At 50.7% G+C, this 286,325-nt stretch overlaps 2 protein-coding genes across 7 annotated transcripts; one reads left to right on the top strand and one right to left on the bottom strand.

The window, feature by feature from the left end:
* Nucleotides 1–63,027: 63,027 nt before the first annotated feature.
* TP53I11 (tumor protein p53 inducible protein 11) lies at nt 63,028–80,520 on the top strand. 4 transcript variants are annotated; one of them, XR_014000063.1, is made up of 9 exons: nt 63,070–63,250; nt 73,890–73,970; nt 74,379–74,538; nt 75,158–75,216; nt 75,437–75,485; nt 75,879–75,975; nt 77,364–77,465; nt 78,025–78,659; nt 79,081–80,520. XR_014000063.1 is itself a non-coding variant. In XM_081155153.1 (8 exons), exons 3-8 carry the CDS (start codon nt 74,410–74,412, stop codon nt 78,156–78,158), a joined length of 570 nt encoding a protein of 189 aa, XP_081011279.1. In that variant the 5' UTR covers nt 63,028–63,250; nt 73,890–73,970; nt 74,379–74,409; the 3' UTR covers nt 78,159–80,520. The 4 variants fall into 4 exon arrangements, 3 of the variants coding, with proteins under 3 accessions (XP_081011279.1, XP_081011280.1, XP_081011281.1); XM_081155153.1 differs by having other exon boundaries at nt 63,028–63,250; nt 78,025–80,520; XM_081155154.1 differs by having other exon boundaries at nt 63,069–63,250; nt 73,890–73,974; nt 78,025–80,520.
* A 1,328-nt stretch (nt 80,521–81,848) lies between these two features.
* Nucleotides 81,849–229,939, bottom strand: TSPAN18 (tetraspanin 18). Of its 3 annotated transcripts, XM_081155151.1 has the most exons (12): nt 229,699–229,939; nt 200,833–200,914; nt 157,364–157,550; nt 130,228–130,359; nt 100,017–100,100; nt 96,434–96,506; nt 94,577–94,771; nt 87,666–87,740; nt 86,402–86,500; nt 85,677–85,859; nt 83,412–83,495; nt 81,849–83,234 (listed from the first exon to the last, which is right to left on the bottom strand). In XM_081155151.1, the coding sequence occupies exons 6-12, from the start codon at nt 96,494–96,496 to the stop codon at nt 83,187–83,189; spliced, it is 747 nt and encodes a 248-aa protein (XP_081011277.1). In that variant the 5' UTR covers nt 96,497–96,506; nt 100,017–100,100; nt 130,228–130,359; nt 157,364–157,550; nt 200,833–200,914; nt 229,699–229,939; the 3' UTR covers nt 81,849–83,186. The 3 variants fall into 3 exon arrangements, with proteins under 3 accessions (XP_081011277.1, XP_081011276.1, XP_081011278.1); XM_081155150.1 differs by lacking the exon at nt 157,364–157,550; XM_081155152.1 differs by lacking the exons at nt 130,228–130,359; nt 157,364–157,550.
* Nucleotides 229,940–286,325: the final 56,386 nt, after the last annotated feature.

Here is a 286,325-nt window from a genome sequence, read left to right as displayed (position 1 = left end):
AGAAAAAGATCTGGTAAAGCCCAGAGGAGTTATTTGCCGAGGTTACACAGCTACTAGGAAGTGGAACCTAAATTGGAATCCACGCAGGGTGACTCCAGAACTTACTCTCATTCCCCGAAACCTTTCCCGTGGACCACTGCAGTACAAGAGGCGAGAGTGAGCGTGGTGGGTAAACAAGCCAGGGGCCAGCCCTGCGCAGTGGGCCGGGGATGGAGGCCTGCGGGCCTGACCTGGACAGGAAGCGCGTCTCCCAGCCTCTCCGAATCAGTGCCTCCCTACAGAATGGAGATTGTAAAGATCCTCAAGGGGCGAATGTGAGGGTAAAGTGAGATCATGCTCAGAACAGAGGTTAAATACTTAAAAAAAGGGTGCCCCATAATGAAAGCTCGCTTAGTCTACTGTGGGAGTGACAGAGGAAGTAACGTGACTGCAACACCAAGGATGCTCCTTGAGGTAGGCATCATTTGAATGAAGGGTAGAGTGGGGTTTCAGCAGGAGGCTGTGAGGTGGGGATGGCATTCCTGGTAGAGGTTACAGCTTGAGTAGCAATCTGGAGGTGGGTGTGTCTGATCTGTTCTGAGAACTTGCAACTAGGCTCATGTGGCTGGAGTGTAGAGGTGCAAATTACAAAAACTCAGCTCCAAGGGAGTTTTTGCTCATATTATCAGAAGAATGTGGGCAATGAGCTTCAGGTGCAGCTGGATCCAGGTGCTCAAAGGATGTCATTTAGATTTAGTCTTTCTTTCATCTCCTAGTTCTTTCCTTGCACTGGTTTCACTATGAGATAAACGAATGTCTCAGAACTATTCTCCCTGCTGCTTCAACCCCAGATGGAAAGGGATATCTTTTTCCCAGTAATTTCAAACAAAGTCCCAGGGCTGACCCTGATTGACCCAGTTTCCATGCCAAGCCATCCCTGAACCATGCCATGCTCGGAGCTATTGTTTGGACTGGGACTGGGGCTGGGGCCTACCCCTGGACCTGGGATTGGCAGGGGAATGTCAGCTCTGCCTGGATGACATGGGCTGGGAGTGGAGGCTGGGCATTCCTCAAAGGAAAGCCAGGATGATGTTTCTAAGAAGGAGGGAAATGAATGTCAGGCAGACAAAAACACCAGATGTCCTTCACAGGTAGTAAAAGCTAAGGCTGCACACAGAAGCCCTCCTCTAACTCACACTGCCACCCTCCCTCAGCTTTCCCCACCTCCCAGCCTCCCCTTCCTGCTCCAACTAGATGTACTCATTTGCACCTCCTTGGTTCCTCCCTGCACATTTCCAACCTCCCTGGATGCTGGGTGTGATCTGGTCCCGTCGGAGGTGCCAGCAACACTTCTGGCAACACAGCACCTGTCAGCTGCCACCCCCCACCCGGGGCCACGGCCACATTATTTGAGTTAATGGGAACTGATGGCTGGGGGGTGTATGTCTCAGGCTGACCTGTTCCTATGGCCTCCACCCCCTGCCTGCGAGATCCCTGGCCGTCTAGGGGAGCATGAGACGTTCTGGCCCAAACTAACCTTAATCAGGTTTTTGAGCACAATCCCAGAAGGCTCTCGCTGGCTCTGCTGATATGCCAGCGCTAAAAATAGAACAGGCCCAGCCACCCACCCCTTAATTCCATAATTTGTTCAAAATCAGATGATAACACTAGCCTGGGGAGACATCATTTGTGATAACCCAGCAGTCGCCCTGGGTTTGGTCCAAGACAACCTCACCGTGGAGAAGCCTGCCCCTTTCTCTCCTTCATATTCCCTTTTTAGCTCCCATTCCTGGTCCCAGTGGCCATCTGCTGCTGCTGCCTCTCTCCCCTCCCCCCAAGTCCCTGAAAAACGCACACAGTGTGAAGGAAAGGGACCATGTGCTCATCCATTCATCCTACAGATAATTGCGCTTATACTATATGTGCAGACACTGTGAGGTGCTGGGGACAGAGATAGGACATCACAGACTGGCTCTGGCCACTCAGAGGACAGCCTAGTGGGGAAGGGGAGGCCAATGTCCCTCTCAGGAAGATTTGAAGTCTTTAGTGACAAGCCTCCCAGTGAAGCAGAGCCAGATGGGGTGTCAAGCACTATCTAGGGGCAACCGGGCCTCGGAGAGGAGCATTGTTAAAAGTGAACAGCTGGTCATGCAGAGCAGATTCCTGCTCTCGGCCTCCCTCAAGCGCTCTGGCCCCTTGACCATGGCCATGAGCTCCTGTCCCGTCCAGTTTGGAGATGGTCTTTTCTTTCAAGGGAGATGGGAGCACGTGGGTGCCTTGGCCCTTCTTTTTCTTCGTTCTCCCCACTTCCAAGAATAATTCCCATTTCTTCACACAACAGAAAAGGCAGCAACACCTGCTAAGGCTGGGCAGGCGGGCGGGCGGGCGGGGGGACCAGCCGCTGGGGGACAACAGTGAGCCAAAGCCACAGACAGAAACAAAAAGTTTCGCAAGTGAATGTGGAATGATATCTGCCTGTAACAATGAAGGAAAGGTTCAGGGCTGTGAAAAATAGTAACAGGGCAAATTATCTCCTGTGGTGGTGGTGGTGGTGGGGGAAGGGTGTTAGGGGAGTGAGGATTGAAGGGACTCTTAGCAGACAGTTGGAATTAAATCAAGGAGATGGGGGGGGGGGGGCAGGGGGAGAAAATGCTGCTCCAGGCCAGGGAACAGCAAGGGCGAAGGTCTGGAGGCTGGAGCATGGGGGTTGGAGGAGTAAGGGGCGGTGGATACTAGGTGAAACTGGGAGGCAAGTGGTTCTGTCCCTTGGCCCTTGAACTTCATTGAGGAGCCAATATGACCACTTTGAGGGGCTCTGGTTGGTCTCCTGTCCCACCTGTGGGTGCCCTCCTGGACAACTCTGTCTGAGGCTGCACTGTCACCCTGGCTCAAGGCCTGCACTCATGACATCCAGCTATGTTTGACTTTCAGATAAACAAGGAATACTTTTTTAGTATAAGTATGTCCTGGCTTCTCCATAAGATTTAAATTTTGCCAGGTATCCTGTTTTGCTTTGGTTTTGGTTTGTTTCTGTGCTGACTCTAGCACCCTCGGTGGGGAGGTGGAGATAATCCTGCTCTTCCTTGGGGCTGCCGCTGTCACCTCTCAGGCTGATTAACTAGACCATGGCCTGCCTGCTCCCACCCTTGTCCTTTGCTCTGCCTCTCCTTTCCCTGCCCCATTCATCCTGCTCTGAGGATACCCACTGAGGGAGCCATGGGGAGGAGGCAGGACGGACAGACTGCGTCTTGAGGTCACAGTCAAGAGCAAGGAGACAATTAAGACTTGTCGGTTGCAGGGCCCAAATAGGAGCCCGTAGTCCCACTCTGCGTCTCCTCTTAGGCTGTTTCCTCTGCCTGGCACTCCCCCCTCACCTCACTTCCTTGTCAGAAGTCCAGTTTGTCACCAGCTCGGAAGATTTTCTGACCTTTCCATCTCTCCCAGTACTGGAGACTTCAGTGACAATCATAGCATCAGCTACCGTTTGCTGCGCCAGACACTTCACGTTATTCTCACGTCACCTGTGGGCTCCTTTCTCATTGAACACTTGAGAAGTCAGGCTCGGAGGGCCAGATGACAAGGGTGCGATCTCAGGCCTCACTGAGGCCTGCACACTCCCTCGCTCCCAGGGACCAGGGCAAAGCTGGGCTCAGTCGGCGGACCGTTCATGCCAACAGCATTTCCAGGCCTCAGAAGCCCCTCCTTCCCCCTTCACACCTTCTCTTTCCAATTATAAACCAATTTCCTATCCAAACCAGCAGGAAGCAAGATTTCCTGTTTTCTTTCAAAATTTCCAACTAGATTTTTCTTTGACCCTCGGTTCCTGAGGCTGGTCTAACAGAAATCCATGAAAAGTTCTTGATTAAAAAAATAATAAGTCGGCTGTCTCCTGGGCTTTCGTCTTTCTCTCCTGTTGTCATCTCGAACAATTTCGTGATGCTCAGCCTATGACTCACACGTCTGCGTGGATCCCAGTCCTCCCCTCAGCTCAGAGCAGCAGCACGGGGCCTCTGCCAACCTCTGCCCAGAGCTCCGCATCCTAGACTCTCAGGCTAATCAGGCTGATTGGTCTTAATCAGTTCCCTGCTGCCAACAAGTAACCAAGCAGCAGAGTGGGGGTGGGCAGGGGATGGAGTGTGATTCAGTGGACAGGGACTTGCTGTGTGTGAATTACTGAACTATTACCCTCTCTGAGCCTCAGTTCCTTAGTTCATATAAATGGATGAGAGTGAATATAATTCTATAATAATGGAGTCATTCATTCATGAGGTTTTTTGAGCACCTACTACACGTGCTAGAACTGTTTGGATCCTGGGATATATTTTTGAACAAAAGGGACAAGCCTCCTTCCTCTTAGCGCTTATATTCTTTCCGGAGAGTCTGAGGCTATAGACCTGCCCCGCCCACTGTGGAAACCACTAGCCCGAGGGGAGGTGTTGCATGTATTGCTGTCTATTCCAGTCTTGACACCGGGGCTGGAGAAATAAATGTGGGTGTTGTCAGTGTGTAGACGGTGCTTAATGATCAGGATGGTGCCACACAGCACTTTCGGCTTGGTGACAACTGCTATCATTGAGTCCTACTTCACGGCAGGCATTCTATTATCTACCTTATTTTATTCATTCCTGAGAACAGCTCTGAGATTATCTCCAATTTACATCGAGGAAACACGGGCTCTTGTTCAAGGTCACACAGGATTTGATCCCAGCCTGTCTGATTCTAAAGGCCTCAGTGGCCCTAGGGCAGCTGTGGGTGTGTTCTGACTGGAGCAGGCTGACCAGTTAGCTTGGGCCTGGCTGGAGAGGACCTCGGAGGACAGCCACGGAGCTCCGATCCACGCAGAGGCAATAAAGTAAAATTCTTGGCCAGGGACTCCAAAGCGTGAGAACCACGGGCTCCGGGCCGGCCTCCCCGGCCCAAGTCCTTCAGGTGGTGCAGTCCTTGTTCTTCACTCGTTGAGCAAAATCATTCTAAATACACACACTTGTGACGCTTTGCTGCCCCAAACCCTTCCTTAGCTCCCGGAATCAGACAGCTTTGGGCACCACTTCCAGCTCTCGTGGCCTTGCCTCTCATTTCAGCTGTGATGCTCAGCTCCGTGCAAGTTTGCTTGCTGTTTGCTGCTTGTTGGTTTCCATGCAGGTGTCGACCAGCTTGACGCAGGAGCAACCTGCCTGGCTCGAGCCTGCCTGTGTCTTTCCTGGCCTGTGCCGTCTCTAGCATGACCACGTGCACAGCTCAGAAGTGCAGAAATTCCTGCCCCATAGGGCCACCTTGACCAGTGGGAGATGGAGCCTGTACTTAAATGCTTCCCACTTTGTTCCTGCTCTGAATCCTCCTGGCAGACCCATGGGAAGCAGTGATGTGGAACCCACCCCCAACAGGCTCCTGGTCCCTGGATCACACTCTCCAACTAAGTCCTTGCACTTAGTCTTTGTTGTAGGCTCTGCCTTCTGCAGACCCCTGGACTCAGATGTGGCCCATTCCCTATTCCCATCCAGCTGAAGGGTGTTAGAGTCATACTAGGCTAGAAGCTAGGACAGAAGTTATACACTGAGCAAGACAAACTGCCCTCCTCCAGGCCCCAATAACCAGTGCATCATGGTATTGGGGAAGGTGAGGCACCTCCATGAGGCCTCCTTCCTTCCTTAAAGGTGAGGTCTCTGGGGTGTGAAAGCAGCCACGCTTTCTGGAAGTGGAGAGGTCCCCTGCCATGTCCTTCTCTCCTTAGACTTGATCTCTCTTCCTGCATTAGATGGGCTCCTCTCTAACCCCCTGCAATCCCTGGATCTCAGAACTTCTGCAGAATGACACAAATTGCTGTGACCATGTACTGGGTGTTCGCTGTGGCCAGGCTCTGTGTGTGATGGTTGATGGTGTGGATTTGGGAACCAGACTCCCTGGGTTGGAGTCCTGGCCCTGAAACCTGTCACCTGCACAAATTTGGGCAAGTCACAACCCATCTGTGCCCCAGTGTCCACGTTTGTAAAATGTGGACAAGAATACTTCTCTCATGGAATTGTTAGGGAAGCAACGTTAATATACATAAAGTGTATATTAACATGCAGGGTACAACAGTGTGATCCAGGTGTAGCTATTATATTGTTATTCTCACCATAATCCTGCCATCTAAGCATCATCATCCAAGTATTCAGTTGGAAACTGAAGTTCAGAGAGGTTAAGTGACTTGCCCAAGGTCACACAGCTGGTCAGAGGTGAAGCTGGTACTTAACCCAGTCCAGTCCAGTCCAGAGCCCTTAGCACTGAGGGACTGTTTCCTGGTGCTATGGGACTGAGTTGCATTGTTAACCCTTTCTTCCACCTCTAAGGGAGGCCTAGGTCCTGCTTGAGCCCCTACCCCTGTGGATGGGCTTTGATTATGTGATGGAGGGAGACCATCCAGGGGACTTTTAGGGGCCCTTGGGGTGCAGACTGACCTCCATCCCCAAAAACTTGCTCCCCCTTCTCCTGAATCCAGTCACTGTTATCCCCAGCATTAGCTGTGGCCAAGTGGTGATTCCAGGCTGCTGGGATCAGGGAAGGAATTTGTACATAACAGTGTTTTCAAAGCTGCATCTCAAGGAAAATTTGTGCCCTTGGAGTCCTAGTGGGGTTAAACAAAGAACAGCTCCGTGGTTAAACATGCCTGGAGAATGTTGGGTCAAGTCAAGTGAAAAGGACTTTTTGTCTTAGGACTTCTGAGAACCTTTAACATGTCATTGTCAATTGTGACTCTTCAAAGAAGAGGGAAGCATGCATGTTTCCCAAACGGATTTACCCAGGGAACCCTCTTTCCCGAGGACAAGCTTTTGGATTTGCAGAGCTCACTTTGGGCACAGCTGCTGTAGTGTTTGGAACACTCTACCCCCTTCCAGACGAACAGATTGCCTTAGACAGATGGGGGCTTCCCTGCTGCCTGGGAAGTCTGTTCCCAGCTCTTGGAAGAAGCCATGAGTCACCCGTCTTGGGTTTTGGGTGCCAGCTCTGAGGTGTGGGAAAGGATGTGCTCAGTGGGAAGGGACAAGCAGCCTCCTTGGCCATGGTCTTACGGCTTAGAAAGTGAATACCACCTCTCAGGACAGACCCACAGTGTGTTGTTTACTACAGCTATGTTGGTTATTAAAATTGAAATTCTTCCATATCGGTTGATTAAAAGCTGCTTCTCTGAGCTTCCAAGTTCCCTCACCCCTACTGCTGACCCAGCCACCCTGGCGCCTCACATGGGATCCTCTGGCCCTTCCCGTGGTCCAGCAGCCAAGGGGTTAGTGCTTGGCACAGCCTCCAAGCAGGCCTGGGTCTGTCTATTCCAGGTGGTCACAGCCCTGCCATACCAGATGATGAATAATTTCAGTGTCACCCTTGGTATCAACTATGAGTGCCCATCAGATGCCCTAACATCTAAAGACACGGGCAGATGAGGAACAGAGGACCAGCGGTAAGCTAGAGGAGGGGACAGACTTGGGACTCGACCTCTTTCTCTGCTGTGTCCCAGCTGTGTACCCAGGAGAGGTTACCCTTTCTCCCTGACCAGGGGGTGAAGTTGCCCTATGGGCAGGCCAGGGCCTGGGCCACAAAGACGTTAGTTGTCTCTTCCTCCACTGTGGCACCCAGTGCATGACGCTGGGAGGGGGGAGGCACTGTAGTGATGTTCCTCCTAAGTGGCCCTTGCCCAGAACGGCCTCCTTATTAAGGGAGCTATTCCACAGCCACAGCTAATTACCCTCTAACTGCCTGCTCCCCGCTGGGCCCCGCCTGCTTTCTGCCACCTGCCTTCTGCCTCCTGACCAGGCAGGAGATGGTGTCTAATTGGAAATCACTGTGCCAACCTGGCAGGACTGCACTCCTGCTGAGGGAGGCAGTCTGGGTAGGAAGCTGGCCCCGCCTGGATCTTGCAGGCCACTTCCAGCTGAGGGACAGGGACAGCAAAGGCGATTCTGGCTTCGGCTGTTACCAACCCAGGGAGAGCAGGCTGGGAAAGGTGTGGGCTGGGCTTGCGGTGTTGGAGGCTCTGCATTGATTGGCTTATTTTCTGTAAAAGCAATCCAGAGTGGCGGTTAGGGGTGCACAGCTGGAGCCTAACAGCCCTGGTTTGAATCCTTCCTTTCTGATTACCAGCCTGTGGCTTTAAAAATCCCACCTGATCCTCAGTTTTCCCACCTGAAGAAAGGAAATGCTATTGTGGGGAGGAAACTCAAAAAAGACATGAAGGGTTTAGCATAGAGCCCAGCCTCTGGCGAGCCCTGTCAGTGGGGCTACGCTTACAGTTGCACACTCCTGATTCAATCCCACCTTTCAGGGTCTGAGGCCCCATCCAGACCCTTTCACATATGTTATCTCATTTAATGCCCACAACTGAGTGAGGTTATTTGATTTTTTCACAGAAAGAGAAACTGAGCTTCAGAGAGGTAAAGTGACTTGTTCAAGATCCAACCAGTAAGCAGGAGAGGTCTAATCCCATTGATCTTTCTGCATCTGCTCCTGAGGTTCATTCATAAATATACATTTATTGGGTGCCTATTATGCCCCCCACTTGATTCCAGCAGGGACTGCCCTCCAGAATTTGGGTAACCTTCACATCTGTGGTAAACACTGTAGCTTTATCTCCCGACCCCTTTTCCCTGCATGCCTCCGTTATGGAGGTGAGAGAGATACACCCTCAATTTCCCAGCCTCTTACAGCTGGAGATGTATCTGGCAATCTGGTGGGAGCAATTGGGGGCAACCAGTGGTAGGAAGTGAACTGGTCTTTCAAGGAAATCTCTACAGATTTTAAATCCTACTAGTACAGAGATCAACTTCTACTCTCATCCTCCCTTAAATATGGACATGAGTGCTGGAGCTGCAGCAGCTGCCTTGTGGCCATGAGACCTCAAACCTAAAGATGAAAACCAGTAAGCTCAGGATGTCCAAGAAGACTGACTGGAATTCTGGGCTCCCAATGGCATTGCTGAGGCCTGAACTACCACTCCAGTCACCCCCTTCACATTGGTTTTGGGGCTAACTTCAGGCCAATGATTCTCAAAGTGCGGTACCTGCTTGAATAGTAGCATCAGGACCATATAGAAACTTGTTAGAAAAGCCAATTCTTGCCCTTTCCCCACCACCCAGACCTGCAAACCCAGAAACTCTCAGTAGTCTTGGTTTTAACAAACCCTCTGAGTGATGCTGATGCTCATGGAAGTTTAGGAACCACTGGTTGAAATGCCTGGTTAATCTGGTGCTTGTTTATTTGCTTGAGTGCAAGTCTCATTGAAACCACTTTCTGAGCTTTTGCTCAAAGCTTTTTCTCTGCCTAGAATGCCCATTTTCCTTCTTCCCTGCCAGTCTTTCTTATTAAGTGCATTCATTTCTATCATAGAAACCCAGAATGGCAGAAAATTCAGCTGCTGCGATTTGGCAAGGTGGATGATTATATTTTGGATTTGGTCTCAGCCATCTTGGAGGGCTAGATATAGATAGGCAAAAGGCTGCAACAATTGTCCCATTTAAAAAATTTCTGGTTCCAGCTGGAAAACTCAGAATCAGTGTTTGTCTGTCTCCCTTTTACATGAGACCAGAAGGAGGACCTGCACGCTCCAATATCTTTACTCTCTGTAGCCACAACTCCCTGAGCTTCTCTTCTTGGCAGGGCCACTGTCTGAGCCTGTGGCTTGTCCACGGTGGGCTGCTAGTAAGTCGAGGCAGCTGCTTTAATTAGACTTTGCTGCACAACAAACCACACCAAGCCTTGGTAGCTTAGAATCACAATGATTTATTCTTTCCCTGATTCTGCAGCTGACTGGGCAGTTGTTCTACCGGTCTAGCCTGTATTCAGCTCGAAGGGCAGCTGGGGATGGGGTGCAGAGGGGATGGCTGTGATGCTAGGCCCTTCTCTCTCCACATGGTCTTTCAGCCCAGATTTCTTCACAGATAGTGGTCTCAGGGCAGAATATCAAGAGGGCAAAGAGACACCGAAAGGCCTTTTGAGGCCTAAGCTCCAAAACTCATGCCTCCTCACTTCCACCAGATTCTACTGGTGGAGGCAGGTCACAGGCCAGCCCAGATTCAAGGTGTTGCCGTCAGAAACATCCACACCCACAGAGGATTTTTGAGTTTATTTGGGTCAAACTGATGCAATTGCCCGGAAGCAAAATCAGCAAAATCTCAGTAGATTGAGAAAATGCTCCGGGGAATGGCAGTTTTGCAGCTTATTTATACACTAGAATCAAAGGAGGAGACATAAAGAGGGTTACACGAAATCCACTGGTGGAAGATTAAGGGGGTAGGAGAGAACTGAGCAGGGAAATCTCTGGGACTGGTTAAAGAGTGAAACAGAGAGACATAGACTTCCTTTACATTGGTGGGTACAGGATAGTTAACATTTACAGCACAGAGATGTTATTTGGGGACCAAGATACAATGAGGGGCTCTGGGCTTGGTCTGTGATTTGGTGGATGTGCCCTGAAGGGTCTGGAAAAGGGAATTGCTCTAACATTCCAAAGGTATGTTAACTTAGAGGCAAAAAGACAATAGACAGGCTCCCTTAAGGTAAAAACTGACCTTTCTCAAGGAAGCTACAGGCCTAGGATGCGACTACCCACCATGACCCACTTCTAGTTAGGAATTTTATATTCAGACCATCCTATGTGGTTACTTTCAGTCTCTGAGTTTGTAGGGTCCTCCATCTGGCCTCCCCCAGCTTGTCAGGTTTAGTATGTGGCCCCCTTTCTCGCCCACAGTGGGGATGGAGACCCAGGCCCCCCCCACCTCGGGAGCCTTGGCGTAGTCCCCCTGCAGAGAGGTGGGTGTCCTAGTGGGGGGGGACTGGATGGCCGTTCAGCAGTTCACCGCAGCATCTCCCTTCCCTCCACTGTGCTTTGATCCCACGAATGGCTTCATGTTTCCTCTGAGGACTTATTATTTCAAATCCATGACTGATTCCCGTTTTTCTGTTAGAGATTGCTTAGTTGCAAAGAACAGAAAGCACTCAGAGCAGCTCAAATGAGGTGGGGGTAGGGTTGGTAGGGTACAGATGTCATGGCGATGGAATGGCGTGGGGCCTCATGGAAGCTGGAGCTGCGAGGGACCAGGAAAGTGTCTCTCCCGCTTACCTCCTCTCTCTCTATGGTCTGTCTTTAGTGCTCCTCTCGCTCTCTCCTTTGTTCCCCCTCTTTACTGTGCTTCATTGTGGCTGCTTTCCTCCCTTGTGATTTGGGTCCAAGATATACAAGTGAGTGTCAGTTGGGAGGGAGAGGGGACACAAAAGAGAACCTTGCCAATTTAGACTTGCGGTGGTATCCAAACTGGCCCTAGTTCCTCAGTCCCCACAGACCCAGAGGCCACCACTCATTAGCCAGAGACACAATGACTCTTAGTTCATATTTTTATTAAAGGAAATGGATTCTTCACCTCGAAGTGGGCTGGCTCCCTGGATTAGCCATCTATTAATACCTCAGCTCCCAATGTCCAGGAGGACGTGGCTTCCCAGCCCCACTCCTGCAGCCAGGATTCAGTCATGACCTACCCTGGGATGTTGGGACCAAGTGAGAACCCTCTGATGCATCTCCTGGAGACCGAGGCAAGGGGACATCTGGAGACAGTTTTGCTGGTCAACCCATCACCCGTCCTCATGAGGACCTTTTCTTCCAGGTCTCCGCAGGAATTTCCTTCCAGAAAGTGAGCTATTCCCTGTTCTCGTTGGTGAGGGGCTCTGGGTCCAGCATGGAGCTGGGGCTTGCGTCCTCGTCCTGCTTTTTGTGAATGCATGACCATCGCTACCTTTTCTGAGCTGTCAGTTCTCCCTCGGCAGGAGGAGTGTGGGCCCCTAACTCACACTTTGGGGTGGGGCAAAGGTAGCAAATGTCAATGCCTAATATAGTTTATGATACTGGAAATCCTAAAAATGAGAGCTGAATAATGATAATGATAATAATTGGTAGCATGTACCTCTAATAATTAAGTTCCCTTGGCCTGTGTGTTTTGAGGGACTGAATCTTCTACTGCTTGCAGAGGACTAGGACCCCTCAACCCTGGGGACGCAATAAGTGGTGTCATGGTGTGGTGTGATTCATTCAAGTGACACTTTTGGTCTCCTTGATGGCTGGTGGTGTGTGTGTGGACAGCAGGCCTCTGAGGACCTACAGCTCCCAATAGTTCAGCTCTTAAATCAGCCATGGCCTGGGGTGGGGGTTCTTCCTGCAGGTTAGAGCCATGTCTCTGGAGTGAGCTCCCCAAGGCCTTCCCAAGGGTCGGCTAGGTCCCTGTGAGGTCCCTGGCCCAGTACCCTGGGTAGGTCTGAGGAGGCTCTGGGTGAACTCTGGGAACAGATACCCATCAATGGATTCTGCAGACACGTCTTCTCTTTTCTCAGCTTTTCGCTTGGTGACCACAGCCTGCTTGGAGCATCCCTATTAGAACATGAGGTCAGGACTGGTTCAGGCAAAATGCAAATTCATGACTCAGCTCCCAGACAGCGGCCAAGATTGAAGATGCAGGCATGCGTGTGCATACGGGGGTGGAGGCTGGCCCCTTGCTTGCTGGCTTTGGAAATTATGTGACTCAGGTGACAGCTGTTGGCCATCCTGCCTCTGAGATCTAAATGAGATTGTCTTTAAGGCTTTTGTTCCAACACCCAGTGAGGTTCAAAGCCTTTTCCTATACTTCTGCTAGTTCCCAGCTGGAGCTGGGGGCAGAGGGAAGGGGAGGTGCTCACCTCTGCTGGAGGTGCTGCCTCTGAGCTGCACCTCACTGACCCTGAGGTGAAACCTCCCTGATTTCAGAAACAGCAACAGCAACAAACACTTTACATAAACAACTCATGAGTCAGCGTCTCCTACTGAAAATTGGTTTGGAAAACCTGGGGGTGGGCCTCCTCTCAGGATGCGCAGCCTCCTACCTTTCCCTGCAGCTTCTCACCTTGGCTAGCCGGGTAAGTGGCCATAAGCACAGATTTGGAGCCAGACTGCCTGGGTTCATACACCAGCGTTGCTGCTACTTACTAGCTATGCAACCCTGGGCATCTCCCCTTACCCCTGGCTGCCTCTATAAAATGGGGATGCTAATGTTACCTGTCCTAATGGTTGTTCTTAGGCTAGGACAAATTAAAAGAGTTAATGATTGTAAAGTACAGCAGGTCCTCTCATAACATCCTTTTATTTTAAAGCTGATGAGGTGATGCAGGAACTTAATTCTGTTTATATCAATTAGCCTATGGTAAATTGGTTTCATTATGTGTCATTTCGAGAATGTTAAGTGATGCCTTACTGTACTCGGAGCAATGCCTAGCTCAGAGAAAGTGCTAGAGCAGTGACTGGGCAATTTAACCCTTTCACTTGAAAACTGGAACTTATCATAGTCCTTATCTCAAAGGGCAGTTATGAACATCCCATGTGTCGTGGACATTTGTTTTTTGGCTTTTGGGGGTGTGTGTAGGGGGGGGAAAGTGCCTGCTGCCATTAGTGTAACCATAGCCGTGAATCCTGCCCCATGGCCACCTTGGTTCCTACCAGGTTTCTGATCCTGATACCCCAGCCCGCCCAACAGTCCTGGGGGCTCCCCAGTCTCCACCTGTGGCAGAGACTTCTGCTCCCACAGAAGCATCTCTCCTTCTCAGGCAATAATAGAACATTTCGCTGAGCCAATGGCTGCTCAGAATACAACAGTATTGTCCAGTGTCCCCCGTCCGGGTGTGGCTGTTGAGCAGGCTCTATACAATGAAGCGTGAGCACCTTCCAGGGGTCCCCTCCCCTCCCCTCCCCTCCCCTCACTCCCTTTCCTGCTGGCTCAAATGTATAAATGACACTGAGCCTTCCTGGACCACATGCTGAGGGCCTGAAAAATTCATAGAGCAGATCCACCATAACTTTTCAGCGACTTACTAGGAAAGAAAGTCATCGCCGTCTTATTGAAGCACTGCTGCTTCTGGTCCTCCTTTCCTCGTAGCCGCAGGCCTCGTGTACAGCTCACACAGCTCACAGATTTTCTCAGCTGCTGCAGCTGGCCCGAGGGTTCCTTTGTCTTGTCTTTTTGGTCTTTTCTATTCTGTTCTTTTTCTTTCCTGTCTCCCTTTTTCTTTTCTCTTTTTTTTTCTGTAATCAAGCACCTGATTGCTGCAATGGGCTAAGCACAAAGTGTGCACATTCCTCAGTGGGGATCAAGATACCGATAAACATTATTCTATTACCCTCCATGGTTCCGCACGCCCGCTGTTCTGGGGGCCCGGGGGCTGCAGCCTCCCTCACTCTGAGGCTTTGACACCAGGCCCCCTGTTCTTACCTTCCTCCCAGCACTTGTCAAAATATTATTTTCCAAACAATGTTATATTTCCTCCTATGACGAGCTCTGGTGCCAGCTGTTAAGTTAATAAAAGTTCATCCACTGAGATAGGTTTGTTTTGTTTTGTTTTGTTTTGTTTTGCCTGTGAGTCTGGTGTCCTGCGTTTCTGTTCCTTTGATCACTAACTGGAAAACAAAACCCAAGGGGCCTGGGCTCATGGCCTGTGGAGAGAGGCCTGCTAGGTCAAAGTCAGCAGCCCCCGAGCTGCGCCACGAGGTTGGGTGGCAACTGAAAAATGTCAGATCCAGAAGGGCCCCGGGAGGTGAGGTGGGAAAGCGAGGCCGTCGCTGGATGTTACATGGTGTTGGTCAGTGATCCTGCTGCTGGACCAGGGAGTCACCTAGGTTGTTCTTGTACTTGTGTGTGAGGGGCACAGAGGCATCAGATATGGGTCCTCTCCTTCCAGGACCTACAGGCTCACAGAGGAGCTGAGACATGCTTCCCAAAGTCAATGCCATGTGGCAGAGTGCTCATGACTAAGAGGGCTGTGGGCACCCAGGATGGAGGACCGCTTGTAGCAGAGAGGGAGTACAGGGAGACTTCCTGGAGGACGGGGCATTTTGGTTGGTTCTGGAAGGATAGGGAATTTAGGACATGAAGGCTTTTTAGAAACAACTGCCTTTCATATCACAAAGGTTCATTGTACTGGGTTGATGAACATGACAAAGATAGCCCTCCCTCCAGGAGCTTACAGTCTAGGAGAGAGACAGTGAGTGAACATAATCACACAAGTGAATATCTAATTACAATCGCAAAGGATTCTGTAGGGAAGATCAGGAGACCTTCCAGTAAGCCCTGACCCAGTTGGGATCAGAGACGGGTCTCCGAGGGGCTGTTATTTCATCTGAGAACTCGGGATAAGTAGGAGTTTTATATCAGAGATGGGCTGGACTCTCAGTGAGACACCCACCAGCAAAGGCACAGTATATGAGAAGGCCAAGGGCAAGGAAGATCATAAGGTGTCCAGAGTACAAAGAGGAAAGAGAGGGTGCTGGAGATGCAGGAAGAAGCAGCCACGTGTTCTCAGCAAGGGCAGGCGGGTACAGGGGCTGACATTCCAGCTCTAATGAATTTAAGTGAAAGTGAGTACGGCAAAGGCTGCTAGTTGCCCCTAATCTCAGTTCTTCCTTTCTTACCTGATCTCAGAACTCCAGTTTTTCTGCTGAGCATGTAGCCACTCGGAATAAAGACTACATTTCCCAGCTTCCCTCCCAGCTAGGTGTAGCCATGTGACTAAGCTGTAAACACTGCAGTACAAACAAAACTGCTGTAGGCAATTTTCAGAAAGTGTCTTTATCTAGAATGGAAGGACCTTTCTTTCTAATAGCTGGAATGCATACATGATGGTGGGAGCTCAAGCAGCCATCCTGATCCATGAGTTGGGAGCCCTGTATTAAGGATAATGAAGCGACAAGCCAGAAAGAGCCTGGGACTTTGATGGTCACGGATCTTCTCTGCCTGCCCTGGATTTGCCTCTAGACTTTTTTTCACTTGAGTAAAACCAAAAGTTCTTATCCAGCATAATTCAAGGGCTTGGACGGATGAATCAAGAGATAATACAAGATGCAAGTATTTTAAAGTATGGAAGTAAACACCCCAAAAAGGTAACCAAAAAAGTTGAAAGTATAGTAGTTGCTTCTGAGAGCTGAGAGCTGGATAGAAGGAAGCAAGAGTTGCTTAAAATAAACTAACAAACAAACAAATCACTATTTAATCTTGTGAAACTATCTCTGAAAATATAAAATTCAGAAAAACCCTGACTTTGATGTGGTCTCTCCCTCTTTTAAACCTCCAAGTCATGTGGACACACACTCTGTAGGTAACACATAGTTAGAGTGACCTTGATTGGTTTGCACTTAGTTATTTCCTAGCAGAGAGAGTAACTGTCTGAGCCTCAGTTTCCTCATCCATGCAATGGGTAGACGAGTCTTCTTCATGTGTTGCTATGGAGAATTAATGCTGGGGAGGTGCCTAGCAGGAGCCTGGCACATGATCGTCTAGGTGGTATTTGCTATGGTTATTTGTATTGTTTGTTCTGGATTAAGCATTCGTGAACTCACCTCATCTCCCTACCACAGTGGTTCTCAAAACTTCGGTCGCCTTGAGGGCTGTTGAAAGATGGCTGAGCCTCAGGGTTTCTGGTTTCGTAAGGCTGGGCTGGGGCTGGGGATGTGCATTTCTAGCAAGGTGGACCTTGGGACTTTGCTAGAAATGCACATTCCCAGGGGACCTGGTTCAGGAGCCACACTTTGCTCTACTGCAAAGCTGCTTTCTGATGGACCCAAATTTGATCTTGGGAAGCAGACTTTAAATAAGAGCTTTTAAGAGGATGACTCTGAGCTGGTAGCAGCGCCTTTGTGGAAGGTTTTACAAAAGAAGTAATGCTTGAGCTGAGTACTGAAGGCCCAGGAGAAATTTGCAAGGCTAGCTGGCTAAAGAGCATCCCCAGCACAGGGAACAGCTTGTGCAAAGGCAAGAGCTCAGGGGGAAATATGGCACACCGAGACACAGTGCCCATTCTTCTTAACTCCTATGACATTTTTAGAGGGCGTGGTGGAACTAATGGGGCACTCGGCAGCCTGTTGTTTGCGCATTTGAAGATCTCTTTGAAGGGCTGGAGTGATGAATAACTTCCAGCAAGGTGTGAGAGGGTCCGAGCGGGAGAGACAGCTAGAGGCTTGAAACTAAAAGGCTGCCTTAGCACCCTCCAGACAGCACGGCTCTGAGGGTTCTCACGCATCGGTGACATCACACACACACAGGACAGGACAGAGACTCATTAAAAATGTCTTTAATCCCAATACTGCCCCTTCCGTGGTCGTATTTTTACATTCTCATGGGAGATGGAGCTTGGCGTTTCCAGGGCGTGCTTGGTGGGAGCAGCAGGGCAGACTGTGTAAAATGAGGTCTGAACCAGAGAACCCAAGTTGCCAGTTCACTCAAGGACACAGCTTCCCTCCGTGGAGGCCTCCTCTCCCCCTGGCCCCCAGCCCCTTCTCCTTTCCCATCTCCATCTCGCCTGTTGCCCGGCTGTTTTCTGCTCTGCTGTAAATCTCACCCCAGAGAACACAGTCACTCGCCTGCGTTACCAATTACACATTAATGGAGGGTCAGCAGTGACGCACGCAGAAGGTCACCAGGCGTTTGAAGGTGCCCACGCTGAGCTCGGGGTTCAGGTGGCTGCTGGGGCCCTGTGACACTCTCTGAGCCATAGTTCTCTGAGGGAACAGCAGGCTGGACTCCTCCAAATGCCACCACCTGCATCCACGTTCCATGTTAGTTCAGTCCCTACAGCGTGTAAGGCTAGTTGCTGCAGGGAGAGGTTGTGGCTCTGTCTCCTCTGCCTAGTGACCTCTCCTGTCGAATTCCTGCTATGCAAGGTCCCTGCGCGAGGGCTGTTCCACATATTGTCCTTAAACAAGGTAGGCACTAATGTGCCCATTTTATAGAGAAGGAAAGTGAGTTTCAAGCAGCTTAAGTGAGCAAGGCAGCTGAGGGGAGCATGGTGTATAGGTTGAGAGTGCAGACTCTGGAACCACCTGTCTGAGCTCAAGTCTCAGCTCCACTAACCAGCTGTGTGACCTCGGGTGAGTTACCTAACTCTCCGTGTACCTGTTTCTTCCTCTGGAAAATGAAGGTTTCTTTGAGGGTCACGTAAGCCAAGGTATGGCAAGCACTTAGAACAGTGGCTGCCACGTTTGTGATAGTTATATTGCTATTATTAAGTTAATTCATGGGCTGTAAGTGGGCTGACCCATGCTGGCCCCAGTCTCCTGTCTGCCCTGCTGCTCCTCAGGCAGATTTTCTGGGCTGTAGGGGAACAAGAATGTGAGGGATCACAAAGATGTCTGTACTCTAGACTTCAGAGTCAGACTGTCATGGGTTTGAATCCTGCTGTGTGACCTTGGTTAAGTCTCCTGACTCTCTGAGCCACAGTTTTCTCATCTTTGAAATGTTGTGTCATAACCTCTTTGAGGCCTAAAGAACACAATGGCAGCTTAGGAACCACACTGCTTGGGTTAAATTCACAGTTATACCATTTTCTAGCTGCATTCTTTGAGTAAGTTACTTTCTTCCTCTGTGCCTCGGTTTCCTCATGTGTAAGTGGGAGTGGTAATAGTTCTCACATCATTAGGGGGATGGAATGAACTGTCCCACACAGAGTCCTTTGAATAGTACTTGGTGCATAGTAAACACTACACTATTGTGTGCTGAGATCATCATGCCCACAACTACCACAGGCCTGGCACATAGTAGGTGCTCAATAAACAGCAGCAATGAGGGAGGGAGTGAGGAGGCTACCAAATTTAGCTTTCCCTCTTACTAACTTCAAAGTCTCTGGGCTAAGAATTATCAGTCTGGACTGCACATTAGAGCAAGGTGCGGGATTTTCGAAGGACACCAGCACTCAGGACCCATACCCCAGAGATTCTTACTTAATTGGTCTACATAGGGCCTGGCATTGAATGCTTTATTTTAAAGCTCCCCAGACAATTCCTACAGGCAGCCAGGACTGAGAACCACTGAGTTAGAAAATAACTGAGGAGCCCACTTAGAGGAGACTTTTAAACTAAGTAGATCAGGGCAGGCCTCTCTGAGGAGGTGACATGTGACCTGAGATCTGAATGGTGACAAGGAAGGAGCCAGGCAAAGACCTGGGTAGGGATGTTTCAGAGAACAGAGCAGGTGCAAAGGCCCTGAGGCAGGCGTGACTTTGGTGTGTTGGAAGAAGAGCAGGAAAGCCAGGGTGACAGAGGGGTCCACGTGAGCTGAGGACCCAAACCCAGGATGGCAAGTAAGAGAAACTGAGTGTCCCTCCAGACAGAGGGACTAAGTTTAGCCCTTGGACTAGGCAGAGAGCAGCTGGGGGCATTCACCACTCATGTCCACAACTGGAAGTCTCTGTTGATCTAGGCCTCAAGCTTCCGCGAAAGTTTCCTCCCCGCCATCAGCCCAAGAGGGATTCATTGCAGGGTCCGGAGAGGGAGGAGGGGGAGAGAGGCTGGGCTGAGTGCACCCCTGGGACCCATCACAAAGGCCACTTGGGCTGGTGGTCACTCTGGCAGCAGGGCTACCAGGAAAATGCCAGCCTTCCGTGAAGGCTTGATTAATCTGCTTCTGCCACTGCCGGATAAAGGCTTGGTGGGGAGCAGGTGTGTCTATTTTTTGGTACAATTATCTGGGAAGTGAGGCAGGGGCCACAGTCTGTGTCTGCACTAGTGTTAAGGAGCATCTGCGTGGATGTGCATATGTGCCTGTCTTGTGTAGAATTGTATGTTTGTGTGTCATCCTCATAAGAGTGTCCTGCTGGGTGTTTTGTCCATGTGTCCTTCTCATGTCTGTCTGTGAGTCTGTGTGTTGCAATGCCTTTGTGTTTCTGTCTCACTCATATCAAAGCATGTTACGTCTGAATCTAATTTCACGTGTGGTTGTTGTGGGTCTGTGTATGTGCGCATGTGTATACACACAGCTGCCTAAATAAAGGGAGCAGCTTGGCTGGCAAACCTTCAGCCTCCCAGAGCAGGCTAGTCCCACCTCTGTGGCCCATGTCCTCAGCTGTTGAGTGGGGCTATGGGTCTCGGCCTGGAGCCACACAAGCACTCTTTGCCGTGTTGTCTCCTGAGAATGTCTCAGTCCAGCTCCTTTGTCCAGGGCTGTGGACGGGTCACTCCCCACACCACGTCGACGTGTGCGCTTTGTACTGTGGAGCCAGACGGGGCCCAGCTGCATCCTGGGCCTGGGCTCTGACGTGGGCTGGACCCTGAGGCCTGGCCTGGGGCCACCTGAGCCCCTGTGTATTGTCTGTGCACGTGTGTGTGTGTGCATGAGTGTGTGCGTGTGTCCCACAGGAAGAGCCTTCCAGCCCACGTGCCTGCACGGCCTCCCTAACAGCGGGGCTCAGGGAGAGGCGCAGAGGAAGTGACTCCCCCCCAGGCGGGCTCAGGGAGCAGTATCAGCCCGGGGCCAGCCAGGACCAGAGGATATGAGACCTTGGGGAGCCTCTCCAGTCATCAACGGGGAGGTGATGGGTTTCCATGGAAACGTTTCACAGCTTATGCCTGAACCCTGGCTCATTAACCGCTTGTCCAGCATGAGCTGAGCGCTGGCTCTGGGTCAGGCCTTGAACCTGGGCTGATATCAGTCACACCAACAATAATAACAAAGCAGCCCATCTACTCACCCCACCAGCACAACTTAACCTTGCTCCTCCCACCACCTTGCAGAACCCCTGGCTTCCTTGCAGACCTTCTGAGTTCCTGGGTCTCACCTACCCACCTTGGTCCCTTCTCAGGGCCTTTATATGTGCTGTTTCCTGTTGCTAGAACATCCTTTCTCCTGATCTTCATCTAGGTCTAGACTTAGAGGTCACCTCCCCAGAGAGGCCATCCTGGATCCCCTTCCATCACGTCTCTGTCACACTGCGTCAGAGCTTGTATGACCATTGCCTTATTTTTTGTTCCCCTGTGTGAATATAAGCTCTGTGAAGAGAGAGCCCTTGCCTGTCTCATTTGACCCTGTAATTCTAGGATCATTGCCCGATGTAGTAGTAGGTGTTTAATAAATATTTGTAGGCAGTTAATAAATTTATTGAACACTTGCTGTGTTCCAGGCACTGAGTACTATTATTTCATTTCAACCTCACAATAACCCACAGTAACCCGTTATATGCACTTAGTATCCGCATCTTACTGATGAAAAAAAAGTTCAGAGAGGTTAAGAAACCTGCCTGTGGTCACACAGCTAGTGAGTGGGAGAATTAGGATTTTTGTCCAGGTTTTTTTGTTTTTGTTTTTAATATGTCTTTCAGAGAGAGGGAGGGAGAGGGAGAGAGAGAGAGATAGAAACATCAATGATGAGAGAGTCATTGATCGGCTGCCTCCGGCATGCCCCCAACTGGGGATTGAGCCCGCAACCCAGCATGTGCCCTGACCAGGAATTGAACCGGTGATCTCCTGGATCCTAGGTCGACATTCAACTGCTGAGCCACACTGGGCCGGGCTGTCCAGGTCTTTTTGATACTGCTTTATGCTCTTAACACTCTGATCTGTCGTGATCAGGAAACAGGAAGAGTAAGAAAAGTCTGGCCAAGGATCAGACAGACACACAGACAGGTGTATCAGTTATCTATTGCTGTGAAACAAATCATCCCCAAACTCGGTAGCTTCAAACAAGCAACATTGATTGTTCACGATTTAGGGTTTGGTAATGGGGAAGGGTCAGCTGGGATGGCTCCTCTCTGCTCCATGTGGTGTTGGATGGACTAGGTGAGAGGGAAGGTCAGATGGCAGGTTGGCTGAGGGCGGGCCGGTCCCCGGTGGCCTCCTTGCATGGCTGGCAACTGGTTGGGGCTGTCAGCCTCTGTTTGCCTCCACATGGCCTCTCAGTGGGTTAGTTCAGGTTTCTTTATGTGGCAGCTAGGTTCCAAGACAGCAAGAATAGAAGTTGCTAGTCCTCTTAAGAAGTCATCTTTGTTAAGTGCAAATTCCTAAATTGTTCAGGTGAGAAAATTGAGGCTCAGAGAGGGGCAGACATCCACCCTACGTCACACAGTGCGTGAGAATGGGGGGGCTACACTCCTAGTCCAGTGCCCCTCCCTGGGCCAGAAATCAGTGAGTAGGAGAGACCTCATGGTGCAGCTACCATGGCCCCTGCAACCCCTTGTGTGTCTGGAAAAAGGAGTTAGTTTTGTATCCTCTATAGCTGTCTTAGTCAGTTTGGGCTACTATAACAAAATACCATAGACCGGGTGGCTTATAAACAATAGAAATTCATTTTCACAGTTCTAGAGGCCAGACATCCAAGATCAGGGTGCCAGCATGATTGGGTTACCTCTTCTGGACTGTGGACTGCTGACTGCTGACTGCTGGCTTCTTACTGTGTTCTCATAAGGTGAAAGGGCCAGGCAACTCTGTGGGGTCTCTTTATAAGAGCACTAATCTCATTCATAGGACTCCATCCTCAGGACCTAAGCAGCTCCCAAAGACCCCACCTCCAAATACCCTCCACTTAGGTTTTTAACATCACTAATTTTAGGGGGATATGAACACTGAATCTATAGCAGTAGCCTCAAGCTTACTCAGCCAGAGGCTGACCTTGTTCCTCTCAGTCATTCCAGGAGTAAGGATACTGGAATCCAAACCCCACTGTGGTCCCGCTCCTATCCTCCGCACTACTCCCACCCCAAAGAAAAACTTGCTCAGGTTCCTCAATTGGATGGTGACAGTCCCTTCATCTAGAAGCACATGCTCACAGAGCACTCAACGTGCCTGTCAGCTCACCCTTCTCACATCTGACATCTCTCTTGGTTGTTTATTGCCACCTTCCCCAGCCTCTTGAAGGCACAGGCTGAGTTCACTCTCAGCTGCAACATCAGTTTCTAGGACTGCCTGGAGTGTTGTAGGTGCTCAGCAAAGACCTGTGAACCACCAGTCAAACCGCGGTGTAGTGTCAAAGACCAGGAAGGATTGACGTTTTGGTGGAGCCACGCTTTAAATCCACACCAACAGGGATTCCATTCTGGCTTGGCCCTTGCCTGCTGTGTGATCTTGGGCAAGCTGCTTAACATCTCTGGGCCACAGTGCTTCATATGTAAAATGGCAGTGTGCTGGGGCACTGTGCCCAGGGCTTGACAGGCACCGATTCCCAAGCCTCACACTGAACTTTCATATTCAGGTGAAGAAAATGAGGATCAGAGAGTGCCAGGCTCTTACCCATTGCCACACATAAACTTGGGGTCAGGCCACCATAATATTAAACTCAGATCGGTCGGATTCCAAATCCACCGATTCTTTCTGTCTCCTGACCCCTACCTACGCATCTATTGCACCAGGGTTAGATGAGAAGGCAGGCGCTGCTCAGCTTCTTGGTCCTCAAGTGCCCCCCGGTCTCCCACCACCCGCAGCTGCAGCCCACAGCCTTCCGGGGAGAATGCCAACTGAACGGGGTGGCTGCTCTTTCCAGGCGCAGCCTGGCTGCATGATTAAGGCTCATTTCCCAGCAGTGACTGGCAGGCACTTATTTCCTTTTAAAAGGACAATGTCAGCGGCATATTTATGGTTTAATTTTTGTTTTCTGCTCCACAACTCCCCACAAAACTACTGGAGGAGACACTTCAGCCTGCACTCCGCCTCCTCTCCAAGCAGCAACGCTGGCCCCTCACTAGGCTCAGGATGGCTGCCTCTTCAGTCGGCCCGACACGCACCCACCCATCCCCTTTCCTCTCAAAGTTGGGCTGCAGGCCGTGCATGGCTCTAGGTGGGAGGCCCGAGCCCCTGGCCCCACCACCCAGACCTGGACAGAGGTGACCAGGGGTGTCTTCCCTCTACAAGGGGTGGCTTTGAGGACAGCATATTGCCTGTTGTAACTGTTGTTCATTGTTGTTGTTTACATAACTTTTTAATTTGAAGTCATTTTTTAGACTCACAAAAAGTTGCAAAAACAGTTGAGAGTTCTCACCCTGCAGCCAGGTTCCCCTAGTATTAATATGTCAAGTAACCAAAGTACATTGTCAAGATCAGGAAACTGATACAGGTGCCACATTATTAACTCAGATGCAGGCCTTACTCTGATTATACCAGTTTTTGCATGTGTTCCAACTGTATTGTTTTTAAACTCCAAATTTTAGCAGTTGCTCAGGCTCCTGTTTAGAGTCAGCTGGGTTAGGAGGTTGGTTAAGAGGAGTTAGTTTCCAGCCCTGCTCCCCTCCACTCCCTGTTCTCCAGAAACAGCTACTTTCAGTTCCTTCGGCTGATCATCTGTACTTAGCCCTATGGCTGCAGAGCATGCTTGTGTTGTTCTGTATGTTTCGGTGTTAGGCGTTGTCCACTGCTTCCCTGCTATAGAGATGCAGTTTTAAATCTGTCTTTCCTGCCCTGATCCCACACTTCCAGCCCTTGCACCCTCCCCAAATAGCCATGCCATAATTTGGGGAGATTGATACTCTGTTACAACTGAGTTCTTCATTTGCTTGCTTTTCTGTGCATTGATCCCTGATTTTATTTTATTTTTTAACTAACTCTTTGCCAACTGTCCAAAGCTTTCTTGGGACTTTCATTCACATCCAACTTTCCATCAATTTCATCATTTTGAAAGAGGGCTCTCCTGGAACCTTTTGGCATTTTCAAACCGAACTTGGCCTCTGCAGCTGGCGTCCTGGAATCTCCCTGCCCTATCAGCCTAAGGATTCCTTCACCTCTCTTCTGAGATGGAATTCCTGCTTCCTGGATCCCAGTCTTCCTGTTTGTTAGTTCACTCCCTCATTTTGTTGGAGCGCATCCTCCAGTAATTTCCTGAGGAGTAGATGGGAAGTAAATTGCTCAAGACCTTGCATACCTAAGGGTATATTCATATTTTTGGCTTGACATAGAATACAATTGACATAACATTCTTTCAGAATTTTAAAGGCATTGCTCCTTTAGGTCTTCTCGCTTCTAGAGTTTCTGTAGAGAAGTTGAAAGCCAGATTCCGTTTTTCCTTCTCTGGAAGTTTAACAGCTCTTCTCTGTGCTGCCAATGTCCTGAAATTTCCCATTGACCTCCCCTGAAGGAGATGTGGCTTTGTGCACTGAGCTGATCACTCTTGATCTTGAGATGCATGTCCTTCACTTTTGGGTAATTTTCCTCAACTATTTTATTGATATTTCCTCCCCACCATTTTTTTCCTCTTTCTAGAATGCCTACGATTTTACTAATAGAGCTCCTGTATCAGTCCTCTAACTTTCTTATCATTTACTTCCTCTTTTCAATGATTTATTATGCTATATATTCTTGAGAAATGTCCTCAACTTCATCTCTCAAATCTCTGGCTGAGTTTCATATTTTTGCTCTCATATTTTCCCCAAGAGCCCTTCTGTTCTATGTGTTCTTTTTTTTATGGCATCATGTTCTTTTTTCATGGATGCATTATATTTTGTTCTCTCTCTTTGGATTTGGAGGGTTTTGTTTTTATTATTATATATTTTCATGACTTTTCTCTGCGCATACTGTCTTTTCCATTCCAGTCCTTTGGTCTGTGTATCTGCAAATGCAGATGCCATGAGCTCTCACTACCCCTCCCCCACTCTGCCAGGCATTGCTAATCAATCATGATGCTCCTTTCCACTAAAATAAAGAATTTCTCACCTTGGCACTATGGCCATTTGAACAAATTCATTCTTGATTGGAGACGGGGATGGGGGTGGACATGGGGTATGGCTGTCCAATGCAATTTGGGACTTTAGCAGCCTCTACCCACTAGATGTCATTACTCCACCCCACTCCAGTCATGACAACCAAAAATGTCTCTGGAAATTTTTGCCAAATGTCTCCTGGGCGACAAAATTGTCCTTGGTTGAGAACCACTGACCCAGACTCAGCCTCAGCATCCTTTCAACACAGCGCTCCCACAGCCACTGTCTACCTGAGTTGACTGCCCATGGAAGGCAACCTGTTTGGTCAACAGAGCTGGCTGCTTCATGTAGTTTCAGAGCCTGGTAGGTCAACAACCTAATCTGGCAATTCTATGACTCAGCTTCAGAGCCTTCTATCTGAGGATGACAGCAGACCCAGCCTGTCATTTCCCAAGATAGAGATCAGGGTGGGCTTGAGGACTTCAGCCCTGCTATGCTAAGTCTCATGCTGACAGCTGTGGACTTGGTGCCACGGGTTCCTTGAACTACCCAAATGTATCAGGGTCGAGGTGGAGTTGTTCTTTGTCTGGTCTGCAGAGTATGGAGAGATGTGCTGGTGACCAGATGTCATCAGGGTCCTGACCGCTCCTGACATTGAGCTTTGTGCAGTGCCTGGCCCAAGCATGAAGTCAGGATAGCCTCAGGGTGATCTTCAAAGTGTCGCCCCAGATGTGTGTCTGACCACTTGTGGTGCTTGTCAATATGCAGGTCCCTGGGCCCCAACCCAGATCTTCTAAGTTAGCATTTTGGGGATGGCATCTGGAACCCGCCTTGTTAACCAGTTCTCTGGGTGAAAACCAGTACCATGGACAAACCATGCAGACATTGGCTCTGATTAAAATCCTGGTCTTGCTTCTTGGTAATATTCAACCCAAATAGCTAATATTACTAAGAATGGCTAGTGTTTATTAGTGTTTAATATGTGCCAAGCCCTGTGCTAAACTTGACCTCGCATTAGCTTAATCAGCCACTCTATGGTGGTTCTATTTTTGACATGTTTTAGGTGGGAGCAAAGGTTTGGGAGGTTGTGTTACTCAAGATTGCACAACAGGAGGTAGTAAAGCTGGGACGTGTACCGGATGGTCTGGTACAACATTCTTTCAATTACACTAGAGTCTAAAAAGCGGAGCACAGGCTCTAGCAGCAGCAGGTGATCAACACAGTTGTGTTCTGTATCAATAAATGGTAGCTTTTGTTATTAACCACCCTGTGAGGCAAAAATCATTAGCCCCATTGCATGAAAGAAACCGAGGCTCAGAGAGCCTAGGCGACTACTCCTAGAAAGAGGTAGAGTCAGCACTTGAACCCAAATCTGTGTGGCTTCAAAGCCCAGCTTCTCAAGCTTCCTGTGTTCAGTCTGCTCTTGGGGGACAGGTGTGATCTATGCCTAGCTTTTCAAATAGCCAGCTGAGTTTACCATTAATCTTGTGCCTTTGGGGATGTTCTAATGCTCTGCCCAGGACTTCATCCCATATCATCTCCACCTGGACACAGATGGCCACAGACACTCTATGGCATGGGAGTGGGTCATTTCAGCCAACAGGGTGAATTTTAGGATAGAAAAGTTTAGAATTGCTCAATTTCTCACCAAGTCACTCAATTCAACAAATTGTTCTAAGTGCCAACCATGTGACAGGACTGAGGATGCGACAATGAACTAAATAACAAAGCTTACATCCTATTGGAATGAGACAGACTATAAAGGGAATGATAAATATATAATTTAAAATAAGTTAGGGTAAGGGGAGAACAAGCAACAGACTGGGGATCAGGGATGGCCTCTCTAGGGAGGTGACAGTTGATGGGATGACCTACAGGAAGCCAGGGAGTGAGTTGCAGGGAATCTGGGCAAGGGAGGGACCTCCGAATTTGCAGGCGAGAAAGTGTTTGAGAGGGGATAGGGGTGTCCGCACAATGTGCGTGGCTGGGGAAGTATTGTCCTTCCTGCGGAAACAGTCCTGGCCAGGGTCACTTGTGGTCTCCAAGACAATGAGGGGAAAAGGAAGACGCCAGCTCTGACCAGTCCAAAATTAGGTCACAGCTGAGCTTTCTGCAAGGAGAGCAAAGAGGCTTCCTTCCCTGTTAGCCCTGAGCACTTCTGGATGGGAGCAGGCCCAGGGCCTCCCTGCTCACTCCCAAGCACAAAGTACTGGGAAAACTTTCAGATGTCACACAGGAATTGAGGCCCTACTATGTTTTAGGCATACTATCAGGGGGTTGTACACACTGCCTTGCAATCTGGGGGTAGGAAGTACTGATTAATTTTACTTTCCTTAACTGTAAAATGCAATCTCATCACTAGAAGGTGGCAGAAAAGTAGCTTGAGCCCAAATCTATGCAGAATCCATGTTCTTACTATTACGTGATGCTAAGAAGACTAAGAGCTTTAGAAGCAATTGCCCAGACTGCAAGGTGAGAAGACCAGGACATCCTGAGCCTTCACTATCTGTTGATTGTATGGATGGACAGATGGATGGATGGACAATGACAGACAGACACAAATAGGCAAGCAGACCCTTCTCTATAACTTCTGTGTATATGTTTTTAAAAAAATGTATTTCCCTTTTTGAGCCTCAGGGTGTCCATCTAAAAAATCAGAGGGCTGAACTTGACCAGATATTTTCAAACTTTTGTTTTAATAGTGAAATCCTGTCTTCAAACGCTATCTTATGGGTAAAGTTGGGCGTGATCAAAGACTGCTCCAGATGGGGTTGGGGAAAGAGGTGGGAAGGGACAAGAAGCTCTACTCCTGGACCTCACCCTCATTTTCTGTAGGAGCACCAGAGACACATTTGCAAAACCAAGGAAGGCCTTGGACAAAGGTGATCCAGAACATTCTGGTTTCAAAAACAAAGACATATTGGGGAGGGGCAGCAGAGGAATGGGGCATCTTTGTCAAATCCCTAGCCTTTCCTGCCCACATCAAATATCACCGCCTAGTAGGTTAGCAAGGACTTGCCTAGGGAAGAGTAGCCCGGGGGAGCACAGCAGTGTCTGCTTCTAGCTCTCCTGGATGCACAGATGGGAGAAATGGGTGTTATTTGCAACCCTGGAGCCACAGAGAGGAGCAAGTAACTCTGAGCAACCTCTGCCACCTACTGTGTCCCGTTTGTGGATCAGACCACAGGGTGGGAGCTGGTCCACGTGGCCAACCTCACTCACAGAGTGATGGACTCTGATGGGCTCCCCCGAAGGTGAGACTAGCCAGACCAGGCAGCACATTCACTTGATTTGTCTGGAGATACAGAGCCCAGATAGGCTGAGCAATGCTGGAGCCACTGTGGCTGGGTGGCTCGAGCCGCTCTCTGCTGGCACCAGCACACGGCACTCTCGGATGGAGTCCAGTTCCGGAGAATTGGAGGAGTCCGCATAGGCGGAACTCCCAAAGAGTTCTTGGGAGATGAATATTGTTTCTCTGTCTTACAACATTCTTCCAAAAGCACGGAGCTGAATATTTAGGTACGTGGAGTCAGCAAGACCTAGTCTTAAGTCCAACTCTGCCCTTCACTGATCAGATGACCTTCAGCAAGTTACCAACCGTCTCTGAGCCTGAGGGCAGAGAGGGGAATGCTTGGAGCTGTCTGACCTGTTTATACCCTGTTTATTTTGGATGGGGCCCCAACTACTTAGCATGACCGTCCTGGCCTTCGTCTACCTCCCGGCCATCACTCTCTTCTCTCTCCCCCTCGGACTTTTAAACTCCAGGTCTCCCCTTTCCTCCCTGCCTCTTCATGGGGTGCATTCTCTTATTTCCTTCTAAAGAACACTAGGTGCTGTACCAAATGAACTCCAAACATCCATGGCTTACGGTAACAGAAGTTTATTTATTGTCCTTATAACAGCACAAAGTGGGTGTTCCTGCGCCGTGGGTGGCTCCTTCCACACAGACGTGGGGATCCAGCCTCCTTCTGTCCTGTGGCTCTGCCGTCCCCATCAGCACCTGCATCAGGAAGGGGGAAGGAGATGCTGGAGAAGACACACCCGCTTCCTCAAAGCCTTAGCCCAGGAATGGCACATATAACTTCCACTCACACTGTGCCGGCGAGATCCTGTCACAAGCCCACACGGGCAAGGAGAGGGCAGGCTGGGAGATGTAGGCCCCTTCGTGACGACTGCATGCCACGCAAGGGGAGCGTGAACCAGGAAAGCAGGAAAAGAGGGATCCGGGAGGGTGCACACAGGAATCTTCTTTGACCTAGAAGGTGCCCTCAAGGTGTTAGCATTGATGTTTCTGGGAGGGATTGAGAAATGCCTCTCCCTTCTTCCCCGAGTTCTGAACCAATCGAGAAATAAGACAAAAATATTTTTACTGATAAAGCTCTAATGGAAAACATAGCTTATCTTGCTGGGAAAATGAGCCTCATGGAATTAGGCAGGAGCCCTGTGCCCGTCCCGCCCTTGGGCCACGTCTCGGTCTCGGTGCTGAGGTGGAGAAAAGAGCGTGACTCAGATCTTAACTGGTGGCGGAGCTGACAGGGTTTGCTCACTGCTGATTGATGTGGGTGGTGAGGGAAAGGAGAGAAACCAGGATGGCTCCGACATTTGTAGTCTGGGGAATTTGGGGGATGTGGTGTTATTTAGAGACGGGGAAAATGGGGGTTGGAGCAGGTTTCCTGGAAGGGAGCAAACCCTTTCCAGAGGTAAAAGCCCACAGCCACCTTCATGAATCACAGAAGGACGCTGACCCCGGTTAGAATGACCCCTAACCCTGGCCACTCTCCAAATCCTGTCTCTGCTGATGTCCATGATTGTGCCTTTGGTGTCTAAGATTCCACAGATGAGTGCCAGCTAAAGGGGGTAGGACCCTGGGAGGACCGTTCAATGGCCCTCTGCCCTCTGAAAGGTCACCTGTCACGTGGGCTTCACTTGACCCAGGCCTGCATGGCCCCCCACATTCCCAATGCAAGGGGAACTTCTAGGACTTATGGTACACTGGGCCCTTTGCAGTTCCTGGGACCACAGACGAATAGGACACTGGTCTTACCCTTCAGGAGGGGACAGCTTGATGAGAGAGGCCCACCCAAGAGTTACCTCACCTTAGGAGAGGCTGAACTGCTCAGACACAAGGCTTTTGACTCCCCGTCCAGTGCTCTTCCCACTCCTTCCACATGCCATTCAGAACTCTTTCTTCCTAGGACAGCCCATTCCCCAGTGCCGTCCTCTCCCCAGCAGAGGAGACGGTTGAGATGACAGCCCCTGGGGACCTGTGTGATGCTGACAACTTCCTCATGGGATCCTGAGGATTTCACTATGCTCCCTGCTTCACTCCTTGCAAACTGTCCCATGGTCACCCCTGGAGCTTCAACCCAGATCACATACAGATTGTACTTAGGAAAATATTGTTCCTTCCCAGCTGGGATCCGGCGAGTGCTGAAGGCCGGGCGGATGGGGAGGGGTGTGGAAGAGGCGCCGGCTCCGTACTGAACCCAGCCCTGCCGTGTGGGGTATGGGGGGGGGGGTGCATCCTGAGCACAGAAAGGCCAAGGGCAGAGGCCCTGCCCCCACAGGAGGAAGTCTGGGCAGCTCTTGGCTGCCTGAGCCCATCTGAACTGACAGGGTGGCAGGGAGAATGGCCTTGTGAACCATCAGGAACAAGCAGCACAGGGAAACCAGAGAGCACTTGGAAAGTGAGCTGAGGGCAGATGGTTCCACCTCCCATCTGCTCGGAGCTTGCCTAGCACGGGCTCAAACTGGGAAATTACACCCAGATCCCAGCAACCGGTAATGGAAAAATGCACCTGACTTTATTTCTCTTGGCTCATAAGCCAATTAACAATATACTTATTCAATATTGTTTTTAGTGACTAAAATAACATCATCCTTTGAGAGTTTACTCCAGGCACTGCGCTAAGTACCACTTACGCTTTGGCTCATTTAATCCCCTCATGAACCCTGGGAACTCTCTTAGGCCATCTTCTTGAAATGAACTCCGAGGAGAGGAGCGCAGAAGCTGAGGTCCTCCTGCTAGGGAGGGGGGAGGTCAGACTGAACCAGGTCCACCCCTGCAAGACCCACACTGTTGCAATTACTGTTGCTTCATAGCATGTTTTGGTATCCAGTGAGGTACAATTTCCTTGCCACTATTTCATTATTAATCTTGTCCAAAATTTTCTTGGCTCATCTCAGGCAATTACTGTTCCAAATGAACTTTACATTCCCTGGAATTTCATTACATTTCTTAATGATATGAGAGAGAATTGGCATTTTTACATTTGGGATTACGAGTGTGTCTCTATTTATTCAGACATTCTTTTTGTTCTACAGTAAAGTGTTAATAGATTTCTCTCCAGAGCACTGGCAATGCTTCTTGCTAAGCAAATTCCTAAGAGGTTTTTCAGATTTTTTGTTGCTATTATGAGCGAGATCCTTTTCCAAATAACATTTTGGAATTAAGTATAGTGACTAGATGGGGAAACAATTTTTACCTAATTCTTCTACCTAGTTCTTTTACCAAGTTTTCTCACCAGTGCTGCTCATTGCTACCCCAGCAGAGTTGTTTGGAGTTTTCAAGGTAGAAAATCATATCGGCAAATTGTTATCATTTCTGCCTTCATTTTCAGTGTTTATAATTCCTATTGTTTTCTTGTCCATGTGACCTCATGGAGCAATTCTCTCACGTGCTGAGACCAAGGCCATGTCACGGCAAGGTAAAAACCAATACTATTGTACATAGTGCTTGCATTTTGTATTTTGTAAGCACCTTGACATACACTATCTCATTTGATCTTCAGAACAATCACTTAATCAACAACCCTGTGCTGAACATCTTCTATGTACCAGGTGACACGAGATGTGTTTCTTGTCTCCATGCAGCACAGTCCAGTGTGAACTCAGGAAGTAAACAAATGCACAGATTAATTAAACATTTACAAGTAAATAAAAGATCAGGAAATGTGTAAAGTAACATCACCTCCAGCGTACAGATGAGAAATTAAGACCCAGGATGGGGAAGAGACTTGCACAAGGTCACACAACAAATAGGTAGCCTTTTTTGCACCATGAGCCTGGGGGCGACCTCCTGGCTTTCTCTAGCCCGTACATGTGGTTCCTCTGGGCCCAGATGGCCAGCTGTCCTCCAGAAAGGGAGGGCAGCTTCCTTCGCAGGGCCCATTCCAGCTGGCTCGGGCTGGGGAGTGTGCCCTCTGACTTTCCTCAACAGCCAGCCAGCCAGGGAGCAAAACACTGCCATTGGCAGTGCTTCTTCAGAGCCCAGCAGCCAGGCTGAGAACCTTAGCCCATAGCTGTTGCCACCCAGCCAGCCCTGCCAGTCCCCGGGATTTGCCCTGAGGCCGAGTCCTGCTTCCCTTCCTGGAAGGCCCTGCCCTGGAAAGAGGTCTGTCTATAGGATGTAACCCAGTTCCGGGACATGTGGCTTCAGGCCCAGCTGAGGACAGAGGCTAACACCAGGCCTTCTAAGGTGGGAATGAGAGTGGCCATTAGAAATGAGGTCACATTTGTCTACAGATGCCCAGTGGCTCAGAATATGCTGGCTGGCCTTGAACCTTCTATGGCTCAACTTACAAAACCAGTCCTTAAAGCTCCAGGCCTCTGCCCTCCTCCATCTGGTCCGGCCGCATTTCACCCTGAGCAGTCTTCATGGTCAAGCCAAATGCTGTTATTCCCAGTTCTGCATTTGTTTCTTCAACTCCCTCCCTTTGTGTCTTTGCTCACTCCCTTCCCCCACCCCACCCCCACCCCGGCTCCCTCTCACCCCAACCCCCACGCTAATCCTTTCTCTACATGACCAAATCCTTCCCATCCCACAGACCCCAGCTCAGATGTCTTCTCCATCAAACCCTACCCACCCACCCCCGCTAGGTGTGAACTTGCTCCCCCCGAGCTCCATGTCAGACAGACAGGGATTCTCACTGGGCATGTGGGTGGACCTCTCTGAGCCTCAGTGTTGCTGTCCGAAAGGTGGGATGCCAGTCCCACTACCTCAGAGCATCATAGGCTCAGAAGATAAAATAATAGCAGCCGGCACTCAGCAGCACTTGCTGGGTGCCAAGCCCTGTTCGACGTGCTTTACAAACCTTATTGTTCCCAGTCTATGGAGACAGAGCCAAGGCACAGGGAAGTGAAGGGGGAGACCCAGGGCTTCGCAGCAGCCAAGATGGGGCCGTGCAAGGAAGCCTGGCCCCAACTCCCTGCTCTCGGTCACCATGTGATAGCGTGCGTGTGTGTGTGACAAAGCCTGCCACCAAGTGGGTAACTGTTCAGGGAGCACCTCCTTTCCATGGCGCCTCATCTCGGCCACTGCTTGACTTGGCCATTCCTGCTTCATTTCATCATGGCTGTCTCCCACCTGTCTGAGCTCCTGGAGGGCGGGCCTGGCTCTGCTGCCATGTCTGAGTCTCCACTGCCTGACGAGGGGCCCTGACACCCTCAGTGGTGTCTTTATGTCCTGCTTAAGCACACACATCTTGTCCCCAGAGAGGGCCTTCCTGGGGCACAGAGCCCGGGCCTGAAAGCCAGAGGCCCCTGCTGCAAGCGCCCCTCCTCTGACTGGGAAAGGGCTGGCTCCTCCCCCTTGTTCAGGCCTCAACTCCACTGTCACCTGCTCAGAGACATGCCCCTGTTTTATTTCCCTCAGGGAATGCATTGCTGTCTGAGATGGTCTCATCTTTATTTGGTTCTGTCTCCCTCCCACTGGTGGGAGCTCCGTGAGTGAAGGTCCTTGTCCCTGAGGTGACAGAGCAGAGCTCTGTACACTGCAATGTGCTCACGCATCTCCTGGCATCCTTGCTGAAATGCAGGTTCTGGCTGAGGAGGACCAGGGTGGGGCCTGGGAGTCTGCATTTCTAACAAGTGTGGGCAATGCTGACATGGTTGATCCCACACTTCAAGCAGCCAGGTCCTAGAGCTGTGGTTCTCAGCCCTGTGGAATAGAAGGCTCCGGGTGCGGGGTCCAAAGAACATGTTTGAACAGGTGATTCTGATGTACCCTCAAGTGTGCCATCCTCTGATCTAGAACGTTGGGGGGACCAGCCCTGAGCCAGGCTGGCCCCTGACAACCAGCTGGGAGCCAATAAGAGTAAGTGACATGTCCACTTAGAGAAGCAGGTTCCAACAGGAGGTCATGACCTTGTCTATGCCATGGACCCCACTGGCTACATGGTGAAGCCTATAGACCCTCTTTCATAGAATTTTAAAAAAAAATCATAGAATAAAATACACAGAATTATAAAGGAAACCAATTATGTTAAAATATGATTATCAAAGTAAAACAAAAAATTGCAATATAGTAACATATGGGCCCTGTTACCAATTCATTAAATAGTAAGATCCAGAGATAGGTTTAATAATTAACACAATTTCAAACTATTGAAGAGTATAAGTAGCATTTCAAGATGCCACAACTAGAATGTGACATGAAAATACTTGCAGAGCTCTTGGTGACAAAGTCACAGGTGCTGCTAATTACTGTGGCTTGTTGCCTACACATTTGAAGGAAAGGCTACATTTCAAAGAGTAAAGATGCAATTTCTTCCCCATTCAAATCCATGGACATCAGTGGAGAGCTCTTTAAAGGAGGCTGGAGCTTGGGAGTGGGGCCTGGTGGGTGACGGCTGGGTGAAGCTGCAGCTTTGGGTGGAGAGAGGCAGAGCTTTCCCAAGGCCCTTTGCCTTTGACAGTCCCCTCTCTGCACCTCCCAGTGTGACCACTGATGCTCAAACCCCATGTTCCACAATGCTTCCTCTGCTGTGTTTTCTTCACAATCTCAGCAGCCTTTCAGGTCCATTTCAGGAGAAGGGACTCATGGGGGAAAGTCCACTCCTGAGCCCGTTCCCAGAGTTCATCTCGGCTGGGTTTGCAGAGACTGCCTTCTCGCATTACCAAGGCCAGTGTCACACAGGAGGGGGGCAGGGCAGGGAGAGCCAGCCCCTGCTGACTGAGTCCATCCTTGTCAACCAGTTCGCCTTCACTACCATCTTGTGAATTAGTATTGCCATCTCCATTTTATAGATGAGGCTCAGAGAGGTGGAGCATTTGCCTGAGGTCACACAGCCAGGAAGCAGAAGTTGCCATTGTGGCTGGCCACTGTCCCTCAAAGAAGTAGAAAGCAGGTCTCCTGTCTCTACAGTTGTGGCTGACTAGATAGGAAACTGGAATTTGCATTTTGTATCTGGCTTATTTCATCCTTTCATCCATTCATCTGACAAGTATGTGCCCAGCACTGAGCTAACTAAGCCCAAGAAATGCAGTAAAAGCAGACACAATCTGGCCCCCATGGAGCTTATGGTTGGTGTGTTGGTGTGTGTGTGTGTATGAAGAAACAGACAGGTACTAATTGAGTGACACAAATGGATGGAAATGGCAACAGTGCAAGTGCTCTGAGGCCGAGCTGTGATGTCCACTGGCTTTAGCAGAGGTCAAGGAGAGAAAAGGGAGACAGCCATACACCAGCAGTGGGGCTGGCTCTGGGGTCAGGCTGAGATTTGGGTCCTGAGGGCATCTCTGCCCAGCTGTGCAAACATGATAAGCCCTTCACACTCTGAGCCTTGATTTCCTGAAAATCCGGATTATAGAGAGTACTTACTTCACAGGAGTGTCATGAAGATTTAATGAGAAGTGAGTAAAACTCTCAGCATGGTGCCTGGCCTCTGGTAAAGGCTCTGATTTAGCACTTTAGTTCCTAGCAAGTGTGGACAACAAATAAACAAATCCATAAGTCTGGAAAGCCTGGCTACAGCATTAACTGAAGGAGTGTGTGGAAAGTTCTATTAGATCACCCAGTGGTAGTTAACCTCTGCCCCATGTCAGACTCATCCAGGGGCCCAGTGCTCATGTCAAACCAGTGAAATAACCAGGATATCTGAGGGTGCATCCCAGTGACAGCAGCTTTTAAAGTTCCCACGTGACCCAGTGTCCACCCAGGACTGAGAGGGGGTTTCCTCAGTGTCAGGAGCGGCTGGGCAAGTGCGCCTGGGGCAGGTGGTGATTGAGGGGCCTGCCAAGAATTAAGATTTAGATACACAGAAAACCCAGGGAGGGAATTCCAGGCTTTGGGGAGAGGCTGAGCAACATCTCGGAGATTGGAGCAAAACATGGTATTTGGGCAATGGGTGCAATGAAGGAGGCTGGACTGGCTGGGGAGGAGGCTCCCGCAGCGGGTGGTTGGACACAGAGCTGGGGTCATTTGCTGAGGAGGCTTGAGGGCTAAGGGGGGCCTTTGGTTTGGTTGGACTGGGAACGTTGCTTGCTGGTGGGCTTGAAAAAACTCTCATCTGCAGGGCCATCTTACATGCCAGTGCCCATGGACTGGAGTAGCTGTTTAGAGAGCTGTGTTGAAAAGGATTCTGAGTCTGAATCTGAGTGTTGCAATTGATTAACAATGGTGGCCAAGAGTTTAGGCGATGGATGGCAGTCCATGTGCCACACGCTTCCCATCCTGGCCGGGCAGGGCTGCGGGGGGCAGCTAGGGTAGGGAGCAGGACTTGGTCTTGCCTCCCTTCTGTGGTGCTTTCCCTGAAGTTGTTTCAGAAAAGAGTTCTTTCCCCACATGTTGGTGATTAACAAGCCAGCCAGGAGCAGGGAGCTGGGTCTGTACTGCATCAAGTAGAGGCAGGAAAAGGTGCCATCAGGGAAATTGTGCACAGGACGCCTTTGATGACTCTGAGCTCCTAGGATGACAGTGGGACTAGCAGAACCATCTCCACCCAAGGGTTCCCCTGGGGAAACTGAGTCTCAGAAAGGTTAAGTAAGCGGGGGAGTTCACACTGTCAGGAGCCTCTTCTGGATATGAGGACAAATTAGATATCACCCCTTCCTGTGTTGGAGGGTGGGCTGGGGACACGGACATGAAAACAGCTGTCCCCCACACAGTGCTGTGACAGAGACTGGCACAGGGCTGTGCAGATGCAGAGAAGGGGACCTTTACTTCTGCCCAGGGAGAGGGGGTATGTTGAGGGGGGTAGGAGGCTGCTGTGGACTTGATGGAGGCGTGTGGGGTGGAAGGCACAGCACCGGCGGGAAAGGCTCAGAGTCACTAAAGGGACAGTGGGTAAAGCAAAAACCGAGAAATTGAGGGTGGAAGGAAGTGGCAGAAAAGAAAGCTAAGAGGGGAGGCGGGGAGTTAGCGGAAAGAGGCAGGGCTGGAGGAGGCAAACAGGAAGGCAGACCTGCGGAGGTCCATCATAAGAGGCTGATCAAGGACAGAGAGAGTAAAAATTTTCTCGTCTCCCAGTCCTCCATCTCCACCTTCCATCCAGCTGATGGATGAGTAGGCTTTCCCATTGCACATGTGCACACACACCCACATGTGCCCAGATGCACACTCAGCCATCACACTTACCACCTAGGGTTCAAGAGACAGTCCTAGTTTGGTACCAATTTTATTATAGCAAATTTGATAAATAAGCAGCACGGGAATCCAGTGTGCCTGGCTCAGCTATCACTGAGCTTGAGTCCTGGTCTTCTGAAGAGAGCTCAGGGCCTGGGGCTGCCTGCCTCTGTCCCGCCCCCGGTCCAGGGTCCAGGAAAAGCAGAGCCCTCCCGCAGAGCCCTCCCCGCACCATCCCTGCAGACTCCCCAAGCCAGGCTGTCAGGAATTGGGGCAAAGAGCTGCTGGGGAAATTCAAAGCCAAACAGCCAGCAGGCTCTTCAAAGCCCATCTCTAACAAAAGACTGAGAGGAGGTGGGAAGAAAAAGGGTTCTGGCCAGTAGGGGGTCGGCTCCTTGGCTGCTAGGACAGTCCCCAGAGAAAGGTGAGCTATATGAAGAGGCAATTAGAGCCCCCAGGCTCTCTGATCTTCTACAAAAGCCCTCACAGGTCCTTAAACAAACCCCTCCAGCGAGCTGGAGGCTCAGCAGTGAGGGCCATGAGCCGAAGCTGGGAATCCAGAGGCTGGGGTGCAGTCCAGCTCTGCCACTCACAGTGTGACCTTGAGCATGTTATGGTCATCTTCTCCACCCCAGTTTCTGCATCTGTAAAATGGGGATAATGGGACCCAGTGACTTGGGTCAGATTCTCTAGAAGCAGAGCCTGAGATGAGGATTCTCATGCAAGTGAATCACTGGGAGAAGCCTGGAGGGAGGAAAGGAAACAGGATGGGCTTTGGAAAAACCAGGCAAAGCCTTCGTTCAGCGTAAGTCTGGTCTTGGCAGGGAGCTTTGGAGTGTGGAGTTGCTACCCTGAGACAAAGGCAGGACTTTTGTACCTGTCCTGGGGGAGACATGTGTTCCCATCCTTCCCCCGCTTTGGTCATGTGAATACTGGTCTCCAAAGATGTCTGTATCCCCACCCCTAAACCTGCTGGCAAGTTATCTTCCAGGTCAAAAGGGACTTTGCAGTTAGGAGTTTTGAGACAGGGAGATGTTCTGGGTTAGCTGACAAGGCCCAGTGTGGTCACCAGGGTCCTTATAAGGGGAAGCAGAAGGATTGAGTCAATAGCAGGAGAAGTGGTGATGGGGGCAAGAGGCTGGAGTGATGCAAGGAAGGGGCCATGAGTCAAGGGGGGCCGTGGTGCTCTCTAGAAGCTGAAAAGGCAAGAAAAGGGATCTTTCCCTGAAGCCTCCAGAAGGAACCCAGTGCTGCTGACACCTTGAATTTTCATTTCTGGCCTCCAGGACTCTAAGAGAATACACGTGTGTGCTTTTAAGCCAGTAAATTAGTCATTTGTTAGAGCAGCAATAAGAAACTAATGCAGCTGTCAAGGCTCAGTGGCTACATGGCATGTCCAGGCTCAAGGGTCCTGGTCCCAATCTGTGGCATGAGCAATCACTGCACCTGCTTACTGAGCACCTTCCATGTGTCGTGCAGGTGTCCCTGATCCCCTTCGATGCCTCTTGCCAACTCTGATTGTCCCACCTCACCCCCAATTGCTGTGTGTTTCTAACAGCCCGCAGCCCTGGAGCCTCTTTGGCCTCACGTGGAGAGAGCTAGAGACCAGAATGACCCTCCATCAGTGACTGAGGGCCTTGCCTTGAGTCTGACCAACTCCCAGGTGAAGCCTACATCGGAGAGTACTGATGTGTGACACCCTGGCCCTGCTTCCCCCACTTTCCCCAGTTGCCCTGGGAGCATGTCCTTAATGCATCCCCTGCATGCGCACGAATCCTTGCCTCAGGCCTTACTTCGGGGAGTGGCCTGAGGAGCACTGTGCCAGGAGCTTCTCTATCCAGCCCTCACATCACGCCTTGGGCCCGGGAGGATGGTGGTTCTCATTTTACAGACTCTGACCAGTGCAGGGCCACCTGGGGTTAAACTAGCATCTGCATCCAGACACTGGAGATGGTGCTTTTAATCCATGGACTCTACCTCTCAAAGTCCTATTCCCAAGACTCCCTGCCCTCAGCCCTTGGGAAACAGAAAAATCATCTCCTGTCCTGCAGGCAGGGAGTGTTCTGATGCAATGAGCCGGTGCAGGAGAGGGGCTACCCATCTCTCTTCTAGCCCCAGCCTGGGTCCCCGAAATGGGATGGGGGTGGGGGGAGATCTGAAGAACCTGTTGGGTCCTGAAATATGGGTGAAGTCGTGGCTCCCTGAGGCCATGAAAACGATTGAATACTGCATCGGCTTTGTATGGACTCGGGTGAAATCCTGGCTAATGATTTACCCCTCTCCCACCTGGTTCTCTGTGAGGGGAGGGTGACCATATCCACCTCACGTGGTCGTGGGCAGGAAGGACAGAAAGAGTAACAGGTGGGAATGTGGCCGGGACCCAGCCACTCTCTCTGGGCCTGTTTCATCTGTAAAATGGAGGAAATCATACAGTAGTCCACACTTATCTGTGGTTTTTCTTTCTGCAGTTTCAATCACCCATAGTCAATCGAGGTCTGAAATGATTAAATGGAAAATTCCAGAAATTCATGTTTTTAATTGTGTGCCCAGCCCTGAAAAGCATGGTTAAATCTCTCGCCATCCCACCCCCTCCTGCCGGGGGTGAGACTTGCTCCTTTGTCCAGCGTCCCCACGCTGTTTTCACTCCCTGCCCTTTAGTCACTGAGCAGCCGTCTCGGCTCTCAGACCCACTATCCGGGTATAGCAGCACTTGTGGTCAAGTAAGTGTTATTTTACTTAATAATGGCCCTAAAGTGCAAGAGTAGTGATGCTAACAATTCGGACATGCCAAAGAGAAGCCGTGAAGTGCTTCCTTTAAGTGAAAAGGTAAAAGCTCTCAATAAGAAAAATTGTGTGCTGAGGTTGCTAAGATCTACAGTAAGGACAAGTCTGCCTGCAAAATTGTCTAATTTATAAAGTAAACTTTCTCATAAGTATGTATGCATAGGAAAAAAATATAGAATATATAGGGTTCACCACTATCCGTGGTTTCAGGCATCCACAGGAAGAACTTATCCCCCCAGGTAAGGGGGCTATTATATCTGCCACACAATAATGAAAAATAGCCCAGCATTCTGAGAGGCTGCACTGGGGGTCAGGAGTATGGCCTCTGGAGTCCCAACCCTGGCTGACCTTGGGCTAGTCCCTTAACGTTTCTGTGCCTCCATGTGCTCCCCTGGTCTGTGAGGATGCGTAGTGAATGCAATTGCTCAGGAGAGTACCCAGGACATAGTGCCATGGTTATCACGTATGCCAAGGGCTTGGCCAGCACCTCGTACGTTGTAAGTGCTCAGTAAACAACAGCTGCTTTATTATTGGAGTTTCCTGGCCCCTATCGTGAGGAAGGTCACCTCCACGACACTATGGCTTCCATTCCCAATCTCCCAGAGCCCCACTGAGTTGGTTATTGGGCTCAGGTCAGTTGGATAGAAAATTGATTTTGTGAGGAACAGGGACCCTCCATACCCTACCTTCTAGGGGACTTTTCATGCCTCCAGTTCTCACCCCAAACACACCCTTTCCATTTTCTTCTTTCCCCACCCAAGGCCCAGCCTTCCCCGCCTTGTTCCCCACCATCAGCTAACCTGATGATTGGCAACAGAGCTGAGCTGATGCTGTAGGTATGCTACTCTTCCCACAGCTCCTGAGGGCACGTTGCCTGCCACCTCTGAAAGACTACCAACCTCTGGGCTGCTACCTGCCTCTTCTCCCCAAAGAACAGTCTACCATGGCAGCCCATTCCAGGTGGGGGAGGCTCCCTGTGGTCTCCCACAAACACCTCCCCTGCACCCGTGACTGTTTGAGTCAGTGCGTTCCTGCCCCAGTGGAAAAAGGCAGCTTCCAGAACCTCAGTCTGGCACCCCCCTGGTACTGGACATGTTCTAGGCAGCAGTGGACCGGCACAAGGTGTTAGACCCGTGGAGTCAGACCAGAGTGGGTTCAGAACCTGGGTACTTGAGTTCTGGCTAGGAAAGAATTCAGAGACGAGGCTCAAACTGTAAGAGAACATTTGTTTATAGAATCACAGAGGTAGAAGAAGTAATTCCCTAGAAGAAATGGGCTGAGGAAACAGTTCAAGAGGTAAAGGAAGGGCCCTTGGAGCTTGGAAGTGAGGAAGCTAATGGTAACTGGCCTCTGGGGGAAAGGGGAAGATGCGGGCATGCTCACGAGAGGGAAAGCACACTGGGTCCTCAGTCCTAAGGGTTTTAAGGGTAGAGATTTAGGGGCGGTCCCTATTTAGGGGAGGGTCTCAATAGAACATTCAGCAGCTTTCCAGGTGTGTCCTTTCAGGGTCTAGGTCTCCACTAATTGATTGGTCCGCACCAGGCAGGGGTTCATTATCCAAAGCAGCTGGTCCTGAGGTCAGCCTTGGCTTGTCTGGTTTTGCTGCTTTTTCTGGGCGTGGAGCTGAAATACAGCTGAGACCTAGAAGTTACCTCTAGGGAGGGAAGGTCAGGGGGTCCAAACTGCAGGACCAGCGATATGCTAGGAGAAGAAAGGTCACCCTGGGAGCAAGGTCCCACCCTTTAATTGTCCTTTGCTAGGCACACAGGGCTCTCCACCCTGGTGACCTTCTGTACCTGGCCCATCCTCCTTGCTCTGCTCATGTCTGTCTAACTGCCTGCCACAGAAACATCAGCTGTGGGGCTTTTCTCATTCTTTACCTGGACTAAACAGGCCTGGGCTGCAGGGTACACTTTCCTTCCTTCCTGGGCTCGAATGCCTGGGACACACAGGGTGGCCCAGAGGTGGACAGACTGAGAGAAGGGGGCCCTTTTGTCCCTTGGCCTTCTCCACAGTAAGCCTGGCCTCCCTCCCGGCAGGCAACCCAGTGGCCAGGCCCGAAGCCTGCATCACCTCCTGTGCACTCAGGGCCTCAGTTGGGCACTGGGCCAACGAAAGGGGCCTGGGGCCATTTTCACCAGACAGGTGAAGGTTGGGTTTGAACCTGAACCACCTGCCTTGTTAAATAAAACCAACCCAGAAAACAAAGAGTAACAACCCACCCACATGAAGCTCAGCCAAGTACAGGTTGTTGTTGGAGTCACAGCAATGCTGACGATGCTGACAGGTCCCGGCTCTGAGCTGTGGCTGGGCTCAGGGATGAAGGCACACATTCCCTCCCACTGCTGGGACTGTCACGGTCCAGTGGGAAAGAGAAAGGAGGGCTCCTACAGTGGAGGCTCAAGGCATTGTGTCAAGGGGACCCAATGCCCAGGTACACAGACACTCAGTGTGCCTTTCTGCAGGTTTCCAAGGCTTCTGCACACCACAGTGTGCGTGTCTCCTTTCCCTCTAAGAGCCCCTCTGACGTTGCTGCCTTCATTGGCTCCTTGTCTCACATGCAGGCCCTTCTCTCTCTCCCTCCCCCCGGAAGCAGCCCCCAGCCTCATGGCTTCAATCCCCTTTCTCCTAGATCCTGTCCCATGTACTCCCTGTTCCCCATTCCTCACACATTCCACACTCCCCTGTATTACCTTCTGTTGCTTTAATGTCCCTTCTGGTCCCCCCACTGCCACCACCACCATCACCCTCCCTCCCCCACCAAGAGACCCCGGCTAGGTGTTGGTCCCTGAAGGGAACTCTGATGACTGCAAATGTCTCAGTCTTGTTTCAAATTTAAAAAAGCTCGGCTTTATCAAGGGCTGAAATGTTGATGAAGTTTTAAGTTCAAACACAAGCCTGCAAAGGCATTTCCTGCGCATGCAATTAAATGAGACAATGTGGGTAAAGCCCGGCCCACGTTTCTCACTCTCCGAGGATGCCCTCAGGGAGGCAGCTTCATGCTGAACCCTCAGACCACCCTGGGATCCAGAGGACAGAGGGTGGCCCCCTGCCTCTGCCCATCTCTTCAGAAGGCATTCTCCTACCCAGAGTCAGAGCAACCTGCCCGGGACCTACGCCTAGCGGGTGACACAGCCTTTTCCAGGAAGGCTCTCTGCTGTCTTCAGAGGCAGGAAAGCCACTTCCTGTGGCTCCAACGGTGCCCAGTGAAAAATCAAGCCCTGGGCCACAGCCCTCTCCTTCCTTGAAGCCAAAGGAGGCCTGGGATGGATTCACCAGAGCCCTTACCCTAAGAGGGCAGATCTGTTTTTTCTGGAGAGATTCCTCACAGCTTTTCCAATTCTCCTGGTGGGGATGACAGCCCAGCCTCAGTCCAGTGGCCCCAGAGTGAGGTCACCTGGGTGAGGTCTGACCTCAGTGTTGCCATGGGGATGCTCAGAGTGCCACCGCCACCTGTGAGCAGCACCTTTACCCCAGAGGGAGTGGAAGGGGAGTGAGGCTGATGTTGACTATGGTCACCCTGCTCCTGGCTGCCCGGGGTTGTTTGCCCCCAATGTATGTTGTCAGATCTCAGCCCAGGGGGTAGGCCAGGGCACGTGTGTGGAATGCGTGTGGGGCCGGCTGGCTCCATTGTGTGTGTCTGTGTTTGGGGCACGGGAAGAGGTGTTTATGAGACCTCCTGGGGTGCCTCATTTCCTCCCTCCCTGGGCTCAGCTGGGATGCTAATCACTGTGCTCCTCATGGACCAAGACTGACATTCACAGCAACCTGGTCTCCATAGCAACCAGCTGTGACATCACAAGGAAGCTCCAGACCCTTTAGCAGGAGCTAGAAAGCATAAATATGTGTGTAGGGAAGAGAAGGTGTTTACTTCCCCTCCGGAGGCCCCTCATGTGATAGGGAAAGTGATCGTAGAAGTCGGAAAGGGCAAGGGACTCTGCTTGGAAATATCAGATCTTTCTGCGAGATGCTTCTCTAGGGGTTTGAGCTGATTCTAAATGAAGTCTCCCCCTCTCTCTTCCTCCCCTCTCTCTCCATCCCTTAGAAATTACATCTCAATTTCCTCAACCGTAAAATGGGGGTAATAGAAGTCACTCTACGAAACGCTTGTATGTGCCGCATATGTGGATTTTCTCATTTCCCCCATAACAACCCAATCAAGTATTTTCCTCTTACTACTCTCCCTTTTATAAGCCAAGGAAGATGAGGTGTGGCGAAGGATTTGAACCCAGGCTGCCTAGCTCGAGAGCCCATACAGCCTCCCCCGTGCTCAGTGGCACCTCTGTTTCCAGCCACGCGGTGACAGTTTCACGCGGCTCCAATTCATTTTGCACTGACAGCTTCTCACCCATGTGGGCACGAGGCACTTTGTCTTTTCTGCCGGGGGGCTTGTGCAGTGCCCACCACGGGCTTCTGGCAGGAGCAGGCTCGGCATGAAGACATGTGGAGGGAAGTTAGCTTCCACTGGGCCAACCTCAACCTGCAGGGCATGGGAACCAACGGGGGAATGTTCCTGCCAGCCTGCCATCTGGCCAACAAGTCTGAGGGTCCTTCTATACCCTGCTCACCGGGACCCAGTCACCCACAGCAGCCACTTGATGATGCACTGTTGGCTTTTCTGCTCCCCCCCCCCCATATTGGTCTCTCATTTCTGCTCCTTAGGCTCACCTCCAAAATAAACTCCCTGCACATACGTTCTTATGATGGGTTCTGTTTTGAGAGGACCCGGGGCTAAGACTGTTGGCACTGGAATAACCCTGAGGACAACATTACAGGGTGGCATATGGAGCTGGATCACTCGACGAGATGGAGTGAGGACTCCCTTGCAGTGGGGTGGGGTATATGACAGCCTCTGGCATGCTGAGCCTCAGTTATTAAGACTGTCGCCTGTGGTGCACTGGGATGAGAAGTGGGTGGAAGGTGAGGCTTGAGGTTATGTGGAAGCTCTGGCATCTGAAGGGTTTGGGGCAATGATCACTGTAAGGATCATGGGGTTGGCTGGCTTCTGTTAACTAATTCAGAAGCTTTAAAGAGAGAAAGTATCAGGCTCAGGTCAATCAAGTGTCAATTCGGGGCATGTGTGAAGGCCCAAATCCTCTCTGGTCCTGTTTAAAGAGTCTCTCTCCACCTGCAGCCAAAGGTACCCGGTGCAGAAATTCAGGCTCAGGATGGGATTGGAGGAGGCAGGGCTGCAAAGGAGCCTGAATGTACAGATCTCCTAAGCAAAGTCAGAGCCCTGCAGGGGACAGAATGGGACCTGAGATGGGGGTACTTTGGTACATGATTCTGAGAATCTGGGAGACCCAGACTCCACTGAAATTTTGAGTACCGGATCCCTATAAGTCAGCAAAGCACTCATTGGCCAATTAGGGCAGGGGCTAAAGCTGGGCTGCCTCCAGGGAAGGCCACCGTGTCATTGCTCAAGACCCCCACCTGTTCAGGCTCAGGGCCTGACTGAGAAACGCCAGTCACTGATGGCTTGTGTATGTCCTCGAGCAGAACACCAGGCCCCACAGTTCCTCTCATGTCGAACGAGCCTGGGATGAATTGAGTCTCGAGTGGAAACACAACCTGGCGAAGAGGGGACTTGACCTGGGTTTGGGCTCAGCCAGACCCGGTTCTAATGCAAACTACTAGTAATAAAGCCACCTTTTGAGATTTCACTAAATGCCAGGCTTTGTACTGAGCTCATCAGATCTGCAGTATCATGGGATCACAAATGGAAACAGGTGGTAGGCTGGAGTAAGTGCTCTGCCCTTGTCTGCAGCTTGCTTGTTTTGAGGGTGTGACAGCCTCAGCTGAAGGATATCCAAGGTTCAGAGGATAGCAGTTCAGCCTGGTAGGAAGATCCAGGTAAGCTTCCCAGAGTGAGTGGTGACAAGGAAATAGGAAATCACATCAAAAGAGCTGAATAAACATGACCATGGGTAGGTTATTATAAGCACCTATAAGGAGGACTCTCTTGGAATCAAGTTTTCAGGAATGGCTCAAAACAACATAGATCAGAGCAAGCATGAGCTCTAGCCCCTGCCCCATACTCAGACAGAGGGCAACCCCTGACTTCAGCAGCCCCCCATATTACAGAACTTGAGAGACCAAGGACTCCTGTCTTTGTGCCTCTTCTCTGATGCATGAGCCCTGCAGGGTGGGGGGTCCCCCCATTCATGTTTCTAGCCTGGATGGAAATAAGGCTGTACTGGTTGGGCTCTGGGTTTTGGGTCAGAGACACCCACTCAAGCTGGGTTCAGCAAAGAGGGAGGGCTTCTTTATGAGGCTCCCATGGTGTCTTCCAGACTGTTCACCCTGAGCTGGCAGGAAAAGCCAGGCCTGGAGAGACTGGGGCTGGGCTGGGAGCCGTCAGGGCCATCTCTCCTCACCTCGGTTCCTTTCTGCCAGCTGGCTTCCTTCTTTTGTCTCTTTGCCAAGCAGAGCCTTCCATTCCTCAGAGGCCATAGCTAACCTCAGTAACTGTGTCTGCTCTTCTGGCTTCAGCCCAACCAGGCAGAGAGACCAACTGGCTGCTTCCTTCCGTCTCCTTTCCCTCCCAAATCCAAATGTTTGGGAGAGAGAACTGATTGGCCCAGATGGGGTCACAAGTCCAGCCTGGGTCTAACCACCCATTGCTAGGGTGCAGTATGCAGTGCAATCCTGAACCCTTCCCCCACCCTACCCTCCGTGGGAATGGGGAGGGAGGTTGCAGCCGATAGAAGGATCTTCAGTGCATAGGCTATGCAGACCTTCCAGAAAGTGGCCATAGCCAGGGACCTACCTTCTCTTCACCCCACTCTGGCCAAATGCCCACAGGGAACATTTTTTAAAATGTACAACTGGGTCTAGGTCTCAAGCAACCTGTACATCATCGGCTAAAGCTTTAGCCCAACAATGGAGTTAGGTAATGATAATAACAAGGATGAAAATATTACTATCACTTATTGAGGACTTCCTATATTCTGGGCACTGGGCATAGCCCTTTACATATATTTTTTTCATTTAACCTTCACAACAACACTATGAAGCAGATGCCATTAGTGTCCTACCTTTACAGAATGAGAAACTGAGGCACAGAAAGGTGGAACCACCTGCCGATGTCACCCTGGAGTGGCAGAGCTGGTATGGGAGGGCTCAACTCTGGGCTGGTGGCTGCTGGGATGCAGAGTTCTGGGGCTTCTGGTTAATGAGTGAGGCCTCCCCACAAATAGGAAACTCAGGGCCAGGACTGACTGAGCATGAGGCATGGCTGGAAGGGATCACAGGAGAAGGAGGAATTCTGAACAGGCCAGGTGGAAAGACAAAATCAAGATAACATGCCCATTTCCATCCCAGCGCCTGGCTTAACACACACTTTCCTTCTTTCCGCCTGCAATTCTTCCTCATGTCAAAGGTACGCTGCTAACATAAATGACTTACTGGTCTAAGAAAAGCACCACTTGTGAACTTGAATGCACAGGTGTGAGCTGAGAAGACATAAAGCATTTTCCCTCTCCCACCAGTGAGTGAGCACCACAGGCTTCAGGGTGAACCAGTCAAGGGCTGAGTGGGGGTACTTGGGGGGACCATGCTGGATTCAGCTTCCGAGACTCTCCTTGAGGCCTGGAGGTGCAGTAATGGGGCAGAGGCAGCCAGCTCTGGCTATATAGCTGGGTCATGGAGCGCTCTGGCAAGGAGATCCTTTGGTTGGGTTGACCAGGGATAGGACAGAATGTTCTGGATGGCAGGGCAGGGACAACATTCCTCTCCCGAATACCAAGTGACAGACTTGAGCTTGTTTTGTTTTTTCCTTTTAAAAAAACCACTAAGTAATGAGTAGTATGTTCCAGGCACTGTGCTAAGCAGGTTACCTGGATCCCAGCCACCACCATTTGTAGAGCCTTGGGCAAATTATTTAACACCCTGAGCTTCAGTCTCCTCATCTGTGAAATGGGTTTAATAATATGCTTACCTCCTTGTAAAAAATAAAATAATATGCCTACCTCATAGGGTTATGTGAGGATTAAATGAGTTAGTACAGCAGCAGTCTTAGTGGATGCTGGCTGGATTTTGGTTTTATTTATATACGTTCATCAATTTAATCTTCACAATGACCCTGAAAGATAGGAGCAGTTGTCCTCCTCTCTAGGGTGGGCCCGCTGATGCATTTGTAGTGGCTGCAGCAGCCTGGGCGATAGAAGTGGGGAGCTGGGTTAGGTGATTTGGCAAAGGCCCACAGCCAGTCAGGGGCAGAGATAGGATTTGAATGTTGAGGCAGGACTCTAATCCAGCATTACTAACAAAGAGCACTGACCCCCCTCTCTACTGCTCCCTAGGGCTGAGGGGTTCTGGTCTGGGCCTCTGTCCAAGGCGGAGCACTGGGGGGCTCTCCTGAGCAAGATGCTCCCAGCAACCATGTTTAGTTACTCCGCCTCTGTCCTGGCTTTCTTTCCCCAAAGCCACCCTGAGCCAAGACATTGGGGGGCCCATCAGCCCTTGTGGAGTCTGGATGGTCTCATCAATGGTCAGGGACATATTCTCCATTGGCTCCCCACAGAGTTCCTCTCCAGGGCCCACTGGGCATACAGAGAGCCTCTGGTGAATGTCAAGAGCCGCCAAAGCATTTGGTTACTTTGCTCATTTTATTAATAAATGCACAGTGATGCCAACTCATGGAAACTGCTGCCTGGGAACAGGAGCGTGAACATGCTCTGGGGAGTTTTCTGGCTGGATCGTGGCAACGGGATCTATGGAAGGGAGGGAGGCAGGCGGCCGGATGGCCCAATTTAGGGCATCTGGGGACATTCAAGGACCTCTGGGTTTGTGAAGACCTTTTTGGGAGAAGGAAATTTGGGAGGAACTGGATGGGAAAGAGCCTGGTGCCCTGACCCTCCAGCTAGAGGACTTTGAGCTGCGTGGGGCTGGAGGCTTGCTTAGCCCAGCTGCAGGCAGCCAGACCCATCTTCCCCCTGCGGTGGACCCTGGACGTATGGCATGGGGTGGGGTGGGGGAGTAGATGGCAGCGGTAGAGCACCTGCAGAAGATCTTAACCCCAAAACAACGAGAAAGGCAGGGAGGCGTCTTGGTGGACTCTGGGCTCGGAGGGAGGGAGCCTCCATAACACCTGTGAGGTTCAGGGCCCGAACCTGGCACACAGCAGCCCTCAGTGCACACAGGATGCTGGAAAGAGAAATACCCTGAAACAATGTGCCCAATAAAGACAGGCCAGAAGAGTGAGTCTTTGTGCAGAAGTAGCTGGCAGGAAACCTTGCAGGGGGCAGGCTCCAGGCCTCCAGACCTCCAGACCTCCAGGGTTTCGTGTGCAGGCACAGAAATGCGCCTCTCCAGTTAGGATGTGTGTTCTCTTCTATTACTAGCCAGTGAATAAATAATCGGAAAGCCTTGCCAGGATCTGCCGTTTACCCTTTAAGGGAATGAACTTCTGGTTCACTTGGGGAGTTAAAAAAAAAAAAAGCCTCCCAGACAAGGGCCTGGGCTAGGAGAAGTGTTTCTCCTAGTGGCTGTCATGGAATAAACTAGATGGATGGTGTGGTGCTGGTTGGAACCCAAGGATTCCCACAAGAGGGTCCCCTCACCCCCAGCAGTGTGGCATGGGGGCCTTGGCACCACCTGGACAGTCACCTCCTACAGGAAGCCAGCGCAACCCGTGTGGCCCAATCCTGGGCTCCTCACATCACATGGGGCGCTCCACCAAGTTTGCTCATGCCCTTAGCACAGCAGAAAGTATGATCGCACACACTTAATACATGTACTCACCTACGAACAATCACCATGCACTGCTGCACTAATACATCATGAATTTTATTGAACAGGCATAGAAATAAATGAAAAATTAAATTACATTAAAATAAAATGTTTTAATAATTGCAAATGGTTTTATGCCATCATTAGCTAAGATCTCAAAGCAAAAATCTGTACTTATGATTGGGCTCATTAGTATTAATAGTGGATATAAACTCATTGCAAATTGTCTTCACTTATGTTTGAAATTTGGGGCCACTTTCTTGTTAGACCCAGTTACATGGTTATTGTCGTTTCCTCACCGGGGCTGTCGGAGGGACTCCAGAGGGACTCCAGAGGGAAGGAAGCGCCCACACTGTGCCCAGCTCTGGCTTTGAGCGCTTGTGTTATGTTCGTTGTATTTTCATTCTTTTTTTTTCTTTTTCTCCTTTCTTTTTAAGTCCTCTGTCCATCTGGCGAAAAATCAGCTGAAGGGTATTATTATCTGTACATCTGCTGAATAATCTCACATGAAAAGAAATTCTTCAAACGGCGAACAGCAAGGAAAAGGGCACTACTGCCCGCTTCTCTGTGTGGCCCAAGTCCCACCCTTCCGGTGACAACTGACATAGAGACCAGATGGGGACGTCAGTGTCAATCTGTCAATACTCGTAAAGCTTAACTCTTCTTCCTTTTTGAGGGGGACACAATGGACACAGAAGTAACCCCACCTACGGGGCTGTGCCAGGCTCTTCGCCATCCCCTTCACTTCCTGGCCAGTCTCCACTGAAACTCCTGCGCCTGCAGCCCCCGCCCCACACTGTGCCAGCCACCGAGGCCTCCTGGAGCTCCTCGGTCCAGTCTCATGCCTCCACCCAGTATGACACCTGGCCAGCTCCCTCTCATCCTTCAGGCCCCAGCTCTAATGTCACCTGTCAGAGAGGCAGGGTCAGCCTCTCTTCTAGAGAATATTACTCTCTCCCTCCCATTCTCTGTCTCAGGGCTCCTTTGTGACCTTTAAGGCATCAATCACATTTGGTCATTGTAAAATCAGTGGACTCCACTGTTTCCTCCACCAGATGATGAGCTTGGAGACCATGAGGGAGCAGGCACATCTGCTTCTTTCACTGCTATATGCCCAGAGCCTAGATGTTTCTAGTATATACAGGTTCTCAATAAATAAAGGAATAGTGAAATGAATGAATCAGGTCTTAGAGCATCTACAGATGTTTACCTGCACTGGGCTTGTCTCCTGGTCATAGCTAGAAGCTACTGGACATGGGGAACTGGCCTCCCCCCTCCCTAGCTTCAGACCTCTCCAGCCTTCCTGACACCAGGGAGGCCCATCCCTGGGCCTCAGAGAAAGCCTGGAGTGGTTTCCCGGGGGAGGAGGCTATGAAGAGTGACATGTCTGACTCCACTCCTTTGAGGGCTGAGAACATTGAGTGTCAGAGACAGATAGGGCTATACCTAAAGACACCCAGCAAGGTCAGGACAGAGTGTACTGCCAGGAACATAGGTAAAGAGGCAAATCGGGGTTCTCCTGACTAAGTGAACTGAGGTACCCTGGCAAGTGTGTGGTTGTTGGGGGCAGCGGTGCTGTCACCTGGGCTGGGCCTCTGTGAGGAACAAAGGCTGAGGCCTGACTTCCCCCTCTCTGGGACTGGAGTTTGTGCTCATGCAACCATCTTGGGACCCTCCCAGATGTCCCCATAGGTGGGTGAAGGAGGCCCAGATGGGGACCCAAGCTCACACAGGTGGTAAACGGTGGAGCCTGGATTCACACCTGGCATCTCCTCTACAAGGGGCCACCTCCCCTCCCCCGACTCCCACACCTGTCCCCTCAGGCCCCTTATGGTCAGGCCCTGGAGCAGTTGCGAGGCAATTTGCAGACCTTGATCACCCTGTGATAAGCTGGCGCACGGGGGAGGGACAATCACCAGCTTCACCCTGGTGTCAACAGGTGTGGCTGCTCTCCTGGCACCAGCTGGAGCTTTTTGCTCACTGCCTGCCTCTGAAAAGAAATGAAACCTAACCCTCTGGGAAAGCCTGGAGAGAAAGCAGGAGAAAGTATCTCCTTTCAAGAAAGGGACCCACAGGGACCCTTGTCTTACCAGATTCCTTGACAGCCTCTGTGAAATGAAGCTCTTTTACTATCTTTTTAAAGAAAACAGAAGCACAGGAGAATAGCTGGGCTAGGAGGTGCTGGGGACCATTGCTAAACGTCCTTCCCTCTTTGGGTCTCAGTTATAATGACAAGATTGGCCTTGATAACCCAAAGCCAACAGTGGATGGATCTCCCATTCCAGACGGTAGGCTCCGAGGATGGGCTGGAAGGCAAAAGGTGGGGCTTTGCTTTGGGCCTTGAAGGACTGGCAGGAGGTGGGGCTGGAGCAATGTCACAGGTGGGTGCGCAGGCCCAGATCCTGGGCAGCAGGGAACCTGACTGCAGGGGTGGGAGGGGGAGGAGGCTCTTAGAGGTAAGCAGATGTGGTAGAAAGAGCCTCACACCATGACTCAGGGCTCCTGGGTCCAGTCCCAGCTGTACCGCTGACTTGCTGGGTGATGTGGAGTGAGGTCCCGGCCCCTCCCAGGCCACAGTTTCCCCATCGGTGAAACTGGTGGGATAGGTTTAAACCAAGTGGACTCTGAGCTCCCCTGGGCCTGACATGTCTGAGAGCCCCTCCCTGTCCCACTGGGCCGCCTCATTCTTGCTCTAGCTGAGGACAGAGGTGTCACTCCGTCTCTCAGGCCACTGGCAGCTTGCTGTGGACCTGCTAATCCCCCTTAAGCCCGCTTCTGCCTGACTGCTGTTGCCAGGAGTGGCTCCTGGGGGCTCCTCTCCCAGGAAGAGAGGACTTTGTCACTTGGCAGGGGAAGGAGGCAGGCCTGGCCTCTGTCTGCCCCCGTCACCCGCCAGCAGCCCCCAGGCCATCTGTTCTTCAGGCTGGGTCCCAACAGAGAGGCCATTCAGTGCCCTGCCTGTGTCTTCCCCCCTTCCTGGGCCCAAGTCTGAGCAGATTGTCCACCCACCACCGCTCCACAGAGCTCAGGAGCCGTGAGGCCCAGCTGGAACTGGGGGCAGTGGGGTCTGCCCTTCTCTCACAGAAGTGGCCAGCGCCCGATTCGGGGCCCTGGGCCCCTACCTCACTGGGCCCCTGTTGCCAGGCCTGTGGCTTTCCCTACCTCTCACTGCCCAGCCAACCCCACCCCTGAGCATTCAGAGAGGCACCTCGAGGACCACAACCTCAGATGCCACCAGGCCAGTCCCCTGATGCCACCAGGCGTCTGCCTGAGGCCACATAGCCTCAGAAAATAAGCCAGACTGGAACCTGGCTTTTGATGAGAGTTCATTGCCTCACAGCTGTGGTCCTTGGACCACCGCAGGAGCATCAGGATCACTTGGGGGCCAGTGCGGATCAGGAATGCAGATCCCTGGGCCCCACCCAGGAGGTCTGGAAAGGGCCCTGTTAATCTCTGTTCTTGATAAGCTCTGCAGGTGATTTCCAGAAGGTCTCATAGGCACTGCCACCCTGCTTGTGGCCTCTGTGACATGGGCAGGACAGGACTAATCATCCCCATTTCACGGGTGAAGATATTGAAGCCCCAAAAGGCATACAGTTTCACAAAGTAAATTTTGCACAGTAAAGTCTTGCCACACTAGGCTTCATAGTTAATAGCTTTTGGGCATCAGTCCCCTGTCAAGTCCCCAGGGGAGAGTAGAGGTGGCCTATACACACTCCTACCACTCCTCCCCCTCACAGTTATAACACTCCAAGGCTCCAAGGCCTGCAAAGAAGACGGTCTCACTTACCTCAGTGCAATCCTAAAACAACGCTAAACTCTAAAATAGCTGTAAGGAAATCCCAAGATGAAAATAGGGACTTGATGAGGTTTTTTACATTAAATTCTGTAAAACCACCCCCCTTCATTTTTTGGTGGCTGTGCTATGTGATACCTGAGCAATATCCTCACTTCCTTGGAGCTCACAGTCTCAGGAGCCCCAGCCAATGTGGGGTCTCGTGAGGGGCTGGCTGGCCTTGGAGTGACTGTCCATCACTCCATCATTTTCCATGGCTCCATTTAATCCTTTTCTGCTCAGTTAAATGTCACCATTTCTAGGAAGCCTTCTCCAGGATTCCTAGGCTGTGAGCCTCTCTGGGAAACCCCCACCCCCACTCCACTCCATTTCTCCCACGCCCCAGGCAGGAAAAAACACATCCCAGCCTGTGCGAGCTACCTAAACTTCTGATGGCAGCCTCAGGGAGGACCAGGAGGTGAAGGCCACCCTTTGACAGTCCCCTCGGGCCACTATTATTCCCTCGTTTTACAGATGGAGACACTGAGGTCCTGAGCATGAGACAAGCCCGTATATAACGCAGGGAGCCTGGGAGTCCCGGAGCCTCAGCCTGCTTTTCTGCAGTGACTCAGGTCTTCGACAGTCAGAACAGCGTGATCACTCCTTAAATTGGTTATGTTTCACTGTTGACTCTGCTGTGTGGGCCTCTTTTTTTCCCTTTTCTCTTCAGTTTGCATTCGCCAGGCTGGGGGAGGGGATTGAGTGTGAAACAGCAGAAGGAGAAGAAAGAAAAGGAGAGGGGTGGGAGGGCTGGGCGGAGGAGAGAGGTCAGGGTGCTGGGGTTTCTCACCAGCTCCCAGGCTGTCCAGGACCTGGGTGGCGGCTGGGGGCCAGGAAAGTAGGGGTGGGTACTGAAGCGACAGCAGGTGAGTGGGGGTAATTCAGAGGGTAGATGCACTCCCAGGAGGTTCTGATCAGGCCTCCTGGACCTTAGGGACTGATGCTTGGTGTGGGGAGCTGTGTGTGTAGGAGGGGGCAGCTGAGGCCACTTCTGCTTTCACAGTCTCCCCCATCCCCACACTTTCCCACACTTTTCAAACACCTACCAGGTGCCGGCACTGTGCTAGGCACAAAGATACAGCAGGGAACAGTTCTGCTTGGAAGTGGTTCTCAGCCAGCTCTGAGCACTCAGAACCTAGCTGTCAAATCCACTACTGAGCTGCTGGGGTCGCCCTGGGTCTGTGGTGCCCACTCTTGGGCTGGGGTATAAGGGATGCAGGTGGAGGCTCAGGAAAGGTTTCCAGAGTGAATGAGCTGAGATCAGAGAAGCATGAGCCAGTGCTGGCAGCTGAAGACTGTGGCACGGTCCTGGCAGAGGGAAGAGCACACAGGCCCTGTCCAGAGGCAGGACCTAGGGATGCACAAGAAGGCAACTGGGGGAAGCAACTGCTAGATATCTGTCTCCTTCACCACATTACAAGCTTCTCTGATGCAAAAATGGGTTCCAATCATCACTCGTTTCCTATGCGTGTATACGTGTGCAGGCAGGCACTCATTCCTTCATTCGTTTGAGCTGGAACGATATAAAAATCTTTGCGAGTAAGTGGGAGAGCTGTGATGGCCTTTACCCCTGGGCTGCTGTTACTGCCGTACAGGCCATGCCCTGCACCGCTCCTTCGACAGCAGTGAGGCACTGGGCTCTGCTCTGCGCTGCCAGTTATTAGTAGTAATTATTAGTCCTTTCTCTCTTTCTCTCTCTCTCAGTTTATGTGATATGTATAGAGTCAGGTGCTGGGGATACAATGGTGAGTGAGATAAACTATCCCCGAGAAGGGTATATTCCAGAAGAGGCAGATAAAATAAATAGGTAAATTAAAAAATTTAAAGGAAATCTTAGATGGTGACACATGCTATAAGGGCGGTGAGACAGAGTGAAGCAGGTGAGTGACAGGGATCTACTCTGATTGTGTGGTTTGGGAAGGCTCTCCGAGGTGACCTTTAGCTGACCCAGCAGTAAGAAAGAGGCAGTGAAGGCCCAATGGGACAGCATTCCAGGCAGAGGGAACAGCATGTGCCAAGGCCCCGAGGTGGAAACAAGTTCAGTGGATAGAACTAGGAAGGTGGACGTGGTGTGGCTGGACTGAAAAGACTAGGAGGAGGGGGCCAGAGAATGCAGGGCCGTGCTGACTATGCTGACTTTTTATTCTGGATTTTAATCTAAGCAACGGGGAAAGATATGTTTCAAAATCTCTGATCAGCTTTTTCAAAACTCTCTTGGTCTGCAATGTGGAGAGGGACCTGGAAGAGGCCAAGTTAAGAGTTGGGGGCCAGTTAGGAGGGGAGACAGCAGTCCCAGTGAGAGATGATAGCGGCTTGTGTTAGGGTTAGGCAGCATGTTAGGGTAGACGGTGGCAGCTGAGTTGAAGAGGCACAGAAGGGACAAGATGGAATTGGGCACTCTTACTGCTCTCCATGTTAATAAAAACAGTAATAACATTTATGAGTACAAAGCACCTTTACAGCCACTTTTGTCCCCTGGTGAAATGGACAGGGCACTAGTTACAGACCCATTTTCAGCTGTGTAAACTGAAGCTAAGAGAGGTGGAAAGTCCTCTGAAGTTCTTAGGGCCTGGAGGAGACTCAGGAACTCTTTCCCTGCCTCAACATCCCCACTCACACCCATTCATTCCATAGGCCTGGCAGGGTTCAGAAGTCCTTCCTGACTCTAGGACCAGGACCATGGGAGCACCCAGGTGGAGTGAGCTTCTGTTTACTGCCTTGGACTGAAAACATATTTTAACAATTAGCAAAATGCAGGGGAGCTGCAGTTCCACACACTTGGATTGGCAAATGCACACCGTGCCCTTCCTTTAATATAAGAATATGAAACAATAATTTATTTATGCTTAGAAACCAGAACACTTCCTGCAACCCCCTCCTTCAGTCCCACCTCCACAGAAGGGCTCCCAGAATGCTTCGGGCCATGGGGCGGGGGAGGCTGAAGGGCAAAAGGAGAGCTGCCCTGGGAGCCTCCCAGTAGAGGGGCACACACATTATTGAGCACCTACTGTATGACAGTCCTTAACTACTTCTCATCTGGTTGTCAAAATAATCCTGTGAAAGGGAGATTGGAAACACAGGAGACAGAGACCAGGGTTTGAATCCAGGCTCTGTCCCTTATCAGCTGGTGAATTGGGAGACTCTACAAATGGAGTTAATAACAGTAGTTACCTCATCAGGGCTGTCCTGTAGAACCCATGAAATCACACAGCATACAGTTGTCCAGCATACAGTAAGTGCTCAATAAACAGTAACTAGCATCATGAGAAGGGGTTTGCCATCATCCCATTTAATAATAGGGAAACAGAGGCCCAGGGAGGCTACAAAAATTGCCAAGGCCACACAGCTAGGAGTTGGCAGAGCCACTGGCAGGTCTGTGGAGTTCAGAAGCCAGGATCTGAAGATTATCACATAGCATTAAATCCATCTGAGAGTTCCACACTTTACCTCAAATTTACCCAGTACTGGAAGAGGCCTACTGTGTGCCAGGCCTGGTGCTAAGGGGTGGGGCAGCTCCATGAAGATGAGCCAGACACAGAGCCACCTTCCCAGAGCATGTGGCCTAATGGAGGCAGACATAACAATAGCTCCCCTAATGCAGTGTCAGCTGCTGTCACCAGGTGCTCCCAGGGCTGGAGGAGACAGACTTGAAGGCTTCCTGGTATGTGTGGGTGGGTGGGGGGGGATGCTGGGAAGACTTCTCAGGATGAAACTGCCTGGTGGATGGGAGAAGGGCATTCCTGGCCCAGGGCCCACCTGGGCAAAGGCCAGGGGGACTGGTGTACTGGAGTGATTGGGGTATGCAGGGGTTGGTTCTCAGAGTCTGGGCATGGTGTGGGGGCAGGGCCTGGTGTGCTGACACTCCCCTCCCCACCCCCAATACAAACAACCATGGCTGTCCTTGACACCATCTGCTCAGTGGACACCAGTGTCCCAGCTGCAGAGCTGCCCTGTGCCAGATCCCTCCCCCAGGCCCCTAGTCATTTCCATCCTGTCACTCTGAGCCCCGGTGGGGAAACTGAGGCAACAACTGATCCACGGTGGTTACAAAGACCCCTTGGAGGCTATGAGGTAAACTACATGGGCTTTGGAGCCCACAATTTCAGGGATCAGAATTCTTAGCGTATGCACCCAACCCTTCTGGGTTTCAGGTCCCCACCTATAAACTGGGCCACCTCACGGAGGTTGCCAGGAGTTTGATATGAAAGCCACTCGTCTTGCACCCAGATGTTGCCCGACGCGTGGGTCTCCCCCCCCCCCCCCCCCCCCCCCCCCCCCCCCGTCTCCCCAAATCCGAGTGAGGGTGGGGCAAGGAGGGGCGGTGGTGAGTGGGGGAGGGAAGCCCTGGCTCAGCCTCTGAAGTCCCCAGGGACAGCTGCCTCTAGGAGCCTCTTGGCTTCTGGGCGTGGGATTAGGGGAGTGCAGGGTGAAGAGGGCGAGGACTCCTGGGCAGGGGCGCCCCGCATCCGCCGCCGCAGCCCGGGCGCGCAGGGGCGCAGCCTCCCGGCCCCCGAGCCCCCAGCGCGCCCCGGGCCTCTCGCGCTCCGCGCCGGGGCGCCGGGCCCTCCGCCGCGCCCGGAGCAATTACATAACGAGGCCTCTGCGCGGCGGCTGAGCCGCCTTTGTTATTGCAATCCGCCTCGGCAGCGGCCCGCGAGTATTAATAAACCGATCACTCAAAGTGCCAGGCTTCGCTTTATTTATGTAGATTTGGATTGGGGTACCTCTGAGGGAACAATAAACAAAGACAGCGGCCTCCTCTCCCGGCAGGGGGGAGGGAGGGAGCCAGCCCCCCCCTCTGCAACCCCCCAGCTCAGAGCCCTCCTCCTTTCCCACCCAGTCAGCAGTCTGACCTTGAGATCACGAACAAAAATACTCCAGAACCGCCCTGGCCAGTGTAGCTCAGTTGGTTGGAGCTTTGTTCCCTACACCAAAAGGTGGCAGGGTGCCATTCCAGGTCAGGGCACATGCCCAGGTTGTGCGTTTCTCTCTCTCTCCCTCTAAAAATCAATAAACACAAACACACACAAAACTCCAAAACCAAAACCTGTGGGTTCCAGGCCCATCTCTTCCACGTCCATGATTGGTGCTATCTGGCAAAGGAACACTCATCACCCTAACCTGTAGCATGAGCGGAAGAAAGTGTCTAGTGTCGGTTTACACTAGGAATCTGCTTTGCAAACTCTAAAGCGATGGTTCTCAAACATTAGCCCCTGTTCTGGAGGGCTCCGTGAAATGCAGACTGCTGCTCCAGCCACTCCCTCCCTCCTGAGTTTCCAACTCTGTGGTCTGAAGTGGGACTGAGACTTTGCATTTCTAACACATGCCCTGTAAGCACACTTTGAGAACCTCTGCTCCAAAGTGATTTTATGAATTAGAATCTGTTGGCACAGGGGACACTCAGCACTTTGAATCTGGACCCAGCCCTAGGCTCTTGTTTGGCTTGCAGAAGTGTCAACTGTGCCCACAGGCAATAATCCAAACTCCATACTCAAACTCCTGTCTGAGTTTTGGAAGCTGCCTCCTTCATACCAGCATCGAGCCACAGGTGTCCTGGGTCTAGGATACAAGATCCTCAGACATGCCCCCCACCTGCAGCTGGTGGAGGATGGCATTCCTGAAGACAGCCACGTGCACTCCCCTCCATCCCCACTCACTCCCATTTCCACTCCGTGTTCATTCATTGAGTCAATGAACATTTTTTGAGCCCTTACTGTGAGCCAGGCCCTAAGCTCAGGACTTAACATGTAGAGTTTTATTTAATCCTCCAAGTACCCTGTGAGTCATCACGATTTCCCTCTTTCCATTTGACAGAGGCTCAGAGAGGATGAGAAACTTGCTTAAGGCTACAGAGCCAGAGCCAGTTAGGGATTTCTAGGGCCTTGCCCCTAAATCTGGATGGTGTGACTCCCAATTCCTGCTTTCACCTGCCCCCTGGAGCTTTGCCCCACTGGATGCAGAAAAGGGCTCACTGTGGTCCTCTGACTCCAGAGCTGTCACATCCTTCCTTTGGGAAAGGCTGAACCTCATGGTTTCCACCCCATCGTGATGTCTCTCCCCCAGGTGAGGAGTTGCTTGACATTCCATAGCAGCAGTGTGGGAATGATTCACCGGAGGGACAGTAGCCTGGGGGGAGTGGGGTGGAGGGAAGGAGGCCTGTCTCAGAGTTCCTGAGCTCCCAGCTTCCTCCCCCAGTCCTCAAAGCTTTGCTCAGCCTGGGAACACCAGGGGTGGAGAGGAAAGCCCCAGAGGTCTTACCAGGCAGGCTCCCAGGAAAGGAAGCTCTAGAGGAAGTGAGGGGAACCAGGAAGGGAAACTGGCAGGAGTGATGAAAGCCCAGTCCTTCTGCCTCACTCCTTGGGACAGTGGCCCTTTGGTCCTCAGCCAAAATGGTGCTCCTTGTGGCAGCCTGACAACACCAGAACTACCTTTTATGGTTTATACAAAGCACCGGCCCCTGTTGAGGCCCTCTCCCTCCTTCCTTCTTCTGGGCTGCCTATTAATAATGACAGCAACAATAAGTTACTATGTGCCTGTTCCTTGCTTTACATGCATCCACATGTTAAACTCCCAATAAGCCCTAGGAGGTAGGCTCTACTAATATCCCCATTTTACAGACCAGGACACTGAGGTTCAGAGAAATGAAAGCACTGGCCCATGGTCCCATAACTAGAATTTGAATCCAGGTCCATCAGCTCCAAAAACCCCTGGGCTCAACCACAAGGGTCTCTGACAACATTGTCTTCCTATATGTGCCCCCCATTCCCATGGAGAGAATCACTGCTTAAACCCATCCCCAGGCCCTATCTCTAAAACCAGGCCCAACCCCCTGCCCCTAGCTTCTCTCCTCCACCTCCCAGGTGCCAACACTGCTAGCATCTTTGAAATCCAATTTGTATTCTTCCTGGGGGAATTCATAATCTGCAAGTGATTTCTGGCCACAGACACTGGCTTTCCTTGTGCCCATGCCATATTCCAACACCCACCTGTACAGGCAAGCACAGACACAGGCACACTCACTCACATCCAGCCACAAAGGTGTGACCGCCCCTGCAGGGCACAAGGAAGCCCAGCTGCTCCCCACTGGAGTGAAGTGACCCTCCCCCAGCTGGCCTTTCTAATGCCATCCCCTTTTTATCCCCCTTTTGAGGGAAACATTTCATAATAATAAGAATCACAATAATGATGATAATAACAGGAATCAGCCTTTCCAGTTTATAAACTTTTTTCTCTAATTGCCTCATTTGACTCTCCCAAGCTCTGAGAGACAGGTGATTTTATATTTCCACGTGGCACATGCAGCAGGGGGTCACATAGCTAGTAAGGAACAGAGCCAGGGTCCTAATCCCCTTCTCACACCCTCTCAGTTCCTTCTCCTGCATCATAAATAATGAAGAGAGCTCATTGTTACCATGCACTGAGAACCTATTCTTGCTTTGATATGGGGTGCACTTTATGAATGTGTTTTAATCCACACAATAGCCCAGCGAGGAGAACTTTTTAATGCTCAGTGTAAAGTTGAGGTAATACAGAAAAGTTTAGGGAAGAATGGCCATCTAAGGAATGTTCCTGAGCTAGATGTGCATCACTTTAGAAAAGTGTAGGAAGGAAAAGAGCAAGAGCTTCTATGGAAGCTTTAGGGAAAGTGAATGCTGCTGGTGGTAATGAATAGTTTCTTCCTTTTACTCCAGCCCCTCAAGCACTTTGCCTGTTACTGTGAGCTGTGTCATCTGCTGCTATCTGTGTGTGCCTAAGGCCACACAGTCACCGAAAGGCTGGGCCTGGATTTTAACCCGGCAGTCTTGTTCCAGAGCCCACTTGATTAACCTTTAAGGAACTAGTGCAGAAAGAACTCAGACCTGGAGTCAAAATGCCCTCCTAGCTAGATGCCTTGGGCACTACCACTTACCTCTCTCTGCCCCATTTACTTGTCTTGTGAAATGGAGCATGTCATCAACCTTGCCTTCCTCTTTCCTCCAACTCCCCCCCCCCCCCACACACACATTTGTGACCATCAGACAAGATGAAGAGATGCGGGTGGTTTCCTAAGGAGTGCAGGGCAGGGTCTTGGGAGTTGGGTTGAGCACATTACTGGTCACAGAGGGTTGAAACGGGTCCAGAAAGGATGACCTTTATAGGAGCCTGGTTCTTTGGGCTGACAGGCTCCCAAAGAGCCTCCAGGACACCCAAATCCCATTGTCATTCCCCCATGCCCCCAAAGTCTGACAACTGTGCATCCCAACAACACCCCCCCCCCCCCCAACATGTCTAGAAGCCCCAGATAAGATATTAGCCCCTGACAGTGCACTTCACAGCAACGTCGCAGAGGGCTGAGGGCAGGGGGATGAAGGTGTGTGTGTGTGTGGTGTCATGTTATTTTGCAAAATCACACTAAGCAGGGGGAGAGAAGAGTGGGCCTAGGCTGGAAGCCAGAAGGCTAAATGAAATAAAACATTAATGACAACCATCTGTAGAATGGGATTGATCATCCTGACCTTATATGTGGTTGTGAGAATCAAATGAAATGATACCTGTAACTCCTTGAGCACAGGTGCGTGGCACAACCCGCTCTCAGCAGACAGTGACTATTACAACTGTGTTAATACACACTTGAGTATCTACCAGCCGAGCAGGGCCTTCCATTTTAGACACTGGCCTAGGCTACAGTGAATACCCCAAGGATATTTAAGACTGTGGTTTGCCAGCCTATGGCGGTGTTGATAGTCTCACAAAAGGGGCGTAGTGTTCAGAACTTGCCAAGAAAGTCATCCTGGGCAGCGGGGGCCACAGGTTTTGATTCTAAGCGCCTTCTCCAGGGGCGTGAGCGCGCCCCCCGCCGGCGGTTTCCAGGAAAGCCTCTGCTGGGGAGCCCGGAACCCAGTCCCCCCAACCCCTCTCCCGCCCGCCCCGGAGGCCACCCTGGGGGCGAGGCAGCCTGGTGCGTGGGAGGGGACGGCGCGCCATTGGCTTCAGCGCCGCACTGAGAGGAGGGACCAGAGCGGGCCGCCAGACTCGGGCAAACCCCGACCCGGCTGGGCGCCGCGCACGGTCCAGCCCGTCCCTGCCCTGTCCTACCGGGATCTGGCGGCGTGATGTGAGCGCCCGTGGTCCCCCTGCACTCCAGCTTCGCAAAGCCAGCGCCAGCATGCGCTAGGAACGTAAGTTCTGCTCCCCACCGCCGCTTCGGAGCCTCGCACTTTCCCCCTCCCGTCGCCAGCCAGCCAGTGCCTGCGCAGCCCAGCGGTGCTCCCGTGGCCGCGGGGACCGCTGGGGACAGTGAGGACCCCTTGCGCGCGAGGAGGGCGCCCCAGGACCTCTCGGCACCGGCAGATTCGGCCGGGATCCCAGGGATCCCCTCCCTGGCTCTCCAAGGCGCCAGCCACTAGCCCCTCTGTTCCTCTCCTTTGCGCTCTCGGGGGGCTGCCCTTCCCGCTGACTCGGTTTCCCCCTCCCCGGCTTTGTCCCTCCGCTGTCTTCTCCCTCTGGGACTGTTTATTTCTCCCTCGGCCCCCCCTCCCGGGCTCGCGCTCTCTGCTTCGGAGCAAGAGAGAAACGGAGCGAAAAGCACTTTCTCTCTCGCTGGGGTCAGACTCTGTCTCCGCACTCAGTTCTCTGTCCCCTCCCCCTCCATCCCTGTCCCCAGTCCCCACCCCCGCCATTGTTCCCGGGTCTGGGGAGCGCGCGGCAAAAACTTGCGAGTCCTCCCCTCGTCGCCCCGGCAGGGCCCCGGAAGGAGGTGGAGGAGTTCGCGCTGCCCACTAGTCCGGCGCTCCTTTCTGGTTTAGGGGCTCGTTTGGGCGGGGGTACTGGGCCAGAGGACCCGGGGGCGCCCAACAGCCCGGAGCTCCCCGCCTGGAGTCTTAGAAAGTGGGTGAGTGGCTGGAGCTGGGAGAGAAAGGATGCACTGGCGGGGGGAGGAGCACGGCTGTGAAGATCCCAGTCTCCAGGCTGGGGTTGGGGGGAGCTGGCAGAACGGAATCCCGGTTTCAGCCTCACTATTGGGGGCGGGGTAGAAAAGGCACAGGTGGAGACCGACGCCCCCTCTCTCCCCCAAGTCGCGCGCTCAGCTGGAAGGGGGCAGCGTGGGGCCTTTGTCTTGGCGCAGGGTGGGCTGGGTCTCCGGCCACCGGCTAAAAACTCGCAGCCACGCTGGGGGTCTGTAGAGGAACCGCCGGGACACCTCGCCCATCCCTGGCGCGCCCAACAGAGCCCGGCGCTGGCTTCGCATCCCCCAGGTTCCCCCTCCACGCCCCCACCCAGTGCGTGGTGCTCCCGCCGGCCGCCTCCTCGCAGCCCCCGGGGAGCGTATTTCTCTGCGGGAGCCTTGGGGGCGGGGGCGGGGGCGGGAGCGTGGCGGAGGCCGAGATTCCGAGGTTCCTCCAAAGCCAAGGCCGCCTGGCCGCTCCACCGCCCGCCGCTCCACACTTCCTGGTCGATTTCCTTCTGACAAACTTTTCCTGGTGGGGCGTCCAGCGAGATGAAGGCCCCAGGGCTGCAGGGATGTCCACTCCAGTTGTGCGGCCTTTTGGACCTCAGCCCCTGGAGGCCTGTGGAGGGGGGTCCACAACCCTCTCTTCCTGCAGCCTTCAAATTCCAGGGACACTGGGGGGCGGGGGGGGGGGGGGAGCGGTTGTAGGAGAGACCGGAGGGGGCACTGTCTATACCTTAGCAGAAGCTCCGCACTCACCCCAGAAGGTGGGAAAGGTTTTTCTTGTTGGGTTGTTAGGAAATAAGGTACTGCGTATTCTCCAGGCCTCGGTGATCCCATCTGGAAAATGGGCAGTCTGGTCCCTGAGGTACCCTTTGCCCCCAATATCCTGGAAGCCCGCTGCCCTGGCATCTCCTTTTCAGACCACATGCTGTCAGCTTAATCAGGCCTTCCATGTTTGGAGTGGAGGGCTGAGGCCCAAAGCCCTTCACCCATATCTGGCTGTCAACACCAGCTGGGGTCCACTGCTCAAGCCTGTTGTTTGCAGGGCCCTGCTCTGAGGCCCCCTGCAGCTTCTCCAGCCCCAGCTCTGAGGCCCCCTGCAGCTTCTCCAGCCCACACTCAGCTGCCTCCCCTCCCCCAAGACCTTATGATAGAGATCCCCACATCCTCTGAGTGCAGTTATATTCCACACATCCCTGTACTTTTCTTTAACTCATTGAACAAAACATGAGCTGTACACCAAAAATGATTTAATGAACTAAGTGCCAGGCACAGAGCCAGGCACTGGGAGACAGCTTCGAACAAAATAAAGATTCTTGCCCTCATGGAGCTGACACTTAAGAAGGGAGGGGCAAATAACTATCAAAATAAATAAGCAAATTAAATAGTGTATTGAGAGGTGAGGGGGAAAAGATTGAGTGTTGAGGCCAGGGATGGGATTGCCATTTTAAACATGGTGGTCAGGAAGACTTCCCTGAGGAGGTGATGTTCGAGGTAAGGCTTTGAGGGAGTGAGCTGTGGGGATATCTTTGGGAAGTAAAGATCTTGCAGAGAACAGCCTGTGCCAAGGCCCTGAGGCTGGAATGTGCCTGCTGTATTTGAGGACTGGTAAGGAGCCAGTGCAGCTAGGATGGAGTGAGGCAGTGGGGAAGAGATAGGAGGCAAGGCTGGCTGAGAAGGGATGGAGCCTTCCCATTTCACAGATGAAGGAAGTGGTGCCCAGAAACATATAAGTCACTCCAGGAACATGCAGTCTAGGAGCCGCAGCTGCAGGTTGGGTGCTTGAGGTTCTGACTCTGGGCCCACAATACTTTCCCTTCACCCTGCATCTCAACTATTCGTCCACAGAACTGGTTGGGCCCCAGGCCTGGCCAAGTGCCAGGAACATGGAAGGGAGCCACCCAGGCTTAGTACCCCAAGGGGCTCCATATCTCTGCAACCTGTTGCCGGTCCCCTGTCCACCTCTTGACAGTATACTCAGCAGCATCTTCCTGCTGACACAGAGTGACCCTTCTCTCTCTTCCGGTTTCCTTCCTATAGCCACCCCTTTTTTAATTATTGATTTTAGAGAGGGAGGAAGGGAGAGAGAAACATGGATGTGAGCTACATCAATCAGTTGCCTCCCCCACGCACCCAGAATGCAACCGGCAACCTAAGTATGTGCCCTGATTGGGAATCAAACCTGTGACCTTCCAGCGCACAGATGACACTCCACAATCAACTGAGCCACACTGGCCATGGCCATGGCCATGGCCACTGTAGTTAGTTATAATGTAGTCCCTGGGAGGGTATCTGCTCTGAAGCTGGTATGGTCAAGGGGGAATTCGAAGCAAAGAATTAAGTTTCCTAGTTTGAAAATAACAACAACAAAATTATTATTGAGCATTCGCTGTGAAACAGGTACTTTCCTAGGTGTTTTTTGTGTATCTTCTCATTGGTGGGGAGGTAGTGTCATTATTATGCCCATTTAACAGATGAGGAAACTGAAGCTCAGAGAGGTGGTCTCACTGGCCCAAGGCCATGCAGCTAATAAGTGGTAAGCAAAGGCCTTTTTAGTTGTGACCTTCTCTTTTAACCACTAAGCCAGAGCCCCAAACTTGGGGAGATGGTCAGTCCTGGACTGTGGTTCTGGCCCATCAGTGTCCTGGGAAAAGTATAAGGACGCTTCTGCCAGCCTCCCCCAACCCACCAGAAGGCATTTGCTTCTGAAAAAGTTGACTGGAAATGGTGCAGCATCCCTTCAAGGAAACTCCCCTCCCCTTCTCCCCCTTTGAGTTCCTGAGTAGCTACAGGGGTGGGGGGAGATGGGAGGGCAAGTTGGCGGGAAGGATGTGTCCACTGCCTTCTCACAAGAGCTCTGGCTGCACGGGATCCGGAAACCAGGCTGTCCCAATGACCTTGGCCCCATGGGATCTGGAAGCACCAGCTGCTCTGAGGGTCCTGACATAGTTACTGGGCCAAGGGGGAGACTGGCCCATTTGGACAGGAATTCTCCATGTGCTCTGCCCTTTGTGAGTGACAGCAGGGACAGGGAAAAACACTCTCAGTGACTTTTGAGTGGTGACAGACGGCTGGACACCTTCTCCCCCTTGCACACAGCAGCAGCTTCAGACTCCTTGTTGAGGCCCCCAGGGATGTCCCCTTTGGGCCCTCAACCTTGTCCCACCCTCTGCCCTCCTGCAGCACAGCAGGAGATGTTTACTTTCTGTCTTTGAAGCTTTGGAGAGATTTGTTTGTGATGGAAGTTTAGGCCTTCCTCTGCCTGCCTGGAAATTAGGAACCTTCAAAAGCAAGAGAACTAGTAGAGAGATGGAAAGAATCTGTGGCCTGGTGGTGGGACTTGGGGCCGGGCAGCTGGAGTGTGGCTAGTGGACGTCAGGGTTTGGAAGCCAGCTCATGAATGTCACAGCTGGGAGGGGCCCTAGGGACCACACTTCTATTTTTTTAGATGAGGAAACTGAGTCCCAGAGTCTGGCCCTGTGGCAGAGTCTGCCTGTGTCCTCAGCTGACTCCGGGCGCCCCCACCAGCCTTCCAGCTTCAGGGCGAACCCTCTGCTGCCAGCTCGCGCTCCTGGAGGCTCCTGCAAGTGGGCTGTGGGATTTCTTCCTTGACTCTGGCGCTTTGTCGTGGGAACTGGGCTTGTTGCCACAGCAGGATTCGCATCGTGCTCCTTCCTCTCCCTGCCAGTTCAACTCTGTCATCCTTGCCCTTTGCAGCAGTGTGGACACTGAGCCCCCGGTGATAGGACGTGACAGAGATGGATGATGCAGCCCTGCCTGACACAGCTCACGGCTCCTTGAAAGAGGAGGCTGACTAAGGCTGCCCAGCCTTTAGAATAATTACGCTCGCCAGGGACATGCAGCGAGGGAGCCTTGCTACGTGGCAGCCTGGCCTCCAATTCCTCCCTTAGCCAGTGGGCCCTGAGACTTCCCCCAGAGCCTGCACCCAGCGGCCACTGTGAGGATGCTGGTAATGCACTTGTGTCCATCCACCTTCCCATGTGTCCTATAACTTTCTAGTTTAGCTCTAACCCACCCACAACCTAGTAAGTCAGGCATTGTACCCCCATTTAGAATGAAGGAATGGAGAGGCTCATCTGCCCAAGGCACAGGGCTAGTAATACAGAGCCAAGATGTGAACACCGGTCCCATTACCCCCCAAGATCCATGCCTCAGGGCCCAGTAGTGGGTTCTGGGCTAGGGGTCGTTAAACACCATCTTGCCCAAGGGGGTGATGGGCTGTCCCAGGAGGCGACCACAAGGTGGATGATGTGGGCTCTGGCCCCCTTGCTTGGGCTCTCTCTGCCTCCCTTTCTCTCTGGCCAGGACCCTGAGTCTCTCACTGCCTCCCACCCCCTGGTGTTGCCCCATCCCAGACCCCATTTCCAGCTATTTTGCACGAACGTGATAACAGAACAATGGGTCTCCTTGCAGCCCTTCCCAGGTCCTGCTGGAGTCGCAGGGCTTTAGCCCTGGAAGGCTGGACCCCAGGGGTGCAGATGCTGGTGACTTGCCAGGGACCTTCAAGGGGAGATGGGGAAGATAGCTTAGAGTGTACTTCTTTTTGAGGTCAGACTCACCAAATAATCTCCCTCACCCACACACACACCCCAACTCCTCTCGGGATGTCCAGTTAACGCAGTTAATTTGGTTTGAATTTCAGCTCTGCCACTTACCCCAAGAGACACTTTGGCCTTAATTTTCTCATCTGTAAAATGGGGGTGATTGTACTGCCGATCTCATAGGGTTGTGGTGGGGGTTACAGGGAATTCCTGGTCTGGAAGTACTTGTCCCCCAACTCCAGCCCCAGGGTGGGTGTTCCTGGGGGAGGGGTGCAGTTCTCTTTACCAGATGGAGACAGGTGCACTGCTGCTCCTCTCGTAGGCAGAGGGTCTTGTTTGAAAGGAAGTGGTTCTTGGCTGTGACACTTAGCAGCAGTAACTCCCCCTTGAATCACAGGATGGCTCAGCAGCTGGTGGGTGTTCTGGGCCCCAGGCCCCTTCCTCTCCTTTCCCCTCCCCCTGGCAGTCAGGTTCCATGATGGGGACAGCTTTGCAGTCCATCTGTTTCTATGGAAACCAGGCTTCCCAGGAAGGCAATGGGTTGGGAGAGGTCCTCTAGGACGGCAGAGTGATGCCCCAGCCTATCTGCCCTGCTGCAGGAGCAGGGCCCGAGCAGCTGCCCTTAATCTTACTAATCACCATGCTTTCCTGGCACATAGTGGGCGCCCGGGCCCTCCACTGCCTTTTCTCTATACTGTGTCACAGTCCTGCAAGCTAAGTAGCAGTGCAGTTTCACAAAGGAAGAAATAGAGGCTCAGAGGTTAAGAAACTTTCCTGAGGTTACAGCCTAATAAAGATAAAGCATTGAGATTTGAGATAAAGCCCAAGTTTACTAGTTGTTAAGTATATGAACATCCCCCCCTCCCCACTCATCTGCCTCTGACACTTTTACCTCTGACATTTTACTGCCACTGTGCCCCTCCCTTCCTGCCTGGTTCAGCTCCTCTTGGCCTCTGCCTAGTCCTGGCCCCTCTGTCTTGCTGCCACTGGAAGCTCTTTGGGGATGTTCTTTCCTGGCCTCAGATGTCACAGCACGTGGTGGTGGTGGTGGTGGTGGTGGTGATGGGCTGCAAGGAGTCCGACCTTGGCCAGCAGGGGCTTCTCAACCCCTCCCCCAACTCACTAATTTATCACAAATAAATGTTGAGCTCCTGTGCCAGGAACTGTCCCAGGCCCTGTTGACACCCTGCCCCTTGGCACTCCCCTCCCAGTGCTGGCTACGGCTTTCTGAGGCAGTAGGGGTGAGGTTTCACTTTGAATTCTCACCCAGTCCTCTAACCCCACCATGTCCTGGGCACCCATATCCCAGGCCCTCTGTGAGAGTGTTTGCACCCTGTCCTGGAGTCTTCAGCACCCCATGAACCCCTTTCCCAAGCCCACCTGCCCAGCAGTGGAGTCCAAATTCAAACCCAGTGCTGCCTGATGGCAAAGCCCCCTTGCTGCCCTTCTCTTCCCCCAGCTCCTGTGTGGCCTGGGGCAGATCCTGTCCCGTCTGCTTCAGCTTTCTGCCCTGTATGTTTGGAGCAGAGCCTCCCTCGGGCCCTGCCACATAGAGCTGAGTGTGATCCTGAAGTGCCCAAGGTGCACAGTGAGACCTGCTTCCCTGAGCCTGTCTCATTTGCCTGTGCTTGACAAAGTGCCTACTGTGTGCCAGGGCTCAGTGGGGACACTCTCACATGGACACAATAGCAGCCCTGCCTTCAGATCGCTAAATCTCAGGAAGGACAACTGCCCATGACATGACTGGAAGTATGGGCTGGAAGTGGCAGCGGCCACCTGCACTGAAACCCATGAGTCCTGAGGAGGGAGGGCTGGGCAGTGGTTCAGAGTCGAAACAACTGTTAAAAGGACAGTGACTTGCCGGCTTTATTGGGAATTGAGGTCAAAGAAGCTGACCAGGGGCAGAATGCAGAGGGTCATGAACTCAAGGCTGGGGGACTGCAAGCCACGGTCTCCCTTCTTGCTTAGCAGCCCCTCCCCCCCCCCCCCGGGGAGCATGTAGGTGGAGGGGCAGCCCTCCTCCCCACCTTTTCCCCTAGCCTGGGGAAGCCTGGCACTGGGGAAGCCCTGGGGCCCTTCAGAAGGCAGCTAGATCTGGGAGAAAAAACGAGACAGCCCTGCCAGGCAGGCTTTTTCCATTGTGCATGGCCGAATGAGTGAAGAAAGGGAAGTAGCAGGAGCTGGGCCTGCTTGTCCCGGGCAGGGCACTTCGCTGCAGGCATCGCCCCCAGGCCCTCTGTCCTCCAGCACTTCTGCAAGTGTGCGTTCTCATTACCCCCATTGCTCAGGAGCAGACACTGAGGCTGGGAGAGTTGCCCAAAGCCCTGCGGCTGGTAAGAGCAGAACCAGGATTCAAACCCAGGTCTGGCTGCCCCAAGCCAGTGTGCAGGGAGAGGATTGCAGGGAGGTACTGTTTTTCCTCTTTTAGGTTAAAATGGGGCCAGGCTTAAAAGGAACGGGTAGAGTGGCCTTGCAGGGGAGGAAAGTTCAAGGGCAGATCTGAGGGGGTGTTGCCTTGGGAGCGGGGCATGTTCAGGGGCTGACAGGCGTATAGAAGTGTTGCAGCTACCCATCTACCCTCCCCAGGCAGGGCCCAGTCTTGCAGGTGCAGAGGTAGGTTCAAGGGACCCACTCCCTGGAGATCAAGTTCAAGATCTCGCTCTTCCTAAGATGTCCCAGGGCCCTTTCTTTGTTGGTAGTGAGCTCGGTGCTGGGGCTGGGCTCTGGGGTGACTACAGTGGGTCTCACCAGCCCAGGTACCTGATGGCAGTGCTTATGGATAAAGCTTGTTCCTTCTACGAGCGATGCCAGTGTTAGATGGAGTCCCTTTCTGTACTCAGCAGGCTGGCACTGCCACATCTCATAGCCTTTAATTTATGGTTCAGGCCTGTGCTACAGAGGGGAGCTTTGTGTGTTGGTGAGGAGAGGACATTGGGCAGAGGAAGGCAGCTGACCCTCTGAGCTGGGGTCACTGACACAGCCCAGGCCTTGTGGGCTGTGGCTCAAGAGTCAGCCTTGTGCCATGGGGCTGAGGTCTGGGGGCTTGGCCCAACTTGGTGGAGATGTTAGGAAACGCTAGTTAGGCCCTTCTGATTTTTCCTGGCTTCCATCCCAGAGCCACTGCTGCATGGGGGAACCTGGGGAGGGCCAGAGTGTCCAAGTGACACTTTCCAAGGCCAGGCACACTGCCCTACGCACGTCACAACTGTATCTTGCATTCTCACAACATCCCTTTAAGGTTGGACCCTTTATTTTCCCAACTACAGATGGGGGGATTGAGGTACAGAGAGGTTAAGTGACTTGCCCATAGGCACACAGCTAAGAAGTGGTAGATCCAGGATGTGAACTCAGGTGTGACTTAAGCAGTTAGCTCTTAACTGTTAGGTCTTGTAGCTCCGCCCTACGGGAAAAGTAAGGGTTTCCATTTCACAGATGAGAACAATGGGGCTCAGAGAAGTAACTTGCTCTGATTTATGGCTGACAGATCAGTGCCTCCTCCCCACCCAGGCAGGGGCCCTGTCCCACAACCCTATACCTGGCTCACAGCACATCCTCACTAAATGCGATGTGTAAGGTGCTGCACTGTGTGCTCTGACCAAGCTTCTCCTTTTGCCCCTAAATCTCTAGGAGGTGGGAAGTACAGCCCCATTTCACAGATGGGGATAACTGAGGCTCAGAGAAGTGAGATGGCTTGCCCAAGTCGCACAGCCAGTAAGGACTGAGTCTGGCAGCATGGCTGGCCTGGGAGGGAGGGTTAAAACGCCAGGGGACCTATAGGAAGACTGACCATACCTGGTACTGGGAGGATGTGGGGAAACCAGAATGCTCATGCATTGTGGGGAATACAAATGGGTCGCTGCTGTGGACCACAGTTTGGCACTTTTTCCTAGAGCTAAGCGGAGAGTTACCATATAACTCAGAGTCATCCCACTCCTGGGTATTTACCTTAGAGAAATGAAAAGTTACGGCTGCACAAAGCCTGTATATGGATGTTTATAGCAGCTTTGTTCACAGTCATCAAACTCTGGAATCGACCCAGTTCCTCGGTGAGTGAGTGCGTAATGACACTGGTGCGTCTGTCCCATGGAATACTACTGCTCAGTGGCTCTCGGCCCGCCTGGCAGCGGGAGGGACGCCAGGCTGATTACAGCTTCTGTCTGGATTCACAGGGAGGTGGTGGCAAATGGCTGAGGTGTTGTGACAGTCCCAAGGTCCCCGAGGAGCAGTTCGATTAAATCCTGGCTGCCCAGTGGGGCTGGCCACCTCTCCATCTACTGGCATTGAGCTGCCTTCTGGTCACTACCAGCCACCTCCTGTGCCCCCAGGTGTGTGGGGGGGAGGGAAAAGCTCAGCTGCCCCCAGTTGACAGATGAGGGACTGGGCTGGGAGCTTAGGAGGGCCACTGCCATGACATTGCCCTTATTTCCAATCCCGAGCTGGTGTGCTTCCTGCTAATGTATCTAAGTCTAAAGCCTCATTATCCAAACACCCCACAGTTTGATTCTGTTCTGATTATTATTTGCTGGGTGCTTTATTTTGCTTTAAGATGCTGGGGGTCCTAGCCGATTTGGCTCAGTGGTTAGTGTGTCGGCCTGTGGATTGAAGGGTCCTGGGTTCGATACCGGTCAAGGGCACGTATCTCAGTTGCAGCCTCGATCCCTGACCCCGGTCGTCAGGGTGCATGCAGGAGGCAACCAATCGATGTGTCTCTCTCACATCAATGTTCCTCTCTCTCTGTCTCCCCTCCTCCCTTCTACTCTTTCTAGAAATCAATGGAAAAAATACCCTTGGGTGAGGGTTAACAAAAACCAAAACAAAAAGACACGGGGCGGGGGCTGGAACTGGAGGTGACCAAGGACATTACTGGGCTCTGCCTTTGGCAGCCCTGGACAGCGGGGCTCGCCCAGGGCCACACAGTACTGAGGTCTGGGCCTGAGGCCTGGTCAGGGAGGTCCGGCAAGTCCAGCTCAGGTTCCCGGCTGAGCACAGGCAACTTCGGAGCCTTGTCTGTAAACGGGGGTGGTTTTCCTGCCTTCCCAGAGGGTGGCCATGGGTGGAAATGAGATGTTGGAATACGGGAGGCACCCAGTACTGGTGTTACTGATATTTTATATGTCTCTGCTGAACCTCATTGAACTTGGTTGAACCTCATTGAACTCAGTTTCCTCATCTGAGAAATGGGTGTAAACAGCACCCATCTTGCAGGGCAGAGCGGCTGTGATTGGAGGAGCCTAGTGCCACACCAGGACCAGCTTCTAGAAACCTTCGCTTCATTGCAGTTTACACTCCTGTCTTTCCTTGTAGGTTTGTGCTGACTGAAGGCGAGAACGGGCACACTCAACTCATCTCTGCGTCTCCATTGTCCATCACAGTGCCTGACACACAGTAGGTGCTTAAGACCCGGCCCAAGGTGGAGTTGGAGGTGGCTGAGGACTGGGGGCTGTGGGAAGTCATGGGCAGACACAGGGTAGGGGAGAGGCTGGTGGCAGGGAGAGAACAGACCTGGACTGTCCAGAGCCCTGTCTCCACCCCTGGCATCCTTCCTCGGGTTCAGCTGGGTCCTGTGGCCAGCCCTTTCCCCTTCCTTCAGTCCTGGTGGGTTCGAAGGAGGTTGTCTGGGGGATATGAGGGAGGGAGGAAGGCAGGGCTTGCTGGGCAGCAGGAATTGTCTGGGCAGAAGTTCAGTGGAGAGCCTGGACCACAGCCTCAGCGGGCCCTGGGCTGGGTCTGGCTGCCCTCCGAGGTCTGGAAGCTGGGTGGGACTCGTGGCCTGAGGCCGGTGTCTCCCCACAGCCCTTCTGCAGAGGCCGGGATCCAGGACAGGATGGCGGCCAAGCAGCCCCCCCCTCTCATGAAGAAGCACAGCCAGACGGACCTCGTGAGCCGCCTGAAGACCCGCAAAATCCTTGGAGTGGGCGGGGAGGACGACGACGGGGAGGTGCACCGCTCCAAGGTGGGCGCACGTGGGCTGCCTCTGAGCACCAGTTTGGGGAGGCAGGTCTGGCCCAGGGCTGGGAGAGAAGCGTAGCTGAGACCCATAGAGCTGCAGGAGTCCAGGACGTAACACATTTTTCTAGAAATGTAGTGATGTCAGAGAATGATACAGACATGAAAAGAGATCTTTAGAATTGAGTGCTTAGTGTATGCCGCTATTACACTGCTGTTTTAGGAGCATTATTTAATTCTGCTAGCCCTGGAAGATGCAGAAGCAGTTATTAACCCATTGTATAGATGAGGAAACTGAGGCTCAGAGAGGTTAGGTGACTTGCCCAGGGCCGTGCCAGTCAGTGCCAGAGCCAGGCTTCAAGCTCACATCCTGCAGACCCCTGAGCTTTCACTCTCAGCCACCATGCTTTCAGCTTTCCTTAAGCCCTGGTGTCAGGGAGGCAGTGAGGGGGTGGCCTCAGTGTGACCCTTCCTGCTTGGGTGGCTGTTTGGCTAAGCAGAGGCACCTAGGTGGGCCCCTGAGCATGCCGGGGGGAAGGGGGTGGTTTCGGGAGTTGAGTGGGCTGGGCATGCTGAGGGTGGCCTTCCCCTTGGTAGCCTCTGACCCCTCCCCTCTGTGTCCACAGATCAGCCAGGTCTTGGGCAATGAAATCAAGTTTGCTGTTCGGGAGCCTTTGGGGCTGAGGTGAGCAGTGCTGTGAGTGTTATGGGGCGGGGCTGTGTAAGGCTCCGCCTCATCAGCCTTGCCCCTCCCTCTTGCCCTTGATTCCATCCCATCTCATTCCCTCCCCCAGAACCAGCCCTCCCTGGGCATCTTGGCTGGGAAGGTGGGGGGAGGGGTCCCCTGAGGTCTGGGGTTGGCAGTGAAGGGCCTGGCTGTGACCTTCCTATTGATGCCTCCCCAGGGTCTGGCAGTTTGTTTCCGCTGTGCTCTTCTCCGGCATCGCGGTCATGGTGAGCCCCTGCCCAACCCCAGGAACCCCGGCCTCTACTAGGGGCTCCTCCCCTGCCCTGGGGCCCCTGCTGCCTCTCCCCACCCACACAGCCCTCATGCTGATGCCCCATCTGTCAGGGCTTGCTGACTGCCTCCAGGTCCTGGCTCCTGACACTCATCCTGCCTGTGCCTGCCTGGGAGCATCCTGGATCCTTGGCCATGGTCCTGACTCCTTGCCCCTGGCAACCCCAGTCAGTGCCTTCTGTCCTGGCATGGAATGGTGGGGGGCAATCAAGATTCAGACTCTGGACTGGCCCAGGGACCCTGGCCCAGTTCTGGGGGGAAGGAAGATGTCTAGGGGTTTTTCACGGTGACCCCACCCCCACCCTGAGCATCCCACCTGCTGTCCCTAGGCCCTTGCCTTCCCTGACCAGCTCTATGACGCTGTCTTTGATGGAGCCCAGGTGACCAGCAAGACCCCCATCCGCCTCTATGGGGGTGCCCTCCTCAGTGAGTATTGCTGGGGAGGACTCTGGGGTAGGTTATGGGCAGCTGGGGGACCACCTGGGGTTGAGGGGAATACAGGGAGCCTTCTCTGCTGATGTTCCCCTTCCCAGATCCCCCCTTCAGCTGACGTCTGTCTCTGCCGGGTGTATGCTGCCATCATGTGGCCACCGGTAGAATGCAGTGGATGGGGCTCTGTCTTTGCCATCTTTTGGAACAAGCACTTACTGAGCGCTTGCTGGGTGTAGTGCACCACTGGGCACTGGGGTGCAGAGGTGAATGAGGCCAGGGCCCTGCCCTCCAGGGCTTCCTGGCCCAGAGAAGCAGGCAAAATCAACAGTGTGTCTACAAAACCCCTCACACCCTTGGGCCTCTCTTTTGAACCACTTCTGTTTCCAATCTGAGTCACACACAATGCCTGTTAGGAAGCTGAATAACAGCTTTGAAAACCTAGTATAGATGGTGTTGCTCTCCTTCTCCAAAACATTCTATGGCTCCCTATTGCCTTCAGATTAAAGTTCCTCCTCTTCCGCCTGGCGTTCAGGGTCATCTGTGGGGTGGATCCAGTCTGCCCTCCCAAACCTACCTCCCCCCACATCCAGCCACACCTCATAATGCCCCATGCCGTTCAGAAGGCCTCCATACCTTTGCACACAGTTTCCCCTGTTTTGTACTGATTACACTTCTACTCACCTTTAAGGGCCAGCCTCAATACCTCTGGGGCAGGGGGTGGTGGGGATTGGGGTGGCTTCAAGCACTCCACTCACACAGTGGGAGAGCTAAACATGGGGTAAGGTTTGTTGAAATAAAATGAGTACATATCTGGTGTGCAGAGCCAGCAGAAACTGGCAGAGGCTAAGTAGGTGGCTCTTCCACTGGAAATACGGTCTGCCCACATCCCCCTGGGGTATCCCTTAGAGAGATTTCTTCATGGGCTCAGGTTTCCTGTCTTCAGGAGTCCATTTGTAAAGAAAATGTGATTATAGGACCAGGTAACCCATTAACTCATAAACTCCCATCAACCTAGAATCATAACAGAACCTGACAGGGGCAGAGTACCTAGAGCTCAGGCCTCCCATTTTATAGATGAAAAGACTGAGTCCCAGTGTGGGGACCTGACTTGCCCAGCATCCCACGATGTGTGGGACATTGCATGAACGGGAATGAACTCATCAGCTGACACAGCAGAGTTGAAATTGAGAGAATGGGTCAGGGGATGGATAGATGAGGTTTAATTTGAGGAAATGCATGGGGTAGGAGATGTGGATGTACAGCTTCCTGGCTTCCTTGCCACGTAGGGCCAAAGGGACATGGAGCAGGCCCCTTGCCCCTGCCCCAAAGGGGTGGGTGGTTCAGGTTGTCCTACCCCCAACCCCCGCTTTGTCCCCACCCAGGCATTTCCCTGATCATGTGGAATGCTCTCTACACGGCCGAGAAGGTTATCATTCGATGGACTCTACTCACTGAAGCCTGCTACTTTGGGGTCCAGTTTTTGGGTGAGTCCTAAGGTGGGTGGTGAGGGGAGGCTGAAGGTGGGGTGTGGGCAGGGCAGCTTTGCCCCCATCTTCCAGCTCTTGCCACTTGGGTTTCTAGGAAGTGATGGAAACCTGTCTAAGGGGGAGGGACCCATGTGGCTGTGTTTACCTGTATCCTGCACACCTGCGCTCATACACTTACCACTTAACTGTATCTCCTGAATACACACATGGGCATTTCTGCAGCCTCCCTCCCACACGTGCACCTGCAGCCTCCCACACGTGCACCTGCAGCCTCCCACACGTGCACCTGCAGCCTCCCACACGTGCACCTGCAGCCTCCCACAACCCAGCACAGGTGTGACCACACACTCTTATTTTGTCCACGTGCTTGCCTCAGTTTCTGCCACGTGGAAAACATCAAAACAGACATGTCTGTGGGGTCAGACAGCTGCAGGACCCCCGCTTAGGACAGGGCCAGAGAGGCGGCCACCCTGGGGCTCCTGGATCAGCCCGCGGTCCTGTGGCAGGGCAAGGGCACAGTCCTCTGACCTGTTCCTTCCCGGCCTTTCTCCCACAGTGGTCACTGCCACGCTGGCCGAGACGGGCCTCATGTCCCTGGGAACTCTGCTGCTCCTGGCCAGCCGCCTTCTTTTTGTTGCCATCAGCGTTTACTACTATTATCAACTCGGCCGAAAACCCAAAAAAGTCTAGCTGACCACTGGGCTGGGGCCCCTCTGGGGCCAGGAGGCCCTGGGCCTCAGTTTCCCTTTGGTTCCTGGAAGGCAGGAAGGACGCTGCCCTGCGCCAGGCAGATAGGAATGGCCCTCTTCCTTCCTCCTGGGCTCTTCCCGATGCTGTGACCTGTGCTTTCAGGTTTGGGGAGGGACAGGGCCTCTGCATCCCTGTTCTTTGCCCCACCCAATGACGCCTCCTTTTCTTGGGCCTCTTGGCCTCCGGATCCCCTGGACAGACACTGACCGGAGAGCCTGCATCACAGGGGTCCGGGCGGAGGCGAGGCCCTTCCCTCTTTCCTCTGAGAGAGGCTGCGGGCTGCCTCGTCCTCCCCTCCACCCCCTGCCAATCTAGTGCCCAAGCAGGTGAACTTGGCTCCTGCCTATGCCAAAAAACCCAAGAACTTGATCTTGTGCCCCTACCCCTTGCGGGCCCTCCCCACATGTGGCGGCCCCTCTTGACCCCTAAACACATGCACCTGTCCTCCCCACAGCCCAGCTGCAGGCCGACAGGTGGGGGTGGCTGGCTGAGCTGGCATTTGCCTTTCCTGTGAGGTGGGCCACAAGCAGCAGAGCCCTGTCCCGGCCACCACGGGCTCTCCTGGGGCCTTGCTCCAGGCTGCTCTGCCTCCCCCGCCCCAGCTCCCGAAGGCTCCTAGGAGTCCCCTTCCCCCAGCTGGCCTGGTCCAGAGGCTGTCAGCAGCCCCACCACAGGCTGGCCCTGACACGGACACAGATCACCCAGACGGAGGCCACCTGTGAGTGATGGGGTTTGGAGACGAGAAGAAAAGCAGTGGCATTTCCTTGTCCCTTGGCATGTTCTCCAGGTTCTGATGCTTACCTGGCTTAGCCCCTCCCCTCTCCCTGCCCCCTCCCCAGGGTGCTGCTCTCTGGACTTCCAGCCTGGGCTGTCCCCAGGGCCTGGTGGGATAGGACTGGGTACCCTTCAAACTCAGCAGGGGAACAATATAGAAATATTTCAGCAGGCCACCTGCTCTTGTGTCCCCCCCTCCCTCCCCAGATGCCCTGGAGAGAGCTCACACTCCCTGCAGACTCCCCGGCCTGTGTGTCCCCCCAGAACTCCCTCCTCCTTCCTCTGTCCCACCATTTTCCTTTCCTCCAGGACACTTGTGCTCACCAGGGGTGGCAGCCCTGTGTTCTGGGGACAGGTGTGGAAAACAGCAGCCCAGGCCCCAGTCTCACTTTCTGTATTTGAATAGAGTGTGTTTGGGGGGTGAGATGAATGGTCCTTTGGTGCAGCTCAGCTCTGGCTAGTGCCAGGTGGGCCTGCATCTGGGAACCTTACCCTGCCCACACTGGGCACCACACTGCCTTCCCTGTGCCCAGCTGTCCCTGCAGCCACATGCCTACTGAGGATGCCACATGTGCAGCTGAGGAGAGAGGCCCGGCAGGTCAGGTTCCTGAAGGCTGTACTGCTGGTGACCATGACCGCGCAGAAGGGACATCAGACACTAAGGAAGGGCCTGCTCTTAACCTGGCATCCATCTCTTGCCACTGAAGTTTGTGCCTGTCCCCAGGGGGAGTTCTGGGCAGGCTGGGAGCCCACCACTGACTTTGGGAGGTGGTGTTGGTGGCTGGTGGGCAGTGCCTCCAGACCAAGGCCATGTCCTCCATATGACCCATGCCTTTGAAGGCCTGGCTAGTTCTCCAGCAGGTGGTGGTTTGTCCTAATAACCACTGGGTATGACAGGTAGGCCCCTTTGAGGCAGGCAGGGAAGTGGAGGCATGGGCTCTTGTGTTGGGCATCTGCTAGGGCTGAACTGGCCAAGCTACTTCGCTTTCAGCCGTGGTGGGGGGGTAGTGAGGGCGCAGTGCCGTCCAGCCTCTGGCACGAACTTCGAAGTTCTTCGTGCTGCTTGGTTAAACATCCCCGTGAGGCCTGGAGGGAGCTGCTCTGGCAGACAGACACATAGCCTGGGGGGATGGTAAGGAACCCTCAGGGAGGAGACAGTGACAAGGGGGAGAGGAACAAAGGAACCCACAAATCTATTAAAGAAGGCCCAGTGTGGGCCCAGGGCCCATTCTAAAGGTTTGGGAAGACCCAGAATACCCCTTCCCAGTTCCCCCAGGTCCCCTTTGCCACCAGAACCCAGTACCCTCTTGCCAAGCTCCTGCCCCAGCCTAGCCCACCCTCACTCAAATCAAGACCACCTTTCTTCACGGTCACTATTTATTCTTCGTTCCTTTTTCATTTTGTAAGAAACGGTCACAAAAACCAGTGCAAAACCATCAGTGTGGGTGTCCTGTTTTATATTACAAAACTCTGGGTATATAATATAAAAGGGGCGCACAGGAATAAACATGATAAATTAGCTCTGCTACCTACTGTGAAGACATTTACAATTTTCAAAATAGACTTTCAATGGCCCACGGGGGAGTGGAGAGGGGGCTTCTGCAGAGATGGGCTGCTGGGGCCTCAGCTAGTTTGGGGGTCCTGTATGGGCCCCTTAGGGATGGATATGAGAAGAATAAGGGAGCCCGAGCATGGGCCCCAGCCCCTAAGATGTGTCCCTTTTCCCAGAAGCAGTAGTTTAGGAGCAGGGTGAGCAGGGCCGGTACTTGACTCACGTGTGGTCTTCCCTGGCCCTTGCCCTGTTATCCGTAGGTCTGCAGCGCCATCCCTACCTGCTCCCTCCCCCAGCAGCCATCAGCTGCCGCCAGCACCTATAACATATGGGCTCTACCTGGACCAGCGTGGCCAGATCTGGAGCCTGGGGGGGCTCCTTAGATTGGGGTGGCACTTCCATACCCCTGCCCCTCAGAATGACCACAGGCAGTCCTGCAAAGAGCCACTAGCCTGAGTGTGGCCAGTGGCTGGGGAGGTCAGCAGGTCAGATTCAGGTTCCTTGGCACCTTTCTGGAAAGCCCTTGGCAAGAGAGTCTCACATCCACCCAGGAGCCCGCCTCAGCCAAATGGTCCTCCACGATCTCCCTCAAACTCGAATGGGGCCCAGGAGGGGGTGGTGCCATACAGGCACTTACCACCTCCATGGCCCCAGGTTCTCCTGGGCTTCTCTGGACTGGAGCCACACAGCTGCCAATTCGACCTCGAGTCCTGCCTAGCCAGCCTGAGTTTCTTTTTGTCAACCTCAGACCAGCCATTGCCTCTTGTGTAGAAGTATGTGGGTGGACCTGGAGGGGCAGGCCCCAGGCCCTTCTCAGGCTGGGCTGGGGTACCAGCTGCGGGGCCCCCTGGGTCCTGGGATGCCCAGTTGCTAGGGAGCTTGTGGCATGGAACTGCCAGGGGAGGCTGGTACAGGGGTAATTTGGAAAGACCCAATTGGTGGAATAGAGGGAGGGATGGAGGGGAGAAGGCAGAGATAGAGGAAGGTCTAACCAAATCTTCACAGCAGGCACGGAGCTCTGGCTGCACCTCAGAAGGGGACAGGTGGCAGAGCAGGGGAGCACTGGGCTCTAGGCCAAAGCCTAGTGGGTGGAAAGCAGGAGGGGAGGCTGGCAGCTGGCACCGGGCCTGCTATCCCTCCCATTCCCATGCCTGTGGCAGACGTCACTAATCGGGATTACACTGCCCTCTCCCACTGAGCCCAGGGCAAACCTCAGACCCTCTGCACAGCCTCCACCAGCCATTCCTGATTGATCAGGCATCTTACAATCCAGCTGGTCTCGAATTATGAGGGCTGATTTGTGGGTGGTGTGTGGGTGGGTGTCAGTCTGTGGGAAGACCTCTTCCTGCCTGAGCCTGGAAGGAGCACTAGAAATGTGCTGTGGTCGGTGAAGGGACAGGAAACCATGTCACAGAAATGATGTCCTGGAATTCTTTAGCCTGGAGATAACGGAGCTCAGGGGCAGACAGTGTGTGGCCTTAACACTTAAGAAGGAGAGAGCAAGTGGTATGCCTTGGACGGAACCACAGAAAAATGGAAGTCTCTTCTGTGTATTGAGCTGATGCTGAAGTCAGCAGTCCAAAGGCAGAATGCTGTCTTGAGAGGTAGTAAGGTCCCCATCCCTGGAGGTGTACAAGAGGAGGGTGGAGATGTCTTGGCCAGGATCTTAAAGAAGATATCCAAGCCATGGTTCTGGGTGGGGAAAAGACCAGATGAACTTAGGGGCTCCTAGCCTTGGAACCCAGGAGTTGGTGGAAAACAGGGAAGGGGATGGTCTCGTGAGGAGATGGGCAATATGGAAAAGAGACCCTGGTGTGTGTACATGTGTGTTCCTGGGGGCTTAGAAGTGTGGGGAGGAAGGAGGGGAGCCAGGGGCGACAGTCCAAAATCAGCTTAGCTGTGCAACAGGGAAGAGCTATCCCAGCCAGCCTGCCCTGTCTTTTCTGGGGAAACCATGATGCTGAGGCCAGGGAGGGGCATGAGCAGCAGGTTTGCTGGACTGACAGAGCCCCAGAGGGAGTGGCGGGCAGCCTGGAGACCCAGTTCTTATTTGGAATGTCACACATGTGCTGTGTGACTGACTGACACTCTGGGCCTCCCAGATTTGGTCCACCAGCCAGGCCATTCTGGGGTCTGGGGTCTGCAGCCCACTCTTAGCAGGAGCCAGGACAACTCCATCAACTGGAGGACCAGGGATTGCAAGGGAGGTGCGAGTTCTAGGACATGGTGACTGAGTCTCCTTGGGGTCCTGGGCCCTGGGGACCTCTCTCCAAGATTTGTTCCTGCCTCCTTGTTGCATAAATCCTCACTTTCTTGGCACCAGGTCCTGAGGCTGCCAGAGTCCAGCAGGGCCAAGGAGGGGACCTAGGACTGGTGTTCCTTTGGTCTCTAGTGCAGACTGTCCTGGGTGCAGAGAGCCCATGGCTCCCACCCTGGAATCCAGGCGGGGTACATCATCAGTCCATATTTTTGTCATTTTGTTTTGATAAAAAAATAGTTATTTTCCCCTGCCCCTTCTTCTGGTCACTCATGATGGTCTCACCTCCTCCCCCGGGACCAAGGGGGCAGGGGTGCAGGGGAGGGGAGGGCATTGGTGCTGGGCAGTGGTGGGCAGGGTGTCTTCAGGCTTCAGGTCACGCCCTCTACTGGATGCCCCGGAAGAGGCACATGGCAAAGATCATGGCGAAAAGCTGCACAGAAAGTAGGAGTGGCTAGTTAGGCTGGGCCCCCAGACCCCATGGGCCACCCACCCTGAGGAGAAGGGCATGTCTGCCCTGTGGCAGGAAGGGACTGGCCCATGGAAGTCTGACCCAGGCCCCATGTATGCCTTGCTTCTGGGGAGCCACAGAAGTGGGACCTTCACTTACTTCAATGGCCAGCACCCCTATGGCAAGGGCTCCGGCCAGGTAGACGTAGGTTTCGAAGGCGTTGAGGATCACTGTGTAACAGCCCTGAGGAAAGGACCAGAGGTGAAGCCACAGCCCGAGGAACAGTCTGAGGTCAGGGGTCAGGAACCAGTGTCGGGACATGGGTGTGAAGCCGGGGAATTGGCATGTGGCCCCAAAGCCCAGGCAGCGCTGTTGGCATTGAGCAAGGCTTCCATCCCCAGAGGACCACCCTCCCTCCCTCTGCGCCCCTCTAAGCGCATCCTGCCTGGTGGAAAGTGTCCGAGTGCAGAGCTGTGTGTGTGTGTGGCGGGGGGAGTTACCCTCTATGTCTCCGGGGCCATTCCAAGACGTCCTTCACACACACCCTCAAGGAGACAGAGCAGTAAATCCTTCTTGGGCATGAAGTTGACTTGGACATGCCTCACCCAGGGTACCTTGTCCAGCAGAGAGGACATCCCTGTGGCCTTCCTCTGCTTTGGGCGGTGCACCTGGGGCCTTAACTGCTCCTCTCCTCTCCATCTGGCCCTGGTACCCAAGACCCTTTGGCTCCCTGGACTGAACCAAGCTGACCGGGCTGTCCAGTGGAGGCCCCAGATCCTGAGACCCCTCGAGGGAGCAGGGAGGGCAGGGGGAAAGGGCAGGATGTTGCCGCCAACACTTCGCGAGCGTCCACCTGTCAGGAACTTTGCTGGAGCCTCGTGGGCTTGCTCTCATTGAGTCCTTGTCACAGCCCCTTGGGGAAGAGGGCTGCCCCTGAATTTGATGTGTGAGGAAGGGAGGGTGGGAGCAGCTGACAACTGGCTCAAGGTCACATACGGGGAGGAAGGAAAGCAGGGTTTATACTGAGAGGAGCCCAAGATCCTGCTGCTCTCTCCTCTGTCTGAAGGGAAGGGAGCTGCGTGTCAGGAAGGCTCGGTTCTCGCTCATCTAGGTCAGGGCCCTGGCTCAGGGCTCGAGCTGGTGTCTGCACCCCTGAATATTACCTCTTCCTCGGCCTCCAGGTGGCTTCACCCCACTCAGCGAGACACTGCAGGGTGCCATTTCTCCCCGCCTCAGCCCCACCAGACTGCTGGTCCCCCAACCATGCTGTGGTCACCAGCATCTGTGATCCCTCTCTGCAGGGAGGGGATGTGCACCCCCAAACCTGTCCACAGTTGCCCCTCCAACCTAATCTGACAAAAAGCAGTGAGGTCAGAGGTGCCATCACAAAGAATGCCCGGGTTTATCTCCAGCATGGACCTTCCCCTGAGCTCCAGCACCATGTGCCCAGCTGGGATGACCCAGAGGCTCCTCCACAGAACTTGGCTCTTGGGGCCTTGTGTAGCCTTTGACATGACGTGGGCAGGTGCAGGGGATGGTGATGCTGAGTTTGTGAGACAAAGCTGAGGCTGGAAGGAGACTCACCAGCTGGCCAGTGTCAGGCCTCAACTCAACTGTCCCCTCCCCGGGGACTCCAAGAGGCCTGCCCTGAGCCCTCCACACGGTCCCTTCTAGCCCGCCATCTGGTTTTACTTCCTTCAGAGTAATTGTTGCCATGTGAAATGATCACTTCTGGTTTGTCTGCTGCTTGTTTATCATCTGCTTCCTCTAAACCGTGAGCCCCACGGGAGCAGGGGCCTTGTCTCCTGTCCCTTGAGGGGTCCCTTGCATCTGGAACCCTCCCATGAACTTCACATTAATGGCCTAATCCAGTGAGAGCCATGGGGCATGGCTGTCTACCCTCATTCTTCCCCTCCCTCTGGTCTCACATACACTGAGGGGTGGGGGGCTGGCCATTGTGGGACCTAGTGTCACACAGGAAGGGAAAGGGATTCTTCCCTGAACCTTGCTCCCTTGGAGCCAGGGGGTGCCCCCACATGGCAAGTGTGAGCTTCCCCCAAAATAGAATACATGACCGAGGAGGGGCCCCCACTGTGATTCTAGTTCTGGCTCCCAACCTACATTATAAGAAGCTCAAGGAGTGCTCTGCCTGGAACACTGGAAAACTCCTACTCACCCTTTAACCCCGGCAAAATGCTCACCCCTCTGGCCTGTGCTATCCCTGAGCCCTGCCCAACCTTCCCCCTTCCCCCACTTTGGTTGGGTCTCAGGAACTTGGCTGGAGCCTCATTAGCCTTCATGCAGTCCCGTATCGCGTCAACAGTCCCACGGGATCCTGGAGTGCCTTCAGACCCTCTGGGACAACACTGCCACCCACCCAGCTCTGGCCACCACTTCCCCCTGCCTGGGGAGCAGGGCCTGTACCTGCTTGTTCAGAAACAGGTCCCTTCCCAGGAGGCAGTCCTCCCTGCTCAGCAGGACCCCGTCCCGAGTCTGGGGCTCTCTCCGGCAGCAGGCCTCGGGCACCTCGTCACTATCCAAAGTCAGGAGTCGAAAAACTGATGCAAACTTGAAGTCTTCAGGCCCGTTGACCCCGCAGCAACCAAACTAGGAGGAGAGCAGAGGGAAGGGTCTGGTGGGTGGGAGCTGGCCCTGTGGAGCAGAGCTAGACAGCCCCTCTAAAGGCCACAGTGAGGAAGCGTGATGGGACGGACTTGAGACCCGGTGGGGGCTGGCTTCACCCACTCCACCTGTGGGACCTGGGAAAGATACTCCACTGCTCTGAGCTTCCAGTGTCCTCATCTGTAAAATGGGGGTGGTGGTAATAGTTCCTACCTCACCAGGCGCTTAGCACTCACTAAACAGTTGCTATGATTACTATCATTGACGACAATGACAATTGCTTGAGGATTTCAGTCAGAGATGGCAAACGGGTTTTATTCGGAGTGTGGTCCGTGATCCAGGGGCAATGGTGGCCGGGAATGCTGCGTGGGTGTGGTTCCGAGGCAGGCCTGGGTCTGGGGGGCAGTGCCCTGGTCGGTTACTAGCACGTGAGCAGAGGGGTCTCTGGAGGCCAGACATTTGCAACGCTGGGCATCATGGCTCTGAAAGCTCACAGCATCCCCGGGGGTGTGGGGGGTGTCACTCACTGTGATCATGACGGAGTTCCAGGTGGCAGAGAAGACGTCAGTGTCGTTGTTGCCCTGATAGTGCTTGGTGAGCTCCTTGGTGAAGAATTCACGGGTGAGCTGGAGGCAGAGGGAGAAGGTGGCTCAAACCCCCACCTGGTGGCTTGTTGCTGCCCCTGCCCCTCCGTGGCCTCTCTACCTGTCAGCTTGGGGGGAAGGGAGGGAAGGCCTCAGGGCCCTGGTGCCTGGCTCCTGGCATTCTCCTAAGCTGGGGGGGGGGTGTCCCTTAATCCCACCTCAAGGCCTGTGGCCTCTCCCATCGTGGGATCACTCACATGAAAAGTCTGCACACTCCCTTTGGCAACCCTGAGGCCAGGGACACTGGGAACCTCACTCTGTCCTGCAGCTCTTCTCAAAGGGAGGCTAACAGAGTGGGGGGCTCACCCTCATGCCACCCCCTCCGCCCTGAGCTGTTCCTCAGACAGAGCTAAGCGGATGCCCTGGGTCCCAGGCCCTGAAGAGACCACGGTATGGAGCAGGTAGTCTTTGCACATCTAGTTTCCAGAGAGGTCCTTGGAAGCTACTACTTCCCCCAAAATACTCTCCAGAGGTCCAACCCGTCTCCTGCTGCTGCTTTGAGAGGGTGGAGCCCTGGGTAGTGCGCAGCAGAAGGACACCCTGTAGGCACCATTCTGCCTGCAGGCTCCTGCCTCCTCCCCTCTGGGTGACAGCTCACCTGCTCACCACCCAGAGCCAGCTTGGGTGTCCAGCCCTCTCCCCCTCCTCCCCTCCTCTCTTTGTTTCCAGGCCACCTTTGGTTGGCGCCTGGCTCTTGTAGACTCAGGAGGGAGCTAGTCCCCAGGTGATTGGAGCCCCTGGAATAAGATGGCCTGTGGGGCAAGTGGAGCGATCGATACTGGCCAGGGCCTCAGCTGACAGGGCTCTGCCCACTCTCCTGCCCATCACACATTCCCAGGCCCAGGGGACAGCTCCCTGATATTGCTGTGCTGTCGCCTGGCAAGGTGTGGATGGAAGGTTCCAGAGTCAGGTGTGTGACTGCACTAGATGTTTTGGAAGAGCGAGGCCCTTAAGGGCCCCCCCACGCTAACCTTGTGGGAAACCCCTCATCAGGAAGAGAGAGGCTGGCTGGGTCAGTTTGGGCTGAAAGTGGTGGGTGAGAGGATGCTGACTGTGCGTCCCTCTGAGGATGGGACAGTCTGGCCATGATGGCCCCTGATCCCTCGCTGGCAGCAGGGAGCCAGAGTGCGCGGGGCCTGGTACGTACATTTTCCCTGAAGATAAAGGCCAGGATGGCCGCGGAGAGCTCTGCCAAGAAGATGATCAGGATGAACAGGAAGAACTGCGAAGAGAAGGGCAGGCTCGTGAGTCCCGAGGGCGGGTGGCCAGGGGACCCCGCTCCCCAAAGCTCCCTTCCTAGGGGACCCCGCTCCCCAAAGCTCCCTTCCACCTGTTACAATGGACACAATATGCGAATTCTGTAAAACAAGGAACTGCACTGCCCCAAACCAGACGTTTTTCATAGTAAACATACCGACATTTCAGCTTTAGAGTCAACACGGTTGTATTGCAAATACGGAGAAAGGAAACAGACACGCCTTCCTCGCCAACGGCCCCCTTAGCAGAGGCCCTCTGAGCACCGTTCAGTCTGAACAACCGTAACTGGCAGGCCTGGGAGGCGATGCTGTGTCCCAGCTGAGGGAATCCTGGCTTCCCCTGCCCACCCACCCCAGGGCCACCTCTCCCTGCCGCAGCCTCTCACCCCGCGGGAGGTGGTATCGATCTCCAGCTGCAGTAAGGGAGCAGGATTGAGGGAGGTGGTGTGTCTATTAAAAGTGAAAACTCAGGGGCCGGGAGTCTGAAATCTACAGGACCCGCTCTGCTCCACTCACTGCATTTCCTGATGCTCCCCAAGCCAACCAGGAGGCCTGTCCTCTCCGGGCCCCTCTGTCGGGAAGGCCACTCCCTTCCTCACCCATCGGTCCCTTGTTTTCCAGACCAGGTTTAGCCCCAGCTGCTCTCCTGCTGAGAAGCCTTTCCTGGCCCCCCAGCATCCCAGTGCCCCATAGAGGTGTCCTCATCTTAGCTGCTGTGTCCCACTGGATCCCTAACTTAAGATAAAAGCTGTGGCTCAGCATGCTCTCCCCATTCCCCGGCAGCACAGCCACCGGCTCATGGCTGTCAGATGAACGAATGAAGCCAGGAGTGGCTGACTCGCCGTCACGACCTTTCTGTCCACTACGTCTAGGCCCTGGTCGTCATGGGCACTGTTTTGGGCTGAGAGCTGTTAGCAGAAGAAAGAAGAAATGGCTGTTTCCTTCATTACCTAGCACTGCTGGTGCCTGTGACAATCCCAGAGTTGTGACCCCACCTGCGACCACCAGCAGAGGACTGAATCCCCAGTGCACAGAGATAGGTTCTTAAACACCAACCCAGCCGCCTCGGCCAGCTGCCCCGAGACCTGCTCTCTTGGGTCACAGTCCCCAGAGCCACCAGGCCACACTGGATGTGCCCAGGCTAGAAGGAAGCAAAGGGTCCTGGGCTTAGTGTCAGGTCACCTTTGCCCGCCTTGCCTTGTTTCGTGTGACTTGGGACATTCAAACCCCTTCCAGCCCGTTTCCTCGTCAATAAAGTGAGGGTGGAACACACGTCCAGGGTCATGTGGGAGCAATGAAGTAATGGAAGTGAAGTGTCCGTGTGTCCTAAGAGAGGCTGAGACAAGTTTGTTGTGGAGGCTCCTACAGGAGCAGGAGCCAGAGGCCAGCTCAAGTGCAGGCTGCTCCATGAGCCCCCAGCGCCGGCTCCAGGGATGCTCGGTGCTGCTTTCTTCAGACACTCCCATGGGCCCTTGTCACTGTCTTTGGTGTCTTTCTCCTGGATCGTGTTTCTTCGGCTCAGAGGAAGTTTTCTGTCACCTTATCTCCATCCTGGGAAGGCCCCAGTCATGTTCCCCCCCTGACTTTTCAGCCTGAAGAGCGGCTGCCCCCTCAAGGTCCTGAGGTTCCTCCAAATTGCTTGGGCTACACACCACCTTTGGGGAGACCCTGGGGATGGATTCCAAAATGACCTGCTCAGGACATAGCCATGAAAACATCTCCTAGACCTGTCAGTTTTGTTTTCTTTCTTTTGAATGTCCAAACTCAAGAAGAACCCCTGGCTTCAACGGATGAGCCAGCACAAAGCGTGCATCTGTCACTCATCCCAAATTTTCATCTTTGGCCACAGGAGTCTTGCCAGGTCTAAGCTGCCAAAAGCACGGCTCTGGCCTCAAAGAGGCTGCTTCAGCATTGAGCCCAGTGTTGTCCCACGTCCCTCTTCCCCAATTCTACTTTCACAGTGGAGGAAAGCAGTGGGGAAAGGAATGACTGCTCCCAAGGTGGGCAGCTCAAGAATTCAGAGCAAACCATTTATCTTAAATAAAGCTCCTTCCCAAGCACCACGCCACCTCGCCTCTCTGCTGAGGAGTGTGGTTCAGGACTGGCCTGTCAGCAACTCTGCTGAGCCCGGGGGGTTGTTCCGATGGGTCAGCCTTGCTGGGGTCGGCTGTGCGGGCTGACGTTGGGCTGAGCTTGGGGTTGGGCAGAGTTCCCAACCACAGGGGCCTGTGACAGAGGGCCTCCTGTGCCCCTGGCCGCAGCACCTGCGGTCCACTCCAACATCCCCACGGCCCCTCCCCACACAGCGGTTGGCCCTCGGGCTGAGCGATGTGTTCTCCACTTCTGTGGCCTCTTCTCCCGACAGTGATGGAGGCTCCTGGCAGGGCTCCTGGCACTTCCATTTGGCTGGTGATGGATGGTCATCCGGTTGGTTCACACAGTCTCCACAGGAGCCCCTCCCTGCCCTGTGCCGTCTTGGTGGAGTTGCTGGCAGTCCTCAGGCTGGCAAAGAGTGGCCTCAGAAACAGTCTCCTTCCTCAGTGGTGTGATTCAGCTGGCTCTCGCTATCGATCGTCATGGCTTAGACAGTTATAAACTATGGATGAGCCCGAGCCCGAGCCCCAGCCTCACGCACTCCTGGTGCCCATCACTCTGGAAGCATGTGTGCTGTCCAGGATGACTCAGCACAGCTTCAGCGAGACGATGCAGGTGGAGCCCTGTGTACAAGGCTGATGCAATGTAAAAGCTGCTCAGGTATGGTGGCTCTGGACCAAGAGGAAGCATAGCCTTCCTGAAGACAAGTGCTGGCACGGGTGATCTCCGGAAAAATAATGACAGCGCCCGTCTACTGAGCATTTTTACCTGGGCACTGGGGATCTCATATGGATCATTTCACTGAACCCTTTCGGCAGCCTGGAGAAGCCACTGCTGTTATCATCAACTTCCCCATTTTACTGATGGGGGAATTGGGATCCTGAGAGGGGTGGCAGGACATAGCAGGCAGGCGGTACACATGGGATAGACATGGGAACTCTGATTCCAGAACACAGCCCCTTGACACCAAGTTATCCTGGAACCCATAAGAACCTCAGGTCTTAAGACTTTGCAGTGGCCTGCAGGGTCCCTTGTGGACCAACACTAGTCCCTTTAGTTCCCCATTTATCAAGTGTTTACATGTGCCAGGAACAAAGCAAAACAAGATATGGGAAGGAGGTATTATTTTTATTTTGTGTAGAAGGAACCGGAGTTTCAGAGAGGTTAAGTAACCAGCCCCAGGTCACACAACCAGGAAGTGGCAGAGCAGGGATCAGAGCCACGCTGTTACCACATCTCTGACACAGCCTTCTCTCTGTCCCTTCATTCCAGGGCTGTTTATTGAGCACCTATTCTGTGCCAGGCACTGGGCTAGTTACTGGCAAAAAATGCACACAAGACAGATAGAGTCCCATCCTTATGGAGTTTACATTCAGCCAAGTTTCATAATTCAAGAAACGAAATTCATGAGATGAAATTAAAGAATGAACCTGGTAAGTCACTGACAGGGAAGTGGGCCTCCCCAGAGGAAGGGGGCCTGCAGACCTGCCTGCCATTGCTCTCACCTAGAGCAGGGGTTCCCCAAGCATAGGGCCCATGGGGTGACCTGAGTATGTGTCACCTGAAGGAAAATGCAGGGCTGTGGTGCCAACATCATAACAATTCCACTTCTGCCAGCTCACTTTCTCCAGCCTGAAATTATTTCCTCCTGTTTAACAGAGTTACCACTGGTCATTTGGAGGGGATCCCCCTGGGCTCAGCCACAGGGCTTGTCCAGATACTTCCTGGGGCTCCCCCTAATCGGGGCCTTTCCCAGGGTTTGTTCACCTTGGGTTCATCTAACCTCAATCCATCTGCGCATGGACACATTTGCCAGTAATTCCTGAGCATCAGATTGACAACACTTTGCATAGGATGGGAAAATTAACAAAGGGGTGGAAACTGCTATTTTGCCTACTGGTGAGCATTTCCAGACTCTTCTAACCCATCTGCCTACAGGCATGTCTGCTTTCAGTTCTCATTTCTAATAAATATTTACCAAATTTACGTACTTCATGTGCCATTCAGCTCATTTATCTCTTTTAAACATATCTCTTTTTGCTGTTCTCTTTTCCAATTTAGCATGCCTTTGTTACAAAATGTTTTTAAAAATTTGAGTCAAATAAATGGGCCAAAAAAAATTCCTTGAACTACTCAGAGATAAGCAGCCAGGAGAAAGGGATGCCACAAAGTGTCAATTACAGGCTGAAATTGACCTATTTTGTGTGAAAATGCTGTAAAACTGACCAACAGGGGTGTTTGAAAAATGGATCTTTAGAAAAATGGATCATTAGGTGATGTGGTCATTGTGCTCACTGTCCCTGGGCTAAGGGTTGTCAGGACCCCGTGGGTTCTATCCTCAGACCAGGGGGAGGGAGTGTTCAGCTAACTCCCATCCTCAGGTCCCCCTTTTCTGTAGGCCTTTGAGTCTGGGTTCCAGAGGAGGCTAAAGTGCTCCTTCTTGGCCCCTCTCAAGACAAGTCTTCCCTCCCTCCCAGCAGGCCGAGGGAGCAGTCTCAGACTTCCCTAAGGACCCCAGCATCTACCAGGGGTGAGACATGGTGTCCCTCTTCAGCTGCGTCCCCTGCACAGCCAGGCCCAGGTTAGAAGAGGAAGTCCTTATTTTTTAGGTCATGAGTCTTTTTTAAAACCTTCCAGAAGCTGTGGTTTCTCTCCCCAGAGCATGCATGTGCACACAATACACACATATACATACACAACACACATGTGCAAGCACACGCACATAGGCCCTGATATAATATTTTACACATAATTTCAGGTGAATTTTGAACCACTTGAGTCTATGCCAGGGTAGGAGACCCTCGACCAGCCCTGGTCTGAGAGACAAGAGACCTGGGTCCAAAGGTCCCCTGCCTTTGACCTGCACAGTGACCTCAAGTTTCTGTGTGCTGGGCATCAGAAAGGGGAGGGGAGAAGAGGGGATGGGAGGGGGAAGAGAGGAGAAGGGAGCATTCAAGAGAGGGGTGAGGAAAGGCAGCAGGAATAGAAACGAAGAGAAGGGCAGAGACAGAGAGATAGAGAGACAGAGGCAGAGAAAGAGCGAACAAAGAAAGGGGGCAGGGGAGAGATGAGACTGAGAGAGACAAAAGGGGGGGAAAGTAGCAAAAGAGAGGGGTGGGAAGGGGTTACTTTGAGGTTTGGTGGGTTGAACCCGGCCGGGCCAGGACTTAATTCTCTCTCGGGGTCTTAGGGTGAACCTCATCCTGGGTCTTGGTCTCCTAAGCACTGAGAAGAGGGATGTCCTTGTGTAGCTGGCAGGCTCAGAGGGAGCCACTTAGCTCGCCACCTCCCCAGCCCAGAGCCCCAGCCTGGCTTCCCATCTTGACTTCAGAGATGAGCCCATTAACAATGGATGAGCCCTGGGGGCCGAGGTGTGGGGGGACTGGAGGGGTGGTTCAGTGTGTCCTGGGACCCATACCCAGCTCCCTTTAAAGTCCTCTGGGGCTACCCAAGCCCAGATTTTCCCTGCACCGTCTGACACTGCAGAGAACTTCCACCAGGGGGCACCCTCAGGCTTCTTTGTTTCTCTGCCGATGAAAAGTTTGCCGTGTGTATGTGGCTGAAGGCCAAAGGGACCCAAGGTTCCAGTGTCACACATTTCACAGCTGATTTCACTTTCTTTCTGCGACGTGGGACATCTCACTGTGTCACGAGTAGGGGTCGTACAGTGTGTCCTAATCTGAGGAGGAGGCACTGTGCCAGATCTCTGCCTCCCAGAGCGCTGGATGCTGGCTCATGGTCAGGAGCAGACAGAAGACTTGCAATGAAATCCTCCCGATGACCAGCCAGAGCCTCCTATTGCTTTACTCCCACCCGCTCACTCACCCATACACACACACACACACACACACACACACACCTCTAAGCAGGGCTGCTTTTAAATTAACCTATAGCAGGGGAAGAAGAGCCATCTTCCAAGGCCAGGAAGGTAAGTGGAAGCCCAGAGGACCGCAGCTTATGGGATACAACAGACCAGAGAAACAGAACATCTACCCTTGGTCTCCTTTGGCTCCCACCTACAGCTGAGCTGGTCGGCTCCTTGCTTAATAAGCAGACACTGAGGCTCGGCGAGGTTAAGAAACTAGACAAGAGTCATATCATTAGTTAGGGGACAGAGCAGGGCGCACAGTCAAACTAGGTCTGCCTGCTGCCCAGCCCATCCTTATGGGCTCAACACCTCCCCGTCCATGAGTGAGGGGAGAGCCACTCTTGGCCCCTGGTGCACCTTCAGCACCTAGTAAACTATGTGGCCCATAGTAGCCATACAAGAACTATTTAATGAATAAAAAACCTTCAGAGATCATATGTCTATTTTAGAACTAGAAAGGCGAATGATTTATCCAACAGCAATCTTCTCTCTTTTACCAGGGAAGGAATAAAATATTTGAGTTCTTAAAAGCAAGCAAGTAGGTAAGCACCGAGGTCAGTGTTCTCAGTTGGCCATGCCACAGAGAAGCCTGGCTGTTCAGACCTGGAGGCCAAGGCCACTCCCCACCTGGGGGCAGCTTGCCCACAGGGCAGGCGGGCCTGGCGCAGGGAGCCGACTCCAGAAGTTGGGGCTGCGCGTACAAATGGGCAAGGCTGGGGCCCTCCCACCCAGGAGCACAGCCCACCCGGCTCAGACGCAGGGTGAGCGCCCTGCAGCGGGCAGGGGCCTCCACGTCCCGCCGCGCCTGGGACACCCGTGGGGGGGGGCGGCAGTACTCACGAACAGCAGCAGACACTTGTTCTCCCGGACGGCCCCGCAGCAGCCCAGGAAGCCGAGCAGGAAAAGGAGGCCCCCCATGGCCAGGAGGATGTAGGCGCCCGTGATGAGCAAGGGGTTGGCAGCCACGATCTCGCGGAAGCCCGTGGGGTCCACCATCACCCAGATGCCGATGCCCAGGAGACAGGCCCCACCCAGCTGCTCGCAGGTCCATGGGTGGGGGGGAGAAACAGGCAGAAACGGAGGTTAGACATCAGATACTCCATACACATTCCGCAGCCAGGTCCCGGGCGGAGGCAGTGAGCCCTGGCGAGCCGGGCAGGACCTCCATCTGCTGCGGGAGCCCGTGTCCCAGCACCGCTTGTCGCTGCTTCGAGTCTTCCTACTACTGTGTGTGACCTTAAGAGCAGCACGCATCATCTAACCCAGTCTCTGCCCCAGGTCCCACCTCGGCCTGCTGAGAACCATGTCATGTGGAGTTTATTTGCCATTTTAAAATTTTCCTTAAATGTCAGAGCTGCAGGATGGTGAAGTCATCTTGGATTCCACACTGAGCCCCAGAGGGGGCCGACGACTTGCTGAAAGTCACACAGCAATTTCGAGGCAGAACCCTGGCCTCCCTGACTCCAGCCCCAAGGACACTCACCAAACTCCAAGAACATTGACACCTGCACTGTGCCTGCATCCTGCCAGGGACAGGAAAATGCAGGCAAAATCCACCCTCTCTGTTCCCAACGGGAGCTCTCAGTGAGGTTGGGCTCCCCACTCCCAAATGTGCACCTCAAAAGCCTTCGTGTGTATGTCTTCACCTGCATGGCCCATCTCTCCATGCCTTACTCATCTTTGGAGAGAGGCATCATAGACCAGAGAAAGAGCTGTGGTACTACTTAGCTGTGTGACCTTGGGTAAGTGGCTTAACCTCTCTGAACTTCAGCTTCCTCCTGGTTAAAAAAAGATACCAATTCCCACCTCTCAAGGTGGCCCTGAGGAAGAAAGGGCAGAATGGATGTGAATGTTCTTAGCAGGTCTCAATAAATATCCATTCTATTTGTCCTGGGCACAGATGAGTATTGGAAGCAGATCAGTTGCAGAAGAGCCAGTTTGGCATCGTTGGCTTTTGAAGGCTGTAAAGTGTTTGAAATCCCTGTGTGGTGAGAGGACCTGAGGAATGACAGATGGTGGCTAAGAGCAAACTGCTGAGCTCTGGCTTGGCTAAGAGGGGTCTGAAAGCTGCAGGGAAGAGCTGCACAGTTTGGGGTAAGAGATGATATTTTAGGTACAACTGGAGCAGGGGTAGGGTGGAGAGACTGGAGGGATCTGGCAGTGGGAGAGAGAAAGGGGAAACCAACAGCGACAGTCAATGACAGAGGCTACAATTTTGCCCTCTGTCACTGGTCTCCTGACCAGACTCCAGTACAACCTGTGTCCCTCCTCATGACTGGTGGAGGTTTGGGGTTTGATAACTGCGTGCTGAGGTCTGTTGCAAAGAGGGCTTGAGTACAGACTGAGCTGCCCGGGTGAACCAGCACCACCACTGGGACTTACCTGAGGTCACCCAGCTTGGAAGTTGGGTCTAGAATTCAAGTCTGTCAGGCTCCCTGTTCTTCAGAATTATGGGGGAGGGGAGGGAATCCAAGACAGTTGCTGGATCATCCTGGGTCTGTGCAAAATGTCTCTCCTAGGACAGTGGGCTCTTTGGAGTGGGGCGGGCACTGCTGGGGACCTCCCATCAGGAAATCCTGGCTGGGCAGGTAGATCTGCTTCTTACGTCAGCCCACTGTGACTATTTCTAAGCAGCAGTCAGGTCTGCCCACTCAGTATTGGCTAGGGAGACCCTAGGCATGTTCCAGGAATACTTACAAATATGAAGAAATTGAAAACAAACATCAGATACTTCATGCAGCTCAGACAGTCGCCTTCCATGATGCTCCACCTACAAAACAGCAAGGGTCCTCAGTCCTCCCACTGGGGGACCCCACCCAGAAAAAACCCTGCTCCCCAATCTCCCACATGGGGTGGGGGTCCCAGAGGCCAGCCTGCCCTTGTAGTGGGAGGGGGAAGAGGGAAGCTGATAACACTTCCTCCCCCAAGGAAGGCACTTTGTCCTGTGGGGCCAGAGTTAGAAGTGAGAACTTGGGGGCCAGCATGCCTGAGGTTCAAGCTCATGTCTACCATTGCTGTGTGGCCTTGGGCAAATTAATCTACATCTCTGAATCTTGCCCTCTCCAACTTGAAAATGGAAGTTAAAAACAGAAGCTTCCTCCCAAGCACTGCTGAGGATGAATTGAAATAATGCAGTAACATGCTTAGCGTGACACCCAGCACGTGGCTAGGACTCAATGATGCTACGTGACGATATTACTTGACTGCTAAGGTGAATCTTCCATTTGGAAGATCAGCAACTGAGGCTCAGAGCCTTGAGAGACTTACCAAGGTCATTGGTCAGGATAAGAACCCAGGCCTGAGAAGCTTCCACCACCGTACACTCCCTCCAGCCTGAAGGACTGCCCATCGAGGAGGGGTGTTGCAGGGAAAATAGGCGAGGGCACCTAGGTGGGGGGCCCAAGCCCTGCTCCTGGGGCCAGACCCTCCCCATGCCCTGACTACCTCCAACATGCCACCTCCAGCATTCCACCTCCTCCAGGAGCCCTCCCTGTCCCTACCTGAAAACATGCCCATGGTAGTGAGTCACCGAATACAATTTTATTCAGCCAGTATCTACTGTACATCAACTGGAAGCCAGGCCCTGGGGCCTGAAGCCAGTGAGATGCAGCCCTTCCCCGTCCCCAGTAGAAGCAGAAAGCATCTGCTACCACAAGTCAGACCTCAAGGTGCACAAGACATGTTCATATTCACTACTGTGTTTTTACCCTTTCTTCATAACAGCCCTGGAGAGAAGATGGGTGGGACCAGGAGCACCTATCCTTGCCTGTGTTCCAGCCCCATCGTCCTGGTGGTCACTGGGAGGGCTGAGATTCAGTGGGAACCTAGGGGCATGGCTGGCCTGCTGTCTGGCCAGCATCTCTTCTGATTGGCCCATGCTAGTGCCTACCAGGTGTTAAACATCCTCCCCAAGCCCAGGCTCTTCCTCTGTCAGGCTCAGGCTTGGATGGGGCTTTGGAGGATGGAAGGTTGGCCCCTGTGAGATGCTGAGAAGTCTACAGGAGGCCAGGCTCTAGAGTCCCTCCCCTCTGCCCACCCAGGCAAAGCTGCTCTCCAGGGTAGGATCCAGTTTTCAGTGGGCTCTAGCAATTTAGCAATTAAGGGGCATAATAAATATGGCAGCTCATAAATGGGCTACCTGTATTTATTATGTCCCACATTCACTACAGATTACATTGAATGGGCGGCTTGTGGAGTGCTGGACTCCCAGACAAATGCAATAAAAGGACACGTCTACTGGGAAGAGCCTCCAACAACCTTGAAAGTGAGGCAGATAGAAAAAACAGATTATGTGAGCTAGAAGGTGGATGGAGATCTGGGGACCTGGGTTCCAGCTCCAGGCAGAAAGAGGGCTTTGTGCCTGACAGTGGATCATCTCAGATCTGGCAGGCTTAGCTGGTGGCCTGGGGTCAGTTCCCAAACTGCATGCAACTGAGTTTCCTTGTCTTTAAAATTAGTAAAAATAGTGCCTTCCTGATAATGCATGGGAAGTGCCCAGCACAGGGCTTGGCACATAATAGCTAATAACAGCAACAGCTGATAACAGCTGGCAGACTTTGAGTTCTTACTCTGTGTGAAGAAACATGCACAATCTCCTTCTTTATAAAGCTCCAGGATACAGGTAATATCATCTCCATTTTTCAGGTGAGAGGATTGAGGCTCTGAGAGGTGGAATCACTTATCTGAGATCACACAGCATGGGAGTGCCTAAGCTAGGATTTGAACCCAGGTCTGTCTTAATCTGGAGCCACAACTCTTAATCACCATTTTCAGTAAATGCTAATTCCTTCCTCATTCATCTGTCCTCCAAAATTCAGGCCTGTCTCCACACCTCCTATGCCAATTTATTTCCCACTGTCCAGGGGAAACAGCCCTCTGGGCCATTCATTATCTATTGCCAGGCTGGTCAAAAGACCCAGGCCTGCCTGCCCCACTCCCACAAGGGGCTTCTAATCATGGGGACACACCTCTACAGCCAACTGGCCAAACAAGAGTGACAGACACATGGAATCTCTAATCCCTACCTGGGCCTGGCTCTCAGCTCCACCCACCCACAGAGCCTTTTGGAATTAGCATCACCACACAGTCCCCTAATTTACCTCTAAGGAGAGTGGGAACATGCCCTCACTATTGGCCAGGCAAGTGTCTTGGGTTTTAGAGCAAGTAAACCACCCCAGGGTGGGGGACCCTGTTTCTCAGGTTCTTCAGAAGCTCTGGCCACCAGGTATGTATGACTATGCACTATAAAAACTAAGGAGGAATGTTAACGTACACTTAACAAATGACTTTGAAAAGGCAGAGCTGTTTGGTAGATAAAATCCTTTAAGTCTTGGGGCTCAGAGGGACGAAAGGCAGGAGTCAGCATCACAGGTGAATGTGACTGTGTGAATTCAACTCCCCACGTGCACCTGGAACACGTGCAGGAGAGCAGTTTAGGTGCTGCGCTCAGAGGCTTCTGCCCTGGAGCCCTGGACCTGCTGCTGTGGATCTCACGTGTCAAAGCTCCTGTGTCCCGCACCTGGCCAAGTGAGGGTTCCGGGCTTACAGATGGGTGTCCCCCCCACCTCCAGATGCAACCAATTGTTGCTCATATAACAAAGGCAGGTGTTTGACAGCTTTAAGGGGATTTAAGGGAGGCTTTTATTTGACACTGCTGCTTGTATAAGTGTTGATTTCTTGTATAACTTATGTCATCAGTATTTCAATAAAAGAAGTTCTTGGTCATAAAAAGTCAGGGCAGCACTGATCTGGCCCAACACTGTTACTTTGGAAATGAGAAAACTGAGGCTGAGGAAGGGAAAGGGTTTGGCCAAGTTGCAAAACCAATTAGCGAGGGATCTGAAACTGGAGCCCTGTTTCCTGAAGCCCAGGCCAGTGCCCGTGGACACACTACAGACTTGTTTCACTTATTTTCTCTGGTAGCACCCATCTTCCTCTGTTAGAATGTATGCTTCACAAAGGCATGGACTGTTCTGTTTACTGCCACGGTCCTAGTATCTAGAGCAGCACATGCACATGGTAGGTCCCCAATGAATATGTCTGAATGAATGAATGAATGAATGGTGGGAAAAGAAAATAGAAATAGAGGACAATAGAGTCAGCAAATCAGAGAAACAGACAAAGACAAATTAGAAAGAGACAAAGATGGAGAAAGGCAGGGAAAGAGAGCGAGCGAGAAGTGATATAGGAAGAGACAAAGAGTTGAGGGCGAGAGGCAACAGGGTCAGGGGGTGGGGCAGAGGGACACAGAGCGAGGGGGAGGCAATTGCTGACTTGTCACCTGGGCAGTTCTTTAGGTGTCAGCAGGACGATGTCTCCTGGCCCGAGGGGCTGCTGTGTATTTCTTTTATTGGCCCAGCTTGTCCTGTAAGAGAAAATATTCAATTACTATAGGAAGTCATTAAGGAGCAGTCACGTTCAAGAAGCTGTTTATGAAAACCTGCCCCCCGGACACACACTCAGGGCAAGTGCCTCGCTAATCTGGGCCCATTAGGGCTAATGAAAAGCCCTCAGCACCTGGGCCCCTCCAGCTGAGGAGGCCTGCATGGGACGCCCACCTTCTGCCCAGATGGCAGCTCTAGGTGCCCTTGCTGGGGCCATGTGGGGAACCACATCTTCAAAGGACCTGCAGTTTCTCGCATGGCTTCATCTAAGCTACCACGCTGCATGTGGCTGAGGAGCTGAGAAGAGACAAGGGGCATGGGTGGTCCATCCACCTGGATACCACATAGATGCCATCTGGGCATCTGCAGTGATGCCCCAGCAGAGAATGCCAGCAGGGCCCTATTCATCAAACACCCTCCCCAGGAACCTATCTCCCAAGAGAGAGAAATCTGCTGTTGAAAAGGTTTCCTTAGCTTTGCATAAGGATTTGCCAGAAGGATCCTTTTAGAGCAGGGGTGGGGAACTTTTTTTCTGCCAAGGGCCATTTGAATATTTATAACATAATTTGTGGGCCATACAAAATTATCAACTTAAAAATTAGCTATGAACAAAGCTCCTAGATTTATTGAATTTCGAGTCCTGCCTGCGGTTGCCTTGGCAGGGCCAGAGCAAATGATTTCGTGGGCTGTATACGGCCTGTGGGCCAGATGTTCCCCAGCCCTGGTTTAGAGAGTCAGCTCCCAGCAGTGGAAATGAAGGTTTGGTTTCGGCAGTCAAACGGGCCCAGGTGGAAAGTCCTGTTCTACCACACTCTTGGGGAAGTCCACAGCCAGGTCCCGCCCAAACACTAGGCCAGAGGACAAGTTCCAGGGAAAATCTGAGGCCTGGGGGAGCTTGGGCTGCGGTGAGCATCCCCATGGGAAGGACCGGGAGGATTCCTGGATCTCAGGTGCCAGTTCAGATTCCTTCTTCCCATTCATGCCCATCCATGCTCTCTCCATCCCCGCTGCTTCTGCAGGGTCTGGGCAGCACCTGCCTGGGCCAGCTCCCTGATGAGACCTTTAGAAAGTCACTGAGTTGCTGGGTTCTCCTCTGAAAACTGTGATTCTCAGTTTTGAAGCCAAAGGTGGTTGTAGAAACTCATGATATGAAACATAAAATGAAATGCTATAATATGAAAACACGTGGAAACCTGTAAAGCACAGTGGCCCTGGGCAGCTATTACCAGCATCTTCAGCAGTTGGAAATAAGTGGATGCTCGAACCACATCCACCAGTTACCAATGGAGGTGCACGTGGGAGAGAACCACGGGCATGTATCTTGCTCAGGATGGGTAGAAACATCTTTTCCCAAAAGGGCCCTGAATGCAAATTAATTTTTATAGTTTTGTGATAACTGAACCTAATGATAACTAATAGTATTGAGCGTTTACCATGTAGCAGACTATGCTAAGCATTTCTCCTGCATTCTCTTATTTAATCCTCACCTAGGAAGTGGGTGCATTATCTCATTTCACAGATGAGGAAACTGAGGCTCAGAGAATGCAATTAACTGGCCTGACTTTATTCACATGGTTAGGAAGACATGGCCATGATTCAGGCCCAAGTTTGCTGGACTCCAAACCAGAGCTCCGACAAAACACCAGTCTGTGGGTGTGGTACCAGAGAGAAGACACCAGAAAGAGCTCTGCCCTGAATGAGGCAAAAAGGCAGAGTCCCAGGGAGCTGGCTAACATTCTCCCTGTGCCAGCTAGAGGCCTCTGGGGGATGACCTGATCCTGCCATCCCTTGACAGATGGGAGCCCTGAGGCCCAGAGAGGGCAGAGACGGGGCGAGGTCACACAGCGCCTCAGGGTTCTCCTCTGTAGGCCCCTGCCAGGGCCAGACAGCTTTATTAATCTTGCCCCTCCCACTGTCCCAGATGGTGCCTCAATCCCATCTGCACAGAGTGGGCCTGGGAGGGGTTCTCTGATTAAGAAGAACAGCTCAGTTCATAAATCACTCCTTTTACTTTCACTGCTCCCAGCCCCTGGGCATGCTTTCTGGAGAGAGAAAGGGCATGAGCCATGGAGAAGCCCCCATCAGAGGAAGCAAATGTAGGTCTGGGCTGCTGGAGTGAGAAATGTCCTGTACACACCCCTGCCAGGTGAGGGCGCTGTGGTGCAGGAGCAGCCTCACAATAACCTGAGTTCCAACCAGCAGAGATTCTGCCCTGACAAGCTGAGAGACCTGGGCCCCCTCCTCAGCTCTTGAGCCTATGTTTCCTCATCTGTGCCATGGGGCTTCTCAATCTAACTCCCAGGGTCATTGAGAAGCGAAGGAGATGTTGGTGAAAGTACTTTAGCGGCTGCACATCCAGTTCCTTCGCTCCAGTGTGCACCAGACACCTACTAGTGCCAGCCTCGGGCTCGCTCCAAGGCATGGAGACCCAGGACTCACTCAAGTCTAGTGAGAAGCAATAACCTGGTACTTTGAGAGGAGTATTAACAGCCACATCAACCTAGTGCTCTGGCTATACCCAGCAGCAGAGAGAAACAAGCCCTGGGGGGGAACCTAGAAGCTGGGAGGCCCACGTGTGGGGACGACAGGGCAGGACTGATATCCACTAGGCCCCAATGACAGTGCACTGTGCCATGGGCAGTTACCTGTAACTATCCTAGCTGGTCCTCCAAAAAGCTCTGCAAAATAGATATTATCATCGTTCCCTTTACAGAAGAGGAAACTAAGTCTCCAAAGGCTAGAAAGGTCTCAGAACCAGAACTGACACCCGGGCTTGCCTGACTCTAAGACCCACGCTCTCCATCAGGATGGGGGAGGATGCTGCTCAGAATAACAATGATTCTTGCCATCAGGTTCCAAGCTGAACGGGGAGGGCTTATTTGTTCTCTGGCTGTGCCTGCTGGGCCTCATCCCGGAGACAGACAGACGGTCTGATAAACAAGCGATTGGCCCTAAATCCTGGCGTGCCTGGCAGTGGCACGAACACGGGGAACATGGACACAGCTGAGCGAGGGATAAAATCTAATTAGGCTCCTGGGGGCAGCGGCTTGAGGGTTAATGGTACCAGGCAACCTGCCTTGGATGCAATGGGATCCTAAATGACAGCCTCCCTTGTCCCCAGACTCACTGAATCATGACTGTCCAAGGGGCAGAGGGCATCCACAGCATCTGGGAAGGACATGTCTCTGGTCTGAGTTGAGCCAGTACTTGGGCGCTCAGTCCCTGCCACAAACGCTTTCCTCTGTCCCGCCCAGAACTCCCATGGGATGTTCCCATCAGAGAATCTTCAAAGAAGAAAGCACCTTAGTGAAGGGTAACTCCAATGCCCTCTTTTCACACTGGGGAGGCCCAGAGAGTGGAAGGGTCTTGCCCAAAGTCACACAGCAGGGCTGGAGCCAGGAGCTCCTGATTTTAAGCCTGCTGCTTTCCCACCACTCAAGTCAGCCACCTAAGGCTGACACCTTACTTAATCTTGACTTCTGGAAGCACTTTACATATATTACCTCACTGAATCATCCCAGCTGCCCCAGGAGATGGGCACTCCTGCTTTACAAGTGAGGAAACTGAGGTTCAGAGATACAAAATCACTGTCCCAGAGTAACACAGTAGGTTGGAGGAATTGCTGGGACAAAGCAGGATTCCTCATCCTTCTGCCCGGGCTGTCCTCTCGAGGTGTGGCCTCAGGGACTTGGGCCTGCTGACCCCTACAGTGACCGAAATCCAGGGTTCTCATCCCCCCATGGACCTGGACTGGACTCAAACCCCAGAAAGAGCCCATCCCAGACACAGGCAATAAGTCTGTGTTCCTGCCTTTGAACTGAGACAGCCCTACTGCAAAGGCCTCTGGGAATGAAGGTTTTGCATCCTCTTGCAGACTTTTACTTGCCATGGTCCTGGCGCTGAAGGCAAGGCAACGTAGGCAATTTGAACTTGGGCATAAGCAAAAACAGTGGAGGCCACTCTATGTGTCAGGAACAGGATTTGGCCTCAGAACAAGAGTCCAAGTCCAGTGTGGTGCCCACCAGCGAAGGGTAGCTGAAGCAGGATGAGGGAAAGCGGAGGAAGGACAGCCTCCCGACCCTACGGCTGACCATGCCCTGTCCTTCGCCCCTGCTGAGCCCTCCAAGAAAGCTTCCCTGGCTACCCACCTGGTGATCTGGAGAAAGGCAGGTGTAAGAAGGACACAAGCAGACATTGCAAGAAAACAATGGGCTCCCAGGGCCCAGAGAGGACAGGTGCAGTTGGACATACTTGGGAAATCCTTCTGGATTGCTGTGGGGACACTCGGGTTCTGGGTGATGGCATGGGCATCAAGGGGATGGGAAGGGAGGCCAACTCAGCCTCCAGGATTGGAGGGGCAGGGGTGTGTCCTCTGAGTGTGTCATGGTTGCCAGATCTTCTGCCAGTTACAAGCCTTTGGTGGCCAGGGCTGTGCCTCCCACTTCCTCTGAGCCCCTCAAGGCACAAGGGGGTACTGGACAGAGTATTATCAATATAACAACTGCTCCTGCTTCACCTGTGCCAGGAGCCATGCTGAACATGGTTCCAATATCATCTACAAAGGGCAAATTATCCTCGAGTTACTAAGGCTCAGAGGATGTGAGTAAGCTTCCCATGGCGGCCCAGCTGGCGAGGGGAAGAACTGGGGGTCAGACCCCAGAAGGCACACTGCTGCCAAAGGAGACCTGCTGGGGGATGGCTATTAGACAACATACCAAGGAGGCAAAAGCAAGTGGCGAAGAGAAGGAAGGGGCAAACATGAATCCTGAGTTCGAGTCTAGATTCTGAAAACTCGGCGAAGCCTGCCCTCTCTCTGACCCTCGGGTCCTGTGGTTGCATCTCTGTGCCTCAGCGGCATGGAGCAGGAACCCCAGCCTGGCATCCGGCAAGCAAGCAAGCCAGCCCTCCCATCCCATGTCCCACATTTCATCCCCCTCAGGGCCTGGAGCTGCAAGAGACCCTTAGAAAAACTTGGTAATCCATCCCAAAATATGCAGGGCTGTTGCTGAGACAACCTGGCTGCTACACAGCCTGGATTTAAATATTTAATGGCTTCACGGGTATTAAGGGGGCCTGGGAACTAGGTGGGAAAGGGCACAGGTCTGAGCCAGGGTGAGGGGACCAGAGCAGCCCCCTCCCCACACCCCCACCATGCAGAGAAGGGTGCCCAGGGCTCCTGGCTTCTGTTGTTGTACTTCCCCTGTCAGGTCAGGTCACACAGGGTAAATCATACTTGACTGGAACCCAGGTAGTGGGTAAGGTACAGAATTCCACTGTTGGAGGGAATGGGAGGTGTGGTCCCAGGGGAATTTCTCTTTTGCAGGTAGACAAAGAAAACTTTTCTTAAGTGCCTACTGTGTGCAGTTCTTATATTATTTCCTTGGAACCTCATTATAATCCTATGAGGCAGGCCTATTATTATTTCCAATTTACATCAGAGAAAACTGGGATCAGAGACATGAAGTGACTTGCCCAAGGCCACACAGCCATTGACTGGTAAACCTGGACCCAAAGTGTTGTGGCTCCAAAGTCAGTGCTCATTCTGCTCCATCTGTCAGGGATCAGAGCCAGAAACACTGCTTGCAGCTAATAACAGTCATGGCTAGCATGTGTGAATTCCTTTCTCCAGGCCAGAAACTGTGCTGGGGGCTAATCCACTGAACCCTCACAATGTAGGCTCTGTTACCCCCATGTTACAGATGTAGAAACTGAGGCTCTGAGAGGGGAAGCAACACACCAAGATCACAGGTAAGCAGGGGCGCTGGGATTCAGGCCTCAGCAGTCCACTCTGGAGCTGGGGCTTTTCATCTAGCTCTTCTTAGCCAGATTTAGAAAGGTGCTAACAACAATACCAAATCAATTAATCAATCAATCAAATTTAAAATCCTTTTTTACCCTGGTGCTTTGTCCATGTCCTCCCAAGTTGGATAAGACAGCTAGAGGAAATTCTCCCAACACTTAGCAATAGAGATGAGTCAACTCAACGTCGGCTTCAGTGACTTGTTCTACCCACAAAACACATACACACAAACCCACATGGAAAGCAATACAGACAGACCGGCAGACAGACAGATAAATAGATACATGCACATAGACAATGGACAGATATATACACAGACATATATGGATATATACACACAGACAGACAGATACAGCCACACGCATAGGTACAACTTCATGATGTCTCCTTCTTAAGTAGGGAAGTTCCTTCTGGCATCTAACCAAATTCCCTCCTGCTTTACATTACTCAACACAATTCTTTCCATCAATACTCTGCTTTACAGCTCCCAAAGCCATTCTATTTTTATGCTCTTGCTTGATCCTCACAACCACCCAGAGAGGCCAGCAGGGCAGAGATGATTATATTTATGGGGAGTGAGGCCTAGAGAAGTTAAGGAGCTTGCCTGAGATGACACAGCTACTGTTTGAGGTAGGCTTCGACCCCGCTGTTCTGCCTCGCTTTTGCTGCGGATTTCACAGCTCCTTCAGTGACACCAGGTCACTGTCAATGTCTTGTCAGTTTCACTTTGTCTGCTCCTCTCTGCAATGAACTTCCTTGGATCTCAGCCTGTCTGTTTAGTGAGGGGACTTTACTAGTCCTGGCTCACTTCTCTCCTGCCTGAGTAATGCTTGTGTGCAGCATGGAGGGGTGGCCTCTCAGAGCTGGGTGATCCCAGGCTACCCCGAAGCCGCCCCACCAGAGACAGTACGTTCCTGCATGGAGGGCAGGCTGGTAAGGCTCCCCCTGAAATTCCCAGGGCCCAGGAACTGTCACTGGGGCAGAAATCAAGTGCCCCTCTACCCCTCAGCCTCATGTCCACAGCTACATTTGCTTAGCAATAAATATTGGAGACACCGGGTCTTCCCAGGGCAACGGCAATTGATTCTAGTCACCTGGTCCGAATTAGGGAGAAATGACTACAGGTATTTAAAGCTCAAGTTATAGAGAGAAAACAACCTAAAACAAAGAGACCGTGACGGGGCGCTCCGCGTGGCTTGAGAAAAGCCGGGGAGAAAATGAACTGAAGGGAAAAACTGGGGCAGGGGCTTGAGGAGATGGACAGGCAGGAGTCAGAGAGCTCTGTTTCCTTTCCTTCCCTTCCCATAAAACATCATCCCAGCTGCTCCTGGGAGCCCTAAAGAAAGATGCAGCTCAGGGCTGGGGGCAGGGAAAATGCTGGGCTTGGTCTCAGACAAAGGGGAACAAGGAGCTGCTCCATCCCTCCACAGAAGCCCGCTCACCAATCCCACCAACTGGCATTATTCTAGCCGGGAAGGATGCTGGCCATCCCCAGGGGCCTCAGGGATGGGCAAGTATTGGTCTTACTGAGCTCAAGACCTTTTGACAAAATAATAATACGAAGAAATGAAACTTCTCTAGGTCTTGGTTTCTCCACCTGTGGAATGGGACAGAAATCCACCCACCCCCCTTGCTCTTCCACTGGGCTGGTGGTGGGCAGGAGGGGAGAAGCCAGGGGAGGGACATGAACTTGAAGGGGACATGAGAGGATGTGCCAAGCACTCATCCACAGCAGGGTTGGGAACTTTCTTTGTCCATAAAGGGCTAGACAGTCAATATTTTAGGCTTTATAGCTATGTTATTTCTGTCACAATGACTCAACTCTGCTTTGAGAAAGCAGCCGACTGCACATAAATGAATGGACAGGGCTGCGGGCCAATGCAACTTTATTTACAAAAAAAATCAGGATTTGACCCACAGATGGTAGTTCGCAGTTCCCTGACCCTAGGGAATATTTAGGGACTCACCTTGGGCTAAAGTAGAGGATTAGAAGTGAATGTGTTTCACTAGTTGTGCGGACAGCTGGGTTCCAGCCCTGTATTCAGGCTATGTAGCTTCTGCCAACTTCCAACACCTCTCTGAGCCTCCCCAGCTTCACTGGGAACACCGAGATAAAGACAAACAGGGATATCATGAGGCTCAAAGGAGGCCCTCATGGAAGATGGCAGAGCCCTTGGCAATCAGAAAATACTGGGTGAAAGGGGAGAGCTGGGTGAGGTCTGGCTAAGAGCTCCAAGTGGGACGTGCACAGATCTGAACCGCACAGGCATTGTCCAGCAGAAGGGACTGAATGAACCAGAGGAGCTTGAGTGTGTCACCCTCTGGGGCCAGGCCTGATCCCCCTGCCCTGTCAGAACCCAGGGAAGAGCCCTCCTGGATGGCATCCTTTGCCAAAGAACTCTTGGGAGTAGGGCTCTGCTGCATAAGGGCTGCTGGAGGACCGGAGACGGCTGACCCTTTGGCTTGGGCCACTGCAGTGTCTGGCACATGGCAACGTGCCTAGGCAGCCCTCTTTGGCCCCCCTGCTGCAGGCCTTGTTCCCCTCTCTGAGGCTCACAGGTGACTGATGACTGCTGTGGAGCACTTCATAAGCCAAGGATGTGCCCTTTGATTAGTCAGTCATGCCTGGGAAGGTCTCTCACTGTTCTGCTGAGATCTAAGAGCAATTACAAGGGGCAGGGAGGCTGGTGGACCATGAGGCATGATCTGGGAGGGGAGGAGAGTGGTGATGATGGCAATGGTAAGAATTAACGTTTAGAGTGCTTACTATGTGCCAGGCACACTTCTAAACACTTCTCGTCTATTAACTCAATTTTCACAACAATCTATGAAGTGGGTACAATTATTATGCCAGTTTACAGACAAGGAAAACCAGGCACAGAGAAATGAAGTAACTTGCCCAGGGTCACACAGCTATTAGGCTGGGATTTCAACCTAATAGGTTAGTTCCAGCATCTGGGCTCAGAGGGTGTCAAAGATGTCCCAGAGCTGGTAGGTAAAACCACTGGTCTCTCCAGAATTAGGCAAACCACTAGAAAAGAGTGTCACAGTGGGAATCAGGGGCTCAGGGTCTAGTCCTCGCTCTGCCACTAACCAGTCATGTGATGTCGAGCAAGTTCCTCACCCTCCCTGGGCTTCTCTGGGAGGCAGCAAGCAGAGTGACTACAGGTGTGAGTAACCAGGTGGAATCATCCTCCCCACTCGATACCTGTGTGGCCTTGGCCCCTGAGTCTCAGTGTACCCTGTGATCTCAGGTCGTGTGAGTGCCCAATGACACTACAGCGCCTGAGACAAGGAAAAACTCTCTAGAAGTCGGAGCTGTTCTCGTTCATTTGGAGGCAACATCTTCTGCTCATGCACCCTGGGCCCTGAGCCACAGATCCATGGCTCCCAATGCCAATGCTGAGCAAACACCTGGGTGTCATTGACTCCATCATGGGTGGAAAGAATTCAGGTATTGCCCTTTTAGAAATGGACATGGTTGTCTGACTATTTGATGAGCAGATGTCATCACTTAAATGTAAATTCAGCCCAATCTGTAGCATCCAGAGCTAAGAAATGTCAGTGAAATCAAGGAGTCAGGGTTTAAGAAGGAAGGCCCTGCTGAAACTCTGGGAGCAGAGGGAAGGTGGCCCTCATTAACCCCGGACCTCAGACTGTCTGCGCTCAGCAGTGAAGGCCACGCACCCACTCCTGCACACTCACGCTGCCCTGCAGAGCATAGACGGCAATGGTGCCAGTCACCTGTGTGTCTCCTGTGTGGCCAGGTTGGGGTGCTGAGAAGAGGGCTATAGAACGGGGCTTCAGGCCATGCTCAAATCAGGCAAACTGGTACCTTTCCTCGTTTCCTGAGGTTGTAAAGATAAAAGGTACTGCCCTTGGGTCTGGGGATCTGGGTTCAAGTTTAGAATACATGGTCAGCCAGCTAGGTCTGGGGTTGGGCCAAGTCCCCCTCTCTCTGCCTTGGATCCTGTGTGCCAGGCTGTCCCTCTGCCACTGCCTGCTCTCTCCCCTTTCTGAATGCCCACATGTGCATGTACACTCTCTCTCTCTCCATTTTCTGGAGAGGTGGAAAGTTACCTGCTTACGTCAGCTGGAACACTTCTCTTAAAGTGCACCTCATTCAGAGGCCTGGACATAAATCCCTGCCCTGGGACTCTGACCCCCAGCAGGCAGTGGCCACATTTAATTTAGACGCTCTGCATGTGTAAGCCAGTGTACAAAGCTGGCTTGCCCAAAGCAACCTCAGGACTGTCGGGGCCCTGCTGAGAGCAGGGGTTCTGGGGAGCCTCCTTGCTGGGAAAAGGAAGAGACTGGCAGGTGTTTCATTTCCCCCTGGCTGCCCCGTAATTAATTAAGCAGGAGACTCAGCAAGTTCATGGGGCAAGGTCGGGGTTTCCAGGAACATGGGGTGGGGGAGGGGCACGTGGCTGGAGCAGGCTTTCGAACATGGCTGTCCTGGGCTGCAGTCAGACCCCATCCCTAGGTGCTGGGTGACCTTGAGCAAGCACCTCTGAGCCCCTGCAAGGTGACTTCAGAGCCACGGGGGCCCTGACCCCCTGTGCAGATCTGGGTTCCATCCAGACAGACCTAAGCAGCAGGCTAGTGTGAATGTTGAGCCGATTCTGAATTGCCTGAGGCCGTTATTCCAGGGACTGCCTCTCCCAGGGTGTGATTCTGAATAGCAAGTATTGTTGGACAAGAGATTCTATGGGAAACCAGTCATCTATAGTGGCATCAAATCGGACTTTCCGAGGTTAAGTGTTCCAGTAAGACATAAACCTGAAAGAGGACCTGGATCCCACTACCTAAGTGACTGGGGAGGTCAGGGGCAGGGACATCCCCCTCCTGGCTGTGAGCCCTGGTGCAGGCGATGCTCCCCTGGTCAGTCGGGCTCAGTGATCGTCTGCTTGCCTTCCTGGGCTCCGGGTGGTGGGCTCCTAGACAGGAGACTAGGAAGGACCCTGAGGACGTGGGAGCAGTGGAGCCAGGGCTAGCGCCGACCTGGGGGAATTCTAAAGCTCAGGGCTTTCGCCTGGCTCTCTGCCACCTTCAGTTACCTCACGCCAGTTTAAGGTCATATTTCCCTCTGAAATATGGATTTAAGGATCCTTTGCTCAGCTTCATCAGCGATGCTAAAAGAAGTCCTTTCTTCCCAGAATGCCTTGTTCTTATCACCAGGTTACAGCTGCCCAGCTGCTCCCGGAGGGCACCGGGCAGGCTGGCCTTCGGGGCAGCGGCAGAGGCTCAGAGGGTGGCTGGGTGGGAAGCCGGGGCCCGGGAGGAGCTGTGGAAGCAGCTCTCCAGGGAAGAATCAACAAGAGCACGGTGCGCTTCTACAGAGCCACACGTGCCAGGCTCGGCTCCCACTGACTCCCACACCTCTGCTGTCAGATGCTGTTGTTTCCTTGTTTTTTAATTGTGAAAACTGAGGCTCAGAATAAGTCACTTGCCCAAGGTCACTCAGCTAGAGAGTGACAGGGTTGGGATTTGAACCCAAGCAGCCTGGGCTTCTCACAATTGCCCAACACTGTCCCTCTCCCATCTGAGACAGCAGGGGCCCCAGGCCTGCAGGCTAGTTCCTTTTCTGGGCAGCCCTCTAGGGCCACAAGATGAACACAGGGCCTGCAGTCTGCTGCCCCCAACCCGAGTGGGGTGGTGCTGTCTAGGTGGGTAGGCCCTCATGGGAGGGGTCCATCACTTTTCCATCTTAGAGAATGTCAAGGCTTGAGGGGCCCCAAGGTCCTTGAGTCTGTCCCCTTCATTATATAAATGACAGCTCCCAGGACCTGTCCTTAGTCACCCTACATGTTCTGAGATCGTCAGCATCATGGGCTGGCTTGGTCCTAAGATTCTGTCTCACTTTCTCTGCTCCTCACTTCTCAGGTGCTGTGTGGCCAGGTCCTGTGGCTCAGAGGTGACATTTAGGCTTGTCCCCTGGACCCAAGAGGTATCAAGAAGTGAATATTTCCCATGTTCAGGAGTTGTTCTAGGTGCTTCATCTGGGCTCTCATTTAATCCTCACAACACCACTAATAATACCCCTACTTACAGATGAGGGGATGGGGTCTCAGGGTGGCGACACCCCTTCCCCAGGGTTACATGGCTTGGAAGATGAGAAGCTGTGGTTCTCAGCACTTGGGCTGCCAATAGGGAGCGAGGTTCTCTGTTTGTCGACAAGCACAGGACAGCTCCAGCCCTGCTGACCTGGCAATCTGAGCTCCTGGCCATTCATGCCCTACATCTTGGAATTTATGGGGAGGAAGGCGACAAGGCCTGCGAAGGAAGCTGCACTGCAGCTGCGGCCCTGGGCTCTTCTGGTGCAGGCACTGTCAGGGGTGCCTTTGGGTCAGCCTTTGATTGCACAGCTTGTCTGAGACGGAGCCTCAGAGGCCCAGGATTGGATGGTGGGCCAGTGATATGAAGGCCCCAGGAAGGTAGGCAGAGGGCCCAAGCCTGAAGCTGCCACCTGCCCCTGAGTTTGCAGAGGACAATGGGACACCCCTGTCCTTTTCCCCCTGCTATTTTGGTGTCCAGGCAACTATCTATGGGGGGCCACAAACATCCATCTCTGGTTGAAGATGTCCTCTACCCCCTTGTCACTCCCGCCACACCCTCACAACAGCTTACAAGGCCCCTCACCCACCCCACTGAGCTCATCTCTGACCACCCTCCTCTTCCCTCACCCGACTCTAGCCAGCTCAAGCCACACTAGTGTCTTCCACAAGGTAAGCATATTCCCACCTCAGGCCCTTTGCACCTGTTGGTCCCTATGCCTGGGACTCTTTCCTTCAGAGATTCCACATGGCATATTCTATCATTTCAGTCAGGTCTCCGATCAAATTTCTCAGGGAGACCTCCACCCATCCCACCTCCATCTCCCGCCAGCCTTTCCCCAGTTACTGTCTATCCCCTTGTTGTTGACCCAACTCCAACAATGTTTCTTCCTGTTATTTATCTTCTCTCCCCTTCCCTAAATGCAGGGGAGCAGCAACTTTGCCTGGTTCATTAATGAATCCCAGCATCTAGTGCAGTGTCTGCCATAGGATGAGTGCTCAATAGATATTAGGGTGAGGAAGGAAAGAAGGGTGGGAGGAATGAGCATCTGTGTGGGCCTCTTTCACACATTTCTGATTTAAAACTTGCTAAAGCTTCATTGGCAAGATGCAGGACCATCTACTTAATTTGTAGGGCCCAGTAAAAATGAGAGAATCTCTTACTCAAAAGTTATTAAGAATTTCAAACCGGCAACAGCAGAGAATTAACCCAGGTGTGGGGCCCTTCTAAGCACAGGGCCCTGTGTGGCAGCCCAGTTGCACACCTGTGAAGCTGGCCCTGGGGAGGTATTGTCACCATTACCATCATGCCGTGCAGGTATAAGAGGATCAGAGAGGTGGAGTGGCTTGTCCAATATCACACAGCATTATGCTATGACTTAGAATCTCACAAACCCTCCCTTCTCAGTCCCTGCATTGGCTACAGAAGGAATCCTATTACCCCCTTGGACATCTGGGGACCCAGCCCAGAGAAGAGAGTGGGGAGAGCAAACTTGCCTGTGAATCTCTTGTATGTCTGTATATATGCCTACAGTTGTTTTAATATAAAAATAAGGTACTGTCTTCCAAATCTTCAAGAACTGATGATCCATTAGGACACATCCTGAGACTTTGTGTACCCCCTGGTTCAGGGAGGAGCCCCCAGGCCCTGTGGGTACCCACAATTCAGATGAAAAAGCACCATCCCAGGCAAATGATCTATCACAAGCCCAATGGCCAATACTGCACAATAAATATGAGTTTTACTCCCTCTCTCCTGCTTGCTCCAAAGGAAAACACCTCCAGGATGGCCACAGACCCAGATGGTGGGGAGCCTTCCACAGGCTTGGTGGAGATGCCCGATCTTATTATTCCACCAGAGAGAGAGAGGGGAGCGGGCTTGGCTCATTCCCTCCAGGGGGAATGTGCCCCAGCCTGTCAGCGGGAAGAGCAGGGCGTTATTACCCTGCTCACCCAGCCAGGTTCATTCACCACGCTAATTGGAACACGTAATGGTTTGTTAATACAATCTAATTCGGGGAGGCGGGTGCATGGGGTCTCTGGGGTTGGGTGCAGCATGGGGAGGAGGCTGCTAATAATATTGCCAAAGGGAACTGGGAGTGTGGCTGAAATGCCGTTTGGTTTTGTGCTTGCTTTGCAAAGACTTGAAATGTTGTGCTGCTGGCTGTGTGTGTGCCTGTGTGTGTGGTTGCGTGTGCACACAGGGACTAGCCCGGTCAGTGGGCATGTGCACGGTGCAGGGCACAGGCCCGTGGGGAGGGGGGCTGAGACGAGAACACTGCTCTATCACATCTGAAGGCAGAACACAGTGGTCTAATTTGGAGAAAGCAAACAAAGGCATCTATTTTCCCATGACTAACTTAGCCAGTCCCTATTAACACTAATTAGGAAGACTGGGAATTCCCCATAACTTCATAATTACTGCTAACAGACTTCACAGGGGCCGTGAAGGAAATGGAACACCCCCATCCTGTTTTCATGGCCAAGGTGATGGTGGTTCAGGTGGTCACTATGACCTTCGCACTCCTCCAACCCTCCGAGGCACCAGCGTTCCCCCAGGGACCCCAGATGCCCAGGATGACAGTCTAATGGAGGAAGGCGGAGGAGAGAACTGGGGCTCCCTCATCAAGGTGAAGAGGTGTGGGGAGGCCTCTGGGGAAAACCTGCTGCTGTTAGGGGCTGGGAGAAGTAAGGCAGGAGCCTGAGGCGGATGTGGGCTTACCTCGGAGAGAGACCCCACTGGGCCTTGGGTCTGGAGGTTGGGGAGTGGACAGTCCCCTCTGCGCTGATGTTGACCCGCTGCTGACAGCTCAGGCCACATGACCTGGGCCGCCCACCCTGCCCCTGCCCACCTTCCCTCTTAGGCCCTGTCCATTAAGATGAACCGTATTTGAAAAGGCGGCGCCAAAGAGCTGCCAAGATCACAGCGGTGACTTCACAGTGTCATTAGGCCCCTTCCCCAGCCTGCCATACCCTGCAGGCAGACGTCTTAGGAAACCACAGCTGAGCCATTACAAGGACCCCTCTCCTGTGTGGCAGCAGGACAGCCACTTCTGCCAGATGACAGGAGCAGGGGCCTCCCAAAGCCTCATTCACGCACACAGGTCCTCCCCTCGGCCTCCCTTCCTCAGCCCTGCAGCCCCACGTGTCCCCTTCCCCAGTGCCTACTGTGCATGTGCCCCCACCCCCAGGAATTGCTGTCCGTCTGCCTGCCTAGGGCGTGGGGCCTGGCTCGGCTTCCAGAAGACAGTTCTTTGTCCTTCGCTGTCTGCCCAGAGGCTGAGGTTCTCCGTGTATTAGGGAGCTTAAAGGCCACTTTCTCAATCAGATTTTAAAAAGCTGATATGGTACTGACTGGCTGTGGGTGATTTTCTTTTATTCTTTATACTCAGGTGATTTCTAATTTTTTTCTTCCGAAGAACATATAGTATTGATGTAACTGAAACTAATCATTGTGAAAGGACCATTTAAACCCCACACTCTGAAGCTGCCAGGTCTTCTCAGGTGCTACAACCTGGGCCTGCAACACCTTTTCTCCCTTTGTCTGTTTGGACAACTTTTCACCCTCTACAGCCTAGGTTGACACCTCAGCCATGAAGCCTTCCCTGATTTCTCCAGCAGAGGCAGTGGTCCCTTCTCTTTAGTTCCAATGCCCCCATTTTGTAGATGAGAAGATAAGGCCCAGAGAGGGGCAGGATCTCCCCAGGCCTCACAGCAAGGTCACCAGTGATGAAGTCTGCACTAGAACCTAGAAGGGGGGTGGGAGGGTGGGGATTTGGCACATATCCTACTTGACTCTCAACTCCCCCTTCCTTCCCTATAGCCAGAGCCTGCCCTCTTGGGGACAGCTTTGACCCCCGTCTTTGTTTTCCCTGGGAATGAGCCAGGGTACTCTTCTCCCAGCCTCCAGGGGCACAAGTCCCTGTGGCCTGGCATAAGGAGCAAAGAATGGCCTGGTTGTTTTTCCTCAAAGGGGAGTGGGGACAGAGGCATAGGGGCCTTTCCTCCCTCTCTGGAACTCAAGGCTGGGTCTGAATGGCCATCCCTATGAAGGCCAGCAGGGCCTCCCTGCCCACCCAGCTCATGCACTGGGCCCCTCCCTGGCTGGTCAGTGGGAGGCCTGGTTCACACAGGGCCACGTGACCCTGGGTCTGCATCTCAGCTTTTCCACTGAATAGCTGTTGTTTCACATATCTGAGCTTCATCTTTCGTAAAACAACCTACCACTTATTAGGCACTGCTAGCAGCCAGGGCACTGGCTGGGTGTTTTATGAGCACCATGGCTCGTCTTCATGACACACGTGAGGCAGCGATCCTCAGTCCCATTTCACAGGTGAAAAATCGAGGCTCACAGGTAATGAAATCACTTCCCCAATGTCAAGATTAGAAGTGGCTGAGCTGGAACTTGAGTCTGGATCTATTTGGGGCCATAAGCCTGACTCCCAAGATAGTGATGCAGATTGGATGAGCTCATTGCCCAGGCCAAGTGCTCCACAGACAATAACACACTGAACTTACAGCCTCTCATTTTCATTTCATAATGAGAATAAGCGCTGCGGCGAATCAAGCTGTGGAACCAGCCCGAATGAGGGTCAGTGGGAAGCAATACTTCCTGGGTACCAGGCAGGAGTTGGCAGACCCCCTGGCAGCTCCCACCCTGAAGCCCTAAGGCCCAGATTTGCTCCTAGCCAGAGAGTATTGTTTGAGAGTAAATATTATTTTACTCTCCAGCTTAATCCAGACCAAGATTATCTTTCCCACCGAAAAGCCCACAGCCAGAGCAAGTTAAGCCCTTTGCTACTTTTCCTAATTGCAGGCCTGGAGCTCTGTTTGGGGACATGAGTTCTCTGGAAAAGCCTGATAAATGGTTTGGTATTTGGCAGTAGCATCAAAGAGGCTCTGGGCTGGGAGCCCCAGAGGACGAAGGAAGGCTGGGGCTCAGGGGCTAGTTCCAGGGGTTCCAGTTCTGCCTGGGGCCTGCTATCCCTGCCCCAGGCAAATCTAGCTACAGGATGCTGGCGAAGTAAATCTTGCCCTCCTGTTTCATGCTGTGCCCCACTGGGCTGGAAAAGCAAAATGAGTCAGTGGCTGCTGGACACCTCCTTTCCCAGTTACCAGGTCTGTTTCCCTCCTGCTCTTCCTTGGGAGTGTGGGCAGAAGGGTTCTTGTTCAGACCAGCGGCTCCAACACTCCCCGCCTCCCACCCCCCAGTTTCTCTAAAAAAGGGGCCACCAGAGGGGAGGGGTCCAGTACCAGCGGGTTCCATGCTGTTGAGGGGTGAGGATCCTCAAATGGTCCAAGGGGCCAGCCTGGGTCAAATGCAGCCCCTGCCTACCCTCTCCTCATATCCTCTCCACACAGCTGCCAACTGGGAAGTGCCAGTCAGGCCAGACATAGATCGGAAGGACCACCGATGTACCCTCACCCAGGTGACAAGCGCCCAACTAGTTCTCCAGTTCGTTCGCACCACACTGTTTTCCTTTCTCCCCTGGAAATTTCTAGAAGGATACTTGTAAAGAGAGTGATTAGTGTCCAGGCTTTGTAATCAAGACAGACGTGGGTAAGAGTCCTTGTTCTGTTCTAGTCCTGTGACCTAGGACAACTTAGTTGCCTTCTCTGGTTTGCTTATCTGTAAAATGGGATCATCACAGTACTCTCTCAATAGTGTTGTAGGGACGACTGAGATCATAAATGTACAACTCTTAGCACAGTGCCTGACCAAGATGGCCATCATGTTCTCCCCAGGGTAGAAAGGGAGGTTTTGCTCAGAGATAAAGACAGAAATCGTTGATGTTTATGGGGCTATATGGGACCCTTCTCTCGAGAACCACCCTCTTCCCCATGCCCAAGGTACCAGGCTGCCATCTCTGGTTAAGGGTGTGGGAATTGGGGCTGGAACTAACATTTGTTGAGAAATTACTGGGCTAGGCCCATCCCCTTTTTACAGATGAGGAAACTGAGGCTCTGTGGCACGGAGTTTGCCCAGGAATGAACAGCTCCCATGTAGTGTGGGAATGTATTCTCATGCTTTCATACAGGGCTCTCCCCAACCCCCCTGTGAAACAGGCGGTGGTGCCATCCCCATTCTGCAGGTGCAACCCCAAGGTCCAGACAAGTCACCCAGCTGGCCTGGATAGTGGGGCTGGCATGGACCCCGCTATGCCACAGGGAAGGCGCAGCTCCTCCGAGCCCCTGGAGGGGTCGATGCTGAGGTCTGTGAGTGAGGCATACCAGCCCCCTTGTGGACCACAGCAGCCCCCAGCCCTGTGTGATGCACCTGCTCGGAGGGCTCTGGAAACTGGTGCTTCGTATCCAGGCAACGGGAGCAGCTTCGGTCCTCTTCAAGTCACAGGCCTGCAAGTCAGGACACTGCTCCCGCAGACCTCCCTGCAGTGGTTAATTTTCTGCTTTCCAGAAGGAAATAAATCCTAAAGAGTCCAGACTTCTTGTCTCCCCAGACCCTGGAGGGAGGGGGCTTCCAGCCACATCTCCCTGGACTTTCCTACTGCGTAAGCCTTGTAAATGCACCTCTGGGTACAGTCCTCTCCCGGCTCCCTTTTCTGCAGCTGGGGGGTTCACCTACCATGAATTTGCACGTCCTTCCCGCAGCCATAAAGAGTAGGGCTATGGGACTCTGGAGCCGCCACGCAGTCCTCGGGATTGTCACACAATCCCTAGGGCCCAAAAGGCCTGAACCCTCAGAAGCTGCTGCAGCCCTCCTGGGGGTGTCCGAATCTCTGGGATGTCATTGTGTACAAGAACACACAGATCCCTTGGGTACCAGAAAAAATTCTGAGCCACCAAAATATTACCTAAACCAACAGGGAGCCCCAGGCTTCCATGGGTGCCAGGCTGCCCCAGGATCTCTAAGCGGTGGGAAGCCCTGTGATGCCAGAGACCTGCGGAAAATCTTAAGAGTGCAAAGTATCAGCTAATGAATCCTCCAACAACCCCAGCTATACACTCTCTCACTCCTACAGCCTCATTCAAGCTATTTTCCCATCACCTTCCCAACCTCAGCTTAACTGTTTTTTCCTTTAGGAAGACCCCCCTTGTCTCTCCAGGCCTTGCTAGGTGCCACAGAAACATGGTTCAAGAGCTCCATGACAGCTCCCTGGGTTGGCCCCATTGGAGCATTTAGCACAAGGGACTGCCATTGCCTGGCGATGGGTCTGTCTCCTCCCTGAGACTGAACCGGAGGTCAGGGGGTTGGTGCCCAGCATGGTCAGATGGCCCTTAATGAATATCACTAGAATGAATAACTATGCTATTAACTTACCAGGCACTTGATGGCTGTGTGACCTTCAGCAAGGCGCTTCACCTCTCTGTGCCTCAATTTCCTCATCTGCACAGCAGGGACACTAAGAATATCTTTCTCATAAAGCTAGTGTGAGGCCTAAGTTATGTAAAGTATTTAATATGGAGCCTGGCATATAGTGAGCACAATATGAATATCTGCTGTTATTTATTTTTAACCATTTTTCGCATGTGGCGAGAACATCTATCTACTGCCTCAGCAACCTCCAAGTACAACATACTGTATTATTAACTACAGTCACCATGCTGTCTATTAGATCCCCAGAACTTATTTATCTCATAACTAGAAGTTTGTACCCTTTAACCAACATCTCCCCGCTTCCCCACCCCAACCCCAGGCCACCACCAATCTACTCTCCGTTTCCAGGAGTTCGCCTCTTCTAGATTCCACATATAAGTGAGATCATACAGGATCTGTCTTTCTGTGTCTGGCTTATTTCACTTAGCATAATGCCCTCTAGGTCCATCCATGTTGTCACAAATGGTAGAATTACCTTCTTTCTCATGGCCGAATGGAAATATCTGCTATTATTAATGTGTGTGCTCATTACTTTCATTCACAGGGTCTAGACTTGCAGCAAGGATGGAAAGGGGGCTCTCCCCCCACCCCCCACATTTAACACAAAATGCTGCAATAATAATACACACTAACACAGCACTTACCCCATGCTGGGCGTGGCACTTAACACTTTACATGCGTTCACTCAGTCTCATAGCCACCCTATAAGTTTGGCGCATGTTATAGACTGGATTGTGTCCCCAAAAGTCATATGCTGAAGCCCTGACCCCCAGTGTGACTACATTTGGATATAGGGCCTTTAGGGAGGTAATTAAGGCAAAGTGAGGTCATAAGGGCAGGGCTCTCATTTGATAGGTCTGGTGTCCCTATAAGTAGAGGAAGAGACACCAGAGATCTCTCCATGCACAGAGAAAAAGGCACTTGAGGACTCAGTGAGAAGGCAGCGGTCTGCAAGCCAGGAAGAGAGGCCTCACCAGAAATCAAATTTTCCAGCACTTTGATCATGGATTTTTTTGATTCCAGAACTCTCAGAAAATAACTGTTTGTTTCAGCCCCTGTCCTGTGATATTTTGTTAGGGCAGCCCAAGCAGGCCAAGACGGTGTAGTACTATTGTTAATCCCATTTAAGACATGAACTGTGAGGCAGAGTGAATTTATGGGACTTGCCCAAGGTCACACCTGGTGAGTGGCAGAGCTGGGATGTGAACCAGGCGTTGGTTCTCAAGTCCATGCTCTTAACTACTACATGAACTTGCCTGCAAGTCCAAGGACATGGGCTGAGTCTCCCAGAGGCAGGCAGCCAGACCTGAGCAGCATATCCAGATCTATACCAAAGACAATGGATGGAAGAACTCAATGTTTTGGCCAAGACTTTCAGGTTGCTTCCAGGACCCTGTCTGCTGCGCTCAATGCTCCGAAGGCTGTTGGTGAGAAGAGGGATCAGCCATATCCTGTGTAGTTACAAGCTGGTTGTGGCTACAGGGAAGCTATCTTCAGCCCAGCCTACAGCTGAGCTGCTCTACAATGAAATGGGTTCCCAGGTAAGGTGGTAAGCTCCCTGTCCCTGGAGGTATTCAAGCACTTCTGTTGGACCACCACTTACTATGATGTTTAGGGGAGAATTAACAGTAAGAGTAGATATTAATAGTTCCCTCCAGCCTTAAGCAGCTGTGAAATATTAAAAGGGTTTGAGTCCCTGGAAACTCCCCCATTTGGCTCTATCTGTGAATTCCTGTTCCTTTTTCAAGAACCAGCTCTGACATCACCTCCAAGAAGTTTTCCTTGACTCCCTCCCCTTCTTACCTCTCGTGTCCAGGATGGATGTCTGTGTGGGTCTTGTCAACCAAACTAGACACACTAGGTGAAAGTTACAGGAAGACAGAGTTCACCCCCACACGAAGATGAGTGTCACCCATCTGTGGGAGGACTGGAAATGTGGTGCAGATATTAAAGGGTGGGTAAAATCCTGGCTTCCCCCACTTTCTACCTGTGCGACTTAGGGTGAGTGCCTCAACCCCTCTGAGCTGCAGTTTCCTCAGCTGTAAAATGATTCCATCTCAGAGGATGAGACCAAAGGTCAAACGACATCAGCAACCCTGGCACTCAGCTGTGATCAGGACATTCGAATTTACTTCAGCGTCCTGCGGGCAGTGAGCTGCCTGACCCTGGATGTGTTAAAGCAGATGTCAGCGGGTCCTAGTGTGGGACTAGGTACAATCCTGCACTTTACTTCTTGCACTGAAGTGAAGATTGCTCTGTGTCCCTGTGAGTTTTTCTAACTCTAAAAGAACACATGGCCTGGCCTTGGCTGGCTGTGGGAAGATGAGCATGTCACTGAGTGCACACGGTCTCCCCCTCCACACATGGTGTCTCATCCATCCATACGAAATGTCCAGAAAAGGCAAAATCTATAGAGACAGAGAGTAGATTGGTGGTTGCTTGGGGCTGGGGGCGGGAACAGGAACTGATGACCAATGGGTAGCAGATTTCTTTTGGGGGTGATGAAAATATTCTAAAATTAGATTGTAGTGATGGTTGCACAACTATAAATTTACTATGAATCATTGAATCATATCCTTAAAACGAGCAAATTTTATGGTGTGTAAATTCTACCTCCATAAAGCTGTTAAAAACACCACCCCAAAACAGCACAATCGCCAACAAAGCAGGAGTCCCCAGGGGCCAAGGCCATGGTTGAGGGTGATGGCTGCACCCTGTGGTGGCAGTGGCAGGCTGACCTGAGGCCACCGCCAGTCTCCATGACTCCTTCTCTGCCTGGGGTTTCACACGGGCACTTTCTTGTTCTTTCTTGCCCTGTAAGATGCGAGCAAAGGGAACAGGCCCACCAGCCAACCTCTTTCAAACCTGAGGCAAAGCCCAGGTGATGTGAGGAGGTGGGTTCTGCCGAAGGGTGAGGAGCCTGGGGATAGATGAGGGAGGAAGCCTGCAGGAACCTGGGTCTCCCAGAAGCCTTTGGAGGCCAGGGCTGGTGGCAGCTCAGGGCATCTGTGGCTTGAGGTGTCTGAGTGAGGGTAAAAGCCATGGACTTAGCCTGGCCTTGTCTCTAAGACACTGGTGGCTCTGCTTGAGGGGTGAGGCAATGAAACCAATCTAGTACTGAGCAGCTACTCTGTGCCAGGGAGGGCTGACATTTGTCCTGGTGATGTGACTGGCCGTGGGACCTGGAGGGCAGCAGAGAGGACCTGTCTGGGCTCCAGATCTATGCACTGGGAGAGATTCAAACTGCCCATGGTTGTAAGGATGTCTTGTCTAAACCTCTCCAGAAGTGAAAGGTGGATATTTATCAAACCCACTTTAGACAAAAGGAAACCAGATCTCTAGAAGGTAAGTCACTTGCCTGAGGCCACATATTAGGTGGCAGGGATAGGATTTGAACCCAGGGCCTGTGCAAAGCAGGAGAATAACGTTGGAGCAACCTGAACATTGTTCTTAGTTGGTAGTGAGCTCCATGTCACTAGAGGTATGTAAGCAGAGGCTCAATGGTGACCTCTCAAGGAGTGAAAACCGATGACTTTCAAACTGCTCCCAGTCCTGGTAGCCTGTGAAGTCACAAATCCTAGCTGATTATCTCCCTGGAGAGTTAAATCTATACTCAGAGTAAAGAAGAAAGGCCTGAGGGAGGGGACTTAGAGGGCGGGGCCTAGCTGGCACCTCCTCAGCTGGAACCACAGCTGCTGGGAACGCTTACCACAAATCAGCACTGACTGTTGCTTGGGGCTAAAGTGATACTTTAATACACGTGGGTCAGGCCAAGGCCAGCATCACAGGGCCCCAAGCAACTCCACTTTAGCCTAAACTTAGCCCCAGGAGTGGGTGCAGAAGAAGCAGGAGCTGCCAACCCAAAACAGCTGCCCAGATAGTCAGATGGGGCCCAGTCTGGCCCTCCAGCCAGGGGCCTGTTTCATACCCGCCCCACCCTCTGCCCTGAGGGGGCACCCCACCCGACCCCTCCTCAGTACTGGGCTCCCCAAGGACTTAGGATTCTGGTTGCAGTTTGCAAGTTCCCTCCTCTCAGCCCTGGACTCATCACGGGATGAGCTCATAGGAGGCCCCTTCCCAATCAAGAGCCCCGGGCCAGGGAGGGGCCTGGCTGTCTTTCCCGTGCCTGCGGGGCCCTGGGAAGGCAGTGAGGGGGGCTGGGGCCTCTGAAGGAGGCTGGGCCTCGGAGGAGGGGGCGGGACTGGTCTGGGCTAGGGGCTTCCCCAGCCAGCACTAAGGTGGGGAGGCCAGGGGCCCTCCTGACCCACATTACATTCACCTCCTGGTCCTCTCCCAGTTTCCACCTAGCTCCGAGGGGTCTGGATTTGCTCTTGCATTTCTTGGTGCTCCAACTCCAGGTCAAGAACCCAGACATGCAGATGGTATCTAGGTCTCCCCCACCCCAGAGACTTGGGGGAGAAGGCATGAACACAGACACTAATTACAGGACTGGACAGTTACAGATGCCCCCGAGGTACTGAGAGAGGACGGCAGACTTGGCTTCCTGGGCTCCAGCACTTAATTGGCTCAGCTCGCCTGAGGGAATGTTCTAGCAACAGAGCAGGGCTCCTCCAGGGCCCAGGGTATCCAGCCCCACCTGGCCGCCTCCTCCCCATCCCCCGCAGGCTCAGCCCTGCCCTCCAGAAGACAGCCTGCCACCTGTGTGATCCAGGGGCTTCAATCTCCATCTTCCCACCATCTTCCCAGGGCACAGATCTTCCTACCTTCTTTGCATATACCCTTTCAAGGTTCCCCAGCACTTCTGGGGAGCCACCCAACTCAGAGCACAAAAGGCCTATTGATTATCCCCTCCCGCCCCTGCCCTCTTCCATCCCTCCCTCCCCCTGCCCTCTTCACCGGTATAGCTCCTGGAATGCTTCTGCTCTATCATGCCCCAGGGACTTTGCATGTGCTGATCATGCAGCTAGGAATCCTCTCCCCTCCCCCAAGTCACACACAGATTTCTTTGTCCACCTCTAAGTAATTCATAATCCAAGCACCTTCCCTAGCACCTCCCCCTTCCCCAGCATCCCTTCTAGGTGCCACTGCATCATAGCATATTAGACCTCCTGCCTGCCACCTGCCTGTTGCTCTCAGTGATCCCAAACTTGAGCTTGCATCCACGGCCCCTGGAGGGCTTGGCAGAGCCCAGATTGCTGGACCTCAGCCCCCAGTCTCTGATTCATTAGGTGTGGGGGAGGGGGAGTCTGAAAATCTGCATTTCCAACAAGTTCCCAGGCAATGCTGGTCTGCAGACCACATCTGAGAATGGCTAGTTAAACCCTAAGCTCTTTGAGGTCCACCTTATATGATTTTTCACCTTCAGTCTCTGAAAGAATCTGGTTTATAGTTGGTGCTCAATAAACAAATGAATGAAAGGTACTGTTTCATCCGTTGTAGCCAATGTGGGGGGCAGGAGAATTGACTGAGACAATCTTTCATGATTCGTTGGCTCTGCTGTGGGCGTTATCTCTCCCTTTTCCCAAGATGGTAGCTAAGTCATTGGGTCTTATGCCTTCGGGACAGCTGTTTTCCAACACCAGGCACTAAGATCGCTGGGCCTAGGGAGACAGGCTGGAGCCCAAGGATGTAGAATAGAAGGGTGGGGGCCTGTGAGGTAGGGGGCAGAGGCAGAGGCCCAGGGAAAGGGTTGGGGGACATCTCTGGAGTCAGCAAGGAGAAGTGGATTTAGTGGGATCCAAGAGCTATAGGCTCAGGTGCCCTGATCCCGGAACAGCCCTCCCAAGAGGTGACAGGACTGCAATGGGGCCACCCTGAGGTGCCTGAGAAAGGCTGGGAGTCTCAACACCCAAACTCTTGGCTTGCAGGTACAACCAAAGGCCACACTGTGCCCAGGTTGGTATGTAAATGGCTGCTGCCCACTTGCCCTTGCTGGACCCCAAGGCTTGGCAAATGAACCCATCTGTGGGGTCCCGAGTGCACTGAAGTCCAGCAGCATCCCCCAAATGTTCTGGGACACATAAAGGCCACCAAGATTCCTACACAACCCTAGGGGGCAAGACTCCCTCCTCCCCAATGTGACTGGGATAGGATGCCCTTCAAACGGGCAGAGGGGGCTCAGCAACAGATCCAGTCAGATCTAGAGAAATAAAGGCAACAGCACAATTCGCACCCTAGTGTTGGTAAAACTCAGATCTGCCAAGTTCATGAGCACCAAGGGTGCGCTGGGCCATGTGCCACGTAGGCCCTGGCCTCTTCCTGATGAGGGGAAGAGTGTGGCAGCAGAGGGGAACATGGCAGCTTGGACTGCACTGAGCCCTGGGGCGCTGTGACAGAGAAGAGGCCGGAGCATGTGGCCAGACAGTGTCTGTGCACCTGTCCCTTCAGTCCTGGCCCTAATGTGACACGCCTCACACCACTCCCCAGGCCTCCAGGACACAGAACACTGGAGACCCTCCAGGTTGGAGCAAGCAGATGCCAGAGATGCTAGGTTGCCCTAAGGACACAGGCTGTCCCTGGTTCCCATGGGACCACTGAGGCACCAGGCTCAGGACCTTTGGCCTCAATGGCAATTCAACATAACAGCCACCTAGCCACTGTCCTGCCTGTGTACTTGTCCCCTGTCCTTAGGAAGAAAAAAAAAAAAGGAGAAAAGTTCCAGACTAGGGGATGTTGCTGGGGAAAGGGAATGAGAGAGCTGGCTGTGGGGTGAGGGGGTAGGGATGTGTGCTGCATTTGCTTTTTTAATTTAAATTCTTCTGGATCATTTGAATTTTTAAGAAGCATCTTTTACTTCTGTAATGACAACTTAAAAAAATAATTTCTGTCTTAAAAGTGCAAAGCAGTGTGCAAAAATGTCTGGAAGAGAGAAGTTTATGCAACAAATAGCTTAAGGGGGCCATTAAATACGCCACCATCACCCTTTCTTGAGCGTTTACCACGTGCTCAGAGCTCTGCTCCTTGTTTTAACACTCATTATTTAATCTAATGCTCATCAGAGCCCTATGAGCTGGCTGCTATTAGTGCTATCATTTTCTAGATGAGAAAACAGAATTTGAGACTAAATAACATGCCCAAGGCCACCTAGCCTCGGAGCTGACAGCAAGCTCTCTTCCTTAGAGCAGGGTGCACGCCACGCTGCCTCCCGCAACTGAAATAAGAAACTGAAAAGCTCCAAAGCCATTTGCTTTGTGCCCCAATACCACTTGAAAACTACTAATGTTGCACTGGAGCCAAAAATCAGACTGTCAACCAGAAAATAAACTGAGAGCCAGGTGTCTCCAGCCACCTTGGACACTTGGACTGAAGCTAGGAAAACACGGATTACAGTGAATCCACTGTAATCCGGCCATCTGTCCATCCACTCACCAACCACTGATGGAAGCACCCTGTGTGCCGGGCTCTGTGCTGGATGCTGGCAACTACAGAGGGTAAGATGCCCACAGCCACCAGCAAAGGACTAGGTGAGCACAAGGCAGATTGGACCCCCCAGCACCTCCCAATTCGCAAGCTTTGCATCTTCCAGAAATATCCAAAACTCCTTGCAATTCAGGGTCCAGAGGCATTAAAGGTGGCGAGAATGAAACATAGCCTATAATCCATGCCCAGTGGCGAGCCGCTCCCCTTCTCCAGAATACCGTAGTTTGCGTAGTGCTGAACCAGGAAATCCAATCCATCTCCCCATTCCGCCCAGTTCGAGGCAGACCAGTTCACTGTGGCGGATTCTCTGGCATTTCGCTGGAGCCTTGGCCCCAAGATGGAAAGGGAGGGGTTATGCAAAGCTCTAGGAGCCATGGGAGGAGGCAGGGGTGGAATTTCTCCCCAGGGCTCCAGCCTGCAGAGCCAGCACCCTGATGCTGGGCATGAGGTGCTATGGCCAGCGGTGGCAGTGGGACCAGCTGGAGGGCAGAGCTGCCTCAAAGTGCAGCCTGAACTGCAGAAAGCAGGCAGCCGGGGTGTCCCTTCAACAGGATCCCACATGCCTCTCAGTGGCCCAGGCACACAGCAAGTGCTCAAGAAATGTCTGATGAATGAATGAATGAATGAATGATTGAATGTAATTTTGAGGAAGGCCGCTCTACCCCCATTTGGAGATGGGAGGGGTGACTCTCGGGCCCCATCACCACATTTCGGGGACATGGACTTTGGCTGTCCTGTAGGTACCTATACACCAAAGACTCTATTGAGGATTCCTCCCACAGAGTGTAAAGTTGAAAATATCAATGTAACACCATTAGCATGAGTGCTGTCACTAAGCACTGATCCTCATTTTATCTCATTTAATCTTCCCTTCCACATCAGGCCTGTGAGATACAGTATTATTACCCCCAATTTATAGAGAAAACTGAGGCTCAGAGAGCCAAGGTCATACTACTAGCGGAACTGGGATCTGAGCCCAGGTCTGACTTGGAATAAAAAGTTTAAAGCTGGAAGGGGTCTCACCCCTTATTTTGCAAATGACAAACTGCTGGACAGGGACGCTGAGGACATCAGTAGCAGGGCTGGGACAAGACCCCAAGTCTTCTGACCTCCAGCCCAGGTCAGCCTCGAGGCATGCTGCTTTCGAAGCTGTGAGTGAATGGGGTTTCTAAGTTCTGTAAAGAACCTCGGAGATGGGAGGACTCATTACTCTTGGTCCCTGTGCAGTACCATTTCTTCTAAAGGGTTCCTGCAAAATTCCCTTTCCCAGAATAAAGGCAAAAAAGGGGAAATAGAAGAGTTACTCAACTTCAAACCCAGGCTGTGCTTTAAGGCAGACTTGAAGATGGCCATAGGCCTGTGGGGCCAAGCCTGGAGGCCTGCAGGGAAGAAGCTGACTGTTCATCTCACTTCCTGCCGGGCACAGACTTACAAGCCCAGGGTCCCAGCTCCAGGTCTTTGCTTTCAGTTTCCTCCTCCTGCATTGCCCTTCCCAGCATCCCTGCCTGTCCCGCTTCCCACACAGTTTCAAAGCCCAGTTCAAGTGTACGACATTCCCTGACCTCCCACGACCATCACACCCAGAAATGACTTCTCGATTTCGTCTCAGAATTCCCAAGCCTACCTTTATGTTTCTGCTCCGGACCCTCTCATTCTCTACCTTGGGTGACAGGGATTTACTCTCCTGTCTGCCTTCCCTAGAACAAGTCAGGAGCCCTCTGAGGGGCCTCCCAACACCTATCTCCAAGGTGCTCCTGACTGAATGGAAGTGGAGATCGGCTGATCCTTTTTGCTTACTTGTGCACATCCCCTGGCCAGGTCTGCATCCAGATCTCTAACTGTAGCCTTTCCTCCTTCTCCAGGACCCATCACAAGCTGCATTTTAAACTCGATGTCCTAAGAGTGAGGACCAAGTCATTCTAGAAGGGACCACAGTGGTCTAGTGGTCATCTCTGCAGCATCAGTCATAGTGAAGGACTTTAAAAATAGTGTGGAAAGTAACTGACAAATATCCACCAAGTCCGACTGGTTCAACATTGAATGAGACACTGGACAAGGGGATGGGGGAACGACATGCAGAAGAAGAATCCTGCTCTCAGCAGATCTTCCAGGGAAGGCAGGGACCCCTGAGGGTGGGGACCTTTCAGCTTTGCTCCCTCTCAATCTCCAGCAAATGAAACAGTGCCTGGCACCTAATAACAACTCATCAGGCACAGGCTGAAGAAAGAAATGAATGAATACTCATTGCCCCAGGAGCACCGAGCACACCATATAAGGCAGGGTGATGCTGACCGCTGAGTTGTCTGCCTGATGAGTCAGAGCTGCAGAATCCACAGGCGAGAGAGAAAGAGAGCACTCGGGATGAAGGGCCAGGAGGTTTGTGGTTGACCAAAATCAAGCGAAGGACAGATCTTAAAAAGCACTCGGCCACAGTTGCCTGGAAGGCAGAAGCATACACTGTGGTTTTCCATCTTTTTTTCTGCAGAGCAATCTTTTTTCAAATGAAATCATACACCGCACCCTAAATGCATAACAGAGCTGCCACGGTGGACGTCAGCTGGGGCCGCGAGGCTGGCCTGCTTGCCTGTGCCCTGGAACCAGGCATGGGCCCGTGGGGCCCCTCAGAGTTGGGGCTCCCTGGTGGCCAGGTGTGTTATATATCTACATTCCGGCCAATGGGACATGAATGGAAGTGAAACGTACACCTCTTAAAGGACAGGGCACCCTCTCCTTTTCTGATTTCCCCTCTTGCTGAGTAGAATGGAGACACTGCCGTGGGCCACCGTGGATCATGTAGACAAGGGATGGTGGAGTCACAGGACACAAGGAAACTTGGCCTCTAATATTTTTGTGTGGAAGAATCCCCTTAGCTCAGAATGTTACTTAGAAAAAAAGCAACCTCTCTTTTGTTTAAGGAACCATTGTTTTGGAATTTTTGTCACACAACCAAATCCATATCCCAACTCATGCAAGGACCTCCAAGGATTGTTCAGAGGACTGTGCGCAATATAGAGAAAGCATCTTCACACACCCATTCATTCCACAAACCATGGCCAGTTTCCTCTGCTGGGATCTGGGATTCAGCTGAGACAGACAAACTCCTGCTCTCACGAAGTCCTCACCCTAGTCGAATGTGGACTCCACTCCATCACTGTGAGAATAAACTAAGAATTGCCACGGGTGCAGGCTTATTGTTAGTAACTGCCAACGTTTATTTTTCATGTATTACCTTATTTCATCTTCGCCACAAACCCAGGAGGTGGGTGCTATTACTTCCTTGGTTGACTGATGAGGAAGCAGAGACACAGAAAGGTCTCAAGGCCACACAGCTAGTAACTGGTGATTCCAGGATTTGAACCCTGGTCTGCTGGACTTTAGAGCCTCAGCCACCATACCCTTCTGCTGGAGAAGGGACTAAATCGGGGCACTGTGATAAAGAATGCATAGGGTGCCCTGCCGATGGTTCCTATTAGCAACAACAACAACGAAAGAAAGCAGCATAATGCCCCTTGCTGAGCAAGCCTGAGCCCCCTTACCTCAGTGGCTGGCGTCTGGAAAAGGACCGTGCCCTCGTTTCTAGAAGCCAAATTCAAAGGGTTCAAGTTGCTTTGACGACAGTGTCAGAAGCTCTTGCCACTGCAAGCTCAGTGCTATCCAGGAGACGCCACCTGTCAGAGAAAAACAGAGCCGGCCGTGACTGTCGTGACTGCCTCGTTGGGGGAGATCTTACTGCTCACGCTGCCTGAGGTCTCTTGTTTTTGTTTGAAATGCTCTCTGGGCCCGGAGGAGGCAGTGTGATGAGGCAAAGACTGCAGGAGCCGGGGTTACGCATCAGGATTGGGAAGCCAGACAATTCTAAGATGCAAAGATATGCATATGCCTGTGTGTGTGTGCCTGAAAAAAATACATACATAAGCGTCACACTGACTGTGTCTAGCACGGTGCACTTTGCAGAGTGGGGATGCTTGGTAAATGGTCATGGTTTGCTTTGCTATAAAACATAATTTTATATGTCTAAGTGAGTGGGTGGAAACTCTGGGAGAGTTCAAATACATTGGGGGAAAGATCCTTGCTCATGTGCAAATGTACTCCTGGAATGCTCCATTGAGCCAGACCAACGGCATCATTTTACCAATGAGGAGAATGACACCCAGAGAGGGGCAGTGACTTGTCCAAAGTCACACAGCAAGTTGGGGGCAGAGTGAGGCCTAAACCCAGGGTCTCTCCTGGTTCATGGTTGGGTTCTCTCTCCAGGGACGCTCCCTCCTTTGCAGTTGCCAGCCTCGCAGCCCCTGGAGCAGCCAAGGGCACACAGCCAGGGTCTGATATATGCCTGCCAGGTGCTTGCTAGGAAGGGCCAGGGCTGAGAATGGTTTCCTGGCTGTGTTCAGGCCCTGACAAGGTGCAGAGACACTGCCCACAGCGATCAGGAGCACGGGCTTTGGAGGCAGGTGGATCTCGCCACATGCTGGGGCAACCTCCTTCCAGAAGTGGGGCCCCGGGCAACTCAGGTGTCCTCTCAGGTGTCAGCTCCAGGTCTGTAAAGTAGGGATAATGGTGGCATCTCTCGTCAAGAACTGCAGGGAGCTAAAGTGACTTCCATAGCAGAGCATTTGGCACATAGAAAGCGCTCAATAAATGCTAGGGAGGCGAGACAGGAGAGAACATCATGAGTGCTTGTGGGGGAGGAGGAGCACTGGACGGGGAGCTGCTTTCCGTCCTTGGCACATCTTTAGAGAGAACTCTCTCAATTCCACCAGGTATTTGTTCCCTCTAATCCCACCTTTACCCCTCTTCTCTGCCTCTCATAGACCAGTGTGGGGCCCCACACAGCATATCTGCTTCTCCCTCTGGGCTGCAAACTCCCCTCCTGACCATGGGACCCCCAAACCCCAGCCCACATTTCACCAGCCAGCAAAATGCAAATGTCATTAGCGCTCTGCAAGCTGGTGAACGCTAATGTCACACCAGACGGCAGCCAGCGCAGCCAGCGCATGAGAACTGGAGGGGAGGGGGGCGACGAATCCCCAGGAGGGGTGGCATTCTCTGCTTTTTCCAAAAGGGTATGATAAAGAAAGAAAGAAATAGCTGCAGGAAAGAGGTGACCAGGGAGATTGTTTTAGCAGCGTGCTGTGCAGCTGAGCCTTTCTCACAGGCTCACTATAGCTGCCTGTGGTCCCTGCTCCAGCCCCATCCGGGTGACACGTGTGTGTCAGCCTCTCTGGGCCTCCTCCCCATACACACTTAATGAAGAGGCTCATCTGGGGGACCCCCAGCCTCCATCTTTCATTTACTCCTCAGTCCATGCTCCCTCAAACCTATTAAGAGAAGCAGACCACCCACCCCATTAATAAACCCATGGCTGAGGGTGGGGGCCTTCACTCCCAGGAGGTGACAGCAAGAGACCTCCATGGACCTGCAGGCAGCAGTCCTGGGTTCCAGACCCAAGCCAAACTAACTTGCTGTGAGCACTCAGGCATATCCTCTCCTTTGTGGGGCTTGGCCTCTCCATCTGTGAACAGGGGTGTTGGACCCACCACCAGTCCCTGCAGTCTCTCAGGGTCAGGTCTGAAACCCAGGGCTCTAATCACTCACAGGCAGAGATACCAATGTAAGGCTCCTCCCCTCTAAGTTCCTTATGACAACAGCACTGATGACCCCAGCAGGCACATGAGGCTTCCTGGAGTAGAGGGCAGATGTGTATATCTGGAATGAGAGGAGGGCGCTGTGGGCAGGGGGGCCAGGGTGCGCAAAGGCATGGAGATAACCAGGTAGGAGCCTTGGACAGAATGGGAAATGAGATGGAAAGGTCCTGTGGTCAGTGCTTTACACTAAAAGTTGCTAAAACTTGGACAATGTGTCTCCCCGAGTTTACACTGGGCTGGCCCTGAATTCCACAGAGAAGACACAGGCCTTATGATAACTTTCCTATAGATCACATGCAGCATGGGCATTCACTCATTTTGGTGAGCATTAAACATCTACTGTGTACCTGGGACTCAGAAGGTGCCAGGATGAGTGAGGCCCAGATAATACCTTCAAAGGAGCTCACTGTTATGGAGAACAGAAGGCAATGACCTGGTTTTCATAGTTTAAGGAGGCTAAGGAGGGCTTGTTACTTGGTTCTGAGTTCAAAGGAGGGAGGGGCCTCTTCCTTTTTGAGCCCCAGAGAAGGCTTCCTGGAGGAGGAGGCAGATTTGAATGTACAGAGAGGAAAGGAGGGTGCACCATGGGCAAAGGTACCAGAGTGAGCAAAAGCATGGAGGTACCAGGTGTGGGGTAGGTATTTAGGACTATGACCCAAGACTGCCTGTTGGGGAAGAGTAGGAAATGAGACAGGAAGGGAAGGCAGGGGCTGGATGGTTAAGGTCCTTGAATGCCAGGCTAAGGATGATGAACATCCATAGGCAATGGGGAGCCACTGAAGGTCATAGAGCAGAGGTATTCTCCAGGTAGAGAAAAGTAGGAGGGCGCCCAGGCAAGTGGAAACAGATGATGAGAGAATGAAAGGAGGGAGGGAAGGACCCTGGTGGTAGTGGTGGATAGTAAAGAGCTGATGGAAGGGCAGTGAGGGGGAGGGGGAGACAGATGTAGGAGGAAAGATGGTGACAGGACTTAAACATGTTGCATTTGCATCCCAGCTCTGCTACTGTCACCAACTGGGTGGCCTCAGGCAAGTCATTTAACCTCTCTAGGCCTCAGTTTCCTTCCCTGTAAAGTAGGGAAAAAAAAAAAAAAGCCACTTCGTAGGGATGTAGGATTCAACCAGATAACGTATGAGAAGCACTTGGAACACAGTAAGCGATTGTTGGAGGCTTGCTTTCTAAAATGTAAGCATTCATTGCTTTTATTAAATAGTGGTGCCCTTCCCTATTACAAATGAGGTACACTGAAGCTCAAGGTCAAATGACTGGCTGCAATTGGCCCCGCTGGGCCTCAAATCACACGAGAAACAAGTTATGAGCAAATAAACCTGGGATGACTCAGAGAAGAGTCTTGATTTTAAAATATTGCTTTAAAAAAGGGCTGTTTTATGACTTTTGCACTGTGTGCTTATTAAACCCAAGCTATAAATGTGAACTAATAAGTAAAATGAGTTAAGTTAATGAAAAAAATCAACCTTCAGGATAGATCCATATTACCTAATGGCAGTACATAAACATAAACATAAAAATTTAAAATACAAGAATGAATTGCAATGCCCAGCAGCTCGGGGATTCTGCAATTTCTCTGTCTGAGAAATAAAAGCTATTGATTTTAGCTTGGGTTCTCATTGCTCATGAGTGAGTCTTTGAGAAGTCATAAAGGAAGGAATTATTTCTGATTGTTTACTCACTAAGGATCGGATGTATTGAATTTAAATTGTCTCCGATTCCTAATTAGTACAAACCAAATTAGAATCCCAGTATAGCAGATCTGGAAAGGCCCTCGGAGGCCTCTAACCTTGGTTTTCTTTTTTTGATAGACCTGAAACCTCAGGGACAGAGGAGAGCAAGTTGACCAACTTGAGCAAGTGGGGGAGAATCCAAGCTCCAACAAGGACTCCTGGTTCCCAGTCTGAGTCCTGCTGTGGTCCCCGCAGCCTCTGGGACCAGACCATTAAATCCAGGCCTAAAAGGGATGTTGGGTCGTTACATGAGCCTCGGGCCAGGTGGCTCCTACAATAGCCTCTCTACCAGCTGCTATGGAAAAGTAACCTGCCCAAGAAAGCAGCCTAGAAGCTAAACATCTAAGACAGTCTAGCAGATTGTCACGTATGGAGCCCTCGAACACCTATGATAACCCACTGGCCAGGCAGCTCAGCTGGGGAGGGGCACACATGGGAGGGAGGGTTCTGTTCTGAGAGGGGCTTCAGGGTGGCACAGCCCCAGGGCCAGGTCAGTTCCTCCCAGTGTCCGCGGTAAGGGTGGGGACAGAAAGGCCTCACTGTAATGATAGGGAAGGGAGGGTCTCTTAACCCAGCCAGGCGATGCCCCCACCCCCGCTCTGTGCACATGTATGCACACACGGATGAGCACCACAGGGACCAAGGGGCTTTGCATGTGGCACAGGCACGCGTGCGTGGATGTTAAGCTTCAGACAGCACACGGTTATGAAGCAGATGTTTAATTACTACCTGAGTGTTATTAATCAACACGATTAATACACAACCCATACCACATAATTACTTTGCAATTACACCAAAACGAAATATTTTACTGCTGAGGGTTTGCTAATTACCGGGCCTTGCCAAAGGACAGGTATAATGGGCAGCAATTTTTCTTCCTTCCTTTCCTTCCCTTTCTCTCTCCCCTGCCCTCCCATTCATCTTCTGGGCTGATATCCCCACCACCCAGAATGGGGGGCCCAGGCAGGCTGCGGGCCTCCCCAGGGTGCTGCTTCGGTACTCACGTTGTCTTTAATGTGCACCCTAAATCGTCCTGCCCTCTCCTCCCAGCTCTCCAGCATGGAAAAGCATGTCCTTCCCAGAAATAAAGTCGGCCTCCTGCAGGCCTGCCATGGAGAGGCAGCAAGGGACATGGGTCGCTAAGTGGAGACCCTGAGAGGTCAATGATTACAATGAATTGCCAGAAAGGGGCTTCACAACCAGGTCTATCAGATGCCACAGCAGTAAAGGATTAGGGGGTATGCTGGCTGCATCCTCACCCCTTTCCTGGGCAGTGCACCCCCTCCTCCAACCCCAGCAGTGCTGGCTGCTAAAGGCTCCACCTGCACTTAACCCTAACCCCTCCCCTCCCCAGGTCTGGGCTCTTCACTCACACGCATGCACACACTCCCTTCCCCCTTACACACATGCACATGTGCATGCTCACACGGCAAAGCCTGGTGTTGGGTTAAAACAATAAGGTCAGCCAGTTAAGGGTGGTGACCAAGAGGCAGGAAACACTTGTTCACAGCTCTGGGACAGCTTTGCTGTGTGCCCTGGGCAGGTTGTGTGCCCTCTCTGGGCTTCTTCCTTCTCCTCTTTAAAACAAGACAGAGGCATTCAATAATCTTCAACCCTCAAGTGAAAGGAAGGGGCTCAGTCCCCACAGATGGGTAAAGGTGAGGAATCTGAAGAGCCCGAGTCCCAGGGATGAAATGACCTGTGGTGCCTGGAGAAAACCAGCTGGACACAGACTGGGGCAAAAATTGGGGTCTCCTGCACCTGGCCTTATTGGTAGGTGAGGCTGAATTTAAGTCCTCACCATTATGTGACTTTTGGACACCTTCTGTGAACCTCTCTGAGCCTCAGTTTCCTCATCTGTAACATGAGGACAATGACACTTCTCATTTGCAGAGTTAAATGAGAAGACACAGGAGCATGCCCGGCATGGTGTCTGTCCTGAGTAAGCCTCAGTTAGTGGAAGCTATTGTTAGCATCGAAGTTATAGCTCCACTTTCATCCTGGGGAAACCCCAGTCAGGCAGCTCACTCACCCCTCAGTGCTAACCTCAGGCGGCAGGGACCCTGGGAAGTGTCTTACCTTCATCCTGGTCCTCACTGGGACCCCTGGCTGCCCTAGCCCTGAAGGGGCTTTCCTGACCATACCCCAGCCACACTCACACACTGCTCTGAAGTGTTGATGTTGTTAAAAAAAAGAGACGACAGGCCCAAAATGGAGTCCCTCGTGCTAAGCCACATCAGTAAACCAAGGCTCAATACCTAACCTAATTACAGTTTCCCAGGAATGTAATCTTAACCGGTCAGTCTGGAATTTCCTAGTCAGCACTAGTGAGGTAATCCCCAAAGACCCCTTTCATCCCACAAAGGAGGGTGACCTAAACCTGAAACTATCCACTCTCTGCTAGAAATTTCCTTTCCCCACCCCCTTCTGCCTATAAAAGCCTTCCATTTTGTGTAACTCCTGGGAACTCCTTCCTATCTGCTAGATAGGATGCTACCCAATTCAAGAATTAGATCTTTACATCTACTCAGTTGAATTTTCTTTTTTAATGTCAGTCTTCTGGACAAACAGTGGGGAAAGGAGCCTGGCATCAGGGGTTATCATCTCACCTGAAATGTGTCGTTTTTTACAAGTGGAGTGTATCCTTACTAAATAGCAATGGGATAAATCAATCACTTGGGGACTGACACTCTGGGGAAACCAAGCCTTGGCTGACCCCAATGCTAAAGGCTCTGGCTGTGTTTCTCATTCCTGGGAGAAGAGAGCCAAGAACAATGGCTTTCTCCCCTCTCTCTCAGCCCTGGGGACTGGGGCTACTAGGGATCACGCAGTCCATCTCCCACCTGTGGGAGGGAAGGAGCTCACCCTCGCCAGGCCAGGCAGGAGAGATCTCATCCTAGGAAGGTATCTATGCAGATGCAGATAATGAGAGCAGGAAGCCTGATTCCACACACCCAACAGGTGTTGAGGGCCTACTATGTGCCAGGCCCAATGGGGTTGCTGTCCACATGGCATCTGATGCATCTTCGCAAGGACCTATGCTAAAGGGGTCCCTAAACAGAGACCCTGGGAGGTCAATGATTCCAGTAAGTGGCAGAAAGGGGCTTCACACCTAGGTCTATAAGGTGCCACAGGGGTGTTTTCTCCCTGATTCTAAAGTAAGGGATTGGGGGTATGCTGGTGCTGCACCCTGACCCCTTTCCTGGATGGTGCAACCTGCCAAACTCAGCAGTGCTGGCTGCTCACACTCCACTGCTGGCTCCTGGCTGTTTGGAGCCATGTCACCCAGAGGCCACACCCTCCTGTCCCTACCCCAAGCACAGCCATAGCTGTGACAGAATATTCTGGGCACAAACTCCATGATGCCCTTCATGCTTCAGAGCTCCCTGGGATCTGGCTGAGGCTAGACTGCGCTCAAACCCCATGGTGGCTTAGCTTCCTCTCCTGAGAACCTGCCCTCAATAATTCACTTGTACCACCACCCAGCTTAGGTTCTGCTGTTAGGGAACCAGATCTAACTCAGAGGCTTATAAAGGAGACGGACATGGGTCTTGCCATCGTGGGACTCAACACGCAGCAGGTGTCAAACCTGAGACTCAGACTGACCACGACCGTGACCATCCTGCGCCCCACCCCCCATCTACCATCAAGAGTTTCTGACAACCCGCTTTCCCTCCCAATCTCACTGAATGCCAACAACCACCCAGCCAAGGGCGTTTGTTATCGCCCTTTTTATGGATGAAGTGGCCGAGGCTCAGAGAGATCGTGACTTGCCCAAGGTCACTCGCAACTCCTACATGGTCACACTTGGATGGGAAGTCAGTTCTACCTGACCACTGGGCCCCAGAACCTGCCTCCCCTAACCAAGGGGACCCGAATATAGCTGCAGAGTCAGAGTGGGGGGAGCTAAGTTGTTAGGGCCATCCCTGGACAAAGTTAGCTGGCCCTCTCTGCACCTCCTGTACCTCCTCCATAGATTGTGGGAGGCAACTTCGAAAGAAGGAAAGGGGTGGGATTCCCCCACCATTGACTGCTCCCTTGGTGCCATTCTGGCCTCTCCCACATCAAAGCCTCAGGCTCACTCCCTCTCAAATGATGCTCATTGATTCTGGCTCCTCTCTCCCTGTCTCCCCCCCGCCCCCCCCGCCCCCCAGTTCCTGCTATGTCACAGATTTTGAAGCTCAGCCAGGTGAGTAACAGGAAGAGAATGAGAATTTTTATCTATTAATTTTATTTCTGAACCCTCCCCAGCAGGCTCCAAAAGGAGAGGAGAGAGAGAGGCAACCGCAAATGGGGGACAACTACATTGGCAGCCGCTGGGGGCTTCCCTGAGGGGAGGGCAGCCCAGGGGGTCTGGGGAGTCAGTCTCCCTGGATCCAAAAGCAGGAAGGGGGCCTGGTTCTCAGGGCACCAGCCACCTGCTCACTCTGGCCCATCTCTCACAGAAAGAGCCCACTGCTCAGGGGCAGAGCCAAGCCCAGCCATGCACAGGGGACCCCTGTCCCCTCATCCTTCCTCCTCACAACCATAAGCCTTCTTTAACCCGGCCTCTCCCTGACATACCTTGAGCCCTGGCTACGCTGGGCATTATATTTCACTTAATCCTCAAATCCTTTCCCATTCACCCCACATAAGATAGCTATTGTCATTCCCATTCTACAGATGTAAAAACTGAGGTTCAAAGAAGTGATGTATCCTCAGCAAGTTCTACATAGCATTGCCATATGACCCTGCAATTCCACTCCTAGGAATATACCCCAAAGAACTGGAGACAGGGACCAAACAGATACCTGTACACACATGCTCATATCAGCACTATTCACAGAAGCCCAAAGGTGGAAACAGCCCAAATGCCCATGAGTCTTTGAATGAATAAACAGATAAATGTGGTATATCCATACAATGGAATATTATTCAGCCAGAAAAAGGAAAGCAGTACTGATACATGCTGTAATAGCGCGACTCTCCACAATATGATGTTAAGTCAAAGAAACCAGACACAAAAAGCCACATGCTGTATAATTCCACTAGTGAGATCTCTAAACCGATATGGACAGAAAGCAAATTAAAGGTTGCCAGAGGCTGGGAATCAGGGGGCTTGATGCGCACAGGGTTTTCTTTAGGATGATAAAGATGTGCAACCACCGCTTCTATCTAGTTCTAGAACAACACTGTAAATGTACTAAATGCCACTGAAGTGCTAGCTTTAAAATGGCTAATTTAATGTTATGCAAATTTCACCTTAATTAAAAAAAAAAAAAGCAGGCAGGGAAGCAATGTAGAGCTGGCAAGTGAGGGAGCCCAGATTCACGCCTGGTGGTGCTGACTGCAGGGCATGACCTTGGCCATTGTCCTCTGGTGCCTGCCCTGTGCCTTTCCCCCTCTAAGTCTTTACCTCTGCCAATGCCTCTGCCAGGAAGGTCCTCTCTCCCCATTTCTTCTGTCAAAATCTTACCCCTCTTTAAGGGCCTTGGTTAAAAGCCATCCCTGTCCCTAAAGCCTTCCCTGAAGCCATACCCATCCCCTCTGTGTTCTTGGGGCCCACAGCCCTGTGCCCGGCCCCCTGCCCCTGCAAGCTCCCCCTTCTGCCTCAGGCCAGAGCAGCGCTGCACAGGGCTCTCCTCCACCTGCCCCCCAGCCTGAGGGAATAATCACACTCCCGGGGGCCTTGTGAGAGTTAAATAATATGAATGTCTGCGGACTTCTCAGCTCTGTGCTTCGCATGCAGTAAGCACTCAATAAATGGTGGTTGTTAATGGGCGAGGGCTGGGCCCTGCTGACTGCTCTCTGCATCCCAGCACAGGCCCTGCTCCCAGCAGAACTCCTCGAATGCTTGTGGACTGAAGGGGAGACAAACTCCCCTGACGAGGGGCACTTTCCTACCTGTTTTCCCGCTGGGCAGGAAGCCTGTCTCGGTTCACAGTTTATAATAAATGCAACTCCATTTCCTCTCAGCTGTGTTGGCCCCAGCACACACCCAGAGCCGGCTGTTTCTGTGAAATGTCTGGGGCTCCGTGGGCCAGCCAAGCCTGACTGAATTGTGGTGTTTTGCTGTATGAGGCACCTCCACTACCAGGTTCCCCAGGTCAGGAAAAATCAGAAGTTCTGGTCTCTCAAGAGATGGGTCCCTGCCATGTGCTCTCACCCATCAAACCATAGACGTAGCCCAAATCCCAGCTGGCAGGGACATCGATCAACATTCAGGAAACAGATACCCATTAAACAGCTGAGATGTGTGTTGGGGGTGGGGACAGAGGTGTGAACAGGAAGACCTATTCACTTCGAGCTAGAGCTAGAGTCACTCAGAGCTGGGAGTGATTTGGATTCTGCCACTTTCTGGTTCTGTGAAATGCTGGACAAGTCATGTAACCTCCCTGAGCCTCAGTTTCATCATCTGGAAAATGGGGTAATAACAAGACCCACACCTTCACAGGGCCATTGTGGAGATTAAGGGAGGAGATACTGTCTGTAAAGTGCTCAGCACAGTGGCACAAAGTAAAGGTTCCACCAGTGCAGCTATTATTGTAGTTATTATTCCCACTTTACAGATGCAATAACTGAGGCCCAGGAAGGCCAGTAGGAATCTGGGAAAGTCACAGGATCCCTAAGCTGATAATGTGCTCCTGTCAGCAGTCCAGATTTTAGACAAGACACACCCAGAACACCCAGTGCTGCCTTGGCAAACTGCCCCTGGGTCTGGCATCGGTGAAGGCTTAGCCACTGGGTTTACTCACTTTTGTGTGGACTGTGTGCCCTGGGGAGTGTCAAGGGAGACAGCATGGAGAGTGGAAGGACACAGGGCTGAAGAACAGAAGAATCACCCATTTCCTGGCCCAGTAACCTTGGGTAAGTCACAGATCCAGGCTTTTGTCCATGTAGTTCTCTTGGTTTGGAATGCCACACCCCTCTCTCCCCACCTAACAAACTCCTATTCACCCTTCAAGACCCAATTCACATGTTGCCTCGTAGGTGAAGCTTCCCATCTCTCCCAGGGAAAGGTGACCACTATTCTGCTATGTCCCCATCACAATTTTTTCATGTCTGCAAGTTCTATGAGAACTGTGTCTGGTTTTCTGATTTGTTCTTTGCAATGTGACCGAGCATGGTGCCTGCCATGTAGTAAAAACTCACTGGATGACAAATGAGTCTCTCTTTCTGTACCCTTGCATTGGACATTGACCTGAGACACACCTCTTAGTCACTGGGCTTCAAATGTCAAAGCACAGGACTCATTCAATTGCACCCTCCTGCCCAGTATTGGGTCAGTCCTCGGTAAAAATCTATAGGATATGATCTCTCTAATAACTGTTGTCCTGCTTACTTCACTGCCTTAAGCTAATGAATATGCAATAAGATACTCATCAGGGAAGCACTTTATAAATCAAAGGAATTATATATATGTAAGGCATTGGCATTAAGAATAATCCCAAACACCAGATAGTGCCAAAATTTTCAATGCACTTTTGGAAGATCTTCTGAATCTGCACTGGAATGTAGTGATGATGCCAGGAAATTCACTTCAAACAAAGCAAGACAGGTAATTAGGAAGCCCTCACTCCAGGGAAGGTGAAGAGACAGGGACTTCCCTGAATGTGCCTCTCTGTCTGGCTGTTGATGGTGAGACATGCTAAGGGGGCAAGGGATAGAAGACTGGGAAGCTCCCCTCCCACTGACACCCAAAGCAGAAAGAGGGAGCTTTGGGACCAGAGAAATCCAGCCCAGCCACTTGCCAACCTTGAGATCTTGGGCAAGTTCCATAAATCCTTACTGTCAGGTGGTGAGGGGGTGTGAAGAGGTGGGGGGTGAGGGAGCCCCTCACTGAGTGGTGGTGAGCATTAGGCAATGAGGGAGTCAGGCTTGCGAAGCACCAGGCCTGGCACGAGGAAGCTCTCAGTAAACATTCATTCTCTTTCCTCACAAACTATCCTTGGACACAATTAAGAGTGAAAAAGTAAACCATAGGCTGGGAGAAGTATTCGCAATATCTACGAATCACAAACAAACCTCATCCAGAATATATAAAGAACTCCTACAAATCAATAAGAAAACCAAAAAAACCTAGTTTAAATTGGGCCCAAAATGGGACATTTCCCAAAAGAAGATATCCAAATAGCCGATAAGCATATGAAAAGGTGCTCAGCATCATTCTCACCAGGGAAATGCAAATAAAAACCACAATAAAGCATCACTACAGAGCCATCAGTTGACTAAAACTAAACAGACGGATGATGTCAAGTGTGGGTGAAGAGGTCCAGCGACTAGGACTTTCATACATGCTGTCAGGACTGACCAAAGGCACACCATCCTATTGGGCAGGGTCTGTTAAAGCTAAGCCCGTGTCTACCCTGGGACAATCGGGCATTTCCACTCCCAGCTACATACCCAAGAGAAATGCCTACACAGGCCTCCAGAAAGACACGGACCAGAACGTGAGCAGCCGCCTTATTCATAAGCACCCAAAAATGGGAACCGACTCGATGTCCAGCCTGGCACGAATGGATAAGTTCTCATATAGTCACACAGTGGGATATTACACAGCAATAAAAAAGAACAGACTGTATGCAACAACATGGACAGGTCATAAAATCATTACGTTGAGCTAAAGAAGCCAGACGTGGAAGAGTTCATGCTGTATGATTCCATTTACACGAAGCTCAAGCTACAAGAACAACGGCTTGATGGTGACAGAAGCCAGAATAGTAGTTAGCAGGAGGGGGTGGGGAAAGGGCAGTATTGACGGGATGGGGCACAGACATCCTTCTGGGCTGATGGACAGGAATGTTCTCTGTTTTGATCTGGATGGTGGTTACTCAGTATATAATAAAATCACTGAGCTGTACACTGGAGATGGATGCATTTTATCATATATATATATATGTATATATTTGATTCCTAAATAGGATTTTTCAAAAAATTTAAAGTATAAAATAGGTTCGACCAAACCATCTCTACAGTCTCCCAGCCCTGTCATTTTATGATTCTTGGGGCCTGGAGAGTGATTCCCAGGTTCTCACGCTGGAGTTCCGGGACTTTGTGCCCAGTTTAGTCATGCTCTTTGCTTTCACTCATCTGGCTGGCCTACAGCGGCCCCTTCCCCTGCTCCCCTCTCCCTCTCTGACTTAGTGCCAATCAATCAGCCGCTCCTGGCCTCATCGCCCATCTGCAAAAAGAGGGTCCTGCAGCCTGGACTCCCCTCGCCGGGCTCCGCTTTTCCCATGTGTGACGTGGGGCTGAGGTGTCCTGCCAGAACTGCAAGCTATGTCATGATGGAGCAGGGTAATTAACGCGCCTGCCTTGCCCACGGCCGAGCAGCACGCAGCTGCACTGATGTCGAAATAGAAACAGAGCCTGGGGTTGCTCTGCCCATCGGACTGTGTTTGCCCCTGCAGGAGGCTGCCAAGAGTGGAAAGAGCACCTTCGGGGGCCAGCCTGCCTCGGACTGGAATCCTGCTCCATCCCAGCTCAGAGCTGGGTGCCCTCAGGTGCCTGCGTTCCCTCCTTTGAACTTCAGTTTTCTTCTCTGCAGAACGAGGATAATTCCCTCACCCCGGGGCTGTTGGGAGCATTAAGAGATCACCTATGAAAGGAGTTTTATCCCTTCCAATCACTGTGCAAATATTGCTTCATCTTTTGATGTCTTAGGACATCTAGCTACTACAATACCAACTTTCCCTAAGGCAGGAGAGACGCCTCCCTGGGTGAAAAGTGGGAGGACACTCAAGTCTGCCTCCCCTACCCTCACCCCCAGGTGGCAACACTGGCGAGTCTGTATGGAGCTCTCATGTGTGCCAGGCACTGCGGGAATGCCCTCCCCAAGCAGTTTTCTTAAGCTCTCAGCAGTGACTTCTGCATCATTATCAGCCCCATTTTACAGATGGGTAAACTGAGCCTCAAGTAACCTTGCCACAGGCTTCTTGGCTGTGGTGGTGTTTTCTCCTTGTGGAAGACATGGACAAGGTAGCCCCGTGGTTTCCTGTAGAGCACAGCCCAGGTCGACCTGGGATAGCTGTGCACTCTGGAGAGGTCCTGGCGTGGGCTGCAGTCACGGCTCTGCAGGGGCTGATGGCCACCCACTCTGAGTTGGCATCTGGGAGTGTGCACACAGACAGGGAGAGTCCTTGGAAGGACAGGACCCAGCTCTGGGTCCCAGGAGAACCATGCTGCCTAGAGAGCCCCAGAAATCAAGTCACGCTCACCTCCGCCTCCCTAGACAGACAGTCACTGGCTACTGCACTGCCCCTCTGGCTGCTTTCCACTGGCCAAAGTACCCTGAGCCCTAATTGGCCCCTGGCATCTGCCCCCCTCCCATCACTCTGTTACCCCCCACTCCCCATTGCATGTTGCCAGTCTTGCCCCAGTCTTGGCTCCGGGAAGCAATCAGACAAGATGAAGGGGGCAGAGAGAAGGTGGGTGGTGGAGGTGACGAAGGGTTGGCAGAAAGAGACCCCTGGGGTTAAGAGAGTCTGGGGAGGAGGGAGAGAGTGAGACAGAGAGAGGGAGGCAGGCTAGCTGAGAGGGGATGAGAGCAGAGGGGTTTAAGTTGAGAGAAGATATGCAGGGGGAGAGAGACACAAGGCCACACAGGAGAGGGAAAGAGATGGAGGTGAGTGCTGTGATTATTTCCATTTTCCAGAGGAGAAAACTGAGTGAGCAGGCAACTGAGTGGGACCTGAACTCTCATCAGCATCACACCAAGCCTGTAGGCCTGGCCCCTCTCTGTATGACTCCCCAGCTCCTTGGAGATATGAGAGAATGGAGGAAGGAGATGCATTTAGTGTAGGATGATGGGTGAAAACTCCTTGTGGGGCCTTGGGTTTCATCAAAGTAAAAAAAAAAAAAAAAAGATTCATCACTTGCCAATTCTGACACACACAGTGTGATTGAAACCCACCTGCCGGGCCTCTCCCTGGGGCTGCTGCTTTCCTTCGGGGAGAAGAAACCCACGGAGCCAAGGGAGAGGCTGGAAAGGAGCTAATGACCTGTGTCCCAATTACCCCATCTCCCCGGGGGTCCTTCTGAGAGGGAGAAAAAAGAACTGGCAAAAGTCCCCTCTTTGCTCCTGGCAAGCTCAGGGGTCCTGCCTGGGTTTAAGCCTTGGAAACAAAGCTGATCCCTGGGCCGCGTGGCCGGGCAGAGGTGGGCAGCAGTAATTAATGATTTCCTGGCTGCCATCATAAGTTCCTTTTCAAGGGAAGCCACTCCAACCATCCTGTTATTTACCTGCCCAGGAGGCTCTGTCCGGGTGAGTTATGGACAAAGCAGCCTCCTCTCCTCTCCTAGATGGGAGTGAGCACGTAATTGCAGATGACCAGGAATGGGGTGTATGTCTATTCCCCTGAATGTCCCCAGGTCCCAAAGACCCAGAGGGTAACTTTTAAGAAGGAAAAAATTAAGGCCCAGGTGAGGTGTGTATTAAACCCAGTGTGGGCACTTAGGCCAGAAGTGCCAGCACCTTCCCTGCTCTGCAGGTTGGCCTACCTGCCCCAGGATCTGTCTCAGGGAGCTCCCCACCCCTCTAGTCAAGCTCCATGAGGACAGAAACATCTTTGACTGTTTCCCCAGCACAGAGAATATTGCCCAGTGAATAGTGGACATCAGCGTACATCTGTGAATGGTTGAGTGGGTGAGTAAACAAATGACCCGGACACTCGGACTGCCCAGACTTTTCCAACAGGACCAAGGAGTGGTCAGCAGGCTGTGTAAATAAGCACAGTGATGCCCAGGGCTGAATCTGTGGGCCTGCTTGTTTCAAAGCCAAGCTCTTGGGTCCCTGGGGCTTGTAAGGGCCTGGGTGAAGGACCTTGAAAACAAGAGATAAAGAAATGTAACAAACACTTGTCAGCTCTAGTGTACCATGAAGTCCTGAAATCTTCCCGTTGGGTCATATCTTTTGTGTGAGTCCAGAGCTCTGAGTACGCATTCTCTTTTCATCAGTCCCTAAGGCAGGAGACAGCCTTTCAACAGGTCTGATGGGGTGGGACAGACCGGGATTCCCAAAGGACCCTTCCTGCTTTTCTGCTTCTCGAACTCTAAGCCAGAGGTGGAGCCAGTGTCTGGTAGACCATACCTCCATTGGCCTAATACAGCAACAGCACAGAGGCATCTAAAGTCTTTTTAAAATTGTGAATGCGTTGGCAATATTTAATGATTGGGAAATATCTCTTTTAAAAATCTGAGTTTTCAACTTCTTATTTTAAATTTCAGAAGATTTGAAAATACTGGAGCTGAAAAGTAGCTTATCCCTTTAGATGAGGTATGTGTTAAAGTTTACCACAGTCCCCACCACTCCCTGTTGTCACCCAGACAATAAAGTCATGGGTAAATGCCCATTGTCATCAAGCCTGGGCTGCTGGTTTGTTTGTCACTCAACCTGCTCACTTATTTGTGTTAGCTGACTGACCCCTATAGGAATCTGAGTGATCCCTGGTCTAAGCCCCTTCTGCCTTAGTTTTCTCACCAGTATAGATGATCTTCCCTCCTAAACCGAAGATAACAAATGTGGCCAGACTATAGCTGGTACCTAATTGATGCTCAGTAAATATTTCCCCTTCCCTTTCCTGTCCAGCTAAACTGACCCAGCCATTCATTCTCCAACTGGCAAATAAATATCGAGGAATGCCTCAATGCCAAGTGCAATGCAATACACTGGGATGCAACGGTAAGCAAACTGATGTGGTCCCTGCCCCATTATTAAATAAATAATCCAACAAATAAATCTATAAATTCAGTTTGAAATATGAAAGCCATGAAAGCAATAAATAGAATAGAATGAGAGAGAACAGAAAGGGCTCCCCAAGGAGGCGTCGGGGCTGTCAGAGAGAGACTGGATTAGTGGGAGAGGCCTGAGAAGAGATGGGGAGACCAGTTGTCCAGGTGGGAGATCAGGGTGGCTTCCATGAGGGCAGTGATGGAGAGGAGGTAGACTGAAGAGTTATTTAGGTGGCAGAATGAACAGGACCTGGTGATGGGCTGGATGTGGGAGGAGGAGGGAGACAGTCAAGGAGGGCTCCCTGGTAATGGCTTTGGACAGTGGGTGAATGGAAGCTCCGTTCACTACAGTCAAGCTGAAGAAGGGAAAATGGGTGGAGGAGGGAGGGAAGCTGCGAGGTCAGTGAGGAGCCAGTGGGAAATCCAGACACTGGGGATGTGGGTCTGGAGTTTTCTAGAAATTCAGGGGTCTTCCCCCATAGGCTCCCACCCAGCTGCCCACTTCCTAGTGATGTGAACTGGGCCAGTTACTTAACTGGAATGGGCCTCAGTCCCCTCATCTGTAAAATGGGGACAAAAGTCAGCTCTGCCTCATAGGTTGTCCTGAGGATTAAAGGATCACTGAGGTCATTGGTAAAAGCTCCTACAACAGTTTCTAGGTTCTGGATAAGCATCAGCCCCCTGCCTGATGGCTTTTTAAAAGTCCTTTGCTTTAGAGTTGGTAGAGATTAAAAAAACAAACAAAAAAACACACAGGAAACTCTTTACCTACTTTTGATACTGGGGGGCATCTAGAACAGCCAGGCCTCCCAGCTCTGGGCCCTGACCGATGCCCATCCCCCCAAAGGCAGTCAGTCTCTCCATTCTCATCTCCATTTCTAAGCCTTGGACACGCCCCTACTACTGTTTTTCTGGCCACACTGAACTGTGAGAATCTGTTTGGTGTCTGTGTCCAGGCCCAGAGAAGGGTTTACTGAGAAGAGGGGTGGGCAGATGTTTTTTTATATTCCCAGCAGCAGGCAAAGCCAAGCCAATAAATGTCTGTAGTGTGAATGAATGAGTGATAGCAGTGTCCCTGTGGAAGCATCAGACAGGTCTGTCCTTGCTCAGGCTTCTCCTGAAATGGAATAATGATCTCAACAATAACAGCACAATAAAAAAACGGGCCCGGGCCCTGTAGGCACAGGAAACACAGCCCATGTTTACACTGAAGCCTCCTCTCGCTGGGGTTTGAGGAGCTGGCCTCACGAATCCCAGGCACAGCCGCTTGGGTCCTGGGCTTTATCTCCAGGCTTTCTCCTTCCTCCCATTGTCCTGCCTGGCTTCCCACAGCCCCAGGCCAAGGGTCCAGCTTTGTTTGCAGGTCACAGAGTGGCCCTGACTGCCCCAGAGATGCAAGGTAGAACAGAATGGCCATTCCCCTCCTGGGGAAACCTTCCTTTCAGATCTTTCCCAGGTACCCTCCCCCTCACTGCTTGGTTTCCTTAGAGACTTTGGGGCCACCACATCTCTTGTCCCTGCCCCCCGACCCAGCTGGCTGGTGATCAGAGGCTCCCCAAAAGGCCATCAGAGTAGCTAAGGTGGGGGAAGGCAACATTACCACACTGAATAAGTAATCAGGACCAGTAATTTAGATGCTAAATAATGACAGTTAGGAGGGGCCTGGAATGAGGGGCACGGCCTACCCAGCCCTAGCAGAGGAGAAAAACAGAGGAGGAGAGACTATAGAAGCAATTTCTTAAAACTCAGCTGAACTCAAACTCAAAGGCCTTACTCCAAACCCCCAACTGTGAGGGTGAGGCAGGTCTTAACAATGAGGGAAGACCCTAGAAAGCAGGAGGTACGGGGTGGGATGGCCAATACCAAGCCACGTGTTCTAACTGATGTACAGCAGCCAGCCACAGAGAAAACCCCAACTCCAAGGGGATGACCTCCTCTTCATTGCCCTCTTCCAGCTCCTAGACTCAGATGAGCTTGTCTAAAGGTCTCAGAGAGTGATGTAAAATGCTGAAGACAAAAACATCTCACAGCAATATCAATTCTATTCGTTTCGGTCTTAAACCTAAGTCAAGACCTTTCATTTCTGATGATGCAATGAAGGGAGAGACTTGGATACTAAGGGCAACAGCTCGCTTTCACTCAGCACTACGTGCTGATTCTCACAGCAATTCAGAGAGGGTTTTACAAAGACTCAGAAAGATCAGAAAGCTGCCCAATGTCATACCGCAAGCGGGTGAAACTCAGCTCCGCCTGCTTGTGCCAACCCTGCTCTCTTCTCCTAAACTTGGTCCGTCAAATCAATATTATACAATTGGGAAAACTGAGGCCCAGGTGAGTGACTTATCTCTATTGTGCCCTCAAGAGCAGAGTCTTTGTTTTCATCTGGGGTCTGATGTGTTTCCAGAGTTAGACTGTGTCTCCTCAGGCTGCTGGGAAGCGCTCCTCAGATAACTGAAAGGGGCTGTAATTCCAGGGAAGAGGAGGTTGGCTGTCCCCCAAGACCTCATGCTTCCTCCCCTTCCAGAGTGAAGAGTTGTGGTTGGAAAGGGACTGCCCAGACAGAAACTACATCTCCCAGCCTCCTCTGCACAAATGTGGCCATGTGATGTGTTTTCACCAATGGGAGTGGGAGCAATGTGATTTCTTCCAGGCCAATGTGATGAGGAAGCAGATGAGCCCTCTCTACCTTTTCTTTCTCCTTCCATGGTAACCTTAGAGGCCACATATTGAAGAGGGAAGGAACTAGGGGTATGGAAAGCTTCCCCCAACTTTCACTGAACTGTTGCTGAGTGAGAAATAAACTTACACTGTGTTAAGCCACTGAGATCCAGAATTTATCTCTTGCGGCACCTGGCGCTGCCTTAACCAATACACTAGCCTTGGGCTTTCAATGGTTATCAATCACCTTATCCACAGCCATTCTTGAGCATGCCAGGAAAGAAGCCGACAACCCTGAGAGCTCAGAGAGAAGCTCGTTTAATTCAGGAAACATCTACTGAGCACCTTCTCTACCTGGCCCATCTCAGCAACACGGAAAGTTCTCTGCCAGCTTCATCCCTTCACTGCCACCCCCATGCTCCAGTGGCCCTTTCTTTCCTGCCTTCCTCAGCCAGGCTTCTCAAAGGAGTTGTCTGCATCTCTCGTTGCCATTTCTACAGCTTCCACTCACTTCTCAACCTGCTCCAGTCTGGCCTCTTCCCCAACGTCCTAAGAAACAGACCCGGCAGCGGTCATCCTTCCTCTATTACAGTCACCTTTGGAGTCCCTTAACTTCTTGGAACCTCAGTTCCTGTATCTAATGGCCTCACCTTTCAGGAGCACAGCCATCCACAGGGCCTGTCTGCATAACTGTCTCCCCCTGACCCTCATTACTATCTTGAGGGACTCATTCAGCTAATTTCTAGAAATTTCCGTGAACATCTACTGTGTGCTAGATGACATTCCAGGAGAGGAAGAAGAGGTAAAGAAGAAGCCATGCCTACCCTTGAGAAGGAAACTGAGGCTCAGAGAAGCTAAGTATCTAAAACAACAGCCGACTGGTGACATCTTGCCCACTGACCCAGCACACAGGAATCGTTTGAAAAAGATGATCGATGAAGATGATGTACTTTAAAAGATTAAAACCTCACTATGAGCCTAACTCAGAATTCCCATATGGAGACAACGAAAAGGAATAGAAAAATCCTGGGTTCATCTTTTCTACTACCTTATTTTATCATCTGTAATATTCTAATTCAAAGCCAATTGTTCTCAATAATCCCCAATGAGACCTAAGGAATGCCTTGGTCTTAACTTCAGCTGCATGTCAAGTAGTCTAATATCATATTAGTCAGAAGTATTTGAGCTTGAAAAAGGTTACATCCCTCTTGGTGCTTCAGCTTCCCCTTGTGTACAAAAGAAGGTTAAACTAGATGACTGCTCGGGCTCCTTGCAGTCCTCAATGTCTATAACTATAGGATATTCTCACTTGCTTGTCACACATCAGGGGTAGCCTTGCATGTCCACCTGTCCCTACTAAGTTAACATTTTACTGAGTGCTTATCTGGTAAGATTAAGTCATTTATTTCATAACAACCCTATGAAGTAGTTGCTATAATTTTATAGATGAGAATACCAAGAGGCAGAAGTTTAAGTAATTTGCCCAAGGATGCACAGCAAGTAAGTGGCTGAACCAGGATTTGAACCCAAGTGGTCGAGCTCTCCAATGCTATGTTGGCACCTCCCACGGTCTCATCTATTTGAAAAAGGCTTTGCCCATAGCTCCTGAGGAGTGGATGGTAGACCACATGGTCCCACCTACTTGCTACAGCTGATTGATCCAGGGAGGACATCTGTGTCCAGAGCAGCCAATCCCTTGACCTTTAGAGTGTAAGGTATGGTCTGGGGTGGAAAACGTTCAGACTTGCACAGGGAGGCTCAGAGGGCATGGCCAGTTGGCTGTGGGGAACTGAATTGAAACCCATGAGGGCTCGGCATCCACTCACCAGATGGTCATGGTCAAGATAAGTTAGCAGATCACGCTAGTCAAAGCAGAGAGAGCAATAAGCCATCCTGAGAGAGTCTGACCAGAGAGATTTCTTCCAATGATTTTCTGGCTCCAGGAGCTCAGAGATGCCCCTGTTTTTTGCCCCTTGATTTCCTTGAGCCCTGAGAATATCTTGACAGCAACAGCCCTTTAGTGGCACTAGTATGGGTGGCCCTCTGTCTCCTGTAGCCCCAAGGAGCTTGCTGAAACCAGAACCTCGGAGCAAATCGATTCCCTGCCTCCCTGCCAGACATTGCCTGGGTCTGACTGCACCTTTACAAAACCAATATGCTCCCGATAAGTAAGCCACTGGCTCAGGCTCTGGACGTTTCTATAACATAGAGCTTTGTGCTGTCACAATATTTACTGTAATGGGATTTGATAAATAGAGCACTGGTGTGAGAGGCAGTCTGTATAAAAGGGAAAAAAGAGAAAGAAAAGAGGTTAATAAAAAAAACCCCAAACCTTCCCAGATCAAGAAAATGGAAAAAGCGGAATGCATAACAGAGGGGAGAAAAGTCAATTAAATCATGATAATTACTTCCGCTGCAGTGCCCGAGAGCAGCATGAACATCTATTAATTAGGATTTCCACGTTGACTGTGGCCGGTTGACTTCAAGGAGGCTGCCAGTGGGCTCGGTAATAAGGTTCTCCTGGAGAGCAAACGTGTGAAAATATTTTCACCCTGACAATTAGCAGTTTTAAAGAACCCAACACACACACACTCATTCACGCACACTCATACACAGTCAGGTTCCCTGCGCCCCTGTGACTGGGATGAAATGCAATAGCCTCTGCAGTCCCCACCTCCAACCCTCAGAAGTCAAGACACCCCAACCCCATCCTTATAATTAACTGCTCCTCCCAGGTCTCTAATTAGTACTGAGCAGCTTGCTGGGGTGCAAATTCCTGCACAAGAGCACACACCAGGAGCCTGAAGGAAGCAGAGGGGTTATCTTGCTCAGTCCCCTACCACTGGCAAGACCAGCCCAAACCACTAAGGAGCCTGACTTAGGGGAACAGGGAAGGAAGGGGCTTCAGAACCAGCTGACTCCGTCCTCAGAACCAGATTCATATCTAGAAACCAGAAACATCAATGGCTTAGATATCAGTGAATATTCTAAACAATCCATAAAACCTCAGTATAAGAAGACGATTTTCCCTGTTCAGACAGACAAAGGCCCACAGTGTTTGCTCCAGAGTGACGTGTGAGGCCTGACTCTGGAATATTGGGCTTGGGAGTGGTGCAAGAGGTCACCTGGCAAGTGGGGAAACTGAGGCTCAGGGAAGTCAGGCCATGTACTTTTAGCAACAGGGCCAAGACTCAGGCTGAAGCCTCTTGAGTCCCAGCCAGGGGACTCTTCTAGTGATATTACAGGCCATTCTAAGACACATTATAAAATATATATGATATTATAGATATATATGATTTTACTTATATATATATATTTGATTTTACATATACTGTATATATAATACCAATATAATAACTATTGCTATATAGTGTCTGGCACATGAAAGAAGGTCAGTAAATAACAATTCACTTCCTCCTTCCTTCCCCGTGAGGGTAAAAGGCAGGCATTGGCTGCTGTGTTTCGGAGCCCTGGGGGACTGGTGGGAGGCTGGGTAAGGCAGTGGGCGCGGGGCAGAAGGAAGGAGGGTGCTCCAGTTCCGTCAGGAGGGAAGCTGGCACTGGCCTCTCCCCTTGCTTTTCAGGAGAGAAGCAGGGAGAAAACATGGGACACCAGGCCAGCCACCCGTCCACAAAGCCTGTGCCGCCCTCCCTGCCCGCCCAGATCCGCTGGAAGGAGAGAGCCCGGTCGCGGAGCTGAGTGTGGGCCCTGCTGGTGCTCTCTGGCCAGCTAGTGGGGCTGAGCCAGGAAATCCTCTGGCCTCGGGGCCCCAGGCTCTCCCTGGCCTAAGAGCTGGGGGCAGAGGAAGGTCAGGGTCAGGGCCCAGGAGGGGAGGATGTATAGAAATAGCGTCCCCAGCAAGGGCAGGGCAGCATTGGCAGGGCTCCCGGAGGAAACGGGCCTTCCTGTCATTCACTGTCAGTTCTGCAGGGGCCAAGTGAAACAACGAAGCCTTGCCCACATCACACACCTAACGGGCACAATGTGGACATCCTGACTTACAGACGGTGCCCCCTGCCCTCCTAGCCTAATAAATGTTTCAGGCCAGAAGGAACAGATCTTAGCACTCAGCATGGAGAGGATCAGAGGTCTGTGGACAGATCTGCCAGCTTCCTGGATGCCAGGGTGAGCTCAACTATGGGATGCTCCTCTCTGGCCTCGGACATCCCATCTACAAAGTAGGAATAAAAAGAGGTCTGCAGCTACCTCTGCGGACCACTGTCAGGCTGCATGCAAGCGAAACCACACTGGAGGAAGTGCCTGGACCACAGTGGCTAAGGGCTCGGACCCAGGCTGGCCTGGTGAGACCTCAGCTTCCAGGGCCTGCCTCCCCACGGGTGAAGAAGATGGGGTGGGGAAAGGCCCCCTCACAGGTGTTACACCTGAGGCACTTCTCACTGCACCTGGCACATGGTGACTGCTCAGTGAGTATGAGCAGTGCTTGGTATATGAGTCCTTCTGCACCTCAGTGGTGGCTTGAGTTAGATCCCAAGTCTGCTCGCCCTGTAATAGAATTGCTCATCCATACCCATGCCACAGCCTCATGTGGGCAATGACCACCCACCCCTTGACCTTGGGCCTGACCATGAGGCTGCCTTTGAGCAATGGGATGTCAGAGCAAACGCACTGATGTTCCTGCATGTCTCTAAGAGGGCCCTTTTGTGCTCTGGCCAACCGCTATGAGAAGAACATGCCTCAGTAGCCACTGTTCCAAAACAAATGCAGGGAGCTGACCACAGGCCCCAGCAGCTGCTCGTTCAAGGACGAGAGACCCATGGGGCAGATTCAAACTCAATCTGCAGCTGGAGCCTGGAGCCCACAGCCTGGAGTACAGGGCAGCCCAGCCAAGTTGCAGTCCTTGAACATGAAGATAAAGGTTGCTTTAAGCCACGGAGCTTTGGGGTCTTTTCATATGTGGCATTATTTTGGTAATAATACAACTCTCATTCTACTATGAGAAAGACAAGGTAAGCGACCTGCTCAAGCTCATGATGCTGGCAGGCAGCAAGGACAGCCCCCTTGAGCATGCCCTCAGCTCCCTCTCCAGCACACTGAGTGGGCACTAAGCAGGCCCCAATACCTGCCCCTCGCATCTCACACTTCCCCGAGAGGGGGCCTTCGCTAGCGTAGCCCCATCAGACTATCCGGGGCCACTAGCCACAGCGCTGGCCACAGGGTCCCCTGCCCTAAAGGTCACCCTCACCTGGGCCTGCGCACTCTGCTTTACTGCCCTGTCCCACTTCCTTGCAGGGACAGACTGAGGTGAATCGGGGAAGAGGGAGAGCAAACAGCAGTGGGGAGAGCTGCCAGGCTCTTGCTGGGCCAGCCTGCCTCCTGCACCAGACAGCGGGCAGCTTGGGATCCAGATGCATCCAGTAAATCTACACTCACTTGGATTAGAGGCAGAATTCACTGGAGACAGCAGGCTCCGGGGAGCAGGAAGGGACAGGAGAAGCAGGCAGTCAGCATCGATTCTCATGACTCATTCCCCAAGTGATTGTCTGTCGGGCACAGTGTCCTCACCTCTCTGAGAAGGCAGCTGTTATAGCAGAAAGTGTGGTATTTGCAGTGAGATGGGTTCCAATTCTGGCTCTGCCCCTCGCTGGCTGCATGGCCAGAAATAAGTTCTTTGGGCCTCAATACCCAGTATAGAGAAAAGACTTAAAGACCCACCCCCATGGTTGCTATGAGGACTTAATGGATTAGCATCAGGGCCTGATGTAAACTCTAAGGCAGTGTAACACGGTAGCTACTATTATGCTCTGATGTTAGTCTGTGCCGCAGGCGCACACAGCACTCAATTCTGATGAACTAGAGGGGAAAATACACAGATGCTGAAGATAGCTACAAGCACAAACACAGCCAATGTGGTCTCCTGCCGATTTTAGTCATAAGCGATCCAGGAATGTGTGGCAAATCTGTGGCGTACGTGCAACTGCCTTCTAACTCTGCCCCGTGGCAGACATCACTAATCGGATCCAGCACGCTTTGCTCATCAACCCAGAAGGACCTCAGCATCCTGATTTCAGCCCAGTGCACTGCCAGCCACTATCACCGGTCTGAGGCAGCACTAAAGGGGAAACCTATTTATCTCCCTGGCCTAGACTAAAGTCTTGTTTTACAGAGAAGCCCAGAGTGGGCCGCAGGCTTGCACAGGAAGCCCCAACAATAACTTAAGTCCCTAAAGTCTGGTGCTTTCTTTACTTCACCAGCTTTTTTCACACTGATGTGGATTTTTGTTTTCTGAACATACTTGAGAAAAGGAAGGGACTGTCTCCCCTATCTCCTTAGTCCCTGACTCTGCAGTTCAGCAAGAACCTCCATCTTCTGCTGTATTCCCTCTCCCCAGTTTCCTCTGCTCCAGCCACCTAGCCTTCTTTATGTGCCTGGAACATGCCATCTTGTTCCCACCTTGGTGCCTTTGCTAGCCCCTCTGCCTCCTAATGCCCCATGGCTGGTGGGCTCTCAGGCTAGACTCTCAACTGCTCCTCCTCAAAAGAAGTCTTCCCTGATCACTCGATCTAAGTGGCTCCACCCCCCAGCCCCATCATTCTGCTCTATCTCCTTTAATTTCCTTAGTGCACTCACCACGACCTGGGTTTATCTAAGGTATGTATTTATCACCACGATATCCTCAGGGCCTAGAGCAACCCCCAGTGTCATGTAGGTGCTCAAGAAATATTTGTTGAGTGAATCTCATCAGTCCCCAACCACCTAGGCCTCCTTTTACACACACACACACACACACACACACACACACACACACACACACACACACAAGGGCATGAGGTGCTACCTCAGCTGGGCAGGTCTCCAGGCTCCTGCCCTAATTCAGAGGGTGCCCCTTGAGTCCAGCAGCTCCTGCCGAGGGCTGGTCAGCAGTGGTGCTATGGAATTAAGCCTCTGACCTCTTCATTCTTGGTCATCTTCTGGGATTGGGAACAGGTTTATTTTGGTCCCGTCATTTCAGACCAAAGATGGGTTGGGAAAACACTATATGATGGGAGAGATGCTCCCAGCCCCCAGTTCACCTGACCCTGTATCCAGGTCATGTGTCTAGCCAGAAGCCTCCAGGGGTGGCCACCCCATCTTACAGGCTGGAGTGCAGGTGGGCAGACCTCCAGGGTGAGGCATGCTGAGCACTTCATACCTGGGCTTTCTGCCCTGAGGCCAGCAGATAAGCCTCTGTGCCTGCCTCACCCCCTCTCCTCTCCCTCCTCACTCGCCACCACCAGCACCACTCTGGAGCATTCCTGCTGCTGCTCCCCCACACTATACCCATTTCCACCTCAAAACCTTGGCTCTTGCCATTTCCTCCATCTGGAATGTTTTTCTGCCAGTTCTTTGCATGGCCAGGTTCTTCTGATCGTTCAGGTCTTCACACAAATATCACTTCATTAGAGACACCTGACCATGCCTCCTTGTCACTCTCTCGTGTTATCCTGTTTCATATCTTTGTATCAATTTTACTCTCTAAAATCATCTTACTTATTTGCTTTCTTCAGGTTTTCTTTTATCTGTCGCACCATCAGATTTTAAATCCCATTAGGCTATAGCTTGTAGGCCCTGTTCATAGTTTGCGTTTCTATCTACCTGGTCTACTATAGTGGCTCAGTAAGCTATGAATGAATGAATGAATGAATGAGGGAATGAATGAGGGAGGGAATGAATGAATGACTCTACTGCCAACTCCCTGTGGGATCCAGTCCTCCTGGATGGCATTTCTCTCGGAAGCCCCAGTACTACTAACATGGGCATGGTTAGTGTTAGTGGCACTGGAACAGACACTTATGAAGTGTCAGTCAATGAATGAGCTTCTGCTTTCCAGGGCCTCAGTTTCCACATCTGTAAAATGAGGCATTGGGATAAGTCAACACTCTTCAAACTATGCCCAGAAACCCCCTGGAAGGGGTTCTCACCTGCTGCTTTGCTGCTGCAGGTTTCAAATAAGCAAATAAGTGAACTCAAGACGAGGCAGAGTTCCACGAAGCCAAGCACCTTCCTTGTAAAGCTCTGTCCTTCCCAGTTCAGGCAGGAGGGGACAAATCTTTCTTCATTGCAACAGCAGCGCTGGGAGATGGTAGCTGTCTTTTTAATGTCCTTATTCTGCAACAGGAAGAGGTTGTCAACCAGAAGCAGATGTCAGTCCTGACTTTTTTTTTTTTTTTTTAATTTTATTGGTAAAGGAAATGAAGTCTGGGACCCTCCACCCTGGAGCTCTGCTGACGGCCACAAACAATGAGGCATTTTCCACCACACAATGAAGAATTAAACCTCCCGAGGACTCCTTCTTTGTTTTTGTCTGTTTCCTATTTTGGGTTTCCTTTGAAAAAGTGGTTTTGCAGCTTTATAAAGTTTGATGATCTCTGAAGGCTCTATCTCCAAGAGCCATTCCCAAGGCTCCCAGGGTCTTTGTGCCTTTGACTCCTCTTTTCACATCTCTGGGGAGTTGCTCAGACTTTTCTCCAGGGCTGGGTGTGCTTGTCTCCCAGGTGTTTAGAGCTGGGCTGGTGGATCTGGAGGACCTAGGAGGGCTCTGCCCAGCCCAGTCTGACTCTAGCCACTGGTCTGCCAGTAGCCACTGTCCTCTGGCCACACTCTCCTTCCCAGGCCTCTCAGAGCCAGGTTTTGTGCACAAACACAAAAAAGCAAAGTAACAGTCATTGAGGTGTATCTGCCATGCATGCATCTGGGCCCCTGCCACCTGGAGTGGTTGTACGACCCCATTTTAGCCTAATTCAATGAGACCCAGTGTCTTATTCAAGGTCACACAGCAAAGAAAGGCGCAAAGCCAGTTCTTAGAGGCTTTTCTCCCAGCAGCACCTGCTAAGTGGAAATTTCAAGAGCCCTTTGGCAACCTGTTCTGAACCTGAGAAACGTAAGCCTGTCTCCAACTTACACTGTGCCCACAAATGTCGGGTGCTGAGTACTGGGGCTGTGCCAGGCACTTTAGTCCATTAGCTCAACCCACAAATGCAAGCTTGTGCTATGATCCCCACTTTCCCCTGTGGAAACTGAGGCTCCGAGAGGCTCTGTGAGTTGCCCACAATTCCACAGAAGTCATAAATGGCCAAACAAGGATCAGGGCTGCATCTGCTCTAAGTGCACCCTGTTCCTTTGTGTCTGTCCCCAAGTCATGGCCCTGGGTCCCTGCCCACAGGCGTTCAGCTTCCTTTCTCTGCTTGAGGTCATCTCTCTGAAAGCAGTTTGGCTGAGCTCCTGTCTTGCAGAAGAAGGAAGTGCCAGGCTGCTGAGGCCAGAAGCAGACTGGCAGGGCTGCAGGAAATCTGGGGCTTGGAGACGGCAAACCTTCAGGGCTGCTCGGTGGGAGTTGGGGAGCTGAGCAGAGAGGGACAGCAGCTCCTGCAAGGTGAGGGTATGTGGGATGTCTAAAAGGGCAGGTCTAGTGCTGGGAGCTACATAGAGGGACATGGCTGTGCTCTGTCACTTACTAATTAACTCACAAACACACAGAGGACTTATCCCTGTCACAGAGCAAACTAAGTAATTTGTGCCCCTTTGCGTGCTCTGTGTGTGTATGCTGGCACTGCCAGGTCTTGGCATTCCCAGGAACCTCAGGGGCCCTCTGGTGTCAACAGCAGCAGCCCCTCTCCCTCCCTCAGATACCTCTTTTGGCTAAGAACCCACCAGCCCATCCTCTAGCCAATGAAGCCATTTCATGATCCTAGCATGTGCCTTGATAACGATGCGCAACATCCTTTGGGCTTAGGGTTGGTGGCCAGGCAGCTGGAGAACTCATCCTATGATCTACTGAGCTCCCCATTTCCCATGGGCTCCCTTCTTTGAATTCCCTCTTTGAGCTGAAATTGGCTGGTTCTATAGGGTACAAGAGTCAAAGTAACTGCTACTCCCCTTTCAACCCTAACTCATAACTCACCTTAGGCTTTATGTAATCAGGCATCACCAGATTTTACCTTAACCAAGCGCGTGCACACACCCCTGGAGAACTTGAGCAGCCTAACCTGAGGCTACACTCTCACTTTGTCTGAAACACCTCCCTGCCTCTGCCTGCGCTGGACCCTCCCTGGGAGTGGCATCCCCACCTCCGCCAGGCAAACGACTCTTCACCTTTTAGGAAGCAGATTAGGGAGTCACTCTCTGTGGCAGTGGGTCCACATGCCCCATCAGAGTTTGCTGCCCCAGGTCTGTGTTCCAGCAACACGTGGTAGGCTCTCTGTGATTCTGATTATGTTCATGTTTATCATCCCCCTTGGACTGTCCTCCATGAAAGCAGAGGAGCCCTTTGGTTTAGCCACAGCTTTTATCATACAGCAGGAACAGAAACTGTTTGTCTCCCGGAGGAAGGAAGGAAAATAGGTACTCAAGCAAGTAAATGTCCACACGTGCCCACAGCAGCACAATTCACAATAGCCAAAGGGTGGAAAGCCCGAGCTTTTCCGATGCCACGAAGGCAGTGGGGTGATGCGGTAAAACATTGGTCCAAGTCAGCCCCGGCCCTGCTCTCGCTCGCTCTCCTTCTGACTCTGGGGCCTACGCAATCACCTTTGCGCTCTCTCTGCTTCGGTTTCCTCCTCTATAGAATGGAGCCTCGCCAAGCTGTGTGGGGGTCCAGCAGGCACTATTTGGGAAAGTGATTTTGAAAATGTGAGATGTATTAAGCTAACATTTATTGAGCACTTACCAGTCGAGTTACTGCGCTGAGCACTTCTCACTCTTTATCTCATTTAATCCTCATAACAAACCCATTTTACAGAAGAGGAAGCTGAGATTTAAAGAAAATCAGAGGTAGAGCCAAGTTCCAAGCCCATGTTGCTCTGACCGGAACGCCACACTGCCACACTGCCACTCTGCCACTCTGCCACACTGCCACACTGGTCACTACCGTTCGCGAGAGCTGTCTCAGCTGTGCTCAGGGCATCTTGAGACAAGCACCAAGCACCAACCCCATCCGGATTCATGGACGCGACTCTGCATTAGTTCAGCATAGAGCAAGGAGCTGGTCATTCTGTCCCACGTCTCACCAACCAGCTGCTCTTTGCATCTCAAATAGCTGCTTCCAGATTTCTTGGCACCACTGATGTAAATTTCCCTGAAAGTGAACTTCAAATTCAAATCCTTTTGTTACAAAAACAACATTATCAAACACTCTCCATGTGCCAAGTGCCATGCTGGGTCCTGGGGAAGCAGAGCTGAATGAGCCCATGCCCCAGCTTCAAAGAACTCGCAGTGGAGATACACAGGAAAATAAATGAGTACTCTCAAGTGTTATAAACTCAGCGATAGATGTTTGTTAAGAAGGCAGACTCGGATTCTAATCCTGCTTCTGTCCTAGCTGAGCTGTGTTACCTTGGGCAAGTCACCTAACCTCTCTGTGTTTCATCTGTAAAGCGAGGCTAACTGTACCTGCTTCAAAGGGCTGTGCTGAGGATTAAATGCTGGAGGACACGTGAAGGGCTGAGAGCACGGCCTGACACATGGTCATGGCTATATGATTAGCACTAGCTCTTATAACTACCATGCTCTCTGCATATGTACTGTGCAGGCATGGGAACAAGTTAAGGCACAAAGTTCAAGAAAGACACGTAGTGAACCACAATAGATCCAAATGCCAAACTCAGGCCTGTTGTCAGCGAAAGTCCCTGTGGAAACACAAGCCCTGTATGAATAAGGGCAATCAGCAGTCATCACTGCCACGGTAAGGAAAACATAGCCCAGAAGACTGTCTACAGGCCCAGGTCCACCGGGAAATGTGAACATCAATTTCCAAGAAATGTCAACTTATATCCCTCTCCCTGTGCAGCTGCCAGGCCCCGGGGAGTAATTTCATGTTCAAATTGCTTTTTAATCCCATGAGACTGCATCCCCCACCCCTCACCCTGTGGTCTCTAGAGGATGCCTTTGGACAATATTACCGGCTCCTACGCTGCAGAGAAAATCAAAGTTCAGGTGATAAGCCTCGATGTCTCCTTTCTAGAATGACAGGTGAAATGAAGAGTGCAAGCCTGTGGGATGCCTTTACCTAGGGGATCCTTCCTTGACTATAAACAGATGCAGGATTTTCTGGTCAATTTTCTCTCTCTTCTCCTGCATCAGGTCTGTCCGTCATTACAGCTGTTCTCTGGATCCAGGTTCAGAGACACCAGTCCCTAGGGCAGTAGCAGCAAGGTGCTGGAGGGAGCAAGACAGTGGAGGTTTCTGGCCTCCCTCCACCTCTTTGAGCTATAAGAACTTGCTCAAGTTACTTTACTCCTCTGAGCCTCTGTGCTCTCATCTGTGAAATGGGAATTATATCACTTTTCTCATGGGGTTGTTGCAGGAGCAATAAAAATTCAAGTGAAGCACCTGGCTCATAGTAAGACCTAAACACAAAAACAAACAAACAAAACACACACTAAAGCCTCCTGAATTACTCAAACAGTATCTCCTCCTACCTCATTCCAGCCTCAAACTTCCAGGAGGCAGCTTCCAGGAACACGCCGAGGGTCAAGTATTCTGGGAGACTCCTTGAGCTCAGAGCCCTGAAACCGTGCAAGCCCCGCATGGCCCCCTCGCTGGGGCAACTGGGGTCTGTGTCTGTCTTCCAATCTGGATCCTACGGGAGGCATCTCTAATCTAACAGCCACATTCAGCCCATATCGACTATCCCTCTATGCCCAATACTCCCCACTCCACAGGAGTGATCCCCTCTGTGCCACAGGGGTTCCCACCACCCCCAATTTCCAGATAGGGAAACTGATGCTCCAAGGCACTAACTAACTTGACTGAGGTTCCCAGGTCAGTAAGCAATGTAGCTGAGATCCAAACCCAGGCACAAATGCCAAACTCTCTCATCCACTCAGCCAGAGTCCCCAAACCCCCTTACAATATTTCCAACAGCCACAGCCACTGCATGGTCCCTCCACTCATGTTACCTGACCCATATGGCCCCTGTACTAGTCTTCACTGACCTTGTTCTTTTGAATGACTTCAAACCTACTTAATTTTTCAACTTAACCTTGTCTTAAGTTCTACTATCCAGGAAACCGTAGGTATGATGTGTTAGATACACTTCATCAAATACTCATTTGGATAGCTATATAACCATTAAAATGAGAAGTGTTCTAGTTCCCATGACTTCCACCAAAAATCATCTGATGAGCCATGTGCTGCTGACGCCTGATGTGCTTCCTCCCCGCTCCCCAAGTGTCGAAGGAGCCGGTCTCCCAAAGTCACGTTTGGTTTCAATCTGCCAAAGACTTCTTCGATTATTCAGCCAATGTTCCCAAAATTGTTGGACTGAGAGTTTGTGGCATCAGCGTGTTCTTCCAGTCCCAAGACGAGTCGGGCAGATTTTGAGAGTGGAACAGGTGACATAAAACAGTTACCTTTGACAATGTTCTTTAGATGTCCAAGCAAGTCTGAGGCTGTCAATACAGACGCCGCAGGTGTTGCAGTTAAAAAGCTACGTTTCTGGGGAAAACCCCTGGCTTCTTGGACACCCATCCCAAACAGGCCTAGCACAAGTTCAGCTGACGTGGGCTTGTGATGACTGAGGCTGGAAAATCCAAACTTGTGTCTTACTGATCTTTGGGGGCCCCTTCCCCAACATGCTGCACCCAACAGGCACTTAATAATTGTTTAAAGACTACATATGTTGAACTTCATAACGTACAACAAGTACTTTCAAGTATGAAAGGAGGAAGGTGTAATGGATTGCATAGTGCCCCCCCAAATTCATGTTCATCAGAACCTCAGAATGTGGCCTTATTTGGAAATAGGGTCTTTGCAGATGTAGTTAGGCTGAGATCATACTGGTTTAGAGAGGACACTAAATATAATGATTGTGTCCTTATAAGAGGAGAGGACACACAGAAAGACACAGAGAAGGAAGCCGGCTGTGTGAAGACAGGGGCAGAGACTGCAGTGACACTGCTACAAACCCGGGGACACCAGGCCTGCCAGCAACCACTGGAAGCCGGAAGAGGCAGGTAGGGTTCTTCCCTGGAAACCTAGAGTGAGCACGGCCCTTGCTGGCACCTTGATTTCATACTTCGAGCTTCTAGAAATGTGCAGCAATTATATTTCTTCTGTTTTAAGGCCCTCGGTGTGTGGTCATTTGTCACAGCAGCGCTCAGAAGCCAATACAGATGACACGGAGGGGAGGCCCAGAGACCAGGCAACTAAGGTGAGGTCCCACCACCAGTGAATCTCAGAACCAGGACTAGAACTTAAGCCTCCCAGCCTGGGTCCTGATCTCACCCTGAGAAACAGTCATTTTCTAAGCCAGACCCTACCCCAACCTTCCCTAACTTCACCGGAACACTGAGGCAAATCCCTGAGATAATGTTTGCCTCTGTGGAAGCAGCTTTTTTTTTCTTCTCCCACTTCTGCTTCACAAAGAGCTATGAAAATGACCAGAAATGCCACCTGTCATTAGCGAGGTCTCTGTGTTCTTACTGGCTTTCTGAGCAGATGCGCACATCTGTGGCCCCCCCACCCATGCATCGGTCAGACCAACCTTTATGAAAAGTGGCGACCAGCACGGTTTCTTCAGGGTGGACATCTCCAGCTGCTTCAGTCTGTAATCAGGACCTGCTCCACTTCCAAGACGTCAGTGAGTACTTCCGACACCCCCAGGAGAAGGTCTCTTATTCCCCCACAAACTGACTTCTCCCTTTGAGTCTGCCCCAGGTGCCCCCGGGGGCTGGGCTCGAGACTCACCCCACTCACACACCCCACGCTGTTTCTGTAGCTCTAACCTCAAGGTTCTCTTGCTTTCTCCTCTGTCTCCTCCCTGGCCCACCGGTCCTCCTTAGAAATACAGTCCACTTGTTGTTTTAGGCTAGGGTTTGTAAATGCCTTTGGACTTGAAAGAAAAATTTATATACAAACCTTAAAGATAAACATACCGCTGAGAGCATGACAGTTACCAGAGGGGAGCTTTGAAACCGCAGCCTGCAAAGAATCACTCATTCACCGCACACTGGTCCACAAATATTAGTCAAGGCGTTTCCGAGGGCTGGGCTCAGAGCTGAACTGGGGCGAATAAGGCCTCCCTCCCCACCCCTTCTTTCCTTCCTCCTTCACTCTGTTGCTCCCTCCCATCCATACACAAGAACTATTGAACTCTTCTATTGCCAGGCACTGTAGTGTACTCTGGGTCCACAGAAGTGAAAAAGAGCTGATATGGCCCCTGCCTGTGGCCCCAAGTGAATCCAACATCTAGAAGCAGAAAGGGGCAAGAAAGCAGAGTAAAGGGAATCTGATGAAGACCAGGCAGACAGGCGCTGGGCTGGAAAATTTCTATTCTTACTTTCAAGGTTTAGTAAGTGGTGGCCAGACCTCCCTCTGCGTCCTGAGAGGACACCGCTGGAATGGGATTCTGGTGTACAAAGGGTGAGGGCCTAAGAATTAACCTCTTTGCCCAAAGCTGAGTTCATCATCTCTCTGGCCCCTCCACTGGCTCTTTCCAAATCCTCTGAATTCCCATCCTTTTTTTTAGCAGCCCCAATCATGCATCTCTACTGCTTGGACCACTGCAGTAGACAAGCTGTTCCAGTCTCTCACCTCTTCAGCCCATCCTTTTCACACCTGTCAGAGCAAGACGCCTAGACCACTGGCCTGATCCAAAACCTTTAAAGACTCCCCAGTGCTAAATAATTAAGTCCAAATTCAGCATTCAAGGACTTCTATAATCTGGCTCCAACCTACCTTTCAAACTTAATATTTCACTACTCCTCTACATCTTCTGAGAATTATCATCAAAAGGGGTTATTCCTTCTTCGATGAAAATATACACCCTATGCTTTCCCACATCAAGCACTGGCAAATGCTGCCCCACCACCTGGAATGCTGCCTCCCAACCCGATGCCTTTAAGCCCACCTCAGTAAAGGCTTTCTTCACTGTCTCTCACTTTTGGCCTCTAAAAAGCCTTAACTTTCCTTGGATTTTGCTTCTGGCACCATTTGTACCCTGCATTCACTCCCTTTATTTTCTTAAGATGCTGAATTCCTAGGGGGCAGAAACATGGTTATATAGACCAGGGAATAACTTCTAATGCCCAGTAGGGCCTGGAAAACATCAAATATTCAATTGATGGGAGGTAAATAAAATTGGCTCCATGTTCCTCTTCCCATACTCTGTCTCTACCACTGTCCCCTTCCAGCAAGGGGTGGGTGTAGCAGTTTACCATAGCAGCTCAATGTTAAAGTAATAACATTTAAAATAATGTTTGTTTATTCTTGATTAATGTTTAAATAATAACATTAAAAATAATATGAACAACGACAATAATAAAATCACTGCGTTTGAGCAGACTCAGGGGACGGCTTTCCCAGTAAAGCTCTCAGTATAATTTTCTTTCACCATTTTCTCTTCTCTCCCACTATTTTGGGGACCAGTCTGGACAAACTGAGGTTTCCTACCTCCCAGTTAGATGCTGGGTCTCTCCCATCTATAGCCCCCACCTGCAGACCCCAACCACCTCTCCCCTGGGTTCTTGAGTTCTGACCGGTGTGTGTGTGTGCATGCGTGTGTAATGCCCACACCCCATAGACCCATCCTGGGGGGCAGTCCTGACTTCCATCTCTACCCTCTGGTCTCTCAGCTCCTACTTTGGCTCCTCTAATCCATTCTCTATGCAGCAGCTACAGATTTACTTCAAATGCAAATTAGAACCTAGAGCTCCTCTGCTTTAAAACCCTTGGAAGGCTTCTCATTGCACTTAAAATAAACTCTTCACAGGCCTGCAGCCCCCGCCTCACCCCTCTCACTGTGTCTCCCTACCCACCCAGCCATACCCAGCTTCACTTCTCTGGGTCCCTGAACACACCTCAGAGACTTTGTGTACACCATTCCCTCTCCTGGAAAGGCCCCTGAGGGTCTGCCCAACACCAGTGCTCCCAAACACCCCTCTACTGCTTTTGCACCTGGTGAGGGAGTTTAAGTAGAAAAGGGAGGGTGGGGATCTGTCTTTGTCCAACACTTGACTGGGTGCTAAGAATGAATTATCACTAAGTTTTTCAAGTCTAGAGTTGGCCACCTGGTCTGGGTTCAAATTGCAGTTTCACCTCTTCGTGGCTGTGTAACCTGGGCAATTACTCCATCTTTCTGTGCCTCAGTTTCCTCATGTGTAAAATAGGAATGAAGATGGGAGCTCATCTCTGGTGAGCATTAAGATGACCTCATAAATGAACACTGCCCATAAAGGGCCCTGTGTGCACCCAGCAAGTCCGGCTGCCACTGGAGAAGGTCCACCAGACCAGGCTCTGCAGCAGCCATGCCCTGGGCCTAGCTTAGAAAGGGCCTGGGTCTAAAGGGCGACCCTGACCTCATCCTCCAACACAGAGCTGGCCCTTCCACCCATGAAACATCACATCAGGTCTGCAGAGGGGCAAACAGCTCTCAGGGTGTATGAGGATGGCCCCAAGTCATGTGGCAGTAAGAGACCTAGCCAGCCTCCAATCCAGACTCCAGTGCCTGGGCTGGTGGAGAAGCAGATGTCCCCAGGCACTGGTGGCCCCTGGAGCACATCTTCAAGAGGCACTCCCTGCTCAGAACCCAGGCTCACTCAGGACCCTGCAGACCTCTTTCCTGCCCTGGCCAGGGACTACTTCAGCTGAGTGTCTCCTTTATTCATGGAGAAGAAGGGTGGGCCCAGGACTCTGGGAAACAGAGTGGGACCCTTTGCAGCCAGATCCAAGCCAGAAATAAAAACCTATGAGGAGGAAAGCAGTGCCTCTCTAAAGCCTGGGACCCAAGGAGGTAGCCAGCTCCTTCCTTTAAAAGGCACCAATGGCCCTGCTTTGTGAAGGCAGCCGAGAAGGTCCAGGGAGGTTAACTGATGCTCCCACACCACTAGGTGGGTAATCGGGGGGCCCTGATGGAGCAACAAGACTACCCACCTGCATGGAAGGAACACTCCGCATGTGCCAGGGGCACCTGGGTGGGTGACGTGGGCTCTGACAATAGAACCATTGTGATGGCCATTCTACAGGTGAAGAAATGGGGGCTTTGAGCAGGGAAAACTGGAGGTGGACTACAAACTGTCTTCCACATTCCTAACCACTGCCCTGAGGTGCCCTGGCTCCTGCAGGTAGTTTTCACTTTCTCCCATTGTGCCCCACAACTCCCCAAAGCTGATGAGGTTGCTCCAGATGCCACATGCACACTATTGCATTCCACAGGCATTTATGGGGTGCCTTCTGTATGCCCGGCTGGATTGGCAGACACAGGTACACCAGGCAACGAAGCTAAGCCAACAGAACCAACACAGGAGATCACTCCACAGAGACAGACGAATCATAAAACAGAAGAATCATAGAAAATTGCGAGTTATCCTCAGTTCTGTGGAGGAAGCAAAAAGGGGCTGTAGGGAAGAAGGAATGTAATATTTTTGTTCACAGAAGGCCTTTCTGAGAAGGTAGTATTTAGTTTATGGTTTTAACTGATGATTTTGATAATTTTCAAACACACACAGATAGGATACCACAATGAACCCCAGGTACCAATCCCTGAGCCTCAGCAATCCTGACATCCTTATTCTGATGCTATTTAAAAATAAATAAATAAGCATGTGTAGTTTAAAAGTGTATGTGGGGGATATCAAAAGATCTGAGGTTTGGTCCTGGCACCGCCCTAGACCGGCTGTGTGGCCTGGGGCTGTAGGTCAGGCCTCGGCAGCCAGCAGCCAGGGAGGGGTCCCTTGTGGCAGACAGCCACTGCAGCCTTCCCGAAGTCTCCTTTCCCAGGAGACAGCCTTCCGGGCAGACACCGCCTCTGTGGGGGGAAGCTCTGCAATTAGCCCTGATTTATGATCTGACAAACTGCCTGAGAAATCCCTGCCCACCCCCACCCAATCCTGGGCAGTCCCCATCTCAGAAAGGGGGTCACAAGGGGTCTGAGAGATATCTAGCCCAGGCGGGGAGACCAGAAACTTCTGCAGACAGGTGTCACCCAGGGTCCTGTGGGACAGCCCAGGACGAGGTGCCCTGAGGAGGTCAGTCCCAAATGCACTCCCAGAACAGCTTCCCAGCGCTGCACAGATACAAACCCATTGGTCAGATGGGAAAAGTCCTGGGCCAGGTGGCTGGCTCTCACAGACAGTGGTTTGTCTGGATCTCGGCCCTGGTCTCCTGAAATAACTGGACTTGCATTCACAGCACAAGTATTGTGTCAGTGCTGAGCTGTGGGCTTATGTGAAAGTCAACTGAGCCAGAAGAGGTTCCAATCCCAGATCTGAAGGATCCACAAGCTCTGGGCCCCCAGCAATTCCTTTCAGTTTTTCTAGTACCTTTGTGGTCATCCTGAAGACCGTGCTCAACGTGACCTGGGGAGAGGCTCTTCTGGCGGTGAAGACAGGGCCTGGCTCACGACCACTGAGTAATTAAGCATCCTGATAAATGCAGCAGAAGGCTAAGAGCAGCCCTGAAAGCAGCGTGCCTGGGTTTGAATCCTGACTCTGCCATTTGCAGACTGTAACCTTGGGTAAGGAGCATCACTCCTCCTGCCTCAGTTTCCTCTCCTGCAAGAATAGTAGCAGCTACCCCATGGGGTGGTTGTGACCACTTATAATCATAGATCACAGCCAGCACATAATAAACACTCAAGAAATGCTACCGCTGATGATGTGCCTGGCAGCCATGGCCACTGCCTGCTGCACCCACCAAGCACCCCCTCCCCACCCAGGAGCCATTGTTTGTTCACTGTTCTCTCACCCTTGAGGGGCTATTAGACATTTGTGGGATTAAAATGCAATTGAATAGGGGTTGGGGACACCTGAGGGAAGAACGAACTGGTATCTAATAAAACAGCTAAATCGGAGGCTGGCACTGCGTTGTCTGGATGGACCATGGGTGTGGATGTGCAGGGGCAGTGGGGTGGGGGTAGGGGACAGGCTCCTGAGGCGGAGAAAATCCCTCTCCCCTCCAGACCGGTTTAGTCTGGTTTTCCAGGGGCCAAGGTTCAGGGAGGTCTTGAGCAAGGCTGAGGAATGTTCCACAGGGCCCCTAGGGAGGGGGCAGGAGGGGTCTACAGCCTCACAAGGGTTCCATTGTATCTTCTCTGCACCGGCTGCCCCAACAGTGGCCCAGTCTCTGGGGAGCTCCCACAAGAACAAAAACCAAGGGAGGGGAAGGGTGAAGAGGGGGACACACTGGCGGGGACAGAGCCTGGAGAGGGGGTGGAGGGGGCTCATATGCCAAGTCATAAGGCCAGGGTGGGAGGTGGGGCCGCACTGCCCTGGGCTCCCGAGGTCAACCCCAGTCCCATTCAATTCAATAAGAAGAGACATGGTAGACTAGAAAAGCAGGAGATGGCCGAGCCTGGACAGGGCTGAATAAAAGTCCTTTATTTGCCTTAATATCCCTTAAATGCACAAACTTGAAACCCTAAACCCTCCCGCTCTATTGCTTTTGGATGTGGCTGTGCCTGGCAGAGCTTCTCCCTCTTGCCTGAGCTCCTGACCAAAATTATACCAGTTTCCTGTTTAAAACTCTCCGATTCCATGGGCTTCTGAGATGCTCAGCACTGGCTCCAGGATGGCTGGGGGCAGGGTTGGGGGGGAGGGTAGTGCAGGGGGGGTAGGGGGTTCCCAGGGGAGTCCAGACTCAAGCTAGCAATGCAGACATCAAATTAAGAGCCCCAGTGTGGCTAGGCCAGGGTCTCGGATGGATGGGGGAGGGTTCCCATCCCCTAGCAGGATAAGGTAGTGGTTAGGCTGGAGGAGGGGTCCTCTGGAATCTTCATGTGACTACCTCGTGGTTCTGCTACTTCCCAGCTTGTGTGACTTGGGCAAGCCACCTAATCCCTCCAAGTCTTGCTTTCCTTATCTTTAAAATGAGGCTGGTGATGACAGTGCCATGTCCCAGGGCTGCTATGAGCTTTCTTTCAATGAACGCTGCATGGAAACTGCTCACGACAGCGCCTGCCCAGGGTGAGACAGAGAAAGGGCTAGCCGTTATTGTGATGCTAATTATGGCCCTTCTTCAGACTAATCCTAACCGCAGAGGGAGATTTCCCAAGAGCAGGCGTGGGAGGGCACTCTGGCCCTCTGACCCTCTTCAGTGACAGCCAGCAACTGAGCAGATATGAGCGGGGCTGGCCTGAAGAGCCTTTCTTGGAGTGTGTTCAGATGTTAATAAAAGCACCGGCATTAAAAAAAAAAAAAAGGCTCTGTGATCAGTGAAGTCTGAGAAATACTGGCTTAACCTGTTAAGTAGAATCTTTTTTTAAAAATCCTCACCCAAGGATATGTTTTTATTGATTTGAGAGAGAGAAACATCCATCTGTCCTGCAACCTAGGTATGTGTCTAGGTATGTGCCTTGACTGGGAATTGAACCCACAACCTTTTGGTGCACAGGACGATGCTCCAACCAACTGAGCTACACTGGCCAGGGCTAAATAGGATCTTTTGTGCGAGACTTATCAGAGCCTTTTTTTCCGGACCCAGTGTGCATTTGGCGTTCTGGGTCACCCACTTAGGGAAAGGCTGGATGCTATTCCTCTTCAGGCAGGAGAGTATTACTAATTCCTCCGTTCATTTATTCACACTTGCATCCCTGAGCCCTTTCCTCTCTCATAAACATACACACTCCACAAACCATTCCTGATAACCTCATCCTGTCAGGCCCTGCATTGAGCACAAGGGTGATAAAATGATGAATCTGGCACAGAAACAGTCCTTAAGAATTTTTTAGTCTCATCAGGGAGACACTGCAGGCGTGTCTACCCCTCCAGCATTTCTGTAAATGGGAGGACTCTTCTCCCAGATATTCAGACCCAAAATCTATTAGTTACTCTTTCTCTCTCCTATCCATCAGCCCTCACATCCATCAGGTCCTACCAGATCTACCCTAAGATATGTCCCAAATCCAATCACACTGCTCACCGTTTCTAACTACTACTGCACTCGTCCCAGTCCCCATCATCTCTGGCCTAGATGCTGTGGTTCCCTCCTCACTGATCTCCTGTTTCCACTCTTGCCCCACCACTCTTCTCCACAGAGTTAAATACAACTAGATCATTCTAATCCCTTCCTTAAAACTGTCTAACTTCTCTCTCACACACTAAACCGAACTCTTTGCTCTGTCTTGTGAAGCCCCCAGGATACTACCTCACCACCACTTGCACACAATTCACCTTGCCACTCACTATCCTCCAGCCAGGCTGGGTTCCTTGCAGATCTCACCCCTGGGGCCTTTGTACTTGCTGGTCCCTCAGCCTGCAATGCTCTTCCCCTGGAACTTCACACAGATATCAGGCTTCTGCCTAATTGTCCACGTCTTCAGCAGGACCTTCCCTGACCACCCCATCCAAAGTAGCTCCTCCCATCCCAGCCAGTCCCTACCACATTTCCCTGCCTGTTTCCTTCACAGCACTACCTCCATTTGAAAGTTTATACTTAGTTTGTTTCCTCATTTCTTTTCTCTCTCCTTTTACTGGGAGGTAGGAAGCTCCATGAGGGCAGGGGTGTTTTCTTATGCATCGATCTAGTCTCTAATGTCTATCCGTACTAGGTGTTCCAGAAGCATTTGCTGAAAGGATGAGTGAGGGAGAATGCTCAGTAGAGAGTGGTGGGGGCAGTCACTAGGTTATAACATCACCAAGGATAAACCCTGGTCCTGGTCCAACTGGGAAAATACTCCTGCCCAACATCACTCCTGGCTCAATGACAAGGACCCAGGCTCCAGGTCCTCAGCAAACAGGTAGGAGTCTGCCCCCCTTGGGGGCAGGGGATATTCTTGGCACCCTCAAAGCCAGTAACATAAGAAGTCCACCAGCCATAGCCCTGCCCAGTCCTGACCACACCCTCCAAGCCAGTGTCTCAAGAGTGACTGTTGGCTTGAGAAAGCCCTTGCAGACCCAGGAATGTGCACGTTAACAAGTGCCCTGCTGTAGCTTTAATCTGCCTGCCAGGTCAAGAGTGCAGGGGCAGGCAGAGGAGGGGTGAGTGGGCTCACACTGGCCTGGGTTCGGCAGGTCTGGGGATTGCTTGTTGCTGCACAACTGAGGACACCCCTGTCCTTCTCTGGTCCTTATTTCCCTTGTGCTCACAAGGCTGGGCTGGGGGGAGATGAGTCATCACCAGCATTCTCCTTCCCTGGCATTCCAGATTCCACTGTGGGCCCTGTAAGCAGAACACGCCCCAGAGGGGCTGGCAATGACATTCAAAGAGGAGAGGCTAAGCCTGAAACAGGGCCGGTGGCTCACCCCTCCCACATGACCCTGAGCGCTGGGTTCTCGTTTTTCTCTCCCAGTGGTGTGAAAACAGAATACTTCTTCAGTGATGGTGGAGGGACCCACAGGGTGGGGGTGGGGCAGAGGACCCTTACATCCATTTCCCACTAATCACGTAAAAACTGAAAACAACTCTCTTATTCCATGCCTCCATGGCCCAAAGCACACACCTCGGGTCATTTGCCAGTGAACTCTGAAGTATGAGCATAAATAATTAAAATGACATTACAGTTGTCAAAATAAATTAGCGAAGAACTAGGAGCCTCCGTTTTCTGCTCTCCCTTGACATCCTGGGAGTTCTCAGTTGGCTGTTCTGTAAAAGCTGATGATCAGGGCAAAGGGTCTCCTGGACACTGAGACAGAGGAGTGAGATGCAGCTGTGAGGCGGGAAGGGCGGGGGGGGGGGGGGGGGGGGTGCCTGAGGGGGGGAGGGGCACACAAAGGACCTCTGGGTGCATACACAGCCGAGGCACAGCCTGTGGTTTGGGGCGGGCAGTGTGGGTGACAGGCTGTGTCTGCGGGTTAGGACTCTACATTTAGCAGGTCTGAGAGCAGGGGCTCTGGCTTGTCCCATGTCAAGCCAGAGTCACAGAAGGCTGGCCCCTGGAGCAAGTCTGCAGTGTGTTCAGTGCATGGAAGTGGCCCCACGTGTCTCCACTAAAAAAAAAATAGGCGCACCCCACCACTACATACCCTAAGGCCCCAGACCACCTGGGAACTAATCAGATCACATGAGGTAAAGACTGAGTCCTCCAGGGGGTCTGGTAGGAGAAATCCTACCCTCTCCCTATGCCTATAGCAGGAAATGGGGTCTCAGGCCCCAGGGGCCTAGACCACCAAAAGTGGCAGGAGTAAGGGGGTGGCAGTTACTCGGTATAAGTCTGCTGGGTGCATGTCTGATCTTCACACCTGTGTGCCAAAGGTGCCAACCACCATCACACACTGGGATTATTGAAGGAGCCTCCTACCTAGACTCCTGCTGTGCCACTACCCTGCTGTTTGGCATTTTGAATGAATGAGTAGAGGCAGAACTATCATTGTGCCCATTTTACAGATGAAGAAGCTGAGGATTAGAGAAATTATCAGGCCCACATTTACTAGGGTGGGCAACAGGACACTGGATTTGAACTCAAGCAGAAAGGCTCCAGGGTAGGCATCTTAAACACTGTCTGATGCCAACATCAGGGCTAGGGGACTGGGCAGGTGCATCTGCTGGACAATGTCAAACACTTCTCACCGGAGTAGACCAGTGAGGAAAGAGTGGTCTCAGCAGAGAAGCAGCTGGCGTGTTGAAGGAACCCAAGGAGGTCAGTGTGGCCGGAAGGAGTAAGTAAGGGGAAGCTAATGAAGATGAGGTTGGCAGGAGCCGGCCCAACGTAAGGAGTTTGAATCCGACTTGAAGTTCAATGGAAAGACCCTGGGAGGATTCCAACGGCGCACATGGCAGTGGCTTTTAGGCATGTGGGCTTGGATAGCACCAATTTCTGCACAAAGCCAGTTATTACCTCTCATTCCTGCATCAGCCAAAGTGGCACCATTTCCCCCCATTAATCAGTCAATAATAATAACTGTTAATAAATAGCATTTACTAAGCAACTACTGTGTGCCAGGCACTGTGCTAAGCATTGTTACATATATTCATTCTCTCATTTAATCCTCACACCTACCCCATGACACAGATACTATTGGTATTATCCCATTTTACAGATGAAGAAACTGAGGTTCCAATAGGTTAATAGTTTGTCCAATATCTCAGCCTCTTGAAGAGCCAGAATTTGAACCTGTGTCTGTCTGAGTGCAAAGCCTGAGTCCTTAATACAAAGCCCCACCTGAGCTACACACACACACACACACACACACACACACACACACACACAGCCCCCTGCTGCTTAGGCTTTAACTCCCAGGTACTAGGAAACACTCGATGGGGGTGGGTAGAGTCCAGAGGCCTGTAATTTCTCAAACAAAACTTGACCGTGGCGCTTTCTCTTTCTTCCTCCTGCCATGAATCGAGAAGATGGGGTGCAGGGGAAAGGGGCCCTGCTTCTCCCCCCTCTAATGGTGCACGCTCATTCCCGGATAATGCAATCAGAGCTCAAGGATTAATGGACGTGGCTCTTGCTTTCAAGTCCCACCCGCTGACAGATCGCCTAATTCCCGCCCCTGTTCCTGAACCTTTCAGAAAAAAATACGGGCGGCTTGCTTATCTTAGTGTGGGGTTGCCGTGGAAACTGCATCCCTTGTGAGATGCACTGTCATAACATTTCAGTGCTGTTCGGAACACTTAAAGACACAGCCTCCCCCTCTTCGGGCCTCAGTCCATGGGCAGTTGTCAAATGGTGGGGACGGGGTGGAAGGGTAGAGGGGTGGGAGGTAAAGGACTGGGAAAACCCCTGGTTTGGGAAACGTTAGCTCTCATCTTTCTTGCCCAGCAAGTGACAGGGAGTCTTAGAGAGCAAACATTCTTGAAGTGGCCTCAAGGCCGGGCAATGGCTCTGCTTGGGTTATTTGTGATGAATCCACCTATGTCCCCACATAGTCGGCACTGTTTCAATCCCTGTTTTACAGAAGAGGAAACTAAGGTTCAAGGAGGTGAGGTCACTGTGGTGCACACTGTTGGTGCTCTGGGCGACGTGTCATCTTGGGTTTAGTATTCAAAGTCCCACATCCCAGGAAACCCCTTGGTCCCCGAGTGGAAGGTCCACAAAGGAAAAATCTTTGTCTACTACTATAACCCCAGTGCCCAAAATAATGTCTGCAGCACATTTGTAAATGCCAATAAATATTTTTGAATGAATGAATAAAATGCCTGCCCCTCACTGGCAGCTGAAAAACAGTCCATTGATACAGGTGCTGTGACTGAATGAAGCTCACTGGGTTAAATGACTTACCCAAGGCTGCACAGCTGAGAACCAAGGGTGCCCTGTGCCATGGGGCCTGACAATGAACCCCTTCCAGCAGCGCCACACCCTGCGCATTGCTCCCGGATCCTGTCCCCCTTCCAGAGCAGATGCCCAGACCTTGGTGGCTGTCTGGGGATGCAGTGAGGACCAGGAGGGGGAGATGGTCCACAGAAGAGGGAACTGGGCTACTTCTGAGCACCTCTCAGTGCCCACAAGGAGGTGGGTCTGGTGGCAGCAAGGGCAGTAATTATTCAGACCAGAATGATGCCCCCACCAGCTCCTTAATTACTCCCAAGGCTTCCAGCCTCCCCACACTGGGGGTCCGGATGGAAGCACTCCAACCTCTTCAGGGGACCCCATGGGTCCATTATTAATGAAACATATAAGCCAATTAGCCCAAAAGTTTGAAGGGAAATTATTACAGATGCATTTCAAGTAGACCTCCTCTTCACTCTCAAAGGCGGGAGGAGCAGGGGCCAAATGAGATTGGCCCCACTGCTCACACCCCAGACCCGGGCTGGGGTCAGCCATCGTAGAGTGCCAAGCCCAGGGGTTTCTCTCCCTTGGTCCTGACGCCATCCTTGATGAATGGCTCAGCAGTGAAAGGGGAGACAGAGAAGGGAGAAAGCCACATCAGGCCCGGTTTCCAAAAACGCACGGGGAACAGAGTCATTCACAAGACTGCCACTCACACCAGGCTTGGGATACAGAGGGCTAGATGAGGACTTGCAATGGGAACCTAAGTAGCCTTTATTTTCTGAAGGATCTCAGGAGAGACCCTTTACTAGATGCCCCAACAATGTGGGGACGCAGACAGAAGAAAAACTCACACCTCAGACATAAAAATGCCATTTCCTAAAGGGACCACGATAGGAAGCTGACTTTAGGAGCATCAGGAGGTCATCCTGCTCTGACTGCCATTCCTATGGCACCCGCTGTGCACCTGGACCTTCACTGGCCCTCTCCCTACCCTCTGAATCTGCTACTAGCAGTCCCACTGTACAGGTGAGGAAGTGGAGGCTCCGAGGGAGATACAAGATTCTAAACCCCTTTCGGGGTATCGAGCTCTGCTTGACCAGGTTCTAGGTTTCCTTAGACATCTGCCATCCCATCCCCCTTTTTGTCCTATAGAACTAACGTGCACATGAATATACCCACGCTCAGTGACCGGACTCCTTCCTGGCCTCCGAGAGCCCAGCAGTAAAGTGCCTGGGTGACCAACCAAGGGATACGAGGACACCCACATAATGGATGTCCTCCTGACAGCCCAGGAAACCCCGAGAGATGCTGCTCCCCAGTGCACTAGCCAGCACCCCACAGGTCTCCAAAGCACTCATAAGGGGCTGGGTGCACCCTGCACAGCCCCACACAGATGAGGATTGGGAGGAGGTGGGTGGGATTACATTCTGAACAGGAACTATTATTGTTTTTCCCTTTCCAATGCTTGTGGTGTCCTGCTGACAGACTATGAAAATAAAGACTCATTTCCTACTGGTCTGGGGTAATCTTATCTTCCCGTTCCACAAATACCATAATTCTGAGTTTATGGCACTCGATCTACGCCTGGCTTGCTCCTGGATCAACATCACTGAACTTGAAGCCTCCTTGAGAGATGCCTCCCTCGGCCACATCACAACCATTCTCAAGGGCCAGTGGAGTTTTGCTGCTGGCCAAGGCCAGTTTCACCTTTTTTCTCACCAAATTCCTACAAGCCCCCTACAAGGCATCGTTGCCCACCTTTGTCAGATAAGGAGGCTGAGGCTCAGAGACGTTAAGCAACTTGTCTAGGGCCACATAGCAAGTTCACAAAGGAACAGACAAATTGTGGAAAGCTTTTTTCCTAGCAGAAATAAAAGCCAATAGAGCTATTTTCCTTCCAAAAGGCTCCAATTTGGACAACTTAATCCTGCTGTTGGCTAAAGGTGGGAAGAGCCCTACAAGATTTGACACTGGTTGGTTGTGTAAGTCCCCCACCCGTGACTCATTTCTGTTGGGAAGTGAGAGCCTCAGCTTCTCTGATGATCCCAGCTCTGACTTGTGTAAACATTCGTAAACTGTGAAAAGACTTCATTAATGAATTCATGCAACGCTCTTCTCCCCGGGTGAATGAAACCCAGTGACTGGCAGGAGGGTGTTTTGTAAGGTTGCTGCACAGGGAAAATCGGCTCGGCTTTCTCCCTCTGCTGTTCCCTTCCCTCTCTGGAGGCCACGCGTGGCTTGAACAGGAAGCTGGGCAGGAAAGCCCTCCACCAGGCATGACTGGGAGCTCCTCCTGGTCGGCCCAGCACGCCGTGCCCAGGAGCCCTGCGCAGCAGAAAGCAGTGGCAGCCAGATGTGTGCATTTCTCCTTTCACTTGGCTCTCTCCTCTCCCTGGAGCGGTGGGCAGGGAACTGATGTAAAACCAGCTCGGACACGTGACCACCTTAATCCTGGCCAGCTTCTCCAGGTACAAGAGAAACAAATCCACCAACAAGGTGCCACCAGGTCTTGTAAAACACGTCCCGTTTCAGGAAATCCCTCCTCCAGCCTACACTTCCTAATAGGGCGGCCACTAGGCACATGTGGCTATTGAAATCAATAAAAATTAAATAAAACTAAAATGGCAGTCCCTGCGTGACACTAGCTACACTTCAGGTGTATGGCGTGACAAGTGGCTCTCATACTGGACAGCACATACATTCCGGTCCTCGCAGAAAGTTCCATGGATCAGCGCTGTTACAAGAGCTGCTGGGACTGCACAGACATGCTACTCAGCACAGCCACCTGGGGAGCAAGATCCTGGGATATGGTGCTCCCTGCTCCCAGCTCTCTGAGAGTGTCTACCTGCCAACTGCTTACAGAGGAGAAGAGGTACCTCCAGCCAGCTCCTATTTACACACTCTGGATTCTCACCCTTTTCTTCAGCTGCAAAATGAGGGTAGATAAAGATAACTTCTCTGCCAGAGTGAGCAAGTGAAATGGACTCTGGCCTTGGCCAGGCTCTTAGTAGGTCCACAGTGTGACTGCCTGCCATGTGCTGTAATTAGGGGCTTTAACGCAGACACACAGTGGTAATGGGGAGTTACATGAGCCTGGGAGACGTCTGAGAGCTCCAGAGAGAAGCCTCAGCAAAGAATGGGCAATTAGCTATCAGCTTAAAAGTGTGTGTGGGTTAACCTAATTCCTGAGTTTTGTCTGTACAGAAGTGACAGTCACACCTGCCAATATCTAGTCAGTGTTTGCTTAGGACCTGCCAAGTGCTAAATGTTTTATATCCCTTAACTCTCATAAGGGATCAGGTTATTATTTCCATTTTACAGATGAAGAAACTGAGGTACAGGGAAGCTAAGAAAGCCAGACAGTCTGGCTTCTACCCTCTAAGCTACTGCTTCCCTCATCTTGCCTTCCTTTGCTAAGAAGATAAGAATTAATCTCCAGTGAGAAATGACACATAGAATTACCACAGGGGTCCCACTGTGTGAATTTGTCAGCTCTGCACCACTCATGACTGTGGAAAGATACAAACTGCAGGTAGGAAAGGGGATAGAATTCCAGGTTCTAGAATCCAACAGGGTTGGCTCTGAATCCCAACTGTGTTCCTCACTGATTGCATGAGGGCTAATTCTACTTTCTGAGCCTCTGCTTCCTCACCTGTAAAATGGGAATCCTGAAAGTACACACAGCATAGGGTTGGTATGAGATTCAGTCAGTGCAGGCACTATTAGCTTAACACATGGGAAGCACTCAAAAACAGTTGCTTATGTTATTATTTTTCATGAGTTGAATGTTTTGCCCCAATTTATTTAGCTTTGGAATCCATTCTATCTTTGTGGGACACCCCTATCTTGTCCTCCCCTCACAAGCAGCAGATACACCTTCCTAAATAGGCCCTGCTCTGGCTAGTAGTAAAAATGGTTTGCACTCTTAAGATTGCCCCAAACAGTGATGGAGGAAACAGGGCAAGGGTCAAAAATATAAGTGAACAATCCACGTGCAGGTAATGAGGAGTGACCACAGCCCTGGCACCAACTCAGATCCCTATGCAACTTCCACCCACCAGGGGCCCCGGGGGAGGAGGGCCCTAACCATTGTCCCCAGGAGTAAGAGATGCCACAAAATTGGCAGGAAGAGCCTGAGGATATCATCGAATTTCACCCTGAACCCACCCAATGCCAGGTCTCTCAAAGCACAAAACCACAGAGCCTCTTTTCCTGCCAGTGTATCCCCTGTCCCCAGCCCCTGAAGCTCTCCTAGCCCCTCCCCATGAGGAGGCCTGGAGTGAGCAGCCCACGGAACAGAGAGGAGGCACCAGTCTACTCTGCCATTTACTGGTGGGCGGACTGCAAGCAAATCCCATCTTCTCTGAGCCTCAGTCTGCTCATCTGTCAAATGGGGACATAACACATAAGCATGGTGGGTGTGTAAAGGTCTGTAGACCCCAAATTGTCAAACACTGTGAAGGCCTGTGGATGGCACCCATTAGTGCCCTCGTCTCACCTGATCAAAGCAGCTAACTAGGCAGGGCCTCCCACAGTGTGAGCACGTCACAGGCTTTCTGTGCCAAATCCTCATTGTGGCCCCGTCAGTGAGAGCTATTGCTCAACCCACCTTGCAGACAGGGAGTTTGAGGAGTTAAGTGACTTGCCCAAGGTCATGCAGATTTAAATAGCCAGTGTTCATAAGCTTCTGCCACAAGTCCTCGCCTGCCACCCCTGCCCCCCGACCACGGCCATCCAGGTGCCGCAGCTGCCCGGGCACCACTGTTTAGCAAGAATAAGAGGTCCCTGGAGCAAAGCTCTGCTTTGCCAGGTCCAGTCAACGCCCCGATGCACACGGAGTGAAAAGCAGAGGGAAGGAAACCTCCAGACAAAGGGAACTATTAATGGCATCAATCACCTTGCCAAAGCCACAAATATTTTGTGGGAAAAACTCACAGTGGGCTGCAGTGGGGGCCAAAACGCAAATGAGGCACTTGAGGAGGGAAATGGGCTTCAGGGGCCAGTGGGGGGTGGGGTGCACATACCAACAAGAGAATTATTTTTGGCGGAGGAAAACATCACCTATCTCCCTCCCCTGTAACAACGGGGCTGGGGCTGGGGCTGGGGCTGGGAGCTCTGCAACTCTACCCTGGCAGTGAAGCTCTACAAGCATTTGCTGAATGAATCTGTGTGAGGAGGAAATATTAAAGTAACGGATGTGGAAAATCCATAAAGAAGCAGCAGAAGGAGGATAGGTGGAAAATCTAAGATAGGAAAAGACAAGCTCAGGCAGGGCGCGGGGCCTTTGGTAGTTCTGGGGTTAGGTGGTGGGTACTCATGTGCTCAATGTGTTGTTATAACTCATTCCCTAGGTTTATTTTATAAATATATTTTGCATCTCATACATGTTTAACAGAAGCATTCACACATGAAATTTATCAAGCCCTAGGAAACATCTGGATTGTAGCACTAGCCTCGCCCACATTAAGAATAATGCTTCGTCTCATTACCGTGGTTAGGGATGATTAAAATCACCGATATTTTTAATGGTACCTTTTATTTATATAGCACTCCACATTTTTATAGCATTCGCCATTCACATTATTTGGTTTAAACTTAGAAGTAAAGAGGGCAGCCATCCTAGAACAGAAAATGCTAGAAACCAGATCTGTTGTTCATTCAGGACCCTGCCCCTTACCAGCCATGAGACCCTGAACAAGCAATGGAAGTTCAGGAGGCCTCGGTTTCCCAATCGGGAAAATGGGAACATGCCGGGGGTTGTTTGTTAACCCTCACTAATTGGTCAAACAGTCATTGAGGAATTCCTAGATGCCATGCACAGCCCTGAGAGTCAGGGACATAACAGTAGACACAGAAGAAGTGGTGGCTGCCTTCAGAGTCCGCTGTCCAGGGGCAGAGATAGAGAGTACACAGGGAATATAATAGAACCTCATTACATTGAGATAAATATGAGAAGTGATGGCACAGCGTCCCCAGAGAGCTAATGGCAAGGGGTTCAACAGGCCTGAGGGACATTAATGCCTGAATACATTCTCATAATCTGTGTTCTTGCTGGAAAGGTAATGGGTTGACATGACTCTCATAAAGACAGAATCAAAAGGCTTTAGAGAAAATAGGGTAAAAGCGAGACTCTGAGCCAGGAACAGAAGGCTGACATAGAGCCAAAAGCCCACCATCCACACCAGAACAGATCCTGCCCTATGCCGGTTGGCACTGGTTGGTAATTAGCTATTGTTCTGGTCTCCAGAGTCTTCCCAATGCCTCCCCCAGACACTCCCTACACTCAGAAGCTAAAAGGGGGACATCTAGCCCAGCAGGGACCTCTGGGACCCAGCATGTGACCACTGTCCACTCTGGCTGGTCAGAGACAGCACCGACTTGTCTTTCAATAGCTTGCACTTTGCTCCTGAGTCAAAAGATGGGGTTCTAAATGGTACCTCAATCTCTCCTCCTAAGCCAATGGTGCAGGCTGTGCCCTGACCCCTTCCTCCCACCAAAGCCCCTGCCACAAAGCCAGGCTATGCCTCTGGGATCCGAGGAAGTTCCCATCATGCAGGGAAGTTTCCCCTGTGCATGGGCCTCATGCAAGCACACTGAGGGGCAAGGTGAGACAGCTGGGTAGCAGCCAGGAAAAGTGTTCTAGAGGCACAGGCCGTGTGAAAGAAGCTCCAGGGGAAAGAGTTGAGAGCCTTGAGGGACTGCGAAGGCATCGCCACTGGCAGACAGCAAGGGGACAGGGCAGAGGGGGATGAAGGGATTTATCCTGGAAGTTGAACAGGACCAGCCCTGATCAGACGGGTGTTGCAAAGATCACTCTGGCTGCGGTGGGAGTGGGGTCTGTAGGACCTCACAGGATCAGCAAGCGTCTGGCGTTGGCGAGTCCTCAGAAATAGTTGCGGTATGGTGTGCTGTGATTTTCTTATTCCAGTCTGTGGCTTACTAGTCATTTTTGTAATAGTGTCTTTGATGAGCAGAAGTTTTAAATTTTGATGAGGTCCAATTCTCCACATTTTCTTTTTATGGTTACTATTTTTAATGTCCCATCTAAGAAATATTTGCCTACCACAAGGTCATGAAGATACTCTCCTAGGTTTTCTTCTAGAAATTAAAGAATCCTTTAACTCAATAGTAAAAGGACAAGCCAATAAAAAAATGGACAGAAGACTTGAGTGGTTATTTCACAAATGAAGATATTCAAAATGACAATAAGCCTACACGAACACACTCAGCTTCACTACTGAATGGGAAAGTGCGAATTAAAACCACAATGAGTCAACGTTACACAATGATGGAATGTGTAAAATGAAAAAGCCGACCACACCAAGTACTACCCAGGCTGTGGGAGAAATGGAGCTCTCACACACAGCTGGCGGAGGCGTGAGATGGTACAACCATTTTGGAAAACAGCCTGGCAGTTTCTTATAAGTTAAACATACACCTAACCCATGATACATTCATTCTCCCCCTAGGTATTTCCCCGAGAGAAAAGAAAGCTTGTGTCTATACAAAGACCTGTACTCCAATGTTCACAGCAGCTTGATAACACAGTAGCCCAGAGTTAGAGACAACCAAATGTTCATCAAAGGGATGGTCAAATTATTTATGGATATGACGAAATACTATGCAGCAAAGAAAAAGCAATGAGCTGCCCATACAGGCAACAACATGGTTGAATTTCAGAAACATTTAACTGAGTAAAGGAAGCCAGATACAAGGCTAGAACTGTAGGACTCCATTTCCAGGAAGTTCTAGAAGAGGCAAAGCTAACCCACAGTGGTAGGAAGCAGATCAGTGGTTGCCCCAGGGAGTGAGGAAGGATTGACTGGGAAGGGCACAGGGGAACTTTCTGGGCTGATGGGAAAGTTCTCTATCTTGCTGGGAGTGTGGATTACGTGGGTGTTTACAGGTCAAAATGTGCTGAACATTTGAGCTCTGTATGTAAGCTGTACCTCAATATTTTAACTTTACCTCAATATTTTAAAAGGCGCTACAGTCCTATGTACCAAACATGCCCAGAGACATGGCAGAACAGACAGAGGCACAAACAAATGCTGGAAGGTTCCATCCATTCATCGTCCAACAAAGATCTGTTGGCCCTACTGTGTGCTATTAGAGCCTTTGGAGCAACAAATGCAGATAAGATGGCGTCTCATCTGTCAAGGAGCTAACAGTTGTTGGTGTGTGTGTGTGTGTGTGTGTGTGTGTGTACACACGCATGTGTGTCTCACGTCTTTAGAAGTTAGCCATCACATTTTCAAATGACCAATTGAAGGTGTTATAATATTTTTAAACAGACAGCCACTCAGTCACCTCTTGGTCCCTCAGGCCCTTGGCAGCCCCAACATCTGGATCTGCCTCAAGCAGCGCCGCCTCAAGCAGGTGAGAAGCAGAGGGGCCTCTCAGTGGAATCTGGTGACTGTGGGACACCCTCCAGCAAGGCCCAGCATGCAGACGCCAGGGAGGTTTTCCAAGCCTTCAACAGGCTTCACTATCTCTGTTCAACAGACGACAAGACTGGCTGGGTGCCCTCTAGTGCAGCCACTCAATGACTAAGCCACCAGCTTCTGGTTACTCCTCTTGCCCTTTGCAGAAATCTCTAGAGCATCATATTTCCTTAATGTGTATGATAAGATAGACCTTTCTCAATTGCTTTCTCTTAAAGGGGCAGAAAAAAGAAACCATAGCTGAAAAGAAGGTATTCCACAGACAGGTTCAAAGACCCAGCAGTACCTAGAAACACCTCATTCACCAATGTTCCCACCTCTCATCCAAGCCCGAGAAAGCTGACAGGTCAAAGGCAGTTTATTCACCCCATCTGGCCTGCATTTTAAGAAGGGTTTAGTAGACAGACTGAAATCCCCAACTCAGCGCTCATGGCTGCTGTCCACAGGGCCCAGAGCTCTTCCTGGAAGAAAGGCACCATGGTCCCCATTTTACAGTTGAGGAAACTGAGGCTCAGGGAATGATATGACATGTCCAAGGTCACACAGCTAGCAAGTGGCAGAAACTGTATTCCAGAGCTTCTTGTATAAGGTCCAATGTTATTTTCTCCTTAACAAACCACAAACCATGAAGAAAGTAAAGTAGGTAGATTGTAACAAGAAGGTAAGCCCCATAAGGACACAGGCCATGCTTTTGCCTGGGTGATGCTATGGATATGTGCTGGAATGAATGAATGAATGAATGAATGAGGGGATGAATTGATGTGTGAAACAGGAGGGGTCAGGGGATGCACCTAGCCTCAGAGGGTATTTGCACTAGGTCCAGGATTAGTCCCTCACTCAATCTTCCCACTCTCCCCAAAACCCCTGATGGGCTCAGCATCTGGGTAAAGTGTCCCACATAATCCAGAGTTCTGTAGACCTTGAGCTGAGAAACAAACAAGATCATCCAATAGACAGGCTGTAGCATCAGAGAGAGAGAAAAAGAAGAGAGAGCGAGAGTGCACATGAATGGTGGGGAGGAGCAGGCAGGACATGTTTCGAGTGAGGGAAACTGCACAGGGAAGGATGTGTGGGTGGAAAATGGGAGCAGGGTGGAGTGTGCAGGAGGGTGAGTAGGTATGTGCAGGCATGTGCATAGGTGTGCACAGGTATGTGGGTAGGCGAGTGCAAGGACAGCATGAAGGCATGGTGTGAAACAAGTGTGTGTGCAAATTAGAAGCAATTGAAGGCAGCCTGTATCTAAAAAAGACCACAATGGCGTGTTCCATTTGCTCCCAGGGTCCTGGAAGCCACAGTCCTGATGTCAGCCACAGTCCTGATCCCCAAGGTTCCCGGCCTAGGAAGGTTGTCCCCCGCCCCCACCCCATTAAACCTGCCCAGGATCTGACCCAGCTCGCCTGACCCATTCCTTCCTTCCTATAGTTAGTCAAAGAGGGGCCCTTACTGAATACAAAATGGTCCCAGTGCTCTTTATTAGCATCTGAGGGCGGCCAGGCCTGGGAGGCTCCAGGCTGTTCTGAACCATCTCCTCTCTCCCCGACCCCATTTCAGAATCCTGAGGGTGAAGGGATGGCCTCCCTTCACATGACCTGGGTTTAAACTGAGGACACAGCCACCCGGGCCCCTGGGGGTGGGGAGAGAAGGAGGAGAAGGAAAGGAAGCACCATGGAAGCTTCTCCCACTGAGAATTGCCAGGAGGGCAATCCTGGGAGGGGCTCCCAGGACAGACCCCCTCTGCCTGCGGCTCTCACAAGGCCCACAGTGGCCAGACCGGTCCCTCCCTTGGCTCAGCAGGACCTGGAGCCTCAGAGCAACTGGTTCCTCCAACAGAGCAATGCTCTCCTTAGTCCACATGCCCCCCCCAAAGGGAGACCTGTGAGAGCAGATGCGGTGTTCACTTCAGTATCCCCAGCACCTGAACCAGGCCCTGGATGCAGTAGGTGCTTAATAAATGCACAGTGCATCACATTGACACATCTATTCAGCCACTCCTTCTGGAGCTGGCGTAGGCTTCAAGGAGCTGCAAGAAAGAGAAGAGAGGGATGTGAGAGGCAGGCGGCAGGAACCACAGTGTGATCTGTTAACAGTGGGAGAGGAGAGAGAATGAATTTGTTTCTTCCCTGAAGTAATTTGCCTGTAAATATTCACAAACCACGTAATTTCTCTCAGCCTTCCCATTAAAAAGAAACGCATAAATAAACCAGTCTACCCAGGGGCTCTGCACACAGGCTGCTGTTTCTGTCCTAAAATGCCAGGGTGACTATTTATTTAGCTGCAACTTCCCCTCTACACACAAAGAGTCCCAGAGGGTGTCTGAAAGTGGGTCACTTGCAGAGCAAGGAGGTGGCCCGGCAGAAATCAGTGCTGGTCAGTGGAGAGCTGAAGTAGGTTTGCCTGCAAGGCCCCAGGAGTAGCTGACCCAGCAGCCCAGAGGCCAGAACAGGTGGCCTCGCTGGCCAGGGTTTGGCTTGGCAAACTGTCTTCCCCACCCCCAGCATGACCACCCCTGGGGGGTCCAGAGGTCACACACAGACAGGCCTCTGTGCTACAAGTGGAGTCCTTGATAAGGAGAAAATGCTAGAAATGCGTGGCATACGGAGAGGAAGCACAGGCAGTCCCAGAGAGAGCAGCATTTGAGGCTAGCGTCCCCTGGGCAGGGCTCTGTCAGGGTAGAAGTCTTCTATTCAGTGATCGGGCCCCTTAGAAGTTACCCACAGGTCCTCTGGGTGCCCTTTCCTGAGCACCCCAGGAAGGGTCAACATCAGCCAGACAGTGGCAAGAAGCAGGCTCAGGAGAAGCAGGGTCTCTGTCTCCCTCTCCAGACTGACCATGCAAACTCTGGGGGCACCAAGAGGGAGCTCAGGCCCTGAGCCCAATCCTGCTAACGTGCTCGGGATATGAACCACATCCAGGAAAGCTTGTTAACCTGGACTCTCAACCAAGTCCTAGGATCACAGTGGCAAATCCTTATAAAACGCCTGCCCCAAGACCAGCTCCCCCGTTTTGAATCCTCATGGCATCCCTAGGAGGCGTGTCACTATTATCATTCCCATCATATAGATGGGAAAACTGAGACCCAGAAACGTAGCTGCACAGGGAGTGCAGGACAGAGCCAGGATTCAGACCCAAGCATTCTGGCTCTGGGGTGTGTATGCAAAACCACTAGTGTGTGGGGGCGGGAAGGCAGGAAAGTGGAAGAAGTGGGATGCGGGGCCCCAGGACCAGGGCATGTGTGATTTCGTCAGGGGGAGAGTATGTTTGCGCCATTTTTGTTTTTGCTACATGAAGGCCTGGTGTGCAGCTCACCCACATCATTACCTCGCTTACTCTCAGGCAGCGCTACAAGGAAAGGTTATTGTGCCCAATTCACAGATGAAGAAACTGAGGTTCATAAAGCTTAATGGTCTTCCAGCCAGCAAGTGAGAGCCGGGATTAGAAGGCAGGATCTGGGCCAGCTCACCACCGCCACCTCTGCTGGTTCAGGTCTGGCTCCTCCACCTGTCAGAGAGTGACTTGGGGCAAGTCCTTCTCCAGCTGGACCTCAGTTTCCACGTCTGTAAGAATGGTCCCTTCTTGAGCCCTGGCCCAGCATAGCTGGGAAGACAGAATGAGATGGCAGTGAATAAGAAGGCCCCTTGCAAAGCACACAGCCTATGTCGCAGGCTCTAACGCCCAAGAACTAGCTGCACCAGAGGACTGACATTTCCAACAGTGTGCCCCGATGCCCCACAGGATGCTCTGCCAGCAAGGAGATTCAATTATGGTCATTATGGTGCACTTAGGAAAACCAGGGAGCAGGCTAATACATTTTAGAAAGATTTGCAGCAACAGGGGCTGAATCAAAACGAGTCTTCTACTTAACCCTCAGTTAAACAGAAAATCCATTTAACCACAAGGCAACGCTGTCTTCCTAGTCTCCAGTCAATCACTGATTTTTTTTTACTGTCTGCCAGTTAGATTTATGTTTTTATCACCCTGAAGTTTCCTTAGAATGAAAAATAAGTTCATTGATGGAGATAAAGATGGGGGGGGCGAGAAAGCCTCTGGGTTTGCAGCCCTGGAACAACGCCCTCGAAGCTTTGCTCCCTCTGATCCAAGGACACCCTGCTTAGATCCATCACTGCCAAAGATGCTGATGGGCTTTGGAGAAAGCAGCGTGAGCGACCCAAGAGAGAGTGTTAATTCACACCTCCCACCATCTCCTTCTCCCCCCACAGGGAGCAAACCCAACATCTGCAGTCATTGGAAGCTCCCAGAAAGAGGCCAGGGAAGGGATGTGCTTAGAGAGGAACATAGGGGCTGGACTCTGTGACCTCCAAGTGTGCTAAGCCACAGAGCAGCGGAGATAGGAGTGGTCAGGGAGGCATGACCAAGAGAAGGGAGAGGTTCAGGTTAGGGAGAGTGTTCCCTGCAAAATGAGAAAGAAAAGTCAGCCAGATAGTTTTCTCTGTCATTAAACAAAGCAGCATTGATATACACATGCAAAAAGACACTCCGGACACAGAACTGCCGGGTAAAATACAGGATGCTCAGTTAAGTTTAAAGTTCAGATAAACAACAAATAATTCCTTGTTTGTATTGGCGGGCCCAGGGTGGGACTGATATTGCATGGGACGTACACTGAAAAACTCCTCATTGTCTACACGAAGTTCAAATGTACCTGGGTGTCCTGTGGTTTAACTGACTGACCTAGCTACCCTTCCCGGAGGCACGCATCTGGCAGTGGAGACAAGCTGCAGCCCCCCCCCCCCCCCAGCGCTGCCCAGGAAGGGGTCCCGATGGGGGAGCAAAGAAAAGCAGGAAGGGAAATTGCTCGGATTTTCTAGAGGCTACTCCGTTGCATGTGCGCCTGGGTGGGAACAAAAGCAGGAAATGATGGGCCTCTTGTCCTGAGAGGGGGACTGAATGATTTCTCCTTCCTCTATTTTCCAAGCTCTCTGTGATGTTTGATTGTCTTAATGATCACAGCGTACACACGCACACACGTACACAAAACACTCAGCTTTTCTTATCTTTGAGCGAATCAGGTTGTCCTAGCTGATTTTGAGCTCATTAAAGTCAGGGATTAGGAATTTTTAATCTCGGCATCCCAACGGATACTCAGGAAATGAAGGAGGGAGGAAGAAAGGAGAGAGAGAGGGAGGGAGAGAGAGACAAAGAGAGTAAAGAAGGACCTGTTGGTACAAATGCCAAGCGTTGGGAAATCCCAGCTGGAAAGTGACTTTCGGGGGTCACAGTCCTCCCAGGCCAGAGAAGCTCCTCTGGTACCCTGGGTCTCCTTGCTACCTCTCCTGGCTGGGGAGGCCTCTGTGGTCATGGGCCTGCATGTTATTTGGACAGCAGGCAGCCCAAAGCCCAGCCTCTGCCCTGAGGCCCCCTGCTCCCCGGTCCTCTGCATGTACTGAGAGCTGCTGCAGGACACGGAACAGGCCTGGGAGCTTCCCCCGAGACAGAAAGCAGACTCCGCACCCTCACCCTCCTGCTCTGCCCCGTCCCGCTCCTGTGCTCCTGTGGGACATGTCTCTTCGTTCAAGTTCAGCTTCAACAGATGTTCTGTTCCTAAGAAGCCCTGTCTTTGAAGCCTTGGAGAAAATCTCAGCTCCAAAGGGACATTTCCTACCGAAAAGGTTCTCTGGGGAGTGTGGGCAGAAATAAAAACCAAAAGCCCTGGATCCTTATCTCGTGGTATTTATGAGATTTTTCATTAGAACAGCTGCCTCCAAGGACTGCAGGGCCGAAAGGGAAAGGGAAGGAGAGAGGAGGTGAGGGCAGGCATCTCACTGGGCAAGGCTGGATGTGTCCCCAGGACGGGTGCAGCCTCACATCCACCAGGGCAAACTGTCACCTGAGGATGAAGCTTTCAGTGCCTGAGTCTCCGTAACGCTAGACTCAGCTGGCGCTCATAACTGGAGCTGTCAGGAACTGGAGCCAAATACCTACTGACTCAGGGTCCCCTGGACACCAGGCTCTGCTGTCTCCGCCTCAGCACATACTGGACCCCTACCTGGTCGCAGCCACGGGGTCTTCGGTGTACCTTCCACCCCTCCCCCACCTCCAGCAACAACCCTCATGGAAACACCTCTGTATTGACGTGCCAAGCGTGGGGCAGTGGGAGCAATCTGTAAGCGACAGAGGATGATTTGTCTGTAGAAAATTTTAAAACAAACCAAAAAAAGCCACGAAAAGCTGACAATTCTAAACAATGTCATTGATAAAACACTCTGCCTTTAAAAAAAAAATCTTTTGTTGCTCTAAGTTCTTAACAACTGGTGAGTTTTAATACGCACCTAAGCTTCAAATGAGCACGTTATTACTACTTAGCCTTTCAGAAACATTGCGTTTACGGCAGTTGGTTCAGGATACCACTCATCCAGCCGGACCCCAGCACGAGCTGATTCCACTACACACGCTCAGCTCCCTGTCAAGATCCTGGAGTTCTCTGCACCCAGTTTCCACCTCCAGCCCCGGTGCCACTAGATCTTCCTGCACTGGAACAGTAGGTTGAATCTGACCATGACAGCACAGTGGTTGCAGGGACAGAAAAAGAAACTGGATTACTGCCGTTGTGGCCACCTCTGGAGAAGTCATTCTCTGAACCTTGTGGGGCTCACTTTTGTGGAACTTTCTTCATGCATTTTTTTCTTTTTTCAAAATATCCATTAATAAAATGAAAAAGTATGAACCCATTGCTTTCTCTGCTTTTTTGCGTGCTGTAATATTTGCTTGTCAGCTGGCATGGGGACGTTATGAACTTCCCCAAAAGGAGAGTTTTACTGTCTGTGCTTCTTTTCTGGCCAATTATGTTTCATCCTTATTACTGAAAATAATTTTGTCGTATTAAGGAGGCAGGTATTAAGAAACCCCCTTCCCCAGGTGTCGGATACCTAGGTATGCCCTGCTGCACCTGTCCTATTTTACTTCGGGCACCGGCAGCTGAACAGTGCTCTCCTTCGGGGTGGGCACTAAGCCCGGGGCTTGTTCTTGCAGCTGGTCTCTCCTCCTCTTTCATGCCACTCAACAGCTCCCAGGGCACTGTGAAGATAATGTTTGCCCTGGTGTCCTGGATGGGGCGCCCTCTGGGCAGCTCCAAGTAGCCTCCAGGGGGCACCTTCCACAGGTCTCCAAGATCCTGCAGTCCTCATCATCTTTTCCATCTACACTCACTTCCTAGGTCATCTCAGTCAGGCCGAAGGTTTGAAATACTCTAAGAGCTGATGGCTCCCAAATTTGTCTCTCCCATCCTGACCTCACCCTTGAACTCTAGGTTTATATCTCCATCCATGTTCTTGCCACCTCTATGGGGACAGTTAATAAATGTCTCAACTTAAAATGCCGCCCCACAGAACTCAGTATGGCCCCCCTCACCCTCCACCAAAGTCTAGCCCACCCAGGCTCTTCCATTTCAAGCTGAATAATGCTGAAGATTTGGGCTCCTGGGAGCCTCCACCACCATTGTCCTTCCAAACCACCTCATCTCTTGCCTGGATTCTAACATCAGTCTCCACACTGGTCCCTCCATCCCATTCAGTCTGTTCTCCACACAGCAGCCAGAGTGATCTTGGTAAAATGTAAATTTCAGCCTGTTTCCAACTGGCTCATTGACTTCCCATTACACTTAGAGTCCAAATCCAAAGTCCTCAACCTGGCTGCCAGTTCCCTTCTGGCCTCCTCTCCTTCCATGCCACCTTTGCTCTAGCACCCAGGCCTCCTCACTGGCACCTCAACAGGCCAGCTGCCTGCCCACCTAATAGCCCTAACTCTTGCTGTTCCCTCCACCAGGAAGGCTCTTCCTCAGTTGAAGTCAAGGATTGTTCCTCACTACCTCCAAGTCTCTGTTCAAATAACACCTGATCGGGGAGGCCTTCCAAGTGCCCCCATCCAACAGAGTAACTCCCCTGGCCACACCCTGTCCTTTCCTGCACATGATACTGCCTGACATTCAGTTTGTTTGGTCTCTGTCTCCCCAACTAGAAGACAAGCTCCATGAGGGCAAGGTCTTTGCTGTTTTGTTCACTATGATATTCCCAGGATGCAGAATAGTACCTGATACACAGTAGGGGCCCAAAAAATACATATTAAACCAATGAACGTGGACTTGCATTTGACATTTGCTCTCAAACTAACTCTAGGACAGGTATCATTATCACCATGTATTGTTATTTCCACATCTGCAGATGTGAAAACTGAGACTCAGAGAATGAAAGGGACTTACCCCTCAAGATCTCTCAATTAGCGATAGATCCATGATTAAAACATAGGCTTCAGAGAAGAGGAAATCAATAGAGAAAAATTAATAAAACCTAAGGCTAGTTCTTTGAAAAGATGAATAAAATCAAAAGGCCTCTAGCCAACCTAACTAAAAAGAAAAAAGAGAGAAAGAGCAACAGAGAAGAAACAAATTACTAATATCAGAAATGAATGAAAGAGGGGACATCACTATAGTTCCCATGAACATTAAAAGAATACTACGAATAATTTTATGCCCATAAATTATTAACCTAAATAAAATAGATCAATTCCTTGAAAGACACAATCTGCCAAAACTCACACCAGAATAAATAGACAATCTGAATAGGCCTGTACCTATTAAATAAAATGAATGACTAATTAATAACCTTTCAAAACAGAAAGCATCAGGCCCATTTAGGTTCACTGGTGAATTCTACCAAGCACCTAAATAAGAAATTATACTAATTCTCTACAATCTCTTCCAAAAGATATGAACAGAAAGAATACTTAATAACTCATTCTAGGAGGTCAGCATTACCCTAATACCAAAGCCAGACAAAGAAAACTATAGATCAATATATCGCATTAACATGGACACAAAAATCCTGAACAAAATAATAGCAAATCAAATCCAGCAATATATAAAGAGAATTATAGACCAGAGCCAAGGAATTTATCCCAGGTATCCAAGGCTGGTTTAATATTAAAAAATCAATTAAAGTGATCCATCACATCAACAGGCTAAAGAAGAAAAATCACATGATCATATTAATAGATGCAGAAAAAGCACTTGACAAAATCCAACACCCATTCATGATTAAAAAACAAAACAAAACTTGGCAAACTAGGAATAGAGGGGAATTTCCTCCACTTGATAAAGAACAGCTGCAAAGAACACACAGATAACATCATATTTGTGGTGAGAAACTAGAAGCTCTCCCACTAAGATCAGGAACAAGGCAAGGATGTCCCCTCTCACCACCGCTTTTCAATATTGTACTGGGAGTCCTACCTAATACAATAAGACAACGTTTTCTTTTTATTATTACAGGTTGAAGAGGAAGCTGCTTTTTTTCCCCCACAGGGTTTTATTTTTACAAATTGGGAAGGAAGAAATAAAACTGTCTTTGTTCACAGATGACCTGATTGTGTAGAAAATCTAAAAATATTGACAATAAACTCATGGAACTAATAAGCATTTATAGCAAAGCAAGGCTGGAGAATATAAGGTTAATGTACAAAAATCAATCGCTTCCTATATACCAGCAATGAACAAGTGGAATTTGAATTTAAAACATAATACTATTTCCATTAGCATCAAAAGAAATAACATACTTAGGTATAAATGTAATAAAATATGCACAAGATATATACGAGGAAAGCTATAAAACTGTGATGAAAAACACTGAAGGAGAATTAAATAATTGAGACATATCCCATGTTCATGGACAGGAAGGCTCAATATTGTCAAGATGTCAGATTCCTCCCAATGTGATCTACAGATTCAATGCAATCTCAAGCAAAATCCCAACAAGCTATTTTGTGAATATCAACAAACTGATTCTAAAACTTACGTGGGGAGGCAAAAGACCCAGAAGAGCCAACACAATAATGAAGAAGAACAAAACTGAAGGACTGTCACGACCGGACTCCAAGATTTACTATAAAGCTACGGTAATTAAGACAGTGTGGTATTAGTGAAAGAATAAATAGATCAATGAAAGAGAACAGAGAGCCCCTAAACAGACCCACATAAATACAGTCACCTGATCTCTGATAAAGGAGCAAAGGTAATACAATGGAGAAGAGGTCGTCTTTTCAACAAGTGGTGCTGGAACATCTAGACCTCCACATGCAAAAGGGTGAATTTAGACACAGATCTTACAACCCTTACAAAAATGAACTCAGAAGGGATCGTAAACCCAAATATAAAATTCAAAACTCTAAAACTCCTGAAAGAAAACAGAAAAAAAAAATCTAGATGACTTTTGATATGGCAATAACTTTTTAGATACAACACTAAAGGTATTATCCATAAAAAAGAATAATAATTGATAATAATAATTGATGATTGATTGATAATAATAATAACTGAACTTCATTAAAAATTTAAAAATTCTGCTCTATGGAAGACACTGTTAAAAGAAGGCAGAAACTAGGAGAAAATATTTGCAAAAGATATATAGGTAAAAGGCTGTTATCCAAAATATACAAAGAACTCTTAAAACTTAACAATACGTAAATGAACAACAGATTAAAAAATGACAAAAGACCTGAACAAACAGGTCATCAAAGATATACAGATGGAAAACAAATATATAAGAAAGAAGATGCTCAACGTCTTATGTCATTAGGAAACTGCAGATTAAAACAATACTGAGATACCACCCCACAGTGATTAGAATGGCCAAAACCCAAAACACTGACAGCACTAAATGCTGGAGAGGATGTGGAGCAGCAGGAACTCGCATGCACTGCCAGTGGGAATGCAAAATGGTACAGCCACTTGGGAAGATAGATTGACAGTTTCTCACAAAATTAAACATACTTTTACCATATGACCCAGCAATCGTGCTTCTTGGTATTTACCCAAATGAGTTGAAAACGTATGTCCACAAAAAAACCTGCACACAGATATTTATAGCAGCTTTACTCATAACTGCCAAAACTTGGAAGCAGCTCAGATGTCCTTCAGGAGATGAATGAGTAAAGAAACCACAGCACATCCAGACAATGGATATCACTCAGCATTAACAAGAAATGAGCTGAGCAGTGTTAGTTGCAATAGCTAAACGTGAAGCCGGGCCCACTGACGATGACTGGGTAAGCACGGTGTAGTTTACACATATGAAGGACTGTGATTCGGCCTTAAAAAGGAAGGAAATTCTGACACAGGCTACACCAGGGATGAACCTTGAGGGCGTTACGCTAAGTGAAATAAACCAGTCACACAAAGAAACAAATACTGTATAATTCCACTTATATAAGGTACTCAGAGCAACAAAAATCATATATCTAGAAAGTATGCCGGTGGTTGCCAGGAGCTGGGAAAAGAGGGGAGCAGGGAATTATCGTTTAATAGGTGTCAAGTTTTAGTTTTGCAAGATAAAAAGAATTCTAGAGATGAATAGTGGTGATAGTTACACAACAATGTGAATGGACTTAATACCACTGAACCATGTGTACACTTGAAAGTGGTAAAGACAGTAAATTTTATGTTACGTATATTTTACCACAATAAAAATATGGAAAAAGAAACAAGCTCCCAAGTCATGAAAAGACATGACCCAGCAAGAAGGAAACTTAAATGTATATCACTAAGTGAAAGAAGCCAATCTGAAAAGGCTACATATTGTATTATTCCAACTATATGACATTCTGGAAAAGGCAAAGCTATGAAGACAGTAAAAAGATCAGTGGTTGCCAGGCCATAGAAGGGAGAGAAGAGTGAACTGGCGGAGCACAGAGGATTTTTCAGGGCAGTGAAACTATTCTGTATGATACTCTAATGGTGGATGCGGTCATTACACATTTGCCCAAACCCACAGAAGGTACACCACCAACAGTGAGCCTGGGATGGGCTTTGGGTGAGGATGATGTGTTGATGTGGGTTCACCGATTGCAAGACGTGCACCACTGTGATGTGATGGCACTAGCAGGGGGAGCCCTAGGTGTGGGGGCAGGGAAAATATGATGACTCCGTGCTTCCCCTCAGTTTTGCTGCGAACCCAAAACAGCTCTAGAAAATAAGCTGATTCAAAAACAAGGCTTCAGAGCCCAGAGCCTAATCTCCTTCCTCAGTCCCGCTGTGCACTTCTTTCATTACACAGCCCTGCCCATGCCCCAGAAAGGGAGACACACTGGCAAACCCCCAAGCACAGGGAATGGCATTGGGGGCAGATAATAAATGACCACAGCTAACACAGCAGCATTGCCGAGGATCTGGACTAGCTCCTGTTATTTCAGGGCTACTAATGAAAGTACATCACTTTACATTTTTAACTAATAAAGAGAAGCAGCTGGGTGGGGCAACGTGACCACCAGTCCAGACTGGGAGACTAGGCCTATCTCTGCCATGATGCTGACATGGCATCTGCACCTGGGGTTTTTACCCCCTCCCTCTGCCCTGCCTGGCTGCTTCAAAGTTCAGCTGTGATTCACAATGTGGACATATGTCATTATTTAAAAACAACAAAAAAGCTTCTTAAGGGGGCTTTCTGCTCATTTCTGCTGCATAAACAGTCTTTAGATGGGGGAAATGAAGACTTCTTATATCTCTCCATGATGTCAAGGGGTGGTGACCCCACACAGCGAATGGGTCCGCCTGGCCTTGCTCTCATAGCCAACCATGCCAGGGAGACGGGGCACCCCCAAGGGGACACCCCACTGACTTAGCCTCGTACAGGGGCTGACAGGTTTGTGGCCCTGGGATGAACCTTCCTGGGAAAGTTGAAAACAACTTGAAAATGAAAAGAAGGAAAAGATTTGGGGTGGAAAACGTCCAAGAAGGGAGAAGAGGACCAGGGAGCTGTCATGAGTCACATGTGGACGTGGGGCTGGCCTAAGGCCAGAAAGTTCTGGCAGAAGTTGGGCTGAGTGAGCAGGAAACTGGGGTGGTGAGAACCTGTCATCCTGTCCCCTCGAATACGTGTCCCAGACAGAGAGTGAGGGGGAAGCCAGGAAGGCAGATGAGGCCTGGGGGCTGCTGCCTCTTCCTGTGCTTAAACTCAGGGCTTGCACCCCACCAGTAAGAATTAGAGAAAGCTGAAGGATGGTGTTCAGATGACAATGGCAATTATATCCACCATTCTCTGGAATGTTGACTCCTTCCCAGGCAGTGGACAACATGCCTAACATCCGTCATCTCACTTAATCTTGACCGTGAATCTGCAATTTCCGTGACTCTCTTCATCTGACAGGAGAGTAAACTGAGTTCATTTTCCCAAGCTAATAACTAGCTAAAAAATAGTCCCAAGATTCATCTAGTGCCAAAGCTATGCTCTCCCTCTGGCATCCCCAGAGGGAGGTAGAGGTGACTACAGCCTTTCAGCCAGCAGATGAGGAGGTGCACAGTGGAAGTGCAGGAGAACAGCCTGCAGGAAAAGGGGTGATGCAACTCCACAAGGCAGATTTGGGGCAAGTAGGCAGAGGTTACCAAAAAATAGATGTCAGCTCAGCACAAGGAGACACTCCAGACTGTCAGAGCCAGCCCAAGCCAGCCTTGAAAGAATAGTCCTTTCAACAAGTGATGCTGGGACAACTGGATAACCACATGCCAAAGAATGAAGCTGGACCCCTGCCTCACACCATATACTACAAAAATTAACTCAAAATGAATCAAGGACCTAAATATAGGATCCCACTGTCAGCCCTTAGCAGGAAGAAGATCCCTGTGCTTCCTAGAAATTGCCTTCACTTGCTAGCTCAGCTGGTTGCAGAGGGCTGGCTGCAAGATAAGGATAACCAAAGACTACCTTTTCTGCCTGAGCTCTATAGTCCATGCAAGACTGGGTGGAGAACATGGAGAAACTGCCACCATGGGCACTCTGGGTGTCACTGTGGGCATTCAGGATGCTCTTTGGACACATGGGGCACTACCAAGAGTGCCATTGGGTAATGTTGAATCCTGTGGGTGCCTCATGGACACCATGGGTGTCTCTATGGGCCCCATGGGGAGTCACAGTGCAGTTGCTGCCATTGGCACCACGGGAAGTCACTGTGGTGCTGTGGGGTGTGGCTATGGGTGCACACAGGGTGCCTCCGTAGGTGTGGAGGGGTGCCACATAGCCACTGTGGGTGCTGTGGCAAACACATTGACATGGAGGCAAGAGCCCTGTGTTTGGATCCTAACAAACTTGCTGCTTTTTAGAGGTGAAGCCTAGAGTAATTTACAACTTCTCTGAACCCCAGTTATCCCACCTCTAAACATATTATTAAGACCTACTTCTTGGGTTGTAGGGAGGATCAGCTATTATCTACAGCAAGGGTCCAGTAAAGATCATTAGGGTTAAATGTAAACCATGGGATAAAGGCTCAGGAAGACCTGTTCATGCCCGAGGTAGCCCCATGCCTCAGGAGTGTCAGGATAGAGAGTTGACACAACCCAGGCCCCATACTCAGACCTTTTTTAGACCAGGCACAGAAAGAGGTATGTGTCTCCAGGGTAACCCCATTGCTTGGTCACAAACACCCAGCTCTCACATCTCAAGAGCCTGGGCCTTTCAAGGACGTCACCTTGGGAGGCCACATTATTCTAGGGGACTGTCATCGTTCAAAGCAAACAGGTATGTCTGCTGGCAGTCTCCTCGCCCTCACAACTGCCCAGTGAGGTGCATGGTGTTTGCCGAAACCTGAGGCTCTGGGAGATCAAATCACTCACCTGGAGTCAAAAAGCTACTGAAAGGCAGAGCTGGGACTCAGCCTCCACCAGTCTGGCTCCCAAACCCCAGCAAACATTTCCCACAACAGCACATGCCTGTCTGCCGGTGGCCATCTGGTCATCTTTGTATTTTTCCTGTGACTATAACACTGATCTGTTTCCTGGCTAACGGCAGGGGCAAGGCTAACTCACTCTGCTCCCTCGGCAACCCTCCTGAAGGTAGCCCAGGAACAGCACACTTGCCTCTTTTTTTCTGTACTTAAATAGATTTTTTCCCTTCGTTCACCCAGGCCCACGGCTTCCCCTGATTAGAGAAACATCCGCAGCAGAAAGGTCCTGGGGAAGTTAAGCTTTTTCCGACTCCCTTCAGAGCCTTCTCCTGATTGAGAGCCGTGCGAGATCCAGGCTCTGTGATAAGGCGATAGCTTCCTGTGGGGATCAGGGGGGCCACTGCCAGGAGGCTCACAATTAAGATTATGGCACTGGCGGAGCGGGGGAGCTGCAGGGGGAGAGAGAGCTCACGCAGGTCCCAGGCCTCACCTCTCCTCTGCCACTGTCCACTTGGGCCTCAGCCTGGCCCTGCTTTACCTGCCTCTGGGAGCCAGCCACCCTATTTTGAATTCCAGCTGGAAAAATCCTGGCCAGACAGTGGCACAGTCCGAAAATGAGAGGATGAACTGGGAGACCAGGGGACTATCCCTGATCAGTGACTAGGATAGTGACCGAGTGCACGGGGCACCAGAGGCAACAAAAACTTCAAATGCCGTCAGGTGGCTGGTGCAGCACTTCACAATGTGTACACCCCATTCCACCCTCACAGCAGCACTAGGGGTGGGAAGGAACAGTGTGGGAGTTTTCTGCACGTTCCTCATCTCATCTTCTCCCCCAAACAACCCCATGGGTAGGCGTGATGCTCTCATTTTAGAGATCAGACAACCAAGACCCACAGAGATTTTTATCAAGAGCCCAAAGTTTAGGAAAAAAATTCCAAGTCAAGACAACAAATCTTTTTTTTTTTTTTGAAACTTAAGCCTCAAGTCACAGAGATGGTTAACAAAACACATTAGAATAGAACTACAGGGTAGTTGAGACCTTGGGCAAGTCACCTGACTTCTCTGAGGCCCAGTTTTCTCTGCTCTATGACGGTGTTGATAATAGTGCCGAGATCCTGGGGCTGTACCAAGGACCAAGAGAGACGCCTCAGGGAGTGCGCTTAGCACTGCGCCTGGCACGGAGAAGCCCTCGGTGCTGGTTAATCAGACTTTTCTGGTTAGCTGGGACTCAAACCCACCTCCATTTGCACGTCAGGCCTGGTGGTTGTTCCACTGAGGGTCTAAGTCATCCTTTGCCCGAGACTGGCAATCAGATCTCCTCAGAGCTTTCAAATGCCCTCTGCACAGCCTTCCCAGAGCCTCCATCCATCTCTGCTTCCCCAATGTCCCACCACACCTGTCATAGCTTCTACCTCAGCCCTGGTCTTGGAACCTCAGAAATAGGAGACATGAGGGCTGAAACTGAGATTCAAGTCACTGCTGCCCCATTTTACACATGAGAAAACAAGGTCCAACGAGAATGGCTTATGAGGACTCATGAGGCACAGTGGTGGCACAAGCTGGGTCAGAACACAGATGTCCTGGCTCCTCATTCAGGAACCTTCCATGAGGCCTCCAGAATGTCATATGACCTGGGATCATGGGCAGCCCAAGAAATTCCCAGAGCCCCAGAAGTCCACCAGGGCTTTTCCATCCTCAGTTCCATCATGGAATGTGAACTTGATCCAAGAGTCTTGAGATAAGGAGGAGGATGAATCGCTTTAGGAAGGTGTTTCCTTCCCCCAATCCCAAGACCGCAGTGGGTGTGAGGGAGGGGAGGTGTGGCAGCGGTCCTCAACACCAGCCAGGCTCTCTGTGAGCCCCAGGATCTCTGCCTTCCCTCGGAGGGCTCCCTCCCTTCAATCCTTCAACCCCCATGTCCTGGATGGACTCAGGGGCAACCATGACCTGCAGCCCCCTCAACGGGGCAACCAGCCTCATGAGACCCCACTCAAGCATCAGCCTCTCTAATTACACCTTACATTTGCTCCCTAGCCCTGAACAAACACCTAGGGGTGGGGACAAGAGTAAAGCCACCCTTCACCTGCCCTGCATTCCCCAGCCCAAGCTGAGAGCTCTCTCACTCAGAAAGGCGGGCTTGGGGGGCAGGGGGAGGAGAGGAGATGAGTTGAGATGCCACTACACCATGATGCCAAAATCATACCTCTTTCAACTGGTATCTTTTCCTTTCAGGGGTGTCAGGATTCTCTTGAGGTCTCTCTTTGGTGGTGGCTTCAGGAGAAACTCTAGGGGGAGACAAGAAAGAAAGAAATTTAAGAAGCCATGGATTAGCAGAGTACGGGGCTTCTGGGGGCCAGCTCAGTCCAGATGTACACCCACTCCCTGAGGTGTCCGCTCCCTCCTTCCCCCTGCAGGTGCAGCAGCCAGACAGGGCCCACGGCCAGAAGACAGGACCAAGCACCCAGCGCCACACAGGCTCCCAGGATGGCGTCCCCAGTGCCTGTGGGTTGAGGCATATTTTCAGTCTTCTCAAATCAGCCCAGCAGCCTGTCCAACGGCCGTGTGATGACTTCGAAAGTATGCTAATCACAACATCGCATTGCGTTTCTTTGCTTCTAGCTAGACTATTATCAACTTGGTGTGGGAACTCCATTTTCCTTAGGTGGAAAAAAAAAACAGGCGTTCTGAGTAATTTTGAAAATGTGAAGGAGAATTAATCACTGCCTAATGAATGCAGCCTCTTTGCTCAGAAGAAAACTTTCAAGATCTGGTATCCGGGAAGAGATAAGTAATAAGAGGAGGGGTCTTCGGTGGTAAAAAAAACAACTCAGCCCCAGAGTGCAGGGCCAAAGTCCAGCCTCTCCCCCGCTTCCTCTCTGTCGGTTTAACTGAGTCCCCAGATCACAGGAGAAGGAACAAGGTCCGGGCCGAATACCTGCCTGCCAAGACTTAGGCCAGCGCCAGGGGACCAGGTCATTCACATGCACAGCTGAGAAACAAGAGCAAAACTTACAGCAGACAAGGTAGAGCCAAGTTCCCCGATGTCCCCCTCCTAACTCCGTCTGCCCTCAATGCCCAGGCTGAGCAGTGGAAGCCCTGATCAAGCTTCAGGCTGCCTCAAATAATTATGACAATCATCCTGATACCCTCTCTAATCCTACGAGAAAGTATCACCCCTTCAGAGGTGAGAACCATGAACTCAGAGGAATTAAAGAACTTGCCCAGGGTCATACCTCTGAAATGGGGCAGAACCAGGACTAACACTCAGGTCCCTGGGAAGTCAAACCTGGTGCATGTGTCATCTCCACAGTGAGAGAGGTGCAAGCAGGAGAGCCATGAGTTCAAGGTCTGCTCTACAGATCCCAGCATCAGTGTACCACACGCGCAGAGGCCGTTCTCAGACTCTGCTAACTGGTGGGGAACAGGGCTTGGCCGGAGGATATCACCTCTACCTCTGCCTCATTCATCCAGGCAGTGTCAGCCTGGGGAACCTCATGCACTGGGGGCCAGACTAAGGCTACAATCAGAGGAATTCATGATACACACACACACACACGTGTACATGTGCATATATATACACACACATACATATACATATATATCATACAATTTTCATTAACTACAAACTGAAAGTTCTTCCTTACCCATGCATCCTAATTAACAGAGCCTCTGCAAAGACTGTGACCTTGTAGATCTCATTCTGTGCGATCACAAACATGTGAGCATGTGCCCACATGAGCCCACATGCAGACAGTGTGACTTTACACAAACGGGATCTTAGCACAGATATTCTACAACAGCACTTATTAGGGATACTGTGTCTACCTGTGACTGTGACGCTATACAGACCTCCTGAGTCTTTTCCGCAGCTGCACAGTACCCCATGATAGATGTGGACCATAATATATTTCCCCCCTCACCATGGATATGTGGGGTATTTCTGTTTCCAGCCATCCCAACCTTGCAATGACCCCCACATCTCTTTGGAAATGTCCGCGCAATTCCAAAGCCTGGAAGTGGGACGGCTGGGCAGAGGCTCTGCGCATTTCACCTTTGAACAGATGCAGACAAACCGCCTTCCCAAATGCTGGGTCAACTCCCCTCACATCACAGGGTGGAAGGAGCCCTTTTCCTTAGATATAAATTGGAAGCCAGAGTTGTGTCTGCAGAAGGGCTTTCCCTGTCACCTCCCAGTGGCCTGGGACAACGTGCCCCTTGGACAAAGGGGGGAGTTGATTTCTTGGCTCCTGCAGACAGCCGGCCACAGCTTCACTGCCTGGGGGGCATCTCTGAGGAACTCAGGCCCACCTGAGCCAGGAACTACATTTACAGGCTCAGAGCTGATAATGAGCTTTTATGAGCTCTGGGGACCGCAAGGAACACGTATTAATGTCAAGCATGCCTGTCAGCCACGCAGCCTGGGTGAATGTCACACATTAACGAAATTAAAGGCTGCAGCCACACTGGGAAGGAGCTGGGGGCTGCATGTCAGGTGGTGCGGGCAGGCCTGTCAATAACAAAATTACTTTCCAGCTTTTGCACTCGGGAGCCTGAAGCTGTCTCCCATCTTTGGAGGAATTCTGCTTTCTTGCAGCCTGAGAGGAGATTAGTTTATTACCAGTCTGCCAGGAGAGGCAAAATCCAGCACTAATCCTAATTCCCATTTAAGCAAATCTGCCTCATGTGAGAGAAACCAGCTGGTCTCGGAATTTCTTCCCCCTTTTCCCTGAGATCTCATCCCAGCCCCCCCCACCTTCATGGAAGAGGGGGGTCACTGCAGATGCTGGACTGGAGGCCTCCTGGGAGGGAGAAAAGAATCCCAGGGTTTAAGGCCAAGAGAGGGACTGATGTTGGGTGACAAGAGGTAGCACTGACCGATGGTAAGCCAGACGATGGGGTTTGCTGTTGACCTGGTGGTCTCGGGTTGCAGGAAGGAAAGGCCACCACCCTCCAGGTCCCAGACTTGGTCTTGCTTTGTACTAAGATGGCACAGGTTCGAAGTGGCACAGGTTGAAATCCCCAGTCCACCCCTAACTAGTTCTGTGACCTTAAGCGAGGGACTTTCCTACTCTATACCTCAGCTTATCTGGGAAACTGGGCTCACAGCTGCTGATAATTCACATGTTGTGAGGGTTACATGAGGGAAGTATTCACAGGACTTAGCAGAGAGCCTGCCACACACTATCCTATTTCTTGAGTCTAAGACTCCGGATTATATTTTATGGATTCTAAGAACGGAAACATTGCCAGTTAATTAATTATGATGTGTCACTTTTTGTATGATGCATCCTGGTTTCAGAGACATTAAAATAAATTAAAAAAATAAAGAGTGCCTTAGACTCCGTGAAATATAGTAAGAATGTAATCAATGGCAGCAAATATGATGGTTATTGGCCAAGTCCTCCCAGTTTTCAAAGTCCAGCTCAAACTCAGATCTTTTCCCTCCCCTCCTTCCAAACAAAGCAAATCTGCACTGTGCGAGGAAAACCAGCTCTCAGGTTATGAGAAAAATTCTGAGAGCCACTTTGGTGTCCTGAATGAGGCCCAGATGAGAAACTGTAATGTCTACTCTGATGTTTCCTACTCTATTGTTAAATTAAAATAGAACGTATATACACAGCAGTGCAAACACCATGAGTATACAGCCTATTGAATTTTCACAAACAGAGCGCCCCTGTGTAACTGACACCCACATCAAAGACTGTTCTCCATGTTCCCAATCATTGTTTCTCTTCTATCCCATGTCTCTCAAATCACCCCTGACGCTTCGACCCCACTGCCTCTGCCCATCCTGCCTGGATCAGCCTCTGCATTGCCTGCCTGCTTGCTACCAACACGCTCCTGGCTGGTCAGCTGGCCAGTGGCCTTTGTGCCCCCAACCCGCCCTCTCTCTCCTTTTCAGTGCAACCGAGCCCATAAAGGTGGAGCACCATGTCCCTCTCCTGCTCCAGTAGGTTCCCTGGTCTCCCTTGCATACACAAGGGGACTTTCATCATCTTATCCCTGGTTGCATGTCTTTCCAGGCCCACCTTCAGGCCCTCACAATATGCACAGACCCCAGAGTCAAACTGAACTCACTTGCAAAGTGTGCATAATTATAGTCCTACCTGGCTGGCCTGAACTGGGGATTAGATGATTTAGCAGATTGTAAGTGTTTCCCACGGTACCTGGCACAAAATAAGCAGTCAATAAATAGAGGAAGCAGAAATTATGTGAAATAGAATCTGCTTGCTACTTGCTGTAAAAATGGTAGTGGCCCTGATTAGTAGTTCCAAGTTCTACTTCTCAGATCCTTCTCTCCCTCTGTCAGGGGTCTCCACAAAGAACAGATGGGTCTACACCCAGGCATATGCTAACACTTAATTCACAACAGCTGGACTTTCTGATATTTTATATATTAAGTTTCCAGATAACACTGAAGACCACTGGTTTATAGCCTTTTGATAACCTAGATCCCAAGTCAGTAGGATTTCAGAGGAGGAGGAGAGCTAGGAAGGCTTCCTGGAAGAGACAGCAAGGACAGGATGAAGAGAAGTGATCAGCCCGATGATGAGTCCTTCCCTGGCTAGCTCCTCTACAACCTCTCTCTCTCTCCCACTCCACTCCAGCCTCTCTACATATCTTCCTGGCTCCTAGGTGGAACTGCCATCCTTCTGAGCCCCATGACCACAAGGACTCTTGGTCTTATGCCCTAAAGGGGGGTAGCATCCTCAGTGAGACCCTGGAGGAGGCTTGACCCTGGGCCCCCTGTCCCCACACTGATGCCAAGCCACAGGATCCAGGCTGAACCACTGCCAGCTGATGCCGGGTTTGTTGAGAGATAAAAGCTCTGCAGTTTATGGCTCCAAAGCAAAGCTGGGGCTTTGTATTGCTTTGTTTTAAATTAGCAACGCAGGGGGCTGGTGTGGGGGTGGGGAGAGGGAGAGGAGCCAAAGCGAGTTCAGGAGGAGTTCCTGCTGTGTCCAGCATCTCAACTATTCTCTGAACAGCTCCTAATGAAGCCGCATCCTGTCTCTGCATCTTCTCACCACCTGCACTTGTCTCCCTGGGAGAGAGTCTCCTCAGCGCTGCCCCGCCCTGTCACTCAGCCCCCATCACCCTGTTCCCATAATGAGTCCCTGGATCTGCCTAATTGTGCCCCAAAGTCACTGTGGAGCTGAGGTGGGAGCCATAACATCCTCAGGAAGACTGGGATTTATTTTTGCTCCAGAAAGGGAGAGCCACTCCCTACATTTAATTGGGCAGAGCGCAGTGGGTGTTGGCACTGCTATCAAGGGTCCCAGGGGGCAAGGAACTCCCAAACTGAGCCCACTACCTCTTGGTGGCCTGGGGAGGGTGGAAGGGCCAGAGTGGAGGGAAGTACCAACCCCTAAGTTAACACGTGCAGCTGTTAATTCTTAATGCAACTGTCATTAGTAATCACTCCCCTCTCGCCCCCACCTCCCATCAGGTCTAGGCCTTCTCTGTAGGCAGGACATGCCAGCCAGGGTCCCTCGTGCCCTCCCCAGGAGTAGCTGTGTGAGACACACACCTACTAGATGCTCAGCTGAGCAGGAAGGACAATGTGTAGCCTCTGGGAGCCTGGGACCCCTGTCACCAGCGGGCACGGCCTGCATTTACTCCCATCCCGTCCTGTCTGGAAGCGCTTTCTTGTTACCTGAAGGAGGCAAGAACAAGGGCTATCCATGGTACCCATGCCCTGGAGCTCACTTTACCCTCCATCTGCGCTCTTCTGTCTCCCACACTGCGAGGGAGTATTAGCACCCTTCCCATTTGGCAGGTGAGGCAAGTGAGCAGCAGCATTTCCATGTACCTAAACACTGGTGCATTGGTGGTGGAGACAGGGAAACAGAAAACACAAACGATTCTGTCCACAGTGTCTGCGAAGGAAGGCTCACTCACTCTCGCGAGGAGGGGGTGCCCAGCAGGCCTAGAACCTGAGGGTCTAAGGGACCTGTCCCTGAAGGAGGGGCCTCGCCTGCCCGCCCCTACCCCACAGTGTCATCTGAATGGACAAACAAAAGACGTGAAGACAGAACTCTTCCACCACGTGGCCAGTGTCCTCCTCTCTAGCGGGGGGGGGACCTGAGGCTCAGAGGTCAGGCAGCTGTCTACAATCACAGAGCTGAGTCACGCTAAGGACCAGAAGCCACGACTTTGTTTTCAGCCACTGTCCCCAGAGCCACTTCACCTGCGTCCAGCCTGCATCAGGCCAGCCCATTGGTCCATCCTGCCAAGGAAGCATCTGAGAGGTTCTCAGGCCACTGCGCTGTTGGCCAGATACCGGGGGTTCAAAGGCTACGAGAATACCCAGTGCTTCCAGTACACGGTTCAGGAAAGGCAGAGACTGTCTTAGGCTGAAGGTGGCTTTGGTACTAATTCTGCCTCCACACGTTCCAGATCTTGAACTCAACGTGGATCCACTGTGCAGTGCTACATGTACGGGAGGAGTTTCCAAGGATCCTCCACTGCTGAGAAAAGTAGCATGGTCATGTGCAGAATAACAATATATATATATTTAAATATATCTTTATTGATTTCAGAGAGAGGAAGGGAGAGGGAGAGAGAGAGAGAAAGATCAATGATGAGAGAGTCACTGATCGGCTGCCTCCTGCACGCCTCCAACTGGGGATGGAGCCCGCAACCCGGGCATGTGCCCTGATCGGAATTCGAACTGTGATCTCCTGGATCCTAGGTCGATGCTGAACCACTGAGCCACGCTGGCCGGGCAGAATAACAATATTTTTTGGTCAATGATGAGCTACATATATACAATGTTGGTCCCATAAGATTATAATAAAGCCAAAAATTTCCTATCACCTGGTGAAGTCATAGTAGCCATCATAACGTTCACTAGTTATATTGTAGCTGCCGTATGTCGTCCTAAAGTATGTTGTAGTAAAGTCATGGCCTAACACATTCCTCACGTTTGTGGTGCCGCTGGTGTAACAAACATACTGCGCTGCCAGATGTACACAAGTACGGCACATGCACTTACGTGCAGTACATAATACTTGATAATAACAGACGACTCTGTTACCGGTTTATGTATTTGCTATATTTTCTATTGTTATTTTAGAGTGTATTCTTTCTGCTTATTAAAAAAAAAGTTTGCTGTAGGACAGTACACCTTGTTACACTGGCAGCAGCCTCATGCATCCCGTGTTTGTTTACCACGTCTCTCGAGTGCATCATTTTCTCTTGTGCTTGATTTAATCTCGTGCCATATTATAAATTTACCGTTGCCTAAGTGTACTGTATTTGTAAAGTCTACAGTAGTGCCCTGGCCGGTGTGACTCGGTGGTTAGAATGTCCACCTGCACACTGAAGGGTTGTGGGTTCAGTTCCCAGTCAAGGGCACATACCTCAGTTACAGGTTTAATCCCCAGCCTGGTGGGGGCACGTGCAGGAGGCAACCGATCAAAGTGTCTCTCTCACATCGATGTTTCTCTCTCTCTCTTTCTCTCTCCCCCTCCCTTCCTTCCACTCTCTAAAAATCAATGGAAAAAATATCCTCAGGTAAGGATTCACAAACAAACAAAGCCTGCATGTCCAGTCATGTCCTAGGCCTTCACAGTCACGCATCACTCACTCATGCCCTCTCCCCCACCCAGCACAACTTCCAGTCCTGCAAGCTCCATTCAAATCAGTGTCCTATACAGGTGTGCCATTTATCTTTTAAATCGGATTCTGACTGTACTTTTTCTATGTTTAGATACACAAATACTTAACATCCACTTACAGTGGCTACAATATTCAGTACGGTACCATGCCAAACAGGCTTGTAGCCTGGGAGCAATAGGTTACGCCATGTAGCCTGGGTGTGCAGTAGGCTAGACCATATAGGTGTGTGTAAATGCACTTTATGATGTTCGCACAAGACAAAATTGCCTAACAACGCGTTTCTCAGACCGTATCCCTGTCATTAAGTGATACATGACTGTATTAAAAAGCCACATGACAGTAATAGAAATATTTCCAAACTGGCCACCCTGCAGCTAGCAAGGAAGCTGAAAGCTGAGAACTCATAACCTGAGCTGAGTGGAGCGGCCAACCTCTTGGCCAACCACAGCTTTCCTCCTCAACCTGGGGCTATTAATTCAGACTTTACAACCCACAGGGTTGTGGTGGAATGGGGAACATGGCACCCTAATTCTTCCCTGCTCCCGTAAATATATCCTAATGCAGAAAAGGGTCTGCTAGAGGTAGGACCAGACCGCATCGGCATTAGCATTTTGATGGGTTTTCCCAACACGTGGAACAAGAGAGCTTTAAAACTCATAGTGAAGAGATTAATCCTTCCAGCTACACTTCTCCCTCTCCAGCTTGAGGTGGCCAAGAACTTTTTACCCCTTTAAGACCTTGGTTAAGGAAGAAAGTCAGAAACTCAGAGAGCTCAGTCTTAAGAGTCCTACAGAGAAGAGACAAGATGGGTTTTCTGGATTGAGTGTACATGTAGGGCCCTCAAAACACAATTAAATGGCAGAATTGGGGATTGGGGTGTGGAAAGGTTGTGACACTGTGTGGGGGTTGGGAGTGTCTTTGACTCAACAGAAGGACAGAGCCCAGTGCTGCAGAGGATCCTGCTATCCTAACAGCAAGGTTAATCTCTTGTAACTGACAAAGGTCACTCTTCTTATCCAGTCGCTTGCTCAGCGAGAATCTCCAAAATGAATCACTCTGTGCGGCATATTTGGTGCTTGGGAAAGAAGGATCTGGAAGACAGTTCAGCACAACAAATGCCCGATTTCAAGAAACTCAGTCTAGACACAGAGAGACAGGGAAACTTATGGTTGCAATAAAACGCGGTGGTGACAGAAGCAAGTGTGGCTGCCCTGGGACCCCCAAGGGAGGAGAGGGTGCCTTGGTCAAGCTGGGTTGATGAGCTGCTAGCACCCTTTGGGGAATTCTGGGTTCTCCTTCAAAACTTTCTTTTGAAAATGATGTGATGCAATATTAAATGTCGAAGGGGAGGTGCACAGTATTTCACAGCATATGATCAGAAAAAGTATATAGATGGTGTTAAGAAAAATGATCCACACATAAAGTAGAAAAGTGGTTGCCAGGGGCTGAAGGAGGGGGAAGTGGGGAGTTAGTTTAATGAATAGAGAGTTTCAGTGTTACAGGATGAAAAGAGTTCTCTGGCTATGGATAGTGGCGATGGTTGCACATTATGAATGTACTTAATACCACTGAACTGTATACAGGAAAGTGGTGAAGATGGGAAATTTTGCCAACACAAAATTTTGAGTTGTGTATTTTGCCATAATACAATTTTTAATTAAAAGCAAATAGTCATACCTAAAAAAATAAAATAAAATAATAAAAATAAAAATGACCCAAACCTGGAAATAAGGCAAAGAGAGACCTTTTTAACATCATGCTGGGCCTCTGCTGAGCAGGCCCACCCAAGGATTACTGAATTATCTAGGGATTCTAGAGGAATGTAAACTTTAGCTCTGGTGAAGTTACATGTGAATTTGTAGGTCTTATAGAAAAGGTTAAGATTTTATTGCTCTCTTGGGCATTAACCAGTTTTGTATCCAATCTAGCCATCGATTCCAGTGTTCTTTCTCCAATGCCGACCTAACCACCGTGTTTCTAATTCTCCTGAGGACCAGCTTCACCATCCCGCTGGCTCCCACATTAATGAGTTCAATCAATCTCTGACCCATGTTCATTTCACATTTATATGAGATTTTATAGAATTTACAATTTTTTGAGAATTATACTTTGACAATACATGCTCAATTACACACACACACACACAATGCACAGGGAATAAAAACTGGAAAGAAATATAGAAAAATGTTACCAAATGGGTATCTTTAGGTAGTTGGCATATATATACATATATGTGACTTTTATAATAAGGGGAAAAAGTGATAAATACTATTTTTTAAATAAACACCCCTCCAATCTAAACTCTCCCCTCTAAAATTCCCCAAATTAATAGCTAATGCAAACTGCTTGCTAATCCTATCTGTGGGACAGGGCGCTTAGCACTTTCTGTGGATTATCACATTAAGGTCCCACCCCCTCCCATGTGAAAGGTACTGTTACTATCTCCATTCTGCAGATGAGGAAATGGAAGCACAAGGAATTAGCCTCAGGTCATAGGTCTGAGCAGTCAGAAGGGGATCTGGACCCCAAGCAGCCCTGCCCGGAGGCTGCCTGCTTAACCACCCGGCCAGACACTGGCCTCCCACATGAAAAAGGAAGAAATAAACACATTTGCTGGGCTGCCACGGTCAGGCTTGGAGAAGGCCGCGTTCCCACCCACTCCCAGAGCACACAGCGTTCTGGGAACCAAGCACAGGCCTCGCCAGCCTTGAATTGAATTCACATGTGTCTCTCCCACACTTGCAAGTGGCGACCAGGTCTTCTCTGTTCTTGAAGCTTCCATCACATTGGGATGGAGGCATATTGGGTGCTGGGCCAATGTCTCAGAACACCTCTCCACCTGCTCTGATAGCTAAACCTTTTGTGCATCTAAAAGCCACCCTCGAATTTATCGTTCACTCCATCTCTCTTTGCCCCCACAGGCACTACAAAACTGGTTCATTACCTAGATCATAAAGCAAAGGGCAGACTGGCTTCAGCAAAGAGGGGGGTTGGTGTGTTGGGAAGAGCTCCAGACTAGGAACCCTAGAGGCCAAGGGCTCTGCCTCTAAATCACTGTGTGACCTTGGGCAAGTCAGCAAGCCTCTCTGGGCAGCAGCATCTTGCCTTCAAAGTGGGCAGGGGACCCACTGTGCTATGACGCCCCAGATGTTTTGCCAGCTTCAATCTCACTTTTGCTGCCAGGGTATTTTACATGCAGCAGGCGTGGAGCCTCACCAGAGACCCACGCCTATTGATTCTCACTGACGCTCTTCATGTGGCAGGTGACTGCAGGCTAAATCTGTGCGGAAATCAGGTTTTGAGGGAGAAATACCATGTGATCAAGAAAACCAAATGGGGAGGTGCTGCCAGAGGGGGAGTGTGGGGAGTGGGGAGAGATGCTTCATACATAGGGCTCTTGAGAACCCCTACAAACCACCCCATCGGTGGGCTCATCCTGGTCACCCATTTATTTATTTATTTATTTAGGTCAAATATGTTTTCCTAGGTCTCCCAACACCTTCAGAATCGGGGAGGATTACTCGGGTAAATAGTGTATTTCAAAGGCTACCAAATAAAAAGCCCCATATTCCATGACTGAACGATAGCTATCCATCCAGCCTTTACCTGTGGCTGTGAGGAGGCAGGAGAGAGAAAGATTCAGAAATGTCAGCCGCTGAGTAAGTGTCAATATTGAAAGACATGTCTCTAGGTGATTAATTAAGATCAATGGCCAAAAGAAACACAGGAGAGCCCTCTTTATAAAAACGGAAAACGACAGTGCTGATGGAACTAACTCAAGTCCATGGGCCTGCTTCTCACTCCTGGGTGAGTTACTGCCCCTTTTGGGATCTCGGTTGGATTATCTGGCACTTCATGGCCTGGGGTGCTCAAAATGGGTGCCTCGGGACATACCAGAGTGGAGGAGAGGTGGGAGGAGCAGCCCCCTATCCTGCTTCAACACAGCGGCTCCATTATATTTCCTACTGGCTGCTCCATGGTGAACTTTCTTTGACTTCTATGGCTACGGCTAAGTTGAATGCCACTGGACTGGATCATCCCAGGAGAAGACAGGTGTGGACAAGTGTGAGTGTGGAGGAGTGAGCAAGAGGGATGTGAGTGGGAGCGAGTGACCAAGTGAGTGAGAGAGACTCTGAGGGCTGGAGGGAGGGACAAGAGGAGGAAAAACACTTGGGCCATTTTCAAATTCCCACAGTTGGATAAACCAAAACAGATTGTTCTAAGACAAAGAGGCCATTTCAAACCACATCCTCTACACCAGTCAACCCCAAACGGCCCACCAGATGCTTTCTCACAACCAATGGCAACAGCAATAGGAATAGTCACAATTGTATTTAGGATTCTTGAGCAGCAATGATGAGCCAGGTGTGATTAACGCCCACTTTACAGATAAGGCTACTGAGGCTTGGAGAGGGGAAGTCACCTGGTCCCCACACCTCCCCACCCAAGTGGTGTCTGAGATAAGAAAGCCTGGTCGGCAGCAAAGATCCAACCAGCAAGCTTCTTGTGGAAGCACCATGTGCCTGAGGACCATCCCCTTGAGACAGGGCTGCTCCTGGCTGTCAGCAGAATGGAGAAGGAAGGAACCAAGGAGCGGGGAGTGAAGACAGCATGTTCCCCAGGGGCAGCTGCCCCACAAGGCAAAGCAGATGCCCACCTGTCTGGGAGTGCCTGGTGCCATGAATAGCAGTCACCACTCCACCTGGCGCCTGGCCCTGACTGGCCAGAGGAATGCCAGGGAGAAGGGCACTGCCAGAGCCCAGAGAACTCCCGTCTCCCACCCCAACATCAGCAAAGGGAGTACTGGGTCCAGGTGGCCACATCACAGTAACCGCTGAGTCTCCCCTCCCAGTGGGCATGAGGGGGCACCACCAGGCCAGCTGTGCTCTGCCAAGTATCCACGGCCATCAGGCATGCTGTGCACTTTCTAATCACAGTCTTGTCCTAACCCTAAAACAATCCTTTGAGATGGGTGCTATTCTTCTCACCTTACAGATGGATAAACTGAGGCTCAGAAAGACTTAACAACTCATCCGGTCACCAAGACAGTAAATTTAGGCAGAGTCAGGATTGAACCCCAGCATGACCAGAAGACCTTTGCTCTTTGTAACTCACCAGTCACTCATCTGCAAAGCCCTTCTCTCTGACGCAGGTTGGGAGTCCCAAAGGACAGCATTTTGTTGTGGGTTCCAAATGCAAATCCAAACAAAGACCCAAAAGAAGAATGGGAGAGAGGAACACCCCACTTAAAGGGGGCAGCTGCTGCTCATCCCCAGTCCATTCTCGCCACATGGGGGTTTTATAGTGAACAAGCCCAGAGAGGACTAGTGCCTTGCCCAAGGTCACACAGTGAGGCTACAGCAAAGTGGAACTTGAAACTACCTACCTCCCATTTCTAATCCAGGTCTCTTTCTCTCCACTCCATGGGGCGGGGCCTCTCACAACCAATTAGGAACCACTGGGAAAGCCAGAAACGTAATGATAACCTCATTCATCTCAAACCTATCACACTTGTTTCACTTTCTCCCGCTAAGTAGTAAATAATGGAGACAGCGTTCAGGCCGGCTGCAGGCTGGCTGCAGGCTGGGATGTCGGCACAGAGACAAGGCTGCAGCCGAAAGCAGGCCAGGCGGCGTTCTCACGCTGATCCTGGCGGTAAGACAGAGATTTTCCCTAACGCAGCTGACACCGGTGATCTGACATAGCTGCAAATTGCCCTCTTCCGAAGCAGTAATACACACAAACCCGGAGAGAGGCTCCAACGTGAAGGTGTTTCCAGCAGCAGCCCAGGAGGCCGCTAGTGACTTACCATGTTCTGTCTTTATTAACATTTGCAGAAAAACTCACAGTGCATTTTGCTGCAAATGAAAACCAAGCAATCTCATTTTCTCCCTTCATCCAGGCCAGATGGCTCCTTCTTGCCTTTTCTTCCACCCTCACTAATGCTAGAAGTTTAAAAAAAAAAAACACCTAAAAGTTCCCTATCTTTGCAAATCTTTTGAGACCATTTTGAGCAAAATATGCCCCAAACTGGGCCCTCGGACTGTTACAAGGGCATTTCCTCCCTCCGGACCACTTTCTCTTCACCTCCAAAGTCTTTTCCTTCTGAGAAGCTTTGGGGCTTCCAGGATGGTGAGGAAGGCACCCAGCAGCCCCTCCACTCCCCAGAAGTGAAGGCAGGACTCCAGAAACTGCTGCTGTCTTTGGGAGCCTTCTGGCTACTCCCAGAGGTGGCAGAATTTATGAAACAGAAAAAGGACCCAAATGCAACTCTATATGTGGGGCCTTCCTAGCTCCTGCACACATCTTCCCTAGTTTACCCCTTCCCCAGACTTCTGGGGACTCGCCGTTTGTTCATGGTGAGGTACCACTGCCCCGCGGAGGCCTCTCAGTGTGACCCAGGCCCCAGCTCTAATCACCTGGCTCTCTTCCCATGATCCACTGACCTGGCCAGAACAGCCTTGCCCTGATCCTGTCGCTCCTCACCCCATAGATAAAGTCATCCGCAGCCTTCAGCATGGCACTTATTTCAGACACAGCACTTGGTGACACCTTAAGGCAGGCAGAACCCACCCAAGAGCACCTGTGCACACATACAAGCATTATCTGCTCCCGAATTCTATTGGGGGGGGGGGTGCTAACTGTTCTCAGCCTCTTGTTAAGCCATAGAAGAAACAAGAATACAAGTGAGCTAAGATGGCTTGCCACTCCCCACAAGAGGGCTCTTAGGAACAATGTCTCCTAAGGAATGTCCATGTGCCAGGGTGGAGTTTAGTCTTGGGCATCAAGAGTGTGAGGGCCAGGAGCCTGGCCAGGACCAGTAAGAAAGGGCCTCTGGCAGAGGGAGAGTTTGTCTGGCAGGAAAAGAGGGTTAGCTGGGTGCTGGACAAGCCCTGTCCTCCATCACTCTGCATGGCAGGAGGGCCATCTGAGTTGCCCACACAAGGGGCACCTCCAATAAGACCAAGAGAAAGAAACTCTCTGTGTCCTCAGAGAGAGGAACAGAGGGGGGCTGAGACTGGGGAGAAGCTTGGGAGATGAGAGGAGTGAGCAAGAGGGCCCAGCCTTTGTATGCTCAGGGGCTTTAAGGCCTGGAAAAGTCTCCACTGTGCAGTGTTGGGCCAGATGGTTATACAGTCTCTGGGTGTACCACCCTCAGCCTCAAATCTTTTGTAAAATCTAGTCCACACACAGAAGAAGGAAAGAATGAACATCTACACCAAACAACACCAGGAGCCCCTTTCTGCATTCAGCAGAGCTCAGAGGCAAAAGTCCCCTAGGATGGGAAAGGCCAGGCCTTTCTGTGGTTTGGGCAAACCCTTCCAGTTTCTCTCACATGCCCCTCCACCAACTGGCTGATGTACGAATTCCATAATCTCAGCAAAGCAGGTCTCCCTTCCATAAAGTGGGGACTTAAAATCTTACCCCAGACCCCGCCAGGTGGCTCAGTTGGTTAGAGCATTGTCCCATACACAAGATTCCTGGTCAGGGCACATACCCAGGTTGCAGGTTCGATCCCCAGGTGGGAGCAGGTGCAGGAGGCAATGGATGGATGTTTCTCTCTCACATCGATGTTCCTCTCTCTCTCCCTCCTTCCCTTCCTCTCTTTAAAATCAATTTTAAAAATAATAAAATTAATTAATTTTTAAAAATCTCACTCCAATTGGATTGTTGGACATCAAATGAGGTCATGTCTATGGGGTCTAGCACATACATGCAAAAACTCTGCTGTGCTTCTGGAAAGAAAGGGAAGGGAAGAGAACCAATGTGGTAGGTCACTCCACACCCAGCACCAGGCTAGACATCTGATCCAGACTTTGCTGTCCTTTTTTTCCAAATGGGGAAACTGAGGCTTAGTTAGAATTAAAAAATTGCCGAATGTCATGTAGCTGGTGAGGGGCAGAGCCAGAATTTGAACTCAGATCTGTGGGACTCAGAATTCTCACTTACTTAACAGCCCCATTCAAATGCTATTTGGACTCCACAGATGCCTTCAGATCTCTTCCTTCTAGAAGAGCATTTAATTTTAATCCCATACATTTCTCACCAGCAGACGCGCATGAGCTCACGCACACAATTTTATTTAATATATTGTTATCATTATTATTGTTTTACCAAAAAGACTCTATCAGTGAGGTCTTCTTTTCTTTACACTCACACAACATACACATACCTCTCAACTAGTCAGAATAGTGCTTGAATACTGGTTAGGCTACTTAGAAACAAAAATTGCCTCTTATTTAAATTCAATTACATAGCAACCGCTTTTTAAAGAGAATATTTTTATTTGAGCTCATTGTGCAGCAAATCATCAGACACTTTCTTTCTTCAAACTACGCGGAGAAGGAAACATTATCAAATGAAAGGGAGGAAATGTTATGCATATCATCCCAGCTATTGAAAATAATGCTGATGGATTTTCCTCTTAATTTATTTAAACAACACCCCCACTTCCATCAACAGCCTCGCCTGGGCTTCCTGAGCATTCCTGAGCACTCTTCTCCAGGGAATTCAACGCTTTTTGGTCACAGTCCTCGGTCAAGACTCCAAGGGACGACTTTAGAGGTAGGAGACCCAGAGAACAAGGAACCCCACTCCCCAGTGTGTCAGAGGTCCGAGCAGACATGAGAGCTGGTTCGAGCCAAAGCAGAACTAGGCTCTAAACTCTGATTTTCTGGACTCCCAGTCCAGTGCTCTCCCCATCTCTTCAGTTGGGGAACAGTGGAAACAGCAATTCATGGGATGGGTCTAGGCTGCGATCCAGCTGTCTTGGCACCCCCACCCCCACTCCCCTAATTCCTTGGTTTTACCACATTACCAGGCTTTGTGGAGCCCATCAGGCTCTGAGGTTAGCCTCCAGTGTCCCCATCTGGTGTCTGGGCTCAGAGGAGGGAAGCCCCAGCTCTGGCCCCTTCGCAGCACCACAGCCCCGTCCTCCAGCTCGCTCAGCCTTGCACAACCAGCAGGCAACGGCCTCAGAGATCTCTGTTTGCCTTGGCTCCGCAGCCTGCTTCCTCAGCAAGAACCCACTGGAAAGGAAAATAAAACAACAACAGAGAGCCCTTTGATCTGCCAACGGACAACCAGGAGGAAGGTGGAAATCGCCCTCTATCATGACCTCTGGCCTCCTGCTCCCAAGTTCTCTGCACAGGGTCCCAGGGTTCTTTCACACACCCCACCTGGCCCAGGCACCTGGATCCCATGAGATGAAAGGGTCAAACTGACATCTGTGAGGACCAAGCAGGGATGGGCAGGGGCAGGGAGAGGCCAGAGAAGCCCAAGCAACTGTGGGAGAGAGGAAGTGGCGATTGGTCCAGCTAGCCACTCCACAACAGGCTGTCTCCACAGGTTGCGGAGCATTGGGAAAGAAAAGAGGTGTGAGCAAGAAAGACATTCTAGCCCATCACTAGGGAATCTGACAAAGCATTACAGCTGTCCCTGCAGGAATACTAGGCATCCCTCACAAAAGGATGAGCTAAGAGACACCCATGGTCCCCCCTGGAGGCCCCCTACAGCCTCAGGAAACAGTTCTGTTCACTCCGGTAGCCCCTATTCAAGTCCCTTTCCGTCTCTTGGCCTGAAGATAGGCTGGAAATAACTGGGTGCCCATGTCCCCAGGAGCAACCCTCGTCTCATGAGAGATGGAAGCTGGTGACCACTTGCTGGGATGACTCTGCGGTGAGCTCCACACAGCACTGGGAGGGTCCCAGTGGGAGGGAAGGAACCCCAGTTGCCCACAGAGGTAGGCAGCTCATTAGTGCACCTTTGATTGGCCTTCCTCCCCTCCCTGCCCACTCACCTCTCGGGGACCAAAGTCATGTATAACCAACTATTTGCACCCAAATCCTTGCTCACCGTCTGCTTTTGGAAACAACCAACTAGAACAGGCAGGAGTGTGTGTGCTAATGCAGAACAGGTGAAAACTTGCAGGATGCAGAGCAGAAGGTATGGAGCATCAGCAGGTATATAAAAGGAGGGTGCTGTGTACACAGATGTGCTCATTCACCCAGAGGACAACTCAAGAGAGACAGGAAGCTGGTAACACTGGTTGGCTCTGGGCCAGAAGACTGGCTTAAGACTGAGAGTTAGTTTCCATTGACTATGCTTTCGTTCTATTTCCATATTTTCTGATTATTTTCATCCTAAGCCTTTCACCAGTAAAACATGATTCTTTCCAAAGAGCCTCTAAGACCTGGAAAATCAAATAAATGACCACTATAGAGGGAGAAGACCCTGGAATCAGTTATCTCCCTCACTTCCTGGGACCCTCTCACGTCCTTCCCTCCCATCCTGGCCTCTCAGCCCAGGTGCAGGAAGGCAGGTCCCAATGTCCTCTAAGGTTTGGTACCTGCTGCTGAACAAGGGATTCAGGGCTAGAAGGGAGAAAAGGGCCAGGTGAGAAGCTTCTGAGAACTCTGGATCCCGATTTAATTGCCACTCTGGCCGTTAAGACACAAACTGGCTCCAGTGGGAAAGACCCTGGTGTCCCATGGGCACAAGCCAGGAAACAGACCATCTAATGCTTGAGAGGGAGCTCCAGAGTTCAGACCACCTATTTGCGTTGCTATACCTCTGCTATGTTACTTTAGGCAAGTGACTTAACCTCTCTGTGCCCAGTTTCCTCCACCATAAAATGAGGACAATCATAGTACCAAATCAGAGGGTGTACAGGCTAAACTGTTTCCCCCAAAATTCATACCTTAAAGCCCTAACCCCAGTACCTCTGAAATGTAACTGCATTTGGAGATAAGGCCTTTAAAGACGTAGTTAAGTTAAAATAAGGCTTATGGGAGGGCCCTAAACTAATCTGACCAGTGTCCCTATAAGAAGAGGTGACCTAGACACCCACGAGACACGAGGGACGAGCAGAAAAACCATGTGAAAACACAACGAAAAGGCCAGGAAAGACCTCAGAAGAGGCCAAACCTGCTGGCACCCTGATCATGAACTTCTAGCCTCCAAAATCGTGAGAAAATAAATTTTACATGAATTAATTAACTAATCCTCACAACTCAATAAATTAGGTATTATTTTTAGTCCCATTTTATGGATTAGAACCGGAGGCACAGAGGGGGTGAGTGGCTTGCCTGAGGCTGTGAAGCTGAGGAGTGGCAGAGCTGGGACTATAAGCCATTCTATTGGTTCAGACAAAACTTGTAAGCACCCAGAACACGTCAACAAGTGACCAGTACATGCTAGCCAAGCCCATTACCCAAATCAAACTGGAAAAGACTGGGCTGCAGAGGAGAAAGTGAAGAGAGGCCCCTCCTGAGCACCTGCCAGTTACCTGGGATACACGGATGAGCAAAGACAGACAGGGTCCCTGCCCTCTGGGACTTACGCTAGAGTGTGGGGGGGACGGACATTAAATAATCACACATAAGTCAACAACTGCCCATTAATCAGAGTCAACAGGTGGGGATGTGGCCCACTCAGGAGTCAAGGAGGGCTTCCCAGAGGAAGTGATACAGGGGCTGGGATCGAACGATGAGGAAGAGTCAGGTAGCTCAAGAGGAAGGAAGAAGCATTGCAGGGAATGTTGGGGAGTGCATCAGAGTGGCCCTGTGTGGGTGGGGGCGAGAGAGAAGGAAGCAAAGTGGCAGGTGGGCTGGAGTCCAGGGAGGCAAGTTTGGATGGGGGAGGGGGCAGAGGCTTCGAGAAAGCCTTTTGAACACAAGTGAGAATCCACTGAAGGGTTGCCAGCCAGGCGGCTACATGATCACGTTACACAACAGATGTTTTCCCTGACAAAGTGTGTAAGTCGAACTTCCGTAAATCAAATTTTGTTTTTAAGGCGGGGGGGGGGGGTCAATGGGAATCTGAGAGTCCGCCCGTCTGTAAATTGAATGAGGGCCCTCCAATCCAGCTGGCATTTTATAGATCTGGCTGCCTCCAGCGAGGTCCACCTGTTAGGTAGTAACCCTAGAGAAGGCTAGCCTCCTTTCCATGTGTCAGAGCGGGGGACATTGTCTCTGCTGGCCGTGCCCTTCTGTTCCCCCGTAAGTCTTGGGAAAACTCCACAGTGTGAATGTGGCTCTTGCCACTGGGCCTCCACTTAGCCTGTTTCCTGTGGTGACCACACCCCCGGGCTCCCCTTCCCCAGCCTGACCTCATCTCCAAGCTTCAAATTGCACTTCACTCCATGGGGAAGCCTGCGCGGCCCCATCCACAGACATGTCTCTTCCCTGAGTTTTTACTGTGCCCTGGGGCTCCCCACTGGTTTGGTTCCCGTGGTATCCCCAGATAAGGGGAAGAGATCTTGGTGCATAGCAAGGAAGGATGTGATCTCAAAGAAGTTATTACTAAGAATTCATTCATTCATCCATTCATTCATTCAGCATGTACGAACTGAGCATCTCTTCCAACCCAGGCACTGAGGTACACCCTGCAGGTTCTGTGGAGAAAACAAACAAAAACAGACAGGTCTCTGCTCTCATTCCATTGAGGGCAACAGATAATAAATAGAATAATTAGAATAATTCTAACATTCATTGAATGGTTTTGAAGTGCCACATTCGATCCCAAGAGAAACATTTATGCATTCAAAGCTTATTTTATCTTCATAAAACTCTCCGAGGTAAAATGGTGGCACAGAGAAGTAACTTGTCAAAGGTCAAGATACGTGGCTGACCTGAGATTTGAACCCAGGCTGTCGGATACAGAAGCCGCTCTGGAGCTGGGAGTCATCTGTTTCCCTCCTAGGCCCTCTCCTTGTGCAGAGATGCCCAGATGCTGCCCCTGGAGAGACAAGCCCAACTTGCAAAAGTCACAGTGATTTCCAGGGCTAAAGGTGAACCCGGGATAAATATCAAGCTGGAACAATTCATTTCAATCAGAGATTCTCAACTCAAGAGGAGACGGAGATGGCAGGCAACTCCAGGAGGACATGTGGAAAGAATGTAAATGATGCCTTTCATGCAGTCGTTTTGAATCATTACTTCTAGAAAACATTCTACCTGCAACTGGCTATAGTTTATATACATTGCTATTCCTGAACCCAGAGTGAACACCCAGCACCTTTCCAGGCCGGGAGGGAGGGAGGGAGGGGAGGGGAGAGGGAGGGAGGGGAGGGGGGAGGGAGGGGAGGGGGGAGGGAGGGAGGGAACAACAGCATCTGACAAATGCTTAGCTGTGGGCACAGCCTGTGGATACAGACATTCACCTCCTCTGATGCTCACAACTAGGCCATGAGGTGGGTATAAATCCCTACTTTATGGATAAGAAAACTGAAATGAAAAGAGATTAATTTATCAATCAGCCCAGCCAGCGTGGCTCCACGGTTGAGCATCGACCTATGATCCAGGAGATTACAGTTCGATTCCCAGTCAGGGCACATGCCCGGGTTGCAGGCTCGATCCCCAGTCGGGGGTGTGCAGGAGGCAGCCGATCAATGACTCTCATCATTGATGTTTCTATCTCTTCCCCCCACTTCCTCTCTCTCTGAAATCAAAAAATATATATTTTTTAAAATTTACCAATCATTTACTAGTTATACAGTTAGATGAACTTGGGCAAATTACTTAACCTCTTTGGGTTGGTTTTCTTGGTTGTAAAATGAGGCAATAATAGTACCCACCTGTTATGAGTTGAATTGTGAGCCCCAAAAAGATATGTTGAAGTTCTAACCCCTGATACCTGTGAATAAAACCTTATTTGAAATAGGGTCTCTGCAGATGTAATCAAGTTAAGATGAGATCATTAGGCCCTGATCCAATATGACTAATGTCCTCCTAAGAGGAAAGACACACACGGGGGATACCATGTGATGACAGAGGAAGAGACCGATGTGTCCACAAGCCAAGGAACACCAAGGTTGTCAATAGCCACCAGAAGCTAGAGAGGGGCAACGAAGGACCCTCCCCTCAAGCCAACACCTTGTTTTGGACGTCCAGCCTCCAGAACTGTGAGAGAGTAAATGTCGTGTTAAGCCCCCAGTTGGTGGCTTAATTTTTTACAGCAGCTCAAGGAAACCAATACATCACCTCATAGGGCTCCTGGCTGGTCCAAAGCCCTGCCCTAAGTGTTTCAGGTGGGACGGCTGCAGAAGCTGAGGTCTGGGGACAGGAGCGAATGAGGTGTGTTTCAGGGACCCTGTGGAGGCCGACTCACAGGCCCAACTAGTGATTCTCAGAGAAGCCAGGAGTCAGCAGTGCCTCCCTAGCATCTTGGTGGCAGCTGCAATGGACAGTCACCCTCTGAAGTGTCCCCAGGAATAAGTGTCCACCATACCCAGGGGGCGATGGGTCACCTTAGAACTATGCTCTCCCAAAGATCTATCCATTCTGGTTTCCAGTGCACCGGCTCTATTCCTGTGGGGTCCTTTCGGGCGACAGTTAATCTCCATTATTCCAGAGAAGCACCTCATTCCCCTGGGGGCTAAGAACCCTGGGCCTGCCCTAGTGGAGGGAGTCCTAAATATCAGGCACCAGGTGGCAGCGGGGCTGTGCCCCCAGGACGCTGAGGCACACTTGGCCAGCAAGTGCACTGCAATGTATCCCAGCCAGGGAGGCAGCAGCAGGGGAGAGGGCCTCTCTCGGCAGCACCCCCAGGCCCCACGCCCACAGTGGTAATTAGACATGAAAAGATGGGCCTAAATCCAAGGGCCAGAGCTCCAAATTCTTCTCCCATTTCAAATAGAAGCCTTATTAGTTCAACATGAGAGCTCAGCCCCAGGCCACGGGGGATGGGAGCCCAGTGCCACTCAGTCCAAGTTATGGGTGGGTGTGCTGGGCTGCTTCTAGCCTCCCTTCAGCACTGGTCCCTTGCCAAAAGCGTGTCTTTCTTCTAACTCAAGAGGGAAAGGAGAGACAAGCAAGCATGCTGACACCTACTATGTGCCAGGCACTTGATTAGCTTTACAGCTTTCCCATATTCTTCCCATTTTGCAGAGGAGAACACTGAGGCTCACAGGGATGAACAAGTGCTAAGCAGAAGAGTCAGGGTTCTCCCGGGCTGGTGTGGCTCAGTTGGTTGGACATCGTCCTGTGCACCAAAAGGCTGTCTTTTCAATTCCCTGTCAGGGCACATACCCAGGTTTGGGGCTTGATTCCCCGGTAGGGGGTGCAGGAGGCAGCCGACTGATGCTCTGCTCTCACATTAATGTTTCTCTCTCCCTCTCCCTTCCTCCTCTCTAAAAATCAATATATACATTTTTTTAAAGAGTCAGAATTCAAACCTAGGTCTGGCCATCTTACCATCAATAGAAAAACAGGGCTGGAAAGACTCATCAGGACCTCTCTCCTTCCCTGCCCAATACCACAAGGGCCAGCATGAGGCTGCATAGATGGGACAGGTAACACAGGTAACCTTGTATGTCATTTGGAAGGCACCCCAAAGCTTGAATGCACAGCAGTTCCCAGAGCAGTGTATGTGGGACCCAAATTCCTATGGCTTTCACTATGAATATTAAAACTATGATTTCTCTCACCTCATGACATATGCTTCACCTGCAGCTTCCAGATAGTTCCTGCAGCCTCCCCTCCCCGGCCCTTTCTCCTCCTGTCCTATGCACACACATAAGATGAATACAGAAGCTCCACACCATTAAGTACAGGAGGCGAAGATAGGAGCCAAAGAAGGTTCTGGAGGATTCTGGAAGTTCTCAGAGCAGTAAATTTCAATAAGCCAAAGGAGGCCATGGAAGCAATGAGCTGAAGGTCAAGGGCCCGACTTAGTGCCCCTGCCGTGTATTTATTCACTTGCTAGTCCCTTGGCCCCCCTGAGCACCCCCTCCCTCCAGTGTATTATGGGAACCATATGATCTGCCCATGTACACAAAGATCATCTCCATGTAGCAGTCTGTAATCTATAAAGAGGAATGTGCATCAGGGATTATTAGGGAAAGGAAGCTTCCATGTTTTAAGGACTATATACCAGGTCTATGCTAAACGCATCATCTCAATTAATCTTCTATTCAGGAAATGTAAATACAGGGAGTTAGTGCTCAGCAAATATCCATTAGCTTCCTTACACCCCCAGCCTCCCTTGCAGCTGGTTGGGGGCCAGCAGACAGTTCTGACCAATGTACTGGAGCTGAAGGGATGTGATGTGTGTCACCTCTTGGCTGAAGCAGTTGAGTGTTGTGTGCCTTTTCCATGTCACTCTTCCTCTTCTTCAGTAACTGTGGATGCCACATAATCCAGAAGGTGCAGCTACAAAGATGGTGGAGTCGCTATCAGCCTGGGTCCCTGAGTCACCATGTGGAGCAGAGATCCACATTAGACAAATAATGGAAGAGAGAATTAAACCTGCAGTGTTAAGCCACTGAGATTCTGGGGTCATGTACTGTGGCAGCCAGTGTTACTTAGCTTAACAGTATCATTGTTGCTATTATTCTGATTTTCACAGATAAGGAAACAAGAACCATATAGCCAGTAAGTGGCAGAAACAAGATTCAAATGCAGATCTGTGACTCCAACACACATCCTCTTTAAATTACAACTTTTTGTTGCTTAATAAGATCATCCCCCTCCTGGAAGCAGTCTTGCCAAAAAAAATCTCCTCAGTGTCCAGGATGGCTGAGCAATCGATGCAGGATACAGGATGAAAAGAGAGAAACTTGTAAGGCACTCTGGGCCTGGAAGGTGATCAAAAGCAGGAAGAAGGGGCCTGATTGGATCTCAGGGATATCTTCCCTGGGGCTTTGGGGCTCACAGGAGGTTTTGATATAAGAGGAAAGATCACATCATGGCTTAGAGCACAGGTTGGAGCGTCAGATCAACCTAGGAGCACATCCCAGTCCCACTACTTACTCTCTTGATTTTTCTGAGCCTTACTTTCTCATCTGTAAAATGGGGACAATATCTGAACCAACCTTGAGGGTGGAGGTGAAAGAAAGCATGTAGCTCCTGGCTGGTGATGAGCACTCTCAATGTGTCTGCCTCTGTGAAGATCATCACCAGGAAGGCTCAGAGCCTTGCTGGATTGCTGGCAGGAGACCAGGCAGAGGCACAGCCAGGGGAGGTCACCCCAGCCAGGACAGCTGATACAGCCCAGAATCTCAGACTGCAGACCTGACCCGGCCAATGTCCCTATGACAGGCCCAGGGGCAGAACACAGAGAAAAGCAAGGCCAGCCAGACATAATACAACATAGCAAAGGAGCCAGATTATTTGTTTTAGAGTGGAAAGTGTCTTCCAGGAGGATGGACTTTTATTTGGGTGAATCTGGGGGTTATGTATCAGCTTAAATTCATTATCTGCACACATGGTCTTCGTACTCTGGTTCAGGATGGGAAACAAAGGGTGGAAGAGATAGGATGGGCAAACATGAGCTGATGAAATATCATCCCTCAAGTGCCAGAAACTGGGATATTTTCAGTGACGTCAAATTGGGCTTCCTGCCACAGGGACAGGGCTATCGTGAGAATACTCATAAGATTTTAACTCAGGAGCAGAAAATGAAGCAGAAAAGAAAGAAAACAAAAAAGCAATTTATTTTCTGTACCCTTGTCTTCCGTCCCCAAAGCAGATACACACACACACACACACACACACACACACACACGCACACACAGTGCCTCAGAAGATCAGAGCTGGAAAGGACCAAGGTTGATCCCCCCACTTCACAGTAACTATAATAATGACAATAATGACAAGATGATAATGAATATCTACTGAGCACTGACCCCGTGCCGAACACTGTGCTAAGTGTTTTATAGGTTTCATCTCACTGACTATTCACAACAACCTGATGAAGCATTATTAATCCCATTTCACATATCAGGAAACTGAGGCACCAGATATTGAATAGCCTAGGGTTGCAGAGCTAGTAACTAGAAGAAAGCCAACATTCAAACTCAGGGGGCCTAACCACCATGCAATGCTGCCTTTGAAGAAATAGGGAAATTGAAGCACAGAGAGGGGCGGTGACTCACTCAAGGTCACACAGCTCTGTTTGTAAGAGTCAGGGCTAGAACACAAGTCTTCCTAACTCCTGGTTCAGTGACCTTTCCACTCCATCCTATTGCCTCTTAGTATTTACACACACACACACACACACACACACCAGTGAGCATGTTTCTGCTCATCTCCATGTTGTTTAAATTGCTAATTAAAGCAGCAGTCTGGGGTGCAAACAAGGGGTAAGGGTTGGACCTTAAGATAAGTGCCCAGACGAAAGGCCCGCTTTACCAGTTGCAAACACTAGGGCTCATCATCTCACTCTCTCTTATAAGTGTTTCATTATCTGCTCCCCCTCCCTGGATTGGAGCGCTGATGCGGGTCCAAGGTGCCAGCCTGTGTGGCAGGAGGAGCTCAAGCTGGCAGGTTTGCTCAGTGGCATCAGGTTGCAGAAATACCCGCTCAACCCATCATCTGTTCCTGGGGGGGGTGCAGGGAGGGGCAAAGTGCTGGTTTCCAAGGCCCCTCCCTTTGCAGTGTCCCAGCTGAGTATGAACAAATGTTCCTGATTTTCTTCTCAACGGCTGATGAAATAGGCCAGAAGAGCAGCTCTCTCTGGAAAGAGGGGTCCCTAAAAGGGGCGGCCCAGCCACCAACGTTTGCTCCTTCCCTGGAAGGGGAGAAAGTGAGCGCCGGACACGCATCACTAGAAAAGCAGCCTGCAAGCCTGCAGACAGCTATGGGGTTCCCAGCAGGCACTGGCATTACCCCCTCTACCGAAAACTGATGGAGGCCAGGAGCCTGGTTCACTTTGCTGTGTAGGGTGGGCCAAGGCAGAGCAAAACAACCTGGAGAGGTGCCTTCCACTGGATCAAAGGTAGAGCAGGACTGCCTAGCACCCTGAAAGTTTAGAGTCTTCTGACTTTAAGTTGTAGAGCCCCTCAGATCTCCTAGGCCAGCACCCTCATTACACATGCTGAGAAAGCAGGTTCAAAAGGGGGGAAGTGACTCACCCAAGGCCACACTGATGATCCAGAAGAGTTGGTTGCCAAATATGCCATTTCCTCCCTTCCTAACCCCCTCATACAAATCTCTGCCATAAGCCCTTGCTTTGATACCCCCTGGCACACCTGCCCAGCACCCTGTCCTCCAACCCACCCCTCACACCATTAAAATCTCATTCAGTAACTCAAGGAGCTATTTCCAAGCTCAATTCACTTTTATTGGGGGGCACTTTTGGGATCAATTGAAGGTGTCCTAACTCCAACTCCAGATGAAGTTCTGGTTCTAGAAAGTGCCTTGGATCTTTCATTGATGCATTGCCATTCTGATCACAGGTTGTGTAAAGGACCAGGCATTTGAATGTATTTGGGGATGGGGTGACAAGGACACAGAGTGACCTAGGCTTGAAATTTTGCGGAATCAGAGATCTCAGAGTCAGCAGCCCTGGGGTCTCAGTTCCCTCTTGTCTCCAGGGCACATGGGGGTGGGGGTGAGGGGTAGTGCAGAGAGAATGGGTGGAACACAGGACAGGGCCGGCTGTTCCGGGCAGGCTTCCCTCCTCAGAAAAACAAGAGTCACTAAAAACAAAACCAAAAAAACCTTTTGCTTTCTGGCCCCATGGAATGTCTTGAAGACACATCCAGAGACAGCGGCTCCTCCACCCTTTCCTCTGTCTCTCTGTTCCTCCTCTTCTACTCAAAATAAAAATCATGCTGATCTTTCTTTATGGCAACTCTGTCCTAGAGCATGTTGGTAGCATCCAACAAAACATAAGGTGGGCTACATAGAAAGCAAGAATCTCAGCTCTCTCTCAGGGTCCTCCCTGTTTCCATCACCTTTGCAGGAGACTCTGGACACTCAGGAGAGGGCTGTCCAATGAGCACAGTTTCTAGCCAGGAGACAGACAAAAACTTCCGCCGGCCACTGCAAGGCCGCTGTGCAGGCTTTGATATGCTCATTTATACTCACTTGGGGTGCAGAGAGGAGGGAGGCAATTAGAGAGAAAGATGAGGCAACAGTCCCTTCAGTGTCCCTTCAATATCAAACAGCCCGGCACACAACAAAGTAGACACTCTTCACAGATGCCAGCAGCCGCCTTGCTTCCAGAGGCCTCAGCAGGGACACACAAATGCAACACACAGGGCCCCTGAGGTCAGACAAGGGCACACATAGCAGGTTTCCACCAATAACTGTGAAATGACCAGATGAATGAGGCCTATAGACCACAGATTGGAGGGTGGGGGAGCTCTTGTTGACTGCCGAGAAAATTACCACTTGGGCCTGGACTGCTCAGGTCTCCAAGGGTCTCTCATCGCCCCCACCCTGTGCCTCCCAGTTTATTCGTGCCCACGGAGAGTATGGATAGGAGGAGATATGATGTGCCAAAGGCGCTCACCCAGCCACAGCAAGTAGGGATATGGCCAGATCCAGGGAACAAAGGTACAACTTTTACAGAAAGGTTGGTGCATTCGGAGGTTTGGGTTTCAGACTCCAAAGAAACCTCAGAAGTTAATTCTCCCATTCATTTTCTCCACACCAATTTGCCGTTAGTGTACAGTTTCTCTCCTTTTTATTTTTCCAACGGTGACTTTTTTTATTCACCAATACACCCTGCCAACCACCTCCCCGCAAGAAAAACCACCTCCTGACGGCCAAGCTTTCCAGCACACGGTGCACTTACAACTCAGGCACCCTGGCCTCATACTGGACCCTCTCCCCCAGGCCCAGGCCCGCGGTGGGTGCTCCTCCCGGCTGGGCCCCTCATGTGTTGGAGGGTCTGTGGTTGTCGGTCCCGGATTTCGGTACAGTTGTCTGGAAGGAACCTGCACTCTCCCTCCTATGAGCGAAAGGGCCAGGGAAGGGCGCCCCCTGGCGGGAGCCAACTCACCTCAACCCAACCGGGTCCCAAAGCCGGCGTGAACCCACCGACCCCTCCAGCCCTTCAAGCGGACTCCCACTGCACCCCCTAAATCCGGACATACCCGAACTTCGGATCCACCGAGAACCACAGAGAATCTCTGCCTCCCCAAACTGTACACACCGTGTAGGGAAACAAGGGGTCCCCGAAGGAAAGGGTGGCGCCCCCGCCCCGCCCCGCTGCCAGGGACCCCGAAATCGCCAGCTTTCAGTGCCCTGCTGGGTCCAGTAATCCTTCCAGCCCGGATCTTCGCTTCTAATCCCTAGACCCTATCCTGCCCTCCTACAGAGTGGGGTGGCGCGCACGCCCTCCCTCGGGGTGCAGCCCTCGCCGAGACCCCAACTTATACCCACACCTGCCGCCCTCCGCCATTCTCCGGGCGCCCCCACTCACCCACCCCGAGCTCCCAGAGCCGAGTGGCGCTGCACCTGTCCGCGGGGAAGCCCCAGCCCTCGCGGCTCCGGAGCGGGGATTCGAGGCGAGCACGTCTCCCTGCCCCTCCTCATGCTGGTTTAAGTAAAACTTGGTCCCAGGGCTTCCCGGGGGCCGTTCTGGGATCCCCCCAGCTGCACCCCTACCCCGCCCACCGTGCCCAACAGTCGCCCGGGGGAGCGCGCGTGGAGTCTCCAGGTCCCCGGGCGCAGCGGCGGGGCGCGCCGAGTGAAGAAGGCGTGGAGCCCCCTACCTTTCCGCCGCGGCGGCCGGACCGCGCGCCAACTCCGCCGGCGGCCGGGGAAACTTTCCCGGGGCGGGTCGGCGCGCTCTCAACTTGCCGGGCGCCCGCTGCCGCCCTGGCTGCGGCGTGGCCGGGGACCCGCGGCGCGAGGCGGCGACGGCGGCGGCGGCGCTCGCTCGGGGCTCGGGCTGGAGCCGGGGCTCGGGCGGCCTCGCGCGGCTCCGCTGCGGATCGCTCCACGCCGCGTCCGCCCGCAGCCAGGAGCCCCCGAGATGCCGGCGGCAGCTGCTGCCACTCGCCCGCCCGCCCGCCCGCCGGCCCCACCTCCCAGCCACCGCTCCGTCCCTCCCTCTCCCGCGCTCCCTCCCCTCCCCTCCCCTCCCCTCCCCTCCCCTCCCCTCCCCTCCCCTCCCCTCCCCTCCCCTCCCCTCCCCTCCCCTCCCCTCCCCTCCCCTCCCCTCCCCTCCCCTCCCCTCCCCTCCCCTCCCCTCCCCTCCCCAACCTCCTCCCCTTCAGCCTCCAGTCGCCGCCGCCACCGCTGCCCTGGCGGCCGCCGCGAGGACTCGTCTCCCGCCGCGGGCTGCCCCCGCCGCCTTCCTGCCTTGGTCTCCGCCGTCAGTCCAGCACCCAGGCCCTGCTGGGGGACCCTGGGGCCAATTCCTGCCCTCTTCTCTTTCTTCTCCCCCTGCCCGCCTCCCCCCTCCGCTCACGGGCGCACTTCCGTCGTGGAAGTGGGCAGAGTGGCACGGTAGACCTGGAGGATTTATTCCACAGAAACTTTACGCTGCCCCCCCCCCCCATGACCCGACTGCAGGGTGGGAGGCGAGGTGACCCCTCCATCCGGACCTTGCTCCTTGACTTCCGATGCCCTGGGAGTACCTGCTGAAAACCAGGGGGAGTCACCCTCCTTGAGGGGCTATTAGATTGTGGCAGGTAATAGAGGCCTTAGAGGGGTTGCAGCAGGGAGGGGCCTGACCCCAGACCAGATGCAAATGAGTTGATTGCAAGAGGCCAGATCTAAGTCTTCAATCTCAGGACTTACCTTTCATCTTTGGACTTCTGCCACAGCCTCACACCCCCTCCTCAGCCCCTGACACATGACTTCACTGACACATTTAACCTCTGAACCTCCTCTGTAAAGCAGCTACCCACCCCACTTGCCCCAGACAAAATGGGTAAGCAAGCGGATCAAAGCAGACAGCCCAAGCGAAAGTGTTTGCTAAACCCCAGATGAGAAGGGCTCAGGTGGTCCATTCCTCTTCCTTGGGCAGCTTTTTAAAACATCCTCTCTCTCAAGCTTCCATACCCAGAGTTCGCTGGCCCCTGAACATTCAAACACGCACAAGCTCTGCAAGAGGCCCCTTGGTCAACTGATTTGCCCTAAGGAGCGAGTGACTGATAGGAGCTGAATCTACTCCAGTCTTGGATATGAATGTTGGTGATGTCAGGCCACAGGGCAGAGTTTCAAGGGGCAGGAAGCTGCCGCCTTTGCTTGCCCACATTCCAGGAAAAGAATACATCCCTCTACGGACTTAGAGGATGTCTGGTCCTTTCAGCCATTTCACTGAGTCACTGGGTAAATTGAGGAGGGGCTAATAGGGTAGAGACGGGGCTGGCAGAAAAACAAAAACAAAAACGGGATCCACAGTTTTTTAAAGGGACCCAGAATGAGCAACGCTTCACCCCAGAGGGAAAATTCCTACTAGTGCAAGTTCTGTAACACGAGGACAGGGGAAATGCTAACGGGCCTCCGGCTCCACACTCACCCCTTCAGCTGCCAAAACAGGGTTGGGGAGAGGCTGACCCTTTGAGCTGAGAAACCCCACAGGCCCTGCATTTATGGAATGCTGTTGGAAGAGGCTATCTGTGTGGGCCTCCTTGGACTCAAGGAGCACATAAATTTAAAGAGGAAAAAAGCATGAGCCTACAGTGAGGGTGCTGGGACCTGAGAGGTGGAGGCCAGATAAAGCAGGAGGGAGGGGGGAGTTTCTGAGGGTCTGGGGTATTGGTAGAAGCAGGCTGGAGGAAGTAGGGGGAGAGAATGCATGAGATGAGGACCCAGCAGGCCAATTGGACAGCTCAGCCAGCCAGCTGGAAAGAGAGCTCCAAGTCCAAGTCCAAGTCCCCCAGACCTCAGCCATTCCCCTGCCACCATCGAGATTCTGGCCATATCTGCACACCAGTTAGAACCGTTTGCTTAATAGCTGTCTCTAAATCACCTCACGATTTGTTATTGTTTTACTTAAATGTGCTTGTTTTTACAAAGAAATGTTATATCATTACCATAAATGGAAAACCAGAATCACATTACTATAAATAGAAAGTAACCATAAAAATAAATACAATGAAAATAAGTGTTATTAAATTCTAACAATGTATATTTGACCACATTTTTTTTTTCTAATTTCAGCCAGATACTACTGCCTGAGGAAGGTGTTGAGCAGGGGCCCACTCTGTATTGAAAAGGGGGATTAGCAAGGCTGGAAGGGTGTTAAAGACACATTGGCAACAAATTTCGACTCCCACACTGTGATCAAAAGGATTGAAAGAGAACTGGAAAGGGACTCCCCACCTCCAACTCCTGGGGGTTCAGTCGGGGCTCTGAAGGCCTGTAGGTGCATGACCTTCAATCTCCTTGAAGACCTCTGATATCACACAATTGGGAAACATGATTCGAAGTGTATTAGGCGAGAAGTCCTGTTTTCCAAAAGTTAGGAGCCACAAGAGTTTAGTCCTGGCCAAGAGATAGTGATCCCTGTTGCAGAGAACGGGCCTCCCTCTCACAGGGTTACCTTGGGGAAGTCACTTGCTTCTCTGGCCAGTGTCTCCACCTGTACAATGAGGGGCTTGGACAAATAGACTCTAGGATCCCGTTTGCTGTTCATTGATACAAGCAAGAAAGGAACCAAGGTTGAGACTTGTCAGGAAACTGAGGAGAGGTTATGAGGAGGGGAGGGACTGGGAAAGGGAGAAAATGGTAGGGGGGAATGAGCAGGGTCAGCAGGCCTCAGGAGGGAGTGATGGTCCTGTTAAGGCCACTGTTGACTGATTGGAGTCTAGATTGTCATAAACCCAGAAGTAGCCTGGCCCAGAAGATTCTAGATTCCCCATTTGCCCATTCTGGAAGGAACCTTATTGACAATTTATTATAGTCCAACCACCTCATTTTACAGATGGGGAAACTGAGGAAGGGACACAGGCTAGATCCTAGTCATGGTCAGAGAGCTGGACATTGAACTGAGGACTTGTGACTCCCAGGCCACGGCCCTTTCAGCTCCCCTGGTGTTTGGGGGTCTAGTGGAAATGGTTCTTTTGAAAATTTTCTCTTTCCTCTAAGGGGCTCTTAGACTCTGTTTTTTCTGGCAGCTGGAAGAAACCTTGACTTGGCCTGAAAGCCCCAAACTCACCAGGGTTTGGCCAGTGCTGGGCAGCCCAGTGCTGTGCTGCAGTCACTGAGCCCAGGATACCTGGGGTGAGAATCCACACACTGGCATCCTGGGGGCACTAATGCAGAGCAAAGAGCCCCAAACCAGGAGTCCACAGGCTAGAGTTCCAGTCCTGATGGTCTTGACAATTCCCTTCCCTCTCTGGGCCTCAGTGGCCCCATCTGTTAAATGAGATATTTGGTTTCAAGTTGGGCTGGCAGTTCCTTCTCCTAGGTACCCAAGGACCGTAAGAGAAAGAGGGAAATCTCCCTCCCAGCTTTAGCCAGCAGCAGGTTACCTTTCTATCTGATTTGTATTATGTTGCTTCACATGCGGATTTAAGGAGAAAGTGTCCTTCACTTAAAAAGAATTTAAAATCACCGGAAGGGATGACCTCTTGCTCCTAACATTTATAAATTCATGGTTGATTAGACTGGGAGCTTCTCAAGGACTGGGGCCCTGCCTTGTTCATCTCTGAATCTCCAGAACCTGGCACAGAATCAGGCCTTAGGGGGATGGAAGCCACTTCTTAAATGCTCTACCTTATCCAGACACTTAAACTCTTTGAGCCTCCGTGGATGCATTTCTAAAATGGGGAACATAACACACCTCTGGCACTGGCTGACTGTGAGAGTCTCACAGAAAGCTTTCAGCACGGTCCCTGGCACATAATAAATGCTCAATAAAGGTGAACTTGATGCATGACTGGATGGCTGGATGATACTAGACGGCCAGACCTTTTCCCCACAAGGCATTTTGACCGTATAACCTAGCTTTTCCAAGGCAGTCTGCATTTTAAATATTTAATCATTGCCTCCATGATTTTTTTCTGAATAATCTCTTTTTATATGTAATTTGCAATCATTTCCCCAAAATGATAGTTCATTAAAAGTACAACTGAGTGTGATTGAATTTATTTATCTTTGCAATGATTTTCATAGAAATAAATTTGCAAATCCTAAGACTGTCCTTGGGGGTTTGAAGCATGTGGTCTTGACCTTTCAAGGCCTGAACCAGTTGCAGGCATCCCCCCTTTCCCCCTTTTTCTCTCTCCAACAAGATACCCAGAGGCCGTGGCCAGCCTCTCGGAGTGTTTTCAGCATAAGGCCCAAGGGCCTGCCTGCGAAGGTCCTCCACCCCCAGGAATGCTGCTGCTTGGCTGCTGGGAGAAAGGGATGGTGCTCACTTCCTCCCCCAACCCTCTCCGGGCGGCTGCGCTGGGAGGGGCTCAGCTTCTGCTGGATGCTCAGAGCCTAACTTTCCAGAAAGCAGAGCCCTGGTACTAGATGCTGCAGATCAAGTGACTGCTGAACTTTCACTCTCCACCTTTATTTTCTTCATTAACTGACAGTAAATAATACAACACTAAAAACTACCATTCGTGGAGGACTTCCTTGGGTAGAAGCTCAAGTTGTGAGGTTAGATAAACCCCAATGCTAAGTCTGGCTTCTTTGTTCACCAGCTGTGTGCTGTGGGCAAGTTACTTTGCCTCTCTGGGCTTTAGACTCCTAATCTTTAACATGAGAAATGAGTATTGTATGCCAGGCACTGTGATAAGACCTTTAGAGCAACAGCTCATTCAAACCTCCAAACAACTCTGTTAGGTAGGGAGGACTACGAAGCTTGTTTCACACAGAGAGAAACTTAGAGGGACCTGCCTAAAGTCACCCAGCAACTAAAGAACTGAGACTCCAACATTTCTGTTTTCACTTCCATCAGGACCATACACTCATATGAAAGGGAGAGGGGGGTGAGCAGGGAAGAGGTCAGGAGTCCTGGGGCCATCCTGGCATTGAACATTCTGGTTGTGTGGCCTTGGCCAAGTGGCCAACTTCTCTGAGCCTCCCTCTTCTTCTGTAAAAGGGGATGGTAACACCTGTCCCACGGGGCAGTTGTAAACACTGAAGGAGATGATGTCTGCAAAGGGGCTTTGACAATCAGAAAGGGTGTAACAAATGTAAGTCTTTGTTTAAATAGCCTTTATCATCAATGTAGAGCTCCAAGTTTGGAACTCAGGGGTCCCTTTGTACAACCCAGTCAAGCAACAAATATTTATGAAGGCACCATTGTGGGCCAGGAACTCGCTCTGTACCTTGACACCCATACCCCAGAAAGAACAAAGAATGTGCATGGGCCTGGCCCGAATTTGAATGATTGATGGGGAATGATCAACATCATCAGTTGATTTTATTTTTTATTTTTTTAAATATGTCTTTATTGATTTCAGAGAGAAGAAGGGAGAAGGAGAGAGAGAGAAACATCAATGATGAGAGTCATTGATGTGCTGCCTCCTGCCACCCCCTACTGGGGATGGAGCCCGCAACCTGGGCATGTGCCCTGACTGGGAATCGAACCGCCATCTACTGGGTCAGATCCATGCTCAACCGCTGAGCCATGTGGGCCGGGCTGATTTTAAATTTGAGACTCATCTTGTACAATAGCTCTCCCACTTTACAGATGAAAACCCTGAGGTTAAGCTGGGTGTGGGCAGGGGCAACTTATCCAAGATCTGCCAGCAAGTCGACTTTAGAGTTTAGGGGAGTTTGGGTCCCGATTTTCACATCAGTGTTCCTTTGACCAAACCTCCTGCCTCATTTTCTGCTCTGTGATCCTCAGTTGCTCTCAGATAACGTCTCTCCTCTGTTAACTGTTAGTTCCCACACCTCTGCTCTCAACCCAGAGCCTCTTATGTCCCCCACTTTCTGCACTCTGATGCAAACAACTCCCAAAGAGAACAAAATGGGAAGACAGATACACATTACTGGTCAAGCAGGGGCCTCGGGCAACATCCAGGAGTTGCCCCAGAAAGCCCCAGAGGTGGGTTCATGGCCAAGGGCTCTTCTGCCCATGAGCAGAGGAGCCTCTCATCTGAGTTGTTATGGAAATAACTGTGATTAAGATAGATTTCCAGGCAACATCAAAATGTTGCAGCTTTTGTCTGGGGCAGATTAGACCTGGGCTGAAACCTTAGCCCACTGTGACCCTGGGCAAGTCACTTAACCTCCCTGAAGCTCAGTTTCCTCCTCTGCAAAATGGAGATAATAACTACCTTTTGGGGTTTGGGAAAGTGAATTAAAACAACACATGTAAAATGCCTACAGAAAGCACACAGTAAGAATTCAAGACAGTTTACCTACTTTCCTTGCAGACCAAGTCTCACTGATACACAAAGCATTGACAGCCTACTGTGTGCTTAGAGGGGGGAAGCTACAAAGGCCACAGCCAAGAATTTAACTGAGCGCTTACTAAATTCCAGCACTTCACTAAACACTATACCTCTATTTATTCCTCCCAACAATCCTATTAGAAAGGATCTATTATTGTCCCCACTTTACAGAGGGGAAAACTGAGGCTCAGAGAGTTGTTACCTGTCCTTGATCACCCAGCTGGTGAGTGGCAGAGCTGGAACTAAAGCCCAGGCAGTCGTGTTCCAGAGTCTAAGGTCTCTATTTTGACTCACACTGCTTAGTGAGTTCTTCCCCATAGCCCTACAGGGCTATTAGCGTTGTCCCCATTTTACAGGTGAGTAAAGGGAGGTGACTAACTGAGCAGGACAGGGCAGAGCTAGAAAGAACTCCAGATGTTCTGACTACGGTGCTGTGACTTTTGAGACAAAGGAAAGGTGACTGGCCTATGGGTTCCCTCCAGCCAGGAAGGGCTGCCTGCTTTAAAGCCTGATCCTCAGGAATCATGCAGGGTCTGGGGCCACTGGGGTGTGTTGGGCCTGGTGACAAGAAGGCTAGTCCTCCTTCTGATCATTAAATTTGATGTCTGTTTCATGGTCTGAGGTGCCAGCCAGCTGCAGAGAGTGGGACTAAGGAACCTGGATCCACACTGGGCCAGCTCCGGGCTCCAGGACAGATCTGCACCTGCTGTCACAGTGACAGGGCCGTGTGTCAACACAGGCCCTGCTTCCGTCACCAAGGTAGCACAGGCTGGCTTCTACTCCCTGGCTCTCTTCAGCCTTTTCTTCCTCCCTCCTACCACCATCCTTCCCTCTCCCTCTGTTGTGGGATTGTGTTTCCCCCAAAAGCTGTTGAAGTCCTAACCCCCAGGGAAAGTGAATGGGACCTTATTTGGAAATAGTGTCTCTGTAGACGATCGAGTTAAGATGAGGTCATTAGGGTGGGCCCTTATCCAATATGACTGATATTCTTATAGAAAAAAGGTAATCTGGACGCAGAGACAGACCAGAGGGAAGACTGTGAAGACACACAAAGAGAAGGCCGTGTGACCATTGAGGCAGAGGTTGGACTTATGCAGCTGCAAGGCCAAGAATGCTGCGGATTGATGGCCACCGTCAGAAGCTAGCAAGAGGGTAGGGAAGATTCTATCCAGAGTCTCAGGCTTCGCCCCGCTGACACCTTGACTGCAGAGTGCCAGCCTTCAAAACTGAAAGACAAGAACTTTCTGTTCCTTTAAGCCATCTGGTATGGGGCACTTTGTAATGGCAGCCCTAGCAAACTAGGACCCCCTTTCTCTCTTTGCCTCCACAATCAAACATACACGTCAAGGTGACCAATTCAAAAGAAAGGACCCTGCCTCAACTTCTCACTGACACGTGTGCTCTGTGCCTGCTGTCCCTGGAACAGGTGCACAGAACAGTGGGCTGCAGAGGTTCTCCCACTCCTAGGAAGGGGGGTTCCTGCTTCATTAATATGACAGAGCACTCGCTACGTTCCAGGTGCTCTTCCAAGAACTTTCTGAATACTTACTACTATCATCCCCATTTCACAGATGGAAAAATTGAGGCACAGAATGGCTAAGTAATTTGACAAATGTTGCACAGCTAAGTGGCAGACCTGGGTTTCCAAACTCAAGCAATCGGCTCCTGGACCTGAGCCCTTAACCACTTTACTTTGCTGCCTCTAGTTACCCAGTGTGTCCGCTTCCCCATCTGTTGAATGGAAACAACTAACAACCACACACCCTGTTATGTGCACTGGGATCCTAGTTCCCATCATGGAGCCCATACGGCCTTGGAGACAGAAGGCACTGTGATGATTGGCTAGCCTTCTGCTTGAGTGTGTATGTGTCTGTGCTTGTGTGTGTACACGTCCATGCCTGTGTGTATGTGTTTGTATGTGTGTGTGTGAGTGGGTGTGAGTAAGGGTACATGTCAGTGCTTGTATGTGTGCATGTTCATGCTTTTGTGTATGTATATGTGTCTGTACTTATGTGTGTACATGGCTGTGCTTGTGTGTGTACGTGTGAATATAATGGTGTGTGTGAGCGTGTGATGGTACATGCCTGTGCTGGTGTGTGTGTATATCTCTGTGTGTTTGTGTGTGTGTGGTTACACATCCACACCGCCTAATGGCATCACTTTATTTTTCAGAGCGAGGCTGATTCACTTACTCAAATTAATGTTCACGTTTCGACTGACTCATTTAATGGGAACAGCTAGTGCGTGCGCCAATATGTGAACTGACCCTCAAGACCCGTCCACCAAAAAAATATGGAATGTATCTTGTTCTCGCCGTAATGAGCCTTGGACAGTGATGGGCTTTCCTGTGACTTTTTCTAGCTTTCCACGGCGATGCTTGCTGACCTCCGGGGCCGTCTAGCATTCTGACCAAAGAGGATGTGTGAGAGCTTGTGAAGCGAGCGGGGAATGAGGCCTCCCAGGAGAGGGAGAGGGGGGTAGTTCACTTATCAAAAGCGCTTTTCCCAGCCCGCTTTCTTCGCAGATGAGGAAACTTACAGATCGCAGCGGGCAAGGGGCAGCCAAGTTCATCCAGCGTCTGCCGCAGAGCCAGGGCCAAGGCCCATGGGTCCGGCCGTCCACTTCCCTCCTTCCAGCGATCCTTCTTCCCACGGTTTCCTTCTCTACCACTGCCTGCCTGATTCCTTGTTTTTTATTTCAAATACGAAACCTCTTATAAACCCTGAGGCAGGCTTATACCTGATTTATCCCCCAGTTACACGGGAGCGGAGCCAATTATGAGGTGGGTGAAAGGCCCCATGTGCAGTTTTTAGAAATGTTTCCCCAGCATAAACAGCTTAACTCCACAAAGCTCCCCGAGAATGTTTGCTTAGTGGCTCCACTTTTTAAGAAGCTGACCTTTGCTGCAAGACCCTGGGCCGGCTCAGAGGATTGCAGCCCATGGCCCGTGGCCGAGTGTGCATGAACCAGGCGCTTTGGGATGGCCTTGCCCAGTGTTGAATTCACAGCACCTGGCAACTGGTAGGGGCTCAATAAATATTTAGTGAGTAAAGAAATGAATCAACTAATCAATAAATATAGCTTTAGAAAAATGGAATTAGGAGACTAAATCCTCTAAAGGGAAAAATATCAAATAGTATATCATCTCTGGCCAAAAAGATCTTGTTCTGATTATCTGCACCACGGAGCACCTGTTAGCAGAGACACAGTGTATATTCTGGGACGTAATCCCTCAAATCAAAGGTTCCGTTCATCTAGCCAGTATTTTAGAGTAGCGCCTGTGTGCCAGGAACTATGCTACGTGAACACAGGGCATGGAGTAGTAAATCCAACAGATGTGGCCCCTGCGTTTATGACACTCTCAGATCACGAGGAAGGCTGGCTGTCGCCTTTGGGATTTACGGACACCAGGCAGCCCTGTGAGTGCAGAAGCGGCCCCAGTCCCTCCACGCTTTCCAAGATAGGGAAAGACCCCAAGGCCCACCTACAGGAATAGTGGGAAACGCTTCACCCCTCCTAAGGGGCTCAGCCAAGGAGAGCAACAGCGCTTTATTAGAGATAAAAACCCACTGAACAATATGTAACCTACTTTCCATAACCTGCCCCCTAGAACCACTGTCCCCCAAACAAACTAACAAGAATTCAAGGGAACAGTTTAGCCCTAAGAGGGCTCCACAGAGCTCTGAGTTCACCCTACACCAGGAGACACTGGACATCAGTAGGTCAAAATTTTTGTTTCAACTTTGCTGGTGACACGCTGATGGCCATAAATCTCTCTTTTCTCTGTCTTCTCTGACCCTCTGCCTGTTATCCAACCCCCTCCACACACACACACACACACACACACACACACACACACACACACACACACTTAGGACCCTGCTTATGCCTGGGTTGTCCTGTGTAATTCTTAGCAATGTGCTCTCACTCTTAAAAGAAAGTTTCCCAGGGAGCCACTGGCTGAGTCACACACAACAGACTCAGCCAAGCCCAGGTCTGGGAGGGAACTTTCACTGCTGGGATCAGAAGCTGAAGGGCAAGGATGCCAGCGCTGGTGGTCCAGGGGCACAGGGAGCACCTGGGCTTAGAGCTCAGTAGATTCCTGCCTCTCCACACCTTGTGGCTTGTCAGAGACCGTGATCCAGGCCCTTTTTCTCTGTTACCCATAGAGGTCTTCACTTCTACTAGGTGATCCCCATGGAACACCCCCACCTGACACCGACCCCTGAGAACCAACCGCGTCTGCAAAAAGGGGATTACTGAATGTGGCTTGACCCAACAGACAGGATATTGCAAGCTTGCAATAGCCTCTTTTTTTAACCTTTTAAAGGTAACAAACATCTTTGAGAATGTTCAGAAAGTTGAAGACCACCCCGTCCCCAGAAAAACATACATACACATAATTGCTGTGGATTGAATGTTTTTGTTCCCCCCAAATTCATAGGTGAAGCCCTAACTTCCAATGTGATGGTGTTAGAAGGTGGGGCCTTTGGGAGGTGATTCGTTTTAGATGAGGTCATGAGGGTGGAGCCCCCATGATGGGATTAGTGCCCTTATAAGAAGAGAGGCATCAGCTCTTCCTCATGTGAGGCTATAGCAAGAAAGCAGCCTTTTGCAAACCAGAAAGAAGACCCTCACCAGACACTGAATTTGCTGGCATCACGATCTTGGACTTTCTGGCCTCCAGAGCTGTGAGAAATGATGTCTATGGTATTTTGTTATAGCAGCCTGAGCTGACTAAGACAACAATTTTGCATACCATTTCAGGGGCTTTAGAAAGCCTTTGGAATCCATGGACTTCAAGTTAAGAATCCCTGTTTAGAACCTGGTTATAAATGCATTAATCATTGCAATTTAGCTCTGAGCTTCCCGGTAGTCAAAGCAAAAAGAGATATTGGGTATTATAGTTCTCATTTTTCTTCAGGGGAAACAAAGTATATTAAGACCCACCATCATCTGTGAAGAATTTATCTCTTGGAGGCAGAGCAGTAGCTTTTCTTTTTCCTTGAAGCAGGAACTGCAGGTTGCCTGGGAATTCCACCCTGCCACCTTGAAATGTAAAGCCTTGCCAGCTTCCTTTCCCCAACAATAGTCTGCCATCCGCCTGGGTGTAAACACAGCTCCTGGCTTGCAGGCAGGTTGCTAACATATGCACAGGACATATGGAGGACCTGGGGGTGCAGCCGCCACCAGGAAACCTTCCAGCAGCCACTGCAGCTGCCGGGACACCTGGGCCTGGGGACACCCTGCCTGGCCGCTCTCCTGGGAAGGCAAGGGACAGAGTCCTGATGACCTTTCCCGGAGGGTTGTCTCCGGGGCCATCACAGGGCAGGGGTCTGAAGTACTGCACGGGACAGGGCTGGGTTCAAGCTGTGTCTTAGCCCCGTCCCCAATCAGATCAAGTTTCAGCCCCATTTCCTCCCTCCCCCTTCCCTGCCCATCTCTCCATTTCTGACTGTCCTTTTTCTTTATCTTGTTTTTGGCCAATTTTGTTTTTTCTGTCCCTGTTTATCTCCTACCTCCCTGCTTTTTTTCCTGTTTCTCCCTCTATCTCTTTTACTATCTCAGTTTGCTTTCATTCTACAGCGCTTATTAGCTCTTTCTCTTTGTCTCTCCATCCATCATTTTTTTCTTTCTGTTTTCTGTCAGTACTTTATAGAGGCCTCTGACTCCCCACCCCTCCCGAGTCCCTGCCTCTCTTTGTTCAGTGTCTTTCCCCTTCCTCTCACTGTCTTTCTTTCCTGATTCTCAGAGGAAGGAGCTGGGGCCCAGAGAACCCTGTGCTGTATAAAGTGCAAGGACAGTTAATCCGCTCAGGACCCTGAATCTGTGCCTTACGCACAGATCCCCTGTTTCCCAAAGCCAGTTTACCCTCTGGCCTCTGGGTTAGCCCCTTATCTCCCCCGGTCCCCCACCCTGACACTCACACAGAGTGGCCCTGGAGCCCAGCCTGGCCTGCAGGCCTGTCGGTGGGCCTGGCTCCATTCCACCCCTGGCTCGCTGCCTGGTTGCCATGGTTACCTCACTCTCCTCCGAAGCCACAGGGGATGGCTGGCACTGGTGGCTTGGACTAACCAGGACCAGACACACCTGCCTGGCTCCTGCGCTCCTCCTCAACAGTTCTCTCCCCTCCTCTCCAAGGGACTTCAGCCTGGAGAACAGACCGCAATTCTCTAAGAGGCCATGTGGTTATTAAAAGGACACTGCTGGCAGTTCCTTTGAAAAGAGAAATTAAACCCGTGGCCAGCTCATCTCAGCTGGGTTTATGACCACGACACCATTAGCCAAGTATGGGTTAGACCAAGACCAAAGCTGCTGAATCCTTACTGACATCCATTCAGTCTTTCAAGTGCTTATTCATTCAAACATTTGGAGAAAGAAGACTGAATAAAAATGGGTCCCTGCCTTTGAAAAGCCCCCACAGATGATAGCGACAGAGGTTGGAACACCAACCTCCCTGAGTCTAGGGCATCAAAAAGGTGCCCCAGAGGAGAGGGTAATGACTGGGCCTTAGAAGGTGAATAGGGGTAGGAGAGAGTAACTGTGATGTGAGGCAAATGACGCAGCTTATTCAAAGGTCCTGGGGCATGGGGGAACGTGACAGTGCAGGAGACAGTGAGCTCCATGAGGGCTGAGCCTTGATGCCTAATTCAGTGTCTGGCAGGTTACATGCTGAACAAATACTGAGTGAATGATTGGTTGAATGAATAAATGAATGAATGAATGAATTGCAAGAGGCTCACTGGAGGCTGGAGGCATAAGAAGCATGGAGTGGATTGAGGGCAAAGAGCTGGGAAGATGTGTTTGGGCAGGTTTTATTAAAGACCCCTCCATCCCTGCTAAAGGATTGGGATTTCATGCCTTAGCCAAGTAGGGTTTTTGTTTGTTTGTTTTTTCATTCATTTGTTTGTTTGCTTTGTAAAGAATCATCACTCTGGCAGCTGATTTGAAGGTGCACAGGAATTGGAACCTGTAAAGTAAACATTTCCAGAACTGAACTCTTGATCTTCCCCACCTTCCCCCAAACCTGCAAGAAGCAGGAAGGACCATGGCCTTCTCTCTCCAGTTGATGGCAACTCCATCCTTCCAGTTGCTCAGGCCAAAATCCCTAACGTCACCCTTAACTCATCTCTTTCACCCTCTACATCTGATCTGTCAGGAAATCCTGTTTGCTGAACTTTCAAAATGTGCCTGGAATCAAACCACTTCTCCCCACCTCTGCCACCACCATCTTCATCCAAGGCACTGCCACCTCTTGCCTGGGCTATTGTAATAGTCCCAAACTTTCTGTTCTTCCCTCCCATGACCTCCCCCACCCCAAGTTTCTTCTTGTGCAGCAACCAGAGCGATCCTGTTAAAATGTGAGTCAGATCATGCCACTTTTCAGCTCAAAACTCTGTGACAGCTCTATCTCATTCTGAGTAAAAGCCAGTCTATTTGCTCTGGCTGGGTGGCTCAGTTGGTGGGAACATCGTCTCATACACCAAAAGGTTATGAGTCGATTCCTGGTCCAGGCACATACCTAGGCTGTGGGTTCCATTCCTCGTCAGGGCATGTATGGGAAGCAACCAATCAATGTTTCTCTCTCTCTCTCTCTTAAAAAAAAAAATCAATGAACATATCCGCAGATGAAGATTTTTTTAAAAAGCCAAAGTCTATTCAATGGCCTGAGTCCCTATGTGATCTACCCTTCAGCCCATCACCTCTCTCGTTTCCTCCCCTACCACCCTGCACCCTACATTTACTACACTCTGGCCTCTTTGCTCTAATTCAAACACTTCAGGCAAGTGCTTGCCTCAAGGCCTTTGCACTGGCTGTTCCCTCTGCCTGGTGTGCTCTTCCCCCAGATACTCTCACTTCACAATGAGGACTACCTGATTCTTGTATTAGTTTCCTAGGCCACCATAACAAAGTGATGCAATCTGGGGGCTTACACAACAAAGCTTAATTGTCTCAGTTCTAGAGGCCAGAAGTCCAGGTAGGTTCCTTCAGAGGGTTGTAGGGAGAACCTGTTCCCTGCTCCCCCCTAGCTTCTGCTGCTTTGCTGGCAATCTTCGATGTGCCTTGGCTTCTAGATTTCTGCCTTCTTCACATGACGTTCTCCCTGTACATATGCCTGTGTCCAAATTTTCCTTTTATTTATATTGACCCAGTAGGGCCCATCCTACCCCAGTATGACCTTACTTTAACTAAACAAATTACAACGAGGCCACATCCTCAGGCATGGGGGGACCTATTGACTTCAACAAATGAAATTTTTGGGGGGACACAATTCAACCCATAACAGCCATCACATTTAAAATTGTACCATCACCTCTGATCTCCCTGATCCTGATCTATATTTTTATATAGTATAATCACCATCCCACATCTAGAAACTTCCTTATTTGTTATGCTTCTTGTTTATTGCTTCCCTCCTGCTGTGAGAATATAAGCTCCCTGAGAACAAGACTTGTTTTATTCATCAAAGTATCCCAAGTGCCTAGATCAGTGCCAGCCACAGCACAGGGATTCTATGAACTTTGTTGGCTGAAGGGGGATTGACAGGAACCTGAGAGACCATTTAGGAGGCTATTGTGTGGCTTAGTCCTGACAAAGGCCACACAAAAGAAATTTCAAGCAGGGGACAGACTGACAGGAGTTAAAATGAACAGGACTTTGTGGCTCACAGATGATTTAGAAGAGGGGGAGGGGATAAAAATAGAAGGCACTCCAAAGTTTTCTAATCTCTTTCTGCCTAATCAGTGTCTTGTGGCAGACACTGTTGGTTGGCTCCCCAAATCATGCCCAACCCTGACCTTCCTTGCTGCCTTCAACAATGTACGGTTGGAAATGTGATAACCATCTTGCCACCATAAGGAGAAAGTCAAGAGAATCAGAGAGGCCACCAGCTCCTAAAGGACAAGTTAGCAAGGAGAAGTGGAAAGGAAGAGTGTTGAGGAGATGGAACAGTAACTGGGAAGGCTCAGAGGTGGGGAGGGAGGCAGACTGGGTAGATGGATAGAAGGGAGGGGGCGAATGAATGGTTGGAGGGATGACTGACTGAATGGGTGGGTAGGTGGATGGCTCCAAGAATGCAGGGGAGATGCAAGAATACACAACCGGCTTGGCCAACTAGAAGGTCAGAGCAGCTACCTAGAGCAGGAGGCGAGGGGGAGGGTCCTGGGTCATGCCATTATCCTCTGTTGGCCCTTTGATCTGAAACCCGGGCCAACACTAATGACAACTGCCTCCACCCCCAGCCGCAGAGACCAGACCTCTGGCCTCAAGCCCTTCCGTCCCTCTCCGGGGGATCCTGGAGATGGGGTTATTTATAGCCGATAACCCCCTGCCCCCTCCACCACCAGCACAGCCCCTTGCCTCTCGCTGGCCATTTCCTTCTATTCTTCTGCCTTTCGTGTGGGAGGTAGGAGCCCTGGCTCCACAGAGGCCTCCCCCTCCTTTCTTTTCTGCTTATCTTTCTCCTGCCTGAGTTTCCTGCCCAAGGAGACAGGGAGAAAAAGGCAGACCCTCCTGTGAGTGCCTGTAACAGGGGGAGCAAGGCCTCAGAGGCTCCAGGGCAGGGTCCCCTGCTCAGGGCCAGAGTGAAATGCCCAGGCGTGTGGGGCACCTGGGCATGGGATGCGCCGACACGGGCTGGGGGGCGGTGAGGCTGCACGAAGCTGCGTGACTGAGAGTGCGTGCTTACCTCTGCCTAGTCTTCATCCTTGGGTGAGCCACAGCCTCCCCCGGCCTCCCTGTTTCACAGTTTCCCCATGGGTGACAGAGCTGCTGGTGGTGCCCATCTCCCAGGGTCCGTGGGAGAGTTAAGGGCGACAGTGGAAGCCATAGCATGACTGAAGACGGTTCACTTTTATTATAGAGGCAGACAATCCCTTTGTGAGCTCTGTGGGGAGGGAAAGGGGTGCCAGCTGGGCCAGCAGGGCTTTAACCAGGACAGGGGCTGGAGAGCAGGTGCATCTCGGACCTGCTGAGCTCAAGTCTGAGGCTCACTCCCCTGGGCCTGGAATTGCTTGGGAAAGCCTGCCTCTGGCATCCTGCCTCTGGCTTCCAGGAAAGGCCTGAGCTCCTGACTCCAGGCTCCACACACGGACACGCAGAGCAGGGATGGAGGGAGCTCCTCCCGCTGTCCTCTTGCAGCAAGTGAGGGAAAGGTCCACAGAGACCCCTCACCCCGCCCCACCCCAAACTTTCCCTAAGAGCCTGATACACCCTTTCCTAGAGGGGTGGCTCAGAGCTAAGTGTTAATGTCCCCCTCTGTGACTTTAAAGAGGACCCTGAGGTAAGGAGAGGGCAGGGCTGACATCAAAGAAAAGAGCCCAAATGGTGGCTTTCTGGCAGCAGGGGGTGTCTGAGTGTTCCTGGGCATTTCTCCCATCATGACCCTTTGGTATCTCATTTATTCATTCAACAAACATTTCCAAGCACCTACTATGTGCTAGGCACATTGCTAGGCCCTGGGGATACAGAAGTGACCCCAAATAGGGAAGACAGGTGATGAGCAGAGTGGGACAGTCCTGACCAGTGAGAATTGTCCCATAACCCACCTGACTCGCCTGTGTCCTGTGGGATGTCATGCAGGGAAGAAGAGATGTTTACAATTACACGAGTCTAGGCCTTAACTCCGCTCTGCATATAAATAGAAAGCATTTTTGCGCAGTTTGAATATACGCTGAATTTTCCAGGAGTGCAACTGAAGACAAAAGCAAGAGAAGTCTATATTTAGTTTTATTCAGAACCTGCCAAGAGCTGCTCACAATTTGGGACAGCGACACTGTTGGTCTCCACTCAGCACACCCCGTTTCTGCGCGTCTGTAGCCATCACCTTCCCGATGGTTCTGCAGGGGCCACACTCCTGACAGTTTCACTATGTCTTTGGGAGCAGCGGGGCCTGAGCACTTCCAGGTTCAAACAGATTTTATTTTACACAGGGTCCTTTTTATTTTGCCTTTATATTACAGTTGGGGCATTCTATATGGATATTCTAAAAAATTATGTGTGTGGGCGAGTTAGGGTGTCCATGGGGTTCATTCCAGCGCATTAAAGAGGGTATTGCATATGTTTAATATAAAAAGAAGGTGTGAGAGGCTGAGAACCCGTCAAGTTATAAGAACTGATGAAGTTGTAAGAATTCAGACATTATTGTTACGGGCTCAGTACACACTTGATGAGTGAATGAATGAATGAATGAATGACTGGAGACATGTTGCTGAAGGAAGCTTTCATATTACCCTAACACTACCACCTTCATATGCCCCTCATATTACCACATACAGGTGACCTTTTGTTTAGGCCTGCCTGGGCCTGTCTGCCTCCAGTTCCAGGACTTTCTGCAGAGCCAGCTGAGCACAAGGCTTCCTTGATCCCGGCAGCCAGCTCCTTGCTGGGTCAGGAAATGGCTCAGGATAACTTTAGCCTTGATTTTGGGGTCCCTGAGCAGAGGCCACCTGTATTTGAAGGCCCAGCCAGAGTTAGATCAGGGCCACTGTCCCACCTTTTTGGGGCCTTCGCCACAGTCCCAGGATGTGAGTGGGAATTCCCACCCAGGCCTGGTCAGCAGGGAGGGGAAAAGGGGAGACCATGGTTCTGGGTGTCACTCTCCTTCCTGCTGGGAATAAAAATCATCACTTTAGCTTCAAATGTATTTCTTTATTTACAGGTTTTCTCTTTACAGGTAACAAATACATGCTCACTGGCAAAAGACCTCCAACCAGCACAGGAGGGTGGATTCTCTGTTCCGTCTGTTCCGTCTCACCAACCAGAGGTGGTCGGGCATCGTCAATAACTTAGCACGTGCCCTTCTCCACATGTGAGCACCCAGTCCACTCAGTTTTTTCTTTGCAAACCCAGATCATGTTGAATCTATTATTCTGCGATTTGTTTTATACTATATAATGTGTCGAGAACCCCTTTCCAAGGCGGCGCATACAGAGCAACTGCCATTCATTTTGTGGCTATACTTTTATTTATTTGGCTTTAGATTTTGTTGTTAAACATTGTTTTTTCCTCATGGAAGGAATACATGCAAATGGTTAAAAATGATTTTAAACGAAACATAATTCTCTATTTTTCCAAACATTCCAAGTTTGCTTTTTGTTTTTCTGAACTAAACTTTTAAAACTGCACTCCAGTTTCTTCATTTATCTGAAATTAGTGACCATTCCCTGATGTTTGCTAGCTGGGTGGTTTTATTTTTATGTTGGCAAGGTTCATTAGCACTTCTATTCTATTTCAGCACTGTAACTAGAATTGATTATAAAAAGCAAAAGCTAATAACCAGCAGTTTTGGTCACAGCTAACACTTATGAAACCCTTAACCATATCCTGGTATTGTTCAAAGCATTTCACAGGGAAGGTAACTTGGTTAATCCCCAGAACAACTCTAGGAAGTAACAACTGATATTACCCTCATTTTACAGATGAGGAAACTGAGGCGAAGGAAAGCTGAGTTTTTTCCAAGGATGGCTCATCCAACACATGACAGAGTGGGGACTGGAACGACAATGGTGTCAAGGTCTGTGTTCTGAACCAGTTACACTGATTTGTGTTCTGGCCTTGGGGTGAGAATCCCCAACCCAGAGGAAAACAGAACTGAGAGACGGCCAGAACTGGGTGCAAAGAACATAATGATGACCTCTGGATCCAACCGTGCCTGAAGCCCTACATGTTGACCCTTCCCACATGCTGACATTTCCACGAGCAAAGATTCTCTTTATTGTTCCATCCAGTTTGGTTTGTGTTTCTGTCACTGGCAACCAACAGAATCCTGAGCATATCTTGAGCATAGCTCTTCTCAGTGCAGCTGAGAAAAGGTTTTCAGAGGGAGGTGGTGCCTGAGCTGAGCAAGTCTGGAAGGATGAGTAGGCACTGATCAAACACACAGAAGCAGAAGGGAGTTCCGAGAATGAGGAGAGGTATGGAGGCAAGAAACAGCAAGATGTGGAAGTCTGCTCCTTCTAGAGAGGACAGTGGGAGGAGGGCTGTGATTGGGGTGAAAGTGAAGCCCACGGGGTCAGAATTGGTAGAAGCTTTCTGTCCAGAAGGCTGCTTTGAGGCCGCAACTTGAGTCCAAATCAGGTGTCTTTTTACCACTGTGTTGGTGATGATAGGAAACAGGAAAGAAACTCGGAGCCCTGAAGAGGAAAAGAGGGTGGCCCAACTCCACGGGCTTTGGTCAAGGTTAGAAACAGTGTTGGATGGTGAGATGTCATGGAAGCCAGAGCAGCCTCCAGATGGCTTGGGGACTTCTGCGAAGCACGTGGACACGCACCAGCTCCTCTCAGTTAGACCTGCAGAGTCTTCGTTCGAGGAAGAGAGAGATGACCATGTCCCTGAGCCAGGCCATGAATCATGGTCAACACTTACAAAGCACTGTGCCTTACTGGCCATTAACTCAATTAACCTTCACACTAATTTTATGAGGGAAGTCCTGGTATTATCTTTATTTTACAGATGGGGAGACTAAGGCCTGGCAAGGCTAAATGACTTGCCCAAGGTCACACAGCTAGCAAGTGGCCAAGCTGGGATTTGAACACAGGCAGTCTGGCTCTGCCCGAGTGTGAGCCCCTGTCCTGTAGGAGGCTGGGAGTCTGAGGACTCAGATGGGCAAGATCCCTCCCTCTGCCTTGTCTTCATCCTATCGACATGGCAGGAACAGTGGTTTGTGAACTCACGAGAGTTCTGACTTCCCTCTTTTCTCTTGTCCCAGGAGAGGGCTCATAACTTCTACTGGACTGGGGCAAAGAGCAAATAGGACATCTCACACTGATCTTTCACCTGCCATGGAAATTCTGAGCCCAAGGGCCTGTCCCCAACATGGGGGAGAGATATAGACCATGGGGCCAGTTCAGAACCATTAAAATCATAATGGTAGAAAAAAAAAAATCAGCTGGCTATGATCTATCTTAGAGCCAGGTGAGGTCAAAACTGTCTCACAGGCATTGTATCTAGCTTTTAAAAATCCAAGTCTTAGAGCTCTTCAAAGCACTGAGAACTCCCAGGATCGGGGAGGGGACCACGTCTGCTCTCGTGAGGGGAGAATGGGAGGCTGAGAGCAAGGCTTTGGCCTAAGCCAGTCCCAGGTTCTGGGCTCAAGCTCCACCTCCACTGTCCACTATGGGAGGCTTGGGCAATCTCTTCAATCCTTTTGTTCCCTGGGTTTCTAATCTTAAAATGGGAATAAAGGTACCCAGCTCCTATGAAGTTACTAAGTTTAAGGAATGAAGGTTCTTGAAGATGGTAACCCAGGACCTCGTGCATGAAAGGTGTTCAGTTTTTATTTAATTGAATGAAATACATAAAATACTGGGGTTGAATAGAAAACATTTTATGATTTTGTGAGGTTAAGTAGGAAAAAAAATCCAGATGGCAACTCTGTAAGCATCATATCCAAGTGGGAACAAGGACTGAAGGGTCAGGAAAAAAGAGGACACTAGTGAGGGGTTGCGAGTCCATTCTGTTTTTGTTTTCTGCTAAGGTGGTTTGTGTGGTGCAGGTATGAAGAGGAGGCACCGCACCACATGAGTGAAGCGCCTACTGTGTGCCATTGTCCAGAGTTGTAATTCATCCTCACAGGAATCTGCCCGGGGGTTGTGTGACCCCATTTCACAGGTGAGGAAGCCAAGGCCCAGGGAGGCTGAACAGGCCCAGCAGTAGGCACAGGACTAACTCAGCCATCCCTTTCCCAGCAGAAATCCTGTTGGCGGTGAGAGGACAGCCAGCGACTCTTTTGCAGACCCAGCATGTGCTGTGGAGCCTCAAGGACATCTGGTTTCTAGATTGGGGACCCCCCACCCTCAGGCTGAGAAAGGAGGGAGGAGGCTTAGGGGAACTTGTCATATCCCCCCACTTTGTTCCCCCAATCTCCTTCCAGCCTCCACACAGCCCAGGTGAGAGTTTGAGACTCAATCCTTGGCCTAGCACTGAAAGCAGGAGCCCCACCCACCCACCTACCCCCTGCCCCCACCCATTGTCACCTCCCTAGCTTGGAGTCTGGGGCCTGCAGCAGCTCTCCACTCGTCACCTGAAGTGGAACTGACTACTCCCCACCCCAAAGGAGGCAGCATGTGGGGCAGCACTGATGGGAGAAGCAGACAGGCTGCCTAATGGGGCTCTGGGGAGGGGAGGTGTTGAGTGTGGTAGGAGGGGGTTGTGGCCAGAGAGCTAATGACATTAACAGACCCTAAGGGTTGACAGGGCTGAGCTCTTATCCAGGGCCCTGGGAAGGGACAAAATGTGGGGCTAGAAGCTGGTACAGGTGCCCTGTGTGCCCCTGCTCCCCTCACTTAAGCAACACAATGTCCTAGTGCAGGCAAGGCTTAGCTATGTTACTACTAATAATAACCAAAAGGATAAATAAGTAAATCTGCCGAAGCTCACCAGGCTCACCAGCTTTCCCTGATTGGTCTCATGCTTCACAATGACCCTCTGAGGTAGATACTATGTCTTCCCCATTGTGTCTCAGATGGAACCAGAGAGGTCAAGTCATTCACCCGAGGTTGCTCAGCATCTAACACAGGTCTAACCTCCTAATCTCAATAGCTATGTGACTCTCTATCTTCAGTGTCCATCAAATCATTTGAGGTGCTGGTAAATGCAGATTCCTGGGCCCCACCTTGATTCTCTAAATTGGAATGCAAAGAGAGTAGGTTCTGGAAGCTATATTTTTAAAAATATATTTTTATTGATTTCAGAGAGAGGAAAGGAGAGGGAGAGAGAGAGAGAAACAATGATGACAGAGAGTCATTGATCAGCTGCCTCCTGCACGCCCCCTGCTGGGGATTGAGCCCACAGTTCGGGCATGTGCCCTGACCAAGAATGGAACAGTGATCTTCTGGATCCTAGGTCAATGCTCAACCGCTGAGCCACACTGGCTGGGAGTGGAAGCTGTATTTTTGACAAGTGCCTCAGGTAATTATTGGGACTGGGCATGTTTGGAAAATCCTTCACTAGGCTGTCGAAGGAACCTACCCAGAGAGAGCTAGAAAGCACCCAGGTGGCAACCTGTAGCTTCTGAAGCCACAGCTTGTGAGGGAGGGAAGAAGGACTCTCAGTGACATCTCAGAAGCAGTGGAAGGAAGGCTGTCCCGCAGCTGGTGGAGGTGGGGTCATTACATCCTGGCAGCCTGGACAGAACAAGAGGTCAAAGGCCATGTCTAAACGGCCCTGGCAGGTGGGGCTCTTGGGGCCCAGTCCACCAATGGGGGTCTGCGAGCCCTGGGGTGAGGCCTGGTGAAGGATGGTAGATGAACACTCCCATGCTTCTCCCGGGGGTCAGGGAGAGCTCTTCCCAGCTGATCTTTTCAGGGCTCCTGTTTGCCCCCTTCCCAGCCCCTGCTCTCCCATCACTTGTGACTTCCAGCTGGTCACCTCACCACAACCACAGTTCCACCTCCTCCTCACAAGGACAGAGCAGGTTCAAAACCCTGACATGGTCATTGCTGTGTCAACACTCACAATAACCCTGACAGGTAAGTAGGGTACTTGTGACTTCAACCCAAACAAGCAGGAAACTGAAGCCCAGAAAGATGGCCATGGTATGCACTGCACAAGGACACAGGTATTTGGACTCCTGGACCCTCTCTGTTCTAATAGCCCAGTCATTTCAAATTCTTTTAGCCATAGGACCTTTATTTCAAATGATATCTTAAGTGAAATAATAAATAATAATAACACTAGCCAACAAGGTCTGAGCACTTCCTATGTGTCAGGCCTTCTTTATGTTGGTCTGGCTAACCAGAGCCAGTTTCTATTGTTGGCCACAAGAAGAAGAGGAGAAAGGGGGAGAAAACATGAATCTCTCCAGGGTTCCTGGCAGCCTGACCCTGAGAGCTTTCACTTCTGTCCATGATTTGTATTTCATGGATGTAGGGGTTCCTGTGGATCACACAGGGTCTTGGAAGGAAATAGAGTTATACTGTAACTGGGACCATGGTTTGACTGCTTGCCACCAAGAAAACCAAACTTGTGAGACAGATGCTAGTTAAAAGGAAAGAGGTTTATTCAAGTGCCAGCATCTCAAGAAGATGAGGGACTATTGTCCAAAGGCCATCTCAATATCTCAGTACAGGCAGAAGTTTTTATAAGGAGGGACAGGAAAAGCAGAACAAAGAAATTAACAGGAGGGAGTTGAGAAGTTCTCTACGTGGCGACCAGCACAGTCCATTCCAATAAGGACTTCAAAACCAGCCAAGTGATGGTCTTATGTGCATCATCCTGGTCTTTGTCATCCTGGTTTTACATCATCCTCATTCTAAGGTTGAAGGTCAGCAAATCTCCCAGAACTAGGATAACTGAAGGTCAGAGTCTGTATCTTCTGAAGGTAGTTCCTAGGATTCTTATACAAACATGCTGTTTCTCTATAAGCTACATATTAGTCAGAGTCAACATTTACAGAAACAGTGTCAAAAGAATGGTGAGATGGGTTACAATTCCCACTGTTACAATATCAGCTAAGACTTTTGAGGAGGACTTATTGAAGGGACTTTATAAAGGTGTGGCCAGGGCTAAGGGAACTAACAATGGATGCCAAGGCACCCATGGACCAGCAATAGCAGGATGCCATTGCTCCCTTGGGCCTGAAGGCAGCAGAGGAGAGAGAGACCAGCAAGGACCTGGGTGTGGGACAGGGGCCACCCACAAGAGTTGCCCTTGTAGAGAGATGCAGCCAAAACCTCCATGGAAATCTGGTCTCCTGCTGGGTCTCATTACCTAAGGCCAACCACAATCAAGAGAGTGAGGCAGCCTGGGGGATGCAATCCTTAGAGGTCGACCTCCTGGGGCAGGGGTGTGTGAGAGAGGAGGGCAGGAGTCACATTCATATTCAGACCCTCTTGTTCCAGAACTTCCGAGGCCCTCATGTTGTGGGAGGTGTGGGGAAGGAGGAGGGAGACAAAGGTCCCTCAGCTCGGGCAATTCTGGTAAGGGAAGCTCCAGGCTGGGAAGCCACTGAGCGGGCAGCTGGTGCTGGGCTGCCTTACAGGAAAAGGGGAGAACCCCAGGGGTGAGGAAGGCAAAGAGCCAGCTACCCTGCCAGGCGGGCACCAGAGGGTCTCGCAGGAAGGGCCTTGCAAATCAATGGCAAATGATGAAAAATGCAGATGGGTAAATAACTTAAAAGACTCAGGCTTGCTGGAAATGGTTTCTGATCTCAGATCAGCTTCTGAGCAACCAGGCAGGCTCACAGGCTCTATTTCTAATCAGGGGCAGTTTACTGGAGACCACTGGTTCCTTTGGGTTGCTTTGAAACAGGGTTCTGCCTCTGTCTTCCCTGTGGAGCTGCTTTTGCCTTGTCCCTAGGAGCCCCTCCTCTCCAGCCCCAGCATGAAAAAGATCACCAGGACCCCCTCCTATGCAGGCAGGAGGGGTGGGCAACATGGTTTGGACCTTGGAAAGGGTGTCTTCAAGCTCCAACTCTGCCACTTAAATTATGTATTTCTGGGAAAATCATTGAATCTCGCAGAATTTCATTGGTAGTACCTACCTTGCAGGGACAGGGGTGGATTCATTTGGAGGATTCAGTGGGACCACATATGAGCAGTGCTTAGCACACACAGTACTTGCAGGGGAAGAGCTCCGTGAATGTTAAGGGAAACTGAGCTGAAATTCTAGGGGAAGGCTGCCTGGATTCACAACCTAGCCTCTCCAAGCTTGTTTCCTCATCTGTAGAATATACATTTTGACTGTGTCCACACGGAGATTAGGAGAGATGACTCATGTATGGTATTCGACCTATAGTAAGCACTAGATAGACAGTAGCTATTGTTATTGTTGTTGTTACTTTATGAAAAGATTGGGATGAAAGGTTAAATAACCCAAACTCACTACTATAGGGTGAAGTCTGAGCTGGGGAGGGGGGTGTTGTAGGCTGGACCCCTACCCATCCCAGTCCTTCATCTCTTATTATTGGAGTAAGAAATGCCATGGGAGATGCCTTGCATGGTCATGAAATGTTTCCTTGGGGTAGGGAGGGGACACTGGTCAGTTCAGCCTGGTGAGTAAGAGTCAGAGCCTGAGATCAGACAGCCTGCAGCTGTGGGCCATGGATCAAGTCCTTTCACCCCTCCACCTGTAAGGTTCCTCCCAGCATAGCTATTATGGTTGCATGTAAAGGACTTAGGGCCTTACATTAGAAAGGGTTCAGAATAAAGGGTGTTTTTTTAAGAAAAATTATTCCTTGGACAAGATCAGAGTCCTCAGCACCTTGGAAGGAAGGGAAACAAATTGTTCTTGAATGTGGAGAGAAGACATGTGATCAACATCACTAATCATCAGGGGAATGCAAATCAAAATCATAATGAGGTATCATCTCACAGCTGTTAGGTTGCCCTTTATCAAAAAGACAAAAAATAACAAATACTGGTGAGAATGTGAAGAAAAGGGAAAACCTGAGCACTGTTGGTGGGACTGTAAATTGGTGCAGCCGCTATGGAAGTTTCTCAAAAAATTAAGAATAGGTCTAGCAATTCCCCTTCTGGGTATACAAGCAAAGGAAATGAAACCATTATCTCAGAGAGATACCTGCACTCTCATGTTCATGCGGCATTATTCACAATCGCCAAGATGCAGAAATAATCCAAGTGTCCATTGATGGGTGAATGGATCCAGAAAATGTTATATACACAGTGGAATACTATCGGACCTTAAAAGAGGAAGAAATCCTGTCACTTGTGACAATATGAGTAAACCTGGAGATCATTATGCTAAGTGAAATAGGCCAGACAAAGATAAATACTGCATGGTATCACTTACATTTAGGATAGAAAATTCACAGAAACAGAGACTAGAAAGGCAACTGCCAGGGGTTGGGGGTAGGAGGGTAAGAGGTTGGTAAAAGGGTGTTAACTTCTAGTTTAAGATGAGTAAGTTCAGAGGAGCCGATGTAAAGCATGGTGACTATAGTTGATGAAACTGTATTGTTTAATTGAAATTTGCTGAAAGTAGAACTTAAATGATCACATACACACACAAAAGGTAAAATGTAGGATGGAGAAAAGGACATGTGAGAGGTCACGCTCATGCCCAGGGAATAGACTGCCCCCCAAACGCTGTGGGCAGGAGGCGTAGGCTCACTGTCCCCCCTCCAAGGGCCTGCTTTTCCTAGGTGATACCACACACGCAGGGCAGGGCGGGTGCCTGCAATGCCTCCCCAGCTGACTGGGCACCCCTGGAGAGCCGGAGGCCATGTCTCCCACCCCCCACCCACCCCCCCCGTCCCCCACAGCTGTGTCCTGGGCTGGTATACCACCAGCGCTCATAAGGAGAATTGCACAGTTGTGTCTGGTGGCACCATTTACAAAACAGGTGTTATTACCTCTGGGTTCTGTAAGATTGGCTTTACTCCCTCCATTTGACCAGCATGCATGGACCAGAAGACCTGCCTAAGGTCACACCGCTGGCGGAGATCTAAATATGCTCCCGTCCCCCTTGGATGGCCGCTACAGTGACAGAGGAAGCGTTGTTTTTTAACCCTTATTGTGTCTCAGAGGATGTACTCTGTGCTTTACATCCGTCACCTCATTTAATCCTCCTAATACCTTTGTAAGGTAAGTGCTACTATTGTCCCCATTTTACAGATGTAGAAACTGAGGGTCCTAATACAGAGTTACCGGCCCAGGTTACACAATCATTGGAACAGAGCCATGGCTCAGAACCAGGTCCGTTCTTCAGAGCCTTCCAGAGCCTTCAGAGCTCATACTCTCAACCTCTACCCCCTACCGACCAACACCTTCTCCCCCAACTCCAAGGCCATGTTTGCCGACTCATAGCATCCATTCCTATAGCAGGTCAATATTGCTTGTCCTTTCACCTTACCCCCATACCCGGGACAAGGCAAAGCAGAAGGAATAGGCAGGGGTGGGCGCAGAGAGGGGAAATTACATGATCAGGGTCAACACAACAAATCCAGGATTAGAGCGAGGCTTGTCAGATCCCAGAGCCCGCACTCCTAAATAACACACAGTACCGCCTCCAATCACATTTAATTAACTTAATGTCTAGTCGTCTATACTTATATCTTATAGTGGAACCCTTATAGTTTATTACTCTCCCATTTATGGTTCTTACACATTACATCATAATTAAGGATTCTTTTATTGTAGGTAAGGACTCAATAAAATCACGTGTACACAGTGCTGAGTGCACACGGTTCCTGTAGAGACCAGGAAGTGTCCAAGTAGTTCTGAGCTCCTCTGGAGCAAGAACTGGGTCTCATTTGCCTTTTTTATTTGTCACACCCAGCACAGTGCCTGGCACAGGAGTGGTACTTAGAGCAGTGAATGTACTAAATGATTTTTTCGCCCTGATTTTCAGAGCTGTTTCCTTTACATCACAACCTCAAGGATCTGACATTGCTGGAACCATGAGGGTCAAGGGCACAACCTAGGCAAGTTGGGAAGTGCCAAGGGGTGGACTGTGTATAGCAGCTTGGCTAAGCATGGAAGTTCTGGACTCTACTTGCCCGGGTTCAAATTCTGACCCTACCACATATTAGTTATGGGACCTCAGGCAGTTACTTAGCCTCTCCCATCAGGAGGGGTTGCCACAGGCAAGACTTCGGGGATAGGAGTCACTGCCACCTAGCTGAAGGCATCTCAGGCTCCAACGATGGGGGAGGCAGACAGGGGGTTTGCAGCTTCGCCTCAATGCTTCTCCTGTCAGACTCCCCATACGGCCAGCTTGTCCTCCTGCCTGGCCAAATGCATAAAGCCTTGTTAATAATAAATAGGCCCCTGCCTGCCTTACTTAACACTGAGCTCTAAGCAGATGCACAGCCCTTTATAAACGATCCAGTCCAGCTGATTAGGCCTCATGGAGCACGTTCCTGCAGCCAGCCTCTTGTTCCCCGTAATGGAATCATAATGTTAATGTGATTTCAATTAGGGCTACGTTACAGAACACAGGTGCTGGAGGGAGCCTGCGGGCCGGGAGGCCTCCCCAGGGACTCATTTTCCTGGGAAAGGTATGTGTGTTTCCAAGGGCTCTGCCAACCCCAGGACAAAGCAAGTCATCCTGGCTGAAGAGAATCCATAAAAGCAGGGATGAGGGGTATCCAAGAGGCCACATTCCCTGCTCTTCAGGGGCCCCAAACCTGTGTTTCTTATTCAAGCTTGACTCATGTGTAACCTCTTTTATGGGAGAAAATGTGTTGTGGGGAACTCTGAGGTCCGCAGGCCCTGATTTGAGAAACACTGGCCCAAGAACCAGAGTGTTAGCCTAGGAAAAATTTCATTATAAATTATCACAGCAAGAGAGGCATTGTCTTGATAAATGGGAACAGCATTTTTCTTAATAAAAATTGCTCACATATAAGGAGGGCTTACCATGTATCAGATACAGTTCTTAGTATTTTATGTGTATAAGCTCATTCCTTAGAGTTTAGCATCAAAACAAAAGTATGCAAATATTCTTTGAAAAATTTAATGGGATGCAAAGATCCCCAAGAACACATTTCCAGTCCCCAGTCTGAGAGCAGCCAGTCCAGATGGGATCTTAAGGTCACTGGGCCAATTCCCATTCTGCATATGAGGAACAGAGAGCTAGAGGGGGCAGGGACTTGCCCAAGGTCTCCTAACAAGTCAGGAGCCCAAAGGAGGCCAGAACCCAGGTTTCCTGACTCCTAGCCCAGGTTCCTCCCACCATGTTCATCATAAAGAAAGTACAGAGAGGAAAATAAAAGCCATCCCAAATTCCACCACCCAGAAATCTCCATAGCTAGGATTTTAGAATAGCTCTCTAGTATTTTTCTATAAACATACAAGCACTTACTAGCATCAAACAGGATAATAAAGAATAGACTTTCGTAATCCAGACCCAGTTCAATACCACAGGGCAGTGTGGGGGAGGGAGGGAGCTTGCTGACTTGCTGAGTCTCCCTGCCCAGCACTGTCAGATGAGGTGGAGAAGTTGAAAATTGGGCTTCAGGGAAAGAAAATGAAGGATTTAGTAAGATTATGTTGGAGAGCACAAACCCTAATCACTCCCCCAGATTATCTGTTCCATTCCTTTCAACATCGGCTTTCAAGAAATGGCTGGCCTTTTCCAAGATGAATGAATCATAGAGGAACATCATGGAACTGAAAAAAAAGAGAAAAAAAGAAAAAAAGAGGAAATGAAGGTAAGGAACATACGCAAAAGCCAAAAGAACTTACATCAAAAGAGGAATTATTTAAAAACCAAAACAGGGAGAGTTCAAGCACATAGCTCTCCATGGACTCAGAGACTGCAGGTGATCTGAGCTCTCTGAATGAGCTAAGAGATGCGAAAGGGTTCCTTACAGAGACTGTAAAGCGACAGAAAGAGAATTGGTGGCATTCAGGAAAGAAGTGAAAGCAACAAATAAAGACATTTAGAAATTAAAAAGACACATCAAAAAGAAGAAAAACTCAGAATAAGTGCGACCCAAAACAGAGAAGGGTACATAGCAAACACCTGGGGGGGAAAAAAACAAAAAAAAAACCCACAAAAATAAATGGAAAGGAACAAACTTAAAATTTAACTGAGTGAATCTGAAGATCTAATTGGCTTTAGTAAGCAGTTCACAAATCGGGCAGCGTCCCCTCTAGCAAGCAGAGAGATACTCTGAGGGGCTGTACAAGAGGAAAGGCTTTTATAGGAAGAAAGGTGGGACAAGGGAGTAACCAGCCAGAGAAAAGTGCAAGTTCATTGGAGGAAAGTAAGAGTTCAGGTGACCGTAGCTTCTCATTGGCTGTGCGGTGGGGCTCCCATTGGCTGGGCTTGTTGCTGGGCAAGAGGAAAGTCACTCTTCGTCCTGCTGGAGTAGTAAGTAGCTATGCTTCCTGTTTGGAAATACAAGATGTGTCTCCTCTGTTGGGTCTTTTATTGAGCCTCTTCCTTTTGGGGTCAGTATTAATGTCTTCCTGTTTAGGGTGATTGACACAGAGCGGTAGGGCATGGGAGCTCCTTCTACAGGCCTTCCCAACTCCAATTTTACTTGAGATTTCCCTTATTAATTTTCATAAAACAAACATATAAAAATAGTATATTAGTTTCCTAGGGCTGCTGTAACAAGGTACCATGAACTGGGTGATTCAACACAATAGAATTTTATTCTCTTACAGTTCTGGAGACTAGAAGTCTGGAATCCAGGTGTTAGCAGTGTGGGCTCCTCCTGAGGGCTCCGAGGAAAAATCTGTCCCGCGGCTCACTCCTAGCTTCTGATGATGGCTGGCAGCCCTTGGCTTGCAGCCGTAACACTCCAAACTGTGTCCTCATCGTCACATGCCGGTCTTCTCTCCGTGCTTCTGTGTCTCTCCTCTTCTTATAAGGGTAAAGGGCCCATTCTAATCCATATGGCCTCATCTTAACTAATTATATCTGCAACAACCCTATTTCCCAATAAGGTCACATTCTGACGTATGGACTTCAGCATCTCTTTTTGGAGGTCACAACTCAGCCTGTAACAAATAGTTAAAGGGAAGGCTAAGTGACATAGAAGACAGACCAAAGAGCTACAACAGCTTCATGATTAGTGTGTCTAATAATAAAAATAAGACAAATAGAACAATGATGAAAAATATTTAGACATAATGGGGAAAAACTTTCCCAAAATAAAGATTTGAATGTGGAGATATAAAATTGATTCAGGATCATCAGTATCAAGGGCAATATTCTAATAAAACTACTGAACTTCAAGGATAGAGACAGAATCATATGTGAATCCAGGCAAAAGTCTTGAGTCACATGAATGAGGGGAACCAGACTGGCTGCGGACATCTCTCTAGACATGTACTGTGCCAGGGTCACTGGGCAACATCTACAAGGTCCTGAAGGATAGAAATTGTGACCCAAGGAATTTATGCCCAGGTATGTTTCCTTCAAACAGAAAGGCCACAGACAGACGTTCCCAAGCATCCAAAAACTTAGGGAATGAGTGCCTCTTAGTTCTTCTTGAAACACGCAAACTATTGGGCAATGAAATCTAGTCAACAAAAGGATTTATCAAAATAAATAGCTCAGAATGGAGAAACCAAGATAAACATATTGGTGATCAGCACCAAATCCCTTTAAATATAGAAATAAAAAGCTCTGCAAATTTGAAGTGTAAAACACATTATAAATGTTGTAAACATCAACAAGGTAGTAGTATTAATATGACTGGCAAGAATTGGGAGATGGAGTCAAGAAGGTGGCAAGAAGTGTAAATGTGTTAATTTTCTCATTTTTTCACAGCAAATATTAATAGATATTTGGGATGCATTTCAAAAATGTCATTTTAAAAATAATCATTCCAATCTCATAATATCTTATATTTTATACAATAATGTTTCTTAACTTTAAAGGGACAACAAGTGTGTGGTTAAAAAAAAAGCATTTTATCTAAAATTAGCAATTTCTTCTGTTTTAATTTATCAATTTATTTTTAACCTTTTTATTTTGAAATAATTTTAGATTTACAAAAATGCTGCAAAATGTGCCCCATATATCCTTTCCCTAATGTCTCCTAAGGTTAACGTCTTCCATAACCATGCCACATTTGTCTAAACTGAAACACTAACATTGGCACAATACTATTAACTTTATTAGGATTTCACATTTTCCCCCTAATCTCCTTTTTCTGTCCCAGGAACTGATCTAGGACAGCACACTGCATTTGGTTGTCACATCTCCTTAGTCTCCTCTGATCTCTGACAGTTTCTCAGTCTTGCTTCCTCTTTCGTGACCTTGACACTTTTGAAGAGTCCTGATCAGGTATTTTGTAGACTGTCCCTCAATTTGGGTTTGTCTGATGTTTTCTCATGACTAGACTGAGACTATCTATAGATTTGGGGGAAGAATATAAAAAAAGTAAAAACACCCTTCTCATACCAGGACATATATAATATCAATATGACTTATTACTGGTGATATTAACCTTGATCACTCGGTTAAGGTGGGGTCTTCCAGGTTTCTCTGGGAAAAGAAATCATTTTTCCTTTCCATCCTCTATTTGACAAAACTGAGTCACTAAGTCCACCCTCACTCAAGGGAGAGAAATTCATCCCCCCTCCTAGAGGGAAGAGTATGAAAGAATTTGTGGACATATATTAAAACCACCACAGTAATTCATTAACACATATTTTAGGAGAGATACTCTGGGGACATTCATCAGTGGATCTTGCCTACAGTAATTATTACTCTTGTGTTCTCATGGTGATTTTCTATTGGCCTCATTCCGTCTACATTTCTTATTTGGAATTCTCTAGAAGGAAGATTCGTCCCTTCTCCATTTATTTGTTTAGTTAATTATTTGTTTATTTCCATATGGACTCATGAATATTTATTTTAATCTTTGGGTTATAACCAACACTATCATTAGCTATTTTATTGCTCAAACTATTCTAGCCTTGGCCATTGGGAACTTCATCAGGTTGCCTCTAGTGTGAGTCTCTCTCTCTCTCCTTTTTAACTTAATGAACTTCATATTTTAGAGCAATTTTAGGTTTACAGAAAAACTGAGCAGAAAGTACAGAGTTCCCATATACTCTGTCACCCCCCACATACACACGTAGTTTCTTCTATTATTAACGTCTTGCATTAATGTGGTACATTCGTCACAACTCATGAGTCAGTATGGATGCAGGATTATTAACTAAAGACAATAGTTTACATTAAAGTTAACTCTTTGTGTTGTATATTTCACAGGCTTTGACAAATGTATGACATGTGCCCATCATTACTGTTTCATGCAGAAGAGTTTCACTGTCCTGAAAGCCCCCTGTGCTCCACCTATTCACCCCTTTCTCCCCCTAAGCCCTGGCAACCGCAGAGATTTTTACTGTCTACTTCGTCTACCTTTCCCAGGACATCATATCACTGGACTCATATAGTATGTAGCCTTTTCCAGTTGGCTTCTTCGGCTAAACAATATGCAGTTGACGTTTCTGAGTGTCCTCTCCGCCACTTGCTAGTTCATTTCTTTTTATTGCTGGATGATAGGCCATTGCACCGATGTGCACTGTTTGTTTCCCACTCACTGATCTATTCACTCGTCGGATCATCTTGGTTGTTTCCGCGGTCTGGCAGTTATGAATAACGCTGCTCTAAACATTTGTGTGCAGGTTTTTGCGTGGACACAGTTTTCAAATAAATTGGGTAAATGCCTAAGAGCACGACTGCTGGATCTATGCTAAGACTATGTTTAGCTTGATAAGAAACTGCCAAACTGTCTTTCAAAGTGGCTATAACGTTTCTCATTCCCACGAGCAATGAGGGAGAGTTCCTGTGCTCTACACCCTCTCCCTTTGGTGTCGTGTTTTAAATTTTTGCCATTTTAATAGGTGTGTAGTGACCTCATTGTTGTTTTAATTTTCAGTTCCCTAATGACGTTGATGTTGTATATCCTCTTTTCCTTCCACATCCTTTTGTCAGCACTTTCTTACTTCCTCACACAAGATGCTCCACACCCATCTTATACTTTCTCTATTTCAGCCCTTGAATCAGCCATTTCTCCAAGGGAGTCCTGCTTTTTTGTTTGTTTTTATTTTTATTTTTATTTTTATTGGAGAATGGCACTTAGAGATCAAAATATGGGTGCTGGGTGTGCTTGTTGTTACTGGGGTATGTCACTGTCTCCAGGTCTCCCCAGCAGACAGAACTAGGAAATACACACAGAACTATATTTATTGCTCCATCTACCTGTGTATATATTCTAATATATCCTAATGAGTTCATACTGGCATCTTGACTGCATCCCAGCATTACAGGGTTCATTCTAGCTTCTCCCTGACTTCTTTGTAACTTCTTTCTCAGACAGTGAAAAACCTGCTCCAATAGCCTGGAACATACTTATCTGTTCTGCCTTAGCATACATGTGAAGTGGGTGGCTAACCTGGAGCCCCTGGGAAACAGATACAGGAGACTACAGTGTCTGTGTGCAGTGTTTTCTCATTTCCTTTATCCAGTCACAAACTGTTTTTTAAAGTTACTTAGGTCAGCGCCTTTTTCCCCAATGAATTTTTTATTTTTTTACTGTTAAAGTCAGGTAAAATTAAATGCAGTACTTTTTAGTTTAAAATAAGATATGTGTTACCCCATATTATTACAGCACACCTTTCTATTTTTTCTGTTATCTGTCTATCCCTCCTTCTATCCGTATGTATACACAAGACAACATCTGGAATTATATGAATCAAATGGTAAGAACAGTTGCTTCTGGGTAATGGCATTCGAGGTGATTTTTTTTACATTATTCAGGTCCATATTCTGTAATTAATTTTTATAATGAGCATATACATTATTTTTGAAGAACTTTCTCCTATTGGTTCTATTCCTTGGGAGAGCCCTGTGTAATACAAGAGACCAGGGCACTCGACCACAGGGAAGCCTCTGGATGGCTGTAACAGGGGTAGTGTGTCAGGCAGAACGAAGACCAGAAATCGTGGCCTCAGGAAAGAAGCTGCATGAGCAGCTCTGCCCACAGGATAGGGCAGTTTTAGGCCTCATAGGGACTTTCTCCCACTGGCTACTGCAGACTGTCTTTCAAACTTCAGTCTTCCCTGACCTCCCAACACCAGGAACAGACCCCTTCTCTGTGCCCACAGCCCTCTGCCTCCCCTCTGTCAGGAGCCCCGATCACACTGAGTTCTCTTTGTCCTTTCCCTGTGCGCCTTTCTGTGCTTTGTTCATCTCTGTGTCCCCAAAACCTGGTCTGGCACATTCTGTGGCCCAGAAAACATTTGCTAAATGTACCAAGGTGGAACATAGGGACTGATGGATGGACCCTGGAGTCCAAAGGTATGTTGCTGGTAGTGGAAGTCCAACAGCCTCATTATTTCTCCTCGCTTCCGGAAGGTAAAGTGCGAGACCAGAGAGGTTAGAAGGTCTGTCCAGGTCACACAGCAGAGCAGCACTGATGACTGAAGCTGCAGCAGAAACAAGATGAAGCCTGGCCGGGCGTGGCTCAGAGGTTGAGCATGGACCTAGGATCCAGGTGATCGGGGTTCGACTCCCGGTCAGGGCACATGCCCGGGTTGAGGGCTCGATCCCCAGTCTGGGGCATGCAGGAGGCAGCCCATCAATCATTCTCTCATCATTGATGTTTCGCTCTCTCTCTCTCTCTCTCCCTCTCCTTTCTTCTCTCTGAAATCAATAAAGATATATTAAAAACAAACAAACAAACAAACAAAAACAAGATCAAGGGCAGGGGTGGATGGGGGACAGCTGAAAGGCAACCCAGGATCCCTGCTCTGCAATGTGCCAGCCCCTCGCTGACTCCACTTTCTCCCATCCTCCCCACTCCCCGGCTGCAGGGAGCGAGCCAGCGCGGGGCCAGGGGTGGCTGCCCAGGAACATTTGGCAGCCTGTTAACTTAATCCTCACTGGGCTGGGGGAGCTGGGGGGAGCTGGCTGTCACCTCGTTTCCCAAGCATCTTCAGGCTGCTGGGGAAACAGCTGGACTAGTCCAGCTGTATTTCCCCCGCCCCCGCCCCCCAGGAGGTAAAAGGAAAAGGACAATTAAGAGGAAACCCAGAGGCAAGGAGCCAGGGTTGAGGCTGCCCTGGGAGGGGGAGGCACCCTGAGGAAATCCCGGTAAGTGAATGTTTATTTTAATGGGAGGTAAAGGGAGAGGGGCTGAGAGCAATCCTGGGGATCGGGAGGAGAAAGGGGAGGGAAAAGATGCAGGATCTGTGCTCACAGATGGGTCTTTGTGAGCTTCCTGGAGGCTGCCCATCGAGCGAGTAAGTGGCCAAGACGCAGGAGGCAGACAGCAAGACGAGGTGGCAGGGCTGAGGCTGCCATCTGGGGGGCACTTACTCTTCCTTCACTCACACCGCCAGCATCCCCTGGGTCCCTGTCACATACTCTAGGCTAGAGGCTGGACAAATCATGACCAATCAGCCCCGATCCCTGCCCTTAGAAAATGGGGAGACCCACAGCTAGACGGTCTGTGGTAATGGCATGGGGCAAGTGCTGGGCAACCGGGAGCATGGGGCTGTGGGAGCACAGAGGAGGCCCAGGGGCCCAGGGCAGACAGCCTTCCCAGGATGTCCCATCTCTTAGGACCCACAGCCCTGGCCAAGGGGTACTCTGGGGCCTGTCCTCACCCCCAGGCAATGGCCTGGAAGGCAGCCACATCCTGAGTGTCTGGAAACTTAGCTGGGGACTGGGAGCTCCTCCCCCAGCTTCTCTGCCCAGATGGGTCCCTGTCATCCTCAATGGAGCTGAAGGCCTTCTTGATGACCAGACAGACCCTGACATTCTCCAGGGCAAGGCTCACTTCCATCTTCCCACTCTCTTCCCCATTCAGGACATAGCTCTTTACAGAGACACTACTGGGTATTCAAGTTCAAAGCTGAAATGCTTCATTTATTTGCTCGTTCATTCATTCATTCGTTCGTTCATTCATTCATTCATTCATTCATTCATTCATTCATTATTTATCCATTCATTCAACAAATCTTCATGGAGCATTTTCCCCATGCCAGACACTGTCCTGGGTGTGGGGAATTGTAGTGAACAAAAACAAAATTCTCTGTCCTCATGGAACATCTATTGGATAGAGATAATGAAATAAAAAATACATAGAATGTCAGATGTTGACAAGTGCTGTGGAGAAAGGGCAGCCACATCTCTGCCTGGTGCAAAGCAGGAGCTTCTACCAACACCCTCGACACTGGCTCCTGTGAAGTGAACGTGCCAGCCTCCCCCTCCCTCCCCCACATACACACCTGCTGGAGCCAGGCCCCTTGGAGCACAGGGGCCCCGCTTGATTCATCTCAGAGCCCCCTCCCCACCCACACAGACACACACACAGACACACATATTCCCACCCCACCCTCTGGGGTGCTTTACACATTCTTTAGTCAGTGATTAAGACATATTTGCTAAATAATAAATGAGTGCAAACTCTCAGATCCAGGAAACCAGAGCCCGGCTGGGCCCTGCCTGTCTGCAGTCTCCCCCGTCTCCCAAGCTGCCTGCAGTCTGTCTGCTGGGAGGGAGAGACCTCACAGGGCTGGGGAACCGGGCAGGGAGAAACTGCTGAGCTGGCTGCCGGTCTCGTTGGGGCTGGCCCTGATGTTTCCTTTGCAAGTTTCAAGACTGGGAGAATTGGCATGGGGTGGGGGTTGGGGGGGTAGGGGGGAGATACTTGTTTTTCTTACTTGGTGATAATAACTCTTCATTGACTAGCTCCAGTGGGCAGGATAGTTTTTGGAACAATGTGGAAATTGAGGCCCAGAAAGGAGTCACTAGTTTGAGGTCCCATGGTAAGTAAGTGGCAGAGTAATCTCTGAGTCCAGGGCTCCTTCCACAACGCTGATTTCTAGGAGCTAGGTGGGCTCTTAGGGCCTGGACAGGTGGGGGCTTGGTCTCTTGGATTCCTGCTGGAGACTTGGAGCAATGACTATCCCTTGAGCCCTGGGGGACAGGAGCACAGAACTCACCATTCTCAGCTCTCCACAGTCCTTGGAGGCCCACCCCAGAGCCAGGCTCCAGGTCTCCTGCCCAACTGCCAGCAGTTCCCTCTGGGAATGCTCCATGCCCTTGGCTGCCAGCCTTCCTGGCATTAGGATTCTCTGGTGCCAGAAGGGAGGGGCCACATGTTCCCCATATGCCACCAGAGTGGGGAGTTTACACTGAACGGCTGAACTGGCCCCTCAGCCTCCTCTTCCCCCAGCAGACTTCCCTGCCTCTTGTCTCTTTGTCTTCCTCAGAGGACCTCCCACTCCTGACCAGGGAGGAATTAAAATGGGATGTTTTAGCATTTGCAGGGCCCCCGAACTTTCCAAAGAATGTCCACGTGCATTGGTTTCAATTAAACCAATACGCATACCCTGAAATTAAAGAGAAATTAGACACAACGCCGTGCCAGGATCTGCAGGGACAGGTGAAGGTGAGCTCCTTGGGGAAGGACCAGGCCTCCACCTTTCCATCCATGTCTCCACCCCACTGTCTATCTACCCATCCCTCCGCCTTTCCATGTCCCCCTCTCCCCTCCCTCCCTCTGCCCTTCCCTCCATTCATCTCTCTCTCTTCCTATCCCTTCCTCAGTCTCTCAGTCTCCTCAAGCCTCCATTCCCTGTCCACCTTCCCACCTTCCCATCCACCCATTTCTCATCCACCCATTTCTCGTTCCCCCATCCTTCCCCCCTCCCTCCACCCACCGTCCTCGCTTATCACTCCATCCAGCCAGTCACTCAGCTTTCCCTCACCCCATCCCATCCCCCATCCAGCTCACTGTGCATCCACCCACCCACCCGCCCACCCAGCCTCCTCTATTCTCCACCGAATCTCTTCATCCCCTCATTCCCCACCCCCTTCCAGCCCCCCATCCCTTCAGACATCCATTTCTCTCTCCATTCCCCTGCCCATCCTCCATCTCTTCCTCCCTCCTCCCATCCCTCCCTCTTCCTCCCCCCCCCTCCGCACATGCATCCTTCAGCCAGCCAGCCAACCCTCTCTTACATCTCCTGCTCCGTCTCTCTGCACCCCTCTCCGTCACTCCTTCCCTCCTTCCATCTCTCCGTCCCTCCATCCACTTACTGAGAGCTCTCAATGAACCAGGCACTACCAGAGCATCTCCTCAAGGGACAGTATGCTGCACGGTGTGATATCCTAATAAATGTTGACTGGACCTACTGGCCCCCCAGCTTCCAGAGCTGACATGCTCTGTGAGTGAGTGAAAGTCCACAACTAACTCCAGTTCTGCTGAGTCTGCAGTTGAAACTGGGTCTTGCTTGGGAAGCAGGTGGGCAGAAAAGAAACATTAGCAGGACCCCACTTTCAGGTACTATGGAGCCAGGAGCCTCTCTCTTTTCCCTCCTAGCAATCCTCTGAGGAAGATGGGATGTATCCCCATGTTAGGACTGAGGAACTGGGCCCAGCGGGGCCAAGAGGGAACCTTCGCAGAGGTGGTAGGCGGGGCCCTTTTAGGACAGGAGAAAGGCTGGAGCTAGGCTCCAGGCCTATGTCACTCATCCCAGCTTGTTCCTACCTGTGGGAGCTGAACCTGCAAGCACCATTTGGAAAAGAGGCCCCTGTGTGCCTGCAGGGCCTTCTGTGCCAGCTCTGCTCAGAGCCCAGCTTTGCCACCGACATGGCAAGGCAGTCTGTGAGACCAGGGAGGCATCACTTCACTCCCGAGCCTTCCTTCTTATCTGTAAAATATCTGATATTTCCATCACAGGCTTAATGGGAGGACCTGTGAAAAGGCACTTGTCTGGTCCATGGAAGGCATACAGTAACATCAGTCCCCTTGTCTCCTGTGGTGCACCTGGGCACCAGGCTGGACATGGAGGGGCTGGGAGAGTGGGTGGGCTTCTGAGGTCTCACCCAGCTGGCCCAACAGGGCAGGCACCTCAGCCAGGTGAGAGGGAACCTGCAAGGTCCCTCGTTGGCTAGAATATAGACTAAGTGAACGGCAGTCCGCCTGGTGTCTCCCGACCACAGCCCAAGCAGCTCAGGACACTCACCCTGGGCAACTGCAATGTAGTGCCCCTTAGGACCCCAGGGCCTGGGACGCCCCGGATGAGAACTGAGACAATGGCAATGGGGCCTGCTTCCTCAGTGCTATGCTGGGCCATGTCCCCACACCTTAGCTCTCAGTTCACAAGCTGAATATGTTCATGGCTATTTGGCAGATGAGACAACTGAGTCTCAGAGAGGCCAACTAACTTGCCCCAAGTTGTACAGCTGGACAGTGGCCGAGCTGAGGCCCAGTGGAGTTGCCCTCGCCCTTACCCCTCGTTGTCTGGTGCTGATGTATGAATGAGTGTGCCCAGCACTGCACAAGCACAGATTGGCAGTCACAGGGCAAGGTCTGAGCACCAGGGCGCTGGCCAGGAGGGCACTCCTGGGGCAGCAAGGAAGGAGGAGAAATGAGAGCTTCCAGAAGACAGAGGACAGCCACTCCCAGGTCTCAAAGGCCCTCAGGAGAGGCCACAGCTTCACCAGGAGCCCCTGTCTGGGAACTTCCCATCCAGTGCCCTGAGCAGGGGGCTTTGTCTCCCAGGCGTTAGCTCCAAGTTTCTTGATGAGAGTGACACGCTTCTGTGACCTCCTTCTCAGGGAGGGCAGCAAGGAGTCAGGAACCCCCAGCTTAACCAACTTCATGTGCCCAGGGCCGGCTCAGGGTGGGCACGAGAGAGTATTGCCATCCCTGTCTGTCTGCGTGAGAGTGGGGAGGAGAAAGAAGAGAGCCCGGCTTTTAAGTTTCTCCTGGGGACCCAGAAACTTGACCTGAACAGGAAATGCCATCCTGCCTCTCCTATTTCACAGCCTCCAAGCAGTTTTCTACCCTGTGGGTCTTACAGCCTCTGGCAGGTGCAAAAAAAAACAAAACAAGGCTGGCTGGAGAGGAGGCCGGCTTCCTTCCTATGGAGCCTCCACCCACTTGGGCCTGGGGTAGGAGAAAGGCAAGGTCAGCAGTATCCACCCAGCCCTGCAGCCCCCCTCCCTTCACCCCAGGGGCTGCATACAGCCATGGTCCTGGGAAAATAGTGTCCGGGAGGCCACCTGCTGGGGGCAGGGAAGCCCAGCTCCCAGGCCAGGGCCCACCATGGGGATTTCCAAAACTGCCCCTCACCCGCCTCTCAGCTGGGGTCTGGGGGGTGGGGAGCACAGAAGGGAAGTAAAGTTCAGCAAACCTCTTATGTAATCAGCCCTTTATGTCTTGCTGATCTTCACAGTAACTCTGGGCAGGAGGCACTACCTCCCTTTTACAGATGGAAAAACTGAGGCTCAGTGAGAGTACACAGCTGGGGAGTGGGGTGCTTGGGATCTGAGCTTCAACACGTGTTGCTTCAGAGCCTGCTCACCCGGTGGGGGAGGGTGTAAGTTACTGTCTGTCATGAACCTCTTAAGTGACCCTGCTGCTTGTTTTGGGCCCAGGAGGGTCTGAGTGAATCTGTTGGACCATCTCCAAAGTTCCCTGGAGAGTGTCATGTCATGTCATGTCATTTGAGGTCTGCCACCGAAAGCTACTCTGGTGCCTGCAGGAGATCCTCTGAGTGAGGGTTTTGTGTGGGCAACATGGGTGACCTGAACAAAACTTCCTGGGATCAGCGCCTCCCGGGCCTTGTCACACGGGAGAGGACTCAGGGGGAATGTTCACTGGCATGTTCATCACCGATGGGGATGCCAGGACACACTCTGAAGGACGAGCAGGATGACTGGCACTGTTTGAAGAAATGTGTCAGGACTCAGAGGCTGAATTCAGATGTGGCTGGTAAAAGGCCGTTCAGCCATGCAGGGGATTCAGGCTGGCGTTTCTGGGAGATCTAATTGGAGTTTGGGGCTGGGGGCTCCCCACATGCTCCAGGCCCGAGTGCCACCCTCCCTGGCCTGTCTCCTTGAGGAAACACGGTATCCCGTGTCCTTTGCTCAGAAGTTATTTTTTGCAGGAACCCAAGTTAGCCGTGACTTCTGATGATTTCGTACCATGTGTTTGGGGAGGGCTGCGGCTCCAGCGGAGGCCTCTGTGGACCCCATGGCTCAGTCCTACCTGTGTGCCTGCACATGCTACCCACACACCCACTCGGGAACACACAAAACACCTTCCCTCAACCATCTGTCTGTTTGAGGGCAGAAAGCACCCTCCAGCCACTGAGCTCCAGTAACCGATGGTTCCGCAGGCAGACCCCCAGGTAGGAAGGGGTATCCAGCCTGAGCCCGGAAGCAGGGGAGGGGAGAGGTGAACAGGGAAGGCAGCTCCAGATCCAGCCCAGCTGTTCAAACATCCAGGCCCCCTTCCCTCTTCCTTCCAAAGTCCCCGCTCAGCACTCAGGCCTGGCTCGTGGCCACCTGAGTCCCTGTAGTAAACACCACGCAGAGATTTCCTCCCACAGACAGGAGACCTCTCTCTAAACCTCCGAGGCCAGAGGGCCACCAGCTCTGGGGGAGCCACCAGGGCTGGATGGAGCAGGGAACTGAATGGAGGACCCTGCTGAACTTAGAGGAAAGCACAGGAGAGAGCATGGGAGGAGGAGAGACCACAGCCAACACCAACTCCTGTCCCTCTCCCACATTCCCACCTCTAGCCATTGTCCACGTTGGCCTCTCCTTCTGTGCCTTCTCTCTGAGTATCTAAATTCTGCCCACTTTCAAGGCCCCCAGTAAAGTGTTTCCAGATGGCAAGCATCTCTCTCCATCCTCAAGCCCCATGGTCCCTTGTCCCTTATGGCACTGGTCATTCCTGCCTTCTATAATAGACATTTGGGTGAGGGTCATGGCTGCCTTTCTGCCACTCTTGAGGCCAAGATGTGAGCTGAGTCCTGCCCTGTGGTCCCCAGAGGGTGCCTAACCCAGGGCCTTGGGGAAGAGCAAGAGGAACTCACCTGTACTAAGTTAGTAAGTTTGCCCTTGCTAGTACTTACCTACCTCATTAATCCTCACACAAACCTGGGGAGGCAGGCACTGCCCTGCATACTTTACAGATGAGGCAACTACTATAAACACTATCATTTTTATTATTTACATTTTCTAATCATTTGTACCGGGACGCAGAAATCTAATGGATTTTTCTGTCAATTTTGTATCCAGCAACCTTGCTAAATTCTTTTGTTAATCCCAATACTATATCTGTGAATTCCTTTAGGTTGTTCATCATCATTTGCAAGTAGTTATTTTTTCTTTCTTTTCAATATTTATATCCTTTAAGCTTTTAAAAATTTTATTTTACCTGATTTTCTGTCTTACTGTGATGGCTAGGACCTCTAATACAATATTGACTGGAAGTGGCATGTTTATCTTAGGCCCAATTTTTAAATTTTCAATAATTTCTCAGGCTTTATAATGTGTGCTCAAAAAAGGTGCTACCCATAAGGCTAAAAACATGTCCTCTCCCCCCTGTTCTAAGGCATTTTCATGAGTGGATGTGGAAATGTACTGAACTCTTTTTCTGCGCCTGTTGACATTAACCGATACCTGCTGTCCTTCGACTTGTCCGATGTGGTGAATTACACTGATGTAGTTTCCGAAGTCACACTGACTGCATTCCTGGGATAAACTGAACAGGCCATGACGTGAGGTCATTTTAATTCATTAGAAGATCCTGCTCGCTAACATGTTGTCCGGAGTTTTGTCTCTACGTTCACGAGTGGAATAGTCTCCCTCTCCATTGTGTTGCGTCTGGCTTGGCCATGAAGGTTTTACTTGTCTCATAAAAAGGAGCTGGGGATTAGCCTCTCTGTTCTGATCTCTGGAGTATTTTGGGTAAGATTGGAATGATCTGAAACGACTGTTTGGTAGAACTTGCTTGTAAAGATGTCTGAGCCTGATGTTTTCAACTGTGGAAAGTCTGAAACTTTGGGTTCAGCTTCCTTTGTGGAACTGTTCAGATCAGGGGCTCCACAGGCGCCAATTTAGAGGACACCACTTCGCTTCATATTCTGGTGCCAATTTTTAAGTTTCGTTTTTCTAAGAATTTATTATGTCCTGTAATTTTTAATATGTATTTGGAAAAGCTCATAATATCTTCTGATTATTTTAACAGCTTAATTGATATATAATCGACATAAAATTAATTTTACATACACAAAGCGTATGATTTGACGGATTCGATGATTTTGACATATGTATACTGTGAAACCATGACTGCTTTCATGATAGAACTTACCTATCACCCTTCAAAAGTTTTCTCATGCCCCATCCTTCGCCTTCCCGCCAGGTAACCACTGACCCTCTGTATGTCTCCATACATTTGTTTGCATTTTCTAGAATTTTATAAAACGAAATCATACAATACATACACTGTTTTGTCTGGCTTCTTTCACTCAGTATGATTATTTCGAAGTTCATTTAAGTTGCTGCATGTATCAATTAACCATGTATATGTGGGTCTAGTTACAGACTCTTTATTTTCCCCATTGATCTATTTGTCTGTTTTGATGCTAGTATCACACTGCTTTGATTACTGTAGCTTTATACTAAGGGCGGTAGTGTAAGTCCTCCAATTTTGTTGTTGTTCTTCAAAATTGTTCTAGCTATTCTAGGTTCTATGCATGTCCAAATAAATTTTAGAATTAGCCTGTCAATTTCTACGAAAAGTAGCTTGCCAGGATTTTGATTGGGATTGAGTTGAATATGCAGATCCATCTGGGGAGAACTGACATCTTAACAACATTGAGCCTTCCAGTCCATGAACACAGTGTATCTCTTCATTTATATGGGCCTTTTTAATTTCTCTCAGCAAGGTTTTATAGTTTTCAGCATATAGGCTTTTCACATATTTTCTCAGATTTATCCTTAAGTATTTCATATTTTTTATATGATTGTAAATGCTAATTTTTAAAAATATGGTTTTTTAAAATTGATTTTAGAGAGAGAGGAAGGGAGAGGGATAGAGAGATAGAAGCATCGATCGGCTGCCTCCTGCACGCCCCCTACTGGGGATCGAGCCTGCAACCCGGGCATGTGCCCTGCCCGGGAATCGAACTGGTGACCTCTTGGTTCATGGGCTGACACTCAACCACTGAGTCACACTGGCTTAGAGCTGGAATTTAATTTTAAATTTTGTCTGAAAATTTTGTCTTCTCACCAGAACATTTAATCCGTTTATATTGATTGTAATATTTGGGTTTATTTCCACCATCTTACTTTGTGTTTTCCATTTGTACAGCTCTTTCTGTTTCTGTTCCTTCGTGCATGCCTCACTTTGAATGAAATGAATGTGATCCTCACTGAGAAAACATATTAACAGAAGAAAAACAAACAGTGGGAACGATAAGTAGTGTCACCCACGGGCGCCCCCAAATCCTGCTCTGGAAAGGCCGTGCTCTGAGGTGGGCCCTGCCTTCTCGGTGGAGCTCTGCCGCGACCTGCCTGCCTGGGCAGCAATGAGACAAGGTCCAGATTCCTCCACGGATTGAATTTCATTTCCCCCTTGGCTAGGTAAGCAGTTTTATTTTCTTTCTTTATTCTTCCGATTGTTACCCTTAATATTTTCACAGTCTCTCTTAGCATAACAAAGCGAAGTGAGTTCTCTTTTGTTGTATTAGACTCCCCCACAGTTAGTGGCTGCCAGGGCATTATTACCGCTGTGTTCCAGTCCCTGTGTTTTGAATTTAAGCACATATTTACCATCGTCTTTGCTCCCCATTCTTTCTTGCATCTCAGGCCTTCCAACTCAGAGATATATTTTCCCTTCTACCTAGAGTACTTTTTTTTTTTAAGCAGCTTTATTGAGCTGTAATTCTTATACCACGTAATTCATCATTTAAATAGTACAATTCAATGGTTTTTAGTATAGTCACAGAGTTACGCAGCCATCACCATGACCGGCTTTCCAACATTTTCATCACACCAATAAGAAATCCCCTAATCACTAGTAGTCACCTCATATTTCCCCCGAAGCCCCCCAGCCCCAGGCAACCACTAACTGATTTTATGTCTTTAGAGATTTGCCTATTCTGGACACTTCGCATAAGTTGAATCCTGCAATATGTGTTTTTTTGTGACTGGTTTCTTTCACTTAGCGTATTTCAGGTTCCTCACGATTGTACATGTATTAGTACTTCATTCCTTCTTTTTGTCAAATAAAGTTCCATTGTGTGAATATATCACTTGTTACTTATTCATCAGCCAAAGGACATCTGGGTGTGTTTTTTCACTTTTTAAATGAATAATGCTGCTATGAACATTTGTATATAATTTTTTATATGGACATGTGCTTTTATTTCTCTTGGGTATATACGTAGGAGCAGAACTGCTGGGTCGTACGGAAACCCCAGGTTTAATATTTTGAGGAACTGCCAAACTGTTTTCCAAAGCACTACACCATTTTACACTATCAGCAATGTGTGACTTCCCCATGTCCTTGCCAATAGATGATATATATATATTTTTAATCTTTTCTTCTTTTAAAAAAAGAAGTATTATAACCACCTTCGTGGGTATGAAGTGATATTTTACTATAGTTTTGATTTTTATTTCCTTGATAGATAATTCTGTGGAGCATATACTTATGTGTTCATGTACTTATTGGCCATTTGCATGTATTCTTTAGAGAAATGTCTGTGTAAGTCCTTTGCCTATTTTTTAATTCTGCTATTTGTCTATTTAATGTTGAATTGTAATAGTTTTTTATATATTCTGGACACTAGTTCTTTATCAGATAAATGATTTGCAAATATATTCTCCCATTCTGCATTTGTTTTTCACTTCCTTGCTGGTACCCTTTGAAGTAAAAAAGTTTTAAATGTTGATGAATTCTAACAACAATTTTTTCTTTTGCTGCTCATGGTTTTGGTATTGTATCTAAGAAGGTTCTGCCTAACCCAAGGTCACTAAGATTTACACCTATATTTTCTTCTAAGGGTTTTATAGTTTTAGCTCTTACATTTAGGTTTATGATCCATTTTAGGTAAATTTTCATGTGTGGTATAAGGAAGGGGTTCCATCTTCTTTATATGCATGTGGATATCCAGTTGTTCTAGCACCTTTTGTTGAAAAGACTATTTCCCCCCATTGAATTGTCTTGGCATCCTTTAGCATTAATGTACTAGTTTATTTCTGGATTCTCAATTGTGATCCATTGACTATATGTCTATCTTTATGCCAGTACTATATTGTCTTTTAGTAAGTTTGTAGTAAGTTTTGAAATTAGGAAGTGTGAGCCCTTCAACTTTGTTCTTCTTCAAGTTTGTTTTAGCTATTCTTAGTCCCTTATATTTCCATCTGAATTTTAGGATCAATTCAATTTGAAGATCAGGGTGATTTCTGTAAAACAACCAGCTAGAATCTTAAGAGTTTGCACTGAATTTGTAAATAAATTTGGGGATATCTGCCTATTTAGCTCTTCCTTAATTTAGTTAGTAATTTCTAGAGTACAATTTTTGCCCTTTTTTTGTTAAAGGTATTTTGAAGTATTTTATTCATTTTGATGTTGTTATAAATGGAATTATTTTCTTAAATCCATTTTTTATTATTCATTGCTAATATATAGAAATACAATTAATTTTTGTACATTGATCTTGCATCTGCAACCTTGCTGAATTTGTTTATTGATTCTAATAGTTTTTTAGTTGATTCCTTAGGATTTTCTCTATACAAGAGCATGTTCATCTGCAAATAAAGAGAGTTTTACTTCTTCCTTGCTGACCTGGATGCCTTTATTTTCTTTTTCTTTTTCTTTCTTTTTTTCCTGCAAAAAGCTTTCCTGCTTCCATTTGGTCCAATGCAGGGGAGAGGGCTCCAGAGTGGTTAAAAGGATGTCTGGTGGTTTTGGGGAGAGGCTCAGGCAAAAGCCAGACACCAGGAGGATGCACAGGGGCCCCTGGGAGGCCTCTGGGCTCCAAGGGCTCCTAGTCTGCTGGAGGGGGAGCCTTTTGAAGAGGTACCCGCCCCGCCCAGCCCGGGGGCGGGCCAGCTGCAGGGTGACCAGGTGTCGCCCATTTCCTGATGAGTTCCACCTGCTCGCCCAGGACGCCACAGAGCTGAGGGCCTGTGCTGGAAGAGCCAGGGCCTGCAGCTCCAAAGGGCCTGGTTCAGGTTCCTCTCCAGGGCCATGGCAGCTTCCATGGCATCCTGAGTGTCACCCCACTCATCTTGGGGAGGCTTCAGCACGGCCTGGAAGGGAATGTGGCCACCGCGCTGGTTTCAAGATGCTCAGCGCCCTCGCCTTCTCCGCCAGCTCACGGTGGAAGTGGCCCGGCCCTCCAGAGCCGCGTCGTCCCTGTGGAAACAGAAGCCCAGAGAGGTAGGTGTGGGAGGCCCGGGGTTGACCGCAGCCTCCACCTCTGTGGAGTCATTCTGGTGAATTGAGAGCTCATGGTTGTTCGGCAATAAGAAGTTAAGGTCGAAAAATGGTGTTGGCTGGTCTCGGAGACTGAGTATGGCTGAGATGGTTCGAGGGTGGTGACCCGAAAAGAGGCTGGAGGGTGGTTGGAGGCTGGAAGAAAGAGCGTTCCTGGGTCTGTCCCATCCAGACATGGTTGAAGCAAGGGACAGATCCAGGACCGCCGAGGGCACTGCCTATTTTCTTTTTCTTACCTAATTGCTCTGGCACAATGTTAAATAGAAGTGGTGAGAGGAGACGTCTTGCTTGCTCCTGACTTTAGGGAGAATGTCCTTTAGTGAGGTCTGTTGGTGGCAAACCCGATCAGTTTTACTACATCTTTGTTCTTGAAAAATAGATTCACTCCATAGAGAATTCTAGGTTTACAGCTATTTTATTTCAGCTATATAAATTTCAAATATACTAAAAATATCCTTCTACTGTCTTCTGGATTGAATCACTGCTACTGAGAAGTCAGCCATCTGCCTAAATGCTGTTCCATTAGAGGTGACTTTTGTCTCTGGCTGCTTTCGTGATCTCTCTTCCCCCCCCCCCCCCTCACTTGGCTCTGCTGGTGTACTGTAATGGGTATAGGTGTGGATTTCTTCTCACATTTAGCGCTTAAGAATTATTGGGTTTTCTGGTGTAAGGTTTGCTGTCCTTCTACAAATTTGATAATGTCCAGTTATGATCTCTTCAAATATCTCCTCTCCCCTACACTTTGTCTCCCTTTTGTCCAGTGTTCTAATTAAACCTGTTAGATGATCATACATCTTTTTACTTGTTCTTTATACTCTCCAACTCTTTTTCTCTTTGAGCTGCATTCAGGATCATTTCTGCAGCTCTATCTCATGTTTTACTAATTATGTCTTCAGCTTTATATAATCTGTTCGGCTTTGAATTCTGCAATTTCAAGGATTATAGTTTTCATTTCTAGAAGTTGTATTTGATCAGTTTCCAGATCTATCCAATTTGTTGGGCTCTTGTTACTTGTTCATATTTTTAAGTGAGCTGAGGAGCTTCATCTCCAGCTTTATATTTGTCTCCATGGTGGCATTTTGCAGTAACCGTGTGTTAGTTTTACGATAAGAACACCTATGAAAACTCGAAGTGTTCACTGTGAAAAGCTCAGGCGGAGATGGGGATTTGGGGAAGAAGTGGGGAGGTTGTTTGCATTAGTCCTCAAATTTAGTGGACCATGCACCCTCCCTAGTTGGATTTTATTTTTGGTGGTAGTGGTGCTTGTAGTTGTGTCCCTTAGGAATGAATGTTCCACAGGCAATCGTGCTGGACCCAAGTTCCCCTCCCTGTCCCAGGCATGACCTTGTTTAAGCCTCATGCCGGCCCCCAAGGCAGGTCTGATTATTGCCCTCATTTTAGAGATAAAGGCCCTTGCTCGGGGTACCCCGCAGGTGAGTGGAGGAGCCCCGTGTGCATTTGGAATGGGTCCGGCTTGGTCTCTGGGAGCAGGACCGCTGCAGCAAGGCAGTCTGAGTGTGCTAAGCCTGGGGCTGAGGACCTTCAGCGTTTGTCCCAGGGGATGGCCCCTCCCCCACCCAGGATGTGTCATATTCTCAGGGGCAGCCAAGGGTGAAGGGTAAGCAGGGCCTGGGGCAGGGTGGGACGAGGGAGGGTGACGTCACCCCCACTCTTAGTAATGCTTTGGCAGAGCCCGAAGCTCCCACCTTGGGAGGGAGAGGAAGGAGGAGGGGCAGTGCTGAGCCCGAAGCTAGGAGGCTGCCAAGTCGGTGATCAGGAACAGGCACTGTGCCAGGAGCACCCCGGACCAGGCCTCCTGGGGAGGGGGCCTCCAGAAGAGGAGAGACATTTCAGAGGCCTGGGAGGGGACTCTAGAAAGCCGTGTCCATATCAGATTTAGTGCAGAGTGATTGTGGTCTCTCAGTCTGTCTATCTGTCTGTCTGTGTAACTGGCAAGGCTAGTGGCCAGCTGTCCCTTGATTGATGCCTGACTGTCTGATGGTTTATTTTCTTTGCTGGTTGGTGGACTGTCTTTCTTACATGACTGACACTTGGAGATGTCAGCAGGGATGGCCCCGATCTCTGTCCACTTCTATGAGACCTTCCACTGGCCTTCACAGGCGCCTGCCCGATGCTACCCCGTCTGAACAGCCAGGGTCAGGTGGAAGGAAGGGAGGAATTAACAGCTACAGGTGGCCAGGTGCCCAAGGGACAAAGCTGCATCTGACACGGGCCTGCCTTTAGGGAGCTCGAATCCTCGGAGGCGAGATAGATTCATACCCGTGGTGATTGAAACCGGTGCCTTGGACGAGCTGGACTTACTGGCTGGAAGAGGAAAGCAACTGTGTTCTTGTCCCCTGTTTTCTGTTTCTGATTCATTCACAAGAGGACGTTCTTCCCATTCCTGGAGGGAAACTATGCAGCCCCACAAGTGTTCTGATCTCAGTTAAGTGACAAAAATTCTCTGAGCTTTGCTCTAAGCCAGCATTTCTCAAGCTGCCCATGTATGGAATCAACAAAGGTGCTTGTTGAAATCCGGATTCCCAGAGCCCCTCACCGTCAAGGAGCCAGATTCTCCAGGGTGGGCCCAGGAATCTAGATTCTAAGAAGAGGCTCTGATGATTGTTAAATACAACATGGGGCACTCCTAGAAGGACCGTGGCCTAAGTTCTTTTCTGCATCACCTTATTTCATTCTGGCACTGAGAAAGAGATCATTTATATCCATCCATCCATCCATCCATCCATCCATCCATCCATCCATCCATCCATCCCTCCATCCCTCTGTTCATTCATTCAACAAATATTTCTTTAACGTGTCAGGCATTGTGTTCCAAGCTGAGGGCAGGGCAAGGAACAAGCCAGAAGCCCTCCCTGCATCCAAGCAACTTAGAGTTCAGCAGAGAAGACACAAATCCTTACTGGCAATTACAACTTACTGTCTGGAGAGCCCCGATGGGGAGACCAGTGCCTGGAATCAGGCATCGAGAGCTTGCTCTGTATCAGGCAGGGGTATTAAGCCTGCCCAGGTGCTAACTCACTTCGTCCTGTGAGGTTGGGACTATCATTGTGCCCATTTTTGAGAGGAGGAACTAAAAGGTTAACTTACTTCCTGATGGTCACATAGCCCAGGAGGGCAGAGCCTGGGTTTGAACCCATGGCCCCTGTGTGCCCACAGGAGGCAGTGCTGGAGGAGGGAGCCATGGGAGGGCATAGCAAAGCCACTGATAGGGCATGACCTTGGGGGGTGTGGTCAGGGAAGCTGCCTGGAGGCTGATCTGAAGGGGGAGCAACGTCAGGCAGGAAAAGAGCAGAGGGAGATTTTTCTGGGGGCTGGAGAAACAGCACTCATTTCATTTTTTTTTTTTTAGAATATCTTTTTATTGATTACAGAGAGGAAGGAAGAAGGAGAGAAAGAAACATCAGTGATGAGAGAGTCATTGATGGGCTGCCTCCTGCACACCCCCTGCTGGGGATCAAACCTAAACCCCCTGGCATGTGCCCTGACCAGGAATCGAACCTTGATCTCCTGGATCCTAGGTCAGTGCTCAACCACTGAGCCATGCCAACTGGGCAGCAGGACTCATTTCTGAGCGGGATATCCTGGCAGAGGAGGTCAGGGCACTAAGGGAGTTCTGGGCTGGCAACCTACTCTAAGACACCAGGCAAGCAGGTGTGGGAGAGCCACCTGGCCAGCAGCTGACGAACCGGGCAGGGTGTCGTCCAGGCATTAGAAAGTGTTACCTCCCCCCAAGGAGGCCAGCAGCCCTGAGGCTGAGCCCCAGGGCTGGGAACCGGGGTGGCTAGATTCACACACCCTGTGGCCACCCACTCGCCAGCTGTGTGATCCTGGGCAGGCTGTTTAACCTCGCTAAGCCTCATCAGTTAGAAAGAGAGGGTGATGCCAAGAATTCTTAGATCTTTGCGTCGTTTGGGGGAATAATTGAGATAATGTGTGCAAAGTGCAGACATGAATTGTTATTTTTTAGTGTCTGTGGTATGTGGCTCTGAGCATTCGCTCTAATTTAAAGATGAGGAAATGGAGGACCAGAGATGCAGGGTGACTTGTCTAAGGTTTCTCAGCCCCAGTGCAGGGGTTTTTGCAGGTTGTCCCAGAGGATGGCAGCCATGTGTGGCTGTGGAATACAAGGTCTCCCGTTGCCAAAAAGACCCTTGGGCCTCCCAGCCTCTCACCTGGGCCCCTCGCCTGCACTCAGACACACCTGCTGCAGCTCCTGGGCCACACAAAGGCTCCTTGCAGCTGGGTTCTGATGGACCAGGGACCTGGATGGGGCCTGCTGCCAGCCTGGAGGAGGCAAGCTGGGCAGGGGCTGGGCTCTGAGAACTTTTGGGAGGCCTGTGGCTATGGCCCTACCCCAGGGGAATGATTGCCCTGGGAGGAAGAGAGAGCTCAGACTGACCCTGAATTCCCGTTTGCAAACAGTTCAGCCAGGAGGCGAGGGGCACCATGCCCAGTGCCTGGTGGTGGAAGATGGCTGTGGTCCAGCAGCTAAGCAGAGGGGTGGGGAGGGTGCGTGGGGATGGAGAGTGGCTGTGACTTGTCAGCTGTGGACATTGGGGAGCAGGATGGAACCTGTGGTTATCTCTCTGCCCCTCCAGCACATGCCACCTAATCCTTCACTGGCTGCCGCTCACAGCGTAACTCAGGGCCTGAGCATCACTGAGGCAGGGAGTGAGCCAGCTCTTCGAGTTGGGAACACTTTCCAACACCCCCACCCCTTTCTCCTCTCAACCTCCCAGCCCCTTACCTGTCAAGCACAGAACCCAGGGGAAATTTCAAAATCCCTTTTTAAAAAGCCACTGCTGTGGTGATAGAGCAAGACGAGGCCTTGCCTGAATTCGGCCCAACCTGGAACGGAATTCTTCCCAAGCACTAACTAGTTAGGTGGCCTCAGGGGGTCGCTTTACCTCTCTGGAGCCTCAGTTTTCCCATCTGGAAAGAGGGGATGATCCTAACTACCCCAGTGTTGCTGTAAGGATCCAGGAAATGTCACAAAAGAAAGAACACTGTGGAAATGGGCACAGGACAGGCTCCCAATAAATATTTGCTGATTAAATAGGAGGTGGAATAAAAAAGAAATAAATGATCCCAACATCTGTGCCTTTGCCTTTCTCTCTGAAAGCACATGGGAATTAGAGGCAGGGGGCTGGGGTGAGAACAGCAGGGTGAGCTGCAGCATAATTCCTGGGGCAGGGAAGGCTGAGAACACTCAATGACGTCAGCTCCTGTGTGCAGAATACATTACGCTTGCTCAAGCTCTCTCTGACATTGAGGCCTGCCCGGGAAGGAGATTCAGAACTGAGTCCATAAAGACAGACTTTAGGTTCTAATCTTGTCTCTGTCTCTTATTGTCAGGCAGCCTTAGACGAGGCCCTTGTCTCCTCCAAGCCTCAATTTTTTGGTCTATAAAGTGAGGACCTGCATACCAATTCTCAGAGCTGCTCGGTGGAGGAAATGAGGTCATCTATGTTGAGAGCTTGGACCTGGGCCTGGAGCACAGTAGGCCCTCTGCAAATGGTAGCTATCATTATTACTATCTCAGGTCATCATTGTATCAGTTAGCTACTGCTGTGTAATAACTACCCCCAAATTTAGGGGCCTAAAACAACCACCATTTATTTAGCTCACAATTCTGCGTGTCCAAGAGAACCAAGAGGATTGGCTGCTGGGATCACAGGGTCGCTGTCACCCTGGAAGCCACAAGCTGCGCTCACCCAGGTGTATGACGCAGGGGCAGAGGCTAGACCCCTTCACTACTGTCAGATGACACCAGCTCCCCTTCCTGCCCCCACAGCTTCCCAGAAGGCTATTCCCACCTTCCACCCTCCTCACCCCTCCCCTCTGTGCTTTCAGCTGTTCCTGCCACCCCCCATCCCACCCCTGCATCCTGCAGGAAGCCCATTTCTGTCCCCAGAGGGTACTGCTTGAAGCATCTGAGTTAACATTAGGGGGCAGGGTGAGGGGCTTGGCTCTGGGCCTGACATGCCCTAGCTCAGAAGGCAGGTGCTGGGGAAATGACTTCAGAGGGGTCCGCTGGGGGCGGGGGGACTCTCACAGGTCTGATGTCCTACAGTGTGCCATCCTACCTGGCTGCACCTTACACAGAAGCTGGGAGGCTTTGCCACACGGGGCAGGGGGCTGGGCACCGATTCCTTCCTGCCCCAGCCCTAGCCTCTGGACCAACCAGCAGGTCCTGCCCTGGAGGCACCAAAGTCCTCAGGCCTGCCTGTTCCTGTCCAGGAGAGGCCAGTGCTGAGGGAGGGGGATCCCCACTGGAGCAGGGGAGCTGTCCTGGGACAGGCTGCGTTGGGAAGCAGTGTGTGAAGTACATCACCTCATTTAATTCCCATAGTAACACTGGGGGGTAGGAATTATAGTCCCCATTTCACAGATGAGACTAAGAGAGGTGATGTCACTCTGCCAATCCCTGTTTTGATTTTATTTGATTTCGGCTGGGAAGGGGTTTGCCAGGAGAATGGCTGATTATGTGGAGTGGGACCGGGGGGAAGGAGGCTGAGTGATGAGCGCTTCCACCCTCTATCCTGTTTGTTCCACTCAACGTTCATTATTCTACTTCCTTCCACAGGATGCCAGAGGCCTTGGATGGGCCCCAGGGGTCCCACAGCAGCACTCAGCATGGACTGTGCTGTCAGGAGTTGGAGACTGTGTGTATGCATGTGCTGTGTGTGCACACGTGTCTGTTGTATAGGTGTGTACAATGAGTGTGCAAGACTCCCTGCACTCACTAGAATACAGGTGAAATACAGAGTCTTCACCACTGTGCTCTCAAGAGTCCAGGACACTGGTGGCACATAGTAGTAGGTGTCCATTAAGTATTCATGGAATGAATGAATGAGTGAGTGAGTGAATGAATGAATAAACTTTAACCCACAGGTTCCAAAGGCCCCAGGGGGTAGCTAGATGTTTGCCCTGAGGCAGCTTGGTGTCTTAGTTCTCTGTCCCTCTCCAGGGGAAGGAGGTGGTGGTAGTTCTTGCCCGTGAGATGCCCTGGTGGCTGGATACTCCAGTGTCATGAGTGACCCCCTTCACCCTGCCGCTTCTCAGCCTGGGGGATTTCTCACCTGGAAGACCCCAGAGCAGAGGCTGGAGGGGGCTCTGCTAGGAAACAGGCAGGATTGAGATGAGTGGCTGGAGTGCTCTGCCAGCACAGGCCTAGAACATTCTAGGCTAGCAGACATTCGGCCTTTCCTCCCTACCACTCACCAGAGCAGCTTAATCTAAGAGGAGAAGAGCTGGGACCCCTCACAGCTGGAAATGGACTGAGCTCTCAGAGGGGCTCAGGGCCTGCGTGTATGTGTGCGTGTGAGCACGCTCAAGCCCATGAACAGACACACACACATACTGGACTGACACTCAGTGGTACTCACCCATAAAGCCATGCCAATTATTAAAATACTAAAGTATTTCTTTACTGATTGACTGACAGTCCCCCCAGGCCAACCCCTAGGTGGCCCTGCATCTCCCACCAATCCACACAGAAGGCCCCTATTCCAGCTCAGATCTGGCTTTCATTCCCATTGGTCAGTGTCCATGCCAGATAGCACCCCTCTACACACTTCCTGGCCACTGACATCGGCTCCCCAAAGGACCAGAGAGCTCCTCAAAGGACCTATGATTCCTGCCTGGTCCCAGTGAGCTGCCTCCTCCTGCCTGCTGGTTCGGCAGCCAGGCCACCATGGGGCTCATGTGCCAGTCCTCTGAACAGCATGTCCCTTGGCCTGGATGTTGAGGGAGAGAGAGCAGCCTGGGGGTGGCCTCTACCCCCACAGCCTGGTAGCAGCTCAGTTGACCCAGCAGCTCAGAGAGGGAGGCAAGAAGATTGGAAGCCCCAGGCAGGCTCCAGACATATGAGGAGCTCTAGGGGCCAGTTCAGGATTTAGAGAAGCTGGACTATGCTCCCTCCATATGGAACTTCAATCTGAAGTGGGGTCCTCCCCAGGAGGAAGGACTAAGGGGCCCCACAGACCAGTGCTTGGTGGCCAGGTTTCACAAGTTAGGGCCATGGTCTGATGACACAGCACAACCTTGGGGTTGTCCGAGGACACCTGGGCAGTGGGAAGCACGAGGATGCCTTGAGGCAGGTCTGTGTGGTCCTAGTCCTGGTGGCTGGGAGGCCCTAGCCCGCCCCCTTAGTAACTGTTGCATTTTCTCAGTCTTCTCTGACGTATTTGGCAAACAGTTCTGAGCCCACCCCGCTTTATGTGGCTGGTGAGGCGCCTGGAGTAACCAGAACAACTCTGGGCTCCTAGGCTGGGGCAGCACCGCCACCTGGTGGATTCTTCTGGAACACCTCCCATCCATTGCCCTTCCTGCC

The sequence above is a fragment of the Miniopterus schreibersii genome (genome assembly GCF_964146895.1).
Source record: "Miniopterus schreibersii genome assembly, chromosome: 12".
Lineage (NCBI taxonomy): Eukaryota > Metazoa > Chordata > Mammalia > Chiroptera > Miniopteridae > Miniopterus > Miniopterus schreibersii.
Note: the sequence above shows the minus strand (reverse complement) of the source record. Positions and strands in the feature narration are given on the sequence as shown.

What these genes read in the sequence shown, in the direction of transcription:
- TSPAN18 (XM_081155151.1), bottom strand. Translation starts at nt 96,496, where the DNA reads ATGGAAGGCGACTGTCTGAGCTGCATGAAGTATCTGATGTTTGTTTTC. An exon ending in TTTTCAATTTCTTCATATTT is followed by an intron (nt 94,772 to 96,433) that starts GTAAGTATTCCT and finishes ACCTGCGAGCAG; the next exon opens with CTGGGTGGGGCCTGTCTCCT. An exon ending in TAGGGGTGCTGGCCATTGAA is followed by an intron (nt 83,235 to 83,411) that starts GTAAGTGAAGGT and finishes CTTTCTGTGCAG; the next exon opens with CTTTTCGCCATGATCTTTGC.
- TP53I11 (XM_081155153.1), top strand. Translation starts at nt 74,410, where the DNA reads ATGGCGGCCAAGCAGCCCCCCCCTCTCATGAAGAAGCACAGCCAGACG. An exon ending in CTATGGGGGTGCCCTCCTCA is followed by an intron (nt 75,976 to 77,363) that starts GTGAGTATTGCT and finishes GTCCCCACCCAG; the next exon opens with GCATTTCCCTGATCATGTGG. An exon ending in CTTTGGGGTCCAGTTTTTGG is followed by an intron (nt 77,466 to 78,024) that starts GTGAGTCCTAAG and finishes TTTCTCCCACAG; the next exon opens with TGGTCACTGCCACGCTGGCC.